Source organism: Jaculus jaculus, chromosome 2, assembly GCF_020740685.1.
Source record: "Jaculus jaculus isolate mJacJac1 chromosome 2, mJacJac1.mat.Y.cur, whole genome shotgun sequence".
Taxonomy (NCBI): Eukaryota; Metazoa; Chordata; class Mammalia; order Rodentia; family Dipodidae; genus Jaculus; species Jaculus jaculus.
Window position 1 is genome coordinate 125,660,487 of NC_059103.1, and position 288,358 is coordinate 125,948,844.

General features: G+C 42.1%; 2 protein-coding genes across 3 annotated transcripts; both read left to right on the forward strand.

Moving 5' to 3' along the window:
• The first annotated feature begins 67,846 nt into the window (after positions 1–67,846).
• Positions 67,847–202,638, forward strand: Lyn (LYN proto-oncogene, Src family tyrosine kinase). Of its 2 annotated transcripts, none has more exons than XM_004653349.2 (13): positions 67,847–67,959; positions 126,225–126,361; positions 129,859–129,904; positions 130,663–130,768; positions 132,455–132,553; positions 132,674–132,777; positions 133,097–133,246; positions 136,438–136,590; positions 150,829–151,011; positions 154,101–154,177; positions 187,681–187,834; positions 191,959–192,090; positions 200,963–202,638. In XM_004653349.2, the coding sequence occupies exons 2-13, from the start codon at positions 126,230–126,232 to the stop codon at positions 201,163–201,165; spliced, it is 1,539 nt and encodes a 512-aa protein (XP_004653406.1). In that variant the 5' UTR covers positions 67,847–67,959; positions 126,225–126,229; the 3' UTR covers positions 201,166–202,638. The 2 variants fall into 2 exon arrangements, with proteins under 2 accessions (XP_004653406.1, XP_004653407.1); XM_004653350.2 differs by having other exon boundaries at positions 126,225–126,298.
• A 52,923-nt stretch (positions 202,639–255,561) lies between these two features.
• Positions 255,562–256,363, forward strand: LOC123458821 (calcyclin-binding protein-like). The gene is made up of 2 exons (XM_045144380.1): positions 255,562–255,696; positions 255,790–256,363. The coding sequence occupies exons 1-2, from the start codon at positions 255,562–255,564 to the stop codon at positions 256,342–256,344; spliced, it is 690 nt and encodes a 229-aa protein (XP_045000315.1). The 3' UTR covers positions 256,345–256,363.
• Positions 256,364–288,358: the final 31,995 nt, after the last annotated feature.

The window sequence follows — 288,358 nt, forward strand, 5'->3', positions numbered from 1 at the left end:
GCCATCACCCACTTACCCTCAAATGATGTAATACAATATATGCCACCACACCCTGTGCTCATCAGTGTATTTTGAAGACCATCCCACTTCAGTACATACTTTTCAGCCAACCTTATTGTTCTAAATGGCTGTCTTGTGTTCCATCATCTGGATATGCCATAATAAATTAGCCCAGCTCTTTGTTATTGGTAGGAACCGACTTTCTCATGGTTTTACAATACCAACTATTCTGCACTGATCTTATATACAGTATATGTTGCTAAACATGTATACCTGTTGAGTAAATTTCTACTAGATTGCTGGACTTTTGTACATTTAATTTTGATAAATACAACTAAATTGGTCCAATAAAGTTGAAATTACTTTTGAGCTTTTTTTTTTTCCTGAAGTTTGTTTTCATGTTTTTGCTTAACCCGGAATTTGCTTTTTAGTATCCTTTTATAAAGTCATTGCAATCAATATGAAATAACTTATAACATAGGAATTTTTATTCTTGAGATATTAAGACTTCCAGTTAAGGTCATGAACTAGAAGCTAGTTCTGTGGTATCTAGTTAGAAGTGTTGGGTTAAGAAAATAGACTGTTTCAGGGCTGAAGAGATGACTCAGCAGTTAGGGCACTTGCCTGCAGAGCCTAGCAACCTGGGTTCAGTTCCCCCATATTCTCGTAAAGCCAGATGCACAGTGGTGCATGCATCTGGAGTTCCCTTTGCAGTAGTTGGAGGCCCTGGCACATCCATTCAGAGAAAAAAGGAAGCTCTTTAGAAACCACTCCAGGACAGCTGAAAGAGTAGAAAAACAGAAAGGCAATGTACCAAAAAGCTCCAGCTACACAGCTTCCTGGTTAGTCAGGTGGCCCTGGTGAAAGGAGATTGACACTCTGGACAAAGCCACACCTCTCAAATATCAGATCCCTCGAAGACTGACTTCTGCAGCAGGGTGGTTCAACATCAGAAGTTCCCTGGGGCTGGGAGATGGCTCAGTGGATAAGAGCAGCACTTGTCATGCAAGCATGAGGACCTGAGTTCAACCCCTATCAAGAAGCCAGGCATGCGTAACCACTCATGCCTGTAACCTCACTCTTAAGGAAAACAGATGAAATCATCACTGGAGCTTGCTGGTCAGCCGGTCTACCTGAAAAACAGTAGCTCTGAGTTCAGTAAGCTACTGTCAAGGAAATGACATCAGACACACAGCTCTGACCACATGCATGTGCATAGCACTCATACATCTGCATGTGTGTACATATACTGTGCACACATGAAGGAGCCATCTTTAGAAAAAATAACTGTTTAAAACAGGTTAGGTGAGGATATGAACCCAGCTCCTTATGCTTCATGGCAAGCACTGTACCAACTGCAGTCCTGACATGATTTTTAAAGGTGCAGAGTTCATTTATTAGCAGTTCAGCACTGCCTCCATTCTCTGCGGAGTCTATCTACTTGGTCATCTGCACACCTGCTGGGCTAATACTCGGTACTATTCTGAAACCTCAATGTTGAGTCAGGTGACTTCCTCCCTCAGGCAAAGTCCAGGACCTCATTATCCCAAACTCAGTTGAGATGCAAAGACATTTGTTCTCACCTTGCAGTTATCATGTGACCTTGAATCATACTCAAGATTTTTTTTAAAGTGGTGAGATACTGGGACCCCTAACTTCTCTCTACCTAGTTGATTTGCCAGACCTTATTATGGTATAACTCGATCCCATCCATCTTAAAATTCTTCCCTGATAATGGCAACCAGTGGCCTGAAGATGGCATCTTTGATCTAAAATTCTTACAGACTTAGTTGTATGGACATCATCTCATATGAGAGCTTTAGTCTGTCTAAGAAGTGGTCCTTCCCTCTGCCAAACTTGTACTAATTTCAGATCCTCTTACTACATGAAGAAACTAATTCTCTGGAAAAACCTCCTTTAAGAACTTGCATCAAATTTGACCCTGCTGACCACTCTTCTCTCTGTGCTCTTTTGCCTAAAGCTTTAACCCTTCCTGAAGCTGCTTCCCTCCCTACAGCTTTTCCACCCTGGGACAGCAGCCTCAGCCTCCCATTCTGTTCCTACAGTCAGCCTACACAGACTCCTTCCTCCCAGAGCTTCACCAGAGTCACAGTCTTGCTGCCTACAACCCCCTTACAGTGCACCCCTCTAGCTCCTGGCCCTCTGACTACTCACTCTAAAACATTACTTTCTCAAGCTCCTAAACCACCCACCCTAGCTTCCCAGTCCCCTTAAGGAAAATCCCCAGAGCCCAATGTTTCCTCAAGGTCCATGTCCCATTCTCACTTTACAACCTTTTCCAAAATGAGGGTTCTTTGTCTGCTGCCACCTGTGATGTTCTTTAATGTTTTTTGTTTTGTTTTGTTTTTTTTTTTTTTTTTTTTTTTTTTTTGAGAGAGAGAGAAATAGGCAGATAGAGAGAATGGGCACACCAGGGCCTGTAGCCATTGAGGACAAACACCAGATGTATGTGCTACCTTGTACATCTGGCCTGCATGGGTACTGGGAATTGAATCTGGATCCTTAGGTCTTGCAGGCAAGTGCCTTAACTACTAAGCCATCTCTCCAACCCTGTGGTGTTTTTAATGTAATGACCCCATATCCTCTGGTATTTGTGATTTAAGTTTCCTACTTAGTTCCCATCTAACAGATCATTTGGAAGGTGGAGCCCTGCTGGAGGAAGTGAACTTTGGGGTGGAGTCAGCTCCTGCTTGATGGTGCTGGCTGTTGTCTCTGAGCTATAGATGTAGGATGAAGTGAGGGGGCCTCTACTATGCTGTAGCTTCCCCTGGAATCCGTAAACCTCAAATAACCCCTTTCCTCCTATAAGCTGCTTCTGGCTGGGCGTTTATTCCAGCAAAGAGTAGGAAACTGGAACGCCACCTGAAACACAGGCTCCAACATACCATACACTTCTGTGATCTGACTTCTCGGGATATTTGTCACTATAACTTCCACTACCTCCCAGAAGAGAAAGGCTGATTCTAGGCCTCTGCAGTATCTTCCACAGACTCTCTTCAAAATCAGAACTCTCTAGAAATGAGGGGTTCCTCTTGCTGACCCTAAATGGAATTATCAACAATATTCTTTCCATTTAACAGTGATGTCTCATTTCCTAACCATTTGAAGACACAAAAAGAGCTTCACTCAATAAATTATAAAATATAAGAAATTACACTAACAGCTGATGAAAACCTAGTAGCTTTTATGAGCCACTTTCCAGAGGCCATCATTAAAGATACTAATTTAGACCCAAATTCAGAAGCTGGGAAACTGATTTTAATACACATTACAAAAAAAGTACAGATAGTCTTTTAAAAGTTCCAAAAATTAGGTCAGGGTCCACAAAAAATGTCAAAAAGACCTCAAATAACTTTCAGTGCCTTTAATAACAGAGAAGAAGAAAATAAAAACCAAAAATGGAAAAGAGAATAAGCCAAGTACACTTAATAGCAACCACATTAAGGGACAGCCAGAGAAAATTTTTTCCTCCTAATAGCCTATTACTAGGACTTTGCTACAGGTATAGCCAAAATGATCACTGGGCAAGATCCTGCCGGAATCCATCAGTTTTTCTGAGACTACCCCATGTGATAAAAGAAAGAATACTGTTCACACATCCCTGGGTGAAGGCCAGTGGATCCAGACTCAACTCTGAGCCAGGATTCTGAATTCCTGACCCCCTTTGGAGTGGCCACTGAAGACTTATGCTGCCTTGGTTTTGAAGGAGCTCCGAAGACACTATCACCAAGGTTGGACCCAGGGTAAACATTATGGTTACAGATAAGCTGATCTCATTTCATTAGACTCCAGCTGTCCATTCAACTCCAGGTGAATATGCGGGACCCTCTTCTCTCTTCTTCTCCCCTCTTCTCTATGATGGGGGTTGACAACATAATTTCTAAGCTTTTAAAAACTCAGCCACTTTCCTCCTAGAGATGCTGAAGTTTACTCATTTCCTTTCTGGTGATCATCTTCTCTTCCCTATACAAAACTCACCCTTTGCTGTAATAGACCAAAAGACGCATTTAAAAAAAAAAAAAAAACATTTTTTTTTTTTTAAATTTGAAAGAGAAAATGGCTCGCCAAGGCGTTTTGCCACTTTATGCTTCTAGTTTTACCTGGCTACTGGGAAATAGTGCCTCAAACTGCCAAGCCAGCTCCCCAGCTCCTAGAGATGCATTTCTAAATAACTATTTTAATTTATTTGTTTGAGAGCGAGAGGAAGAGGCACAGAGAAAGACAGAATGGGGAGCCAGGGCCTCCAGCCACTGCAAAGGAACTCCAAACGCATGCGCCCCCTAGTGCATCTGGCTTAGGTGGGTCCTCAGGAATCAATCCGGGGTCCTTAGGCTTCGCAGGCAAATGCCTTAACCGCTAAGCCATTTTCCATGCCCCTAAAGATGCGTGGGTTTTTTTTGAAAACTATTCCTCTCAATCCTGTTTTGCTTTTACTTCGACAGGCCCTCCACTAAAATAGTCCAACAACTCATGTGGACAGTCCTTCCTCCAGAATTCAGGGACAGTCCTGATATTTTCAGTCAGGCTTTAACCCAGGACCTCTCACAGCTCTCACTCTGCCAGCAAGCGCCCCTCTGCGCTGTGTAGGCGCTCTCCTCTGCAGCCGGTCCCTTACCTTGTCACTCTACTCAACTTAAAAAAATTTTTTTGTTATTTTTATTTATTTATTTGAGAGCGACAAAGAAGCAGAGAGAGGGAGAGAATGGGCGCGCCAGGGCCTCCAGCCACTGTAAACAAACTCCAGACGCACGGGCCCCCTTGTGCATCTGGCTAACGTGGGTCCTGGGGAATGGAGCCTCGAACCGGGGTCCTTAGTCCATCTCTCCAGCCTTCTACTCAACTTTTTGGCACAAAAGGGATATTATGTTTCACCTACTGGGTTGGTTTGGGTGTGTGTCTCCCATAGACCCCAGGGTCTTTGTTTGGTTGGTTTTTTTCAAGGCAGGGTCTCACTCTAGCCCAGGTTGCCCTGGAACTCATTATGTAGTCTCAGGGTGGCCTCGAACTCATGGCGATCCTTCTACCTCTGCCTCCCAAGTGCTGAGATTAGTGGCATGAGCCACCACGCCCGGCTTTTTTTTTGGGGGGGGGGGCTTAGGTGGTTGTTGATGCAGCTGTTTCATTGGACCTTATGGCTTGGATCTCCAGCTGCCTGGCTGGAGAAGGTGTCACTGGGGATGGATCCCGAGTCCAGTCCTAAGGTATGTGTGGGGGCGATTCTGATTTCCAACCTAAAGGTAAGCAAAGAGGTTTGAGCTGCTCTTCAGAGGTCTCTGCTGCTTGCTGACTGTTCTTGCTTGCTGCCTTTGGTTTTTGTTGTTTGGTGGTTCCTCTCTGCTTGGCTGTACGGAAACAACTACTTCCACCAGCGATGGAACTTACCCCTGGTTCTGTAAGCTTAAATCCCTTCCTCCCCTAAACTGTAACTAGTTTGGCTATTCATCCCAGCAACATAGAGTTGTCTACAACACCTACTAAGGGACAATTCTTTTTTTATTTTTATTTTATTTATTTAGTTGACAGAGAAGGAGGGAGAGAGAGTGAGACAGACAATGGGCATGCCAGGGCCTCCAGCCACTGCAAACGAACTCCAGATGCATGTGCCCCCTTGCACATCTGGCTAACATGGGTCCTGGGGAATCGAACCTGGGTCATTTGGCTTTGCAGGCAAACACCTTAACCCCTAAGCAATCCTTCCAATCCCTGAGGGACAATTCTTAAAACCGTACTTACATATTTAGGACTACATGACCCAGAACAGAGGCAATTACAGAACTACTACTCCCATCTCCAAATCCAAACTTCTTTCCTTTGTGGTCAAGCCAACTTTCTGTCTTTGGATCCCCAGTTTTGGTCCACTCACCACGTTGTTATACCAGCTGGTTTTAGGGGCTCCTTACAAACCTCTTTCTCTGCCTAGATCTTACCAGAGATCCTTTTCCCTCCCCCAAAAAGCTCTAACATAGCGGGGTGTGGTGGCGCACGCCTTTAATTGCAGCACTTGGGAGGCAGAGGTAGGAGTAGGCCTTGAGTTTGAGGCCACCCCGAGATTACATAGTGAGTTCCAGGTCAGCCTGGGCTAGAGCAAGACCGTACCTTGAAAACACACACACACACAAAAGCTCTACCATCTGCTTCCACCCTAGCATTATCTAATTCCTCTAAGCCTTTCCACCTCTGCTAGACATGTACTAGGGCTTTTGGGACAATAGTATGGAACTGATATTCAGCTCATTGTTTACTTCTCTAAACAATTAGATAAACCTGTTCTGGTATGACCTTCCTGCTTCAGTTTCTAGCTGTGGCCGCCCTTCTAGTCCCAGAGACTTTCAACATAGTCCCCTACCCCCACTGACATGTCTACGCAAGTCAGTCCTTAAAACCCCTTCGAATTCACCGAGCAACTCTGTAACCTCTCCTTCCCACATCGAGGCCATGTGTGCCACCCTCCTTCAAAGCCCTGCATGTATTACCACACAGATGTAACTCCCTATATCCTGCTACTTTACTCCCCCTCCCTGTTTCCTCTAAGCTAGGAAAAACTTCTGGCTGTTCTGAAACGCTAGATCATTTCCTCAACCCTTTTCCTGACATCTCCTACTCTCCTGTGCTCCCTCCAGCCCCCACGTGGTGTATAGAAGGGAGAGCAGTCAGAATGCAGAGAACTCCCTGGGTTAGTTAAGCCATAGTCACCCCAGATTTGACCTGAGAGTCAGGGCCCCTTCCAACTGGGACCACTTCACAAGAATAGTGCTGACCAAATATTCACAGAGATTCAAAATATGCCTTTCATATTATTCACTCTCATGCTCCCATTTGTAGAGAGAGGAGCTTCTTAACTTTTAAGGGGTAAGCTATGACAAATAGAACCCTGATACTAAAATCGTTATAGGCCACTCCCCACTCTAAGGAATAGACAGACCTCCTTTATCACACTGGGAATAATAAAGCTGATAAAGAAGCCAAATTCCAAGTCATCCCACCCTCCCCTGTCCTCATTGCCTTGCCCTGTAATCGTCCTTATTGCTTTCTTGAATGAAAAATAAAATTATCCCCCAAAAAAGTGCTGCCTTAACTAAAGGCTGGTTTACTAAAGAAGGGAAGATAACTTTACCTCAAAAAGAAAAACTTAATATCCTAACAGCCATCCATGACCAATTCCATGTGGGCCATAACCCCTAGATTACCTTTCACAGCTAATTAAAGAGTCCTCTTTCACCAGTGGCCTCTATAATGTGACAGAGTACTTTCAGATGTGCCTAAAATCATTGCCTGAGGGGCACAAAAAGACTCCACCTTTTCTAACCCATTAAGCTAGAGGAAAGATCCCTGGCTAGACCTAAAAATTGGCTTTACACATTTGCCATCCATTAAAAAGATCAGATTCTTCTTGACTGGAGAGATGGCTGAGAAGTTAAGGCACTTGCCTGCAAAGCCTAAGGACCCAGGTTTGATTCTCCAATACCTATGTAAGCCAGATGCTCAAGGTGGCACATGCATCTGGAGTTTGTTTGCAGGGACTGAAGGCCCTGGCGCACCCATTCTCTCTCTCCCTCTTCCATTCTCTCTCCCATTAATAAATAAATAATTTTTTTTTTAAAGATCAAATTCCTGTTAGTTATGGCAGATACATTCTCAGGATGGTTAGAGACATTTCCCTTTGCATTTGATGAGACTAATACACTAACAAACATCTGAATTAAGGCGATCATTTGGGCTTCCCACTTCATTACAGTCCAACAGTGGCCCTGCATTTATTTCTAAGATGCTTTGGGGGTTGGTAAAGGCCTTCACATTACCTGGAAGCTCCATGTAGACCTCAGTCTATAGGGAAAGCAGAGAGGATGAGTGCTCTTATAAAAAACTAACCAGAGCCAGGAGTGGTGGTTCACGTCTTTAATCCCAGCACTTGGAAGGCAGAGGTAGGAGGGTTGCTGTGAATTCAAGGCTAGTCTGGGACCAGAGTGAGTGTGAGTGTGAGGTGAGTCTGGGCTAGAGTGAGACCCTACCTCAAAAAAAAAAAACAAAAAAAAAAAACTTACTAGTTTACTGATGCAAATGCAAGCTAACTGGATCAGCCTTTTCCCTATAGCAGTCATGAGAATCCCTGTAGTACCCAGGACCCCAATTGGTCTAGGTCCCTTTGCATTAATGTATTTATTAATACTATTAATGTAATTGATGCCTTTTATTTTGGTGAATTATTCTTTGCCCCAGACACCTCTAAGGGATTACATCCTAGCCCTCTTTTATGACCAACACTTTATAAGCCATGTCACCAACAAACTTCTGCCTAAGCTCTCTCCAGACTCACCATCTTGAATCTTCCAATCCAACCAGGAGATTGGGTTTACTTAAGGAACCTAACCCCCAAGCCCCTATAGTCTCCATGGACAGGACCTCACATGGTTCCTCTTACAATCCTCAATGCAACTAAATTATTGGGTCTCAGCTCTTGGATTCCTTTCTCCAGATTAGAACCAGCAGCAGAACAGCAGAACCAGTACATCTGGACTCAATACCAGAAGAGCAATTCTCAGAAAATCACACCTCAACTAGCCCTGCCTATTCTTGCAACCTCCCGGAGGATTTCAAACTCTATTCAAAAGACAGCCAGAAGAGACAGTACCCCGCCTCCTCTTTGCATCCAGTGCAGAGGAAATCCTTCAGATAATACACTGAACTCTCACTGGCCACGAGTCTCAGGAACTGAAAATCCCCCATTTGCCCATTTGCTAGAATCTGTAGCAGACTGCTGGATACAGAGAGACCTCATAGACTTCACCTCTCTGAAATGGAGTTCTTTTCTTTGTTCTATTAATCCTACTCTACTGCAACAGCATGTTTCTCTCTATTTTTCATTCCTTCTTTTTCTTTTTCTTTTTCTTTCCTTTTTTTTTTTTGAGGTAGGGTCTCTCTCACTCTAGCCCAGGCTGATGTGGAATGCACTATGTAGTCTCAGGGTGGCCTCAAACTCACAGTGATCCTCCTACCTCTGCCTCCCGGGTGCTGGGATTAAAGGCATGTCCTACCATTCTTACTTCACTTTGTATGTTCAGTTCCAGTGAAAGAGGGTCTGCTCTCTAACCTCTTAGAGCACACCCTGAGCCTTGTCCATCACCTCCCCAATGACTCTAATGCAGCCCTGGCAGATGACTGATAGCTATGCCTTTCCCTTTCTGCCTCTGCATACACAGCCATTGTGGTACTCCTGCCAGCTTGGGTCAGCTTGGGTAAACTCACAGGCATCACTCTGGACACAAAGACAAAGGAAACATTTTTTATTAACAGATGGTCACTGTGACAGACAGGGCTTCCAAACTCCACAACATATACATATGCAAAACATTTCTAAGATCTCCAAATATGGCTGAGAGTCCCCATAATTGGACCCATTACTCTGTACACCCCTTTGAGAGAACAGCCTCCCTGTGCTTTACGAGACCACCTTTCCATAGAAGTATCCCAGCAGGACAGTTAGACTCCTTCAGACTTCCTATCACACCAACAAACAGAAAGTTTTCTCAGCCTTTACCCTTCTGAAGTTTAGTTTCTATCTCCCTACTCACTGTATTCACTCCCTCTAGGTCCCTGTACTACTGGAACACCCCAGTTCCATTAACTGGCCTCTTTCCATAGCTGCCAACAAACGGAATCCACACTGAAATTCTTATAATTCTCCACACACATACAAATGCTTCTTGTTCTTCCAAAATGCTTCAAACCCTAACTCTGTTGTCATACTTCAGCTTCTGACAGGGGCAGCTTTATCCAGCTGTGTGTTCAGGAAAATGAATTCTATCTTTTCTCCCTCCACCTGCCTATTTGAACAGAGCATTTTCATCCTCTAAGGCACCGCAGCCATCTCTATCTCCCTGCTAAGTGGACAGGAACATGTGTCTTAGCATACTCACCCCCAAATGTAGAGATGACCCCCAATAACCAAAGTTTTCTAGTCCTCCTAAGTGGGCTGTACCTGTGAAGCCTAAGGACCCCAGTTCAAGGCTTGATTCCCTAGGACCCACGGTAGCCAGATGCACAAGGTGGCACATACATCTGGAGTTCATTTACAGTGGCTGAAGGCCCTGGTATGTCCATTCTCTCTCTCTGTCTCTCTTTCTCTCTCTCTCTCTCTCTCTCTCTCTCTCTATCTGCCTTTTTCTCTCTGTGTCTGTCGCTCTCAAATAAATAAATAAAAATAAACAAAAAAAATAGACAATGGACATGTCACCACCAATGGCCATTCTGCTATGACTGAACCTGTCTAGGTCATAATGGTTAGTTGAAGATGGAGTTTTTGGGAAATGATGAAATGGCTTAGCAGTAAAGGCACTAGCCTGCAAAGCCTAAGGACCCAAGTTCAATTTCCCAGTACCCACGTAAAGCCAGATGCACAAGGTGATGCATGCGTCTGAATGAGGTTCATTTGCAGTGGCTAGAAACCCTGGAATATCCATTCTCTTTTTCTCCTTAATTAAATAAATAAATTTTTTTTTAAAAAAAATAGACAATAGGTCTCACAGTCATTGGAAAAATAGTTCAAAAATTCCTATTGGGTCTCGTAACTCACATCTGTTGTCATCTCTAATGACAATTTTGATTCTTTTTAAAAATTTTTATTTATTTTATTTATTTAAGAGAGAGAGAGAGAAAGAAAGAGGAAGGCAGATATATAGAGAGAATGAGTGAACCAGGGCCTTCAGCCACTGCAAATGAACTCCAGATATATGTGCCACCTTGTTCATTTGGCTTTCTTGGGTCCTGGGGAATTGAACCTGGGTCCTTTGGCTTTTCAGGCAAGCACCTTAACCACTAAGCCATCTCTTCAGGCCCCATTATAATTCTTACATCAATAGATTCACTTCTGAATCTTCTGTTAAGCAAATTCATCCAGATTCCTGTCCAACAAGCCACACAGAACAATGTAGATAATGTCCTTCTGATAAGAGGCTACAGATAACAACCTCTGAATTGGAAATCCTGAAATGAGAGTGCCTCGTGATCCCACCTCACCTAAATACAGCAGGAAGTAGTCAGATATGATCACTCTGCCCCATGACCCCATGAGGCTTCCTCCTTCTTTCCCCTTTCCTAAAAATTCTCTTCTCTTCTTATGTAAATAAAAAGGCTAACATGTGATAGTTTCAGAAGTCTCTCCTCCCCCCTCTCTCTCTCTTCTCCCCTCCCACCCAGCATACTGTAACTGGACCTGCTGGTCTGAAACCACCCACTCCCCATAGATACTACCCACTCCTTACTCTGAAGGCCCAGACCAGGTCTGAGATCTTTGAATTCCTACCCATTGTTGTAATTGACCTGGCCTTCTGTACCTGAGCTGAGAGGAAAATGACTCATCTCTACCAGCAACCACCAGTTGACTCTAGATAGTGATGAAAATCTGACTTCCCTACAAGAGCACAACAGGGTTAGGTCCAGCCACCCAGGACACTCCATGTCCCCAAATAATTGTCCCCTGCATGTGAACCAGACACCCCAAACAATGAAGTCAGTGTAAGATTCCTTCCTACTTCTCTTCAAGAAAGACTTAAAACAATTCTTTTCTCCTACTAGATAGTTTAGAGGTCCTTTCCCTCCCTTTCATGCTGAACCCTGCCATTCTTTGGCTAGTGTTACATAAAACGCCAGGCCAAAGAAGCTATCTGTCTCAGAGTGTTCTATTTTTTTATTCCATACTTGATATTATGGTGTCATTTTCTTGTTGAGAGAAATTGTTATTAGCCCACAATCACATGACCAGTGAGTTTCAAAACCAACAATACACACAATTCTTGAATCTTTGCCTTCTACCATGAGCTCTCAGAAATATTTCCTCTCTGTACCAAGCTCACAGATCCATTGATTTCTACTTGTTGCTTATGAGAAGGGAATACCCACTCATCATTGCAAAACATTGTATATACCCTCAGATAACAGGACACTTTAATTTCAAAATTACCATCAGCTAGAGACATGGCATTCAGAACACCTGAGTTTATGGGGGACACCTGAATCAAACCACCACATTCTGCCTCTGACCCCATAAACTGATAAGCATGCGTGATGTAAAATGCAATGTATTCATCCAACTTTAAAAGTCCCCATAGTTTTTTTTTTTTGTTTATTTGTTTGTTGTTTGTTTTTTCAAGGTAGAATCTTGGTCTAGCCCAGGCTGACCTAGAATTCACTATGTAATCTCAGGCTACCCTCAAACTCACAGCAATCCTGCTACCTCAGCCTCCTGAGTGCTGGGATTAAAGGTATGCACCACCATGCCAAGCAATCCCTGTAGTTTTTTATCAATCCTAGTAATGTTCAAACATTCCTATAATCTAAGGTCTTTTAACTGAGCCATAATACCAAAAAAAAAAAAAGAACCAACCATAATGACACAGAATAGACATTCACACTACAAAAGATGGCATTGGGCATAGCAAAGAAATATTCAACCATACAAGATTTAAAACAACCATAGCAAACGTCAAACTCTGTAGCACCAAGTTCAATAACTCTAGCCAGTGACAAGTCTCCAAGTTTGATAATCCTAACCAGCAACAAAGTTCTGGAGTTCAATTCCACCCATCCATCTTAGGCTACTCACAGCGCTGGAAAACTTCATCCAGGGCTGGCAGCTTTCCTTAGCATCCATCTTGTGGACCCAGAATCTCCACTGGGTCTCCACTGCAACCCACAGTCCATACTTATGGCACCATTGGGTCTCCATGCAGGCATTCAGCAAACCTGGCTCACACTGCCCATGGCCATTTGCAAAACACAAGACCGTGTTGCAAATTCAATGACCCTCTCTTCTCTGTGTTTCTTATACTCCATAATACCATGTGGGGTGCCAATTGATTAAGCCACAGGGTAATAAAGCAGACTTTGAAAAATAGGACACTCCTTCAGCATTTAGGCCCCTTCAAAAGACTCTGCATTCTTTATGTTGTTCCAGTGCAGGTCAGCTGGCCCACTCTCAATGGTTGTAATCTCTTGTATAATTGCAGCTGAACAGGCAGCAGTTTCTGCCCAAAGATTTCATTTTTTTTTGTGCTCCCATCAGTCCATTTCTATGCAATGCTACCTACCCTGCACAAATTCTGAGGACGTGGGCATAACAGCAAGCCTCTCACACAAACTGCATCTAGCCCAGTCCAAGCAAAGCCCTTTCTCATCCTCATAAACCAAACCTCATAGTCCATAGTTCTTACTGCATTCAGATCCTTCAACTGTAACTAGAATAGTCTATCAAACTGTGTTTACAGCACTGCAAGGCATCTCTTAGTCCAAGATTTCAAATCCTTCCACATTCCTCTCAAAAATCAGTTCCAAAGGGCCAAAACCCATATAGTCAGGTGCCTAGCAGTAATTACATCACTCCTCAGTACCAAGTTTACTGTTGCAGTCAGGTTTGCATTGCTGCCAGAAAACACTTGACCAAATGCAGCTTGCGAGGGGGAAGGGGGTTATTGTGGATTAAAGACTCAAGGGGAAGCTTCATGATGGCAGGGGAAAATGACGGCTTGAGAAGAGGCTGGACATCACCTCCTGGGCAACATCAAGTGGACAACAGGAATAGGAGAGTGTGCCATACACTGGCACGAGGAAGCTGGTTATGACACCCATAAGCCTGCCCCCAGCACTACTCGGCCTCCAGGAGGCTGTAATTTCCAAATTGCCATCAGCTGGGGACATGATATTCAGAACACCTAAATTTATGGGGGATTTTTTGAATCAAACCACTACACATGCATACACATCATACCCACATACACACATGATAAATCCATACATACATACACATGCTTCATACACACCAGAAAAATCCATACACAAACACATCATACACATACAATAAATGCATATATACACATGCACACATCATACACATACACACATGATAAAAAAATTAAGAAGGGGAATGAAAAGGTTAAAAATGGAGTGGATCATATGGATAATTTGTAACTAATATCCATTGTTCTTGTTCTCTCTCTCCATGATAGATAGATAGATGATAGCATTTCACATATATACTTACATATGGTAATAAATTATGTATTTTAAACTTGTTAAAATAGCCAGGCATAGTGGTATATACCTTTAACCCCAGCACTTGGGAGGCAGACATAGGAGGATTGCTGTGAGTTTGAGGCCACCCTGAGACGACATAGTGAATTCCAGGTCAGCCTGGGCTAGAGTGAGACCCTATCTTTAACCCCCCCCCAAAAAAAAGGATTGTTAAAATGGTCATGCATGGATGGTGGTGCACACTTTTAATCCCAGCACTCGGGCAGCTGAGGTAGGAGGTTCACCATGAGTTTGAGGCCAGCCTGGGGCTATAGTGAGTTCCAGATCAACCTGGGCTACAGTGAGACCTTACCAAAAAAAAATATTAAAATGTAAATTTTATGTTAAAAATGAATCACACAAATATATACTGTCACCAAATTTATAATGGCTCTATTTACAATTTCTTAACATTTTGATGGTGCAAAAGCATGATCACCAGAAACTCTGCTTCAAGTGTTAAATTTTGGTTTTTCCTTCAGCTAGCCACAAGCAGTATCATCCCCATTCTCCACGCTGGAGAGATGCAGTGAGTCACAGTTTCCATTCAGCCACACAGTACAAAGGGAAAACTGATCCTCTATAGCATATTATATTGCTAAGCTAGGTTAGCTAGGTAATGTATATCACAGTATTTTCAGCTTAGACATTTTTAGTTTATTTATAATGGTGTTTACCAGGATATTACCCCATCATAGGTAGAAGAACATCTATCTGTCTATCTATCTACTTATCTGTCTGTCTATCTATCATCTATCTATGTATCAATTGATCTGTCCATGCATATACATCTAGATATTATATTCATCACATAATTATACAGTTTTTTTTTTCTTGAAATGAGGTCTCCCTTTTTGCCCAGACTGTCCTCAAGCTGATGGGCTTAAGTGAGCCTTGTGCCTCAGTATCCTGAGTAGCTAGGAGTAGAAGTGTACCTTATAGCTATAATTTTTGCTTTGTTGTTGTTGCTGTTGTTGTTTGGTGTTTCAAGGTAGGGTCTTACTCTAGCCCAGGCCATCCTGGAATTTACCATGTAGTCTCAGGATGGCCTTGAACTCACAGCAATCCTACCTCTGCCTCCCTTGTGCTGGGGTGAAAGGCGCATGCCACCATACCCATCTTTTTTTTTTTTTTTTTTTTTTTTTTTTGGTTTTTGGGGTAGGGTCTCACTCTAGCCCAGGCTGACCTGGAATTCACTATGTAGTCTCAGGATGGCCTTGAACTCACAGCAGTCCTACCTCTGCCTCCCATGTGCTGGGATGAAAGGCGCATGCCACCATACCCATCTTAAGCCACCTTTTCAACCCAGCCCTTTGTCTTTATAGGGAACAAATGATAGCATTTGAGTGACGTTGGTACAAGTTGTGCTCAGCTGCAGAATCCAGCTTCATGGGATAGACTCTGCTTGCAGTGAGTTAATAATAACAATGGGTAAAAATTGTTCTAAATGCTCTATGTTCACTGACTTTTTTAACACACTTCGAACTTCAGGAGGTCAATAATATTTTGTATAATTTTGCAAGTCAAGAAGCTGAAGTTTTGGAAGATTATTTAATTCTTCTAAGTTGGAAGAGCTGGAAAGTGCAGTAGCCAGGATTCAAACCCAGGCCCTCTGTCTCCAGAGCCACTACCTTCTTCTGCCCGGCTAAGACTTAACATACTGGGGATCTCCCCCGACCCACACCAGGCTTTAGACCTGTGCCTTCATTGAGTCACGTGGAAATTGAAGGTAACAGTGGTTTTTATTGTGTGGTCCTGAGGATTGTCATTATTGTAAGGAGAAAGAAGAGACAAAGATGGTTGTCAGGGTGCTGGTGAAAAACCGTTCATAAAGTGCTGAGAACAAGTGATGACTGTGTGCTCAGCCCTACATGGGACATCTAGAATACCCCCTCCAAAGCTAAGGCAGCATCACAGAAAAGTGAGTGGAAAGAATGTAAGATGGGGAAGAGTGCTGTGGAAGGCTACTTCCTGGGCATGACATGACCTTGACACTCATGAACTCGTAGCATCTGTAGTTTCCTGGACAAGATTGAGCCTGTCAACATTCCACCGTGGATATGGGGAGGGCTGATAAGATCTCACGGCTCACATAGTAGCTATTGGCAGTTAATTGCCTCTGAGAGAAGGCGGGTCATCTTCTTCAGTGATACAGCCACTGGTAAGTGACCTACACTTCAGTAAACAACCCCCAGCCCATGTTCCTGCAAGCAACCTTAACTTAATTCAGTAGATCAAATACACACATACAAAGAGAAAGAGGAAGGGCGAGGAAGAGAGAGAGAGAGAGAAGCAGAAAAGGGATTAGTTGAGAAGAATGGGTTTTAGAGGAAGTGAAAAAAGCAGTAATACAGAATATTGGTGGGGGGTGAGTATGGTCAAAGGTATAAAATTGTCAAAAATAAAGAAGAGCTCTTTTATTTTCAGCACATAAAACTACTCTCTGCTTTTGCAATTGAATCAAGTAATAGGCTTGTATATTAGTGTATTTTCTCATTTTTATCTCCAAGCCCTCATTTTCCTGATTACATTGTTTTGGGGTTTTTCTTTCTTGCTTTCTCTCAATTTATCTTTATTTTATTTTTTATTATTATTTTTTTATTTTTCAAGGTAGGGTCTCACTCTAGCCCAGGCTTATGTAGAATTCACTATGTAGTCCCAGGCTTGCCTTGAACTCACAGAGATCCTTCTACCTCTGCCTCCTGAGTGCTGGGATTAAAGGGGTACTCCACCACACTGGCTACATTGTTTTAATCATAAAGAAGTATCGACATTAAGCTTGAAGGCAAAATAGTGGGGATTTTTTCTGACAGTACTAGGAATCAAAACTAGGTTCTCTTGCATGATAGGTACTCAGTCTATCACTGATCAACACATCCAACCCAACATGATAATTTGATTAAGTTTGGGAACCAACTCTAAGATTTTAAGAAAGTTATTCTGGCACACTCTCCTGTTGTTGTTGTTCATCTGATGTTGGCTAGAAGGGGATGTCCACCCTCTGTTTATGCCATCATTGTCTCCTGCCATCATGGAGCTTCCCCTTCAGTCTGTAAGCCAAATAAACCCTTTTTTCCCACAAGCTTCTCTTGGCCCAGTGTTTTTGCCACCAATGCGAACCTGAATGTAACAGTAAAATTGGCACATGGAAGTGGGATAATTCGTGTTAGAAACCTGATTCTATAGCTTTGACCTCTTGGAATGGCTTTAAAGGAGGAATGTGGATGAATTTGAAATCTTGGCCTAAGGGATGTCTTGCAATGCTATAGAAACAGCTTGGTGAGCCATTCTGGTCAGAGTTGAAAGACTTGAATGTAGTAAGAACTATGGACTATGAGGTTTGGCTTATGAGGGTGGGAAAGAGCTTCACCTGGACTATGCTAGAAGCAGTTTGTGTGAGAGGCTTGCTGTTATGCCCATGTCCTGAGTATTTGTGTGGGGTTGCATTGAGTAGAAATGGACTGGTATGAGCAGAGGGATATGGCACAAAAATGAAATCACTGGACTGAAACTTCTTCCCCTTTCAGCTGCAATTGTTGGAGAGATTATAATCATTGGGATTGAGCCAGCTGATCTGCATTGGGACAACAGGAAGACTATAGACTCTTTTGAAGGGGCCTGAGTGCTCAAGGAGTGTCCTGTTCTTCAAAGTTTTCTTTATTCCCCCATGGATTAACAAGTTGGTAGCCCACCTGGTATTATGGAGTATAAGAAATGCAAGAAAGAGAGGGTCATTGAAGTTCAACACAGTTTTGCATTTTGGACGTGGCCATGGACAGGGAAAAGCAGGCTTATTAGTTGCATCAAAGCCCAATGGTGCTATGAACATAAACTGTTGGTTTTAAGTTGGAGACCCATTGGAGATGCCAGGACTACAGGATGGCTATAAAGGACGGCTGCTGGCACCAGATGAAGTTTTCTGGGTGTGTGCGCAGTCAAGCTGGAGAGGCTGAATTGGAACTCCAGAGACTGGTTAGAATTATCAGACTTGGAGACTTATCACTTACTAAAGTTGTTAGACTTGGAGCTACAGAGTTTGATGTTTGCTCTATTTAAATCTTGTATTGGTTGAATATTTCTTTGCTATGCCCAATGCCAGCTTTTGCAGTGTGAATGTTTATTCTGTTCCATTATGAGATATATTTATATTAGGGCTCGGTTAAAAGACCTTGGACTATAGGGGTGCTTGAACATCACTGGGGTTGATAAAAACCATGGTAACTTTTAAAGTTGGATGGATGCATTGTATTTAACATCATGTATGGTTATCAGTTTATGGGGGTCAGGGGCATAATTTGGTGGCTTGATTCAGATGTCCCCCATAACTTTAGGTGTTCTGAATGCTATGACCCTAACTGATAGCAATTTGGGAATTAAAGCCTCCTGGAGGCAGTGTATTGTTGGGGGAGAACTTACAGATATTATAACCAGCTTCTTCTTATCAGTGTTTGGCATACTCTCCTGTTGCTGTTGTCCATCTGATGTTTGCCAGAGGTGATGCCCACCCTCTGTTCATGCCATCTTTTCCCCCTGCAATAATGGAGCTTCATTTTGAGTCTGTAAGCCAAAATAAGCCCAATTTTAAAAGAAACAAAGAAAGTCATTTGGTGTCTCTGATATTTTGCTTTTCTTTTTTGTCTTCAGACAGGGTACTACTCTGTAGCTCAGGCTGGCCTTGAGCTTACTATTCTCCTGTGTTTGCTTCCCAAGTGCTATGATTACAAATGTGCACCACACATCTAGCTGACATTTTCTTTATTAAAATGAAAAGGCAAATGCTGCCTGACAAAACAATCAGAAGGATAAGTACAGTCCTTGAAAGTGGCTAAAGCAAATCCTGGCTTCATTCATACCTATGTTCAAAGTCTAGCATCTCCCTGAGCCTTTGCTTAAGCTCAACAACAAAAATGAGTGTATTTTGTAACTGTATTTGTGGAGTTGGGAGCTCTTTGCATTGTTCCAGACTCCACATCACCTCAAATATTAAGAACTATTGCAAGGACACTGGTGATAATGATATTGTAGTGGAACTAAAGTACTTAGAAGAAAATACAGGTTATAAATTCTGTTGCTTGCTAAACAGTTCCTTTAAGCAATGGGACTTAGTTGAGTATGGTGTCAAATGCCTATAATCCCAGCACTTGGGAGAACAAAAAAGGAAGATTATGAGTTCCAGGATAGCCTGAGCTGCATAGGGAGTTCCAGGATAGCCTGGAAGGAGAAGAAGAGGAGAGGAGGAGGAGGATGAGAGGAGAAAGAGAAGGAGGAGAGAAGGAGAAGGCGGAGGAGAAGAGAAGGAGGAGGAGAAGAGAAGGAGGAGGAGAAGGAAGATGAGAAGAAAAAGAGGAGGAGAGGAGGAGGAGAAGAGAAGGAGAGGAGGAGAGGAGAAGGAGAAGAGAATGAAGGAGAATGGGGAGAGGAGGAGGAGAAGGAGGAGAGAAGAAGATGGAGGAGGAGGAAAAGGAAGAGGAGAGGAGATGGAGGAGGACAGGAAGGGAGGAGAGGAGGGGAAAGATGAAGAGAGGAGAAGGAGAGGAAGGGGAGAAGGAGCAGGACAGGATGAGGAGTGGAGGAGGAAGAGGATGAATGGTGAGGGAGACGGACTAGGATGAAGAGAGGAGGGGAAGATTGGGGAAGGAGAGGAGGAGGAAAGAAAGAGGAGGAGAGGAGGAGGAGGATGAGGAAAGGAGGCGGACAGGAGGAGACAAGGAGATGGAGAAGATGAAGAGAGGAGGGGAGTGGGCTGGAGAGATGGCTTAGCAGTTAAGCGCTTGCCTGTGAAGCCTAAGGACCCCGGTTCGAGGCTCGGTTCCCCAGGTCCCACGTTAGCCAGATGCACAAGGGGGCGCACGCATCTGGAGTTCGTTTGCAGTGGCTGGAAGCCCTGGTGCGCCCATTCTCTCTCTCTCCCTCTGTCTTTCTCTCTGTGTCTGTCGCTCTCAAATAATTAAATAAAAAATTTAAAAAAAAAGAGAGAGGAGGGGAGTGAAAGAGGAAGCGACAGCATGGAGCCTACATTAAAGGCAACTGTTATTCATGAGGCAGCTTCCTTGTTGGGAAGCTTCCTTGCTGGAGGGACACATCCTTAGGTGTGGTGACTGGGTGGTGCCTTCAAGAAGAAATGTGAAAATAAGTTCATTAGTACAAGCTGCTTTTTTTTTTTTTTTTAACTTTCTTTGCCGGAAGAGTCTGTATGGATGGAAAGATTACATTTGCTATGCTTTTTGCCTTTGTCTGGTTAGCCTTATAAGCAGGTGTTCTTTTTTACTCAAAACATATTGTGGGCCAAGTTGAAAGCCATCATGCAACAGGTGGCAGTACAAGCCCAGGACCCAACATTTCTAGACTCACTGTGGCCACAGCCACTCCCTAAAAGCCCTTGAAAGGTGGATCTTCACTCCTAGCCAGTGTACCGCATCTTTCTTCCTTTGTACTGAACAGCTAGCTGCTCTTCAATTTCCTGTGATTAACCAAAGACAGCGTGAGCCCTTGAAATTTTCAGTTCTAGTAAGAAGTCATCAAATGGCATCCTGGGGTCCATTTCTTAATGTCTCATGCACGTTCTTCTTGTGTGGCCTGAACATGAAGAATTAAGTTTACATTCATAATAGATTAAGGAAATAACAGGAAAATGTTTTGTGACAGATGAAAGTCAGACAAAATTCAGTTTAGTCACTTCAAGTACAGTTTTATTAGAATACAGTTCACATGTTGAAGTGCACAAGGGTAGAACTTAGCTATAAGATGATGAATTCTAGTTCCCTTTCTAACCAAAACAACAGCTTCTCATGCTCAGGCACATCTGTAATCCCAGCACGCAGGAGGTTGAGCTGAAGGATCACAAGCTTAAGGACAACCTAGGCTATACAACAAGACTGTCTTGAGTTAATTGACAAAGTTAAATGAGTAAGGGCCCCTCCCATCATAATATGACATATCTGAATTGTTCTAGAGTTCTATAGGTAATAATAGAGTGTTATAGGTAATAACTTAACTTTGGAATTTAATCTGCAGATGAGGTTCAAGCAAAGAAAGTGTTCTTTTTTTATTCTGTAATCCAAGAAATGGACATTCTATCTTATGGTTGTTTCTGAAGCAGCCATAAGCAAAAGAAATAATCATTTGGGAATAGGCATAAAGTGGAAATCAACACTACAGAAATGAAATGGAAGGCATCGGCTAAAATAATAGGTATTTTAGTAGACGTTGTTCAAGTATTCTTGAGTTCCCAGTTTTACTTGGGTGGGAAGGCAGGCTTTGCTAGATTAAATCCTCCCTCTCTCAAATAGATGAATAAATAAATAAAAATTCAGTATCTCCACTAAAAATAAATTATTTTCAAGGCTGCCCTTCCAAGATGTCCACTGAGTATCTCTCAGTGTTTTCCACAAGCTCCTCAGGAGTCTGCTGAACTGCTCCAGGGTGAATGGTGCTAATGCTTCCTTCTGAATGGGTCCCATACTTAGAAAAGCAGCCAACAGGGCACAGAGAGAAAAAAAAGAGCAGGTAAGAATAATTTTGGTAGCCAAGCACCAGAAATAGCCATTAGTGCCATGAGAGGTCCAGAGCCTCAGAAAAATTTGTTATTTGTGTATACAGCAGGCCATCCATATATGCAGGCCCCACATCTACTGATTAAACCAACAAGAAATTAAAATCATTTTTTTCATTGTTTAGCTTGCACAAGGCCTGGATACAATTCTCTGCACTGACTCATAAATAAATAAAATCACCTCTATACTGACTATGTACTTTGTAGTTTTTCATGTCATTATTCCCTCAGTAGTACAGTATAACAGTTATTTACATTGCATTAATAGTATATCAGATACCATAAGCAATTGAGGTGCTCTGGAGTGGGGGCATATGCATAGGTTGTATGCAAATACTATGCCACCTCACACAACAGACTTGAGCATCTGTAGATTTTGGTGTCCAAGGAGGCCCTAGAGCCAATTCCCCTTGAATGGGAAGGGACAGCTATACTCAGAAAAGTCATACTCAGGATATCCAGAATGCAAATACAAAGCTGGGCACAGAAGTGAGGGTCTGTGGTCCTAGCTACTCAGAAGACTGAGGTGGGTGGCAAACTTTCTTGAATCCACTAATTTAGGACTAGCCTGGGCAATATAATGAGACTCCATCAAAAAACTGGGCTGGACAGTTGGCTCATCAGTTAAGGTGCTTGCCTGCAAAGCCTAATGGCCCAGGTTCAGTTCCCCAGTACCCAGTAAAGCCAGATGCACAGAGTAGCATGTGCATCTGGAGTTCGTTTGCAGTGGCTAGAGGGCCTCACGAACCTATTCTCTTTCTCTCTGTGTGTCTCTCTCTTGAAAATAAATAATAAATAAATAAATAAATAAATAAATAAATAAATAAATAAATGGGCTGGAGTAATGGCTCAGTGGTTAAAGTGCTTGCCTGCAAAGCCTAATGACCATGGTTCAATTTACCAGTACCCATACAATCAGATGCACAAAGTGGCACATGTGTCTAGAGTTCATTTGCAGCAGCTAGAAGGCCTTCCTGGTGCATCCATTCTCTCTGTCTGTCCATCTCTCTTCTATCTCTCTCTGCTTGCAAATAGATTGATTAATTTTTTAAAGGAAAGAAAAAGTAAAAAAGAAAAAGGCAGGAAGGAGGATATCATAGTTAGCTTCAGTTGCTGGCATGAACTTCCAGACCAGTCCCACTTTATAGGAGGAATGAAATTTATTGAAGCTACAGATTCACAGGAAGCTTCATAATGGCAGAAGAAGCCGTCCCCTTTTACAGATCCATGTAGAGAGATACTCACCTACCACCAAAAGCAAGCACAGTCCAGAAACCCCAGGCAGAACTCAAGTACTTTGCTTATCTTTAGCTGGAATTTCCAGATCTACCCCCAAATACCTTAGGGCTAGATCTTGGATCCACTCACAGTAACACCAAGTTTTTAAGCTTGAATAAAACTCCTGAATCTATTGGGGGACATCCATTCAAACTACCACATTCTACCCCTGGACCCCAATAGATTCAGAACCATCTCACATTGTATATTGTATATTGTGTTCAGTCCAAATTCAAAGGCCCTCATACTCTTTACCAACTTAAAATAGTTCTAAAGTCCCATGTCTCACCTGAGATTTAAGATAGTCTCTGAGCTGTAAAACCAAAACAACTTATATGCTTTCAACCTATAAAGGCATTGTGTAAACATGTTAAACTGATATAAGGCATATAAAGGAGAGACTGGAATAATGCATACTCACTAATCATCAAGCAAACATCAAAATTCAGCAGTTCAAGTATGATATAACCAGTGACTGACATTCTCTGGATTTTCTAATTCTGTCCCTCCAACTTGGCTGAATAGCAAGGGAAAACTTCAATCATGAGCCAGTGGCACTCCATGGTAGCCCTTTCACAGTTCTGAAGTATCCAAAGCCACTTTGGTTCTCCACACAAACCACAATCCAGCTTCCAATGGCTTCACCAGCTTCTTTACCAAGGTCTCAAGCCTGCCTATATGCCAAGCCTCAGAAGTGGCTCCTGAAACTGTGTGTACTTTATGACCCACTCTGCACATATTTCATGCTTCTGAAGTCAATACCAGATGTGCAGGACACAATCATCTTTTAAATTCAGGAAGGAAATAAACCAGTGATTTTGAAAAGCAGATTCCTTCCTTACAAAATAGTTTGTATTTTTACCATTCAGTCTTTTCTGGGTAGAATCACCTCAGGCATCCTTTCCATTGTTTCAATGTAAAGCCCTTGGACCATCTTCCTTTCAAATGCTAATATATTTGACGATAGCAGCTTCAGCAACCAGTCTCAAAGAGTTTTTCCAACTTTATATGTTAAATTTCTCAGTTCCATGTCTTCAGCTAAGTACATCAGTCCATTGCAAATTTAAGCTTGATCAAACTCTCTGGGCATGAGCACCAAAACACAGCCAGCCCTTATATCAGTAGTCCAGTTCCAATAAAGTTCTCTGCAGTCTTTCCTTCCCCTTAGAACATTCATAAGCCAAGCCTCCAAATACAATTCTCTTCGCATTTAGCATTTTCAAACTTTCACCAGAATAATCCATAAAACTTCGCTATTACTCTGGAAGGTGTCTTCAGTTACATGTACCAAGTTCACACCCATTCCTGAAAAACAAAAGTTCCAAAGACCAAAATCCACATGATCAAATTCATCACACAGCATGCCCCACACTCTGGTACCAATTCTGTTGCAGTCAGCTTCACATTGCTGGGATGAACTTTCAAACCAGGCACAAGTTAGGGTAGGAATGGATTTATTTGATGCTTACAGATCCAGGAAAAGTTCCATAATGGCAGAAGAAGCTGGTCCCCTTACACAGATCCACACAGAAAGAAAAGCTACCACCACCAAAAGCAAGCACAGTCTAGGAACCCCAGGCAAAACTCAAGCAATTTGCATGTCTTTAGCTGGAATTTCCAGATATGCCCCCAAACACCTTAGGGCTGGACCTAGAATCCACCCACAATAACACCAAGTTACGAGATTGAATAAAACTCCTGAATCTTTTGGGTGACATCCATTCAAACTACCACAGAGAGAGAAATAAATTTAAGTGCAAAATAAAACTCAAGGTAGGCTAATTTTAACCTATACTACAGAGCCACAGTAACAAAAACAGCATGGTACTGGCACAAAAACAGACATGTAGATCAGTGGAACAGAATAGAGGACCCAGATGTAAGCCCAAGTAGCTATAGCCACCTGATATTTGATAAAAATGCCAAAAGTACTCATTGGAGAAGAGACATCCTCTTCAGCAAATGGTGTTTTGAAAACTGGATATATATCTGCAAAAGGATGAAAATAGATTCTTCTCTCTTGCCATGCACAAGAATTAAGTCCAAATGGATTAAAGACCTTAACATCAGACCTGAAACTCTGAAACTGCTAGAGGAAAAAGTAGGGGAAACCCTTCAACATATTGGTCTTGGCAAAGACTTTCTGAATACAACCCCAATTGCTCAGGCAATAAAACCACAGATTAATCACTGGGACCTCATGAAATTACAAAGATTTTGCTCTGCAAAGGACACAGTGAAAAAAGCAAAGAGGCAACCTACAGAATGGGAAAAAATCTTCGCCGGCTATATATCTGATAGAGGATTAATATCTAGGATATACAAAGAACTCAAAAAGTTAAATAATAAGGAATCAAACAAGCCAATCAAAAAATGAGCTATGGAGCTAAATAGAGCATTCTCAAAGGAAGAAATACGAATGGCATATAAGCTTCTAAAAAAATGTTCTATGTCATTAGTCATCAGGGAAATGCAGATTAAAACTACATTGAGATTCCATCTCACTCCTGTCAGATTGGCCACCATCATGAAAACAAATGATCATAAATGTTGGGGGGGATGTGGAAAAACAGGAACCCTTCTACACTGCTGGTGGGAATGCAATCTGGTCCAGCCATTGCGGAAAACAGTGTGGAGGTTCCTAAAACAGCTAAAGATTGATCTACCATATGACTCAGCTATAGCACTCCTAGGCATATATCCTAAGGACTCATCTCATTTCCTTAGAAGTACGTGCTCTACCATGTTTATTGCTGCTCAATTTATAATAGCTGGGAAATGGAACCAGCCTAGATGTCCCTCAACTGATGAGTGGATAATGAAGATGTGGCACATTTATACAATGGAGTTCTACTCAGCGGTAAAGAAAAATGAAGTTATGAAATTTGCAGAAAAATGGATGGACCTGGAAAGGATTATACTAAGTGAGGTAACCCAGGCCCAGAAAGCCAAGCGCCACATGTTCTCCCTCATATGTGGATCCTAGCTACAGATAATTGGGCTTCTGCGTGAGAAGGAAAATACTTGGTAGCAGAGGCCAGTAAGTTAAAAAGGAGACATAAAGGGAAGAGAAAGGAAGGGAGGAGGATACTTAATAGGTTGATATTGTATATATGTAAGTACAATGATTGTAATGGGGAGGTAATATGATGGAGAATGGAATTTCAAAGGGGAAAGTGTGGGAGTGGGGAGGGAGGGAATTACCATGGGATTTTTTTTATAATCATGGAAAATGTTAATAAAAATTTAAAAATTAAAAAAAAAAAACTCAAGGTAGGGACTAAAGAGATTTCTCAGTAGCTAAAGGCACTTGCTTTGCAAAGCCTGACAGCCTGGGTTTAATTACCTAATCCCTACATAAAGCCAGATGCACAAAGTAGTACCTGCATCAAAGTAGTGCATAGTGGAATTCATTAGTTGTGGCAAGAGGCTTTTCCCTGACATACCCATTTTCTCTCTTTCCCCTGCTGTCCTTGCAAATAAATAAATAAAGACATTAAAAAACATCATCGGGTAGGTGTCCGCTGCAAAGCTCTTGTGAACAGAGTTGAAAACAGACTAGATATTGAAGAAAAGTAAATTTTAGATATATTATGGCATATATACACAACAATGCTACATAGCACTACTGCAGAGATACTATGTAAACTCAGTAGAGAAGTTCTGAGCAGCCATTGTGACAACCTCGCAGAAACTATCTGTTAACATGTTGATCTACTAGCTTCCATTGTTTAGGATGTCCTTATCTATAGAGGGGCTCCTCATACCAAGTGGCCCGCGCTTTCTGCTGCCTCTTGTACCATGGTCTACTCAGAGTCAAAGACTCCACAGAGGCTGACAGCATAGCTCTGGTTTGCTCCCTAGCACTGTAAGAAGAAGAAAAAAATTAACAGTCTCCATAGTAGCTAGGTATGGTTGTACATACCAGTAATCCCAGTACTCAGGAGGCTAGGATAAAAGATTCGTGGATTCAAGGCCAGCTGGACTATATAGAGAAACTGTTTCCAAAAATGAAAGTCAACCAACTGAATAAATAAGGTCATGGGGTGAACGCTAATCCACTCTAATTTTGTTCTCCGTGACAAGATTGGACACACACAGGGAGGATAATGGAAGACACCAGAAAAGACAAACCAAGGACAGAGACACAGAGAAACCAACTCAGCCAGCAACCAGATGGTGGACTTTTCTAGAACTGAGACAAAGTCAATACAGTTCTTCTGTTTAAGCCACTAGTCTGTGGTACTTTGTTATGACAACCTTGGCAAACTAATATTAATATAGTAATTAAATCATGCTCTACTGAGAGAGACCTCTTCCCTTGCTCATTCGTCTCTGAACATGAGAATCATTTCAAAGCCTTTAGTGTACTGATGTCGGATGAATCCTAACAAGATGGTAAGGTTCTTTTTATGTTCATTTTTGCTGTTGTTGTTTTTGCGAGGTAGGATTTCACTCTATCCAGGCTGACCTGGAATTCACTATGTAGTCTCAGGGTGGGTGGCCTTGAACTCATGGTGATCCTCCTACCTCTGCCTCCTGAGCGCTGGGATTAAAGGCGTGTCCCACCATGCCTGTCAAGATGGTGAGGTCCTTGAGGATGCTTCAGCCTAAACCTATTTAGTTCAGAATCCTATGTGGAGCTGGATGTTTATTGATTGAATTTAATGACAGCATACATATTTGACTCTAGGAAAAAGAAGAAGTGAGAAAGGAGAAAGTTTGGACAGACATTGACAAACATTCACATTGTGATGTGATTCTTCTAGTTAGTAGTTACTGAAAGACTGCACTGGGGCCTAAAGGGTTTCAGAGTAATTTTCAGACCTATTTGCATTTACTCTTTACATTAACATTTACAGCCTGCAGATGTGTCAGTATTGGCTACACCTGTGCACATGCAGAGACCAAGCCTGAGCTGTCGCATCACTGTGGGGCTCAGATCCAGAGGAGGCCCAAGTAAGGTCAGGCTACCTTCACTGTGAGATCCAAGCCATCCTGCTCAGCTGCAATATCTGGGCTCACTGCTCTCCTTGAGGATCAAGCAAGGGCTCAGGCAGCAGCCTGCCTGTCATCTTGATGCAGCAGCAGCTTGGGAGGCTGAGATAGAGTGATCCCTGGAACCCAGGACTCCAAGGCTAGCTTGGGCAGCCAAATGAAGCAGGGATATGGCTCAATGGGAGAATAGTTGACTAGTATATACCAGGCTCGGGGTTGATCCCCAACTCCACAAAACAAACTCAAAAGCCCTGCTCAGTTGAAGAGGATTATAGCCCTTTCCTCCCACAGCTAAGCCTTTCCTATCACTCATAACTTTTGGCCAGCACAGGGAAATGTTGCCTGCAATTTTACAACAGGGAGGCACAAAGAGAGAGAATATAATCAGTTTTGACTCCAACACTGTGTTTGCTTCAAGTTCTCAGAGGGTTTCTGGGGCAGTTTTTCTTTTTCCATTTGTGGTTTTCCGGCCATGATTAGGTGGCTGTGACTTAGCTACGCTCTCACTTCTCCATTCCCTGAGCTTCCTCATGCTGACCAGCTCACTTCAGCTGCCCAGTTCTCTGCGATAGGACGAGGGAGGTGCTCCAGCTCTCCAACCGAAGCTCGCCGGTTCCTATAGAAAAGCCAGCATGCTCCTGGGTCCCTCCAGCCTTTCTGGGAGCCACAAATGTAGTAAATAGGAATAGCTGTTAAAACACAGGGATAAAGGAAGGATTTATGCCAAAATGAAAAGACCTTTTCTCCAATAATTTACGGGCTGAGAAAAATTAAAATTAGATTTCTGCCTCCCACCCAGAAGAGACATAGAAATCCTCCCTTAACACTGAGGTCACCTCCATTATGCCTTACTTTCCACCCTCAGCCCAGAAGAAATGCAAAACAGGGCGATGCCAAGAGTAAGGCAGGTGCTCACAAGTCAGAATGTTCAAACCTTATGGTAACAAGTACTTTCAAAGAGCTATCAAATGCTTCCCCTCCTTCCTATTCGGTTTGGTTCTGAATTTGGATGATGGCCCTTAAGTATCATTAAATTAACTACCTTTTAGGTGGCAAGTTCTAATGAATTGGGTCTAATATTTAGTGCCTTACAAATGTTTTTGACAATTCCATGCATGTATATAATGTATTTAATTACAGTCACCCCTTTGCCCTTTCTTGTTCCTCCTCCCATGCCTCCTCTTCCCATCTAGTTTCCCCACACCCTCCTATTTCTGAAGTTGTTTTTCTAAAGTTTAAATAAAGAGTATATTTGAACACAAACAAAAAGGTATTACTTAAGAAAAAATAATGTAACAATTTATGGAAGTATCTAACATGAGCATGTGTTTACATCTAAGACAAAAAAGAAGGTAACATTTGATACCATATTGCATATATACATACATGTATGTATGTATATGTATATTTATATACATACATATGTGTGTGTGTGTACATATATATATATATGTATATATATATATATATATACACATATATTGACCTGGAATTCACTATGGAGTCTCAGGGTGGCTTTAGACTATCGGTGATCCTCCTACCGCTGCCTCCCAAGTTCTGGGATTAAAGGCATGCGCCACCACACCCAGCCTCTTTCTTTTTTTAAAAATTAATATTTATTTATTTGCAAGCAGAAATATATAGAGAGAGAAAGAGGGAGTGATGGAGGGAGAGAATGGACACTCATTCTAGGACATCTATCCACTGCAAATGAACTTCAGATATGGATACTGGGGAATTGAACCCAGGTCATTAGGTTTTGCAGGCAAGCACACCTTAACCTCTGAGCCACCTCTCCAACCCTAGAACACTTTTTCTAGACACAGAAACTAGGTAGGATAGGCACACCCACGATTCTTATAAAAACATGCAGGCAAAGGTAAAATACAACTGAGAACACAGATGTACAAAAACTAGAAAACTTAACCACTGGATATCATTTCCACACTGACTGGTATGAATTCTGAGTTACACAACAAAGGGCCTATTTTTTATACTCTTTACAAGGTTTCATCTAGAACACATCTGTTTAATATGAACACTTAAGACAGCAACTGAACTTGCATCACAGTCACTTCCTCACATTCTGTTTTTATTTTTAAAAAGTCACTGTAAAGCCAGGCATGGTGGTGCAGCACTCAGGGAGGAGGTAGGAGAATCACCATGAGTTCAAGGCCACTCTGAGACTACGTAGTGAATTTGAGGTTAGCCTGGGCTAGAGCAAAACCAAAAAAAACCAAACAAACAAACAAACAAAAAAGTCAGTGTATTTAGGAAATGGTAATGACAATACCTAGTGCTTTGTGTGATCTGAAATGCCTATCACTGTGTCCCCTCCATCCTCAGGAGGTCTGAGAATACCTAACTGAAAAGAAGGAAAGTGTAAAAAGCTGATAGATTTGAAGATTATAAAAACTGGTTTATTGTAAAAAGAAATTCAAGAATAACCAGTTAACTGCTTATCCACATGCTACCTACTACAGCCAAGAAGCATTGCACACATTTTCATCAGTAATAAGGACACAGCAAGAAAGACCACATCGAGGCCATGAGGCAAATGCAGTAAGAGAAGCATGCTCGGGTCTCCTACAGGATATGGCCAAGGTACTGTCGGGTACCACAGGGCTGCTGTGACTCTGAAGTATAAAAGGGCAAGTGAAAATGGAGGGAAATGGAAGATTACATGTTGTTTGGTGGGTTCACTTAAGTGAGTGAAAATTTAGGAACAAGTGCCTTTAATGACAGTAAGATGCAAAGTAAGGCTTTACAGAAAAGAAACAAGCTTATAAATGTTTCTATAAAGATCTCTTTAACTCTTTTTAAAACAGTTTTTATATTATTTTGAACAGCTTTTATTTTTATTTTTTTTATTTTTATTTTTTTATTTTAGAGAGAGAGAAAATTGGCACACCAGGGCCTCATCCACTGAATTGAACTCCAGATGCTTGTATTACCTAGTGGGCATGTGCAACCTTGCACTTGACTCACCTTTGCACGTCTGGCTAAGGTGGGATCTGGAGAGTCAAACATGAGTCCTTAGGCTTCACAGGCAAGTGCCTTAACTGGCTAATCCATCTCTCTAGCCCAACAGTGTTTTTTTTTTCTTTGTTGTTGTTGTTGTTTGTTTGTTTAAATTTAATTTTATTTGAGAGAGAAAGAGAGAAAGAGGAAGAGAGAGAGAGAGAATGGGCACACCAGGGCACCCAGCCACTGCAAACAAACTCCAGATGCATGTGCCACCTTGTACATCTGGCTTACATGGGTCCTGGGGAATTGAACCGAGATCCTTTGGCTTTGCAGGCAAATGCCTTAACTGCTAATCCATTTTTCCAGCCCCTGTTTGGTTGGTTTTTTAAGGTAGGATCTCACTCTAGAGTTTCAGGGTGGCCTTGAACTCACAGAGATCCTCCTACCTCTTCCTCCAGAGTGCTGGGATTAAAGGTGTGCACCACCATGTCCAGCAACAGTTTTTATTAAAAATTTTTTTAATGGGCATGGCACAGCCTCCAACCACTGCAAACGAACTCCAGATGCATGTGCCACCTTGTGCATCTAGCTTACGTGGGTCCTGGAGAATCAAACGTAGGTCCTTTGGCTTTGCAAACAAGTGCCTTAACCTCTAAGCTATCTCTCCAACTGTTATTTTTTTTTTAATTAAGTAGAAACTTTGGGTGGACACATCATGTATTGGTACCATTAGTTCCCTCCTCCCTGGCCCCATTCTACTAAGGGTGCTCCTCAGTGAGATTGCTGCAATTCTGGTATTCATCATGGGGTTGTGGGTTATTAGCTGTGAAAGCAGTAGTCAGTCATTGTGGGGGAGGGCAATGCCTCTGGATATTTCTTCCCACTCTGTGACTCTTACAGTCTTTCTGCTTCTTCTTCCACAAAGTTCCTTGAGCTGTGGTGAAGACCTCTCTACAAACTATTTACCACCTACTCCCACCATCCCACTCTCACCCTATGCTAAAGCTAGCCTGCTCATATGTAATATGCAATCTTTTATTTCTGTGGCTTACTGGCACATTGTGGGTACTCTTTCAAAGATTTTGGTTTTTAAAAAATATGTGTGTGTGTGTGTGTGTGTGTGCGTGTGCGTGTGTGTGTGTGTGTGTGTGTTATTGATGATCCAATGAGTTTAACTAGGGCTGCTTATATAGGTGTGGATGAGGTGTTATTTACCAGAGCATGAGCGTCTTACTAGTGAGTACACCACTGAAGAGAATGTCTCCCCTGGGGCTAGGATGAGTTGGTAAGAGTACTTGCTATGCAAGCATGAGGATCTGAGTTCAATGCCCAGCACCCACATAACAATGCAAGCATGGTGTACAGCCGGCCATGCAATCTCAGCCCTGGGGTGGGGATGGGACACAGACAGGAGAATCATTGGGTCTCCCTGGTCAGCCAGCCTAGCCGAAAAATGAGGAGTACCAGGGTCACTGGAGACTCTATCTCAGGAAAATAAGCCAGAAGAATGAGAGAGGAGGACACCCGATATCTTCTTACGCCTTCTGCATATATTGATTTGCTCATATGTTTACACACAAACACACTAGGCAAAGAAAAAAGAATGTCTTCCCTTCCCTAGCAACCATTAACCTCAGCAGCTTTTCAGGAGGGTGCGACCTCGTGAGCCCCTCTCTCCCCGTGATGGAAGGTCAGTGGGCCCAATCTTATGCAGGCCTTGTGCAGATAATCACTGCTGCTGTGAGCTCAAGAGCACAACAACCACGTTTCAGAAGACAGTGTTCCACAACACTTAATGTTTTCTTCCCCCACTCACTTCTACAGTGTTTCCTGAGCTCTGAAGGTGATGATGCAAATGTCTTACTTCAGGCTGAAGAACGCTCGCTAGACATCTACGCTCACACTTTGACCAGTCATGAGTCTTTGCAGTAATGACTCCCCTATCTTTGCAAGTCTTTTTTAAAAATCTATATCCAAGGGCCTGGTGTGGTGGTGCACACCTTTGATCCAGCCCTTGGGAGGCTGAGGTAGGAAGATTGCTATGAGTTCAAGACAAGCCTAGGCTATAGAGTTAATTCCAGGTTAGCCTGAGCTATAATGAGACACTATTTTAAAAAAAAAAGAAAAAGGAAAAGAAAAACTATCCAAAAGTGCTCTTCAACTCCTACTTATACCTTTAATCAGTATTAAGCATTCTACCTTTATGTCCTTAACTTAATGACCATAAAAATTATGTGTACACTAAGGCCAGCTCCCAATTCACATTGATCCATCTAACTCTGCTTTCTGAATGTGGAATTAAAAGCATGTATTACTATGCCCAGCTGTTACTCATTAATGTATGTAATTGATATAATATGTAATGAACATAAGACTAATATCTGATATATGACTATCAAAAATTATTTAAAGGACTGGGGAGATGGTTAATTGGGTAATGTGAACACCATACAAACATGAAAGAGTGACTTTGGATCCCCATTTCCCATGTAAAAATGATAGCTGTGGGGTTGGCAAAATTACTCAGTGATTAATGCATTGCCTGCAAAGCCCAGTGACCAATGTTTAGTTCCCCAGGACCTACATGAAGACATAAGGAGATTGTCACATTCATCCTGAGTTCATAAACGTCCTGCCATTCATGATCTATATATCTATCTCTCTTTCTCCTTAAAAATAAAAAGTAAATGTATGAAACATTTTACAATAAAAAAAAATTATGTGTACAGCGATCTATGCCTGTAATGTGGCAGCACAGATAACCATTTTCACCTTACCTAACATGTACATTTAATGTTTCATGTTCCCGGACCTTCTTTCCTTATCAATTTATTTTTTATTTTTATTTTTTGAGTCGAGTCTTACCTTAACCGAGGCTGACCTGAAACTCACTTTGTAATTCGGGCTGGCCTCAAGCTCATGGCAGTTCTCCCATATCAGCCTCCCAAGTGCTGGGATTAAAGGGGCTAGCTGCCGTGCCGCGCTCGGGCTGAAGGACTGACTTTTCTACTGAGTCACTTTGTCGCCTTTGTGTCACCAGTCCTCAGCACAATGTTTCCAGTAGGGAAAGGGGCTGAGCAAGATGTCAAGATGTCTATGCTGTTCTAAGAAATGACTTCCCCCTCCCTCCTCCCAGTGTCTGTCCTGATGGCTTCTGTGTGCATATGTAGAATTTTCCAGTATTCGTAAGTGTACAATGTTATGTATTGTCAAATGGCACTATAACTGAAATGGGAAGCCATAGATTTTAATGAAGACGTTATTCCATGGTACCGTATGTCCTTGACCTCATGGCCTTCTGCTAAGTCATGTAAAGTCCAGGGCAGGGCTGTGTAAGCCGTAAGGGAGATATGGCTCCATCTGCCACTCCTGCACTCTTTCCCTTTCAGGAAGGCCCTAAGTAGAGCTAAGGATCACAGAAGTGAGGATTCCACTTGCTTTCCTGCAGTATCTTTTCTTTCCTGAGATCTCACTGATTCCTGGTTTAGGTCTCAGAGCCCCACACAGTTTCAAAGGGAGATTCCAACAGGATGTCATGACATCCTGGTCATCACTACAAGTCTACATTCTCATTACATAAGGCTCTGCTCTTCCCTTGGGAATGTGAACTTGGGGAAGCTCAGTGGCAAGAAGAGAGAACTTCACATACCAAGGGAAGCTTCCCCAGTGCTAAGGGGCCAGGCTTTGTGTGAGTCTGGGATCATCTTTCCGTGGCTTTGTAGGAAAGCCACTAACATACCTCTCTGCCACTCCCTGGGCGAAAACCAAAATCAGGTCTCCTTCTGCTCTACCAGCAGCTGGGGTTCTTGGCTAGATGGAAACTCCTGAGCAAGTTGCCACAGCTCCAAATTGCTGTTTTCCTTGAATGTGCTCTAATCCCAAAGCCTGCTCCCCAGAAGTACCTGGTAAGACTGTCTTTGCAGTTTATGTCCCTTTCCAAATGCCTGCTTTATAATGAGGCCTGGGCAAAACCTACTTTCTCAGTAGGATTTTACTTTGTCATTTTTTAAAAATAAAGTACCTTGGGGTGGAGAGGTACCTTAGTGGTTAAGTGCTTGCCTGTGAAGCCTAAGGACCCCAGTTCAAGGCTCAATTCTGCAGGACCCATGTTAGCCAGATGCACAAGGGGGCGCATACATCTGGAGTTTATTTGCAGTGGCTGAAGGCCCTGGCACACCCATTCTCGCTCTCACTCGCTATCTGCCTTTTTCTCTCTCTGTCTGTAAATATATATATATATATTTGTCAGCATCTCACTATGTAGTCCAAGCTGTCCTCATATGAGGATCCTTCTGTCTCCAACTTCTGAATGCTGAGATTACAGGCATATGTCACCACCCTGGCTTTCTACATGTCTTTACCTTCCACCCGCTAACCATTTATTTTATTCCCTTCTCCCCCCATCTTTATCAATATTCAGGCTCCATTTCTTGGAGATCCTAGAAAGGCACTGGCCCTGTAGCTCTCTCAGGCATATCAGAAAACATATCTTAGTGTGCAGGGGCAGTGCAGCTCCCTAGGTGAGGCTGCCTGGTCCTCGTACATTTCTCTATGACCCCCTCACTATGAACACTGCATGTTCCCCAGTCCCAGGCCAACTTGCTTTACGTCATTCTAGTTGGGAACAGTGGTCCACATCTGTACTGCTAGCACTGAGGAGGCTAAGGCAGGCTTTTGGGCTGGAGATCAGCACTGGCCCCATAGCAAGACCTTGTCCCAGCAGTCTCTCTCTGCCCCCACAGTGACATTCTAAACATGCGCTTGTGCTACACAAAATTTCAGTCAACATCGGGTCACACGTGAGGTAGCGAGTGGTTCCACAATATTATAGCTGTCTTGGTTTGTGTTAAGTGTACTCTATCATATTCAAACAAGGATATAGAATCACCAAATGATGTTTCTCTCAAAAGCTGTCTTCATCCTTTTTTTTTTTTAAATTTTTTATTGATTTATTTGAGAGCAACAGACAGAGAGAGAAAGACAGATAGAGGGAGAGAGAGAGAATGGGCGCGCCAGGGCTTCCAGCCTCTGCAAACGAACTCCAGACGCGTGCGCCCCCTTGTGCAACTGGCTAACGTGGGACCTGGGGAACCGAGCCTCGAAGTGCGGTCCTTAGGCTTCACAGGCAAGCACTTAATCGCTAAGCCATCTCTCCAGCTCGCTGTCTTCATCTTTAAGCAATGTGTGTTACTGTGTCCCAGCTCATACTTTTCTTGAGCTTGGCAATTAGAATGCTAAAAGGATGTGTATAATCCAGGCAAAGTGGTATGTGCCTATAATCCCAGTTTCTTGGGAGGATGAGGTAGGAAGGTTTAGAAATTACAAATGAGACCTTTTTTTTTTCTCTCTTCCTCCTTCCCTTCCTCTCTCCCTCCATCTCTCTTTTTCCTCTCTCCCTTCTTCCTCTGTCTGTCTTTCTTCTTTTTCCTCCTTTATTCCTCTCTCACACACACATTTTCTTTTTCTCTCACAGACCCAATGACCTGTAGCTGGCACTGTGTTTCTGTTACATGCTGCTGTTCAAACAATAACTCTGTCTCATGCTTAACATTAGATGACCTGCGTATTTGAACCACAAACTAATTGGAGACTCATAACCATCCCTCTTCACTATACTTTTCTGCCCAGTCACCTTATTTCTAGACAGTCAAATAAATGATTGTCCCATGTGAGGCAATGTTTCCTGCCTTCTCTCCTTCTCTTCCTTTTCTCCTTCCTTTAGTCACCTGCTCTTGTCTAGTTAGTGCCCTGTGCACATGCCCACTGGGCCTATTGAGTACCTACCCTTGGCGTCACCTTCAAGTAACTGAAACTCCACATTCTTTAATTTCCAGTAGGTCTTACTATGGTCCCACCCTTCATGAATCTATCTAAATCAAGAAAGCCATCTTTTTGCACCCCACATATCACATACCCCTTCATGAATCAGGTTCTAGTCTCCATGGTATTAAGAGCAAGGTCCCCACTAGACAGCCCTGAGCCCACAAGCTTTTTCCTTTTCCCCTCTGCCTCCCTTAACATCTTGGTGTGCCCTCACTTCTTCTTGCCTTCTCTCTTAGCTGCAGCAATCCTCAGAGCAGTGGCAGAGTGGATTGTTAGGAAGGGAAGATGTCAACAACTCCTTCTTTTCCTTTTCCTCTATACTCTAAGCCAATGTCATCTCAGCATCCTGTCACCCTGCCATCTCTTTCCAAGGGCACTGCTATCCTATAACTAATGCCAGAAACTCCACTCTATCTCATGTAAGTACAATGAATTTCTCCAACATGCCTAATGAAAACTTCCATTTGCTAGATCCCATCTTGAGTTCAGGATCTTATGACTATTTTTCCAGTCCATGAAATAAACGGATGGTGCTGTACAGAAGAACTCTGATTTGTTTTAACTTTTTAAGTTCAAAGTAGATGCCAGGTAGTAAAAGGAGGGAGAGCATGCAGATATTCTGATTTTAAAGCCACCAGATCATAGTGCTACGAAATCTTGAGAGCATAATATACTTTGTTTAAGAGACAACTATGCTATCCTCTGTGAACAGAGAACCGAAGCTGATGGGCAGCTTGGGAGGCAACCACACACAGAACTGCAAGACTTCTCTACTCGCTCACACACTGTTCTCTTGTTCGACTCACATGTAACTCATGCTATATGTCAGGATGTTCTGGACCTTTGGGGAATGAAAAGTGAGTGCAACGTTCTTACAGTCCAGCAGTTTTATTGTAGTGGGAGGGGTGGGGTACAGCCAGTGACTTTGTAGGGAGGCCCTTCTTCCTGGCCTGATTGATCTGCCCTGTCATGATGATTCAAGGCTTCTGCCTGTAGCAGAACATCTCAGAAGTGACACCATGCCCTGTGTCCTAGAAGGTCACAGCATGACCACATTGCCTCACTACTTTGCACCCTTGGTAAAATGAGTGTCTATCAGGCTTTTCCACTAAACCTGGTATAACCTCCACTAGACCTTTATAGCTAATAAATATTTTGTAGAAAGAAACTTAGAAACGATAAAACAAAATATCCGGTTCCCCATCAAACATTAACCTTTCCATTTAGATATCAGTCTAGACAGATGGTTCCTAGTTTATTCGACAAATTAAAATCCACCACAACATGCTACTTTCATTACTTGTACTGATGTTGGCTCAGCTTTGGCAATTGAAGCCCTTGAAGGTGACTTCCTGGCCTTGTTCCTGTCATGTTTGAAAGTTCACTTATGTCTCTTATGGCTTTGCCTTGCACTTTATTGGCCCAACCATGGAATCGCTCACTTCTCTAAGAGTCCTGGGTCCTTTGGAAAATGTTATTTAAAAGCCAAGATCTGGGCATTCAGGTGCATACATTTTGCTCAGATTGTTACTGCTTCCAGATCCTCTTGGTGAACAGGGGGAAAGAATACTATGTTCACTTCAGTTTGTGCACAGAGCACACTGCTTATCTCACCATCTCTCTGTGCCTCTTCAATCTTTGGAGCACCAGGTGCTTTCACCAAATTTTGGATCTTAAACACTTGGTTCTTACTTGGCTTTTGATTTATTGGTTGTGTGCTTTATTAGTCTTCTGGAGTTACCGTAGCAGGAATCCCATATCCTGGGTGGTTTAAACAACAGAAGTCTATTCTCTCAGAGTTCTCGAGGCTGGAAGTCCTCCCAGGTGGATTGCAATATTCTAACAAGACAGTATTTTGAGTAGAAATGTTACATAATGGTGTTGTAGTCAGTTCCATGTTGTTGGGATGAACTTCCAAAGAGACACAGACAGGGATTTATTTGAACCTTCTAGATCCAGGGGAAGTTCCATAATGGTGGAGGAAGCTGGCTCCCTTCTACAGATCCAAGGAGAGAGAGAGAGAGAGAGAGAGAGAGAGATTGAGGGAGAGAGACAACCAAATAGCCAACATCACAAGCAGGCACAGACAGCCAAATAGCAGGACTTCTAGCAGAGTTCAGACTGATCCACAGATCATTAGATTGAAATCTGATCTGCCCCAAACACACCTTAGGGATGGACCCCAGTATTCACCCCCAGTGACACTTCTTTCATTCAGGTGGCTAGAAATCAAAGTTTTAATAAAACACCTGAGTCTATTGGGGGCATACATTCAAGCACCACAAACAGTAACAGAAGAGCTAAATTGTTTGGGAACATACCACACTCATGCATTTTTGTTTTATAAAATGAGCATGTTATTTGGTCCTCCTCTGGCCGAGGTTAATTTTTATTTGTCAGTGATTTCGACACAGTTTCTTTGCACCCAGTCAGCTGCCCACCTTGGAGATGAAAGTGTATTGCACAGGAGTCAGGCTAAATTGACCTCTGCTACCTGTCCCTGGGGTATTCTGTAAGTCATTCAATCTCCCTGAGACGCAGTTTCCTTGGCTGAAAAATGAGGATTATCTCTATTGATAAAAGAACCTAGAATACCTAGTAATCAATGATAACTTCATGTTAAATAAATATGTGAATTAAGTCATACATGGAGGTGCATGCCTATGATTACAGCACTAGGGAGGCTGAAGCAGGTTATAAAATTTGAAGCCAGTTTAGGTTACCCAGTGAGTTATAGGCCATTAATTATCAGCTGCATAGTAATATCCAATTTTTAAAAATCAGAGGAACTGAGTCCCAGCACAATTTGTGTTACTGCAACAGGATCTCTGAGACTAGATAACTTATAAAGAAAATAAATTATTGGGCTGGGGAGATTGCTCAGTGGATAAAGCACTTACTGTGAAAGCATGAGTACCTCAGTTTGGATCCTCTGAACCAATGTTTAAAACAGAAAGGAAGAAGTCAGACACTGTTGCAGGTGTCTGCAATCCCAGTGCACCAATCATGAGAAGGGAGAGAGACAGGAGAATTCCCTGGAAACTCATGGGCCAGCTACCCTGCTGAATGCAGCAGCGAACACAAATGAAAACAAGAGACCCAGCCTCAACAAGGTTAAAGAAGAGAATTGACACCTGAGGTTATACTCTGACCTCCAGCTATGTGCCAAAGCACATGTGTGCCTGCACTTATACACATGAACACATGCATACATGTATACCAAAATATAGGGTGGGTGGGAATAGCCTGAGGCACCATGTCTCCCCCACCGCCCTGCAGAGACTAACTGAGGCCTATTGATCTCCACAATGAGTACCAAAGACCCCACCAAAGAAGACCCTCAGCAGAATTAGGGCAGGGACAAGAGGGTCTAAGAGTAGAACCTTTTTACATAAAAAAATCAATAATAATAATAAATGGAAAGATACTAATAAAAAGGAAATAAATTACTTACCATGGACACAGAAGCTGGGAAGTCCAAAGTCAAGGAGCTCAATCATGAGTGTCATCACATGGCAAGAAAGTGACAGTGTGCCAACCCTGTCACTTCTACAACCACTAATCTTGTCCTGGATGCCCCTTCCCCATGATATCATCCAACCTGAATTGCCTATCAAAAGCTCATCTCCACTAATGTAAGCATGCAGACTTGGACATTGGGTTCTAATGCATGACTTCTCTTGAAGCTCACTCAAACTGTAACAACTACCACTCTTTCCTATGAATGAAACACCCCATGGTGTCCCCATACTGATATGGTAGATCACCCGGGCCATCATTGTCTCTTTGTTTTGCACAATGCAACGAGATCTGGTCATGAAATCCAGCTCTTTGACCTGGAGATGTTTTAGTTACTTATCCTGTATCTCTGCCTGTCCCTACAGAAAGAATCAGTTTGCAGGACAACGCTCCCCTCAAATGACTGACACATACTTTCTCACACAAATAAAAGGGCACTATGTCATCTTTCCTTCATAAGCTACTCACATTTATAGGAAGAAAATGTGATTATTCTCTGCAGTTTGGAGGTATTCAGATTTCAACTCTAAATCAGACTGTGGAAACAGTTTGAAAGGTCAGAGGGGAGTAGGCTCCATTTCCTTACCAAAATGAAGCATTCCTTATAAATCCTTATGTTCTCTTCTATTTCTTCGACTTCTGCCTCAATTTTTCAGGAGAAATTTTTGCTGAGTTATTTATGTGTAGTATCTAATTTGATCCCCAGGTCAATTCTACAAAGCCTGTGCTTTCCATTTTAAAAATTAGATACTTTGATTACTAGCTGGGCATGGTGGCACACGCCTTTAATCTCAGCACTTGGGAGGTAGAAGTAAGAGGATCGCCATGAGTTTGAGGCCAACCTGAGGCTACATAGTGAATTTTTGGTCAGCACAGTGGTAGGTGGCTATGGGGTCAACCCCCAGCAACCCAAACAAACAAGCAGCAAAATATAGCAAATTATTCTACACGTAAATAATAAAATACATTTTTAAAAAGACAATCAAGGGGCTAGAGAGATAGCTTAATGGGTAAGGCGCTAGCCTGTGAAATTTAAGGACCCAGATTCAATTCCCCAGTTCCCACATAAGCCAGATGCACATGGTGGTACATGCATCTGGAATTCCTTTGCAGTGGCTAGAGACCCTGACACACCCACTCCCCCTCTATTTTCTCTAATAAATAAATAAAAATAAAAAGACAATCAAGGGCTGGGAAGATGGCTCAGCAGTTAAAGGCACTTGCTTGCCAAGTCTGCTGACCCAGGTTCAATTCCCTAGTACTCATTAAAGCCAGATGCACAACATAGTACGTGCATCTGGAGTTCATTTGTAATAGCAAGAGATCCTGCACCCCTATCTTTGCTCTCTCTTTCAAATAAATATATTTTTAAAAAGACAGTTTCAATCATTCAGTCATTTTCCCAAGCTTTTAACTGGAAGAGTGGAATTATGAATCCAGGTTGTCATGAGCACTCACCCCTGGCTGAGAGGAAGTCCCTGTCCTCCCCTGATGGACCGAACAGACTATGGTCATCAAGGTCTTCACCCTGCCTTTACCCAAACTTCCCACCTACTCCACTGAGTTCAGTTCCTCACTGTGCCAGGGGCATTGTGATTGCAGCAGTTCTTCAGTGTCTATCTTGTTGGCCCTTCTCCAATGGGCTGGCAAGGGCCAGAGACTCTCCACTGTTTCCAGTAATGTCCCAAATCCTGTCCTTTGCTCTGAAGGCTTTGTGAAATCCAGCCTCCACCACCCTGTAATCTTTCTTCCAATATCACCTTAACTCTTCCCCATAGCCAGCCTATTTCCCACAAGCTCTTCTCCACAGCACTCACTATACACCCATGCACATCTACACACATAAGTGCACACAAATTTACACACTCATGTATAACACCTCCACAAACCCCTCCACACCCATACTCATACAAAAACATACACAAATTCACAATGCTCCCCTACAATGCATTCTGACATACACATCCTTACCTACACACATGCCTTTTTTTTTTAAATTTTCATTTATTTATTTGAGAGCGACAGACACAGAGAGAAAGACAGATAGAGGGAGAGAGAGAGCATGGGTGCGCCAGGGCTTCCAGCCTCTGCAAACTAACTCCAGACGCGTGTGCCCCCTTGTGCATCTGGCTAACGTGGGACCTGGGGAACCGAGCCTCGAACCGGGGTCCTTAGGCTTCACAGGCAAGCGCTTAACCGCTAAGCCATCTCTCCAGCCCCACACATGCCTTTTAATGTAAGCATACATTCTCCTCACACAAATGTTCCCTGATATCTATGTATGTGTGTAGTCCTATACATATCCTCTCCTTCATACATACACCTCTGCACACACACACACACACACACACACACACACACACACACACACAAGCTACAACTCCTATACAAATAAAAATACAATGCCTACACATTCCTGAGCACACATTCTTTATACATACATGTATCTGTACAGACACACACATGTTACATACAGTCTAAACATATAACACACACATACAAAACTAAATTAATATCTTCATATGAATCAAGGTACAGGAACAAGGGTCAAATTTTATTATCTAACAATTCAATAACAAGACTGAGATAAGTTTTCTTTCTTTGCCAAATACTTCGTTTTGTTAATAGTGTGACTTAATAGCCATGTTTGGGACACATAACTATAATTCTATCACTTGGGAAGCTAAGGAGGAAGATTGCTGCAAGTTTAAGAAGAGCCTGGCTACATAGTGAGACCCTGTTTCAAAAAAAAAAAAAAAAACCAACAGTGTGGCTTGATGCTTGATGATCACTGTATACTGACAATAGAGAGATGTTTCTGTGCAGAGACATTTTAGGGTCCCTAAATTAGCAAGAGTAAGAGGACTCCTCTATGTGTTCATTTCTTTTTTCAAAGGGTTACACAATGAAATACATTAAAATTCTCTTTGTCTCACCATGAGAAAGAGTTACAGTTTCTTTTTATGTTTAATGAAAGCTGCTCTTTTTATTAATATTATTAGATTACTCATGAATTTTAACAATGCTTCCTTATTTCTTTTCTTTTCTTTTCTTTTCTTTTCTTTTCTTTTCTTTTCTTTTCTTTATGCAGTGCTTGGGATGGAAGTCAGAGCTCTGAACATGCTAGCTGAGCCTTCTGCCAACAGCTGGATCCCACCCACAACACATCACTTTCCTGTGGGTGAAGGGCTGAAGGTTTTTAGCTGAGCAAGTGCTAGTCCACCTTTGCAAGACAATGGTTAAAGCACAGAAATTTGGTCAAGGGTCAACTTCCTTATCTTTCATTATAATCACCTTAGGAAGGGGAATTATGAGAGCTTGAGAGACTTGAGCCTACTATGTTTTTTGAGTTACCATCATTAACATGTCAAAATCTTCTTTCACTTCAAAACGAATTGTATCAGAAACCTTTATATTAGGACAAATATAGCCTGTTATCCTCAGATCTATGTGTTTAATATTTATGAGCAGAGAAGACCCACGCATAATACAACCATTTCCGATGTGTCAAATTTTATAGTGAGTCATGAGTCTGTCTAACCAGATAAATGTAACAGGACATCCTGTAGTCACGGTACAGTTTTTCCAATGCTTCTATGTTTTTTTTTTCTTTTGACTCTACATGAGATGCAAAGAGAACTAAATTTTAACCAAGTACACATTGTATTTATGGCTTCAATTTTATGCCAAAAGAGTGGCATCCCTACAAGGTGGACTTTGGAGACTTCTTGCTTCTGTGGCTTGTTTGCTTGTTTGTTGCAGCGTTGAGATCACACCCATAGACTAGGCCTGAGCTACACCCTTTCCCATGCTTCTAGTTTTGAAGTACAAATCCCTTCTCTATTGCTTTTTCACTCATCCATTCTCTCCTCTCACTCTCCCTCTTGACACAAGCTTCATTTTGGCTCTTTCTGCTCTTGTGTTTTGTTCTTATTTTTTGGTACAAGATCTTGTTGCACTTCCTTGACCAGCCTCAAACTTGTAGCACTGTTTGTGTCTCAGCCACCTGAGTGCTGGGATTATAGGCATGTGCACCACCCATGGCTCTAGTTTTCAAACTTTTCCAGAAGAATAAAGAATAGATAATTTTGTTTTGTTAATGTGTTCTTTTATTCAGCATTCTCTTATTTACCCTGAAATGATTTTACATTCTTCCCAGTAGAATGGAGTAATGACCATCAGATTCTGGGCCACCGGAAATGATAGGCAATGATTCACAGACTAGGATAAAAGAACAATTAAATTATTATTTATTTTTGCTTCAAGAAATTGTGGAAGAAGAGACAGAAAGAATATAGGCGTCCCAGGGTACAAAGGTGTGTTCTGAAGCATTGTTCTTCCTCCCCTGCCCTCCCCCAGGCTGACTGGTGCAGTCATGGCACTGCAGTGAATTCCACACAGGAGGGCCCTCAGTGGAATGGGGACAGGGGGAGGGACATAGAAGCGTAACCCATGGGAATATAACCAATATGCATTATGATCAAACAGCAAAATTCTCAATAAGAATTAGGTCAAGTTCTCAATTTTTCCCCCCGAGGTATGTTCTCATTCTAGCTCAGGCTGATCTGGAGATCACTATGTATTTTCAGGCTGGCCTGAAACTCACAGGGATCCTCCTACCTCTGGGCATTCTCCCCAGCCCCGATTTACTAGTTCAAAGGCTTCAGTCAAGAACTTTTAGCTTTGTGCCTCAGTTTCCTTATAGCAAGGTGAAACCATTGGTAAACACTAACAAATTAAGCTGTTATTTGGTTTCCACAAATCGCTTTTCTATTGATGTTCTAAACAATTGTGGAACAAATGTTCTAAAATTCATCTTAACATGTCCATTCATCTATTTTTATTGATGCTGGGGTAGAATTAGGGATCTCATGCATGTGTGCTCTACTGTTGAGCTATATTCTTTTCTAATGTCATACCATAAAGTTGCAGTGACCTCACTAGCCCAGAGGATAAACATGCAACTGTTTAAATTCAGTTGGGCATTAAGCTGTAGATAGTAATGCTTATACAAAAGTGAGACATGAGTTTGATAGTTATTCTTTCCTGTTATGTACTGTTTATGTGAACTAGGGCAAGTTTCTTATCCGTTTAAACCTTACCTTCTCATCTGCAATCTAGGGATTGAAAGTTCTAACTCACAATTTTTTTGTTTGTTTGTTTTTGGAGGTAGGGTCTCACTCTAGCTCAGTCTGACCTAGAATTCACTATGTAGTCTCATGGTGCCCTTGAACTCATGGTGGTCTTCCTACCTCTGCCTCCCAAGTGCTGGGATTAAAGGCATGTGCCCCCATGTCCAGCTTCACAGTTATTTTTATGAGGAACAAATACAACAATGTAGAGCACACAGCTTGCCTAGCACATAATGAAATGAAGTTGGGGGAACAGCTGGGAGAAACACAGTGTTGGAGTCAAAAAGCCTGCCATCCTGGGATGGGCATGTAGCTCAGAGGCAGTGTGTTCAGCATGCACAATATAGCCTAGGTTCAATTCTGAGCAACACACACATACACACACACACACGGGAAGAGAGGGAGAGAAAGAGAAAATATACCTGGGTACGGTGGTGCACACCTGTAAACTCAGCTTGGAAGCTGAGGCAGGAGGATTACTTGATCCTAGAATTTGAGAGAAGCCTGGGCAACATAGTCTGTGCTTTCTCCAAGAACCTCTGATGAACTAGTTCAATGACATCAGACCAAGACTTATGACTGCATCCTTCAACTTAAAGGAGAACATGACCCAAGTGGAGGTGTATGCCTTTAGTCCCAGCACACAGTAGGGGGAAGCAGGAGGATCATGAATTTGCCTAAAAAAAAAAAAAGAAAAAAAAAAAAGACTGAGGCTGAGGAAATATGTCAGTGGTCAAAGGCACTTGTTTGCAAAGCTGTCCTCCAATTTCCCAATGCCCTTGTAAAGCCAGATGTACAAAGTGACACATGTGTCTGGAGTTTGTTAGCAGTGGCAAGACGCCCTGTTGTTCCCATACTCTCTCTGTCTCAAATAAATAAAAAATATTTTTTGAAAGGATGAGGTATATAGATCAATGGAAAAACACTTGCTTAGCATGCAAAAGGACCTTGGTTGATCACACAAAAAGCATGCCCATGTTCACTCCTGTTCTGTTGTACTTTTTCTGGGTCTTTCTCTCTCAGGTTCTTTGGCCATGTCATTAAAGCAAAATAATAATAATAATAATAATTAGAAAATTTGACTGCCTTTTGTTTTGTTCAGTCCTGAGGATTGAACTCAGTGTGTAGCACATGCCAGGCAAGGTAAGCACTCTGCCACTGAGCCACATTCCCAGCCCAATTTTACTGGTTTTTTATTGGAGAGAAAAAAAAAAAAGTAGTGCAATTACCATATACAGATGATAGTAGAGTGCAAGGAGAATGGTGATATTTTTGCAAGGAGGTCACAGTTTTATATATGTGAAGGGATTTTTTATTTTGTTTTTCAAGGTAGGTTCTCACTTTAGTCCAGGCTGACCTGGAATTTACTATGTAATCTCAGGGTGGCCTCAAACTCATGGCGGTCCTCCTACCTCTGCCTCCTGAGTGTTGGGATTAAAAGCGTGTGCCACCATGCCCAGCTTTATATGAAGCTTTAAGAATAAATGACTCCTGGACTAGAGAGATGGCTTAGCACTTAAGACACTTGCCTGCAAAGCCTAAGGATCCAGGTTTGATTCCCCAGAACCCACATAAGCCAGATGCACCAGGTGGTGCATGCATCTGGAATTGGTTTGCAGTAGCTAAGGCTCTGGTGTGCCTGTTGTTTTTTTTTTTCCCTCTCTCTCTCTCTCTCCCTGTCTCAAAACATAAATAAAATAAAATATTAAAAAATAAAAATATTTTAAAAAGAATAAGTGACATCTGTGAGGTTGTGTGCAGCCAATGCAGACAATCCCATACAAAAATAGCCCATAGCAGTTATAGCTTCCTTTACATGTAGCCCTGACTCTGGAGCCACTTTGCGACATCCTTTTGCATGGCTGCTGTGAGACAATCAGCAGAAGTTAAGGCATGCAAGGTGTATAGGTTAATGGAAAGATAGGAAACTCACTGTGTCTTTGAATCCCCACTTTTTCATAGGAAACTGCCAGGATTGTCCACACTCCATGCCGACTGCCTCACAAATGCAGCCTGAATCTTTCAGCTGATTCCCATAGTTTTCAGCTTCTCACCTCATGATTGCCAGGAAAGCACCAGGGCCCCAATACCTGCTTCAAGGACATGCAGCCAATGACTGATCTTTCTCCCACTTGGCACCATCTTCCAAGGGTTCTGTCGCTTCCCAACAGCACCACAGGTAGACAACGCATAACTTTTAGTGTATGAGCTTTTAGGGGACATTTAATATTCAAACTATACTACATGTCATATATAGGCCAAACTTACATTCATATGTACACACACACACACACACACACACACACACACACACACATGAATATAATTATGGCCTCTTCAACTTCCTCTAATGAACTGTCCAAATATTTGAATTTCCCCCTTTGATCTTTTTTTTTTTTTTTAGCTAAAGGCATTTAACTACGAGTTTATTTACTTACTCCCCAATCTGCTTTTTCTTGGCTGTGCTGGAGATGCATCTCAGGACCTTATATACATTAGGCACACACTCATCCCTGAGTTCTATCCCCAGCCCTAGGTTTTGTTGTAACAGGGTCTCACCATGTAACCCAGGCTAGTTTTAAACTTGCTTTAGCCTCAGGACTGCTGAGATGATAGATGTGTGCACTGAATTTGTTTTGTTTTGTTTGTTTGTTTGTTTGTTTGTTTTTTTACAACATAGGGTCTTACTCTAGTTCAGGCTGCAAGCTAGCCTCAAACTCATAGCAATCCTCCTACTAAAGATGTGTGCCACCATGCCCAACTTTGAATTATTATTGTTTTAAATTATTATTTATTCATTTGAGAAAGACAGAGAGAGAGAGAGAAAGAATGGAAGTGCCAGGACCTGTAGCCACTGGAAACAAGCATGTTCCACCTTGTGCTTTGGCCTTACATGGGGATTGGAGAATTGAACCTGGGTCCTTTGGCTTTGCTGGCAAGTGCCTTAACCACTAAGCCATCTCTTCAGCACTTGAATTATTTTTGAGAACATTTCTCTGACACATACTCTTCTAGTTGAAGATTGGCTTCTGCCACAGGCATAAGTAAAAACTAAAAACTGATCACTTACAACCATCCATCCTATTTAGGAATGTATCAACTTCAACCAGTTATTTCAGCAGTGTTCTAAACACTTGGCTTCAGTGCTCAAAATGTTCCCACAGAAAAACCTCAGAAGACTTGGTATTGGTGCTCTAGTCACCACCAGATTTTCTTTCTGGCCTGGCATCTAGTTGGACTGGTTTATAATTACTGGTGTGGGTTAAGGATCTAAAGTAACTGATCTTACCATTGCTTTTGTCTGTAGATAACCCTCAACTACTTTTCATTATTTAAATGAAAATGTGTTTGGGGTTGGAGAAATGGCTCAGTGTACTTCCTGTGCAAGCATGAGGACCTGTTGTGTGTTGGGGGGGGGCAATCCAAATCTGCAGAACTCATATAAACAGTTGGGTGTGGGTTTGTAACCCCAGTCCTATGAGGAGAGGAGATTGGAGAATCTACTGGGCTCACAGACAGGAAGCTCCAAAATCAGCAAGAGATTTTCACGATGAAAAGACAAGTGGGTGAGTGATTGAGGGGGACACCCAAAGTTTTCCTCCTTCCCTCAGTAGGTGAGCTCATGAGACACCACCAACAAGCACATGGGGTGCTGCATCAGCATATGCATTCATACACCACACCACACATACTCTTCACTTGTAAAAAAAAAAACAAATGGTTGCATTTGAATTGGCAGAAACAAAAATATTGCTTTTGGGGCTAGAGAGATGGCTTAGCAGTTAAAACACTTGTCTGCAAAGTTGAGTGAGCCAGGTTCAATTCCCCAGGACTCACATAAGCTAGATGCACAAGGTGGCACATGCATCTGTGTTTGCAGTGGCTGGAGGTCATGGCATGCTCATTCTACCTATCTCTATCTGCCTCTTCCTGTCTTTGTTCCTTCCTCCCTCTGTCTCTTAAATAAATAAATGCATACATATTAAAGCTATTGCTTTCTCCTGCTTGTTTCCTTGCAGCAGGCTGCAAAACACCTTAAGTAACACCTACCGTCCAGTGCATAGCAGTAGTTATCTTCCTCGTTGAAAAAATGAGGTGAGAAATTACATCTACCTTCTGCCTCATAGCCTTCTTATGAAGATTGTTGAAATAATGGATTGTAAAATAACATAAAATGTAATGTTTCTTTTCCTTTAATATTATCATTCTTAGGCAAAATCCATCTCTGTGTTCCCAACTACCCTGCAGAACTCACCAAGACCAAAGCAAAAGGTAAATGAACACACTAAGGAAGAAATTACATTTCTATGTTACTAAACCTAACCTCTATTGGACAAAGTTAATTGTCCATTAATTCCAAGAGATATTCACAACCAGTATACTTTTTTTTTTTTTTTTTTTAGAGGTAGTGTTTCACTCTGGCCCAGGCTGACCTGGAATTAACTATGTAGTCGCAGGGTGGCCTTGAACTCATGATGATCCTCCTACCTCTGCCTCCTGAGTGCTGGGATTAAAGGCGTGTGTCACCACACCCCGCCGGTGTACTTTTTTTAATCAACACTTTGTTAGGTTTTGTTTTCCAGGAAAAACAAAAAGATGAAAATATCAGCCTCTACTTATAATAAATATGCAGTTAGGCTTAAATACATTATTTTTACAGTAATTTGAATCATCCAACCTTGCCAATACTTGACTATTTGGGGTGTGTGGAAAAGGCAGTGGTGGTACTTGCTATGTGCTGAATGAACTGAATGAGGCTCATTACCATAGCTCTCAGAATCCAGGTCCTCGCCCCCAGCCGGAAAAGCCCACAGCACAAGACTATGCTCTATTCCTTGGAGTTCAAGGAGAATGCTGGCCGCATTCCCTGTGCAGTGAAAGGAGGGACCTCCTAGACAGGAGTTGATGGATTCACTCTATACTGGGCCCATGTACTCTTCCAGACCATGATCCAAGGTGCCCCAAATCCTAAAGCCCAGGTGACTCTGGGCAGATTAGGCATACTATAGATGAAATCAACATTGCATTCAACAGCTTTTACATAAAGCATAAAATCTCTCACACTAATCTATAATCAAGATGGAAGAATCCCTAAGTAAGAGCCATTTATCTACTATATGTCATGGGAGGACATAGTTGTAGGAGAGTGATATTCTCAGGGCTTAACAATAACTGATTAAAACTAACAGGACTTCCAAGGAAAAAACACAAATAAACTATTTAGATCAACAAAGACACACCCAAACTGAAAGAAAGCCAGGAATCCACCCTAGGAAGATCTCTGCTTTCTGGTGATCAGTTGAGAGTCTACTGAGTGACCTGGAAGATGGATCAAATTTTTTGCCCTTTTCTGGAGAGGGTGATAAGGGATGAAAGATAACTATGACAGAGCCATGGTGGCCTCTCTGACACTACTGGCTCTAGCTTATTAATTTGATAACCTCTGGGAAGAAAAGTTGTTGAAGTTCATGTAAAATGAAGCCAACACAACATCTCTTTCCACAAAGATAGAATCTCTAGAGTCTCATGCAACACTACTTGTCTGACAGCTATGGGAGCCATAAACAAGAGGTGCATTACTTAACATATTTTACCAGGCTGGTTTGACATGTGTGCTATATTCAGTTGATGTCTTCTAAAAGGACAAAAAGTGGAAGTACTGTCTGAGGGTAAGTTTATATAAAGGTGGTGTGAACAGGGCTGGAGAGATGGCTTAGCGGTTAAGCGCTTGCCTGTGAAGTCTAAGGACCCCAGTTCGAGGCTCAATTCTCCAGGACCCACGTTAACCAGATGCACAAGGGGCGCACGTGTCTGGAGTTCGTTTGCAGTGGCTGGAAGCCCTGGTGCGCCCATTCTCATTCTCTCTCTCTCTCTCTCTCTCTGCCTCTTTCTCTCTGTGTCACTCTCAAATAAATAAAAAATGAACAAAAAAATTTTTTTCAAAAAGGTGGTATGAACATCTAAGATCAGGCAAATACAGACATACAGTGTACCTATGTGCATACATGCATAACAATGTGGCTAACCAAAGTAAAAATGGCTAAGATAAAGAACGTCATCATCAACACTATGTCGTCATCCTCATCTGCCTATGTCTTTACCTAGCCAAACAATTATAGAGAACTGAATACCAGTTGGGCATGATGACTCAAGCCTGGAATCCCAGCACTCAGGAGGCTAACGCTAGAAGATCTCTGTGAGTTTGAGACCAACCTGGGCTAAGTTAGTGAATCAAGGCCAGCGTAGGGTACATAGTGAGACCCTATCTCATAAACCAAAACAAAAATATCAAACTCCATTTTGCTGCTGGCACACAGAAGGAACTGAGTAAATGGCAATAGGGCTGATGAAGAAGGTGGACACAGGACTGAGAGACAGTGTTGTCAGTTGGATCCCAAAGGGTAAAAGGTAATATGGCCAGCTATGTTGGCACATGCCAGTAATACTGGGATATGGGAAACAGAGGCAGGAGAATCATGAGTTGAGGGCAAGCCAGGTTATGCAATGAAACTGTTTCAAAAAAAAAAAAAAAAAGCAATCTAAAGCAGGGAGTGGAGAGATGCCTCAATGGCTACGACACTTGTTTGCAAAGCCTATTAGCCTGAGTTTGATTCCCCGGTGCCCACGTAAAGCCAGGTGCACAAAGTGGTGCATGTGTCTCGAATTTGTCTGTAGTGGCAAGATGCCCTGGTACACTGGCCCTCTCCCTCTCTCCTTGCAAATGAATAAATGAATAAATAAACACTAAAACAAAATCAAACAAGCCCCCCCACAAAAAAAGAATAGAGACATATTAGTATGAACAAACACCATCAGTGCAGAATAACAGAAAGCTCAAGTAAGAAGGCTGGGTTTGTTTTCACACTAGGCCAGGGCCTTAGTCAACTGTGCACACCACTCTGACTCACAGTTTATTTTGCTGTCATGTTGATAACAGTGCCATAAAGTAGTGCATATGAGAGCACAGTTCCAGGTATCTCAGACAAGGTGCTGTGCTAATGCCAAATGGTAATGATGCATGACCTTTCTGACCACTGCTGAGAGAGCAGCAAACACTGCTCTAAGACAACAGCTTATGGACACCAGTTGTTTCTGAATGCAATGTAAATGAACAATGAAACCATGCTCAGCTTTGTGGCTCTGAATGGTCCCTAATAGCAGTAATAGATTCACTTCCTCTTTGACACTGGGCCCTGGGTGTGCCTTTCAGCCGGCCCATTACCTGGCCACAAGAGTTGACAATTACACACACACTGAGCCCCTTTGTCAAGATTACAACAGGACCACTATACCTCTGAGAACCTTGTGAGAGTGAGTTCAAATGAAAGCCCCATTTAATCATGAATATTTTTTCCACTTAGTATATGTTAATAATCAATCAACATTTGATAAATTTAAGCACAGACAATATTTTATAACACATACTATTTGTTTCTGTAGCCTGAAAAATTAATAATTTTTCTTTTCGAATCTTGACTGGGGAGGTGGCTGAGTGGAGAAAGTGTCATCAAGCTTGAGGACCTGAATTTGGATCTCCAGAAGCCATACAAAGTGGGACACGGTACTGCATGTCTGTCACCACAGTCCTCCTATGGCAAGATGGTTGCTTCAGGCAAAGAAGAGAAAGATCAACACTGCTGGGCATGGTGGCACAGGCCTATAATCGTGTTACTTGGGAGGCAGAGGTAGGAGGATTGCTGTGAGTTGAGGACAGCCTGAAATTACATAGTGAATTCCAGGTCAGCCTGGGCTAGAGTGAGACCCTACACATGTGTTATGGCATATGCACACACCCACACTCACACTCACACATACAAAGATAAGATAAAATATTTTTAAATTTAAATTAATGTATTTAATTGATAGAGGGGGGGATGGGCATGCCTGAGTCTCCAGCCACTGCAAACAAACTCCGGATGCATGAACCACCTTGTGCACCTGGGTACTGGGGAATCAAACCTGAGTCCTTAGGCTTCACAGGCAAGCACTGTGACTGCTGAGCTATCTCTCCAGCCCCTAAAATAAAATATTTTATCTAGCATCTGTAATAATTTGTGCTAAAGTCTCCTATTTTCTTTTATAACACAGGCTTAATTTTCTTCAATTATTACCAATTTACCTATGTGTAAATCTGTATACATTCCACTTTCTTAAAAGACAGGTCCCAAGTGAGTAGGTGTTCTTTGGGGAAGGTGCCATGGTTAGGACCAGCCATCTCCAGGCTCACGGATGGCAGAGCATACTTGGAAACTGCAGACATTCACCTCTGGAGTATGAAGTAAAGACCTAGAAAGAGATTGGGTAGATGGGCTGGAGAGATGGCTTAGCGGTTAAGTGCTTGCCTGTGAAGCCTAAGGACCCCGGTTCGAGGCTCGGTTCCCCAGGTCCCACGTTAGCCAGATGCACAAGGGGGCGCACGCGTCTGGAGTTCGTTTGCAGAGGCTGGAAGCCCTGGCGCGCCCATTCCCTCTCTCCCTCTATCTTTCTCTCTGTCTCTCTCAAATAAATAAATAAATAAAAATTTAAAAAAAAAAGAGAGATTGGGTAGAATCAAGACAGACACTAGGCAAGCTATACTGGGATAAAACTATACCAGAAAACGTCTCTGAAGGGTGAATAATCTTGTATTATTCTCTTTGATTCTTGCTACTTATTTTTCCACATCTTTCTACTTATTTGACTGATAATCCAATTCTAAAAATGCATTTTTATTCATAAGTCATAGGATGTATCAGTTGACTGCAGTCATGGTAATAATTAATCTGGGAGGTGGGACTCTAGCCTGGAGCAGGAAGCAGCACAGGAGCCGAGGCTCCCCACTCCACGCAGTCCTAGGAGCAGAATCCAGCCTGCTGGGGAGCACTTCCGCCCTCCTTGCAGACACTGACCTCGTGCCGCCACATTCACAGACTGTTGTTTACTGAAAGGTGAGGAGAATGTAAAAGATGGTCGAGTAGGGCTGGGGACTAGCCCAGTGGCAGGGTGCTTTGCTAACCTAGGTGAGGTCCTAGGTTTGATCTCTGGCACAGGAGGGAGAAGAAAAAGAAGGGAAAAAAAAAGGAAGAGGAAAGGAGGGAGAGAATCAAGGAGAGAAAATAGGGGAAGGAAAAGGAGGAGAGCAATGGGGAGAAGAATAAATGGAAGACGACGAGGAGGAGGCGGGAGAAGTGGTGGTGGTGGAGGAGGAGGATCTGTCCCGTAGCAGAGCATTCCCTAGCCCGCACCCTTCTGCATCTGCGGCCATGCACACCAGTGGAGGATTCCTGCTTCAGCTCAAGGGTGGAGGTGACAGCCACTCTCTCTCTACCCATGGAGATGTTCACTTCAATACCTGCCTTGTTCACACTTATTTGTTGCCTCAAATATTTTCTTAATGTTGATGTGTTTGCTTGTGCGTGTTTGTGATAGCGAACACATGTGAAGGTCTTCTTCTGTCTTTGAGATAGGATCTCTCCTTGTTTTGCTGCTGCATGCTCTAGTCCAGCAGGCCAGAAGGCTTCCTGATTCTCCTGCTTCTGCCTCTTCTTGCCATGGGGCATTGGGATTACAGACACGTGCACCATCTTGTGTCTGTCCGGGTTTATGTATGTGCTAGGGACTTCAACTTGTGATGATCGGCTTGCAAGCCAGGTTTAGTTGCTGAACCATCTCCCCAGCTCCTGTTGCTTCAGACTTTTAAGATGATTATTTGAGCTGAATCTTCTAAGAAGAATTAAGTTACAGCTCCATGTTTCAAGCAAAAAGTCTGTGTGATGCAGGGCCTCTTTGGAAACAGGCTAAGTTTATTCCTTGGGTGGGGAGGTCTCTTTCTCTAGCCCTTCCTATCCAGTGCCCTCCTCTGGCTTCAGGGACTACCTCCAGAGTACACTGACTTCCCAACCCCACCTGTCCTCCTGATGTCCAGGCAGCATATGACTCCTTGCTCCTGGTATTTCATCCAGCTATTGCAGCAGGCTGATAGCCCTAAGGAAAGAAAGCTCTTCCACTAAACTACACTGGAAAACCTCTCTGAAAATGGAGCGACTCGCGCCTTTCTCCTTGATTCTCTTCACTTGTTTTTCCAAATTTCTTCTACATCCTTTGACTGACAATCCAATTCCAGAAATTTCATTTTATTCATAAGATGTACAATTTGCCAATCATCATAGTAATAATTGACCCAGGCCGGAATCATCAGTGAATGGTAATAGCAGTGGGTAAAAGTTTGGTGAAAAATAGGAAAGTTATAGTATTAAAGTACCTCACTGACAGACATCCACTTAACCAAGTGATCAAAGGTAACCTCACTACTCAGAGGAGAAAGACAGAGATTTCAGGCCATTGTACTGAGAACACAAAAGCACCTTATGGCAGAGAGCCTCCTGTAAGAAGGCATAATCTGAATCATGAGGAACACTAAGCTCACATACTCAGAATAATTGGTTTACAAAATAACTGGTCTATGTTCTTTTAAAAATGTTAGTATCATGAGGTACAAATACTTAAGAATATTTTGAGCTAAATACTGACTAAAGAACATAAAAATAAAATTTAAAGTATGATCTGGGACTTTCTTTTGCTATAAAACATATTACTAGGATTGCCAATATTTGAATAAGATCTATAGATTAATCAATAGTTTGCAAATATTAATTTTCCCTTAAGAAAATGTCTTATTTGGGGCTGGATAGATGGCTTAGCAGTTAAGGCTTTTGTTTACAAAGCCTAAGGACCCAAGTTTGAGTCCCCAAAACCCATTTGGCCAGATGCACAAGGTGAATGTGGTCCAAGGACCATGGTGTTTCTTTTTTTTGTGTTAAGATAGGGTTTCACTCTAGCCCAGGCTGACCTGGAATTCACTATGTAGTCTCAGTCTGGCCTCAAGCTCACAGCAATCCTCCTACATCAGCTTCCCAAGTGCTGGGATTAATGGCTTGTGACACCATGTCTGACTTGACCATGGCAATTCTTTATGCTATTTAGGAAATGTCCTTGTAATTCTGAAATTATGTTTACATGAAAAAATAAACACATGTCTTCCTAGATTCCATAAGGCCACCTGGAGAACAGGTTTGGCACTTCTAGAGTTAGAACTAGGGACAGAGCAGATACAAGGGTCCTGAGGTCAGTACAACTGTAGGGCTGGGCATCCTTGATGGAGATTGGCTGGAGGGAGGTAGGAGGTGGAAAGTGCAATAGAGCCCTCTCTCAAAAGATACAGAAATGTAGCCACAGTGATTCTCCCTCTTGCTTTCTGGACATTCCCCAGTAGACCCATGTAACCTCTAATTTGACTGAATGAGGCAATGTTTAATGTATGGCTTACTACTATGGCTTAATTACCATGCAGCACATTGGATGGCAGACTGACTAACACTAAGTTTAATAAGATCAAAACTATAATTATGCTGTTGTGTCATAATCATTATGTTTTGATAATTTATTATTAACTTTTAATAAATTATTGTTTAGATAGCCTGTTTCTTCCTTCCTAGTATCAGTGAGTTGAGGAGGACTGGGGATAGACTTTATCCAGCTTGCTTTTGGGGAGGCTGTGCTGGGCTCTTCTGCAGAAGATAGATTTCATAGAAGGCATTGGAGTCTCAACTTTGATGTCATTCAGAATGAGGTTCCATTCTAATTTTATTTTATTTTTTTTTTTTTGAGGTAGGGTCTCACTCTAGCACAGGCTGACCTGGAATTCACTCTGTCTTCTCAGAGTGGCCTTGAACTCATGGTGATCCTCCTACCTCTGCCTCCCTAATGCTGGGATTAAAGGTGTGCGCCACCATGCCCGGCCCATTCTAATTTTAGAGAGATGAATTTGTGAAGGGCGTGTACCAATTTTGACCCTTTCTTGACTACAAAGTGTAGAAGAGATCATAGCAGTAAAGATTGAGCAGTGAGTCTTTAATATAAACAACCTTCCCACTTCCGAGATGGTGGTGGTTAAGAGAAAGCTCAGTAACCAACTTCTTCCCAATGAACTCTGGGAGAACCAGCACTTCCATTTCTCTTCATAAGGACCTTCCAGCAAAGTTAACCCTTTAGTCACTGGAACATACTTTTCTAGAAGCCAGTTCTGCCTAGATTGCAAATAGAAAATTTAATGAAAATAGCAACTTTAAGAAATGAAAGAAAAGGTTGTTTCTGTGTAAAACTAAGTTGAATATTTAGAAACAATCACTGGCCAAATAGCAAATTCTAATAACAGTGCTGAATTAGGTGTGCATGAAGTAACCACAACCAAGAGACTGTGAGAAAAGAGGACTTTTCAGGCCCCTCCTCTGCCTCAGCACAGCTGTAGTTGGGACTAAGAGATGAAGTACCAGTGCAGTTTTGGAAACAAAACTAACACGAAATACCCAGTAGGGGACTCAAGTTTAAAGGGAACGCCTTTGTCTTCCAAGAGACATTGGCAATGAAGGAAAACACCTTAGGTTGAAGTTCAAGTACGATGCTTAAGGCACAGTGTACTACGTTCACATTACTGTGACCAAAATACCATAACAATAACAACTTAAGAGAGGAAAGCTTATCTGGGTGTGGTAGCATACACCTTTAATCCCAGCACTCAGGAGGCAGAGATAGGAAGATTGTCATGAGTTCAAGGCCACCCTGAGACTACATAGTGAATTTCAGGTTAACCTGGGCTGGAGAGAGACCCTGCGTCTCTCAAAAAAATGAGAGAGGGCTAGAGAGATGGCTTAGCGGTTAAACGCTTGCCTGTGAAGCCTAAGGACCCCGGTTCGAGGCTCGGTTCCCCAGGTCCCACGTTAGCCAGATGCAAAAGGGGGCGCACGCGTCTGGAGTTCGTTTGCAGAGGCTGGAAGCCCTGGCGTGCCCATTCTCTCTCCCTCTATCTGTCCTTCTCTCTGTGTCTGTCACTCTCAAATAAATAAAAAAAAAAAAATTAAAAAAAATGAGAGAGAGAGGAAGAGAAAATTTTATTTTGGCAAAGAGTTTCAGAAGGTTTCAACTCATCCTGCTGGGCAGGAAAGGCAGGGTTGGGGAGCTCAGGTTGTTCCCACAGGAGCATGTACCATAGGCTTCTCATATCATGGTAGGCCTAGCAGCAGAGAGAGAGGCCAGAACCAGGAGCCAGGTATAACCTTCACAGGCCCTCCCCTAATGGCCTGCTCCTCTTATCGAGGTACTACCTACCGAAGGTTCCACAGCATCCCAAACTAGCACCACCAGCGAGAAATAAACATGGTGGGAGGACGTTTAAATTCAAACTGAAACACTTGTGCTCATCATTTTGAAGATTTCCCTCCTTTTAACAACCTTATTCTATTAGTCTTCAATGCCTCAGATGAAGGGCTTCTAGCATATTTTATTAGGAATACCGCTGGTAAGTAGAATCCATTTTTTGGCAAATGCACCCCATATGTTCCCAGGATGTTCAGTTGAATCTTTCCCTCTGGTTCCTTATCTTAGCTGGGGCCATCTGGGAAGCTTGCAAGTTCCTAATGAGTAGTTTCCCCTCCAGAGCATGAGTTAGTCCTTCTATGTAGGTCTTGGCATGGAGAAATTCTAGCAGCTCAGGATTTCAACCTGTTACCAATGCTCTGGTAGTATTGCCATTTGGACCACATGAGTCTCAGGTCATGTTTGTAAGAGTCAAAGGGCATTCATTATGTCCACTGTGCTCATCCCCTAAAAGCAAATCAGGGGACTTGTGTAAACAGTTTGTTAGAATGCTCAGATTAGGCTAGGAGAGTAGAAGGGGCACTGGGGACAGTTCACACCATGGCAATGGGATGAGATGCAGATTAGATGATGGACAGGATGCTCCAAGGATGCGCAACAGTGTGAATGCTCTGATCAGGTGGGTGTAGTCACCTTCTCATCACTGGGATAAACCACCCAACCAAAAACAGCTCACGGGAAGAAAGGATTTACTTTGGGCTTACACTTGTGAAGGGACGCTCCATGATGGCAGGGGGAAACATGGCTTGAGCAGAGGCTGGGCATCACCTCTGCCACAGCAGGTGGCAACAGCATCAGGAAAGCGAGCCAAACTCTAGCTAAGGGGAACTGGCAATGATACCCCAAGCCTGCCCCCAGAAACACACCTCCTATAGCAAGGCTCCACCTCCCAAATTGCTATCAGGTAGGAACTAAGCATTCAAACCACTTGAGTTTTTGGGGGACACCTAATTCAAACCACCACGCAAGTGTAGCAGTTACTTTCTCATGTTGGAACAAAACACCTGACCAGAAGCAGATTATGGAAGAGACCTCAACATAAGACCAGAAACTCGAAAACTACTGGAAGAAAATTTAGGAAGTACCTTCCATGATATAGGAATGGAAAAAGACTTCCTGAATAAAACCCCAGTGGCTCAAGTTCTTAAACAGTCACTCAACCATTGGGATCATATGAAGCTGAAGAGTTTCTTTACAGACAAACATATAATAAGCAAAGCCAATAGAATACCCATAGAATGGGAGAAAATATTTGCAGGTTATCCAACTGATAGAGGCCTCATCTCTAGAATTTACAAAGAACTCAAAAGTCTAAACAATAAGAAGACAAATACCCCACTCACAAAATGGGGCACAGAGTTAAACAGGCAATTCACAGAGGAAGAGATACAAATGGCAAACACACACCTAAGAAAATGTTCATCATCCCTAATCATCAGAGAAATGCAAATTAAAACAACTATGAGATTCCACCTTACCCCAATAAGGATGGCCAACATCAAAAGGTCAAATGAAAATAAATGCTGGCGAGGATGTGGAGAAGCAGGGACACTCATTCACTGTTGGTGGGAATGCAGGATGGTACAACCACTTTGGAAAGCAATATGGAGACTCCTGAAAAAGCTGACTATAGAAATACCAACAGACCCAGTTATACCATTGCTGGGCATGTACCCTAAAACCTTCAAACCAAAAGCCAGAGAGATTTGCTCAACCATGTTTGTAGCAGCTCAATTCGTAATAGCTAAAAGCTGGAATCAACCCAGATGTCCATCATTAGAAGAATGGATAACAAAGATGTGGTATATCTACACAATGGAATTCTATACAGCAGTTAGAAAAAACAACATAAAGAAATTTGAGGAAAAATGGTTGAACCTGGAACAGATCATTCTCAGCGAACTTACCCAATCACAGAAAAAAAATCAACACATAGTCTCACTCATCTGCAACACCTAAACTGAATCTGCCCAAGATGCCTTATATACCCACCAAGCACCTCATGGACTAGACAATAAGATGGATGGGAGGGCGGGGAGGGAATCAAAGGGTGGAAAACAGTAATCCAGACCCAAACGGCAATGGTACCATAAAATTCTACTTCCTAAAAGACAGACCAAATGGCTGAACCTTCACTAGACCCTTACAGGAAACACCTGAACCACAAGACACTGGAGAGGGTAGGATCAAGACTGACCTAAATCTCCTACATCTTCCCTCCCTCCCTCTCCCCTCTATCTCTCTCCTCTCTAACTCTTGTATATTTGTTATCTGTTTCCTCAATTTCTTAGTGGACACTGACCTGTAACCCCCACTTCCAGCTTAGGCCTACCATCCACAATGAGCTTTTGATCAGAGAAACCTACAAGGTTTCCCAAAACAATGACAGACTTCTGTCAGAGTACTTGATGACCCACCAAAGGCCAGTGATAAGACCCTATTGCTGAAGACTCCATACACAGCTGACGCGTAAAATGGAATGACATGGCTGGAAGCCAGGAGAGAGTCAGTCCCCAGACAGTCAGCGTGTCTAGTGCCAGAAGTCACTACATAGGCGACTGGGGGAAATGACCAAGATCTGTCCAAGCAACACATTGTTAACCTAATTAGCAACAAATAACCGGATGTGATGCCCACACAAGTGCAATAGTGGTACACAGCCATGGTGAGGAATCAATTGCTCTTGATTTGGCTAACTGATCCACTCAGTGGTACTAGACCCTTAGCTGGAGCTGGGAAACAAGTCAGAACCATACCCAAACACAAGCCCACTCTACAATATCAAGCTACCATCAATCACGGGGTATAAGAGGGCCTACACCTATCAAACTGTCTATCAAAAAAGTAAGTGTTATCTCAATTTTCAGGGTGCTAACTTACTCTCTGTTGGAGAATCTGCTTCTCTTTTCCAGATAGATGCAGATCCTAAGAAGAGAGCTGCCCCAACATACCTCAAAAGGGGCCCAACTGAAACTAAGGACAACTGGCGAAATAAGCAAGGGTGATGTTTTCCTGTGAACCGGATACCAGCACAAAGGGGAAGGAGACCAACGCAGAGAAAAATCAACTCCTACCAAATCAGAGAGCCAGAGCCTCAGAGGCCCCCAACACCTCAGCACTGAAGCAGACCAAAAATGAACCCAACATGGCTCAGGGAAATCTTGCGAAAAAAGGGGCGGAAAGAATGTCAGAGTCACATGTTGGGCCATGATTTGCAGAGACATTTATCATACTAATAACTGGGGGCTAACTCCACAATGCACGACCCATTTTCATTAACAAGGAGGGTCTAATGGGAGGGGGTAGATCACAGATGAGCCTAAATAATGGTATCAAACTGCCTGTATTCACTGAAATGAAAACTAATAAATTAAATTTAAAAAAAAAAAGTTTATTTTGGCTGGCAGCTCCAAGGTGAAGTTTCTTCATGGCAGGGAAGATATGGCATGAACAGGAAGTTGGGTGTCATATCTCCATAGCAGCCGGAAGGTAGTAGTCTAAGGAGAGGGCTGGATCTGGACTGTATTACCGCCACATCTACCTTCGGTGGTACACGTCCTCCAAGAAGCCTCCACCTCCCAAAGGCCCAACGACTTTCCCAAGTTGCCACCAGCCAGAGACCAAGTATTTAAAACACATAAGCCTATGGGGGACATTTCATTCAAACCACCATGCCAGGCATGTGAGGATCATGTCTTGCTCATTGTTGCAGTCAGGTTAGCATTGCTGGTAGAAATCACCCAACCAAGAGCAGCTTGTGGGGCGGAAAAAGAGGGTTATTTTAGCTTACAGGCTCAAGGGGGAAGCTCCAATATGGCAGGGAAAACAATGTCATGAGCAGAGGGTGGACATCACCCCCTGGCCCATATAAGGTGGACAACAGGAACAGGAGACTGTGCCAAACACTAGAAATGGGGAGATGGCTCTTCCACTCATAAGCTCACCCCCAACAATACTCTGCCTCCAGGAGGCATTAATTCCCAAATCTCTATCAGCTGGGAACCTAGCATTCAGAACACCTAAGTTTATGGAGGGCATCTGAATCAAACCAGCAGACCCATGAAGAAAACTCCTTAGATCAGACATTCTATTTTCCTACCAATGGATTATGGGACATTCTTAAATGTAGTCAATTCTCATTGTTTGTGGTAGATACATTCTGTAAGGTTGCAATGAGTGCTGAATTAGCATAGACGGAGCCATGGCTCCTAGTGTTAGGTTCTTGTGAGGCTCTGGTCACATTTTGCTGTTTAGTGATAGGGTGTCAGCATACTAACACTGAGCTCGTGGCCAGTGACATGAGGGCTCATGCCTGTGCGAGGCTCATCTAACACATGGTTTCTCCAAGAGGAATATCAAAGCTTCTTGTTCTTCGAACACTAGCTAGAACATCAGTGCTGTAATCTGGGGGCATCTTAAATACTAAAATCACCAATTAACTGCCAAAAATGTGGAAAATACAGGTTCAGAGTGAAACAAGAAGGCAGAGCCCCACCTTTCCACCACAGCTGGGAAAGAATGCATTGGAAAACCTCCATGATTTTAACTGTTTGGTGAGGCACATATTTACAAATGACCAGAAAACATCACACTGTTGATTTCAGGAAAGCAAATACATTTTTGCTGGGTAGTTTAATTCATGATAGGTTATCTTAAAAAGTATATTTTGGGGCTGGAGAGGCTTCTCAGCAGTTAGACACCTGCCTGCAAAGCCTGAAAGCCCAGGTTTCATTCCCCAATACCCATGCGAGATCAGATACACAAAGTGGGGCATGCATTTGGAGTTCGTTTGCAGTCACAGGAGTGCCAGGTACACCCACCTCCCCCCACTCCCTCTCCTTGCAAATAAATAAATACGAATTAAAAAATTGAAATATATAGTTGATGCACTTCCATATTTCTTCCTCTTTCCACCAGTTATTTCTCTCCCTTCTTCAAAAGCCTACCTACACTTGCCTAGACAGCATTTCCAGTTTGCAACTCAGCTCTGATCTGGGTTCACTTTGAGACAAACAAATTAACTCAAATATCAGTACCAATAAAATATTTTAAGGTGCTCAACACAGCATTGGGAAGATAAAGTTGAATAGATTGATGTAAGGGACAATACCTTCTAAAAAGAAAGGAGTTCACTATTTGCCGATCGTTGAAGTGAGAAGCCTAATGGGGGAACTAGACCCACAGTGGACAATGCGCAGCGCCTGTTACCAGTGGTCTCTGGGTGTTCCCAGGTTCTTGGTGTCTTACTCACAGAACTGAAGAAAGGTGTGCACAAACAGTGAGGCAGCAGGAAACGTTATTAGAGTGTAAAGAGAAAGTACAAGTTTGAATATGCTGCCAAGAAGGGCACCTGAGTAAGAAAAGTACTCAAGAGCTCCAGTTATCACTTGGGCCTTGTTTTTATGGGGCCCGGTATGGAGGAGCTGGATGCCAAGAGCTGAAGTGAGGTGGCTCTGTTTTGATTGGCAGGTTTGGTTCTGTAAGCTTTTCTCTTTTGCATACTTCTTTCCCAAGATGCATCTGATTTTAATCCTATGCATACCCATTTTTGCATAGGTACAAGATGGTAAAATAGGGGATCTTCCTTAAAAGTTCACTCAAGGGACACAATTTATCTTATTGTACATGCAACCCAAAACCAGTTCAGGTCGGATTAGCCCTGTCCATGATCTGGGATATATCTTGGAACATGATTAAATGCAAACTGACCACAAAAGGGGCTACTAAAGTTGCCAGGGTCGAAGAGACTTATTCATTGTTTGAAGTGAGGTGTATATGCAGCTAGATACAGGTAAGGATCTCAGGTCGTTAACAGGTTTCTTGGTGATTTGTTCAGAAGGGGGTGTGTTTACTGCCCAAGTCAGGTAGAGTCCCTTTTGCTAAACTATCTCCCTATGCTTGTCTGCTTCAAATGAACTGCACAGTAAGTGCTACAAATGTCCAGGAAAGAAGGGTATCAATGAAGGCTTTAAAGTTTTCATTGCACCTTCAGGAGGAAAGACAGACATGGAGATCATATGGAGGATGCATTCAGGATATTTATAGTCTGAGAAGTGGAAAGGACAATAGGTGCGGTTCTTTCCAAATAAGAATAAGACAATGGACTTGCCAGGATGCTAATGTGTGAAGAGTCGTAGTAGTAGAGCTGGACGTGTTCTGATGGGCCTGAACAGACATTACTCCAAGAGATATTCAATCAAAAATCATTGGCAGGTCTGGGGAGATGGTTCAGCAGTTAAGGCGCTTGCCTGAAAAGCCTAACAACTTGGGTTGAATTCCCCAGTGCCCATGTAAAGCCAGATGCACAAAGTGGCACATGCATCTGGAGTTCATTTGCAGTGGCACTATGCCCTGGTGTGCCCATTCTCTCTCTTTTTTTTCCTTTGCATGCAAATAAATAAACATTAAAAAAAAATCACTGACAGAATCCAGGTGGATTAGCCAATGCCAAACAGTGTGAATCCTATTCACGTTAGCTACATGTTATTAGCCAGTATTTCAGGGACTTAGTGTTAAGAGTATTATTATTTAGGATCAATGCATTTGCAAGGTCATTCTAAAAGATCCAGGAAATGGGTTATCAGGTAATGAACTGCCCTACAGGACCCTTGACAGACCGATTCATGTTCTCCACAGATTCCCAAGATACTTTCTGAGAAGGGCATTGTGTGATTTTGTTTTTGTGTGAACAAAATAAGACTGCGCTCCTGGAAACCTAGATGATCCAGGTCACTCGCTCCATGTGTCTCCATATAATCAAGAGGCCTGGTAACCCAGCACACTTAAACTTTTAAAAAAATTTATTTATTTTTATTTATTTACATGAGAGTGAGAGAGAAAGAGGAAGACAGAGAAAGAAGAGGAAGAGACTAGGCATGCCAAGGTCTATAGCCAGTGCAAACAAACTCCAGATGCATGTTCCACCTTGTGCATCTGGCTTTATGTGGGAACTTGGGAATCAAACTTGGGTCCTTAGGCATTACAAGCAAACACCTTAACTGCTGAGCCATCTCTCCTGGACATACTTTTTTTTTTTAAATGAGAGAATAAGAGAGAGAAAGAGATAGAGAATTGGCATGGCCAGGGCCTCCAGTCACTGCATTTAACTCCTGATGTTTGTGCCATCTTGTGCATATGTGCGACCTTGCCCACTGGCATCAACTTGTGTCGGACCTGGAGAGTTGAACATGGATCCTTAGGCTGCACAGGCAAGCATCTTAACAGCTAAGCCCTCTCTCCAGCCCTGTTTTTTTTTTTTGTTTTTTGTTTTTGTTTTTGTTTTTTTTTTAAGAGAGAGAGAATGAGACAGGCAGAGAAAAAGAGAGAGGGAGAATTGGCACACCAGGGCCTCAGACACTGCAATTGAACTCCAGACACTTGTGCCACCTAGTGGGCATGTGTGACCTTGAGCTTGCCTCACCTTTGTGCGTCTGGCTTACCTGGGATCTGGAGAGTTGACCATGGGTCCTTAGGCTTTACAGCAACCGCCTTAATCACTAAGCCATCTCTCTAGCCAGTTTGGGGTTCTTTTTCAAATGAACGTTTTATTGACAACTTTCATGAATACAAACAATACACGGTGAATACAATCTCTCACAACCTAAACGTAGGTTTTTTTTTGTTGTTGTTGTTGTTGTTTTTTGTTTTCCAAGGTAGGGTCTCACTGTAGCCCAGGCTGACCTGGAATTCACTATGTAGTCTCAGGGTGGCCTCGAACTCACAGTGATCCTCCTACTTCTGCCTTCCCAAGTACTGTGATTAAAGGTGTACACCACCATGCCTGGCTCTAAATGTAGTTTTTATAAGTAAAAGGAGTATGCTTTAAAATAATGCTAAATGCATAGTGTAGTAAGCACATAAGCCTGTGACACAGTCAGTTGTCATTGTTATCAAGTGTTCTATGCTGTATATAATATATACGGGCTGGACAGTTATATGACTGGTAGAACACTGAATTTAATAACATGGATACTACCACTAACTGCCTAGAATTGCCTTGCTCGGCGATGTTATGAGTGTAAACATTTCCCAGGTGATAGACTTTTTAGCTCCACCATAATCTTGTGTACCATCGTCATAAATGTAGCCTGTGGTTGGCTGAAATGTGGAAATAACCACTGGGAAGCCCAGTTAGGCTTTACAAATGGCATTTCTACTTTACTAGCAACAAATGACTGCTGTGATGGATTTTGTTACAACATAACTGTTTTGACCTGTAGCTGAGGGCAGGATAAGGACATTGCTAATTCATGCAAGCAAGTGTTTAGAGGAGTATCTAAGTGTTTGCTATTGTTAATACATAGACCAGTTTTTCCTCAGTACGTCAATCTTTTCCGTGTTAACTCTACAAGGCATTACAATGCTGGGATCCCAGGACTCAAAATCAGATGAGAGTAAGTAGACATGCGCAAGTGACTGAAACTGATTGCACATCTTGGATGAATAAATAGCATATATGGAATTGAAACATCAGTTTGGACATGTAGTCTTTCAGAAAACACTGGATAGGCACCTGCCAAGTGCCAACCACCACGACCATGTGGACATTCAATGCTAGCAGCAATGAAGTAACACCTACCATTTTGCGCGCTAGGCAGTGTGAGCCCTCTACGGCAGGCGTTTCGTGCCGAGTGAAACTCCATATTCAGTTCCATATTTCTCCGGGAAAAACGGAAGCTTTGAGAATCTGTGAGTACTTGCCAGGTCATTTAACTCCACATCCACCCCTTCCCCTCATCCCAAACGAATGTCATGAGCACCTCTGTGTACACGCTTGAAGAATTTACCGTGTACTGATTATTAAGAACACAACGAGCTGCTGAGCATGAATGTGGCTCTTTAGAACTCCAAATATTGGCAGGGATCCGAGTGCGCCCCCTCCGCTCCCAGGAGCGCCCCTTCCTCTAGCACCTCGAGGTCACAAGAAAGTTGGAAAGGTGGTGCGAGAAGTTTCATGGCCTCTGGGGACCCTCAGAATATCCATCCCTACGGAAGAATGCAGGACCCGAGGCTGCCTCGCCCTCCCAAGTTGCAGGCAGGGTCGCCAGGCTGCTTGGCTTGTAAAGCCCTGCGCGACGGCCACACTAAATACCAAACCTTGGACGGGAACCAAACGGTCACTTCCCCGCCCTCTGGGCGCAGTATGCAAATCCAAGCACCAGGAAGTAGCTGGGACCTCCTGGCCGAGCCCAGCGACAGCCAGTTCCTCTCCCACCGGGCCGCCGCCGAGCTGCCGCTCACTCCCCGGCCGTGGTGCCTCGGGCCGGACGAGCGGCCGTGCCCGACCCGCAGCAGGCCGGACGGCCACCACCCCTGCCCGCGCGGACCCAGCTACGCCGTCCAGCTGCGTCTCGCGCTTTGCCCTCAAGTCACCGTGGAGTTCCGCCGCCGTCGCCCCGAAACTTCCACCGCGAGCGGGTGAGCCCGGGAGTGGAGCCTCGGGGTGGGCCGGGCGCCTGGGTGGACGGAGCGGGGGACCGCGGCTGTGCCACGGCGGTGGAGGGGGGGGGGACCCGGGTCGATCGCTGCGCTGGGGCCCCGGGGCTTCGGGCGGTGAAAGCACCAGATGCCTCCTGCAGCCCGTGGATGACCCGCCCCGGGGCAGGGCAGCGAGGACGCGGCGCGGGGGTGGCCGCTCCGCAGGTGTCGCCAGGCGCGCGGCGCAGGGGCGTGGTGGGAGGCGCGCGCGCGCGGGGATACCGCGCGTCCGTTCCCCTGGCGGGGGCCCAGGGGCCACAGGAACTCCCCGCTCTGGCCTCTCCGCTTGCGCCGCAGGGGAGCCCCCGTCCCCCAGGAGGTGCCTCCCCAGATCCTACCACCTGATCCCCCAGCCTCCCCCCGCCGGGTGGGGGGGGGGGGCTGACTCTCCTGAGGCCGTGGGGTTCCGACCTGGACCATTTCTCAGGCCTGCGGACAGCTATTCTCCTGGGTGGCCCGGGGCAGGAGGGTGACGTCGAGTAGCTGCCAAGGAGGCTGGTTGCCCTCAGGCTGAGCCTGGCTCCTAGGGGCCTGCTGCGGAGCAGTCTGATGCTTTGGCCAAGAGGAAGCGATAGTTATTTTAAGAATTCAGGGTTGCCTTCCTTCGCGTTGGGGGATGGGTTGCAAGCGCCGGTTCCCATTTTCCTGCCTTATCTTGACCAGCCTTGGTGGCTCCTCCAGGCCCTGCATGCCCAGTGTCTCCTTTAATAGTCCCACTGTTGACGATCCCACTCCACCTAACTCCTGGGCCACTCCGAATCCAGGTTGGAATTCAGGACTTGCGGTCTCTCAGCTGTGTATGAAGGGGGACAGTTCTTGAAGTCCCTCCTTAGGGTATCTCCGAGATTGAGAATGTACCTATGCCATGGGCTGTTTAATACACCGAAGTCCTCTAGTGCACACTTGGTTTTCTGTAACTGTTACTGTTATTTCATACAGTTGACCATAGAAATGAAGCTCCCGAAGTTTGGTGATTTTTAGCCTACACTATGATGCCTGAGTTAGCTCTATGACCTTACTGGAAAATCAGCTTAATAAAAACCTGAAGGGTGTGCAGTTGTGTGGATCGCTCAGGGCTAGCCACTGAGGGTCCCGCTCTGCTGTTGGCTTTCTAGCTGGCTGTAGGGATGTTCTCTCAGCCAGCCAACATCCATAGCCCAGAGGAACAGGCTGCCCTAACGCGTTGTGGGAGCTTCCTGAATCCTTCCTAAGGGGACCCCCCTACCCCTCCTCAGGGAGCCAGGAAATGGAGTTGTGATGTCTTCGCTGTTGCCAGGGTTGAGATTTGCGGATCAGTTACTTGGCCCATGGAATGAGTCAATGTTTCCTCATGGCAGCAACCACAGTGACAGTACCATTCGTTGCATGCTTATAGATAACATTCGCCTCCACAGTGGAAGCACTGTGCAGGGGCTTTATCTGTCTTGTGTACAATACAAAACAAAACCAAAAAAAAAAAAAAAAAAAAAACACGATAGTAGGGTGCTTGGTTAAGTGCTCTGTGGAGATTATTTGGAAAAAGAAGGGAAGGTCTGCCAAGCATGAGACGAAGAAATGAAACCGGTCCATCAGTCATTTGTGGTATACTGGTCCCTTCTGTCCTGGTTTTTGAAACAGGGGTAGGAGAGACTTTGTAGACCAGTACTAGAGTTCTAAATGGAAATCTCCACTCAGGTCCAGTCTTTCCTGTATATCACTGGGAGTAAGTACAATGATTGAGATGGGGAGGTAATATGATGTAGATTGGAATGTCAAAGGGGAAAGTGTGTGTGGGGGGGAAGGAGGATATTACCATGGGATTTTTTTTATAATCATGGAAAATGTTAATAAAAATTAAATTTAAAAAATCAGATTAAAAAAAAGAAATGTTTAAATGTATTAAACACACTTTTAGAAAGAGAATCATGGAGTAACTTTTCTTTTGGCATTTTGGTACTTGATTGAACTAAGTGGCTAACTGCTCAGGACATGCATCAGATGGGCACGTGAGCTGTGGTCTGTGTCCGTCAGCATCGCTACCTGTTTGGGAGTAGGAAGCCTCTCCTAATAACGGCTGAGGGGACAACTGTATGGCAGCTGTCCAAGCCATTCTAGTGACTGCCTTGGTGACTGATAAGGGTCTGATTGGTTAACTCAGATATGCCCAAAATATAATGGACAAGAGAATTTCCTCCACTTTTGCTAGAAGTAACTTGCTTATCAACCCTATCAGTTACCTTGCGTGGCTGTTAAAACAAGAGCTTCATTCACAGTGGAAATCTAAAGTTGGGAGACAAAACCCATAGGATGCATGGTAGAACAGATATCCAGTTTTCTTGAGTGTTTGCTGTGTCAAGCCATCAGAATATTCATTCTGAAGAGAAAGACATAGAAGAGGAAGTCTTTTTTTCTTCCAGTCAGAAATACTGAAATATTTCTTACAGCTGCCCCATTTCCTGATGCTTAAATTGTGAAACTTTGAGTGCACTATGTCATTGTTTCTGAGATTTATTCTGAGTAAGTTCCCATTTGGGAAGAGACCTCCAAGTGTAGAAAATGACACATTAATCTGTCTGCCAGTTGAGGGATCAGAGATTTTGTAATTAGACTTAGACTTTGGTTATCTTTGGCTTAAGTTAGTTAAAAGGACTCTTGAAATTTAAATAACAAGCTCAAGAAATTAAATCAAAGGAGTTTGTCCGTGCTGACAAGTGCAGGAGCCTGCAGTAATATTCAGTCTGTGTTTTTGGGCTTTCCATTCACTCAGTTCTGTACTTCGTTTTCTCCTCCTACTGGGTAAGCTGTCAAGTTTGTAATTTGGCACAATACTGGTGTGTTTTTTTCGTTTGTTTGTTTTTTGTTTTTAGAGGTTGGGTATTTCCCTAGCTCAGGCTGCTGGAATTCACTATGTATTCTCAGGGTGGCCTCGAACTCATGGCAATCCTCCTGCCTCTGCCTCCCAAGTGCTGGGACTTAAGTTGTGCACCACCAAGCCCAGCCAATACTGTTTTTTTTTTTTTTTTAAAAATAACCAGGATACAGTTTTCTGAGGTATAGAACTCTGTCCAAATTTCATTTCACTGTGCTTTATCAGCCCTCAATGTATTTCCAGTCTCCCTTCTGCTCTCTCATCAGCTCTTTCCTTCCAACTTACAAAGCCTTTGTCAAAGCAGACTTGACATGAAATGAGCAAATGAATTATGGGAAAATATATCTACCTCCTTACTGTGTCATTGTTCATAACCTGAGATCCCTAAAAGATGTCCTATAAAACTACACTATTGATAAATAATACAATCTTTTTCTTTTAAAAATTTTTCTTTTTTATTTTCTTTTTATTTATTTGAGAGAGGGAGAAGGAAGCTGATAGAGAGAGGGAACGGGTGCATCAGGGCCTTCAGCCACTGCAAACGAATCCAGTCACATGCACTACCTTGTATATCTGGCTTACATGGGTCCTGGGGACCATATCCTGTGTCCTTTGGCTTTGCAGGCAAGTGCCTTAACCGCTAAGCCATCTCTCCAGCCCTATCTTTTTCTTTTTAAAAGACAAGATCTCACAAGACCTAGTCTGTCCTCAAACTCACTGTGTAGCTGAGGATGACCTCGAACTACTGAATCTTCAGCCTTCATTCCCCAAGTCCTAGGATTACAAGTGTGCGCCACCATGCCCAATTCACATCACACAATCAATTAGTTGAGTGGAAGCTTCCTAAAGGTCTAGGCCTAGGGTCTGCTTTTATTGTGTTATAGAACATAGGTGTTAGAGTGTGTAGCGCACAGAGGGTCTTTTAAACATGAATATTTATTTGTGTGTGTGTGATAGAGAGAGAGAGAGAAAAGAGAAGAGAGCATGGGAGCACTAAGACCTCTTGCCGCTGCAATCAATCAATCAATAAAACTGCAGATGAGATGCACATACCACTTTGTGCATCTGGCTTTATGTGTGTACTGGGGAATTGAACCCTGGCTGGCAGCATTGCATGCAGGCTTCTTTAACCCTGGAGCCATCTCCCCAGCCCCAGAGGGTCTTTTAGTTAGTCTCACTTCCTTTTTCACAGGTCATGCCTCAGTCAGTCAAACATTGCATTTTTGCCCCTCTCCTACTTTTCTGTGAGAATCTGAAATCTCTCCTGTCACTTGTACTGACACCAAACCACACTGATTGGGAGCTATTTGTGAACATATCTGTCACTGCTTCCTCTGAATTAGTAAAGCATCTAGTGGAGAGTCATACTGACTTTGTGGGGCCACCCTTAGGAGCTGAGAGTCCACAAGAAGATGGCAGAGGTGGGCCAGTGTCCACTGTGCTTCCCAAAGCCCTGATCATTGTTTACTGTTTGGTCCAAGTGGGTGCCCCACTCTTCCTGTAAATGGTAACCCCCACAGGGGCAGAGGGAATAGAGAAGCTGGTTTCAGAGAGACACCCTGGACAGAGAGGACCACTTCTGCTTTCCACGGGAAAGTTGTGTCACCCAGAGCAGAACCCAAGGCAGAGGAGGCCCGAGAGAGGAGGTGCAAAGGAAGTGATACTTCCTTCTGTCCACCCCCCTCCCGCAGGCCTTGCACCCTCAGGTCATTTGCCTGTACCACCCCTTCTTCCAACCATCTAGAATTGCTTTTGCTTCAGGGTTCCTTCTACCATTCCTGCTCTGTTCATGGGCAGTTTTCCCTGAAGAAAGGGCAGAAGGAGGGGGAGAGGAGAACCAGGAACCAGCCTGATGACAATCTTGAGATTCCAGGGGAGAGGGAGGACGAAGCCTCAGTCATTAGTGTGGAGCCTTTCCAGGTAAAGCTCACCACCACACCATTGGATTTTCCAGTAACAGAAAGATATCATGGAGAGACACTAAGTGGTTATTTTACAATCTTTAAGTGTTTGTACAATATCATAATAGCTTAATCCTGATTACAGTGTTTCAGGGCTATTTTTAAAATGCTGTGAGTTACAGCTCCAATGTCTTTGACCATAGAACCTATCCAGAAACATATTTTACTTATGCCCATAGCATGCAAACAAACAGACAAACAAACAAACAGATCCCAAGGAGCTGGTAGAGGAGCACCTCCTGGTTTGGGAGTAGGCAGGGGGTCTTGTGAGCCCTCCCGGGGGATGCTTTGCCCTGTAGATGCACTGCAGTCAGGACAGCCTTTCCATCAGCCAGGTCCAGGAGGGAGGCTTATGAAACAAATACAAATGAAGCTGGGTAGGATGGCAGGGCTGCAAGGGAACCATTGGAGCCCTGGAGCTTGGGTCCATTTTGATCAAAACAGAGCTCATCTAAAATAAATAAATAAGTAAAATAAAATACAGGACTGGAGAAATAGCTCAGCAGTTAAGGCACTTGCCTGCAAAGTCTAAGCATTCAGATTTTATTCCCCAGAATCCACGTAAGCCAGATGCATATGGTGTCGCATGTGACTGTAGTTCATTTGCATTGGCTGGACACCCTGGCATGCCCATTCTCTCTCTCTTTCTCTCTCTCTCTCTCTCTCTCAAATAAATGAATTAATTAAAAAATACAAATACAAACTAAGATACAAATACATTACAGTAGCCCTGTAAATGCCATAAACAGAACATCCTAATTTCCCAAATAGGGAGAAAAGCTTTCACAAAGCTGCACTGATAGGTAACATGATATCATTCCTGATAGAAAATGTTCATATGCAGGAGCCCAAGCTCTATAAAGAAATTTTTAAAAATCTGGAATCTTAATAGTGATTACTTCTGGGTAATGAATCCTCTCTCTCTCTCTATCTTTTTTTCCTTTCTTTTTCTTAGTTATTTTGAGGTAGGGTCTTGCTATAGCCCACACTTTCCTGTAATTCACTATGTAGTCTCAGGTTGGCCTTGAACTCACAGCGATCCTCTGCTTCCTGAGTGCTGGGATTAAGGGCATGTGCCATAACTCCTGGCTGATTTTTCTTTCTTCTACATCTTTGTTTTTGTCTTATTTATTCATTTACTATGGGGATTAAAACCAGAGTCTTGTGCATACTAGGCCAGCATGCTACCACTGACCTAGACCAAAGCCCTCATCGTCAGTTATACTTTATTTTATTTTATTTTATTATTTTATTTTGCAGTACTGGGGATAGAAACTAGTACCTCAGACTTCTAGTGAAGTACTGTACCATGGAGCTACATTACCAGCCCTTTTAAACTTTATTATGAAACAATCTCTAAGTTGCTCAAGCTGGCAGTGAATTAGTGTTCCTCCTGCCTCAGCCTCATCTTTGTTTGTTTTTTAAAATATTTTATTTATTTATTTATTTGAGAAAGAGATGAAAAGGCAGAGAGAGAGAGAGAGAGAGAGAGAGAGAGAGAGAGACAATGGGCACATCAGGACATCCAGCCACTACAAAGGAACCCCAGACACTTGTGCCACCTTGTGCATCTGGCTTACGTGGGTTCTGGGGAATCGAGCCTGGGTCCTTTGGCTTTGCAGGCAAGTGCTTTAACTGCTAAGCCATCTCTCCAGCCCCTCATCTTTGTTTTTTTAAATATTTTTATTTATTTGTTTCTTTATTAGAGACACAGAGAGAGAATAGGCATGCCAGAGCCTCTAGCCTAGCCACTGTAAACGAACTCCAGATGCATGTGCCACCATGTGCATCTGGCATACATGGGACCTGAAGAATTGAACCTGGGTCCTTAGGCATCGCAGGCATGTGCCTTAACCACTAAGCTATCTCCATCCCTCATCTTTGTTTTTTTTAATTTTTGGTTCATTTTTATTTATTTATTTGAGAGCAACAGACTGAGAGAGAAAGAGGCAGAGAGAGAGAGAGAAAGAGAGAGAGAGATTGAGAATGGGAACATAAGGGCCTCCAGCCACTGCAAATGAACTCCAGATGCATGTGCCCCATTGTGCATCTGGTTAACATGGGTCCTGGGGAATTGAGCCTAGAATTGTGGTCCTTAGTCTTCAGAGGCAAGCACTTAATCACTAAGCCATCTCTCCAGCCCTCATCTTTGTTTTAAACACTAGGCACATCACATTGATTTAAGAGTGGCACCATCAGGAGCAATGGAGCCAAGCAGAGGCATGCAGAAGGAAGGGGAGGGCTGGGGACTCTGGAGCCCTTGGATCCTGAAGGGTGCTCTTCAGGGCAGTTCTCTGTGGGTAACTGATTTCAAGATCCCTTGAGGGTACCAAAGTCTGGGATGCTTGAGTCCCTCATGGAAAATGCAGCAATATTTGCATATGACCTACACTTGTTCTCAAGAACATTCAGTCATCTCTAGATTACCGATAATACTTAAAGCAACATGAAAGCTGTGCAAATACATGTTGACTATATTGTTTAGGGAATCTTGTTGGGGAACATGCACATGTTCAGTGCTGACAGGTTTCCTGAAGATTTTCCATCTGTGGTTGGTTGGGTCTATGGATACCAAGGGCCAACTGTGATTGAAGGTTGACCTGTTTTTTACAGAGCCCATATGCCAAGAATGCTGTTTTTAAAAAAAAAAATGAACCAGGGCTGGAGAGACTGCTAAGTGGTTAAGGCACTTATCTGCAAAGGCTAATGACCAGTACCCACATAAAGCCAGATGCACAAAGTGGCACATGCATCTGGAGTTCCATGTGTAGAGGCTGGAGGCCGTAATGCGCCTCTCTGTCTCTCTGCATGCAAATAAATAAACTTAAAAAAAATGAACCATGTCACTTGGTGCAGTGGCTCATACCTTTTAGCCCCAGTACTTGGAAAGCTAAAGTAGGATGATCAAAGTGAGTTCAAGGCCAGCCTGGGCTACAGAGTACCTTCCAGATCAGCTGGGACTAGAGTAAGTGTGAGATCATGTCTGAAAAATCTAAACCAAACACCCTCCCTCCACACACTGCCAAAAGCAGAACCTTTCCTTTCCTCTCTCCTCCCACTTCTTCTATGCTCTCCTTTCTATCTTTCTTTTCTTTTAAAAAACATTTTATTTATTTATTTGCAAAGAGAGAGAGAGAGAGAGAGAGAATGAATGAAGGAGCATGCTAATGCCTGCAGCCATTGCTAAGGAACTCCAGATGCATGAGCCACTGTGAACCTATCTTGAGGTGAGTGTGGGCCCTGGAGAATCAAACCCAGGTTGTTAGGCTTGGCAGACAAGTGCTTTATCCACTGATTATCTCTCCAGCCCTTCTTTTCTTTTTTTGGACACAAGTTTCCTTCTGCCTCAGTCTCCCAAGTGCTAGGATTACAAGTGTGTGCTACCACCATGACCTGCTTGAGAATATTTTCTTTTTTATTTTTAGACACTATCCTGGTGTATATATCCTAGGTTGAACTTGAACTCAGGCTATCCTCAAACTTATGATCTTAATGCCTCAGCCTCTTGCATGCTGTTGGCATTAGAGGTGTTTGTCACCACAGATGACCAAGAGAATTTTCTTAAGAAAATACACACTGTTACATTTTGTGTTCAGTTCAAAGAACTTTTCCTTCTTCTTCTCCTTTTTTGGGGGCTGGGTTTCCAAGGTAGGATCTCATTCTAGCCCAGGCCAAACTGAACTCAACTGAACTCACTCCAGGATGGTCTTGAACTCACAGGGATTCACCTACCTCGGCCTCCCAAGTGCTGGGATTAAATAAGTACGCCAACATGCCCAGCCCCCCCCCTTTTTTTAAATTTAATATACTCATTTTCAAGCAGAGAGAGAGAGAGAATTAATGAGAATAGGTATGCCAGGGCCTCTTGCCACTGCAAACAAACTCCAGATGCATGTACACAAAGGTGCATCTGGCTTAGGACTGGGGAATTGAGCGCAGGCATTGGGCTTTGCAATCAAGTACCTTTAATGTTGAGCCATCTCTGAAGCCCCCAGAGAGCTCTTCTTTAGCACCTGTGGGAGTCAGGTTATGTTGATGGAAACTCCAAAGGAAGAGGTCCAGATGCCAGGAAGGAAGGGCATTGCTGAGAATAGATGGGATCAGATCTTACAGGGAATAATGCTGGGCTTGCTAAGTGTCCCCAGACCTTGTTCTGAGGAGCTGGGATGAGGCTTGACCGGTAGATGTGGAGAGTTCTTGGGTAGGTGATGGTTTTATTGCAAAATGAAGGGAAATCATGGCGAGTGTGTTAGTGAGAAGCCCTTTTTTTATTCTAATGCAGGCAACTTCTGCTACATTTTATTGACATTGTTTTTATACATGTATATAATGTATTTTGCTCATAATCACCTCCTGTTACCATCCTCCCCATTCTCCTTCTACTTTGGTGTCTTTTTTTCTTGTGTGTTTATATGACCACTGAAGTAATTAGGATTGGTTATATGAGCATGGGTGGGGGACTATTTCCCAGAGCGCCGGCAGTTTTCCAGTGGCTATGCCACTGCAGAAAATACCTTCCACTTCTCCAGTCACCATTAACTGCCAATAACTCCTTGGGGAGATATGAGGGCCTCTGGCCTTCCTCCATGATCCATGTTGGAATGTTGATGGGCCCAGTATTATGCAGGTCTTCTGCAAGTATTACCAGTTACTGTGAAGCCATGGAATCAACAGCCATGTTGTGTCGGAAAGATAGCATTCCAAGGCACTTCTCCCTCTTTGGCCCTTACATTCTTTCTTCCCTCTCTTCTGTAATGTTCCCTGAGCCTTGGAGGGGTGATATAGATGTTTCATTTGGTGCTGAGGACTCCAGTCACTTTGTCTCAGCACTTTGACAAGTTTTGAGTCTCCTTAGTACTCACTGCTAACTGCAGAAAGAAAGGTCTCTGACCAAAGGGGAGCACAGCTTACCACCTCTTTCTTTCTTTCTTTCTTTCTTTCTTTCTTTCTTTCTTTCTTTCTTTCTTTCTTTCTTTCTTTTGTAACAAGTCATTTGTGATGTGGAGTCAGAAGGCATTAAGCATTCTTTCACTGTTTGAATAGGTGGATAAGTAGCTGAGAAACTCAAAGGGACTTCCCTTTGAGGTTTATTTGGAGCTTAAAAATAAATAATTATTGTTCTTTGTTATAGGAATGGAAAATGTAGTGATCATCCACAAGTGGGTCCTTGTAACCTACACTCAACAATATTGACTTTATCCAAATATTTTCCTGTCTTCTTGGTGCTGGTAACACTATGGGAGAAACAGGTCACTTGGATTAGAAATCCAACTTTCTTCTTGGCTGCCATCAATTTTTTTTCCCATTTGGTTTAAAGGAGATTATTGTGATGTGACAGCTTGTTTTGGGGGTTGGTCCTGTGATTTATAGCTTATTAAAAGCATCACAACGGGGAATGATGGTGCACACCTTTAATCCCAGCACTTGAGAGGCAGAGGTAGGAGGTTTGCTGTGAGTTCCAGGCCACCCTAAGACTCCATAGTGAATTCCAGGTCAGCCTGGACTAGAGTGAGGCCCTACCTTGAAAAACAAAACAAAAAAGCATCACCATAACCAGGAACAGAAATAGCTGGTCAAAACTGAGCAGCCAGCTGCATGCATGAGCATAGCTTATTGAGTAGCTCCCGTGCTCATTGCCTATGAAGGACTATTCATTTTAAAATAAAAAGGGGAGGAAGGCAAATAGCTTCTGAGTTAAATCTCACCTCCTGTCTAGACAAGGTTGAGGCACCTTTCTTACTGTCAATTCTTCATTTATGAAATACGGGTAGTAATATCAACCTTTCAGGCTTGTGATAATGGTCAGCAGAGTACATAGTAAGTGTGATGTGTAATATACCGGGCGTGGTGGTGCACACCCTTAATCCAAGTACTCGGGAGGCAGAGGTGGGAGGATTACCCTGAGTCTGAGGCCACCCTGAGGCTACGTGGTGAATTCCAGGTCAGACTGGGTTAGAGCGAGACCCTGCCTCGAAAGACATAAATGAATAAATAAATAGATATTAAAAATAAGATGGTAGGTGTGCAATAAAAGGGCGCTGCTTTACTACTCGATTATTTGCTTCCACTTTGGAGGGAGGAGCTCTGTTCTTTCCACAGCAAACCCATGTGGAGAAAGGAAGGACCAGAGGCAGTCAGCACCCAGTCTGCCAAGCACAGTACTCACGTGCTGGAGCCTCAGGTGCTCCCACATTGAACTTCCCATCTGTCACCGGGAACTGCGGGGAGCCCAGACTCCACGGGGCCAGCAGGATAGTCTGTGCATTCAATGGCACCCTAAGAAGCGAGGGCTGGTGCTGTGCGACACATACACCAAGTGTTCCGCAGGCAGCAGGAAAGCGCTCTTGGTGACGGCAGTGGTGACACAATTTGTAGAAGAAGAATTCTCCAGCTGGATGCCTGCAGAAAAAATGCAGAGGCTCAAAGAGGCCCTGGGATTCCACAAAGGAGAGGAGTCCACTGGCCTCCTTAAATCACAAGAGGCCTTGGGACCTGGGGAGTGACAGACAAATTTGGAAAGGGGCACATAGTCCCTGCCCTCAGCTTCCAGTTTTCAATTTAGTTTCAGGCCATCAGTGTAATCAGATGGGGCACATCACAGTCATTCTTTGTCTTCCTGAACCACACTTGCCATTTGGATGCTTCATCTTGAATAGATGCCAAATGTTTAAAAAGGGAATCTTAACTTGGTACATTTCACAACTGGAAGGATTTAAAACAGTGAAACAAAGTCATGCCCATTTACAATCCTAAAAGAGAAGAAGAAAAATGCAGGGGGAGGAGAGGAAGAAAGTGAAAATAGATGGAGGATAAACTCAACAGCCAGTGTGAAAGGCAAGAAATTGGAAGGAAAAGGGTCCAGGTTATCCTGGTCACTAGTGGACTTGTGCAGTGTGTGGTGGTTCACCCCATGTGTCTTCTACTCACACTGACGGTTGCGGAGGTGACATCTGGGCTCCGTGGCCACAGTGTATTAAAGACAAGCAGCATGTGTGTTTACTCAGCACTGTGTTAAGCTTTGTCGTGGGCTCTGGGGAAATAGACACGTAAGTGACTGTGAGGCTCCTGCCCTAGGGGAGCTGGTTGTGCTGTGTTATCTCAGGATTGTTCACAAATTAGTTTTCTGCAGTAGTGGGTTGGCCAGGTATCTTCATGGTAAGAAGAAAGGCAGTAGAATAGGGTGGTTAGAGCACAGAATGTGGTGTTGATTGTTATAGGGACATGGTAATTTTAGCCCTTCCTAGATAACTATGGGCTTCTGGAAGGTGCAGGCTGTGCTAGACTCCGAGAGCTTATATCTCAACTTCAGAGGTTGGTGGTGAGGGCTCCAGGCTGTAATGGATTCCAACCTGGCCATGTGTGAAACCTACAACTAATGGTAATGTATCAGTTACTTTCTCATTGCTGAGACAAAATACTTGACCAGGGACAGTTTATGGAAGCAAAAGGGGAGAAGAGGGCAGTTTACATACAAACCACCACAGGTAATTATTGTTATTAAAAGTTGTTAGGGGCTGGAGAGATGGCTTAGCGGTTGAGTGCTTGCCTGTGAAGCCTAAGGACCCCGGTTCGAGGCTCGGTTCCCCAGGTCCCACGTTAGCCAGATGCACAAGGGGGCACACACGTCTGGAGTTCGTTGGCAGAGGCTGGAAGCCCTGGCGCACCCATGCTCTCTCTCTCCCTCTGTCTGTCTCTCTGTGTCTGTTGCTCTCAAATAAATAAATAAAAAAAAATTTTTTAAAAAGTTGTTAGTATGGCTACTATTAATTTTTTTTTTAAAAAAAGCAGAAAGTGACAAGTGGTAGAGAGGATGTGGAGAAACTGGGACCCGTGTGCATTGCTGGTAGCAGTATAAAGTGGGGTAGCCACTGAAGGAAACAGCATGGAGGTGCCTCAAGAAATTAAATGTAGAAGTCTCTTATAATGCAATAATATCACTTTTGGTTATATACTCACAAGAGTTGAAAGTGCAGTTTTTAAGAGATGTATGTCCACCCATGTTCATTGTAGAGTTCACAGTAACCAAGGAGTAGGTGTGAATAAATGTCTACTGCTGAATAAAACAAAATGTGATATATTCGTGTACTAGGATCTCATTCAGCCTTAAAAAGGATGGAATTCTGGGTTGGGGAGATGGCTTAGTGGTCAAGGCACTTGCCTGCAAAGCCAAAGGACCTGGGTTTGATTCCCCAGGACCCACATAAGCCAGATGCACAAAGTGGCGCATGCGTTTGGGGCTTGTTTGCCGTAGCTGGAGGCCGTGCACACCCATATATGTATATATTTTTTTTTTCTCTCTCTCTCTCCCTCTTTCCCCCTTTCTTAAATGAATAAATTTTTTAAAAAGTTTTAAAAAAGATGAAATTCTAACACTCGTGCAATATAGAAGAACCTTGAGGAGGATGTGCTGGGTCACACAGGACAGTTGCAGCAGAGAAAATACGTTGTGTGATTCTTCGTCGACTCTATGGTGACAGAAAATAGAATGGTGACTTCCAGATGCAGAATGGGGACTTACTGTTGAATGGGCAAGAGTTGCAGTTTTTTAAGATAAAAAGCGTTTTGAAGATGCAGAGACAGCTTCACCACTAAATTATATCCTTAGAGTAGTTGACGTTTAAATTTTATGTTATATGCATTTTCCTAATAATTCTAAAAATGATTTAAAATAAAGTTGATCAGAATATGTACAAATAGAAAAACTATATTGAGGATATTTTTATTAGGCTTGGTAAGTCACTGTTTTGGCTAGGGACTTGCCTCTCAAGCTACTTGGTGTTCACTCCGTTAGGTAGGGGACTTGACAGAGGCTGTTAACACAAGGACTTGTGAATTTCTGGCTTGCAAAGTAGCATATTGCTATGATGTGAGAGGACATGTGACGGAGAAATTTACCGGTTGTGCTGTAGGGTAGAAAATCGTTTCTGTTCTTAAACGCCCACTAAGTCATCGTCCCACTGGGCCTTTTAGAATAGCCTGGGTTCATAGATGACCTGATGATTTTGCTATTTCTAGCCATGAACTCATTGGTTCTTTTCTTTTAAGCCCTGAGCACTGGGAATGGAAGCCTGGGACTTTTGTGAACTAGGCAAGTCCTCTCCCACTGAGCTACCTCCTCACAGCCCGAAGGAAAGTTTCTAATGACATTCTCATAGGTTTAGGGGGTCATGTTTTTGTTTTTTTTTTTAAGTTTTCCCAACATGGAGTGTTTCAATTAACACGTAATGTAGGAAAAATACAGAAAATAGCTGGGTATGGTGGTACACGCCTTTAATCCCAGAGATTAAAGCTTTGGTAGAAGGAGCACTGTGAGTTCAAGGCCAGTCCAGGTCAGCCTCGGCTAGAGTAAGACCCTGCCTCCTATCCCTACCCCAAGCAAACAACAATAATAATAACAAAAGTCCAGCAAATAGAATCAACTAGCTCGATGCAAGCTATCATGTAACAGGTAACATGCTAAGATTAAAAGCTGGTGATGCCCTGGGTATCATCTTCCTCTGTGTGTCTCCTGAGAACCACAGTTTGTCCTTGTACTTTTGGTTTAGTTTCCAAAGTAGCTAGCTTTCTAACAACACAGTGTAAGGAGCTGAAAAGCAGAACAAGGTCTGTTGGTTTGACAAATAAGCAGATTTTCACGCGGTGGCTCTGGCCACCACAGCGTCTCTGTGTGGTGGGCTCACTGCCTGCCATTCAGTGGGAGAGTGCCCTGCTGCACACCCTAGCTGTTTAGTTGCTGGGTTGCTCACACTTGAATTTGATCTAAGCCTTACTTAAATAACTTTTATTTTCCCATTCAAAATTAGTTGAAATAGCTTGTTTTCTTGTCCATGCCTTCACAGGGAAGTAAACTTACAAATGCAAATGCGCAGGTGTGATAGGGTGGTTTCTACTGACCCACACACTCACAGATGCCCTGTGAAATGACACCGTGCCAGGGTCGGTCTGCGCCAGCATGAAGTTCTTGCTTCTCTGGATGCAGTGACTCTGGGCTCCAGTAGAAGAAGACCGCATTTCCTGGTGCAAAGGAACACAGCATCTTTATTACTGACTTCTTCTCTTTTGTGTAGTTTGCATATTTGTTTTTGCTGGGGGTGGGGGTAGAGAAGCATAATTTGACCTGTGGAATTTGTTAATCCATGAAGTAGTGCTTTATTTATTCACCATTGACAAAACATTTCTTGGATACTCACCGCTCATGAATATGCATGTGTATGGCCTGCAGTTAAAGTCATTAGTTCTCAATAGTGGAATTGTTCCATATATAAAGTCAGTCCCCCATATCTTTGGTGCCATATCCTTGGATTCAACCAAATTTGAATTGAAAATATTTTTTAAATTTGCATTTGTACTAAGCAAGTACATAATTTTGTTGTTCTTTAAACAATATTTCATAACATGATTTACATAGTGCTTACATTGCAGTAGGTATTGTAAATAATCCATAGGTCATCTAAAGCACACAGGAACATGTGCAGAGGTAATTTGCAAACACTAAGTCATTTTATATAATAAATGAACATCCACAGATTTTGGCATCTAGAGACTTTGGATCCAACTTTCCTGTTGATACTGATGGACAACTATACTCATAAAGTTAAGGCAATTTTAACAATAGAATGAAGCGTCTAAATTTTTGTTTTACACAAAATATGAAAACATACCAGGTAGTGGAACACTGGGGAAGTGATCTTTTCTGTGGAGATATTCCAGGTGTGATTGGAAATAGCCATGCCCACAGGCCTGTGGTTTCACTGTCCACACATTGCCTCCATTCCAGTTTATTCCCGGCTAGCCACAGTTCCCACACTTCAGCTTCTGTATTTCCACTGCTTGTCTGCGTTGGTAACCACGGGATGCTACAGAGCACTTGAGCAGGGAGAGAATCTTGGAATACAGGAGAATGCTGGACTCCAAAGCCTGACTAGAGCAGGGTAGTTCCCAAGGGAAGAAGTGAATTCCTCAGTTGGAAATCAAAGAAGATGGAAAAAACATGTGGCTGTATTCCTGATTGTTTTGGTGAAGAATATGGGCTTGTGACAAAGGCTGTCCATTGTAATGGGGTGTCTGAGGAGCACTGGGATGTAGTTTCCAGAGATTTAGCAACCGGGTTCTAGTCCATGCTCTGTTGAATACTAGTCGGACATTAGCTGGTCTTAATCTCTCCAAGTTTCACTTTCTCTCAACATAAAGCAGTAATCATAGATATCTGTCTCATATTTCATCCAGTTGTTGCAAAAATGGGATGAGGTCATGTGCTTGTTTAGTTTCATGTTACTGTAACAAAATACCTGTGATATTTAACTTATCAAGGAGAAACACTAATTTGGCTTCTGGTTTTGGATATTGCAGTCTAAGATGGAGTGGCTTTGCTGGTGTGAGCCTCTGATGAACCAGCTGTCATGGCACAAGCACATGATGGGCTAAACCAACCACCTCATGAGCCAAAAAAGCAGAGAGAAAGAGAAGAGATGAGGTCTCATCATTTCCTTCAAGGGCATTCTTCCAATGACCTTAAGATCTCACATAAGGCCCAGTCCACCTGGATCTATAGCACCCCGAAGACTAAACCTTTAACATCTTATCCAAATAAGTGGGGGATACTTACTCAAGCCGAAGCAATACCTGAGAGTTTTTTTGTGGAAGTAACTCATTATATCCATTTGATATTGTTTTATTTATTCAGAGATAAGTGTTGTCATGTTGCCCAGGATGGTTTAGAATTCCTGGGCTTAAGTGACCCTCCTGTCCCAGCCTTCCAACCAATAGCTGGGACTACAGGTTCACACCACTGTTTTTGGCCAGATGACTGTGTTTTAGATTAAAGTGTAATACTCCTAGCTTTGTCTTTTGTAGGAGATCTTTCCTGTTTCTGGCAGTTTGTCCTGTTTTGCATTCGTACATTATCAACATCCTGTTGGAGACATTGAGATCTGGTGTACACACCAGATACAAATTCATTTTTAAAATGTTATGTCACAGACAAGGGAACTCTCCAGTCTACCCTCCCTCTATCTTTCAAGTTGACAACAAAGATTAACCACCACAACCAGAAAACAGGTTTTTTTCTTTTGAAAATAATAATAAAAAATATAGACACAATTTTAAGAAATACCTATTTTTTCTGGTTTTGTTCTTTCAGTGAACTTAAAAATTTTTTATTTTTTTTTTAGCCAGGTGTGGTGGCACACACCTTTAATCCCAGCACTTGGGAGGCAGAGGTAGGAGTATGTTCATGAGTTCAAGGCCACCCTGAGACTACAAAGTGAATTCCAGGTCAGCTTGAGCTAGGGTGAGACCCTACCTCTAAAAACCAAAAAAAAAAAAAAAAAAGGCCCATACAGTCTTCACACCCCATCTTCTGTCTGCAACGGTCCCTGAGCAGGAGTGTTAGCAGTTTGTTCTTGGTGTAGACTCACTCCTCTGCAGACTCCATATTCCCATTACGATGAGTTTTATAGTTCTCCTCTGTGTTTGTTGCTGTTTTCCTGGAGGCAGTTGTCGGGCCAGCACTGGGAGCAATACACCTTGCTGCTTCCTCTGCAGATTCTTCTGGATCCCAGTGAATGTGGTAGAGGTGGCACATCTGCTTAGAAAAGTTTTAAAAATGTATTTATTGATTTATTTGCAAGTAGAGGGGGGAGGGGAGAGAGAGTGTGTGTGTGTCAGGGCCTCTTGCCAATGCAACCAAACTCTAAAAGCATGTGTCACTTTGTGCATGTGGCTTTATGTGATGTTAGGGAATTAAGCTCTGGCTGGCAGCCTTTACAAGTAAGCACTTTAACCACTGAGCCATTTTCCCAGCCTTCTGTGTAAAAATTCTTTTTTAAAAAATTTTCTGTGTACATCTATGAATTTTAATACATATGTACATATTCATTTAACCACCAGTGTCTCCCACATTGCCCTTGTGTGCCCCATATCTTCGCCCTGTCAATCACTGCTATGTTTTGACAGTTGCATTTTGCTTTTTCTATGTCACATAAATAGAATCATGTAACTCCCTCCCCCAGTAATGGCTTTATGGAAATCTAATTTACATTGCATATAATTCACCCATTTGAAGCATATAATTCAGTGTTGGCTTAGTTTGTTCACAGATTCCGAGTTGCGCTGTCATCACCACAATCAGCTTTAGAGCACTTTCACCCCACCCAGAATCCTGCAACTAGTGGCAATCACAGCCCATCCCCCAAAGTGCGCTTCTCCTTTGCCATGGTTCTACCTTGAGTATAAATTCTAGGCAACTGATTTAACCGATATTTGTGCACAATTTTTGTTGTTTCTCACCTGGAGATGTGAGTAATTTCACTTTGAAGATTTTGCCATATAATTCATAATGTAATTTCTCTAGTTGTTATTCAGAGGGAAAGAAAACCCTATTGCCTTTTTTGTCAGAATGAATACCTCGAGGAGGCCGGGCGTAATGGCACACGCCTTTAATGCCAGCACTAGGGAGGCAGAGGTAGGAGGATCAATGTGAATTCGGGGCCAGCCTGAGACTACATAGTGAATTCCAGGCCAGCCTGGGCTAGAGCAAGACTCTACCTTGAAATAACAAAAGAAAAAAAAAGAAGAAAAAAGAAAGGAGTACCTTAGGGGATGGATAGATGGCTTAGTGGCTAAGGTGCTTGCCTGCAAAGCCTAAAGACCCAGGTTCCATTCTCCAGTACCCATGTAAGCCAGACGTATAAGGTGACACATGCATCTGGAATTTGTTTGCAGGGACTGAAGGTCCTGATGCACCCATTCTTTCTCTGCCTCTATCTGCCTCTCCATCTCTGTCTCAAATAAATAAATAAAAATATTTGAAAAAATTTTAAAAGAAAGAGAACCTTAAACTGTTTTTCTCTTTTTTTTCTAAATTTATTTATTTATTTGCAAACAAAGAGAGAGAGAGAAAGAGAGAGAGAGAGAGAGAGAGAGAGAGAGAGAGGAGAGAGAGAATGGCATGCCAGGGCCTCCAGCCACTGCAAGTGAACTCCAGATGTGTGCACTTCTTTGTGCATGTTGCTTTAACTGGAAACTGGGGAATTGAACCTGGGTCCTTAGACTTTGCAGGCAAGTGTTTTAACTGCTAAGCCATCTCTCCAGCCCACGTGTTTTTCTTTTCTTTCTTTCTTTTTTTGATCTTTATTCTACAAGATAGTGAAGGAGAAGGCTCCAGGAAGTCATGTTTTCAACTCATGTGTGTGCTCATGCATGTGTGTTTGTGTGTTCACGTGTGTGGGAACATGGTGTGTGTGGAGGCCAGAAATTGACATTGGGTATCCTCCTTAATCACACTCTTCTTTATTTATCGAAGCAGGCTCTCTCATTTGCTCTCTAGTTTAGCTGGTCATCTTCCCTTGGTCCCCTGTTTATCTTTCTGAGTGCTGAGATTATAAGCAGGCCACCATGCCCACATTGTGTTTACATGCATGCTGAGGATCTGAGTGGCAAGCACTTTATCCACTGAGTTTAACCCCTCAAGTTTTCAATTCTTTTTACACACGTTAAGCTAGATTCCTACCAGAGTTAGATTCACATCTCCCCAAACTGAGCTCTAAATCGGAAACTAAATGCTACGGGCATTTCACTCTGCCACATACTGCTGCCACTTTTCCTTGTGACAATGATGGTAGTGACCTACCTTCCACGTTTCCTTTGGGGGAGCTTCTCTCTGAGCCCCCACTTCCCCACCTATAGAACAGACCAGATGGCATCTTCTTGGGCTTCTCATGATCCAGTGAAAGTTGACTGATGCTTGTTCTAGAGGTGACCCCTGTTGGTGAGAGACAGGGCCAGGTGGGACCAGGTACAGGACCTGACACCCTCAGCTAGAGCCACAAATTCCCACTGTTGGTGATACATAATCTTGGCCAAAGCACTTCCCTTCCCTTCCCTTCCCTTCCCTTCCCTTCCCTTCCCTTCCCTTCCCTTCCCTTCCCTTCCCTTCCCTTCCCTTCCCTTCCCTTCCCTTCCCTTCCCTTCCCTTCCCTTCCCTTCCATTCCCCTCTCTTCCCTTCCCTTCCCTCCCCTCCCCTCCCCTCCCCTTCCCTCCTTTCCCCTCTCTTTTCTTTTCCTTTCTTTTCCTTTCTTTTCCTTTCTTTTCCTTTCTTTTCCTTTCTTTTCCTTTCTTTTCCTTTCTTTTCCTTTCTTTTCCTTTCCTTTCCTTTCCTTTCCTTTCCTTTCCTTTCCTTTCCTTTCCTTTCCTTTCCTTTCCTTTCCTTTCCTTTCCTTTCCTTTCCTTTCCTTTCCTTTCCTTTCCTTTCCTTTCCTTTCCTTTCCTTTCCTTTCCTTTCCTTTCCTTTCCTTTCCTTTCCTTTCCTTTCCTTTCCTTTCTTTTCTTTTCTTTTCTTTAATACAAGGTCACCCTATAGGCCAGGCTGGCTTTAAAGTCACTATGCAGTCCAGGCTGGCCTTGAATTCCTGATTGTCTTGCTTAAGTCTCATGCTTTTTTTATTTGCAAAAAGTGAAGTCCTCTGAGCCCAGACACATGCTTTGACTTAAGCCAGCACTATGTTTTGAAATGTTTGCTAAAGCGTAAAAGCAGCATGTGTTACTGAAAGGGAAATAATGTTTGAGTGAACAGGCATGGAAAAAGTAGAAAGCCACACCAGGACCACTTGTTCCCTGCATCGCTTAGTCTTTCTGGGAGGAGGAAAGAATGTTCTGGCTCTGAAGACCCTCACATCCTTCCTAGGGGAACAAAACCCACTGAGGATGTAGGGTAGCTGATGATGAGCAGCGACATCCCATCTGAAGTCCTTTCTGGCAGACGACAAGGAGCAGGGTAGTGATCAGTTTTGACATAGTCAAGAAAGCAATTTTCTTTTTTTAACTGGAAAAATTTTGTAATGTAACACGGTGATTATTTGCTGTACTTTTATATCATCATAATTACCTTTCACAGAAAATATAACCAAATCCTTAGAAACTGTCTTAGTTAGGAGTCTTGTTATTGGCAAGGAATCTGAGATACAGAGATCATAATTTGCCTATTTAGTTACTAGGTAAATGGAGCATGAGTCAGCTTGCTTCCCAGATGGGTATGGTTTTATATGTGGAGGGTAATGTCCTTGACTTTATCAGGTTGGCTTCTAAAAGACTACTCATACATATTAGGTAGAGAATATTTATTGAATGCACTCTGTGTCCAGTCATTATTCTAAAGGCTAGCTAAGCTTTGATTTATTTAACTCACATAGTGTTATCACTAAACAGATACTCTAAGTCCAGATAAATGAATATAGAAGTGTCTACTATCATGTTGGTCAGTGAGGTGGGGCTGGAACTTGAACCCATGAAGTCTGTCTCTCCGGGTTCGCCCCACAGCTACCAGAATACAAGGTGCAGCTACTTTGACATGGGAAGGCAAAGGTCCAGACCCTGCAAACTTGGCACAGCTAAGCAGAGCAGCCCTGGCTTGGTCGGTGTGTGCTAGTTTTACTATGGCCACAATTGAAGTAAATGAAGAGAAACAAGTTCGTTGAAATGGAGCAGAAGTTTAAACATGAAGTCAAGAGTTTAAATCATGGTCAGAGTGAAGTGATCATCTGTGTTAGCTTCATCTGGTGACTTTGTTCACATATATGATAGTCATCACTGCTGGGAACAAATAATTTTCCTGTTGTGGAAGAGCAAAGTAACTAATGGGACTTATAACTTAATTGTGATTGGGTTAGGCCTTATCTGAACTGTGTATCCCATATTTTTCTTTCACTAAGTAGCCAGTGTTTTCCCTTCCTGTCCAATAGAAGCTCTTTGATATCTTATATGCTTATGACTACTTAAAATGCTGCCACAACACTTTGTTCTTTGCAAACAAGTGCCTTGAAGTACTGAGAAATCTTCCCAACTCTTAAAACTTGGTACTTTGCATGTTGTTGTGTTTTTATTTAATAGATTAATAGTAGTAAAAGTAAGGTGCTATAGATTCAGGGAGTCACATAGCTTATTCCCCTTCCAGTTACTTGGTTGCATTGTGGCAGTGTGGCTGTGATGCCTGAGTATAATCAGTTTATTCCCTGGGAAGGGATGGTCAGGGCTTTGGCTCAACAACTGGGCCACCATCGTTGCCTAGCTCCTACATGATATTCCTCATGTTTTATAATTAATATTTCCATTAAAAATTACTTATTTACTGGGGTTGGGGAGATGGCTCAGCAATTAAAAGCACTTGATGGCAAAGCCTGTCCGTCCAGGTTCAATTACCCAGTGGCCACATAAAGACAGATGCACAAAGTGGTGTACGTATCTGGAGTTCATTTGCAGTGGCTGGAGGCCCTGATGCACCGTTCTCTCTCTGTGTCTGTCTCTTTCCTTTCTGTTCCTCTCCCCACAAATAAATTTATTTAAAAACTTTTTATTTGTTTATTTTTACATGTATGTGGGTGTGTGCATGTGTGCACACCCGGGTCTCTTGCCGCTGCAAATAAATACCCATTCAGCTTTACAAAGGTGCTTGGGGAATTGAATCTGGGATCTGCAGGCTTTGTAAGCAAGAGCCTTTAACTGCTGAGCTATTTTTTCCAGCCCTGGTAGTTCCAACTTTTAATGATAGTTCTGTGAATAGAACAGTAGTTAAATGGATGACTGCAACTTTTCCATTAGAAAGGAAGATACAGTTAGATTCCACTTCTTTTCCTTTCTAGGATGTCAGATGATTCCCTTATTAAAACTTCAATTTCTTTTCTCAGTGAAGTCAGTACAAGTGTAAATGTTTTGACACTGACTTGAACATGAAAGGAATTGCTTAAATAGTGTGTTTCATCTTAGCCCCAGGCATTGTACTTGTCCTTGGGCTGATGTGCAGGGATCCTTTTCTGGTGTACGTATAGCCTAACTTCAAACCACACCACATAATTTCTCTGGACTTAATAATTCTCAAATATAGCAGTTTAAGGCTTGGCAGTGGGTGGAGATGGTCTTTCAATCTTCCTATCTATGGGTTTTGGAGTAGATCTGAGGGTGGTTCTCATATTTTTATATTTTTTCAGTTTTAAAAATATTTTATTTATTTGAGAGAGAAAGGGAAGGAGAGAAAGAAGAACAAAAAGAAGAAGGAGGAGGAGGAGGAGGGGGAGGAGAAGAAGAGAGAAAGAGAATGGGCATGCCAGGGTCTTTAGCCACTGCAAACAAACTTCAGATGCCATGTGCTACCTTATGCATCCAGGTTTATGTGGATATTTGGGAATCGAACCTGGGTCCTTGGGCTTTGCAGGCAAGCACCTTAACCACTAAGCTGTCTCTCCTACCCTCATATTTATTTAATTTTTATTTATTTATATGAGAACGACAGAGAGACAAAAAGAGAAAGAGGCAGATAGAGAGAATGGGTGTGCCAGGGCCTCCAGCCACTGCAAACGAACTCCAGATGCATAAGCCACCACCTTGTGCATCTGACTTACGTGGGTCCTGGAGTTCTTACGAGGTCCTTAGGCTTCACAGGCAAGCGCTTAACCACTAAGCCATCTTTCCAGCCCCATATTTATATTTTTAATGCTGATTCAGAAGGAACATAGGCGTTGGGGCCCTGGTTCTGGGCCTGTAAACTCAAGCCATAGCATCACCACTCCATCATCCACTTCAGATTTTTCCCAAACAGGCCAAGCAGGATGTGGGGAGGAAAGAGTAGAATGTCTGCCAAGTGGCATTTCCCTCTCAACCTAAAGCAAACAGATGAGAAGAAACTAGGCTTCAAGTGGCATTTGGGCAGTGGCTAGAGGTGATATAGTACCTCAGGTTAGAAATGAAATCAAGAAAGAGCTTGATGTCAGAAAAGCCAAGTGAATCCACAGTGCTGCACCATCGTTTAGGAGCTGATCAATGAGTTTATCCCAAGGGGAAGCTGTCTTCCTGCTATAGCAAAGAGAAGAGTAGAGCCCTTCTTGGAGGCATTTAAAATATTCAAAATTGCAGAGAGATCCAGTGGGAACCAGTGACAGTTATCTGTCTGATCAAGCTCTGTGAGGCAAAGGAGAAAGAGACGGAAATGTACTTCAAGATGGGAGAAGAGAGCTGTGTTCTGAATGCTTTGAATGCTTTGAAATGAACACACAGGAGTTTTCTGTTGTCATGAACTTCCCCTTTAAGACCAGGGGGTACGTTTCTTCTGATTAGCTACTGTTCACTGTAAGCATTTTTCATTTATGTTTGATCATTTTTTTGAGATTGTCCCATTGAATGTGACTTCTTAACAATTTATGATGAACCTGTTGCTTGTTTATGTAAAATTTAATGTGTTTTATGCTATATGTGATCTTAGCATATCAGGTCATTTGCTTATTTATTAAAGAGAGACAGTATCTTGATGTATTGCTCAGTGCTGCCCTGATCTCCTGGACTCAAACTATCCTTCCTCCTCGAGGTCTTGTGTGGTAGAGACCACTGAAGCATGTCCCCACGCCTCATTTGATCTTGAGGTTTTAAACATGAAATATTATTATCTTACTAGTTGTAAAAATATTTTTCTGAGAGTTGGTTTTAACAATGAGATAGAGTCAGTCCTGAAATAAAGGAAAATAATAAAACAACTTTTATTGAAAATAAATAAATGCACCAATATATAGTTTTGTAAAAAATAAAATATGATCTAAAGCCAATTCTTTGTAAATATTACCATTTAAAGTATTTTTATTTATTTACTTGCATGTGGAAGGAGATAGAGAGAAGAGAGACAGAGAGAATGGGTATGGCAAGCCACTTTGTGCATCTGCTTTACCTGGACATTGGGGAATAGAACTCCAGTGTTAGGCTTTGCAGGCAAGTGCCTTAACCACTAAGCCATCTTTCCAGACCAATAGTACCACTTTTTATGACTACAGTCTAATCAAATTCATGACTAAATTTTTTTGTTGTTTATTTATTTATTTGAGAGCGACGAGAGAGAGAAAGAGAGAAAGAAAGAATGGGCGCATCAGGGCCTTCAGCCACTGCAAATGAACTCCAGACGTGTGTGCCCCCTTGTGCAGCTGGCATATGTGGGTCCTGGGGAATTGAGCCTCGAACCAGGGTCCTTGGGCTTCACAGGCAAGCCCTTAACTGCTAAGCCATCTCTTCAGCCCCTAAAAGTTTTTTTGAGGTGGGGTCTCATTGTAACCTAGGCTGACCTATAACTCACTCTGTAGCTGAGGTTGATGTCAAACTCCTTCCAGTAGCCTGAGTAGCTTGTGTTCTAGGATTGAAGGTGTGAGTCACCATGCCTTCCTTAAATTGCCATATTTTTGCTATCAGGTATATGTCACAAAAATAAGGTTCAGAGAATATGGTATGAAATTCAAGTTCACTGAATTTACTGAATACCAGTGTGTTAGGTTTCTTTCTTTTTTTTTTTTTTTATCACTGTGACAAATAACTTGACTACAGCTTAGAAGGAGGAAAGGTCTATTGACTTGTTCTATTGTTATGGACCTATAGTGAGGCAGAACATCATAGTGGTGAGATAGCATGGTGGTGCAATTTCCAGGAAGCATAGTGTGTGTGTGTGTGTGTGTGTGTGTGTGTGTGTGTGTGTGTGTGTGCACTGAAGCCATATGACAACCTCAAGTATGGCTCCTTAGCAGCCATTCACCTTTCTTTTTTTGAGTCAGGGTCTCTCACTGAGTTGGAGCTTGCCTTATTAGATCAGACGGGCTGGCCGTGGAGCCTCAGGGATCTGCCTGTCTCCACATTCCCAATTCTGGGATTATAAACACATGTCAGCATTCCTGATTTTTTTTATGTGGGTCCTGGGGATCAAACTCAAGTCCTTATGCTTGCATAGCAAGCACTTTACCAACTGAGCTATCCCCTAATCCTATTCCATTTGTCATGTATACATTTTCTGGAAAAGAAAATAAAAATTAAATTTTTTGAGTTTTTAATGTGATAAATATAATAGAATGTACTATTTCAAATGTATTTTATTTTTAGTTTTTTATTTATTTGAGAGAGAGATTGAGAATGAGGCAGATAGGGAGAGGGAGAGAGAATGGGTGCACCAGTGCCTCTAGCCACTGTGAACAAACTCTAGATACATGCACCACCTTGTGCAGCTGGTTTATTTGGGTTGTGGGGAATCGAACCTGGGTCCTTCGGCAGGCAAGTGCCTTAACCAGTAGGCAATCTCTCCAGCCCAGAACTTACTATTTTAGCCTTTGTAAGCAAGTGGTTCCCTAGTGTTAATTCATAATGCTCTGCAAACGTCAAAACCATCTGTGTCCAGAACACAGTATAGTAATTTTCCCTCAATGGAAAAGGCTGACTGATCCAGATATTGCCAGCTCATGCCTGTAATCCCTGCACTTATGAAGCAGATGCAGGCAGATCTCTGTGAGTTTGAGAATAGCTTACTCTTATAGTTAGTTCCAAGCCAGCCAGAGCAGCATAGACCTTTTCCTAATAATATAAAATTAATAATAATAATAATAATAATAATCAAGAGAGCAAGGATTAAAAAGCAGGCAATGCTAAAATGAATCCAATTTGCTTGTGACTGAGATGTTAATATCGTGCTTGCATGAGGTCACCTCTGGCATCAGGGCCATCTGCTTTTGCCCATGGTCCTAAGTGTGCTGTGCGCCTCTGACGTTACACCTGCTGATCCTCACTAGCATTTGCACAGGTTTGCCTGAGCTGAGGGTGGAGACTGGACGCTGTCTTGTACATCCTTCCTTGGTACTGGATGTCTGGATGTTAGGAAGACGTTAATGGAAGCATGTAGATTCTGAAAACAGAACCTGACATGCCATATCTCCAGGGTTAAGAAAGCTCATGTTCAAAGTCTACGCAATGGTGTGTGGTTGTTAAAGACCCTGAGAATTTAGAAACCTGCAATTGAGAGCAGTTACTACGATATCCCAGAACTGTGCTCCTGTTTAACCTGTTGGATTTGCCTTTGTTTACTTGAATTCCTAGAACTTTTGCTCTCCACGTCCTACTGCTTGGCCTCAAAACTGCCAATCTCAAAACCTGAAAGGCCTGCGTGCTCATACAAACGTCCTACTATCTTTGCTTATATAAATTGAGGCTAAAACTACATTTTTGTTTCGTTTTGTTTTTTGAGGTAGGGTCTCACTCTAGCCTGGGCTGACCTGCAATTCGCTCTGTGATCCCAGGCTAGCCTTGAATTTACAACAATCCTACCTCTTCTTCTCAAGTGCTGGGATTAGAGGCCTGTGCCACCATGCTGTGTTTAAAACTTTATTCTTAAGTCATTGGAAGGTCCAGCAGCTTGTTTACTGTGTGCTGCTTGAGGACCTGGCCTTGCTGCGTTTCAGCTGTAGTACACTGATGCACAGCTCCTTGCTCCCCTCTAGTCTTAGTCCAAGAGCTAAAAGTAGAGCTACGTGTGTGACAGGGGTGACCATTCCCCAGAACTTATCCTTTTTACAGCATTTATAGCAAAAGATTGTCATTCATTAGATATAGTTTTCAGATGATGACATCAAAATAAAAGAGATTGATCAAGAGGGGGAAGGGGTATGATGGAGCATGGAATTGCAAAGGGCAAAGTATGGGGGAGGGAATTTCCATGGTTTATTGCCTATAATTATGGAAGTTGTCAATAATAAAATAAAGTAAATAAATAAATAAAATTAGCCAGGTGTGGTGGCTCACACCTTTAATCGCAGCACTCGGGAGCCAGAGGAAGGAGGATCACCATGACTTCGATACCACCCAGAGAGTACATAGTGAATTCCAGGTCAGCCTGGGCTAGAGCAAAACCCTACCTTGGGGAAAAAAAAAAAAAAGATAGAATTTTCAGTATGTGTAGCATTTGATCCTTGGTCTTTTAATTTTGTTTGTTTGTTTGTTTTTGTTTTTCAAGGAAGGGTCTCACTCTAGTCCAGGCTGACCTGGAATTCACTCTGTAGTCTCAGGGTGGCCTTGAACTCGTGGAGATCCTCCTTCCTCTGGCTCCCAAGTGCTGGGATTAAAGGCTTGCGCCACCACACCCGGCGTCTTTTAATTTTTTAATTAAATTCATTTTATATTTATTTATTTGATATTTTAAAATTTTTTATTAGCATTTTCCATGATTATAAAAAAAATCCCATGGTAATTCCCTCCCTCCCCCCCCCACATGGAATTTCAAAGTGTCACCTGCATTTGGAGTTTGTTTGCAGTATTAGAGGCCCTGGCATGCACATTCATTCATTGATTCATATTCTTTCTCTCTCCTTGCCTCTCTCTTAGCAAATAAATAAATAAAAATATTTTAAAATAAGAAAAATAAAACTACTTCAAACAGATCAAACTAAAGAATATCTCATTGTATAGCAGATGTCTTTATACTGAGTTGCCTCTTTTGCGGTTTGAGACAAGATTGGGCTATGTAGAGTGGACTGGCCTCAACTTGAGGATCCTCCTGCTCACCCTCTTAAGTGCTGGGATTACAGGCATCACACCCCATCCTGCAATTCTTGGCTTGCAGTGGATCTGTAAGGAGTTGATCCAAAGTGTCATAGTCACCATGCTTACATTTAAGTATACACTTAGGTATTTTAACCCAAATGAAAATTTTTTTTGTTATGATGAAAAAAATAAGTGTGCATAAGCACAACTATAATATTTGCATTTTCCTGATTAAAATATACATATTTTATTATTCATTTATTTGAGAGAGAGAGAGAGAGAGAGAGAGAGAGAGAATGGGTATACCAGGGCCTCTTGCCAATGTGAATGAACTTCAAATGTGTGTGCCATATAGTGCTTTACATGGCCTTATGTGAGCACTGGGGAATTGAACCCTGGCCAGCAGGCTTTGCCAGTAAATGTCTTTAACCACTGAGCTGTCTCCCCAGCCAAAAAGATAAATATTTTTCTTTTGAGGCAAGCCTAACAGACTGGCCTTTTTATTATGTGAAAGAGCGAGAATGAGAGTGAGTGTGTGAGTGTGTGAGAGAGAGAGAGGAAGGGAGAATTGGCATGCCAATGCCTCCAGCCACTGCATTTGAACTTCAGATGCAAGTTCTACTTGTGCACATGTGTGGCCTTTGTGCAATTGCATCACCTTGTGCGTCTTGGCTTACGTGGGATCTGAAGAGCCGAACATGAGTCCTTAACCACTATGCCATCTCTCCAGCCCCCCAAATATAAATATTTGAAAAATAAACTACAACAAAAATAATTTTGCATAAAATGGCCCTTGTGTAAAATGTTTATTCATCTTGACTTTCTTCTCTTACAATAATGAAATTCCATAATTACATTTATATCTGGTATTGTATTGGGGAAGCTACTTGTTAAAAGTTACTAATTATGCAATATAGTTGGTGGAAGATCTGCCTATAGAAGCCACTTTATTAAATACATATTTTTAAAAATTGTTTTGTTATTTAAAAATATTTTATTTATTATTTATTTGAGAAAGTGTGTGAGAAAGAAAGAGGTAGATAGAAAAAGAGAGAATGGGCATGCAGGGGTATTGCAAAGGAACTCCATTTGTATATGCTACCTTTTGCATCTGGCTTACATGGGTATTGGGGAATTGAACTGGATTCTTAGGTTTTGCAGGCAAGCGTCTTAATCATTGAGCCATCTCTCCAGCCTCTATTAAATACATATTTTTATTACATAACTTTCAGAGATAGAATGATTTTGTTTCCAGAAAATATTTGGAAAAAAACAATCAAAGCTGGACATATTACATAACTTCTTTCTTTTTCTCTACCTCCTCCATTAAAAGTTTTTAGTGAAGGATTTTGTAGAATAATTTACATTAAGATATAAAGTTGATGAAGTTTACCATGTGCTGTCTCCCAAAGTACTCTCAATTTTATTAGAAGACAAAATGTCACCTAAGTCAAACCTGTAGGTCCCAGGATGGAGCTCTATTTAATACTTGTCTACTATGAGGGAACAATCCCCAGTAGTGTAGTGTGTGTGTGTGTGTGTGTGTGTGTGTGTGTGTTGGCAGAGAATGATGAATGCCAGTGCACGGCTGGCTTGCTCCGTTTTATTCAGTCCAGGCTCCAGACCATGGGTGGTGCTGCCCTCATTTGGAATGGGTCTTCCCTGCTCCATTCAACTTTGCTGGAAACACCCTCACACACATACCCAGAGTATGTTTCCATGGTCGCTAAATCCCATCAAGTTGGCAATGTAGATTAAACATCACATGCATATGAATGGCCTGTGTTGTTTGCTATAAGTGCAAATGCTTTCAATCCCATCCTGAGTCTGGTTCCAAAGGATGCACAGTGCAGAGCTCAGACATATTTGGTTTTCATAAATGCTCAAATCATTCTTGTCAACTGGAAAATGTGGATATCCCTGGCTAGCGCAAAAGAATAAAACTTGCAGCTGTTCAATGCCAACCACATTTTATGGGCCTAGAGGAGAAATAATTGCACAAGAAAAGTTATTATTAAATCATTCTTGGAAATATAAGGAGTGCCTATAAAGGGCTTGACAGTGTCCTGACTGCCAGAGACATTGAGTGAAATAAGATACAACATAAAAACATGAAATAAGCAGTATCATAGGAAGGATGTGGTAAAGGGCTCAGGACCGTGCCAGGAAGTGAGCAGGTGCCACGCAGTGAGCTATGAAAGGCCTTGGAGTGCTGGACTCCCCTGGATGGTATAAAGATGAACCGCTTGTAAGGGACCAGGTGCTGCAGTATTGGGAGAAGCTGCAGCTCAGTCTACTGTAGGAGCAGCAGACATGGAGACATTGGGGACATCAGCTGCCAGGGAATGCATGATAACTGGCATAGCAGCTTGGAGAAAAGGGAGGAGCTAGACAGCAAGAATGAGCATGGATACGAGTAAAAATGAGAAACTAGAAAAGTAGGCCAGGACAGTGAGATTTCCATACCTGTGTGGTGAGGTCCTGAGGTTTGTTAGTGGATGAGAAAAGAACTAGAGCTCCTGGATAGATTCTGAAAAGGAATGGGCACAAGAATGTGTCCAGAGGAGGTTAGCAATGCTGTTCCCCAGAAGCACTTTATGGTTTTGCTATGAAATTTCTTGAGCTAAGAAACTGTTTTTCTAAGGCTTGGTCAGATAGATATACATACACCAATAAAAAACAAACAAACCCAAAACAGAAGAAAGAATTCTGGATGTTTTCATCATAAAGAAATGCTAAATGTTTGGGGACCTATTTAGACATTTAAGCACTGTATAATATGTACATGTGGGGAAACATTTTAGGGCTCAAATATTCCTTCAAAGTGAGAGCAGGAGAAACCAGTGTTCTGATTTGATAATATGCAAGGTACGGGGCTTGGGGAGGCACTGTGGGTGTTGTAGGTCAGGCCTGATCGGCTGCTGTGTTGCGCCTGGCTGGCCCACAGCCCTGCGCCCTCTGCACGCCCTGCATGTCCTGCTCATGGAGCTGGGGCCTTTCTCCCAGGCTCTGTTTCCAGGCACTCAGGTAGGCATTCAGACAGGAGGAACACTAGGTTGACTGTGTTCCTGGTTCCTGGTTTCCAGCAGCCTTGCTGTCCCTCCAGATATGGGGAAAACACTATTTCCGAATAAAATCCTATAGATCTACAGTAAGAAAGACTGAGGAGGTTGCTCTTCTCTCAGCTGCCAGGCCCCAGCCTTGTCTGTAACAGTGGGGTCAAGTTCTAAGCAAATGCAGAAGCGTGAACACTGCTGATGGGACTCAGTGTCAGATGAACTTGAAATTGGCTCCTGGCCATCTGTGCCTGGGTTTCACCTGCTTTGAATTAGGATGATTTCATCATAGCCGATTAGACTGGGAAAGTACAAGCGGTTTAGTTGATTAGATGGCACAGTGACGTTGATAATTCTTATCAGTTTGGCCATGGCTTGATGACTGGCTGTGCCCTGTGCCGAAGCCTTGTCGGTTCTTCCTTTGGAAAACCTGGTTCTCATTTTTATTTCCATCACACTGTCTGTGCACAGCTGCCCAGTCTCTGGCATTCTAGAATTGGATGCTGCCTATCTTCTGTGGGCAGCTCTGCTTTTTCTTAGCCTGAAGTTTTGTAAATATACACACCACCTTTAATTCTGTCAAGTTTCTGTTCTCTGGGTTCAATTACATCAGCCATAATGTATTTCAATGTATCTTACTAAGTGGGTTGTGAGAAAATGGATGCTACTGTGAAATTAGAGCCAAGCAGTGGAGAATTTGAGATCCTAGACTAAACTCTTGAAGGCTGTAGTTCTGTTTTTGATGCTTTTTTTTTTTTTTTTTTTTTTTTTGCTGGATGGGAACATTATTGGCTTCTCGGTAAATTAACAGTCCCTAAATTGCACTTCAGTCAGCCTCAGAAATGCCTGGAGGGGTTTGCTCAGACTTCATTCCTAGAAGGCCTGATTCTGCTGCTCTGGGGCAGAGCCTGGGTGCTGACATTTCTCACCTGTTCTCAAGAATTGGTGATATGCTAGTCTACGTGACTGTTGACATCTTACACTGTTGTGCTTACTGAGAGATAATTCATTGCTATCATGCAGGTTTTCTTTTGTCTGTCCATTTCCTCTCCTAACTCTCAACATGTGCTTTATGATAATTCCTTATTGCTTCTTCAGTCTCTCTCCCGCAATCCTGTTTTCTGCCCCACCAGACCTGGCCACCCACACAGAAGCCCCCTTTGGTTAGCACTTGAAGGATACCTGCTGCACCATTCACCAAGGGGAGCCACGCTGCATTGATGGCGGTGAGCAGGCACTGTGTTTCTACTGCGTGACCAGAAACGTAGAATCTTATATCCAACTCTAGCTAACTGCTTCTGGCCTCTATCACCTTGCGAAAGTAGTCTTATTTTTTCTCATCTGCTAAATGAGTATGATGATAGTATTTAAAACGTTGATGGAAGAGTAAAACAATCACGTCCAGTGCTTAACACAGTGCCAAGTACATAGTAAATGTTGCAGAAATGTTAGCAGCCACTATCAGGGTAGGCTTTTAGTTTTGTTTTTGGTTTGAGACAGGGTATGACTGTGTAACCCTGGCTGGTCTGGAACTCACCACGTAGCTGAGGCTGGCCTCAAACTTGCAGCAGTTCTCCTGCCTCTGCCTCTCCAGCACTGGGGTTACAAGCATACACTATCGTTTACAGCCAAGGGCAGATCTGAATTGGGGCACAAACAGAGCCTGAATCAGGGTGATGCTGGCCTTCACTCTCATAAGCTATGGACCAGGCTTTTCGAATCCCCTTCACCTTTACGAGACTGATGTGTTACCTACTTCGCTCACCAGGCTCCTTACACCTTCACCTTTAAATGGGAAAAGGGGTGAATCTGATTCTTCCTCAAATCCATTAAAACTTGTTTTAATAATAATTAAATTTACCCTACTTAAAAAGAATGTGAAGGGTTGGGACATAGTGATAGAGAAGTTGCTTAGCATGTATGAGACCTTGCATTTGATCCACAGCACTGGAGACAAAGGGGCATTTAAGTACAAAACAGAGATTATAATCCTAAAATAACTAAGAGTTGTGTAAGCACATATTTACTGTATATCACAAGCTCTAAGACATGACATTTTATTTTTATTTTGTTCTTTTTAGACATGGTCTCACTCTGTCGCTCTGACTGTCCTGGGTCCTCCTATGTAGACAAGACTGGCCTCAGGCCTCAAATTTGTGGTGATACCCCTGTTTCTGTTGGGGTTACAGGTGTGTGCCACCACACCTGGCTAGCATAGGTATTTTTAAGCAAGTGTCTTTAACTAGCAAGAGCCATCTCCCCAGCCTCAAGTATTCATTTAAATAGTGAGAAAATAATGCCACACTCTCAGTGATGTTTTTGGATTCAAATTTTCATATAGGTGTATATTGTATGTTGAGCATATCCTCTCCCCACCCTGTCCCTTATCCCTCACAGTTGATGTTTTAGGTTCAAATATAGAACTCTGTGGCACAGGATCTCCTGAGATGGTCTCACTTTTTTTTTTTTTTTCTTGAGGTAGGGTCTCCTTCTAGCCCAGGCTGACCTGAAATTCACTGTGTAGTCTCAAGTGGACATTGAACTCACCGTGATCCTCCTACCTCTGCCTCCCAAGGTCTGGGATTAAAGGTATGCACCACCACGCCTGGCTAGATAGTCTCCTTTGTTAACTAAGTCTTCAGGAGAAAATTTTGAGTTGGTCATTGCCTTAAAAAGTAGTGTTTTTGTTTTAAAGAAGTACTTGCAGGGTTTTGGGGTTTTTTTTTTTTTTTGAGTGGAGTGATAGAGATTATTGCATACAAGTCAAAGTTAGTGCTAACTTTAGTGCGTGTGTGTGTGTGTGTGTGTGTGTGTGCGCGTGTGTGTATTGGTTTTTCGAGGTAAGGTCTCACTGTGGTCCAAGCTAACCTGGAATTCACTATGTAGTCTCAGGGTGGCCTTGAACTCACAGCAATCCTCCTACTTCTGCCTCCTGATTGCTAGGATTAAAGGCGTGCACCCATGCCTGGCTCAGTGTTAATATTTTTAATGTTGTTCATTTGAAACTGGTTGGGTATATTTCCAAAGGTAAACTGCGGATTTCTAACTTAAAATATTCCTGCTTTGGCTAGACCTTCTACTTCTGGGCTTGTCAGGTTCCATATTTTGGGTGACTCAGAAAGATTGCTCTTCGTATCCAAACGTGATGCTGCTCTGGAAGGGTGTGTACCGCTGCAGATCACCGACGGTGAGGACGTGTGTTTACATCTCAGGGCAGCAATGTAGCCTGTGACTCTGGGACAATTGTTCTGGATGGGTATCCTGTCTTTGATGATGATTCCTGAGCACCAGATGTGAAGGAAGAGATAAATCTCTCATCGTGGACTGACTTTCACAATGCCTCTGCAACCATTGCGCTGGGAGGCATGCACCGACTGACCTCTGTTGGCCCCATCTAGAGATATGTAGAAATGACTCACTGTACTGAAGTGCCCCCTTGGGCTGTGGTATGTTCCGGAAGGGTTCGTGTGCTGAAATTTAATCCCCATTGTGAGAGTCTAAAGAGAATGGAAACTTACTCAAGTATGATCCTGAGTCTCTGGGCCTTTGGGAGGTGACTATAGGTATGGTCATCAGGATGGAGCCCCTGTGATTGAATCCTGGTGATTTAATAAGAAAAAAGGGAGAGAGGGCTGGAGAGATGGCTTAGCGGTTAAGCGCTTGCCTGTGAAGCCTAAGGACCCCGGTTCGAGACTCGGTTCTCCAGGTCCCACGTTAGCCAGATGCACAAGGGGGCGCACGCGTCTGGAGTTCATTTGCAGAGGCTGGAAGCCCTGGCACGCCCATTCTCTCTCTCTCCCTCTCTCTGTCTTTCTCTCTGTGTCTGTCTATCTCAAATAAATAAATAAAAATTTTAAAAAAAAAAAAAAAAGAAAGAAAAGAGGGAGAGAGGATCCAGCGGAAAAACATACCTCACATGTTTGATCCCTGCCTCCCTCCCATTGTGTGTCATCTTGGGACTCTGGTAGCCAAAAGGTGTGAGCACATGTGACCTCTTGACATTGGACCTCCAGAACCATGAGTGAAAATCAGCTTCCTTTCTTTATTAAAATTACCCATCCTTGGGTATTTCCTTATAGTAATGGAAGAGAGAAAGAGAGAGAGAGAGAGAGAGAGAGAGAGAGAGAGAGAGAGAAAGAGAGAGACTGTGACAGTAGACAGAAAAATAAAACTAGATTTCCAGTAATTTGGAGGCATGATTATGATCAAGCAGAATGACTATTTTGAAACTGCTCCTTCACTAATTCATTTAGTGGAGTAGAAAGAGCTGGGAAGGGGAGGTACATATGAGTCAGGGCAGAGCCTAGCAAGAAGGAAGAAAAAGATTTCCCAAGTTTGCACCCTACTGCTGTTCCTAAACATGGAGTTATGGTGTCCTTAGGCAGACATCTCAGAGGTGTGTACGCCTTTATTTTATACTATGTTCAAGAAATGCAAATCAGGGGCTGGAGAGATGGCTTAGTGGCTAAGCACTTGCCTGTGAAGCCAAAGGACCCTGGTTCAAGGCTCAATTCCCCAGGACCCACGTTAGCCAGATGCACTAGGGGGTGCATGCATCTGGAGTTTGTTTGCAGTGGCTGGAAGCCCTGGTGCGCCCATTCTCTCTCTCTCTCTCCCTCTCCCTCTTTCCCTCTGTCTGTCACTCCCAAATAAATAAATAAAAATAAACAAAAAAGAGAAATGCAAATCAGGACTGAAGGGATGGCTCACTAGTTAAGGCACTTACCTGTAAATCCTAAGGACCGGGGTTCATTTCCCCCAGTACCCACATAAAGCCAGATCCACAAAGTGGCCTATGCATCTGGAGTTCATTTGCAATGGCTAGAGGCCCTGACATGTCCATTCTCTTTCTCTCTTTCTTCCTTTCTCTATCTGCCTATTTCTCATAAATAAATAGACAAATAAATAAATACAGGCTGGGTGTGATGGCACTTGCCTTTAATCGTAGAACTTGGGAAGCTGAGGTAGGAGGAGCTCCATGAGTTCTAGGCCAGCCTGAGACTACATAGTGAATTCCATGTCAGCCTGGGCTATAGTGCGACCCTACCTCAAAAAAAAAAAAAAAAAAAAAAAAAAAAAAAGAAAGAAAGAAAGAAAGAAAGAAGGAAAGAGAAAGAAAGAAAGAAAGAAAGAAGGAAAGAAAAGAAAAGAAAGAAAGAAAGAAAAATCACCCAGATTAAGAGATCCAGAAGATTTGAGCTGGAAACAATGGATACTTGTATGACATATATTTTATAAGTGAGAAGATGAAGGGCCCCTTCAAAAAGTAAAGAAAGTGTTTGGGGATAGAGACCTGGTTTAGCGGTTAAGGCACTTGCCTGCAAAGCCAAAGGACACAGGTTTTATTCCCCAGGACCCATGTAAGCCAGATGCACAAGGTGGCACATGTGTCTGGCCGTTTACAGCAGCTGAAGGCCCTGGTGCACTCATTCTCACTCTCCCTCTCTCTGTATCATCTATCTGTCTATCTATCTATCTATCTATCTATCTATCTATCTATCTATCTATCTATCTATCTAATCTATCTATCTATCTATCTATCTATCTATCATCTATCTATCTATGTATCTATCTATTATATATGTATCTGCCCCTTTCTCTCAAATAAATAAATATTAAAAAATATTTTTTAAAAAGTAAAGAAAGTGTTTGGGATGTTTATTGACTGAGGCTATGAGAGATTCTTCCAAGTCTCCCAAATTTAAGTTCCGTGTTTGCCAACAGTGACTACGTCAGTGAGACTAATTTAAATGATGTGTGAACCTGAAGAAGGTCTTTAGGTTTCTACAGAAGCTTCCTGTGACTAATTTCAGCAAAAATGGGGAACTCATGGAAAGGAAGCTGGAGTATTGTACACAGTTACGCAAAACTGGAGAGCTGACCAAGCAAGACTGTGATGGATAGGAACTGGGGTGGCAGCCACCGCAGGTCAGAGATCTCAACTTAAATAGATTTCTCTCTCTCTCTCTCTCTCTCTCTCTCCCCCCCCCTTTCTCTGAGCTAAATAGGAAACTGTTGTTTTGTTTCCTTACACAGAGGCCTCAGCTGAAACAGGATGTGCTTAAACATGACCCTGGAACCAACTTCCCTTCCCTTCCTCTTTATCCTCTATGTTGTACTTCTTACCCTGGAAAAGTCTACCTTTGCTTGTTTTCTCATGAACATTTCATTATATTGATGTCCAAAGACTGATTTAACTGGACTGGATGGAGTTGGGCACGTGTATAGATCTTAACAGCTCCCCTGTTTTACAAATGTGCAGCTAAGATGCAGGATCTCGGCCTTCCATATTGCTAGATCAACACAGAATGTGAGTCTTTAACCAGGCAGCTGGACGTGTTTACATGAATTAAGCATGGTGGCTGTAGCAAGGACTGCAGAGGAAAAGTGAAGGATTGTCAGGTCACTATGTGTGATTGGTAGGTGTTCTGGGTATTGTTATCTCCCCATGCTTTATGGGGCTGGGAACAATATCCACACTTTCCAAGTGAGTCAACCGAGGCTGGGGGAATCAAGTAACTTTCCAAAGTCAACCAGTAGCTTAGGATTCCAATTCAGCCTGTGCCCACAGTTCTTAGCAAACACAGCCACTGCACCATTCAGCTGTGCTTGGATTCTGATCCATTCCTGGTGGGTCCCATGACAGACTATGTGGGGCCATTGATAAGGATTCTTTGCCTGGGTGGAGGTCAGCACTGAGTGTGGTGGATATCTACAGCATAAAAGCCACCTGTCAGACATTCCAGACAGTAAGGACCATAGAGCACTGGGTGTGTTGCCAAGGAAAAACCCACATCCTTAGCAAATCATAGGCAAGAAAGAGACTTGCAGTTACTGTAGCAAAAGCAGAACTTGCTGTGCCCATAAGTCTGATATGGGAAATAAAGAGAGTAATTGTGTGCAAGTCTGAACCTAACTAGTTTGTTGAGAAGAGGGGAAAAAGAAGAATGAAGTTGGAGTTTTGTCTTTTGTTTTTTGGTTTTTGGTTTTTTTTTGGGGGGGGGGGGTTTGTTTGTTTCTTTCAAGGTAGGGTCTCACTCTAGCCCAGGCTGACCTGGAAATCACTCTGTAGTCTCAGGGTGGCCTCAAACTCATAGTGATCCTTCTAGCTCTGCCTCCCAAATGCTGGGATTAAAGGTGTGTGCCATCACTCTGGGCTTTGTCTTTTTGGAGAACAGATATAATTAGGATTTGCATTTTTGAGATTGGGTGAGAAGACTGGGAAATGTAAATATGGATGACCTGGTAAGAACATGAAAATAGTGGACTGCACTGGGGGTGTAGCCCGGTGGCAGAGCCCGTGCTTAGCATGTGCAAGGCCCTAGGCTAGGACCCAGCAGCTACCACAGCGCAGAAAGGAAAAATGTAGGGTTCTGAAGAGTTGGCTTAGCAGTTAAGGTGCTTGCCTGCAAAACCAAAGGATCCAGGCTCGATTCCCTAGGACCCACCTAAGCCAGATGCACAAGGTGGCACATGTGTCTGGAGTTTGTTTGTAGGGGCTGGAGGCCCTGGTGTGCCCATTCTCTCCCTCCCTCTCTCAAATAAATAAATAAATAAATAAATAAATAAATAAATAAATATTTTTTATAGGTAGGCCTTGAGAAATCTGGGAATCTTTTCTTCTGCCTGGGTAATTTGGAATTGGACTAATTTTAACATGAAGGGATAGAATGGAATGGAATACAGGCAGGCCCTGAGTTCTTGAAAAAGGACTCTAATCCTTTTGGACTTGATCATTAGGCAAATTTAGCTTCCTGGTTTCAAAAAGAAAAAACACACCCACAAAAAGAACTCAGGCTCCTGGGAACATGTAACTTCCTCCTCCTAGGGCTGCTTAAACATCTTAATCTTCTTCTTAGAGGCCAAGTTCCTTTCCTGCTCAGCGTGAGGCTGTCTGGGGATGATTCCAAGAGGCCACAGGGTTGAGAAGCTGCACACACTGGCTGAGGTCGGGGGCTTGTTAGATATCTGTTGTCAAAGAGGCAGCTGAGGAGTCAGCCTTTGTAATTCTGCTTCCTGCAGGGGAAAATGAAGGGCTCATGTATCTTTGCCTTGTATTTTCTGGTCTCCCGTTTAACATGACTCAAGGATGCAACTAGAATCTTTATGTTTTACTTCCCCAGGGGAATATCAGACAGAAGCATGAAAGCCAGTTGAAATAGAATTATCACACGTAGAACTGATTTTCTTGCTAAATCTGAATGTCGGCTGGGAGCGAATAAAACTTTGTGGCAGATGAGTTGCCTGGTAGTCAGTGTGAGCTGGAGATCTGAAGTCTGAACCACTTACACTTCAGGAAGATGAACTAAGGGCCGGAGTCCAGGTGGTGCTGGGAGCACATTCAGAATGTTTCAGTGCTGTGACCTTTGTAGTGCTGTAGGTAGCAAGCAGAATCCAACCTGATAAAGGCTCCTTAGCACTTTTGGTTTTGTTTTGCATAACATACTTTATTCCTAGAAATTTTATTGTACACGCACACATTATAGGAATTTCTTATTTGTTCTCAGCTTAAAAAATTATGTGCATATCAATTATGCAAAATAATGGGTTTCATTATTAGATTCTCATATGTGTATATAATAAGCTTTCATCACTCTTACTTCTCCCTTGCCCAGTCCCTCTGGTCCCTTCCTCTTCCCAAAGTCCTGATCAATTTTTTAAAAATGTCTTTATAAACAATTTTCATATATGAGATTAGTGTAATTTGATTATAATCCCCTCCCAATCTATATCTTTTTTGTGCTCCCACCCCTTTCCACTGAACTGTTAAACTAGTCCCTTTTCTCTTTTAATTACTTTTTTTTTCATTTTGTCCTCCATCTTCCATGTTGAAATGTCGATGAGCTCAATGTTGCGCAGTTCTTGCGGCGGTAATAGCGGCCACTGTGAGATCATGGAGTGACGGCCACTTCGTGTCCCAAAGTGCTCCTCCCATCCTCTGACAATTACATTCTTTCCGCCCCTTCTTCTGCCCTGTTCCCTGAGTCTTGGAGGGTATGATAAAGATGTCTCATTTTGAACTGAGCATTCAACTATCGTCACTTCCTCCCAGTACTGTTTCAAGTTTTGAGTCTCTGTGATACGGGAATATTGGGGTATCTTGGAAGCGATGGAGCTTTTCTAGACTCTTGGGTAGGTGATAGGTCAGTTCAGGAGCTAGAAGAGCCAATAGTCACACAAAACTCCCACTGAGTCAGAGGCCTCTGGGCTCTTATCTCATGAATTCCACAAGTGAAAGATACAGACCAGAGCATAAGGTTCACAAAGATTTTATTGTAGCTCACAGCTTCAGGAGTGAAGGCTTTAAAAGAAGGAAAGCTTGCCGGGTGTGGTGGCGTACCCCTTTAATCTCAGCACTAGGGAGGCAGAGGTAGGAGGATCACCATGAGTTTAAGGCCACCTTGAGACTACATAGTGAATTCCAGGTCAGCCTGGGCTAGAGTGAAAGTGAAACCCTACCTTGGAAAAAAACAGAAAAGCAAAAAAAAAAAAAAAAAAAGCTTAAAGGAAGGAAGGAAGACATAGCTCTTGCTCAGGAAGTGAAAGGGGGTTTGAGAAGCCCACTTTGAGACTCAGGGTAGGGTCTTTTATGTGAGCCCCCAAGATGGACCACTGGTCTAGTCAGTCCAGTCCTGACATCAGGTTGTCAGATCAAGAAACAATTCTATGCTCTCCCACTGCCACTCAGCCAGGCTGGACCGGAGAGGGGGGTGGGGGGAGAGGCCAGACTCGTGTGTCTGAGCAGAGATGAGAGGGAATCCAGAGAGAGCAACAGGAAGAAGACCGCACCCTTTATGGAATAGAAAATACATTCTTTCATCAGGTTCAGGTATGTAAGAAGACCCTATTGCTTTGTAGAATTGGAGGGTGGACCCTAGGTCCAGCTTACCTAGGCTGTTTTACTTAGACAGTGTGTTAGACTGTGGGCAGAGGAAGGCACTGTAGATCAGTCTCTGTCAGACACGAGTTCCATTCCTGCCAAGAATTCCATTCTTATACCAGGGTGAAGTGGCATGTGGGGTGGCATTTCTTGGTTCTCTTTGGGCCTTAATCTCTAACTAAAACTGCCTTTAAAAAGCTAGCTTTCTAATAGCCAGGCATGGTGGCACATGCCTTTAATCCCAGCACTCGGGAGGCAGAGGTAGGAAGATCACTGTGAGTTCGAGGCCACCCTGAGACTACATAGTGAATTCCAGGTCAGCCTGGGCCAGAGTGAGACCCTACCTCAAAAGAAAAAAAAAAAAAAAAAGCTAGCTTTCTCTTATCCTCCCTCAACATCTTTAGCTTTGATTAATCCTTCACCCACCCCCTCTCCTCCATTCCCCTACTTTGACCCTACTTAAAACATTTCCACCTCCAGTGTTCTGCCCTCTGCTCTTATCTCTGCTGTCCTCTCTCCTTAAGTCCTGTTCCCTCACCCCCTTCATGGTTGCTTTCTAGCTTCCTGGCCTCTATTGGCACTTATTTCAATATGCGCACAAATCTAAAAATTTGAAGTTTTAGTTAGTAATTTAAAAAAATATGTTTTTATTTACTTGTGTGTGTATGAGAGAGAGGGAGGGAGAGAGAGTGTGTCTGGTCACTGCAGATGAACACGAGGTGCTTGGGCTACTTTTTTTGCATCTGACTTTATATGGGTGCTGGGGAATTGAACCTGGACTTTGCAAACAAGAGCCTATAACTTTTGAGCCATCTCCCCAGCCGTTTGTGATTTTGTTTGTACAAAAGGTCATAGGAGCCTCTTTTCACATCAGTATAATAATGTCACTGTACTCTGGCTCTTCTTGTTTTAAGGGTCAAGGAAGGAAGTTGGGAAGTAACCATTGTTTATCTGCTTTGGGAGAAGAATTTAACATCTGGCATTGCATTTAATTCTCAAAGTAACCCTTGAAATAGTAGTATTATCTAAGTTTTACAGATGAGGCAAATAAACTTTAACTAAGGAACTTACTGATATTTATGTGGCTATTAATAAATGGAAGGTCCAGGTTATACCCAATTTCCTCCTATTCCAAAGCACTTTGCTACATCAGGAAAATTATTATTATTATTTTTTAGATGAGAGAAGTTTAGACCAAATAATTTGTTTTTGGTTGTTTGAGGTAGAGTCTCACTCTAGCCCAGGCTGACCTGGAACTGGTGATCTGCCTACCTCTGCCTCAAATGCTAGTATTAAAAATGTGTGCCACCATGCCCACCCATAGCTCAAAGTCTTTGGAGGAGGAGCATGCTTATTTTTATGGTGTAGATATGTCTGAAATCAAAATGATTTTCGAAACTAATATTTACTGGCCATTTATTATAAACCAAAGAAATTGTGGCTAATAAAGATAATCAGAGGGGGAGGGGATATGATGGACAGTGGAGTTTCAAAGGGAAAAGTCGGGGGAGAGGGAATTACCATGGGATATTGTTCACAATTACAGGAGTTGTCAGTAAAATAAAATTTAAAAAAAAAGAAAAAAAAAGACATTCAATTCACTTAAGAAACTGTTGTGGGCCACAAAACCTGGTCCATGAAATTCCCAGGTTCATTTTCATTGGCCAGTAAGCCGCCACTGACTGGGTGGTGACCGGGTGGCTGGTTCGGTGTTGTAGACACATGGCTCTTTTCCTTGTTCAGAGGACAGAGTAGGAGGTTTGGAAGTAGTCCGTTGTTTACCCCAAGCCCATAGCAATTTTTGTTGAGTGATTTTTGTTTGAAGTTATAGAAGCCTGTCTTCACTTACAGCATAATATCATAAGGCTGCCAGAGAAGTGAAATTGGCATCTGCTTTAGGGTGTTTACAGTGTAGTTGAGGACAACAGTATACACATTCACAGACAGACAAGGCAAAGAAGTCCATGCACATGGAAAATCATACTACATGAGCTAAGTTCCAGATACAGCGAGGACAGAAAAAAAGCAGAGAGAGGGCTAGAGAAATGGTCAGCAGTTAAGCGCTTGCCTATGAAGCCTAAGGACCCCGGTTCAAGGCTCAATTCCCCAGGACCCACATTAGCCAGATGCACAAGGGGGCGCATGCGTCTGGAGTTCATTTGCAGTGGCTGGAGGCCCTGGTGCACCCTCTCTCTCTCTCTCTCTCTCTCTCTCTCTCTCTCTCTATCTGCCTCTTTCTCTGTCTGTCACTTTCAAATAAATAAATTTTTAAAAAATCAGAGAGAAAGATAGGAGCTTTGCAAGGCCAGGCAGGGCTGGGTTTGAATTCAGTTTGGAGGACTGGTAGAGGAAGTGCATGTGTGAGCCAAGTGAAAAGGCAAGACGACGCAGACATCTTAACTAATCTATGCATATGTCCATGACAGATGTCATAATAGCTGGAGCCACACAGGTGATGACGTTGTAGGGCTGAGGGGCTGTGGGTGACAGGACAACTGTCTGAGAATGTATTCTATTGGCAATAGTAGTAGTACTGGATACAGTGGTGGTATGTAATGAAAATAATATCTAATGTATATTTAAATATCTAATGTATATTTGCACCAGTGGCTATTTTTTGCTTCTCAGATACTTATAGAACACTTGTAAAAGTTGATATTGTACCTTGGGTTTGGCAACTCTGTGGTGTACAAAACTGACCGAAACCTTTGCTCTCATAAGCCTGCGTTTACATGAGAGATAGATGATAAAATAGGCAAATTCTTGTGTTAATATTGTAGAGAAAGAGAGCAGTGGTGAGGAGAGCACGAGGAGGGGCCATGACGGTTTTAAAGCCTGTCGCTGTGTGTTTCCATGTAGATGGGAGGAAGGCTTTGAAGAATTTTGAACTTAAAATGACATGAAAATATTCACAATGACAGGACAACAAAGAATAGGGAACCAGGTAGCAGCCTGGAAGAGTTGTCCAGAGACGGGTCTCATACCAGTCATTCATATCATGTACGATCTTCTGGAGAAAAATAATCAAAATGCACATCTTTCCTTGCATCCCTTTCCAAAGTGTAATTACATCACAAAAATGATAAGGTTTGATGGAATTGGTTCTTCCTAGAAGGTGTGACGCAGAAATGAGAAAAAACAACTGAGGTTTTGAACCTTGGGTGACTGGTACAGTGAGAAAAACAAGACATTTTCAATAAGAAAAATGGAAAAATCAATAGAATTTTCTGTCATGCTAGTTAAATGACTTAAGAATTTTTGAAACTTCAGTATACTACGGAGATGCAAACCATAGTATTTCATTCTAATGTTGGGAGTTTTACAATAGCATTACATGATAAGTATTAGATTTTAAGAAAGTTGCCTCTCCTGCCCATTTTCCCAACCGGTGAGCCTAGGACCAGAATAATCGCTATCTACTGTGAAGGAAATTAACTAAGCTTGTGGAGGCCTTGGAAGAGGAATGAGACCCCTCCCCCCACTGCCCGTGGGCCTGGGTGGGAATGTGGCACTCCAGACCTCTCTTCCCAGAGGGCCATTCCCTAGGTGCACCAGAGAGTCCTAGTAAGTGACTGTAAAATCCAGAACCAGAAAAGGAATGTCCTCCTCTCACAGTAGGTTTGAATCCCCTTGAATCACACGTGTCCCGCCCCCTTCCCTCGCAATGTAGTTCTCACCTCTGTCTTTCCACAAAGCCCTTAGACTCTCCTTCCCTTACTCAAAGTTCCCCGGCTACCCTCTCTGTTGCTCTGGGTTGGCTCTCACTGGTCTTTCCTGGCATTCCAAAGTTTCTTTCCCTTTGGCTCTGGATCCTGTGGGTCTCTTCTGGCATTAAATAAAACCTTGGGGGGCTGGAGAGATGGCTTAGCGGTTAAGGTGCTTACCTGAGAAGCCTAAGGATCCAGGTTCCATTCTCCAGGTCCCACTTAAGCCAGATGCACATGGCGGCGCATGCCTCTGGAGTTCGTTTGCAGTGGCTAGAAGCCCTGGCACACCCATTCTCACTCTTGCTATCTCTGTCTCTAATAAATAAAAATAGATCAGAAAAATTTTTTTTAAATAAAATAAAATAAACTTTGGGCCCAAGAAAATGTCTTGGTCTTGGTGCCCTATTGCAAATCCTGAACCTGACATTAACATAAAATGTATATTTGTGCCTTTTGCTTTCTTAAACTAATTAAAACTTTCCATCTTATTGTACTTTTACTTTTTGAGGGGGGGAGATAGCATCTCATGTGTCCCATGGCAGGCTGGCCTCAGAGTTGTTTACTGCAGGTTGGCCCACTAGCTTCTGGTGGGTTCTCCTGTCTCCATTTCCTTTCTCAATGTACACATGGCTAGGAGTATAAATGCTCATGGTTTTTAGGTGGACAATTGCCATTATTTATTTATTTGCCACACCTCTGTGTGTAATAGGTGTGCCAGGGCCTCTAGCTACTGCCAATGAACTCCAGTTGCATGTGCCACCTTGTGCATCTGGCTTTATGGGGGCACTGGGGAACTGAACCTGGCTTTGCAGGCAAGCATCATCTCTACAGACTTTGGTTTGTTTTTCTCAATCACAGCAACCTCAGAAAGCCAGGTTCCACAAAGCTGTGGTGTTATTATGTAGCTAGCTGAAGGTGACCTTGAACTCCTGGTCCTCCTGTGCCACCTACGTGCTGGGGTTACAGTTGTGCGCCACCAGGCTCAGCATGCTTTCTATTTTATAAGGGGATTTTCTGAAATAAATTGGAGGTATACTGAAAAGTATTATCTTTGAAATCGTTAGTTTCTGCTTCCAGTAGTGTAGGCAACATTGCAGGTGAAGGTAGTGAGTCCCCATGCCCGAGCCCTGCCCCTCCTTCCAGGGTGTCTGCTGGGGACCCACATGCCATGCTTTCTGCCTTGCTTCTCACGCTGCAGCCCCTCCTGTCCTACCTGCTTCTCATTTGCAAAAGTGACTTGTTCATAGCATTCTTGCTTCGCAATACTTTGTCATTTTTTTTTCTTTTGCACGTGTGTGGTATGCACATGTGTATGCATGTTGATAGATAAAAGCCAAAGGATAATCATGGGTTTTGTTCCCCAGGAATGCTACCCACCTTGTTTTGAGACAGGGTCTTTCATAGCCCTGAAACTCACCAGGTAGGCTAGACTGGCTGCCAGTGAGCTCTGGGGATTGCTTCTCTTCACCTACCCAGTGCTGAGATTATAGGCACGGACTACCACACCCAGCATTTTCACGTGGATACTGGGCTGGAGATCTAATACTAATCTTCATTCATGTGTAGCAAGCACCCTTCTGACTGAGCTATCTTCCTAGCCTTGAGGCAATCTTAGAGCAGAAGAAATATGGGCCAGTTCCATTTTGTGATTGTGAGGTCCAAAAGCTGAGTAAATTTAACTTGTAACGATATAATGCCATTTGAAAAGATTGAAATGAAAAGTCTTATTTCTGAGTTATTGCTTTTTATGGTGTATGTGTATATCATGCGTGCATTCTTGCTTTCATGGCAACCACTTTACTCCCTGAGCCACCTCCCCGCAGCCTTCTATGTTATTCTTTAATTATGTGCACACCTTGCCATGTAATTTTTCAAGCCTTAAAATCATACCCAATATTACCATCCTTAATTTCTGTTCCATGTTGATTTTCAGGTGGACACTTGCTTCCCACCCCCCAGTCATAGAAACCACAGAAAGCCAGGTTTCACAAAGCTATGATACTGTTGAAAGGAATAGAGCAGAACCTAATGTTGAAACCAAACTACCTTGAGCTAAGAGTGTTCACACTGCTAGAGACCACTCTGTGTTTCCCTGGGAGACTGGAAGCACTCTCTGTAGTGCATCACCTCACTGGGGGCCGTGTGTTTATACCATCTCTTCTTTGTCGTTTGCTTTCATCATGTGGCCCTTCTTGGCTATCTGGTTTTACACGGGTGCTAGGGAATCAAACCCAGGCTTCCAGGCTTTGTGAACAACTGCCCTTAACCATTGAGCCATATGCCCAGTCCTGGCCATCCTCACTTTTAAGGAAATAGCTTTGGTCTGATTCTATCCTTTATCTCAAACTCCTGGCATGTGTTTGAAACATCTCTTCATTCACATTGGTATCCTACATTGCACAGATAACCTATTTGGTAAATCTCTTTTTTTTTTTTCCTCTTCCAGCTTGATCCAAGGCAGGGTTTCCAATATTCACTCTGCCTTACTGGTTTGGAGGTTACAATATTGGCCCAGGTTCAAATTATTGCCTGGCTTCAATCTTCATAATCTTTACCATAAGCTTGTGAATGTACCAGGCTTCCAGGGAGAAAGAATTTTCTATGCCTTTGTCTCCTTTAGGCACATTTGTCCTCCAGCCCAGAGAACACGGCACATTTGTCCTCCAGCCCAGAGAACACGGCTGCTAGGACACCCTTGCTGGCAGCAGAGTGGCGATACCGGCAGGCTCACTTCCCACTTATGGGCTAAGCCCCAAAGCCGCATAGGGTAATCCAGCCCTGTTCTTCCAACCTGCTTTCCCCACAAGTGCCAATTACCTTTTAGCCTGACTTTCAGCGGCTATACAATAGTCCATTCAGTGGTGCTGGGTAGTTTGTTACCTTCTTTTATCTAGTTGAGTTATTGAACTATTTATTAAAAGTAATAGTTCCGCCAGGTTTCAATTTGCTGATAAAGTCTTATTCACTATGCAAATATATGTATATATCATATAGATAATCTGAAGATGTACTTTGCCTTGTTATTTTTATGTCTAATCTACTTGAACATTTCGTTTATCAGCAACAGTTCATAGGCATATTAGTAGGAATGATGACTGTCTCATTACACATTAATAGATTTCCAGGCTCTTATCAATAATTTACATACTCATACTGTAGATTTCTGAGAATTATCCCAAGAGGATTTAATGAAATAGTATTATATATGCTCCTTCCATCCCCTCACTGTGCTTCCCGGCTGCCTGGAACTCTTGGCCTGAAGGGATCTGGCTTTCCGTTTTCATATTAGCTCATAATGATTAAGGCATTGCAGGCAACAGCCTGTCCTTCATAATTATAAAGATTGTTGGGTGCTAAGATGCACATGATGTGCATGTGTTAGAACTGTTCTTGCAGAAATATTTTAAGATGGTAATATTTTCAAATTGAGAATTCATTTTCTGAAGCACTGATTCAAGTTTGCAAATTGTTAGCTCTTCTACACATCTTAAACAATTAGTAACATTAAAAAAAATTTTTGTTCAATTTTATTTATTTATTTGAGAGAGAGAGAGAGAGAGAGAGAGAGAGAGAAAGAGAGAATGGGTGTTCCAGGGCTTCCAGCCACTGCAAACGAACTCCAGATGGGTACACCCCCTTGTGCATCTGGCTAACGTGGGTCCTGGGGAATCAAGCCTTGAACCGGGGTCCTTAGGCTTTACAGGCAAGCGCTTAACCACTAAGCCACCTCTCCAGCCCCAATTAGTAACATTTTAAGAGCAGTTTTACAATCACAAACCAGTTGAGCAGAAAGCATAGGTTCCACATAGCCCACACCAGCCCTTCTCTTCACTAGCAAGTTTCTCATACATCTAGCATTAGTTATTACACTGGTCATTCATGAGTCAGTGGTGACACATTGTTACTAACTGAAGTCCACAGTTTTCACTAGCATTCATCCTTTGTGTTGTATATTCTGTGCATTTGACAAATATATAACATGTACCCACCATCAGTATTATAAGGAATAGATCCAGTACCCTAAAAATTATGGATTTTCTCTATTCATTTCTCCTTCCTCCCAGCTCCCCATCCCCCAGCAACCACTGATCTTTTTACTTTCTCTGTCATTTGCCTTTTCCAGAATGTCCCATGACTAGAGTCATGCAGTCTGTGACCTTCTCGTATGGGCTTCTTTACTTGTAGTGATACGCGCTGACATTTCCTCTCTTTGCTCTTGTGGCTTCATAGCTTATTTCTACTTACTGCTGACAAGTACTCTAGATATGCTATAATTTACACATTTGTGTACTAAAAGACAGGTTGCTCCTACATTTTGGCAATTATGAATAAAGCTACCATAAATATCTACGTGTAGGACTTTCGGCTCCTCTGGGGTTTCTTAGTATTGATTCCTTAACTTTTTTCATTTTATTTATTTATGAGAGAGATAGAGAGAGAGTCAGTGAGAAAGAGTGGGCACACCAGGGCCTCTAACCACTGCAAACAAACTCCAGACCACCATGTGCATCTGACTTAAATGGGTCCTGGGAAACCGAACCTGAATCCTTCGGCTTCGCAGTCAAGCACCGTAACCATCAACTCATCTCTCCAGCCCTTGGTATTGATTTCTAAAAGTTCTTTGCGTATTTTGTATATTCGTATTTTATTGGATAGTTGCTTTGCAGAAATTTTCTTCCTACTTGTGGATTATCTTTCATTTTCTTATGTCTTTTGCAGAACAGAAAATTTTAAGTTTAATAAAGTTCAATTTACAATTTCTTTTTAACAGATTGTGATTTTAGCATTGTATATAAAAATTCATTGCCAAACCTATGTTCATGTACATATATATATATGTATATATATATATGTATATATATATATATATACACATATATATATACATACATATATATATATACACACACATATATATATACATATACATATATATATATATATATATATATATATATATATATATATCTCCATGATTGTGAGTAATGTGTGTGTTTGGGTCTATTATTATTGTCATGCTCTTTTAAAAAGTATTTTATTTATTTTAAGAGAGAGAGAAAGGAAGGGAAAGAGAGAAATAGCATATCAGGGCCTTAGCCACCTCAAATGAACTCCAGATGCATGAGCCACCTTGTGCATCTGGCTTATATGGGTACTGGGAAATGGAACCTGGGTCCTAAGGCTTCACAGGCAAGTGCCTTAACTGCTAAGCCATCTTTGCACCCTATTATCATCACACTCTTTATTGTTATTTTTCACATAAACATTTTCAATTGTTCCCTCACTGTGCTTAAAAGACTGCCCTTTGTCCATTACATTTTGTTCTTTTTCCAAAAACCAGTTGATTATATCATCTATTGATCTATTTTCACAGTTGTAAAACAGCTTTTGATTAATTTCAGTGAAAGTGAAATCTATGGATAACTAATTTTGATTTAAATTCTTTGGTCTTTGGTGTGCTCATGGGGGAGGGCATGGGCACAATGGGCCATTCTTACTGCCTCTTGCATCTTTATCTCCTGACACTGTGTCTCCTCTCATTGTAGAGGAAGGATGATGATTTTCTTAATGCGGCTTTCAGATCCTTCTCAACAAGGACCAGGTCTATGGGTGTGTCGTGACACACACACATCCAGGCAGAGAGGCAGATGTCTCTTTAGACAAGACTTCTGGTTGTGCTTACATTTGATAGTAATTTGATAATTAAGCCCACCTGCCACTGATGTCTAAGAGTGCGTATTTGATCTGCCCAGCCTTTAACAGAAATAGCAATACGTACAGTTTGTACCATGAACAAAATGCCAGATTTCCTGCCAGGTGGATTTCATGAGGGGACATTAGACAATGTCAGGAGACATTTGTGGATATCATAGTGGTCGTGGGGTGGGAGGGGATATTGCCTCTGGATATGTCTTCCTACCCTCTGGCGCTTACCATCTTTCTGTCCCCTCTTCCGCCATGATCCCTGAGCCTTGGTGGGTGTGTTATAAGTCTACTTTAATATGGAGCTCTTAGGAACTTCTGGATTTCTGCGTTGATATGTTTTGAGTGTCATCAGCGTTTTTATTGCTGTCTTCCTGCTGCACCTTGTCGGGCTCACTTTGAGACCAGCACTCATGCTTAACTCGCCATTTCCTTTGTGCTGTCACCTGCACCCTGGCTGATGTACAAGAGTGGCTAACCTCGTGTTAGGAAGTCAGCATCTTTTCTTGTCATGTTAATGTATTTTGGTTCTCTCTGGGTTTTGCTGCCTCTGTAAAAAAGAAAACTGATCCCCAAGCTCAGAGTGAGAGCAGCATGGATTAAAAGGGATAAACATAGTTAATTAAGAGAGGGGTTTTTTTGGGGGGGGGTGTCAAAGACTAGTGGGAGCTTCATTCTAGAGTCTATGACCATTATCTCCATAGGACTCTGACTTGGTTCCCAGTACCAGTGGGCCTCTTATCCAATCAGTAAGCTATTGCTGACTCACAAAGGCTGAGTACCACTCTTACACAGGTATGTACATCTTGTCCAGCTGGTTTATTTCATCTCAAGCAGGATCCCCTGCTTCTTCACAATGTTGGTGGCCGTTTTCCCCCAGCAGTTTATGTAGCCCTTTACAGCACTATGAGGACTAACCATCAGGGAGCTGGGTTCTTTCTAAATTCTAGTGTGATCTCTTGATGTCCTGTGTTGGCAGCTTACAATGTCTTCAGCTATAGGGTCTTTCTTGCCTTTTAGCTCCAGTAGGTAATCAAGTGCTTTGACAGAAGCCTGCCTTGTATTACAGACCCTCCAACTAACAGCTCTCTGTGGGTTGTGTGCCATTTCTGGCACTTGGAATTAATTGCAAGCCAGACCCCATGGTTTTAGGATGAGGTTTCTTCCTGCCCCCTCTGGGGCCCATCTGCTCAGGTGATCTACCTCACTCCTATTAAGGGTTGTATCTTTCTTTTAGTTTGCTATCCAGGAGAAAAGTTTCTATGGTACTAATTCATGCTAGTTTAGTTTTGTGTAAATCTCTCCTCACTCTCCCTTCCCTCTGCCCCTAAGATCCTTCCACCTCCTATTGTCTGCTCCTTGAGTTACCCATCAGTACCTGTAACTCAAGCTCTTCCAGGTTAGGAAACATATATGAGGGAGAACATGTGACATTTGTCCTGTGTTTGTGTGAATTTGCTTTGTATGATTGTTTTCCAAGTCCATCCATTTTCCTGCAAATTTCATTATTTCATTTTTCCTTTCTGCTGAGTATAATTACATTGTATGCATATACCACATGTTCTTTAACCATTCATCAGTTGATGGGCATCTGGGCTGATTCCAGATCCTACCTACTGTGAATAGAGCAGCTACAAGGATGGCTGAGTAAGTGTCTCTGTAGTAAAGAGTTGCCTTTAGGGCATCTGCCCAGAAGTGGTACAGCTGGATCAAAGGTAGGTCTATTTTTAGCTTTGTGAGGAGTCTCCGTACTGATTTCCATAGTGGTTGTACAAGTTTACATGGTAGAAGTCGTATTTTTCTTTTTTTGTTTGTTTTCAAAGTAGGGTCTTACTGTAGCCCCGGCTGACCTGCAGCTTACTCTGTGTTCCCAGTCTGGTCTCAAACTCACAGTGATCCACCTAACTCAGCCTCCCAAGTGTTGGGATTAAAGGCATGTGACACCATGCCCAGCTCAAGGAAGTAATTTTTGTTTTTTATTTATTTTTATTTTAGGGAGAGAGAGAATTGGCACACCAGGGCCTTAGCTACTGATATTGAACTCCAGACACTTCTGCCACCTAGTGGGAATATGCAATCTTGTGTTTACCTCACCTTTGTGCATCTGGCTTATGTGGGATCTGGAGAGTCAGATATGGGTACTTAGGCTTTACAGACCTTAGCTGCTAAGCCATCTCTCCAGCCCCAACGTTATTTTTTTTTTTTAAAAAAAACTTTCTTTGTTTATTTGAGGGGGGGAGAGAAAATGGGCACACAAGGGCCTCCAGCTGCTGTGAATGAACTCCAGATGCATGCTCCACCTTGTGCATCTGGCTTATGTGGGTCCTGGGGAATTGAACATGGGTCCTTTGGCTTTGCAGGCAAGTGCCTTAACTGCTAAGCCATCTCTCCAGCCCGGAAGTCATGTTTAAGATCAGCTTTTTATTGACAAGGTTCATATGCAAGAGAATCCCTTTTAAAGAATCTCATTCAGTAGTTTTTAGCATATCTTCCATGTTGTATCCAAGTCCTTCTGCTCTTTCCAATGCTCCTTCACTTCCTTTCTCACTTTGTATAAATTTTATCTTCCCCTCTTCCACGAGGTGCCTGCTGTTCTTTACGCAGGCTGGAGATAGTTCCTTACCATAGGGGCACTCTGGTCAGAGACATTCCTTAATGCCAGAACAGGATTGGCTCACTTACTCCCCCCACACCCCGCCAACAAAACAAAACTCTAGGGAGGGCCTAGTGTATTGCTAGATAACAGAAAACTAGTCTCACCTGGGTGGAGGGACCTCTTCAAGTGATGGTGACAGGATGGGGGAGAACACAGAATAAGCGTAAACACTTGACCCTGCACAAATATGGCACGTTGGTTGACATCCCCTCTGTCCACCTGCTGCTTTGTGCTCATCCTTCTCTACTGAGACCGCTGCACCGCTTCCTTTGGATTTCCCGGCTGGCTTGACTTCCTGCTTCCTAGAAAGTTCTCTGACAGAAATAGTTCTTCATGGGGTCGTTCCACTCACAGTTTTCTACGGCTCTCTACTGAAATGAAGGCCATCATTCTGTGGCTACACAAAGAATGGCTGGATACAAGTTTTCTTTCTTTCTTTTTTTCACATTGCTTGCCTTTATACACATTTTTTTTCTGTCTCTCTCTTCCCCTCTCTCTCTCTCTCTCTCTCTCACATACACACACATTAACGTGCACTATTCATTTTATAACATTTTGTTAAAAAGTTTTTTTTATGTAGTTTATAATGTCACCTTATTTTTGCCATCCTGTTTTCTACTTTAAATTTTTTAAGCCTACAGAAAACATGAAAGGATATGCCCTTCTTCTAGAGTAACTAATGTTAATATTTTTAGATATATTTCCCCTTCTTCCCCACCCCCTTTTATGTGGTTGAAGTGTTGAGAATGGTAGAGACTTTTACCCTTAGCCCTGGACACTCCCATAGTACTGAAACAGTTCCTGTGTCATGCTGAGATCGACTTGGATTTCCCCAGATAATTCTGGCTGTGTATGGTCTCTATTGTCCCTCCCCAGGATTCAGTCAAGGTTCACGTATTTCTTCATAGTCTCTCTCACGGTGTCTCTCTGCCTGTCCCCCCCCCACCACCACCCCGTCTCCTCTCTGCCGGGACTAGAACCCAGGCTTTGTTGGGTAAGTGCTCTACCACTGATAAGCTTCATCCCAGGTGTATCGCCCTTTTACTATGGAGTAGTTCTGCTTCCTTTACCCCTGCAGAGAAGTTCTAGGCTAGTCATTTTTAGATCAGGCCTATTCCGCTCTTCCCTATGTTTCCTATAAACTGGTAAATTAGATTTAGAGGCTACTTTTATTTACATTTGTGTTTGTTAGTTTTTTTGAGGTAGGGTCTCACTCTAGCCCACGCTGACCTGGAACTCATTCTATAGTTCTAGGTTAGCCTCAAACTTATCCCAACCCTCCTACCTCTGCCTCCCAAGTACTGGGATTGTGCCACCATGCCTGGCTTTTATTCATATGCCAATAAAATGACAATTTTCATATATGTACATAATGTGTTCTGACCTCAATCCCCACCCATTACTTTGTTTTGCCTCCTCCCATTACCCTAACACTGAACCTCTTCTTCTTTCCAACTAGTCCCCCTATTATTTGGATGTCATATTTTTTAAATTTTGCTCTTCTCCATCATCCATGGCCATATATTCTTACACAGGTATCAATATCCACTGGGAAGTCATGAATGCAATGGCCACTTCATGTCCAGAAGAAAACATTCTAGAGCTCTCCTCCTCATCCTCCCTGGCTCTTAGAATCTCTGCCATTTCTTCTGCGGGATTTACACTTTTTAAAATAATTAATTTTATGACACAGTATCGCTTTGTAGCCCAGGGTGGTGTTGAACGCTTATCCTTCGTCTAAGCCACCAACAGTTCAGGGATGACAACTGCAATTTTTTAAGATAGACAATTCTAGATACTTCTGCCACACATACTGTCTCTTCTGAAACAAGACCTTGAGGTGGGATTTACCCTTTTTCATCTTCTTTTTGGTTGGAGAGACCCAGATGAGCTTGTGGCCAGCACCAAGCCGGGTATCTGAAGTGGTTGCATCCTCCCAATCTCTCCCTACATAGGCTGTGACTTAGGTGTTGTGGCTCATACACATTGGGAAGGCAGAGGCAGTAGGTTCCCTGAGTTGGAGGCTAGCCTGGGCTACACAGTGAGTTATACATGTGCCAGCATAAGATACAGAGTGAGACCCTGGGGTGGGGAAAGAGGAAGGGAGTAGGGAGAAAGGGAGAGAGAAAGGAAAAGGAGGAGGAAAGGAAGGAGGAAAGGGGAGGTGAGGAGAGAGAGGGGGAAATTAGGCTTCGAGCCCCTTCTCATAGCAGTGCGTTAGTGGCTGGCAGTATTGTAAAGAACCCAGCAGCAAGCCCAGCTAAGCGGTGGGGCAGGGGACCCACTGAGCTCCCTCCACCTTTCACAGAACTCAGCCTTCCGGGCCTGTCCTGTTGCCATATTTTCTCAAGAACAAGCACCAATGTGAGGGCTGGTCACCTAGACACAGCAATTTCAGGAGGATGTGGGAGCGCAGAATCAATGGCACAAATTTTGCGGAAGAGGGGGCGGAAAGAATGTCAGGGCCACATGTTGGGTCAGGATATGCAGAGACATTTATCTTACCCATAACTATGTGCTAACCCCACAATGCATGACCCATATACCTCAACAAGGAGGGGCCAAGGGGAGGGGTAGGTCATGGATGAGCCTAAAAATGGTACCAAACTGACTGTATTTGCTAAATACAAAACTAATTAATAAATAATTAAAAAAAATAAAAGAACTCATGCTTATTTACAGATAAACTCTAAGACCCATTTCCATTTCAGAAACCCAGCTTATGAAAAAATGGGCTGTTTTGTACTTAAAGTAGCTGCTTCCTTTTTATTCTGGGAACTACAGATCGCTAGTTTCAGAAAAGGTGTGGCGGGTACAGGCCTCAGGCCCAGCTAATGAACTGATAAACAAGTCCAAGTTCGCTGACCCAGGGAAGCCTGCTGGAGGCCAGAGCTGGGTGAGCCACCCACACACCGAGGCCCAGAGTCCAGAGACTACCCAGAGGTTTTAACACAGTTCCTCCCTCACTCACAGGACCTCTCCCCCAACTCATTCTTAAGTTCCAGGATTGGTCCCAATATGGCTGTGCTCTAGTACTACACAGATCTAGAAGGGAATTTTCTGGAATGTGTAGACTGAATCTATTCTGTGTGAATTACTACCCTGGAGGGCCTTCTAAGGGAGATGTAATAGGTTTTGACTTGTTTTTTTTTTTTTAATTAATTAATTTATTTATTTATTTGAGAGCGACAGACACAGAGAGAAAGACAGATAGAGGGAGAGAGAGAAAATGGGCGCGCCAGGGCTTCCAGCCTCTGCAAACAAACTCCAGACGTGTGCGCCCCCTTGTGCATCTGGCTAACGTGGGTCCTGGGGAATCGAGCCTCGAACCGGGGTCCTTAGGCTTCACAGGCAAGCGCTTAACCACTAAGCCATCTCTCTAGTCCTTGACTTGTTTTTTAAAGGTATGGATTCAGCCCTGAGACTATATTATAAGGCAACAATTACTTAATTTCATTTTTCAAAATCTTGGAATTTTTTTTTTCTTTTCTTTTTTGAGGCCAACCTGGAATTCACTATGTAGTTTCAGGATGGCCTCAAACTCAAATTGATCCTCTTACCTCTGCCTCCTGAGTGCTAGGATTAAAGGTGTGCACCACCATGTCTGGCTTCAAAATCTCTTTAGTCTCCAGAATGTACTGCCTGCCTTAGAATTAATTGAATGAAGAAATGATGGGCTAGACAGATAGCTTAGTAGTTAAGGGACTTGCCTGCAAAGCCTAATGACCCGAGTTCTATTTCCCAGTACCCACATGAAGCCAGATGCTCAAAGTGGTGCATGCGTCTGGAGTTTGTTAGCAGAGTCGGAGTGCCTTGATGTACCCATTCTCTCTGTCTCTCATCTCTCTATCTCTCTCTGCTTGCAAACAGATAAATAAAAATATTTTCTTTTAATGAGGCTGGTGTTTGATGAATAGCCCCTGTGAGGGTAAACAGCCCCTTCTCACTGGGACAATTCCTTCACAGTCCTATGTGCAACCACATCTTGTGGGTGACACCATTGTACCTCCAGTGCCTCTATCTCTCCTGGTTGCCAGGCTCAGATGTCAGCTTGCTAGGAAGGCTATTGGACCAGGTCGTCTGAATGATCACAGTCATCTTTTGTCCTATTTGTCTCCTTTGTTTCCATTTTGGAGAAGTTCTCCACCATCTTCATACTGTCCTAGGATGTCTCCTCATCTGCCCCTTACACACCGTAGATAGAATGCATTACCTATCTTCAGGGCACACAAACCAAGCTGTTGGCATTGCACGCAGCATGTACCTGTCTCCAGACCTGTCTCCTAGCCTTTTCTACCTACACCTTTGCTAATGGCTTCTCTGTCCGAATCTGAGGTCACCATGGCTGCATGGGTAGGCCTTTCTTCCTGGAATCCCTTTGCTGGTTTTGCCACCTGACTGAAATCCCTCCTATCAGGAATCAGAGGTTCCTCTGGAAGCTTCCCCAACCAACTCCCTTTCCTTTCGCCTGAGTTTCAGGTTTTTTCTTTTCTTTCTTTCTTTCTTTCTTTCTTTCTTTCTTTCTTTCTTTCTTTCTTTCTTTCTTTCTATTTTTAAAATTATTTATTCATTTACAAGCATAGAGAAAGGGAGAGAGAGTATGGGAGTATCAGGATATCTTACCATTGCAGACATACTCCAGATGCATGCACCACTTCACACACCTGGCTTTACATGAGTACTGGGAAATTGAACCCAAGCCATCAGGCTTTGCAAGCAAGTGCCTTTAACCACTGAGCCATCTACCCAGCTCTGAAGTCTTCCTAGGATTTGTACCTCCTATGTCAATTGACTTGCCATACTGTGCCATGATTTTAATGTACAAACTTTTGCCAGAGTAGGAATTGTGTCTGGCTGACAGGAAAGCGATGCTCAGTAAATGCTGAATGGGTGAATGAAGGAAGGAACAGGTGAATGAGCAAAAAAACCTGTTTGCCAACATCCACATTTGAATGTGCTAATCTTTATATGGCAAAGAAATAAAAGTGTGGTCTTTTTACTCTCCTTTAATGGAGATTTTGGTGACATGAAGTCAGTTTTGGAGTGATAAAACAATATTACTTTTATATTCCAACAGGAAATATGGGATGTATAAAATCAAAAAGGAAAGACAATCTGAATGACGATGGAGTAGATTTGAAGACTCAACCAGTACGTAATACTGACCGAACTATTTATGTGAGAGATCCAACGTCCAATAAACAGCAAAGGCCAGTAAGTAGATAGTCTCAGGAAAGAATTGTCAAAGCAGGATCAAAGTATGGCTGCACAGTTTAAACCTTCTATAAGAATGCATGCAAAGAAGTCACATTGATTACTTCAGCGTGACACAAATTTTCATATGCTTTGTAACTTTATCCTTTGGAGAATGTGTAAAGATTTTAGGGATAACTCATTTCACCTACTGGACAGTAAACAGGTCTTTGGTTGTATTGTATGTATGGAGAAAACCGCCTTTCATATTACTGGTGCAAAGACCACAACGGCTTGCATGAGTCAATGTAGGTAGTAAGATCAGCACAGGGTCTGGAAGAAAAAGGAAATAATGGATTTAAACCAGTAGCTAAAATATGTACTAACATGTCTTATAGCTCGTTTCATGAGGTCATTTCTTCAGATGGTTTGAAATTGATGCGGATGTTATCACAATTTATTGTGGTAATGAAAAGGTTAAGAAAGGCACATCTTGCTGGGTGTGGTGATACACACCTTTAATCTTGGTCCCTGATGGGCTGAGGTAGGAGGATCATCTGGGCTAGAGTGAGGCTCTGCCTCAAAAAAAAAAAAAAAAAAAAAAGTCTCTCTTAGCCTTACACAACAATCTACAGTAGCAATTTTATTTTCATGATCTGCTTCCTGGTTCATCTGGAAAGAACTGACATCATCTTTTCAGGAAGCAAGTAGCTCAGAACTGTTTATAACTACAACCTTAAATCTACTTTATTTCAGAGTTTATAACGTCTACATACATTCTCTCATATGTCTGTATTTCCTCACATAGACTGATTTTTATGGAATATCTTGTCATTGAAGCTGAAAACATCTTAGCCCATAATTCTTCTTTGTGAAGAATTTGCATAAGTTTTTAGTCTGACCTGGTTTTTGAAGTGGGTTGGCATTTAAAAAATATCTTTTTAAAGTCCAGTCCTCCTGTGGGCCCTTGCCCAAACTTTTCCCTTTTATGCTCCAGATAATATTTATTTATGACACGTGAGACCCCATGGCATCATCAATACTGGTAAGTCAGGGTTAGCTAAGGAGAGGAGGAGCTGAAAGTGTCATTATATTGTGTGTCTGGGTAGACAAGTTATCACTGAATCGTCTAAAGTTACATATAGAAAATACATCCAAGGTACTGGAGAGATAGTTCATTAGGTAAAAACACTTGCAAAGCAGCATGAGGACCTAAGTTTGCATCCCCAGCACACCCACGTCAATGCTGGGTATGGCTCTGCTCACTCACAATCCCAGCTCTGGGAAGGCAAAGACTAGCAGATCTCTGAGACACGATAGCTGCCTACTTAGTCTACCCAAAATTGTTGAGCCATATTGTGTTCATAAGAGACACTGTCTCAGTAAACAAGGTGGAGAGTGATTGAGAAAGACACCTGACAGCGACCTCTGGCCTGCAAGCACACATGCACACATACATGTAATGTGCATGCACACACACACATGCTCACACACATATGCAAAAAGGAAAGTGCATCTGCACAAAATGCATAAGACTATTAGTAGCTTTAATAATTCAGTGATGATAGAAACTTATTTCATCAATATGTATAGATATAGGACTGTATAGTCTATAAATATTAACAGAAAATAAAAGGCACTGATGTAAAAATTCCATTTTCTCATAGAAAGTTCTCACAAAAAGGTTCTGTTTGTTTAGCATACCCTATACTATAGATTTTAGCTGCTTCAACATCCAAGTTGCTTTTTTGAGTTCATGAATTAATAATGAAACAATTAACTAATTTATAATGATGAATGAAGGTGCCTTAATTCGGGGAAACCAAGAATAGTGACATTTTCCCCTCTTGTTCCATGTACAAGATTTGAAAGTCACACTGGAAAGCAGAAGCAGTAGAGCACATGTCTGAAGTATTTCAGTTCCCCCTTGTACACCATAAGCATGTTGGTTTGGGGATTCTGGGGTCCCAGATGCCCTTACCTGATGAGCCCCATTCTGTGCCTGTAAATAGCACTCAGCCCCCAACACATGTGCCAAAATGCATGCCATGGGGTGGCTGCAGGGAGTATGAGGAAAGGTGAAATGGAATGGATACAAACTCAGTAACACGTAAGGAAAAGCAGTAAGGGAAAGGGCCATGTGTATGTGTTTTGAGCTTTAAAAATGTATCCAAATGTGCTGCGTGCGGTGATGTGCACCTATAGCTGCAACATGGGGTCACTTGAGTTTGCGATCAGCCTGAACAGCCGAGTGAGATGCATGTATATACATATATGTGTATATGTATATATATTGCATTCAATTGTTTGTAAATTAACCTCTGATTTTTGCAGATCAGCTTGCTGCTTTTATAACTATTTAATTAGTTTCTCATCAAGTTATTTCTTCTAAATCATTGAAAATAGATTGTAATTCCTAATTACACAAATTTAAATGACTAAAACAACAGTATAAACTTCTTAAAGTAGATCACAAGTGATAGTATGAACTCTTGGATTTTCTGATCCTTAAGTATCATTAATTTCCCCTCATTTGTGAGCTCACTTTCACGCCAGCATAAGCATTTTGGTTTCACTCCATTAAATCACTTTAATCAAAGAAAGACAAAAATTAGATGAGTTGCAGAATAGGTCTCTGTCAGAGCCTCCTCTGAGGAGGCCACAAGACCTGACACACTGTCAGCAGGGCTGTAGTGGGGAAAAGGCTGACGTTGGGAGGTACTTAAGGTTGTCTTCTGTGTCACCAGTCCCCGCCCCACAACTCACACAGCTAGAGTACTAGGGGATTTCTGTCCCCAAGACAGACTCGTAGTCAGCCAAGAAATCCTGGATCTCTCAGACTTGCTCTAGCTATTAAGTGAAAAGTCTGACCACATCGGTTCACATGAGTCTGGGAAGCATGCACGTAGGCTGGCCCGACAGCTCTGAGAAGGCACCAGGGCTCTGCCAGTTCTGTCTTTTGCCATGTTGCCCTTGGTGTTTGGTTTCCGTGGTTGGTGGACCTCCAGCTCTCCCTTGTTTCTAGACAGAAAGAAGGAGGTAAGAGAAAAGGCACATCTTCCCCAGTGCTTGACATAACCACTGAGTAGTTTATGGTCTGCTCCCTCCCTACCTACATAGAGGCCGGAAGTCAGGAAGCCATCATCAAACTGGGAAAATTGTCATCCCAAGTAAAATTAGGATTCTGTCACTAGAAAGAGGAAAAACTGATGAATGGGCACCTTGTCTCATCTCTGAGCCCTGTTCACCTCTTGCCGGCGGCACGGGCGAGGACGGTGTATGCCGGAGGAGCGCTGAGAATGACGTGCACAAGTGCAACCCTGCAGATTGCCCCTGCGCTGAGCCCTGCTCCCCGTGGCCTCACTGTAGTCTTTTTTCTCTTGGCTCTTCTTCCCCATTTCAGAACCATGCAAACCTAAACCTCACTAGCCACTGTTAGAAAAATGCTGCACAACATAAATATAAGTGGACAAAGCTAAGCTTAAAACTTTTTTTTTCTAACAAATACTCTTTCCTAGGTTCCAGAATCTCAGCTTTTGCCAGGACAGAGATTTCAAAATAAAGGTATGTTTTCTTAACAACATAATTAATCTTATTATTATTATTATTTTTTACTATTAGAGTCTCTATAAAATAGTTGTCCTAGATTTTTGTATTTTCTGTTGGGGAAAATATACATAACCTAAAATTTATTATAATCTTAATCATTTTTAAGCGCAGACGTCAGCAGCAGGAGGTACATTCACATTGCTGTGCCATCCTTGACACCATTATACTGAGGACATTTTTATTATTCCAAGTGAAACTCTGTCCCCATGAAACACTGTCTTCTCATGCTCCACTCCCTTTCATCCCTTTCTTTCTCTATAGATTTGATTATTCTGGTCTAGGTACTGCATGTGGCTGGAAACAGTATTTGTCCTTTTGTCCCTGGCTTATTTAACCTGGCATAATACCCTAAAGGTTCGTGTATAATGTAATCTTAAGGCTATTATTTTGGTGTATGTATATATTACATGTGTTCACATATTCATCCACCTGTGTCCATAGGGGCTGCTGTTGCCTTCTAGAGCTGTGACTTAATGCTTCAGTGATCATGGATATATCTTTGCTTAGTGGCATTGGGATTACAGTTGCAGGTTACTGTGGTCTGTGATAGTCGGTGCTGTATACAGAATGTATAGCAGGTTACTTTGCAGACCAGGATGGAGCCTGCTGGGTGGGAAGCACATGGCCCCTCTCTCCAGCACTTCCTCTTTCTCTGTGTCCCTGAGGAGGTGTTATGGATTCTCAAAGGGCTTTACTGTGTCTTACATTCTTAGATCCAGAGGAGCAAGGAGACATAGTGGTGGCTTTGTACCCCTATGATGGCATCCACCCAGACGACCTGTCCTTCAAGAAAGGCGAGAAGATGAAAGTCCTGGAGGAGTAAGTATGTCTAGGCACCCACAGCTGTGGCTCAGGTCAGGGGTTCTGTTGATGGCCCATTTGCTTTGCATCCAGAGCAGTTGAGGACCCCCTCCCCACCAGGCCCTCTGCTGCCAGAGGGCTCAGACACCAGGAGGAATGAGCAAAAGCACTTCTCTTTTAAGTCTGGCTGTGAGCACTCTCTAGTTTTCTCAGCAAGGACATGAGGGTTTCTTTCTTCACCAGTGTGCCACCTAATGAACTTTCGGTTGGTGTGACATCCACACATCGTTTTAAATGGCCATTTTTACTTGTCACACTGCTCAGACGCAGACTGGCTCCTGGGCTGCTCTGTGTGATTTCCAAGGGTGTGGGGCTACCGCCACATTGCGACAGCCCTGCTCAGCAACACGAGAGTTTCCCTGAAGCTGCTGGACACTTCCTTTCCTCAACTCTGCATGTGACAAACAGACAGTGACACATGTGGGCTCTAGTGCAGAGCAGTGAGAAGGAAGAATAAGGACTTTAAGCACTTAAAGTACAGTTTCCTGCTGATTTTGCATGACGAAAAGGAGACCCCTTCGTTAACGACAATGCTGAGCGTGAACTGCTCTCTGGGTTAGCATTAGAGCATGGTTCAAGGCTTACTTGCTTGAAGAGTTTCATAGTTTTTTTTTTTTTTTTTTTTTTATTCAGGACATCTATTTTGGTGAAAGCTAGGTGTATTTTGTATATGTGTATGAGCGGTGGGTGGTTTCTCTGCAAGTATATGCATGTTCATATGTGTGTGGGAGCATGTGGAAGGATACACTTGCATGGATGTGTGCACACATGTGGAGGCCAAAGGCTGGTGTTGGGTTATTTAGTCAATTGCTCTCTACCTTATTTATTGAGGCAAGATCTCTCACTGGACCCAGAACTCACAAATTTGTCTAGTGTAACCAACCAAGCTGCACAGGGATTGGGCCTGCCTATGCCTTCTGAGCACTGGTTTCGAGGGTGCATTGCCTAGCATTTAAGTAGGTGCTGGGCTCCACACTTACACCATCATGCTTCTGAAGTGAATGCTTCACTGATTGAACCATGTCTTCTGTCTTGAAACTAGCTGGGCTTTTTGTTTAACTTTAATTTTTATTTATTTATTTGAGAAAGGGGCAGATAGAGAAAGAATGGGCACACCAGAGACTCCAGCCACTGCAAACAAACTCCAGATGCATGAGCCACCTTGTGCATCTGGCTATATGTAGGTATTTGGGGAATCAAACCTGGCTACTTTGCTGTGCAGGCAAGTGCCTTAATCACTAAGCCATCTCTCCAACTCAGGCTAGCTGTTTTTAACAAGTTTATAGCACATGAACTATCAGTATTATTCCCTGAATTTCCATACTACAGAGATTCTTAAAGCATCTCTTAGCTATGCTGAAGAAATGAGAGATGTTTCACTTCTGTGGGATGGAACATTTTTACCAACTCTGTCTTTTTTTTATTTTAATTTTTTTTTTTTTATGTAGCACTGAACAGAGTGAAATCACATTTAAGTTGTTTGGATGTTTTATTTGCTTCTGTCTCAACATATATTTATATCCTCAAGAGGCATGGGTTCTCCCATTAAATTCTAGGATGTTCACACTCTCCTCAAAGCTAATACATTTTAGGACAATCGCTATTCTCGCTCTTGAGTCACTTTGACATGTTTTTCTATTCTAGGCATGGAGAATGGTGGAAAGCTAAGTCCCTGTCAACAAAGAAGGAAGGTTTCATCCCCAGCAACTATGTGGCCAAGGTCAACACCCTAGAAACAGAAGAGTGAGTCTTGTTGCAGTGTTGTCTCCTGAGCCTCTGTTCCCCGCATGGATTACTTGCTTTCTGCATCACCTTTCCCCCTCCCTGCCACAACACCCATGAAATGCTCACATATCTTCACAGGTGGTTTTTCAAGGACATCACCAGGAAAGATGCGGAACGACAGCTTCTAGCACCAGGCAACAGTGTGGGGGCTTTTCTTATCAGAGAGAGTGAAACATTGAAAGGTGAGCAGTGGTTTGGCATTATTATTTAAAGTGAATCCTGAAATATAAAAAGAAAGAACACCATAGTAACTTTTCTGTTTGGCTAAATGATTTTAGAAAACTCATAGAGAAGTAAAGTGACATGTCGGTCATTTGCCTGGAAAAAAAAAAATGCTGGTTTCATTTGTCAAAAAGTTTTATAGGACTTTGGAAATTATGGCTTATAAGCCTCTTGACTTTACATTTGTACATTTTATGGTAATGTGTGTACCACAGTGTTGTATAATGCATGCCTGATTACCAGTGTTACCCACACCACTCTTTACCCTTTGCCTCCCAGGAAGCTTCTCTCTGTCGGTCAGAGATTATGATCCTGTGCATGGTGATGTTATTAAGCACTACAAAATCAGAAGTCTTGACAATGGTGGTTATTATATCTCTCCACGGATCACTTTTCCCTGTATCAGTGACATGATTAAACATTACCAAAGTAAGTAAAACCTAAAGGTTTAAGTGTGAGGTGACAGATTTTTGCATGAAGGCTTTGTTTTAGATAAAGCTGATGGATTATAATCTGTAACTGATTCTAAATTAAGCTATAACTAAATATGCACATGCTATTTGACTTACACTGAGGTCATGTTTTAATGAATCTATTATAGATTGAAAGATTCTGTGGACTCCTCCCTCCTCTGTTATTCTCATTCATATATGCATATGGTCAAAGTGTTGGAGGTCCATGGTTGACACAGTGCTTCCCTACCCTTGTGCCCCATGGAGCTTTCATAGATACAGAATATCAGTGCATTTCTTAAAAATTTATTTTATTATTTATTGAATTCTATACAAAGGTTATATATGATTAGACCTCCTTTCCCCCATCCCAATTCTGCTGAGGGTCTTCTTTGGTGGGGTAATTGGAATTCACTGCGGGGACCAGGAGACCTCAGTCAGGCTCTGCAGGGGGGAGAGGCATGGTGCCTCAGGCTATTCCCACCCACCCTGAGGCTCTTATAATTTTCCCACCCCCTCTTCCACAGTGTTCCTTCAGGGGCAAAATAGGGATCTGATTTAGTGTTGCTTTCTCTGTAGCCTCTGGATCTCTGTTTTTTTTTAATTAATTTATTTTTTTTTATTAACATTTTCTATGATTATAAAATATATCCCATGGTAATTCCCTCCCTCCCCACCCCCACACTTTCCCGTTTGAAATTCCATTCTCGTGGATCTCTGTTTTGATGAGGTTTGAATGTGCTGTTTCCCTGGAACTGGTTTTCAGGCTAGCCATTGCAACAGTATTTGTGTCACCTTCCTTTGTATAGTGACTTCTGGGCCCAGGCAGATGAGGTGGAGGTGACAGTTCCCATGGTAGACAATCAGCGCTCTCTTCTTGATATACTGATGTATACTGGTTCTCCTCAGTATTCTCCTCCATCAGTAAAACACAACAGATTCTCCAACCAAAAGTGAGAGCAGTATGAATTAAAGGGGATAAGCATAATTACTAGAGATATATTGATGTAAATATCCATTCTTCTTAAAGAGCAGTGGAGGTTCTCTTAGGAATCTATTGTTTTCCTGTCATAGGGAATCTGGTTTAGCTCCCAGAGCCAAATATGATCACCCCCACTGAGTGGGTCTCAAGTCCAGTCTGTGAGCAGTTGGTCACCTGCATCGACTATGTGCCACTATTGCACAAGTGTATGCTTCTTTCTTGGCTGGTGGCTTTTGTAACTATCGGTATCTCCTGCTTATTCACTCTGTTGGCAACTGTCATTTGCCAGCCACTGTCATAGCACTTTTCAGCACTATGAGGGCTAACTGGGAGAGAACTGGATTCCCTCTCAGCTGAACATGTATTTTTATTTTAATTTTACCTATTTATTTGCAAGAGTATAGTCAGACCAGGGCCTCTTGCCAGCGCAAACAAACTTCGGGTGCATGAGGCACTTTGGGGAATTAAACACAAGCCCAGCAGGCTTTGCAAACAAGTGCCTTTAACCACTGAGCCATCTCCCCAGCCCTCTGAATACATTATTTTTTAAGTGTGACAACCTGTCAGGTTTTGTCTGTTTGTTCTTTTTAAATTTTTATTTATATGAAAGAGAGAGAGAAAGAGGGAGGGAGAGAGAGAGACAGAGACAGAGAGAGAGAGAATAGGTGCACCAGGGCCTCTAGCCACTGCAAATGAGCTCCAGACACATGCACCACCTTGAGTATCTGGCTTATGTGGGTCCTGGGGCATTGAACCTGCATTCTTTGGCTTTGGAGGCAAGTGACTTCACCACTAAGCTGTCTCTCCAGCCCTGCTTTTTAAAAAATATGCTAGCAGTGTTGATGAATAAAAATCAAATATTTGTCAAGAATGATGGCATAGGCCTTGAACACCATCATTTGGAAGGCTGAAGTAGAAGGATCTTCATTAATTTAAGGTCAACCTGAAGCTACAGAATGATTGCCAGGTCAGCCTGGGCTAAAGTTAAACTCTGCTTCAAAACAAACAAACAAAATGAAATAAAACAAAAGTCATATATTTCAAATTCTCAATAATTTTGAAAGTTATAACTATAAAAAAAGACACTTCTATTAACATTTTAGATGATGGCCTAATAGCTAATAATAAAAGTAATAGCTTCTTTAGGCCTTTTTATGGATGCTGGAAAAATAGAGTGTTGTGCAATCATCGCTTTGTACCAACCCAATTCTTTTTCTTTTCTTTTTGTTCTTTTTTTTTTTTTTTTTCAAGGTAGGGTCTCACTCTGGCTCAGGCTGACCTGGAATTCACTCTGTAGTCTCAGGTGGCCTTGAACTCATGGTGATCATCCTACCTCTGCCTCCTGAGTGCTGGGATTAAAGGCGTGCGCCACCATACCCGGCTCAATTCTTTTTCTTAAAATATTATATTTATTTGAGAGAGAGGGAGGCAGATAGATAGATGGATGGATGGATGGATGGATGGATAGATAGATAGATAGATAGATAGATAGATAGATAGATAGATAGATAGATAGCAGATATACCTGGGCCTTCAGCAACTGCAAACTTCAGTCTCATATGCCACCATGTGCATCTAGTTTATATGGGTACTGGGAAACTGAACCTTGGTCCTTAGGCTTTGCTGGCAAGCTCCTTAACTGCTAAGCCATCTTTCCATAACCAAACTATTTTTTAAATTTTTATTTATTTATTGGAGAGCAACAGGCAGAGAGAGAAAGAGGGAGAGAGAGAAAGAGAGAGAATTGGCACACCAGGGCTTCCAGCCACTGCAAACAAACTCCAGACGTGTGCGCCCCCTTGTGTATCTGGCTAATGTAGGTCCTGGGGAATCGAGCCTCGAACCGGGGTCCTTAGGCTTCACAGGCAAGGGCTTAACCACTACGCCATCTCTCCAGCCCACCCAAACTATTTTTAAAAACTATGTGTTCTGAGTATGTATAGATTTTTTTTCCTTATCAGCATTCCCTAAGTAAAAAAGTGTAACTATTTACGTGTGTTTAAAGAGGTAATATAAGTAGTCTAGGGGTGACTTAATGTCTATAGGAGGATATGGCCAGATTGTATTAGTATGTATAAGGCATGTGCATATTTGTGGATCTTGTTATCTAAGGGGCCCTGAAACTCCTCCCTTGAGGGGTCAGACTGTACTGCATTTCTGAGCTTTTGTTCTCCCTTTCACATTAGAGCAGTCAGATGGCTTGTGCAGAAGATTGGAAAAGGCATGCATAAGTCCCAAACCACAGAAGCCATGGGATAAAGATGCGTGGGAGATCCCCCGGGAGTCCATCAAATTGGTGAAGAGGCTCGGAGCAGGACAGTTTGGAGAAGTCTGGATGGGTGAGTGGTGAGGAAGGGAGGGCTCCAGCCTGTTTCAGCTTCTGAGTCTGACCCTGAATGGGTTCAGAAAACATCATTGCTTTTGCTGTCCTCTGTCCACTTGGGGCCAAAAACTGGCCTGCAGAATTGATGTGTTTGGACTCTTCCGACTGAGTAATCCTTATCACCATTGCAAGGAAGAGAGCCAGGGGGTTTTGTTGTGAGTGGTCTCTCTACTCTTGTACCTTCTTTCATCCTCAGAAACCCTGCATCTCAGTGAAATGACCCACTAGCTTAAGAAGCCTCGCATTTATTGCACACTGAGGTTCATCATGACAAGATGTTTGCTGTGTGATGGTGACGCTCACCTTTAATCTGAGCACTCAGGAGGCTAGGGTCAGAGGATTATTATGAGTTCGAGGCCAGTTTAGGGCTACAGAATTACTTCCAGGTCAGCCTGGGATAGGGTGAAACCCTACCTTGAGAAAAGAAAGAAAGAAGGGAGGGAGGGAGGACGGAAGGAAAGAGGGAAGGAGAGAAAGAGATGCTTCTCCCAATTTGCATCATTAGTGAATCTTTACTTGGAGCTAAGTATCACTTTCTTAGGCTGGGAAGAAGGAGGACACCAACTTTTTCAAGGGCGATTTTCACTTTTGTGGGTCACATTTTCCTTCTGGCTCTGGTGAGAACAATGCAGTTGCTTCCGGCACAGGTGGCCCCAAGTGGCTGCACATCTGACTGGATTGCTCTGCCAGCTTTGTGTGAACGAGAGCCGCTGTGCCTTCCAGGTAGACAAGCTTTGGGAAATGTTCCAGCCCCAGCCCCGCAGGAAGGGAGCGCCTCCCCCTCTGTGGCCGCGGGCGTGCCTCTCGCCGTCCACGCGTCCGAGGGAGGGCTTTCCCTCGAAAGGCGCTGCCCTGCAGCTTCCTACACTTTGTCCCACTGGTGTCCTAATGAGAGAAGTATCTTTTTTTTGTTTGTTTGGTTGTTTGGTTTTTTGGTTTTTAGAGGTAGGGTCTCACTCTAGCCCAGGCTGACCTGGAATTCACTATGTAGTCTCAGGGTGGCCTCGAACTCTCAGCGATCCTCCTACCTGTGCCTCCTGGGTGCTGGGTTAAAGGCGTGCGCCACCACAACCTGCGAGAGAAGTATCTTTCAATGTGGCGAATGTGACCCAGCCTGCAGTTGATTCTCAGTGGACCTGAAGTCCTCAGATCGATCACAACCACAAACTTACAGCCCTCTTGTTGGCCGGCTTTTCCAGGGCCTATTGGCAGGGCTTGTTTTCACTCCTGTCAGCACCCTCATGAGCTTGAGTGCTCAGTCTGGAGGTGGTCTCTTCTCTCTGTGGCCTGAGTCACAATGTCATCCCATTGTTATCCTTTTAGAAGTTGATGTGAAATTAGTCTAACATAAAAATTAATCCTGTTAGAGTGAACAATTCAGTGGCATTTAGTACATTCGTAGGTTGTATAACCACTTGTCTGGTTGCAAAATATTTTCTTTCACCTCAACAGCAAACATTAAACCCATTAACCAGTAACTTCCCATTCTCCCTCTCATCAGCTCCTGGCAACCACTGCATTTTCTGTCTCTGTAAATTTTCCTCCTCCAGGTGCCGTATGCAAATGAAGTCATACAGTAGTTGACTGTTCTTTTCATTTAACTTAGTTCACTTAGCATAATGCTGGTTGTATCTGTGCTCTAGCATGCAGCAGATGTTCATTCTTTCCCATTATTGAGGGATATTTCCTTGATTGAGTATACTCCATGTGTTTATCCATTCCTCTGTTGATGGCCATTTGGGTTGTTGACACATTTTGGCTCTTATGAACAATGCCTCTGTGAACATCTTTACTAGTTATTGTGTAGACCTGATTTCATTTCTCTTTGTTTTATACACACTAGGAGTATAAACTGGTTAGTCTGTGCTCAACTTTTTCAAACTACAAAACTTTTCATTGTCTTTAAAAAAAAAAATCTTGGCTAGAGAGATGGTTTAGCAGTTCAGGTGCTTGCCTGCAAAGCCACAGGGTCCAGGTTCAATTCTCCAGTACCCACATAAGCCAGATGCACAAGGTGGTGCACGCATCTGAAGTTCATTTGCAGCGGCTAAAAGCCCGGCACTCCCATTCTTTCCCCCGCCCCCCTCATCTTTCTCTATCCCTCTTGAATAAATAAATAAAAATAAATAAAAATGTTAAAAAAAAATTTTTTCTTCCATCTTCTTCCCATCCACAGAGGTTAGTGCTCTTTATTTCTTAGTTTTTATCACTCCAAATTCATAGAGTAGAAACAAGAACGAGTGGCATACACACTTTGCTGTGTGTGCTTCATCACCGAGGTGTGCTCACACACTTGCTGGTAGGCTACTGGAGAGTAATCTCAGTGCGTTTCCGCGGCCCAGGGTCCTCATCTACGCAGTACCAACGATCACATTCAGGAACTTCAGCCTCCACACAGGTGCCTATCCAACACAGAGTTCATGTTGACTTCCCCCCAGTAATACTTTTGTGACTATTTTCCCTAACTGAAGCTTACATACTTGCATTTAACACATCTTTAATCCCCCTTAATTTGGAAATTTTCCATGGTTTATCTTTCATGACAACACATTTTACCAAACACAGAGCAGTTGCTTTTTAGAATGTCCTACAATTTAGGATTTTTTTTTTTTCCTGACATGTTCCATGATTTGGCTCAGCCTGTGCCTTTGTGAGTAGCACCAGAGCCCCTAGGCACTGCTGGGGGGGAGGGGAGAGGGGTAAAGAGGCAGAGGCATGTTTTCATTGGTCCTCTTTTTACTTTGATTTTGAGGAAGCCTGCCAAATGTTTCCATGGTGATTCTCTTTTGTACTAAAAAATAATCTGTGTGGGGCTGGGGAAATGGTTCAGCAGTTAAAGGCATTTGCTTGCAAAGCCTGATAGCCCTGGTTTCATTCCCCAGTACCCTCTTAAAGCCAGATGCACAAAATGTATGGGCTATGTAGTGTCTCTAAGCCATTTTGAGGCATATTTTTATTGCTTTGCTCCCTGTGCTCAGTGACACTGTAAGGGAGACATGACTGTCATTATTTGATAAACGAGGACACTGGGAATGAGATGAGAACATTGCCTATGGTCAAAGTAGTGAGAGAGCAAGGCTGTGCTGGCGAGCAGAAGCTCTGGACTCAGTTGATTGCTAAGCAATTTACAAGTGCGCTTGACTTCCCTGGTCTCAGTTTCCCCATCAGTGAATGAGCAAACGAGTATGACATCAGTTCCTGAGAGGTCATGCACCTGCAGTGCCTCCCAAAGTCGGGGGTTGACTACTCTGTTTTTGCTGTTATTTTTATTTGTCTGTGTTTTATTCTAGTCACTACAAGCTGTATTTCAATAGCTTTTTCTCACTTTTCATCATAGAACCAAGCTGTAAGTAATGCAGTTTGCACATTTGCTGGTGAAAGAACTGCCTATCTGTCCAAGAAACACATGGAGCATGTTACCAGGACTGTAGTTTTACTGGGCTGTACCCCACCCTCAGGTAGTAGCCCTCTGTGTAAAGTGGCAATTTGGGATTTTGTTTCACACTTCCCATGTTCATCTCTGAAGCCAGAATAAAAGTACATAAAACTATATGCTGAGAGATAGCCAAGGACAGAAACCAAATACATTCAAATCCAGTTGTTTGTATGGGTGATATAAGGGAGAATTATATCCCACTTTATGCTGTTTGAAAAGTATAGCAGCTGCCATACCAGCCTGAGGGTGAGAAAAGTCCTTGCCAGCTTTGTGGTCAGCACAGGCCCCAGTGCTTGCAGACCAGGGTGGGCTGTTGCCTGGGTGCTTTTCCAAACCCGATGCAGTGGCGTTAAAGAGTGGAACAGTGAAACATTTCACCCGTCTTCAGATGTGCAGCTGTTTAGGTCCAGGGGAAAGGACTCAGATGGTTCCCTTGTGCTTTCTTAAAATCTTCTTGATGGGGCTGGAGAGATGGCTTAGTGGTTAAGTGCTTGCCTGTGAAGCCTAAAGACCCCGGTTCGAGGCTCGGTTCCCCAGGTCCCACGTTAGCCAGATGCACAAGGGGGCGCACGCGTCTGGAGTTCGTTTGCAGAGGCTGGAAGCCCTGGCGTGCCCATTCTCTCTCTCTCCCTCTATCTGTCTTTCTCTCTGTGTCTGTCGCTCTCAAATAAATAAAAAATTTAAAAAAAAATCTTCTTGATGGCTACTAGCAAGTAGCATGGTGGACTTCTCACCAGCTCCATAGTGTTGGTGTCCGGGGGCATGTTTGCCTGTCCAACTTGTCCATTCTAAAAAAACTGAGGGTTGATGGAACAGGAGTCAAGAGTGCGGAGCAGTGTGGGAACACACCTGAGAACATGAATGGCTCCAGGTCTGCACTGAGGCTCAAGTCTGTCTGAAACTGTGCTCCTGGCCAAGCTTTCACTTCTCCATAGGTTCATTTCCCCTGCTTGTTTCTCACCCTTTTGTCTTCATGAGCTCTTCAATTTTAGAGAACCTTTATTTAGAGTGCATACAGGTGGTGCCTGGGAATGCCTGAGCCATAAAGCAGAGAAGAATGTAGCTTTGGACAATACTCAGAACATTCTACCCAGAATGTTATTTTTCTTGTTTGTTTGTTTAAGCTAAAAGGATGCAAATGTTGTGAGAATACATTACTTGAATAGACTTTCTAATAATTTTTTTTGCAATTGGGGCAAAATACGCATAAGATAAAATTTATATTTTAGCCATTTTTAAATTCATAGTACAGTGGTGTTAAATTCATTCTCACTGTTCAGCATCTCTTTTCATTTTACAAAACTGGGACTCAATATCCACTAAACATCAACTCCCAGAGCCCTCACCCCAACCACCGGGAACCACTCTTTCTCACACAAGTGGACTCATGCTGTACTTGCCTTGCTGATTGGCTTAGTTCACATAGCATAATTTCTTCAAGGTTCATCATGTCATAGCACATATAAAGATGCTCATACACTTTTAAAGCCAAATAGTGCTTCCTTAAAAACATCCGCCACTGTCCCTTTCTCTCTTCCTTTTCTTCCTCCCTCCCTCCCTCTCTCTTTCTTTGTTTTTTGAGGCAGGGTCTCATTCTAGCCCAGGCTGACCTCAAACTCCCAGGGATCCACCTATGTCAGCCTCCTGGAGCTGAGGTTAAAAAGGTGTGTGTGCATCTACATCCAGCTTACATTTTCTTTATTTCCTGTCAGTGGATGCCCTTTGGCTATTATAAACAATACCACTATGAGCAAAGGTAGACAAATATCCATCCCTTGGAGGCTTGGTTCTCATATGTCCAGAGGTGGAATTGCTGAATCTCATGCTGTCTCTACTTTTAATATTTTGAGGAATTGACATGCGGTTTTGAATAGAGGCAACATCCAGCTTACATTCCTCTGACCGTATGAAACAATTAGGTTTCTCCATGTTATTTTCTGTTATGAGAGGGTTGGTTGGTTGTTCATGTGGTGGTCATTTTGACAGATGTTATAAGGACTGTGGTTTTCATTTGCATTTCCCTAAAGGTTACTGATGAGCATTTTCACGTGCATACTGGCCATTTCTGTCATTCTCAGAAATGCATGCAAGTCCTTTATTTACTTTTAATAATTATGCTACTTGAGTTCCTCATAATGTTTTAAAAGAGAGATGCAGGAGACCCTCACATGAGTGGAGTAAGAACCTGATTGTAGGTCCATGCAGCTAAGCCCTTCATCCAGTGGGCAGCACCGGAAGTGTTTGCTATGAAATACCAAATACAATAAGAAAAGATGGTAGCATTAGTACAACTACAAAATGCAGGAGGAAATCACTGGGCATTTCCACACGTACCAAAATCTGTGCTTTTTAATAGCCTTTTTTGTTTTGAGACAAACACAAAAAGCATGTACGTGAATGTTCACTGCGGCGTTATTCACAGTAATAAGGTATAGTAGTAAGTGTTATATGCCTGTACTCTCAGCACGCAGCAGGCTGAAGACGAAGATCGTAAGTTTGAGACAAGCCTAGGCTACAAGGAAAAGCAAACCAAATGTCCACCAAAAATTGACGTACAAACAATACTGGCTATAGTCATAGAGCAGAATATTAGCAATATAAAGGAATGAAGAATTGGCACCTGTCACTACAATATGCGTGACCTTTGAAAATGCTATGCAAATTGGGAGAAGCACATCACAGGGAACCATTATTGGCATCGTGATATTCATTTTTATTTTTAGTTTTTTTGTTTTCCATGGTAGGATCTCCCTCTAGCCCAGGCTGACCTAGAATTCACTATTCACAGGCTGTCCTCAAACTCACAGCGATCCTCCTACCTCAGCCTCTCAGGTGCTGGAATTAAAGGCATGCGCCACCACGCAGCCTATGCCATTCATTTTGAAGAGCTGCTCAGAAGTAAACTTGCAGAGGCCAAAGCAGGTGACTGGTTGCCTAGAGGACATGGAAGCACAGAGGAAGTGATTGCTGATGAAGACGGGATTTCCTTTTGGGATGCTTGGAATGTTTTAATGTTCACAGTAATGATAGCTGCAAAATTCTGAATGCATTAAAAATTGATTAATTAAATAGGTAAATATTTCCTTGAAATGCAGGAGTTATATTTCAAGAAAGATGACATAAATATAAAATAAGCAATACAGTGAGATCTCTGGTACCATTTATCAAGTTTGCCCCAGTGATAAGGTGTTATAAAATTATAGCAAAATATCACTATTAGGATATTGACATCAAAAGTTTTTGTTTTTAAATTTTATTTCGAGGTTTGTTTGGTTTGTTTTTGAGACAGTGTTATAGCCTTGGCTCCCCTAGAACTTATTATATAGCCCAGGCTACACTTGAACTTACAACAGTCCTTTTGTTGCTCAAGAATTATAGCTACCTTGCTCAACACCTAGTTATCTATCTTTCTTTCTTTCTTTCTTTCTTTCTTTCTTTCTTTCTTTCTTTCTTTCTTTCTTTCTTTCTTTTTGAGGTAAGTTTTTCTGTAGGCTAGCCTGGAATTCACTCTGTATTGTCAGGGTGGCCTCAAACTCACAGTGATCCTCCTACTTTGGCCTCCCGAGTGCTGGGATTAAAGGCATATGCCACCATGCCCACCTCCTTTTTCCTTTTTTCTTTTGAGATAGGGTCTCATCCTAGCCTAGACTGACCTGGAACTCACTCTGTAGTTCCAGGCTGACATCAAACTCACAGCAATCCTCCTACCTCTGCCTCCTAAATGCTGGTATTAAAGATGTGTATGATGATGCCCCAGCAACTTACTAGCTGCTTTTAATTTATTTTATTTTTTACATGTAGGGTCTCATTCTAACCCTGGCTGACCTGGAACTCATAGTAATCCTCCTACCTCTGCTCCTTGAGTGCTTGTATTAAAGATGTGCACCACCATGCCTGACAACTTAGTTATTGTTAAAATATTTATATTTATATTTATTTATTTGAGAAAGAGAGAGAGAATGGTCATGTCCAGGGCCTCCAGCCACAGTAGAGACAAGTGCCACCTTCTGCATCTGGCTTATTTGGGTCCTGGGGAATTGAACTTAGGTCCTTTGGCTTTGTTGGAAAGTGCTTTAACTACTAAGCCATCTCTCCAGCTCCTAGTTGTCCTTGAATGATGCTTTTGTCCTCATTTTGTATTGGAGGAAAGGAAGAGGAGGAGATGGGAGAAAAAAAGAAGAGAGGAGAAAAAAGGAAGAGAAAGGGGAAAAATCTAACCAATTAAAATTATATCATTATTAACCAAGTAAATTAATACTTATGACAAAGACTCTTGATACACTACCTGTCACATTGAATTTTGTAAATGCAGTGAATAGATTCTAGGATGTGACTTGCCTTTTTGGGGGAGAGGGCTGGTTGGTCTGAAAGAGAGGGATGCCCCTGCCTCACGCTGTTTCTTCCTGCTTGTGTGGGCCTCTGGGCATCTGCCTGGGGCGCCATGCTTCTTCTATGGGTGGTTAATGTTCACAGGAATGGACTACACAGTGAGGAAGTGGGTGGTATCACCGCTACATCTCCAAGAGATTTTGTGAAAAGGAAATTTTTATAATTGAGTTTTGCTTGACACATTCTTATTTTTTAAAACATATTTTATTCAGCCGGGCATGGTGACACATGCCTTTAATCCCAGCACTTGGGTGGCAGAGGTAGGAGGATCGCCATGAGTTCGAGGCCACCTTGAAACTATGTAGTGAATTCCAGGTCAGCCTGAGCTAGAATGAGACCTTACCTCGATAAACCAAAAAAAAGAAGAAAAGAAAAGAAAAAGAAAAAATATATTTTATGCATTCATTTGCAAGCAAAGAGACAGACCGACAGAGAGAAAGAGAATGGATGCATCAGGACCTCTTGCAAAATATCTGCAAATAAACTCCAGATGCTTGCACCACTTTGTGCATATGGTTTTACATGAGTATTGGGGAATATATACATATATGTATGTATGTATATTTACAAGCAGAGACAGTGAGATAGAGCAAAGAGAGACATATAGAATGGGCACTCTAGGGCCTCCAGTTGCTGTAAATGAATTCTAAATGCCCATGCCTTCTTGTGCACCTGGCTTTCTGTGGGCACAGAGGAATCAAACTTGGTCTGTAAGGCTTTGCAGGCAAGCGCCTTAAGTGCTAAGCCATCTCTCCAGCCCCCACATTCTTATTTTGAAGCAACTTAATCAACATGAGTCACCAGCCAACTTCCAAAATGAATTACATGCTTAAATTAAAAAAAAAAATGCTGGGCGTGGTGGCACACACCTTTAATCCCAGCACTCGAAAGGCAGAGGTAGGAGGCTCACTGTGAGTTCAAGGACTGCCTGAGACTACATAGTGAATCCCAGGTCAGCCCAGGCCAGAGTAAGACCCTACCTCAAAAACAAACAACAACAACAACAACAAAAAAAAAAACTCTCTAATCTCAGCACTTGGGAGGCAGAGGTTAGAGGCTCACTGTGAGTTCAAGGCCACCCTGAGACTACATTCCAGGTCATCCTAGGCTAGAGTGAGACCTTACTTCAAAAAGCAAAAAAAAAAAAAAAAAAAAAAAAACCCACAACTCTGTCTTGTCCTATGATATGTACATACCTTTTTGTATACCAGTCATGGTTCAAACTGGAGCTTTCTTTAACTGACAAAGTGCCTCTCAACAAGGACTTGTTTAATACCTTGAAAGATTAGTAAACAAGTTTCTGTGACTAGGTGACAGACGTTCAAATGACTGCAAAGCATCAGGAAAGTGTCACGTGATCCTTCTGAATACAGTCTTGCATCTGTTGCAAGGGTAAAGACTGCCCTGGACTGCCTCTGCAGTTTTTCCATTCTGCAGCTGCTGCCTTTTTTTTTTTTTAATTTTTTTTAAAACATTTTATGTATTTTCTCATTTGAGAGAGGGAAAGAGAAAGAGGCAGATAGAGGTAGAGAGAATGGGTGTGCTAGAGCCTTCAGCCACTGCAAACAAACTCCAGATGCATGCGCCACCATATGCCTCTGGCTTCCTGGGTACTGGGGAATCAAACCTGGATCCTTAGGTTCACAGGCAAGCACCTTAACTACTAAGCCATTTCTCCAGCCCCAGCTGCTGCTATTTTTTGAGCCAGGAGCATAGTTGTTTCATCACTGTTATTTCAGACTTCTTAGCAGCATTTTTAATGTCTTTAGCAGCTGCATTATTTCCTCTACCACTGGAAAGCATCCCCCACACACACACCATCATTTCAAACAGTCTTAATGACAAGCACTGTTTTCATGGTGACTAAAAGGAATGGTTTTGTTTCTTTAACTTTTGTTACTAGGTGAAGTAACAAGTGAACAAAAAGAGTATGACACACATACTCATTGTCACAACTACTTGCACAGTAAAATTGTATGTGGATCACAGAGAGGAAATTTACTACCAGTCCCTGGAGTTCCTCTTCCCAATCACCAACCTTGCCTGTCCCCAGATACAACTGCTGTTCTGGTCTTTGTCATAACTTCCTGGCTCCTGCAACTCCCCTTCCCACCCCACCTCCACCAATGATGCTAGGAACAGAACCAGGGTGATGCACCCAGAAAGTGTTCTGCCACTGAGTCACACCTTTCATGTAGTCTAGCCTGACCACTTTTGTACATGGTAAAGTAAACAGCAAATAAGACAGCTAAACCTTGCTGTTATTGATCTTTGTATAAATGGATCATATTTATGCCTTGCCTCTCTTGCTGGACATTTTAATGAACTCATTCATTCTTTTGGTGGTGTTATATAGTTCATGCATTTTCATTGCTGGGTGGTATTGGTTTTGTGTGTATTCCGGCCACATATCAGTTTATTAATGCATTTCTCTATTTGCTGATAAAATTGGGATTGTTTCCAGTCATAGCTACTGTGAACAATGTACCCTGGTTTTTGTTTGTTTGTTTGTTTGTTTTCTTCTGGCACAAAATCGTATGAGTTTCTTTAGGGTGACTAGCAGTGAATTTGTTGGATTTTTTTTAAAAATATTTCATTTATTTATTTGAGAGAGAGAGAGAGAGAGAATGGGCATGCTAGGGCCTCCAGCCACTGCAAATGAACTCCAGACCCATGTGCCACCTTGTGAATCTGGCTTATGTGGGTCCTGGATTAATCAAATCTGAGTCCTTTGGCTTCTCAGGCAAGTACCTCAACTGCTAAGCCATCCCTCCAGACTGATTTTTGGGTCTTAAGGTACAGTAGTCTGTCTATTTCTGTGAACTCAAGCAATCTTGAATGGAAAATATCTGGGCATGAGTTGTCTGTGCATTGAACAGTTACTGGCTCTGTTCTGTGTCATTATTCCCTAAACAATACAGTCTAACAACTCTGTCTACAGCATTAACATTTGACCAGGTACCATAAGTCATCAAGGGATGATTTGCAATATCGGAGGATGTGCATGGGTTAATGCATATACCATGACATTTTATACAACAGACATCCTCAGGTATCCTAGGACCAGTCCTCCATGGATTCCATAGGGATGCCCGAATCTTCAGCTCTACTGTGTGCTGTTGACTGGAGGTTAGGTGGTGAGTAGCGACATACAATGTTCCCTTTCCTGAACAGCAGATGTGTACCTACTGTGTGGTCTAGAGCAGCCCAGCCTTGATGGGCCTGTGGACGGAGGCTGCTGTCGTCATCCCTTGTGAACACCTTGGGGGTTTGCTGCACAGTGAAACGGGACTTCACGGGGGCTCAGAGAAGCACACAGACAAGGAAGGGCCTGGCGCAGGGGGGCAGCTCCCTCCTAACCACTAACAGCACGTGATGTCAGCAGTTTTTAATTTTTGTTTGCTGGGCTTGTTTCTCCTTTTGTCTTTATTTGCATTTATCTAATGACTAAATAAGATTTGGATCCTCTGTGTGTCTGAGTCCGCTGGAATTTCTGTTCTTTAAATGTCTACCCAAGCCTTACCTGCTTTGCTGCTTTACTTATAGATTTACGGGAATTATTCAGAGATTCAAGAAACCAGTACTTATCAGTTGCATATATCATGGAGAGCATGTTTGGTTGCTGTGCTTGGTCACCAATGTACTCACATAGCTGAGGACCTACTTAGAAGTTAAGAAAATGCTGATGATGGAGTCTCCTTGATTCCAATGTAATTTGAAGAATTTGAAGGGCTTTTGTTAAGTGAAAGTTACTTTAAAACTGCTCCTAAGCTGCATAGAAAAGGTCATATTTCTTGTGATTGTGCATTTAAGTGGAAAATCAATGTAATAACTTCATGATTGTGTGGCTTTGTCTAGGTTTTAGCTTTTCAGAAAGACCTGAGACTTTTTTAAAATCATTTTTCTATTACTATTTCTCCAAATGTCCAAAAACTTATTTCCTACTGTATTTTTCATTTTTTTTATATAGCATTACAATCTGCTACTAATTTTATTATGCTACAAAGTGTGAAAAAAGGGATGCATCTGAGCTAGAAAAATGGTTCAATGGTTAAGGCTCTTGCCTGCAGAGCCTGATGACCTGGGTTCAGTTCCCCAGGACCCATGTAAAGCCAGATTCATAAGGTGGCACATGTATCTGGAGTTATTTTTCAGCAGCTAGAGACTCTGATGTGCCCATTCTCTCTCTCTGTCCCCACCTCCGTCTGTGTGTGTGTGTGTCTCACTGTGCTTGCAAATAAATAAATAATTCTTAAAAGGAAACATTTTCATAGAGAAATGATCTTTTCTCTTTGCAGTGGAGATGGAACCCAGGCCCTCACAAATGATAGGCTAGCATTCTAAAACTCGGTTATATCCATAGCCTGAAAAATCATTTGTATTGGCTAGAAGAAAAATCATTAGCCAGGAGGGACTAATTAGCAACTCATACCTTTTAATTTCTCACTTGAAAAATGTCTTTACGAAAAGATACATTCAGGGCTGGAGAGATAGCTTAGTAGTTAATATGCTTGCCTGCAAAGCCTAAAGACCCATGTTCTACTCTCCAGATCCCATGTAAGCCTGACCCACAAAGGTGAGGCAGGCACACAGTCGTGTATGCCCACTAGATGTTGCAAGCATCTGGAGTTTGACTGGGGCCCTGGCATGCCAACTCTCTCTCTCTCTCTCTCTAAAATAAAAAAAGAAAAGTAATTTAGGCTTTTTTTTTTTTATCCTTTCCGAGGTAGGGTTTCGCTCTAGCCCAGGCTGACCTGGAATTCGCTGTGTAGTACCAGGGTGGCCTTCTACCTCTGCCTCCCAAGTGCTGGGACTAAAGGCATGTACCACCATGCCCGGCTAAGAAAAGTAATTTGGGGGGGGGGGAGGATACATACATACATACTCATTAATAAACTGAGCAATTGAATAAATATATAGATGAGGAAGAAAAAGTAGAAGTCACTCCAAAATCTGCCCTTACTGTTAGAGCACGCGTCCAGCCATCCCTGACTGCTGCTCACATCAGATGGCATGGGGACTGGCAGAGGGGCCATTCACTCCCGCGGCCGTCTTCTGAGACAAACACATCAAGAGCAGGCCACGCCAGTGGCAGTAAGCCTCAGAGAGGTCCTTTTTGCGCTTCTAAGAGAAGTGTGAAAACAGAGAAAAGGAGAACATGCTTCTTACACGTCTGCTTGCCAGACCACTTTTTCCAAGGGAAAGTCCAAATTAAAATTAAGTACTTCATGAGGCAGCTTCTGAAAAAGCCATGCCTTGAGGGAACTATATTCAAGAGTGAGGATTCCTGGAGTGTCTGTTAGCTGTGCCAAGATGAACCGAGCAGGTGTTGTGTGGCCTGGAAGGCATGGGGAATTCAGAAGTAAATGGATTAGGTTTCTTTCCTGAAGGCCTCCTTGTACCCTGCAGCTTTTCCTGTGTGGGGAGAGGTGGTCCCTGTGTTTTCAGCACCAGACCCTTTCTCATCGAAGTTGCCTGAAAACTTTGGGAAATATGTATTTCCTAAATATCTACTTGACTCTAACACATTGAACTTTAACGTTTGGATGCATAAGTAACGTTTATAAATTAGCACTTTTTTTTAGAGGCAGGGTCTCACTCTAGCCCAGGCCAGAATTCACTCTGTACATCCAGGCTGGCATTGAACCCACAGTGATCCTCCTACCTCAGCCGCCCGAGTGCTGGGATTAAAGGCGTACATTACCATGTCTGGCTAACTTCTTTTTGATCATCAAAGTGATATAAGCCAGGCATGGTGACACATACCTAAAATCCCAAAACTTAGGGGATGGACACAGGTATAGTGCCAGTTCGAAGCCAGCCTGTGCTACAGTGAGACCCAGTCAATATCTATCTATCTATCTATCTATCCATCTATCTACCTATCTATCTATCTATCTATCTATCTATCTATCTATCTATCTATCTATCATCTATCTTATGGAATTTGTTAAATAGTTAAAATTAAGGATAGCAAAAATAAAATTGGCCATAATTACTCCATTAGAGATAACTGGCATTTGTGTGCTTTGGCATATTTTCTGTTATATTGTCTCTTCCATTCATTCTTTCATGTTAGCTTAGAGGACTATATTAGTCCTCTGGTAGAATACATTTATAATTTTCTTTACTATTCTTTTACAAAACCTCTGATTTTGCAGTAATTTTAGATTTCTGTGAAGAAAATACAAAGAATTCCCATGTATTCTCCACTCAGCCTCCCCTAGTTTTAATACCATAGGGTGTTTTATTTTGGACGGCCTCTACCTATACCTAAGTTACTTTCTAACCTTGCATCTACAGAGTATAGTTTTGGAATACTCTGCTGACCCAGGGTGCCCTGCTTCTTTTTTCTTTTTTCCTGCTCAGGTTACTATAACAATAGCACCAAGGTGGCTGTGAAGACCCTGAAGCCTGGCACCATGTCTGTGCAGGCGTTCCTTGAAGAGGCCAACCTCATGAAGACCCTGCAGCATGACAAGCTGGTGCGGCTCTATGCCGTGGTCACCAAGGAGGAGCCCATTTACATCATCACTGAATACATGGCCAAGGGTGAGTGGCACCCCATGCCCACATCTCAATAGGCAGAATATGCCATAACTAAAGTGTTGAACTGTTCAGAGAATACTCAAGTAATTTTCGTCATAGAGCAGCATGATTACTACTGAAGCTCCCCCCCCAAAAAAAGAAAACAAAACATTTTCATGAGCATATTTATCACAAGTGAGCCATGTTTAAAACTAATATAGTCTTATACTTTTCTCTGCATTGGCCTGCATATGCCTTTCGCCCAAGAATCATATCTCTAACCTAAGAGACCCCAATAAATACTTGTCAAATAAATGAACATGAACAGAGGATATTTTTGTTTTATAGAAGATTTTGTTAAATGTGAGTATTCAAACTTCTAAAACAACTTTTTTGTTGTTAGCATTATCTAAAAGTTTAGAGTGTCACTTTAAAATGTTAATAAAGGGCCTGAGGATGTGGTTCAGCAGTAGAGTGCTGGCCTGGCATACAAAAATAGTTTGTATTTTAAAACCCATGGAATTAAGTTCCTACGTATCATAGAATTACCAAAGAAGAGATTCTATAGCCATCTTTCCTCCTGTTGCTAGCACCTTCAGCTAAGGGCTTTGAATCACCATTCTGCTTTTTCTTTCTTTCTTTTTATTTATTTATTTATTTTTTTTTTTGAGGTAGGTTCTCACTCTAGCCCAGGCTGACCTGGAGTTCACTAGTCTCCGGGTGGCCTCAAACTCACAGCAGTCCTACCTCTGCTTCTCTAATGCGGGGATTAAGGCATGTGCCACCATGCCTGGAATTTTTTTCTTTTTTTAGGTAGGGTATTGCTCTAGCCTAGGCTAACATGGAATTCACTATGTAGCCTCAGAGTGGCCTCGAACTCACAGCAATCCTTCTACTTCTGCCTCCCAAATTCTGGGATTAAAGGCATGCACCGCCATGCTGTCCATCCTATTTTTCTTCCTTCCTTTCTTTCTTTCTTTCTTTTTTTTTTTTTTTTTTCCTGAGGTAGGGTCTCACTCTGGCTCAAGCTGACCTGGAATTCACTATGTAGTCTCAGGGTGGCCTCGAACTCATGGTGATCCTCCCACCTCTGCCTCCCGAGTACTAGTATTAAAGGTGTGGGCCACCACACCTGGCAAACCTGCTTTTATATAAATTCCAATTTGGTAGAGATCCTAATAAACTGTCACATGATCTTTAAATATCTTTGGAAGTATGAATGGAGGGAAGAAGGCAACATGAGCAAGAATTCCAAATTAATAGTTATGCCATGCATAATGGAGGTTGATATTGAGGTTACAGCCAAAAGGTTAGTCATTTTTTTTCTTTTTGGTAAGCCTAAGGATCAAACACAAGTGCTCACAATAATAGGCAAGCATTCTACCACTGAGCTATAGCCCCAGGCTTCACAGCCAGTATGTTAGAAATATGAATATTCGATAAATATTATATTTTCTTACTTAATATTTATTAATATTTCCTAATAATAATCACTCAAAGTTCTTTCAAAAAAAGATACTTGTTATTTTTTTCTGTTTTTTTTAAAGGCTGGATATTAAACCCATGGCTTCCCTCATGTTAGATGAGCACTCAGTTTTGTCCTCAGCCCCCCACACATTGTTAAAAATATAGAAGAAACTGGGTGTGGTGGTGCATGCCTTTAATCCCAGTACTGGGAGGCAGAGGTAGGAAGATCACCATGAGTTTGAGGCCACCCTGAGACTACATAGTGAATTCCAGGTCAGCCTGGACTAGAGTGAAACACTACCTAGAAAAAACAAAAATAAAATAAAATAAGGTTCAGTTCCCCAGTACCTATGTAAAGCCACGTGCACAAGGTGGTACATGCATCTGGAGTTTATGTGCAGCGGCTGGAGGCCCTGGGGTGCATGCTCTCTGTCTCTCTCTCAAATAAGTAAATAAATGAAAATATTTTAAAAATAAAGGGCTCTGGTGATAACTTAGTTAACAAAATGCTTGTCTTGTAAGCATGGGGACCTGAGTTTAGTTCCTAGAACTCACATAAAAATGCCAAGCATGACCGGGCATGGTGGTGCATGCCTTTAATCCCAGCACTCTGGAGGCAGAGGTAGGAGGATTGCCATGAGTTCAAGGCCATCCTGAGACTCCATAGTGAATTCCAGGTCAGCCTGGGCTAGAGTGAGACCCTACCTCAAAAAAAAAAAAAAAATGTCAAGCATGGCAGTGTTCTTGTAATCCCAATGTTGGGGAGGCAGGACAGGAGGGTCTATGGCACTCCCTGGCCATCCATTCTAGCCTAATTGGCAAACCCCATGCCAATGAGAGACTGTTTTTAAAAAAAGTACGATGTTCACACCTGAGACAATCCCCTGGCCCACACACACCCTCACATACACAGCCACACACATGCACACACATGTGCATCATGGCTATAAAACTCTCCCTATGGCTTAGGTTGCTACAACTCAGGGCTAGATGCTTTGTAATTTCATAAATATTATTGAATTAATTGATTGTCTTTTCATCATATTTATAGGTGCTGTGTTTCCTTATAATAACAGCTAGGGCTTATTGACCACTTACCATCTACTAATCTGTGCTCAGTGTATTCAGTGTGTGATCTCAGCTTCTCCCTTCGGTGGTCCAAGGACCAAGCACTATTTATTCTGTGTCATGGATGAGATGGTATAACATGGACAATGTGATATAACACTATTAGTACTTACTGCCCGCCAACACCACGCAGTGCGCCTTAAATCTGTCCTCTGCATGCATCACCATAAGAACCATGAGTTACCACACTCACGTTACAGACTTGATCAGAGTAAGTGGCTGAACCAAGACTACCTGGGAGGCTGTACTTGAAGTTCCAGTAGAAAAGCAAGCCTCAGAGATGAAGCCACTGGAAATAGGAGAGCTGTCTGCTGGCACTCTGTGGTTAGAGAGGTACAGCGACTCTTTTAGCACCTCTGGCATCTGCTGAGGTTGTGCCTTTGCTGGGTACATGTTTAAGCAAGCCTAGCCCAGTGTCTGCTAAGGGCACTCTCCCCCTAAGCTGCATCTCCAGCCCTTTGTTTGGACTTTTTGCTCATGTGCTTGAACTGTCCTAACTTGCCCTCTTCTGCCCACAGGGAGCTTGCTGGATTTCCTCAAGAGCGAAGAAGGCGGCAAGGTGCTGCTCCCGAAGCTCATAGACTTCTCTGCGCAGGTGAAGTGTGCGGAATCTCGGTGTGCCTGGGAGTCTGCCATTCAGCATGAAATTGCCATGTTAAGGAGAGGGCATTTAACATGAGTGGGATGTGTGTGCATGTGTTTAGATTTGCCTGGAAGTCATCTTCTGTATGACAAATCAGCTTCTTTAATATCCTGTATTTTATCCCACTGTAGCTGTATGGGGCACTTGGCTCAACATTTTGCATAGGGCCTAAATAGCAGCGTTTGAAATGTGTTTATGAACCAATTAGCTCAATCAGTAGAGTATGAGTCTTAAAATGTGCCTATGCTTTAGGTTATGACTTTTAAGTCCTCAGCAGTCTTGAAAAAAAAAGAACTATGTTCCTTTTCTGCTCTTCCTCTTCTCACTCGGTTCTGAGAAATGTTTTTATGCAATACTTCTAGTCCTACTGAGGATTGCCTGTTTATTTTGGAATCACATTTTTCCTGATGTATTTAAGACCAGACACCAATTACACAGAATCCAGGTAATGAGCTTGATGTTACAAGGAAACGCATCTTTGAATGATGCCAGCTAAGAGTTCATTGGGTCTGTTAGTCACAATCAGTAATTTGCTTGTTTTGGTCTTTAGTATTGGCCATGGTTGGCTCATGCCATGCAACACAAGATGTATACCATGGAAATTTATAGACATTTTAGGAAGCACTCGTCCCTTCCTTCCGCAGTCTCTCTTTTGGTTGGAAGTCAGTAAGGCCTTTTTGGAAAGATAAGATCACAGGAATGAGTGAGAATGCAGGGAAAGAAGTTCAGGACAGCTGGGAGGGAGCACTGACCAAAGCAGAGTGTGAGGGACAAAGGTCACTTTTCTGTTCTGGCTCTGCCGCGCAGTGGCTGTACCCCTTTCAGGAAGTCCTTTGCTTCTCTGCTTGTCTCCTTAAACACCAGGAATGGTCATTCCTACTTTGAGATGTTGAGGGTCAAATGCACATCTGTGGATAAAAGCACCTCAGAGTCTGTTGGAGATTGTTGGGCACAACTGAGAGAGGGCAGTCCCTATCACCCCAGGAAAGGTGTGTAGGGAAGTCACCTATTCGGGCTTCATTTTATCGACTGGAGCTTGGCTGGCTCTACCAGGTTCTTCGTGCTGCATACGAGATACAATATGGTCTGAATCAAAAAGACTCTAAATTACAGTGATGGGGTGGAGGGGAAGGAAAGGTAGCCTGCCTTCCTATCCCTGTTATTAATTTTATTTTTAGACACACACACACACACACACACACACACACACAGAGAGAGAGAGAGAAAGAGAGAGAGAGAGAGAGAGAGAGAATTTGCATGCCAGGACCTCAGCCACTGAAATCGAACTCCAGACACTTCCGCCACATAGTGTGCTTGCGCTTGCGTCACTGTGCATCTGGCTAACGTGGGATATGGAGAGTAGAACGTGGGTCCTTAGGCTTTGCAGGCAAGTGTCTTAACTGCTGAGCCATCTCTCCAGCCCCCTATCCCTGTTCTTAACTCTGACTATCCCTGGCTCCAGAATGGCTCTATGGGGCTGCAGAGCATCAGGACCTCAGTTTGTAGGCTGCCTGCTCTGCAGTCAAAGCAACCAGCTGGGTGCAGCTGGGAATCCCATGTGAATAGTGGGACAGGAAGTGGAGAAAGCAGAAGTCTGATAGACTTGTGCCACGTTTGACACAGATAATGAGGCCCTCTACGTGGGTGGTGGCTGATGGTTGGTCCTCCTATTGGATGAGAGATCTTTAGAACTGTGGTAGAGGTTTGTCACATAGGAGCATAATATGGGAAAGTGGCACTTGAAGGCTAGAGGTCTGAGTGAACTTACTGTTCCAGCCTCCCTGAGGGTCTGTTTCCACAGCTCCACAAGGCACACATTACACTCCCGGATGCGTGCTGGACCCAAAGGATGGCTTTCTTTAGTTGTGTGGGTGTTCTGTATTTGATTTTGCATATCTTATTTGATAAAACATCATCTTGTTATAGTCATACTTTTTTATTTTTTTCCGAGGTAGGCTTTCATTTGAGCTCAAACTGACCTGGAATTCACTATGTAGTCTCAGAATGGCCTCGAACTCATGGAGATCCTCCTATCTCTGTCTCCTGAATGCTGGGATTAAAGGCGTGTGCCACCATGCCCAGCTATAGTCATAGTTTTTGAGGTCTACCTCAGGGCCTCTGAGGCTACACTTTTTAAAATTTAATTATATTTTATATATTTATTATAACAGGTTATACTCTTTTATCCCCTCACCCCTGGCCCCGTCACCCTGGGGGGACCTCCTCAGTGGGGTTATGGTATTCACTGTGGGATCATGAGGGCCACAGTCAGTCCCTGTGAGTATTAAGGGACCATGTGAGGCTACATTTAAAAATTTTTAATTTAATATATAACAGGTTATACTCTTATCCCCTCACCCCTACTCCCAATTCCCTGGGGGTGCCGCTCGGTGGGGTTATGGTATTCACTGTGGGATCATGAGGGCCACTGTCAGTCCCTGTGGGGTGTGGGGGGGTGTGAGGCTGCACTTAACAGTGTAAATTAGTTTTAAATTAAATTAGTTTTGTTACTACGAAGTGTAGCTTCTTCTGACTTTTCTAAACCTTGTAACTTGCAAACAAGATGCCAACAGCTCCTGGCTCTGACTGCCTGTCAAATGGGTACTGGGCAGCCTCAATGCACTCCACTGTGATGGGTCTGAGGCTCCTGTTGACAGGAGGGTCTAGAGGCAATCAAGCCACCTCCACGGTTTCCATGCAAACCAGGTAACCACAGCCAGCTCATGTTGGGTGAGCTCTTGTTTGCCTGTCCTGAGGTGTCTTTTCTAGCAGTCACACATGGGTGGAACTAGGGACCATCAAGGTAAGTGTGACACCATTCAGTGTCGCAGTCAGTAGCAGCCAAGGAGACGCTGAGCATGTAGTCTCAGCACAGAATCAATCCTTCCTCCTTTCCTCCCTCCTCCCTCCTCCCTCTCTTTCTCTCTTCCTTCCAAGATTGGTTCCAGGGCTTCTTATACGTTAAGTTTGTGTCCTGCCACTGAGATACACCCAGTCGAAATTCATTTTCTTCACAGCCAAACCCTAGCTCCTTTCGAGTTCATTCATGTTTGTTCAAGATAGAGACTTTACCCAGACTCTCCCAGCTTCTTGTAGGTAGCACCGGTGAGACCACCTGTTCACCCACCCTGTATTGGTTCATTTGCTTCTCTTTCCTCCTACCATACCTATAATTTAGGAAGGAGCTTCACCCCTGGCAACAATCTGAAATCACAGTCCTCACCCATCCAGTTTCTGTTAACAGTACCTGATGCATCACCCCACTGTAATGCCTTGAGTTCCTTTTTTTAACTTTTTAATTGGCAGCTTCCATAATTATAGACAACAAACCGTGATAATTCCCTCCCCTCCACCACTTTCCCCCTCACAAATCCAACCTCCATCATATCCCTTCCCCCTCTCAATTAGTCTCTTTTATTTTGATGTCATCATCTTTTCCTCCTCTTATGATGGTCTTGTGCAGGTATTGCTAGGCACTTATTTGATCATGGATATCCAGGCCATTTTGTGTCTGGAAGATTGCATTATAAGCAGTCATACCCTTCCTTTGGCTCTTACATTCTTTCTGCCACCTCTTCCACAATGGACCCTCAGCCTTGGAGGGTGTGATAGAGATGTTTGAGTGCTGAGAACTCCACTCTCACTACTTCTCAGCACTATAGTGACTTTTGAGGCATCCAGTAGTTGCTGCCATCTGAAAAGAGAAGCTTCTCTACTCAGAAGTGAGAGTAGCATTAATATACGAGTATGAACATTAAGAAAAGTGCTTATAGGGCACTTTGGTGAGCATAATATATGCATTTCTCCAGACAACAGCAGGTGTTACTCACCTAGAGCTCATGACTTCCCTTGTCATAGGCATCTGACTAGGTTATCAGTATCAGGCATGTATTCCCTCCCATGGAGTGGGCCTCCAGTCCAATTAGAGAATGGTTGGTTTTCTCCATAACAGACATGCTTCGATTGCACCAGTTGGCACATTTGGCCTGGCTGGCTAGACTTACGGCTTACAGTGTCCTCTGTTGTTTATCTCCACTGGTGACTTCTGTCTCCTATATGACTTCATTCAGGGAGGAGGTTTTCAGCTCAGCTACAGCTTGATTTCTCAGTGACTTTGCAGCCCAAACATGTGTAGTCTTCAGCAATAGGATCTTACCATCTAAATCTGGTGGGAAAACAAGAGCCTGGGCAATGGTCTGTAATGTCTTGAGGGCATCAGGAACCTCCCTGGCCAATAACTCACTGGAAGGTATCCCATTCTTGGCACTGAAATTTTTCTACTGACAATCTATAGCTTCTAGGTGTGCCATTATCCAAAGAATTAAGGTTCCATATAGCTTATTAAATCATCTTAAATTTTTGATTAACTGCCCTTTCACCCTTCCTTAACTCCTGAACTCACTTAGGCCATTGCCCCCCCAGTAATCTGTTTGTCTGCTCACATATATACAATACCTTTCTCTTAAGTCCTTCCCTCCCTTAGATCCCTCTCTCTTCCCTCCCTTAGAGCCCCTTTCTAGCTTACTCTACTACCAATTTTTAGTCCAACTCACATGCAAATCTAAACATTTGTATCAGTTCCTTCTATGGTGGTACTAGCCAGTGGGCTGCCTCCTCTTTCCTGTACCTTCCTGAAAGCCTCCGCAAGAATACAGCCATCTTTAAGTTTTTACCTTTTCTTCTCTATCATCTGCTACCTATTAACTTTGTCAGTTTCTCTAGTGAATGACATGAGAAGAGTAAATAATAAGGCTGGCCCAGGCCAATAGCTGGCGTAAATATACTTAATTCATCTCTTTCCCCGACATATCCTCCAGTTTATTAGGTAAAGAGAAAAATTTGGGATAAGCAAGGGAGTTAGACAAATCCACTGGGCACGTGAGCTCTGAGCAAACAGTAGTAGGCTCGCTTTCTTCTGTAAGATGTATCCACAGGGTCAAGAGTGGAACAACGCACGTTCTCAGTGGGAACGGTTACACTGTACGGCAGAGGTCGGTCACCAGCGCTGGACACGAGTCCATTTGTTCAGTCTAGCCTCAGAATTAGGGAACAGTGTGAGGGGCAGAGTTGGGACTTTTCCTACTGTTTGCATTCATTTTCTTCTTCCCTTTCCCCAGAACCTACTTCCCCATGCTTTGCTTTCTCTTCCCACCCTGCCCGGGTGTCCCCACACAGACCGGAAGTGGATGGTGCACATGACAGCTTCTCAACTCACATTAGATTAATTTCATCACTTCCTGAATCAGTAAAAAAAATCTCTTGAACAAGCTTCTCAGAAGGCAAGTGTAACCTCTGTCCAGGCAGCTGTCCTGGACTCTCTCCTTCTCAGGGAGATGAAGAAATTTTGACTGGAACAGACTTACACCCTGTTTCCTCCTCCTACGACATGAAACTGTTCTGTGTTCTCTGTGCTGACAGAGGAAGAGGATCCCTTTTCACAAAGGAATTTGGACTTTTCAGAACAGAGAAGCTTTGCATAGTTTTTTTCTAGTCTTTATCCCAACAAGAGAAGACAAGTATACTGGAAAGAGGTGTTCAGTCAGTGGGAATGTCCTTTGGCAGAATTATAGACTTGTAAAACTGAGAAGAAAATAAGGTGCAAAATTCAGAGTAGCCATATGGAGATCAGATAAATCACCTTGTCGCTCTCCTGCCCCAAAATCAAAGCTTTGATTGCTACTGGGTGGCAGCGTCCTTGAAAATTACCAGAACTGAAACACAATTATCTGTGAGCAAAGTAGCCATAAAAAAAAAATAAAACTGCAAAGGCAAAGTTGTTACGATCACGGCAACAAGCAATGTTTACTTTGCTTTAGCTTTTTTTCTGGTTGATAAAGCACATTTCCCTCCAATGTCTAAGGTGAGCCCAACAGCTTTGAATGCATTTATATTGTCACTCAGTAGATTTGACAAATGCATGAATAAACTTGGACTTGTCCAAGGTAACTGAACTTGCAGGTGGAATTGTTTGAACTTAGTCCTAAGACCTCTGACTCCAGAGAGCTGGCTTTCTTCCATTGCCACCCCATGGTCAAGTTCATTCTGTGACCATTTTATACCTGACACTATCATGGTGGGCACTTTTCTTTCTTTTCAGATTTTTCCCTGGTGATGAGTTAATGATTTTTGTAGCTCTCCTCCAAATCATTATTGCCAAACCCTAGATCTTTTCTCTTTTTAGGCAGGGCTTCAAGTAGCTGAAACTGGTCTTGAATTCTTGTTCCTCTTACTTCTGTCTCACAGATACTGGGATTATTGGCATGTGCTACCACCATACCTGATTAGATCTTTGAATTATGCAGTGATTATGCCAAGATATATTTTGCCCTTAATATTCAATTTTAACTCACAAGTTAAGTTTAAAGTTGATAAAATGAAGAGAGTAAACCGCAGTCTATCTGAATAATTCTTGGTAGTTTTGAGTGTGACGACTTTCTAGTATCTAGGAGACCAACCACTCTGGTCAGTACTAGGCCTGAATGGTGCAGGTGGACATGTCCTTAGGAAGCTTTAGTGCATCTTCAAAACCATATCTACATTATCTCCCTTTTCTGTCCTTCTGAGGAACCAGAGATAGGCCAAGCTCTCACTTTCCAGCTCAAGGCTGGAAACATTGCCAGCATTACCCTTTCACCATCACTCTTGGCCCTAGAATTACCCCATAAAGCAGCAATTTTATTTTCAGAACCTTTTTTAAAAAATTTAAAAAAATTCAGTGCCACTGGGGATTGAAGCTTAGACCTTGTACATGCTAGCCAAGCAGTTTCACTGAGCTACACCTCAACTCTTTAAAATGTTTATTCGCATTAACCCTTGTTTAATATAGTTTATTTCAAAAAAGAGTTACACTGAGGTGTGAAGTCAACTTCAGAGGCAAGTAGAAATTTTCTAAGACCAACGTGGCTTGGGTTTCCACTAGGAAACCACAATTACTTCCTGTTCTCTTAGCAGTCCTCTTTTCCAGGGGATTCTCATACAAGCCTCCTTATTGAGGCCCATGCACCCCTGTCTCATCTTTCTTAAGCTTTTGTTGGAGGGGGCAAGGCCAGAACTGATGTGGTAATTAATTAGTTAATTAATTCCACAATAGCGTGTGTCCAGACACTGCTGTGGACAAAGGGGCCATTGCACGCAGGACAGCATGGCCCTCTGTACGTCATGAGGGAGCTGTTGCCTGGCTTTCTCACGGCGCAGCCTGGCTGACTCTTCCTAGAAGAGAAGCTTTGTAAATTCATGACCCAGGAACCAGGACATGTGCTTCTGCCTTTGGGCACACAAAATGTAAGATGCAAGGTGTCCTGCATCTTCAGCCTTAACATTCTATAACTCAAAAAATGTCTTTTTGCTGAAACTATGGGTATAGCTAGTTAGCTGAAATTCATGATTTCAATGTTGTTCTAAATAAAGTAACATGAAGATAGCACATTTTTGTAGTACCTTAAGTCAGACATGTAAATGTCCTCTTTAAAGTTAAAAATATTTCAAGCCAGGTGTGGTGGCACATGCCTTTAATCCCAGCACTTGGGAAGCAGAGGTAGGAGGATCACCATGAATTTGAGGCCACCTTGAAACTCCATAGTGAATTCCAGGTCAGCCTGGGCTAGAGTGAGATCCTACCTCGAAAAACCAAAATAAAAAGTTAAAAATATTTCAATTGATATGTAATAGCTGCATGTGTTTATAATGTACAGTATTTTTTTGTGTGTTTAGCTTTGTTTTTGAGGCAGGTTATTACCTCTGGGATTACAGGCATGTGCTACCATCCCCAGATTAGTGTGATATTTTGATACATATATATGATATGTTATAATCAAATCAGAATAATTGGCATATCTGCCTCCTTAATCAACTATCATTTCTTTGTGTTGGGAGCATTGCAAATCTTCTGTTATACCTATTTTGAAATATATATAGTAAATTACTGTTGTCACACTACTATTTTACAGAAAGTTGAAACTTTTTTTTCTATTCATTTTACTGAAATGTGGCCCCATTTCTCTTCATCGGTTTCATCCAAAACTTATTTTAAGTGTGTGACTTCCTCACTGACAATAAAAACTTACAAAATGGACAAATGAAACCAGGGCCACTGTCAGAATTGTAAAATTGGCCGGGTGTGGCAGCACATGCCTTTATAATCCCAGCACTCAGGAGGCAGAGGTAGGAGGATCACCGTGAGTTCAAGGCCACTCTGAGACTACAGAGTAAATTCCAGGTCAGCCTGAGCTGAGTAGGAGTGAGACTCTACCTTCAGAAAACCAAAAAAAAAAAAAAAAAAAAAAAAAATTGTAAAACTGGATTATACAAGAATAGGCAGCTGTCACCTAAGAACAAAATAATATGAACCAGGAACTCTTTGTAGGTGGGGGTGGGGTGCTTAGCATATTTCAGCAGAGGCACTGTGGCTGTGAGACTGCAAGTAAGACAGGAGAATCTACTCTTTGTTTCTTTAAGGTTTTGTTATTTGTTTTGTTTTCAGGGTTTTATTTACTTATTTGCAAGGAGAGAGAGAGAAAAAAAAATAAGACATGCCAGAGACTCTAGCCACTGCAAACAAACTCCAGATGTATGTGCCACTTTGTGAATCTGGCTCTATGTGGGTACTGGGGAATCGAACCTGGGTTGTTAGGCTTTTCAGACAAGTGCCTTAACCACTGTGTAATCTCTCCAGCCCTGATTTATTTATTTGCTTATTTATTGGTTTTCAAGGTAGGGTCTCACTTTAGTCCAGGCTGACCTGGAATTCACTATGGAGTCTCAGGGTGGCCTCGAATTCACAGCAATCCTCCAACATCTGCCTCCCGAGTGCTGGGATTAAAGGCGTACGCCACCACGCCCAGCCTCAGCCCTGATTTTTTTTTTAAACAGTTTCTCACTGTGTAAGCCAAACTGGCCTCAAACTACCAATCCTCCCACTTCTATCTCTCGAGTGCTAAGATTATGGATATGTGACTCCATGTCCAGTTTTCTTCTTGTTTTAACTTGACAGGAAAACTTGCTAGTGTCAATAAGAAGGTGTGGCCTAACATAAGTTTGTGCGCTTGGCCTGTGTGTCATATCAGCATCCTCTCCTGATACCCTTTTGTCCCGGTGTGATAGTCCCTGGTCAGTGCTACTTTAAATCACATGGTAATCTTCTCTTAGGGTGCTTGTCATGGTCCCCTGAAAGGCTAGACTTAAAGTGAAGTAGCTTGGGCAGTAGAGATCATTACCAGGCACTCATACTCAAAGAAGAGGTGAAAATTAGTTGGAGAGAATAGCAGTTCTCCCCTTGCCTCCCTCACCTCTCAGCATGGCTCCTTCTTTCCCTCTCTTTTACTCACAGCATGTACTGGGTATAGCCAGGCACTAGGGACTGGGATGGGATGAGAAAGACATACCCTCATCTCCAGGAGAAAATGGTTTGGTGTGGAAGCAGATGAGTGGCAAGCAAGATCAGAGTTTGGCAACCTTCAAGGGCATGCCCTCAGGAACCTACTTCTCTAGCCAGGCCCTAGACCTTGATTTTCCCACCACCTCCATCAAATCATGAATCCCAAGCAGAGTTCAGTGGTAGGTAGTAGTCTACCACATACAAGGTCCTGAATTTCATCCCTAGTGCTGTAAGACAACAAAATTTTAATTCAAAATGGGTTAAATTGATTGATCTATTTGGGGACAGTATTAATCCACTGGGTTTGAAATACCATGAAACATATCCTAGGTGTCAGATGCTTTAATGTGGGGTCTGGGACTTGGAAGAGGGGTGGAGGAGGTTTAAGAGAATGTGGTAAGGAACAGGGGATGGCCCTAGGCAGAATCCCAGAGAATGTGTTGAGGGGACAGAAGACAGCTAAAGACACCAGGAGCATGCCATCTTTTAAGGAGGTTGCAGGGCCAGAGCAGGCTATCTGGAGTTCTGAAACTGAGAACAAAGAAACTCATTACATTACGGGGCAAGGACATATTCTGAGAACTTGGCTAGACCTTTTTCATGGTACCGGCTTGGAGCAAAGCCTGAAACTTATCTCTCTTTCCCTTCCTTGTTCCTCCTCCTTCTTAGTCTCGGTCTCCATAGTTTCCTCAGTAACTTAATTTGCCTGACTCCTCTTCCTCATCTTTCTCTTCCTTCTTCCTCTGATTCCTATTTCTTCTTGACTCCTCCCAGACCATTCCCCTGTACCTCACTCTCAAAAATGAACTTGATTTCCATTTGTACACAGAGAGAACTGTATAGTCATTATTTTTAAGTAGGTTTATAATGGCTCCTCTCCCCACCCCGCCCCGGCCCAGGCAGGCAGAATTGACATGAAATTGGATAGAGTGACATTTAAGTTACTGCTCTTTACAAAGACTGTGTTGACTTTATAGAGAAATGTTTTCTTCCTTATGCTTCAGAACATGTGCTTTAAAACTTTAGTGATTGTAGCCATGCAGATCCTTGGGTTTTGTAAAATACAATATAGTAATTGTTTTAAATTGAGTCAATGAAAATAGCCTTCACTTTGTGTGTGCCTGTTTGTTGAACATGCGCATGTGTAATGCATGTTCGTATGTGTGTGGGTATATCTGTGAGTTCGGATATGCATGCACATGTGTGCTCCTGAGTAGGAAGGCCAGAGGACAATTTCAGGCACTATTCTTGGCATTGCCATCCATTTCTCTTCTGACACAGTTGTTCATTGGTCTGGGGCTCACCAATTAGGATAGACTGACTGGTCAGTGAGCTCCAGGCATCCTCCTGCCTCCAGCCCCTCGGCACTAAGATGTGCGGCCACATGGCATTTTGTATGGACACAGGAGCTAGAAACTCAGGTCCTCATGTTTGTGTGGCAAACACTTTACACACTGAACTATTTTGCAGCCCTTTACCCCAATCTAAGGGCCATTTAACATAAATGTTTATCCTGAGGCCTGCTTGTGTCTGGAATACATTTTCTTGAGTATATTTGAGGCCACATTTGAAGACCTCCACCCAGCAGTGGGACTTAATTCTTTCTTGGCCTCCCTCCCTGGAAGTTGTTTCTGGTCTTGCTGGCCATTTCCCATGCACATTTCTGCCTCAAAGCAGCCTAAGAGCCTATGTATGGGACCTGAGTACACCACAGTAGCCACAGGGCTGCCAGGAAGAAGTCTGCTGGGTACAGAATACCCCAACAAGATGACTGCCACACAACTGCCTTGTGACATCACCTCTCTCCAACTAACACACCTTCTTGCGGGCACTGCCTCCAGACCTTACCCCAACAGCCCCATCAGAACTTCCACGTGCGGGAAGGCTTCTTCCTGGGCAGGATGGAGACGAGCCACACAGAGCCCTCCTCAGCTGGCCTTCCTCAGTAGAAGACCACCACCCTCTCTGCTCGCCCACCTCAGGGAAGCCTGCCCAGACGACCATAAGCACACCTCATTTCCTCTTCCAAAATCGCTCTCCTCCAGATCACTGTGTTTCTCATCTGAACTATTGCCCATTTGGCAAAGACCAATTCAAGGCATCCATTAACCTACTCTGCCTGTCCCAATGCTCTCCTAGCCTCCTGGCCTCTGTGGCCCCATTCTATTCTCTGCACCCATGAGATCGATGTTTTTAGCTGTTACATGTGAATGAGATCCCTATGAATGAGTCTCTCAGCTTCCTTCTTCCAATCATCAGTGAGTAAGCAGACCCTTCTCCCCTCCCTCCTTTCCCTTCCTTACCTTTCCTTCCCTCTCCTTGTCTTTCCCCCTTTCCTATTGGTTTTCCTCCCTCATCCTTAGGTGCTTTTTTAAAATTGTGAAAATATATATATAACATCAAATATGCCATTTTAAGCATGTTTATAAGGGCACTTGGCAACTCTTAATTACATCTATATTGCTGTGATGCATGAAGAACATTCATCTCCAGGTACTTTTTATCTCCCCCAGATAAATGTGTGCACCCATTACACCCTAACTTACCATTAAACATTGACTTGCCTCTTCCCTGTAGCCCCTGGTGATGCGCCTCTGTTACCCCTTTGATCCATCCTTGTGTAAGTCTGCTAGTGTATGTATCTCATCTCTCCACCAGTTCTCCTCAGTGTAGTTTAACCACACTTACCATCCCTCCTGGCTGCTAGCACCTACCTTCCTGAGCTCTACAGCCTACCAAACTCTCTCCTCTCTTACTGCCTTTCCCAGGTTCACTTCCTTGGAAATGCTGCCTTTTGCTCCATGGCCACTCTTCCTACCTAAGGATGTTTTCTCTGACCTTGCCACCTTCTCAAACGTCCTGCTCACTCAGTGATCGCTATCTTCCCTTACATGCACATATCACAATTCACTTTTAACAAGTTCTTTATGTTTGTATCTCCAGCATATGGCACAATGCCTTGTAGATATAGGCGCTCAATAAATATTTGCTGAATAATTTTTATTGACCCCTTAAATGAGGTCTACCACTGTTTCTGCAGATGGCTCTGAACAAGTGACTAGAAGAATGTATGGTGTTTTAAAGGTTTTCTGAGTCACTGTTTAGATGCAAATAAAGCATTTTCTTTTTTTGTTTCCTCTGACTTTTCCTGCACAAGAAGTTACCAAATTGTTTAAAACAAAAGTGAGAGGAGAAGGAAGTTGATCACGAATATCTGGGCTGTTGGAAAAGACAAAGCATTGCTTTGTTTCACATTCCTTGTGACACAAAGAACACCAGGAAGAATGAAAAATTTTAAATTAACTGTTGGAAACTGGAGCACGGGAGGGCGGGGGGGGGGGGGGAAGCTCCTGAACAAGCTTTCTTCCTCAGCATAATTCAGGCCCCTTGTCGCCTTTCCCTCGGCACTGAGAAGAATGTGGTGAGGTGGGTAAATTCTTCTCTGCAAAATAATGATGTGCAGCTGGTAGAAAACTCTTCCTTCAGTGTTTACAACACAGTGGTTGGGGTCATGCTGCTTCCCATGGAACCAGATCTTTGTATTTTTCTTTTTCTTTTCTTTTCTTTGAGGTGGGGGTCTAGTTCTAGCACAGGCTGACCTAGAATTCACTATGTAGTGTCAGGGTGGCCTCAAACTCACAGCAATCCTCCTACCTCGACCTCCTGAGTGCTGGGATTAAAGGCGTGCACCACTACACCTGGTTTCCTTGTACTTTTATCAAGATGTTATCCAGTAGTCCCAAGGTTGTCTGAGCTGAAATTTTCTGGCTGCATTATTGACTGTATGGTTCTCTTTGTTGCTTGCACATCCTGTCTCCGCCTAATAGTCCACACCTCTTTAATCCTTAGGTGCACACAACAGCTCTGCCCAGTCAAAATGTGACAGCTCCTCTTTGCACTTCAGATTCAAAACCATTTACCTGGAGAACCTATAGATGGTCTCAACCCATTTCTTCTTGCTCACTTCTGGGCAGCACTGTCTCCCCTGGGCATCTCCTTCATCCCCAGGCCACCCACCCCCTCCGTGGACCCTTCACTGTCTCTTCCCTGAGGACAGCAGCTGTCACCAGAGCACACCTTGCCCAGGGCCAGCTGTCTACCTGCCTAGTGTGATGTACCTTGTCTTAATATGAACCAAGTCCTATCCCCTCTCACTGTTTCTAAACATTTTCCTAGAAACTCTGCATTAGCATTTGCCCCCCATTTGGGCATCACCAACACCAGAAATAGAACCAAGCCTCCCCTTCCCCTACATCCGCTCTAGTCCGCTCAGCCTTCAGGTTCCTCCTCCTCCTTACAAGCAAAAGTCCTGCAGGTCTGTACTCACCTCTTCTATGTCATCCTTCCCACTGCTTCCTCTTGAATCTTATGCCACTCAACCAACCCATCTTAACCTCTTCATAGATGACCCAGCAGTTGCATTAGATGCAATTCGTCACACTCCTCCTGTATCAGTTACTTTCTTGCTGATAGGACAAAACGCCTGATCAGAAGCAGCTTAGGGCAAGGAAAGATTTTATTTCTGCTTACAATTCTGAAGGGTAGAGCTCATGATAGGAGGGAAAGCATGGTAGGAGAAGAAAGCCAGCATCACGTCAGCACACTGGCAGGGAGGAAGGAGAGAGAAAGAATAGCAAGTGGATCAGCTGTATCCCCTCAAGGCCCACTCCTAGTGACATGCTTTCTCCAGAAAGACCGTACCTACTAAAGGTTCTACGACCTTCCCAAATAGCCCTACTTTGCTGGAGACTGAATGTTCAAACACGTGAGCCTGTGGGGGGCATTGCATTCAGACCACCATAGCTCTCTATCATGTTTTCATCACTGGGTATTTGAGGCATGATTCTCTGTTCTCCCGCCTACCTTACTAGCCGTTTTCCCAACATTTAAACATGGGAACGTTCCAGGATTCCATCCTCCAGCTTCCTTTTTGTCCATACTTTCCTTTTCTTAGTGATAGCATGGGAAGAATTCTGTTAGTTTCCTATGGTGACCACTGAGCTTTAAGTCACGGGAATTTATCCCCTCTTAGTTCTGGAGCCAGAAATCTGGAATAAAGCTCTAGGAAAGAATCCTGCCTCATCTTGTTAGCTCCTGGTGGCCTGAGGCAACATCTGTGAAACCTCCATCTTCACCTGGACGTCTCTGAATTTCTGCCTCAAACCTCCCTCTCCATTCTTAAAAAAAAAAAGACGCATATACATATATGTATGTGTATATATATATATGTCTTTTTTAATAATTTATTTATATATAATTATATATTATAAAATATATAATTTTATTTTATATAAATTATTTATTTGAGAGGGAAAAAGAGGGAGAGAGAATGAATGGGCATGCCAGGGCCTTCAACCACTGCAGACTCCAGATGTGTACACTATCTTGTGTATCTGGCTTACCTGGGCCCTAGGGAATTGAACCTGGGTCGTTGAGCTTTTCAGGTAACTACCTTAACCACTAAGCCATATCTCCAACCCCCTCTCCATTCTTATACAGGAACAAGTCATCAGACTTGGCTTTCACCTAAGCCTAGAATATAATTTCATATCAAGATCTTTAAGTCTGCAAAGATCTGTACAAATAAGGTTGCATATTGACATTGTAGCTGATCGCAGTGCCAGTGGAGGGGACACTGCTGATCCAGTACAATGATCTGTGCTCTGACTACTCTCGTTTCTGCCTCCTGCCCACCAGCTCCCTCGGCTGCTTTCTCAACTGTTCCATGTGCATGTGTGAAATGAATGTGTCTGACTGAATGTGTCTGCCCTTCTTTCTACTCTGAAACCATCCCTACTCATGGCTTCTCCCCTTACATTGACCACAGTGCCGTCTTTAGAGTTGCTGGCCTCAAATCTTGAAGCCCTTTTGACTGCCTTTTCCTTACATTGCTTTTCAGTCCTACAAAGTCTGCTGACATTGCTAACGTCGCTGCCTTCCCCCTGACCAGTAGTCAGTGTACTCTTCAGATGATCGATGGGGTAACAGCCTAACTGGTCTGCGCTTTTGGTTTGCCTCCTCCTGAGTCCTTGAGTAACACAGCAGCTAGCATGAGTGGAATCCATGCCCACTTGCCGCCCCGGAGCTCTTTATATCAGTTAGGACACAAGCTAAGTCCCTCACAGAGACGTTGGCCTGCACAGTTAGCATTAGGTCACTGCTAGAGGTTGCTTCTTTTCTCTTGTGTGTGTGGAAATCTGTGTTTCAGGGTCTCACATGTTTATCATAAGACTCATTTTAAGTTTTTGTTTAAATCTATAGATTTCTGAGTCTTGTTATCAGTCACTAAGAGGCAGAGTACAAGATAAGCCCCTGGTATCTTGCAGGCTTGCATGAGCCCAGGAAGCGCTGCTGACAGGAAGTTGCTAAACGGTACAAGCATTCCTCATTAAGACATAGCTGCCGAGCAGGAACTGAGCCTCTGTCACTACTGTAAGTCAGGGAAGCCCAGGCGTTTACTGCCCAGCCCACTGGGCACAGGCAGATTCTGCTCTCCCTCCGGTTCCTTCATCCCAGCCTCCCCCAACCCTTCCTGTTTCCATGTTCATTAGAAAAAGAGAAAGCCAGGGCAGCCCAGCCGTGGAGGGAACCTTCACAGGCTCCATCCGTAAACACCAGTTATTTTGAAAACTCACTTCAAAGGGGTTGAAATATAAATAAAGATGACTGCCAAGTCCTTTTCAAGATTATTTGGAATTTGTTAGAGCTTGCTACAAATTTTCTTGATGTTCACCACAGGACAAGTAAGTCAGGGACTTTTGTCAGAGCCCAGCACTGGTTGTGTGAGGACTCTTTTTAGACGAAACAAACTCAGGATCTTTAAGGTTGTTTTGTTTTATTTTAGTTGAATCATAGTACAGGTACCTGCAAATCTCAGACTCTCTGTCTCTTTCTCTCTCTCCCCCCGCCTTTCTCCTTCTGACATTGTATCTGCTTATTTGAGTGCTTCCCACCAAGGAAGAGTCTACCTCTTTACTAGACTAAGAGTGGCTCAGGAGTATAACTTATTGGTAAGGCACTGAGTTCAATCCCCACCACCAAAAAAAAAAAAAAAGCTGCTAATAATAATAATTATTATTATTATTATATATACTGTGTGGTGTGAATCAGATGTCCCCCATAAGTTTATGTGTTTTGAATGCTTAGTCCCTAGCTGGTGGCAATTTGGGAGATGGAGTCTTTCTGGTGTTATTGGGAGTGGGCTTAGGGATATTACAGTCAGTTCACCATTGCCAGTGTTCAACTCACTCTCCTGTTGTGGTTTTCCACCTGCTGCGTCAAGGAGGCAATGTCTAGCCTCTGTTCATGCCATTCTTTCCCTTGCCAACATGAAACTGCCCCTTGAGACTATATGACAAAATAACCCCTTCCTCCTATCAGCTGCTTTTGGTTGGTGTTTCGTCCCAGCAACACAACTATAACGTATGTGAGTGTAAGAGCTCCCTAGTGAAGCTTCAGTGACCAGAGTCTTGAGCTTATGCTTTTTAAACTCCTGACATTAATATGAGTATATAAAAGCAAGTGTATGCCTAGTGAATAATCTTGACAGTCCTCCAACATTTACATAGCACAAATAAGCATCCATGCTTTGGGAGATACTGGGAAACTATGAATTTTCAGTGAATCTTGACGATTTTTTTTGGCCTGGTGGTGTGGTCATGGCATTCCAACCAACTTCTTGAGAAGTTAAGACAAGAGGAACTCAAGTTCTTCTTGGTCAAAGTCTGTATGTGCTGCAGAGTAAATTAAAGGCCAGCCTGGGTAACTGGGTAATAGGAGACCCTGTTTCAAAATAAAACTTAAATAAGAAGGAATAAGTAAAAATAAGTTCGAGATATTAGGATATAACTTAGTATTAGAGTGCCTGCCGAGCATGCATGAGGCTGTGGGTTCAATCCCCAGTACCAAAATAGTAATAACAATAATGAAACAAAAATGGATTTGTGGGCTGGAGAGATGGCTTAGCAGTTAAGCGCTTGCCTGTGAAGCCTAAGGACCCTGGTTTGAGGCTCGATTCCCCAGGACCTACGTTAGCCAGATGCACAAGGGGCACATGCATCTGGAGTTTGTTTGCAGTGGCTGGAGGACCTGGCACACCCATTCTCTCTCCCTCTCTCTATCTGCCTTTCTCTCTCTGTCTGTCACTCTGAAATAAATAAATAAAAATAAAAAATAATCATAAAAATATATTTGTATTTTAATTAGAAATAAGGGTATGTGTTGCAGTCAGGCTTGCATTTCTGGTAGAAATCACCCAACCAATAACAGCTTGTGGGGAAATAAAGAGGTTTATTTTGGCTTACAGGCTTGAGGGGGAAGCTCCATGGTGGCAGGGGAAAAACGATGGCATGAGCAGAGCATGGACATCAACCTCTGGCCAACATAAGGTGGACCATAGCAACAGGAGAGTGTGTCAAACACTGGCAAAGGGAAACTGGCTATGATACCCTAAGCCCACCCCCAACAATACACTGCCTCCGGGAGGTGTTAGTTCCTAAATCTCCATCAGCTAGCAACCTAGCATTCAGAACATCTAAGTTTATGGGAGACACCTGAATCAAACCATCATATTCAGCCCCTGACCCCCATAAACTGATAACCATACATGATGCAAAGTGCAATGCACCCATCCAACTTAGTTCCCTTAGTTTTTATCAATTCCAATGATGTGCATATATCTCTACAGTCTAAGCTCTTTTAACTGAGCCAAAATACCAAACTCCCCCCACCCCAAAACCCAGATTGGCACAGAATAAACATTTACACTGCAAAGATGGCATTGGGAATAGCAAAGAAATATTCAACCAATACAAGATTTAAACAGGGCAAACATCAAACTCTGTAGCTCCAAGTCCCACAACTCTAGTCAATAACAAGTCTCCAAGACTGGTAATTCTAACCAGCAACAAGTCTTTGGAGTTCCAATTTTGTCTCTCCAGCTAGGCTACTCACAGTCCTGAAAACTTTATCCTGGCCAGCAGCTCTCCTTGGCAGCCATCTCATGGTTCCAGCATCTCCACTGGGTTTCCACCGCAAGCCACAGTTCATACTTATGGCTCCATCAGGTTTCCATACAGGCATCCAGCAAACCTGTTTCACACTGCCTGCCCATGGCCATTTCCAGAACACAAGACTGTGTTGCAAACTCAATGAACCTCTCTTTCCTGCATGTCTTATACTCCACAAGACCAGGTGGGGTGCCAATTTGTTAATGTAAGGGGGAATAAAGCAGACTTTGAAGAACAGGTCACTCCTTAAGCTTTCAGGCCCCTTCCAAAGAGTCTACATTCTTTCTGTTGCCTCAGTGTAGGTCAGCTGGCCCAATCTCAAAGGTTGTAATCTCTCATATAATTGCAGCTGAATGGCAGAAGTTTCAGCCCAAAGATTTCACTTCTGTGCCATATCCTTCTGCTCATGTAGCAGCAGTCCATTTCTATGCAAAGCAACCTTGCACAAGTTCTCAGGACACGGGTATAGCAGCAAGGCTGTCACACAAACTGTTTCTAGCCTAGTCCAGGCAAAGTTCTTTCTCACCCTTACAAGCCAAACTTCACGTTCCATAGTTCTTACTGCATTCAGGTCTTTCAACACTAACAAAAATAGTCCATCAAGCTCTACTTACAGACTGCAAGGTGTCTCTTAGGCCAAAGTTTCAAATCCTTCCACATTCCTCTTGAAAATCAGCTTCAAAAGGCCAAAGCCACACAGTAAGGTGTTCAGCAGCACCCCCACTCTTGGTACCACCCACAGTTAGGGTAGGTTCTCCCACCTCAACTAACCTAATACAGAAAATTCCTCACAGACATAACCAGAGATTTGTTTCCATGGTGATTCTAAATGTTGTCACGTTGACAGAGACTAACCACCACCATTGTGGAGGTTTGAATGTGGATGTCTGTTCAGCAAAGACTCAGGTGTCTCATTAAGCTTGTAGCTTGGGTTCCAGTCTACCTGGCTGGAGGAGGTGTCACTAGGGGCAGGTCCTGGCATCCAGCGCAAAGGCTCATTTGGGAGTGGATCTGATTCCAGCCCAAAGGTGTGAAAGCAGCGCAAGCTCTGGAGGGATTCCTGTCTGCTGCCTTCTGGTGTTTGCCGGCTGAAGGTGGCTTCTCTCTGCTGGGATCTGTGAAAGACGGCCAGCTTCTTCTACCACTGATGGAATTTCTTTAAGAATCTTTAAGCTAGAAATAAATCCCTTCCTCCCATATGCTGTGTCTATTTGAGAGTTCATCCAAGCAACATGAAACTGACTATAACACAACTATTAGCTGACAATTCTGTCCCACCTCCTCTTTCTTTTGTCTTTCATGGAAATACTAATTTTAGTATGGTTACTTGGTGGAGTTACTTGTTGCAGTTACTTTGGTACTGCTGGCACAAAGCACCCAGCCAAAAGCAGCTTATGGGAAGGAAAGGTTTTATGTGGCTTACAGACTCAAAGGGAAGCTCCATGATAGCAGGGGGAAATGTGGCATGAGAAGAACAGCACCAGGCGAGTGTGTCAAACACTGGCAAGGGGAAGCTGACCATCGCACTCATAAGCCTGCCCCCAACAACACACCTCCTTCAGGAAGCCTCCAATTCCCAAATTGCCATCAGCTGGCATTCAGAACACATGAGCTTATGGGAAACACCTAATTCAAGCCACCACATACTTTCTTAGAAATCATGTATCCCCGGGTTGAAGAGATAACTCAGTGGTTAAAATGCTTGCCTGCAAAGCCTAACCACCCTAGTTCGATTCCCCAGTACCCACATGAAGCCAGATGCTCAAAGTGTGCATGCATCTAGAGTTCATTTGCAGCAGCTAGAAGCCTTGGCACGTCCATTCTGTCTGTCTGTTTATCTCTTTCTCCTTGCAAAAACATAAATTTTCAAAACATTTTGAGAAAAAAAGAAAGAAATCCTGTCTCCCTGAAGCATTGTGGGTCTTTGTATGTTATTGGGAGGATGACATTACGGCCAGCTATAAACCCCACCCTTATCTGTAAGCTATGAAGGTCATCTGAAATACAACAAACTTTGGTCAATTTTTAAATTATGTAGTCATTTTACTTCTCATTTCCTCTTTATTTAAGCTTGCAACTTAGCAAACATTGTTTTTAAAAGCAGAAGCTAGTATGGATGAATGATTAAGAGCACAGGAGACCCACTAGACATAGATTCAAATCCTAGCCTTCTTAAGGAACGTCAGAACCTCTCCAAGACTCCCCCAACTCGTTTTTGTTATGAACAGTGTCTGCTCCCTGAGCTAGTTTTAACTATGATAAAAAGCCTAGCACAGGCCTGTGTAAGGGAAAGATATGACACTGCCCAATTTTAGCAGTGCCCTGAAATATAGACACTGTCCAATAGAGTCATTTACCGAAGAGTGGGCCCGCTGCTTCTTAGAGCAAAACCTAAAATAAAGAAAGTATTTTTGTTTTTGTTTTTCCTACTCACACAGAAGTCCAATCATTTGTAGCTAGGATCCACATATGAGAGGGAACATGCAACATTTGGCTTTCTGGGCCTGGGTTACCTCACTTAGTATGATCCTTTCCAGATTTTTCAAGGTAGGGTTTCACTCTAACTGGAATTTGCTATGAAGTCTCAGGGTGGCCTCAAACTCATGGCAATCCTCCTACTTCTGCATCCCAAGTTCTGGTATTAAAGGCGTGCATCACCATGCCCAGCTCAGAAACTAACTCTTCTAGCCATTTAAACCAAAAGTGAGTCCACTGTGTCTTTTGCTGTCAGCGTGGTTCCTGTGACTGCTGCTTCTGCTGGAAGGCACTCATCTGGGGTTTTCATTGAATAGCAAAAATAGCAGTGTGTGAGTGAGCTGAGCATTCTGTGTGCATCTGACAGGCAACATGTGAGTGAGAGATGAGGAACTTTGCCTCCAAAAAATTCCTTAAATATTTGCTCAAAGGAAGGGACCTAGGGGCAGGACAGGTTGAACTCTGCTGATCCAGAACACACACACAGATGTTGTCATGCTAAGCCTGTCTGTTCCTTTCACATTCTTGTGGGCACTGCATTACTTTAAACATCTATACTTTCAACAGTGGTAAACATGACACACACACACACACACACACACACACACACACACATTGTTCTAGGCCAAGAGTGCATTGGGGAGAGAAAGCAATGAGCACAGTTTAATAATCATGTCAACATATCCAACGTTCCCTGTCAATATTGGTCACCTGTGCTGTTTCGGGGAGAAGGCAAGCTAAGGCATAGTAAATCTGGTTATATTGTTCTAAGCAGTTTTATTACATGGTTGTAAGATTAACTTTAGGGCAAGTTGAAAGATGAAGTTTGGCAGAAAAAACATCCCACAGAAATATTCTTTCTTTTATTATTTTATTATTGAGAACTTCCATAATTATAGACAATAAACCATGAATCAGTCCCTCCCCCCACTTTCTCCTTCACAACTCTATTCTCCATCTTATCCCCTCCCCTTCTCTTTTATTTTGATTTCACCTTTTCCTCCTATTATAATGGTCTTTTGCCAGGCACTGCAAGGTCATGGGTATCCAGGCCATTTTGTGTCTGAAAGAGTGTATTGTAAGGAGCCCTACCCTTCCTTTGGCTCTTACCACAGAAATATTCTCAGAGATGTTATTTGTAAGGTCAAAAAGATGTATTCCCACAGTTCTTTCTCATAGTTCTATCATCACCATCAGAGCATAGATTTCATTCATCTTTTAAAATATTTTGTATAATTATTTGAGGGAAAGAGAGGATGATGGTTCCAGGTCCTCTAGCCACTGCAGAAACTCTATATGCTTGCACCACCTTGTACACGTGGCTTTATGTGGGTACTGGAGAACTGAACCTGGGTCTTTTGGCTTTGCAGGCAAATGCTTTAACCACTAAGCCATCTCTCCAGCCCCATAGCATTTTTTAAAAATATTTTATTTATTCATTTGACAGAGAAAGAGGGAGAGTAGGGAGAGAATGGGCGTGCCAGGGCCTCCAGCCACTGCAAATGAACTCCAGACATGGGTTGCCCCCTTATGCATCTGGCTTATGTGGGTCCTGGGGAATTGAACCTGGGTCCTTTGGCTTTGTAGGCAAATGCTTTAGCCTCTAAGCCATTCCTCCAGGCCCCCATAGCATTTTTTTTTAAAAGAAGACTTATAATAACAAAATCAAGCTAAGATAAAATTTTCAAGAAATTTTGACTCCAAACAGTAAAATTTCAAACAACATTGAATACTCTAACTTTCATCTACATTATATAGTATGGGACCTGGTGAGGGAGAAAATCAGTGAATATTAGTATATAGAAATTGTTTCTATAACAACTGAGGGCCATATGCTGTCATATTTGGTATACAGAGAACATGGGTTCTTGCATTATTTTGCTTATAAACTCACTGTTTTCTTTATGTTATCATTAAATCGTCCTCCCTGTTAGAAAGGTTGTCCTTGACAGAGAGGTTGTGGTGGTACTCAATTGTGACTCATTTTTCACTTTTAGCATATTAATGTTATCATCATTCCATAGGCCTCCTGAGGCTTTTGAATGCAATTAATTACTAGAATTCCTTTTCTCAGCCATAAGAAGCAAGTCTATTTGTAGAGAATGAGGCAAATGGGGCCCAGGAAAGCAGGAAGCAGTAGGAAGGCAAGGCTCTCCTCTGTCCTGCAGTTTGGCAGGCTTCTTGTTTAATTTCTCTCACAGTTTATCTAGATGACAGATGTTTTCCAGCAGCCAATTCTAAAACAGGTTGTATTTCCACCCCAGCTTCTCATTCAGGCTGGTTTTAGCTTTGTTTGGGACATCTCATGCAGCCCCTCAGTGAGGTTCCTTTGGTTCTTTTCATCCCCTCAGTCATCTGACTCAAATATGGATGCTGCTTCTTAGTAAACTAGGTAAAAAAAAAAAAAAAAAAAAAAAAAAAAAAAAAAAAAACAACCCTCCCCAGGCTAAATAACCCAGTATTTACTAATTTCTCAGAAAAGCCATAGTGATTAAGTGAACAGTCCTTCCAGAGTCATGTCACCCACATAACACTTCAAACATGGAGAAGCTTTTTGAGTGTGGGCTGCGGTGGTCCACAGAGCACATGATGGACAAGGAAAGCGGTGGCCTGCAGCCTGAGCATCCTGCAGTCAGAGTTGTCTCCAGCTGTCCTGTGCAGGATTGACAGGCTCCTTATGTGACACTCGAGATCAGGAAAAGGTGAGAGATTTGAGGGAGGTTATCACTAGTAAGTAAGCCCCTTGCAAGGGCTCTTTTGGAGTTTGTAACCCATCATTGAGGTTCCCCTCTAGAGCTGGATGCCACATAAAGAGCCTGAGATGGTATTTCTCTTCCCCACAGACATAACTGTGTTATAAGCCTCCAGCATGGTCTTGCTTCTCAGTAAATGCATTGGTGACATGAAGCTCAAGTTCAGTCGTAGAGGTTTTCAGTTCATTCAGAGGGATCCTGGCTGGGAGTGAGGAGGCCCACTAAGACTGCTCACAGTGTACGCCTCTCATTTGAAGAAGAGATCCATGAGATTTCAGTGTAAACACTGTCAGTGCACAGGGAATTTAAATGAGTATGTGAAGTACAATGCTTTCAATATATTTGGTCTCATTTAACATTTTTGACATTATAGCCTGTGAAAAAATTATTTTCAAAGTAATTAGGACTCTAGAGTTCATGTTCGTTTTCACCATAGGTGTGTGCACATGTGATGCTTTGTGCTTATAGTAGAAACCCAGGGGCAATGAGAGCAAAAACTTTTGTACATATAAGGGCTGGTCTGTGTAAGAAGCTATACAGTTGAGCATGGTGGCACATGCCTTTAGTCTCAGCACTTGGGAGGCAGAGGTAGGAGGATCACTGTGAGTCCCAGTCACTCTGGGCTAGAATGAGACCCTACCTTGAAAAATAATGAAAGAAGGAGAGGGAGGGAATTACCATGGGATATATTTTATAATCATGGAAAATGTTAATAAAAATTAAAAAAAATAATAATAATGAAAGAAGGAAGAAAGAAAAGAAGGAAGGAAGGAAGGAAGGGAGGGAAGGAGGGAGGAAACTATACAATGGTATATGGCGTAACACGACTGTCAACTATGAGCTATATAGACAGCTCTAGTCCCATAAGATTGTATCACCTAGTGACATCACACTGACTTAGTTTATGTAAGTATGCTACATGATATATCAAGAGAAATGCAATTGTGAAGACTGGAGAGATGGTTCAGCAGTTAAGGCACTTAGCCTGCCAGCCTTGGTTTGATTCACCAGTACCCACGTAAAGCTAGATTCACAAACTGATGCATGGATTTGGAGTTTGCAGTGGCAAGCAGGCCTGGCACACTCATATTCTCTCTCTCTCTCTCTCTCTCTCTCTTTCTCTCTCTCTCTCTCTCTCTCTTTGCAAATAAATAAAAAAATATTTTAAAAGAATGAAACTGAGTAGCAATAGATTGCTAAGTGACATGACTGTATAGATATGAGTCCACTAAGAAATGGCAGTAGGTCAGCAATGCTACCATGTAATTCTGCAGTGTGTGTCTAGAGTGGCCTCTAAGACTCAACTAGCCACTCACCCAGCAGCCCTGACAGTTGCATCTCCTTCACCTGGAAAAGCAAGGCCTTTGTATCTCAGCCCCTGAGAGACCTGAGTTAGAGGGACTTTTAAAGTTGGACTGAATGCATTGTAGTTTACATCATGTATGGTAAAGTGATAGGTTATAGGGGCCAGGGGCAGAATGTGGTGGTTTGATTCAGGTGTCCCTCATAAAAGTTTCTGAGGTGTTCTGAATGCTAGGTTCCCACCTGATGGAAATTTGGGAATTAACACCTCCGGGAGGCAGTGTATTGTTGGGGGAGGGCATATGGGTATTATAGCCAGTTTCCCCTTGCCATTGTTTGGCACACTCTCCTGTTGTCTAGCTCATGTTGGCCAGGAGGTGATGTCCACTTTCTACTTATGCCATCATTTTCCCCTGCCATTGTGGAGCTTCCCCTTGAGCCTGTAAACCAAAGTAAACCTCTTTTTCCCACAAGCTGCTCTTGGTTGGGTGATTTCTGCCAGCAATGAGAACCTGACTGCAACAGAGTGCTGATACTGCCTGCCTCAAAGCAGTGTGTTTGGGAGATCTTATTTTCCCTTTTCTCTGGCTAGACCTGTGCCTCTAGGCCTTTGGCTGTGGAAGTACAGGCTGTTCAGCTTGTTGATAATGGCTGATTGTTGGTGGAGGAAGAACAGCTGATTGGCAACTGAGGAAGAGACTACCCCTGAGCCTCACTCCTTTCCTTCCCACAAGGCATTAGAAAGGCTACAAGGCAGAACTCACATTTCATGAGACTAGAAGTCTAAGTATCTAAGAGAAGACTGTCCTTGACCTCAGGAAGCACCATTATTGTCTTTGATGCCTAGAATTTTCATAGGGGCACCCCATGCCTGTCTGGGCTGCTGGCTGGTGAAGTTTATAGCTTGTTGTCGTGCCCATATAATTCAGTCCTTCCTCCCAGGACAGCAACACACAGAGCAAGGATGGGTTTTACATCATTTGCTTCAGTCATAAGCACTATCAGGTGACAGTTGCCATTCTTGGCACTTGGACTGTGGTCATTATGTGTGCGCTTATGCATGCATACACACACACACACCTTTGGGCTCCATTATCACTTTTCTCAGTAAGCTGCATTAAAAAAATAGAAACAAACATCAAAGGGAGCAAATGTCATTTTCATATGTTTTTGCTGAAGATAAAAAAGAGGAACTATAAAAATAAGTCATGCTAACTGAGCTGAAGAGCTCACATCTCAATTTACATCAGCTACCCCAGTTATACCCCAGAGCGTGGAAACCTCAGTAACTGAACTGCATGTTATGTTCCTACAGAATCATTCTCACTGTGGGTTATCAGGACACATTGTATTTCACATTTCTAGTAGCTTCACACATAGAATATCTGAGGCAGACTTTAACACAGGAAGAAGAGATATTTTGAGTGATTGATTTTGTCAGCATCAGAAGGTAGTTTAGAAAGTTGGTTTTGCTTTTGATTTTTCTTGTTTGCACACCACTGGGTCTGGCACTGTGACTCGGGCATGGCTGAAGATGAACAGCTTCTTCAGATTCAGGACCAAAAGATTGAATCAGCTTCTCCAAGCGTCTAACTTATACCACAACCCCAAAGCCATCATATGAGGGGTAGTCAATCGGGTCCTGACTCTGTTTCCCCTGCTCTGAGCCATGATACCCCTGGGGTACATACTGCTCCACAAGTAGCAAGAAAAACAGATGTTCAAGCAGCTTGTTCCAAGCTAATGATGGACAAGGAATTTCACTTTTCTATCCTGCCGCCTGCCTCGCTCATGCTCAGCATCCCTTCTTCCCTTCTGCCAGCCTAGGTTCTTCCTCCTCCTCTTCTTGTATTTTTTTAAATTTTTTTGTTAACTTTTATTTATTTATTTGAGAGTGACAGAGAGAGAGAGAGAGAAAGAGGGAGAGAGAGAGGGAGAATGGACGCCTAGGGCTTCCAGCCATTGCAAACGAACTCCAGACGCGAGCGCCCCCTTGTGCATCTGGCTAACGTGGGTCCTGAGGAATTGAGCCTCAAACCAGGGTCCTTATGCTTCACAGGCAAGCTTTTAACCACTAAGCCATCTCTCCAGCCCGTCTTGTAATTTTTTTATGAGAGAGAAAGAAAGAGAGGGGGGGAAGGAGAGAACTGGTATGTCAGGGCCTCTAGTCACTGCAATTGAACTCCAGACACGTGCGCCACCTACTGCACATGTGCACCCTTGCACACTTGCGTCATCCTTGTGCATCTGGCTTACTTGGGACCTGGAGAATCAAACATGGATCCTTAGGCTTCCCAGGCAAGTGCCTTAACTGCTAAGCCATCTTTCCAGCCCCAGCCTGGATTCTTTAGGGCAGCTCAGCTCCCTCTGCTCTTTCTTAAGCATCTTTGTTGAGACTTCCTTCCCAAGCATTATAAAGGCACCATCCACATGTCAGGTATTTTTGTTGGCAACATGTTATGACTAAGATTTTTATTCTACTTTACCCTAAACTCTGAATTCCCAAATAAACTAGGATCCCAAGTATAGGGTCTAGTACCATGCTTCTCAAATTTAATATGTTTGGTCCAGAGCCAACTTCCCATCTCAAGAGCCTACAGGGGTTCTCAGCCTAGGCTGCGTAGCAGGAACCCCTGGGGGTGCCTTACCTCCATCGATCCAAATTCACTTAGGGTCAGAGGACGACAATGTGTACAATCACCCTGTGTGACTTCAGCACATAGAGTTAACAGACACGAGCTTGTGGGTTAACATTTAATGTAACTGCAAAATACACAGAAGGGAAGTTAAACTCATTTCCTCACTTCCACGCTATGAGCCTGGGACATGATTCTGGGAAAGTAATTTCCTTTTGGTCCTACCCAAGTTCTAAAGAGAAGGATAGTTGTGTCTCTTTTTTTTTTTTTTAATAGTAATTTTTTTTAATTTATTTATTTGAGAGAGACAGACACAGAGAGAAAGACAGATAGAGGGAGAGAGAGAGAATGGGCGCGCCAGGGCTTCCAGCCTCTGCAAACAAACTCCAGACGCGTGCGCCCCCTTGTGCATCTGGCTAATGTGGGACCTGGGGAACCGAGCCTCGAACCGGGGTCCTTAGGCTTCACAGGCAAGCGCTTAACCGCTAAGCCATCTCTCCAGCCCAGTTGTGTCTCTTGCATGATATATATAGGACCTATGTAAAAGGTTATTTCTATGCTTTGTTTTTGCCTGACCACATTCTAGTGACAAATTTATTATCATCCATTTTCTTTATTATATTCATAGGCAAAACTTTTTAAATCATCGCTATTCCATTTAGCTTCTTACATGCTATGCCTTAGTCTGTTAGTGCTACTATAACAAAATACCACAAGCTGGGGAATTTATGAAAAAAAGGATTTATTTCCCACAGTTTGGGGGCTGGAAATCCAAAACCAAAGTGCTAACATTTGGTGTCTTGGGAGGACTGTGTTGCTGGATCCACACTTCAGAAGGTAGAAAGGTAACCAAGGGAGAACCATGTGCGAAGTCTCTTTCACAGAACCCTTAATCCCATTCTTAATGGAGCCCTAATAATCCTGTCACTCGCTAAACATCATTGCATTAGAATAGAAATTTCAGCATGAATTTTTGGGTTCACACTGAAACCATACTTTTACATTACAGACAAGATCTGCCTCAACAGAGCAAAACTTGATTATTGAAGGGATTAGATATATTACACTAGTTTACAGGTACCCAATGTTCAAACTTAGCTATGCAATCATATTTCTTTGTATTTAATTTCTCCTATAAGGAATAAATTGAGGCTAGAGAGATGGTTTAGCAGTTAAGCGCTTGTCTGTAAAGCCTAAGGACTGTGGTTTGAGGCTCAATTCCCCAGGACCCACGTAAGCTAGATGCACAAGGTAGCACATGCATCTGGAGTTCGTTTGCAGTGGCTGGAGGCCCTGGTGTGCCATTCTCTCTCTATCTAGCTGCCTCTTTCTCTGTCTGTCTATTGCTCTCAAATAAAATATAAATAAATAAAATTTTTTTAAAAAGAATAAATTGGCTTTTGGGTAAGGAGATTTCTCAGTGGAAAAAGCACTCATTGTTTAAGCTGGACCACACAAGTTCTATCCCCAGACTCCACATAAAAAAAATTGGAAGTCATAGGGTGCTGTTTTCTTGGTGAACCAGGTACCAGCAAATGGGTGAAGGAGATCAACACGGAGAAAAATCAACTTCTACCAAATCAGAGATCCAGAGACCCAGAGGCCCCCAACACCTCATCACTGAAGCAGACCAAAATTGAACCCAACATGGCTCAGGGAAATTTTGCGGAAGAGGGGGCAGAAAGAATGTCAGGGCCACATGTTGGGTCATGATATGCAGAGACATTTCTCCTACCCATAACTGTGGGCTAACTCCACAATACATGACCCATATACCTCAACAAGGAAGGTCCAGGGGGCGGGGGTAGGACATGGATGAGCCTAACAATGGTACCAAATTGACTGTATTCACTGAGTACAAAACTAATTAATAAAAAAGAAAAAAATGGAAGTCATGGCAGGCTTCTGTAATCCCAGAATGCTGAAGGTGAGATGGGAGGTAGAGACAGAGTTTCCTGCAGTCAAGTTCCAGGCACCGCAAAGAAAGCAGCAGAGCCAGAAGGTAGACAGAGAAGCTGCCTCCAACAAGGGAAGGACAGGTGGGAAAATGTCTTCTGGCACACGCATGTTAAACTCTTTTACAATATTCTTTTTTGTGTGATTTGTTTTGTTTTGTTTTGTTTATCAAAGTAGGGTCTCACTCTAGCCCAGCCTGACCTGGAATTCACTCTGTAGTCTCAGGGTGGCCTTGAACTCACAGCACTCCTCCTATCTCTGCTTCCCGAGTGGTGGGATAAAAGGCATGCACCACCACACCTGGCTAAAAATATTCTTTAAAGGATAAACTTAATTTAAGTTTTGCTTTATTTTCCCCTATACTAATAGTGCTGGGAATTGAACCCAGGTCTTAATTATGTTAAGGTTCAGCCTATAAACCATATCTCCAGCTCCAATTTAAACTTAAAATCTAAATCCAGTTAAAATTTTCTCTTTAGGGGAGTGATAATGAAAAAAATAAGGTTGAAGGCTGGAGAGATAGTTTAGTGGTTAAGGCGCATGCCTGAGAACCGTAAGGAATCAGGCTCGATTCTCCAGGTCCCACATAAGCCGGATGCACAAGGGGGCGCACGCGTCTGGAGTTCCTTTGCAGTGGCTGGAGGCCCTGGCACACCCATTCTCTCTCTCCTTCTTTCTCTCTGTCTCTAATAAATAATAATAAATCTTTATAAAAATAAAGGTTGAGAGCAATATCCTGAGCAGAGACAACACAAGCTTCCATGTACTTTCAGAAATAGATAAGCTAAATTTGCCTAGGGAGAATTTCACCCCTTTCTTTGGGGTGAAATTTAGGCAGACTAGCAATGAAATCTAGCAGGAAACACTCTCAAGTGTTTCCTCTTTTCTCAGTAAAGAAATTCTGCCTCCATGAAGGCTTTGGGTATCAGAAGCAACTAGTTGCCTATCTGGTTATGTGTGGAAACTGAACTCTCTTGGGGTTGTGACATTCTGGGGCATAAACTTTGAATCTGACACCTTCAGTATAAATCCTGACTCCCTCATTCACTGCTGCTTTTTATGGGTTCTTTAATGTCTCTAAGCCTCATTTGCATGTAGTAGATTTGTTATTAATGTGAAACGTGACTTGTATATAAAGAATGTAAAATATAATAAGTACTTTGTGAGTGACGGGGAAAGGTGGTTATTATTGTCTATCTACCTGACCACCTACCTGTGGTCATCACCATAGTGAAATGTGTGTGCACACCACACAGCAAAACAACCTTCTGACTCATACAGACACTTTCCTTACTGGACTTGACTGACTCCAGGTAACTCCTGCACTGTGGCCATTTCTGAGCTATTGGAACATAGGCGGGGATACTTGGCCTTCCCTCACCTGAGTTCCCAAACACTGGAGAGTCTTGGTTTGATGTACACGTTACAGTTCTTTCTGCTGTGCTGAATGTTAAGTGGGCCAGGGGAAGGATGAAGCTATCCAGGGAAGAGTGAAGCTGGATTAGCCAGTCAGCACTTATTTTTCTTCCTTTTCTGATGTAATACAGCCAGATTTGCCTTAGCAAAGTAAATGCATCCCCAACAGGAAGGTTCTTAAAAAAGAACTAAAAGTAAGAACAAGCTAATATAGGAATGAAGAGAAGGAGCTATTTTACTTAAAAGGAGCCCAATGATATTTATGATTTCAGAAGCAAGTCTTAACCAGAAAGCCTTTCATTTTGATCCCATTTCTAGTGCTACTGTTTGGACTCTTGTCTGGTAAATATCTTTATTAGTGCTTGGAAGCCAAGCTCCATCACACACTGTAATGAAAAAGAAAGCTAAACTACACAAGGCTTGTTGCAAGTCTGTCACCGTTTCAGAGAATCATCTGTAAACGCACATTCATTCACACTTGTGTGGATGCAGAGCTTGCATAGATGTGGCAAAGGCTTTACTAGCCAGTTCTAGGAATGCTCTTAGCATGAGCCAACCATGAAATCCTTCATTCAGCACTAGTGTAATGAGTCCTGGTGGCCACATCTGGCAGCGTACCTGTCTACACTGACACATCTGTGTGTCCAGCACGGGTTGCTGCTTAACTTGGGATTTCAGTCACATTCAGCCTCTTTGGGCTCCTGGCCCAGTTTGCATATAATTATTAGAATATTAGCTGAGACCTAAGATTTCAGACTCAAATATCAAATAGGACCATAAAGAGGCTCTGACAGGGTCCGTGGTGCTGGCCAGCTCTTCTTGGATCTCTCTGGAACCTGCTCTGGTTCATTTCAGCTAGGTACCTCATGCTATCTTCAAAAGCCCAAGCCTTCAGTTTCATTATATTACAGTCACACACACCCATTTTCCTACCCTCTCCAAGCCTGATCCCTCTCCATTTTCTTCAGCTCTAGTGTCCCTTTCTAGTAAACCTTACTGAGGTTGACGTACTAGTAGACAAAGAGAGAGTCTGCTCCTGCCTCCCAGCTCCCAGCCTCCACTTAAATCACTCACATCTGAAAGGGCTTGGACAGCATTGAAGGATCCATTGGATACAAGTGAAGATAGAAAAGACATCTGTGGTTTTGCCTTCAATGTGTTTATCAGCTGGTTGTGCTAACAATGAGAGCAGTATAAACTGCATAACATAGTGGCAAGGCTACATCCTACAGCTGCAAACAATGTTTGTACAAACTGATGCTGGGAGAAGGTAGAGAAGTTCTGGAGGGCACTGGAGTGGAAGGTAAGCAGGGAGTGGCCCAGGGGAAGAGAGAAAGCCAGCCAGGTGCTAAGGCAATCATAATAGGGGTGAAAATGGTGGGAAGTCAGGTCCTCCTGATGGGCCCTGCCATTCACAACAGAAGGTGGCAGAATGCATTCATTCTGTTGTGAAATCGAGTTTTTCTAACTTCTTACAGATATCAATGGTTCCTTCTGTCTTCCACTCCCTCACATTCTTCCCTCTCCCTTCCTTCCTCCCTCCCTTCCTTCTCCTTAAGTGCATAATTTGGCAATGACACCCTGTAAGGCCTGATTTTGGAGGTGGGCCTCATTTTCTGTTTAGCGCTGGGCAATAGCTCCGCCTCATCACATTACTGTTTTATTGAAATCCTTCCTCCCTTCCTACTGTTGCGCTTTGTTCTCAGAGTGAATTTGGTTACCCTGAGGGACTGTGTTAAGAACTTGAGAGCTGGTCATTAACTTGACAGAGAGGCACTATTGACCAGGCAGGCATACCTCTCACATGTGTTCTTGGTGCCCGCCGGTTTACTTGTATTAACACATCACTGTCTCCATGTCCATCGCCTTAGTCCAGCTGAAGACCTACTCTTCTCCACAGTGAGCATCTTCTAGCTGTACTCTCCCATAGTAGAAGGGCCAGGGAGCTCCCCAAGGACACTTTTATAATGGCACAATTATGCTCTGAGGGTTAAGATGACAACATACGACTTTTGGGGAAACAAACAACCAAACCCTAGCATGTGTTCTCTCATCTAAGAAACTGAATTATTGACGTCTGTATATTACTGTGAAAGGATTTACCAATTTACCAAATGTTGAAATTCACTGCTTTTGAAAAATATTTTATTTATTTGAGAAAGAGGCGGGGGGGGGGGGCACTAGAGCCTCCAGCCACTGCAAGCAAACTCCAGATGCATGTGCCCCCTTGTGCATCTGGCTTAAGTGAGTCCTGGAGAATTGAACCACTATCCTTTGGCTTTGCAGGCAAATGCCTTAACCACTGAACCATCTCTCCAGCCCATGCTTTTTTTTTTTAAGCAGCTATTATTAGAGATATGTCAGATTGGCAGTTATTTTATAAAGGACACAAATCGTGACTGTGATTTGCCACTGTCTTTAAAACTTGAATAATCAGCATAGCTCACACAAAAAGAATTCATGTCTTTAGTTTTCATTCATGGACCACAATGAGAGCCCACCATAAATACAAACCTGCACCTATTTCTGTTTGCAGATTGCCGAGGGCATGGCATACATTGAACGGAAGAACTACATTCACCGCGACCTGCGAGCAGCTAACGTCCTGGTCTCTGAGTCACTCATGTGCAAGATTGCGGATTTTGGCCTTGCAAGAGTAATTGAAGATAATGAGTACACAGCAAGGGAAGGTAGGTGGTAGTAATTATCTCTAATTGATTTCTTATTATCTCATTTTATTTCGTTTTTGCTTTGTAATAAGGCAATTACACATTACACAAATCTTTTTGTTGTTCTTTTTCAAGGTAGGGTCTCCCTCTAGCCCAGGCTGAGCCCTATGTAGTTTCAGGTTGGCTTCCAACTCATGGCAATCCTCCTACCTCTGCCTCCCAAGTGCTGGAATTAAAGATGTGCTCCACCACACCCAGCTCTAAAATTATTACTTTTGAACACATTTAGTAAAGTATTCAAGACATGCAATAATTGTCTGATAGTCATTCTAGTACTCTTTTTTTTTAAGCATTCTCTTGGAGAAAGGGCTCAGTCTATAAAGTTCTTGCTGTGCAAGCATGAGGACCTGAGTTCAGATCCCTGTACCCATGTAAAGACTGGACATAGTAGTGCATGCCTATAATACCAGCACTTGCCAGGGGTACAGGGGCACAGGACAGAAGGATCCCTGAAGCTTCCTGGCTAATGGAGCAAAATCAGTGAGTTCCTGGCTCAGTGACAGACCATCTCAAAAAAAAAGTAATAATAATAATAAGGTGGCCAAGTGTGGTGGCACATGCTTTTAATCCCAGCACTCGGGAGGCAGAGGTAGGAGGATCACGATGAGTTTGAGGTCACCCTGAGTCTACATAGTGAATTCCAAGTCAGCCTGGGTTAGAGGGAGACCCTACCTCAAAAACCAACCAAACAAAAAAGCAAAAAGGTGGAAATGATTGAGGACGATAAGTAGTTTAGCTTCAAATGCATGTGCACACATATACACACACCTTACATCATTTCTGCCACCTCTTCTGCAATTGTCCCTTGTACCTTGGAGGGTGTGATACAGATGTCTCACTTAGTGCTGAACTCTCAACTGTAACTTCTCAGCACTTTGACAAGTTTTAAGTCTCCTCAGTGTTGAGTCTCACCTCCCATCTAGATCCATGCACCACTTTGAGCATCTACCTTTACGTGGGCACTGGGGACTCAAATTCAGACCATCAGGCATTGAAAGCAAGGATCTTAACTACCAAACTATCTTTCCAGCTCACCACCTATCTAAAAAGAGAAACTTCTCTGTTTTTCTTCTTCTTCTTTTCATTCTTTCTATTTCTTTTTCTTGCTATGTAGGCCAGGCTCCATCAAACTCTCAATCCTGCTGCCTCTGCCTCCAAAGCGCTGAGATTACAGGCATGAACTAATGTTCCCAGCCTTATATTTCATTTACGCAAAGTAAAACAAACCCAGGTTTGACAAAAGTCATGATTGTTTGTCTTATAAGATGAATCTTTTCACTCATATAATTATGTGCATTCCCCATAACTATAGAGCAAATGTTTATAAAATTAATTTTGTGTTATAGATTACAGATGATAAAACTCTGAAGTTTTCAACTTTCTGAATTCCATCTAAATAGTTTAGCAAGGAGTCAAATCCAAGGAGTCCACCCTCAGAGTTACATGACTCACCGCACTGGTTTTGTTGGCAAGCCTAGAGTCTCACAAAAAGTATCTACTCTCCTGCAAGCAGCCATGGGCATGGGCATGAAGAGCTTGAACTCTAAATAAAGCAGTGGGTTTATCTCAGGACTACATGGCAGTGCCTACCTGCTATTGGTATTGGTGCTGTACCCACCGTCCACATCAGTCCACCTAACCTCACTGCAGTCTGGAGAGGGTTCAGTTCTTCCCCACGAGGCAAGTGGAAGTACCAGGAAAAGCACAAAGTGGGTAGGGAACTTGTCAGGAATACCAAGCAGAAAGCGGCAGAGCTGAGCCTGTCTCCCGGGCCTGCAGCGCCAGAGCCCAGCTCCCAGCCCCTTCACCCCCAGCCCTGCACACTGCCACTGCAAGTGGCATGGAGCTGGTGCAGGGATGGGTGAGAGTACCCAGTACACAGCAACTGTTGCATGACTGTCCATCATTGTTCTTACTGGGACTTCCAAGTTTGGTAAGGCACTGGGGGGTGGGGGAACAACCTCGGATAAGACATAATAAAGGCAAACTTCCTTTTTTTAAAAAAAATATTTTATGTATTTATTTATTTGAGATGAGAGAGAAAGAGAATGAGCACACTAGGGCCTCTAGCCACTGTAAACGAACTCCAGATGCATGCGCCACCATGTGCATCTGGCTTATGTGGGACCTGGAGAATCGAACCTGGGGCCTTAGGCTTTGCAGGCATCCACTTTTACCGCTAAGCCATCTCTCCAGCCCTACAGACAACTTCTTAAGTGGCTTGTAGGAACCCTTCAGATTCCCAGGATGCTAAGTTGCTGGAGTTACAGGTTGTGTGTGGGTCCAGGTTTCCACAGGAGGACCCTGGGTTTTGAACCTGGACCACATCTATACCTGCCCTGGCCCTTCATCTTTATCAGCAACTCCTGGAAACATTATTTAATCACTGTCTCATTCCACCTAGACAAATGTACTCAATATCAATAGTTTAATATATTTTGTGCTAGCATATGGAAAAATAGGACATTACCATTCAAGTAGCACCTGCAATTCCCACTGGCACAGGTTTAGCACTATTTATCCACAAAAACATACATGGTAAAAGATATTTATATTCTAAAGCCAAGTGTGGTGGCTCGCACATTTCATGCCAGCACTTAGGAGGCTGAAATAGGAGAATTGCCATTAGTTGAAGGCCAGCCTGGGCCACAAAGTGAGTTCCAGGTCAGCCTGGACTACAGTGAGACCCTGACACACAAAAACAAATAAGCAAACAAACAAAAAAGATATTTATATTTGAGCTGTGGGATGACCTGGGTCCATTCCTTAGTACCAAAAATAAAAATTAAATGAAATAAAAGATGTTTCTATCCCTTGTAAACATAAAAGGAGATTATTGAGAGAAAATTTGTTTTTCTTTTGTTGTAAGATTTGTTTTGTTTTGTTTTGAGATAGAGTCTTGCTTTGTTGCACAGGCTGGCTTTTAACTCCTCGGCTAAGAGATCTTCCTGCCTCTTAAGTAGCTGAGGCTATGGGTGCAGGCTGACATGCCCAACTCTAGATGAAATTTGAATGTGAAAGATCTGTTTTAGAGCTGGTGTCAAAACACAGCAACTCACTCTTAAATAAATAACCTTTTTCCTTCTGCCACACTCTTGCATGTCTAAAGCGAGGCTGGTAATGATATCCCTGAGCAGTTACAAAAGAAACTCTCCTTCTAACGAAGAGGGTATCCAACAGGGAAGTTATCATTTGTGTAACATTTCCATCCTGTTCCATGGTTGCGTGTTGCCTATTTAAAACAGTAACTTCAGGAGCTGGAGAGATGGCTCAGTGGTTAAGACACTTACCTACAAAGACCGATGACCTGAGTTCACTTCCTCAGTGCCCACATAAAGCCAGGTGCACAAAGTGGCGCAAGCATCTGGAGTTCATTTACAGTGGCTAGAGATCCTAGCACAGCCATTCTCTCTGTCTTTCTTCTCTCTGTTTCTCTCTGCTTGCACATAAATAATAAAAACATTCTTAAAAAGTAAATGAGAACTTGAGGGCTGGAGTGATGGTTTAGCAGTTAAAGGCACTTTTTGACAAAGCCTCAAGTCTAGGAACAATTCCCAATACCCACATGATGCCAGATGCACAAAGTGGTATAAGCATGTGGAGTTCGTGTGTGGTGGTAGGAGACCCTGGCACACCCATTCTAGCTTCCTCTCTCTCTCTCTCTCTCTCTCTCTCTTTCTCTCTCTCTCCAACACACAAGTCAATATCTTAAAAAGTAAAATAAAATAAGAACTTGAATTTTTTAAAATTTTTATTTATTTATTTGAGAGTGACAGACAGAGAGAGAAAGAGGCAGAGAGAGAGAGAGAGGAGAGTGGGCACGCCAGGGCTTCCAGCCACCGCAAACGAACTCCAGATGCATGCTCCCCCTTGTGCATCTGCCTAATGTGGGTCCTAGGGAATCGAGCCTTGAACCGGGGTCCTTAGGCTTCACAGGCAAGCGCTAAACCACTAAGCCATCTCTTCAGCCCAAGAACTTGAATTTTTTAAAAATACAAAGAAGGAAATGTGTTTTTCCTACCCATGGCATTTTAGTTTAGTTTAAGCTCGCAGTACAAGTAAGAGTGGTGTGTCTTCTTCCTCAGGCGCCAAGTTCCCTATCAAGTGGACAGCTCCAGAAGCCATCAACTTCGGGTGCTTCACCATCAAGTCTGACGTGTGGTCTTTTGGAATCCTCCTATATGAAATTGTCACCTATGGGAAGATCCCCTACCCAGGTATCACTTGCTTACCTCTTTCCATTCAGGTGGTTATGGTCTGTATGATGAAGAGTCAATTGCTAAAGACATTTAAAAAGGAAAAAAGCAGCTAGGTGTGGTGGCACATACTTTTAATCCCAGCACTTGCGAGGCAGAGGTAGGATGATTGCTGTGAGTTTGAGGCCACCTGGGACTACAAAGTGAGTTCCAGGTTAGCCTGGACTAGAGTGAGACCCTACCTGGAAAAAGGAAAAGGAAAAGGAAAGGAAAATATCCCTAAAAGCAAAGGGTAAATCCAGAACTTGATTTTCACTGCCACTCCTAGAAGTTGTTCTTAAAGATCCTTAGAAACTTGTTCTCTACCTTTTTATCTTATTAACTATATTCTCCTTCTTCATGAGTTAATCCCAGCATTTACTGCCCAGAGTGCACCTGGTGGGTGCTGAGATGAAACCAAGTGAGACTCAGCTGCCCCTCCAAGGCAGGGGCCCTTGTGGTAGAGGAGGCAGGTGGGCATTGAGGATTTCCAGTGCCTTCTGCTTAGTTTGGGACCTGAGGTTTCATAGTGAGGTGATGGCATGATCTCTCCCTGCTCAAAAGTAACTGTTATGTGTCAGAAGAGACTTCCAATCTTTAACTTGCACTATCAGTGGAGACATCATTAATTATGTTCACCTGAAGTCCACCAAACCAGGTTCTGTTTGCCCTTCCTTCCTCCATTGTCTGTGGGAAGAGAGATCCCCCCAAATTCTTCAGTTTCTTATTAGTGTATCACTTTCAAAGAAATCTGTAGATAAGATGAATTTAATATTAAGACTCCTTCATTAAAAAATATCTGAGTGTCTTGTCTCTGCCTCTGCCCTTAATGGAAAGAGGCTGATTATTAACAGATAAATGTTCAGTATGGGTAATGCTGAGGGGTACTGGGGGCTGTGTGTGGAGGGGCTTTGGAACTAACAGGTACTCTTGCAAATAAAGGGAGTTAATAATCTTGACTCGATGGTCCTGGTAATGGCACAAGAGAAGGATGGGAGTAACTAGCACATGGGCTTTGGCCAGTGTGGTTTGGACTTTAGTGAATATTTGATGGATGACTGAATGAATGAATAACCCAACTAGGCCATGTAATATTGAGACACTCTGCATATTATGGATAAAGAAATTGGGAGCTGGAGTGGCAGAGGAGGCCATGTACCTGGGGTCAGAATGGTTGTGGGGGTGTGAATGTGAATGTATGTTCCCTGTAGCCTCAGGAATTTTTTTTAAATTTTTTTGTTTTATTTTTTTGAGAGCAGGAGACAGAGAAAGAAGGTGATAGAGAGAGAGAATGGGCACACCAGAGCTTCCAGCCACTGCAAAGAACTCCAGATGCGTGCGCCCCTTGTGCATCTAGCTAACGTGGGTCCTGGGGAATCGAGCCTTGAACTGGGGTCCTTAGGCTTCACAGGCAGGCACTTAACTGCTAAGCCATCTCTCCAGACCAGGATTTTTTATTGTTGTTGTTGTTGTTTTTGTTTTTCGAGGTAGGGTCTCCCTCTGGCTCAGGCTGACCCGGAATTCACTATGTAGTCTCAGGGTGGCCTTGAACTCTTGGCGATCCTCCTACCTCTGCCTCCCGAGTGCTGGGATTAAAGGCGTGCACCACCACTCCTGGCTTAGACCAGGAATTTTTTTTTTAGAAATATTTTATTTATTTATTTATTTGTAATTTTTTTTAAATTTATTTGAGAGAGACAGAGAGAGAAAGACAGATAGAGGGAGAGAGAATGGGCGCGCCAGGGCTTCCAGCCTCTGCAAACGAACTCCAGGCACGTGCGCCCCCTTGTGCATCTGACTAACGTGGGACCTGGGGAACCGAGCCTCGAACCAGGGTCCTTAGGCTTCACAGGCAAGTGCTTAACCGTTAAGCCATCTCTCCAGCCCAGGAATTTTTGATTAAGTCTAAGTTTCCTACTTAAGTCTCAACAGCCTGCTGGAGGAGGTGCCCTTAGAGCCTAGCCCTAAGGGTGTATCCAGAGCACTTTGAGCTCCAACTATTCTTGCTCACTGACTATTTTGTGGGTTTGTCTCTGTCTGCTATGGATGCTAAAGTGAGCTGGCTTCTTCTGCCATTGATGGTGTTCCTGGAATCTGTAAGCCTGAAATAACTCTTTCCTCCAATAAGCTGCTTCTGGTCAGGTGTTTGTCTCAGCAACAAAAAGTAACTGCAACAATGGCACAAGAGAGTTGTGATGGTCACCCAAGAGCTTCCTGTGACACTCAGCCTCACATGGGAGCCAGGAAGCCTTTGTACAGAGCAGCACTGGGGTCTTCATTCTGCAGCTCCTCCACTGTGGAGTGGAATGGAACCAGCTTGCAGGAACAGAACCAACTTTATAGGGTGCTTGCGTTGTGGTCTCAGGAAAACCTCTCATCTCAGTCCACGCACTGTGGCTGCTCCTGCTCCAGGTGCTGAAGTTAATTATTTAACAGTGCTGCAAATAAGAAAAGTTTTTCTAATCAGCCATGATTATCTTAATTTTTATATCTCTATCTGTGCTTGAGTCTATGTCTATATACCTTACCTTACCAATCTATGTAAAGGAAACAAATATATATATTCTCACCAACTATATATATATATATATATATGAATATATGATCACCAATGTTTTCATGTGTGTGTATAACATATAATCTCATGTAGCAATGTGCATGTTCTGCATGTAATGTTCAGCCAAGACCTCTGAGGCTCAGAGAAAGTGACTGGGCCCTGGCAAGTGAGCTGAAAAATGATAAGAATCACCACCCCCCCTCAAAAAAAATCTGGGCATGATGACACATTCCTTTAATCCCAGCACTTGGGAGGTAGAGGTAGGAGAGTCACTGAATTCAAGGCCAGCCTGAGACTACAGATTGAGCTCCAGGTCAGCCTGCATTAGAGTGAGACCTACCTGGGGATGGGGCGGGGGGGGGGGCAGTGAAGCATGTAGTAGAACTAATTAAAAACCAGTGCTGTGCTCTGGGCATGGTGGTGCACACCTTTGGTCCCAGCACCCCAAAGACTGAGGATCATTGTCAGTTCCAGGCCAGCATGGAGCTTCAGAGTAAGTTCCAGATCAGCCTGGGCTAGAGTAAAACCTTGTCTTACTTGTCTTAGGGGAGACAAACACCAAAAAACAAAAGCAACCACTTCGTAGTCTATTTCCCAGCTAGCTTTCCCTTGTAGGGACTGCAGATATGAGACCTTTCAGGAGGTCTGAATTAAGAATCACAGGAGTTCTTGCCATTAGGAGTGATTAGTGGAATCAGTTACTTACATATTAGCGGACTTGATTTATAGATAGCCTAGAATCTGATGAACAGTGCTAAAATAAGGTATTTCCCACCCCATTAGAAAATTGCCTGTGGGAGAGGCTGTCCTTGTAACTGAGTTATCTGAGGCCTTCTTTGTCCAGAAAACACTGGATATGTTAAAATCCTTTTAAAAGTGTTTAATTGCCTTTACAACATAAGAAGGAAAGAAACAAGCCAAGCATGATGGCACATGCTTTTAGTCCCAGCACTTGACAAGCAGAGGCAGGTGGATTGCTGTGAATTCAAGGCCACCCTGAGACTGCATAGTGAATTCTAGGTCAGCCCGGGCTAGTATGATACCCTACCACAAAAAAAAAAAAAAAAAGAAAGAAAGAAAGGATGAGGATGAGGATGAGGATGAGGAAGAGGAAAAAAAATGAAGAAAACCACATATCAAATGAACATGTATTTGTAAAGAAAACAGATTAAGTGGTATAATTTACCAAAATGTTATTATCTTTGGGTAAAAATAAATTGATAATTTTTCTTGTCAGTAAATTTCTAATTTTTACAATGACATTTTTATTAGATAGACTTATTCTTTTCAAAATAGTGTATGCCCCCACCTGTTAATGCTTCTCAAAGAAATCTACTTCAGGAATTGGGGTTATTAAATGTAGCATTTTTTTGCTTGTTTTTGTTTTTTGTTTTTGGCTTTTCTGAGGTAGAGTCATGCTCTAGTCCAGGCTGACCTGGAATTCACTATGTAGTCTCAGGATGGCCTTGAACTCATGTCAGTTCTCCTACCTCTCTGTATCTAGTGTTTAGATTGAAAGCATGTGTCACCACACCTGGCAAGTTTTTGTTTTTGTTTTTAGGTAGGGTCTCACTCTAGCCCAGGTGGGCCTGGAACTCACAGAGATCCTCCTACCTCAGCCTCCTGAGTACTGGGATTAAAGGTATATGACACCATGCCTGGCTTAATCTAGTATTTATAATATTTTATAATATTATTATAATATTATATATAAAATATATATTTTATCATAGTTATAAATATTGTATTATTAAATTTTGAATAAATTGGGAGCTTTGTATTTTACTTGTTCCCAAAGAAGAATGTATTCACATGGCCCAAAATCCACGTACTATAAAGTAGTAGAAAACAAAATGTGTCCTCTGCTCCAGCCAAACAATCCCCACCCCATAGATAACCACTGTTACCAATTTCCACTTCAGATACCTCATAGGAACAGAGTCATATACTTTCTACCTTTTGTGGTTAGCATAGGTCACTCAGCACAGTGCCCCACAGTACTCCTTGCTGTGGCTGTGACACACAGCCTCACTGTGCTGTGCTGAGCCTTTCTCCTCCCTCCCAGCCTTCTTCCCCGACTCCTGACTGAGAATGGTACATGGACACAGAGCTTCTTCATTCAGTTTGTCTTCCTCCATTTTCTTTCTTTCTTTCTTTCTTTCTTTCTTTCTTTCTTTCTTTCTTTCTTTCTTTCTTTCTTTCTTTCTTTCTTTCTTTCTTTCTTTCTTTGAGAAAGCAAGAGATAAAGAGGCAGAGAGAATGGGCACACCAGGGCCTCCAGCCACTGCAGATGAACTCCAGATGCATGCCCCCTTGTGAATCTAGCTTATGTGGGACCTGGGGAATTGAACCGAGGTCCTTTGGCTTTGTAGGCAAATGCCTTAACCTCTAAGCCATCTCTCCAGCCCTTTCATCCATTTTCTGTTGTTATAGCAGAATGCCTGAGACTAGGTAGCCTATAAAGAAAAGGAGTTCACTTTGGCTCCAAGAGCTTGGTGCTACATCTGCCCTGCTTCTGGTGAGAGACTTGTACCACTTCAGTTCAGGGTGGAGAGAAGAAGGGCAAGTGGACTCATGCAGAAGAAACAAAGCAGGAGGGGCAGCCTCACGTTATAAGGACACACCCTCCTGGCAGCTAACATGACCCCCACCAGTGAGAACTCACTCCCATGAGAAAGTCACTGATTTCACTTAACAATCTAATCAGTGAACTCAAATTTGAAGATGAGTCACATGGAGACACACCATGTTCAAACTATGCACAGTATTTCCAGCATTAACCTGGCACTGCCAGGCAGAATTTGGGCACCCTACTGTCTATGGCTACTGGCCTCTCCTGCCCTTGTGGAGTGCTGGCTACTGCAACTGGGGCCTTCCTAGACTGTGCCAAGATGGGCCAGACTGCCTGTTGTCTGTTGTAGGCGCTTTGTTTATGCTTCCTCTCAGCTCTGACCGCTTCCACCTCTACTACCAGATGACTCTTAGTTTCATCGAAGGTATAGTTTAAGTTTCTGTGTCTTGTTCTTTTTTTCTTTTCTAAACATTTTTATTAATAACTTCCAAAAATATAAATGGTATAACATGATCATAACCCCCTCCCATTCCCCAATCCCCTGTCCACTGAATCCCTTCTTTCCAACTAGATTCTCTTCTATTATGATGTCATTTTTTTCTTCTATTATGCAGCTCTTATGTAGGTAGCATCAGCCCCTGTGAGATCATGAATGTCAAAACCACTTTATGTCTGCAAGACCGTATTGTAAGCATTTCTCCCTTCCTTTGGCTTTTACATTCTTTCTATCACCTCTTCCACAGTGGCCCCTGAGCCTTAAAGGGTATGATAGAGATGTCTCATTTAGTGCTGAACACTCCATTGTCACTTCTCAGCACCCAGTGGTCACTGCCATCTGAAAAGAGAAGCTTCTCTAACCAGAAGTGAGAGTAGCATTAATACATGGGCATAAACATAAATATTTTGAGGGCAGTTTGATGGGCTTAAGATATCAATTTAGTCAGACAACAGTAGAAGTTTCTCTCCTAGGGCTTATGACCAGCCCAGCCATAGGCCTCTTTGATTAGGTTTTCACTACAACCAAGAATTCTTTCCTGTGAGTTGGGCCTCAAGTCCAATTGGAGAGCAGTTGGTTTCCCCCATAACAGACATGCCACCATTGCACAAGTTGAGCAGCTATAATGCTTGCAGGGTCCACTGCTGGCTAACACTGTTGATGACATTTCTCCCGTAACAGGCTGTGTAGCTCTTTCCAGCATCCTGACAGCTAGTCAATAGGGATGAGGCTTCCAGTTCAGTTCCAACTTATTTCTCTGTGACCTGCAACCTAGGCACATGGAATCTTGAGCAATAGGGTCTTACCATCTAGCTTGGTGGGCAACCAAGAGCCTTGGTGATAGCTTGTAAAGTTTTGGGGGACCAGGGGCCTCCCTGGTCAACAACTCACTGGAAGATATCCCATGCCTAGCATTGAAATTGTTCTAACCGTATGGATTCTGTGTATAGCATTATCCACCTCCACAAGATACTTCTCCTCAAATTCTCTTTTTTAACATACATAGCAATAACCAGTAGAGAAGTAGTTCTGTGTAAGTTCTTCATGACATCTTTAATTTTGATTAACACCCTTCCCGCCCTTTCTCTCCTCCATCCCCTCCCCTGATCCCACCTAAACGACTTTGTTGTTGTTGTTGTTCTTATCCTCCTCCTTCTTCTTCTTCTTCCTCCTCCTCCTCCTCCTCCCCTTATTCTTCTCCTTCTCCTTCTTCTTCTTCTTCTTCTTCTTCTTCTTCTTCTTCTTCTTCTTCTTCTTCTTTTTTATTAGGGGCAAATTATAGAGGATAAATTGGAGGAAATGCAGTTGATCTTCATTTATCTTAAAGCCAACTATGATTTTATTTCAACATAATTTTTATGAAGAAAAAGGGATCGTCTGTGATTAGACCTGTTCCTTTGCTTTCCCCATATAAAGCAAAAGAAGCTTGAAAATGACAAAAATATTCTGAAGCATCATGTATTTTTTTTAGGTTTTTTTTCACCAACAGTGTAAATCAGAGCTTTAAAAAACTCATCCTCTTACAAACACCTGCCTTGACCATAAGCATTGGAAATTGCTGGGAAAGATAAACCAAACAGTAGCTTTCTGGAAGCCCTATTGCTGGATGGGAGACTGTGGACCTAGGCTACCTGGTCCTCCCCTTACCCACATGTCTCCTGTGTCTTTGAAGGTCTGTAGCACTCCTGGATTGCTTCCCCTGTCCTTGAGCCCTTATTTCTTATATAATCGTCTTCGGGTTTTCCCTCTCTCTGTGCTCTTCAACTGACTTGAACTTTTTGCTAATTTCTGCTCACTCTGGATGCCACTTCCCACTCCTTCCGCGTAGTTTGAGTATCTTCCCATTGGGGCTTCATGTCCTTCAAGCAGCATTCTGCCTGCATTGTCTCCAAATCTCTGAAACCTGTGTGTCTCCTTCTCCATTCGTACTGTGGAAAGGATGAAGGGTGCAACGCAAAGGTGGCCTTACAAGAGGAGCACTGGCCAGGAGGGTTGTGTTCTTTGGCCACAAGCCAAGTGTAATATCCAGCCTAGTGGAGGTGGGCCTCCCCTCATGAAGACTTGTTTCATATGCTAGTTCACTTGTGCATTCAGAGAGAGATAGTAGATTCTTTTCTTTCATCTTCCTTCATCAAGTCAAATTCCCCACGCAGGGTGGAATGTGCCTGTCTTTCATCTGTATCAGGGAATGAGTGCTCTTCAGAGTTCAGAGAACATACTAAAACCAGTAAGAAACATCTTCAGGGAGGCTAGAGCCATCCTTCAAAGATCTATGTCTATGGGCATATTCTGACCATTTATGCAACCAGAGGTTCTTAAGGAAGGAAGTGAAAGAGCTAGTCCTAACCAGGCTTCAGGTCCCATTGCTATTTATATTACTCTGCGTGTTAACCCTCCCCAGTATCCTAAAGTGTCAGACAGAAGTTTAAAAAAACTAAGGTATTTCTTCAGAACTGTATCCAAGTAAGTTTGGCTAGTTGTAAGAGTCAAAGCATTGCTGAAATCACATACTTTTATGGAGACCAAAACTCTAAACAAAGAAAGTAATGTAAGCTACCCAGTGGCAGTGAAAATCAAATGAAATCTTCAACTTAGAAATAACCAGTTAGTTACCATTTACACAAATATTTGAAAGTGACATTTCAGAACTAGACTTGAGAAAAAATAATTCACAGGGTAATTAGTTCTCAAGAGATACAAAAGATTTTAAAGTTTGCTTTGCCGTTTCCATTTAAAAATCAGAGCTTCCCCGAGACAGGAATAGTGATTCAGGGTTTTGAAGGCAGAGGCTCTTTAGTAAGTGTGTCCTTAGGAGAAAGCGGAAAAAAAGAAAAGGTCTACAAAGAATAGAGGGTCTCAAAGCATGAGATTTTTTGTGTGCAAAAGTATATTTTAGAAGCTAAATAGAATCTGTCCCACCAGCTTGTCATTGTGGCTGTGTGTGTGTGTGGGGGGGGTGTCCTGTAATTGCTCTCTCTTAGAAGGACAGTAGTCCTATTGGGTTAGGACCCACCTTTCCAGTCACCTTTAATGGCCTTATCTCCATTATAGTTCTATTCTGAGGCACTGAGTTAGGACTTCAACGTGTGCCTTTGGGTAGAGCACACTCCAACCCACTGTGAATGTCATAAAGCTTTCCTCGGTTGTGTGTGTGTGATGTGCTGGCAGACCCACCACACAGTGCTTGTGCTTTGTCGGGATTCTAAATGGCATGGTGTTTTGGCCTTAGGGAGAACCAATGCGGACGTGATGACTGCGCTGTCCCAGGGCTATCGGATGCCACGCATGGAGAACTGCCCAGACGAGCTCTATGACATCATGAAAATGTGCTGGAAAGAAAAGGCCGAGGAGAGGCCCACGTTTGACTACCTACAGAGCGTCCTGGATGACTTCTACACCGCCACCGAAGGGCAGTACCAGCAGCAGCCTTAGCGCTGCGGGCCCGCAGGGACAGCTGCCCATGGGCAGGGAAGCAGCCTGGCAGGGCAGTGCTGGTCATCCCATGGGCCGGCCGGACCCCCGTTCGCATGACTCAGGGAGAACCCCTGGATCCAGGAAAGCATTGTGACCTTGTACTGATGGCCACTGGGGTGCTGCGTGGATTACACCTCTGCTGGTCATCGTTGTCTGGAAGCAAGTATCACAGTTCAGCTTTCCAGGTAGAAATCGCCTGTCCTCTCCAAAGTGCGCTCACACTGGCCCTCTGTCTACAATTGCATGTGCGACACAGAGGTTCAGAGACCTGGCAACAAGCCCCTGGGAGCAGGAGAACTAAACTCATTTCTAAAGCAAACATAACCAGATGCATAACAAGACACGTCTTTGTATTTTCTCAATGCTTTGGCTTACTTTTTTTTTTTTTTTTTTTTACTAATTCACTCTTAGATTTTGCAGGTGAAGCCAGTGGCTTACAGATGTTTTTCCCAGATTTCATTTTGTTGTTGTTGTTTTGGGAGTTTGATTCCCCCATCGCAACCTCCCCCCGCCCCAGTCTGAGATTGTGAAACTCCTTGCGTGTGTGCTGGGCAGACGCAGCCTCAGCCCCAGCAGCAGCACGCGCGCGCCCCCTGCAGGAGCGGCGTGGTGCGCTCACAGCGGCCTTAGCCCAGGTGGAGCCGGGGCTGCCCAGGGTTCCCCTTTCGGGAGAAGGGAGACAGACTGGCCTCCAAAACCGCTCTACCTTACAGAGGAATGTTTTTAACCATCCGGTTTGCAGCTCCACGATTCCCTAGATTAAAAAAAAACCTTTTGTTGACAGTCTCAGTAAAATTCTAATAAGAATCTAGCCTCCACAAAACCTTATATAGGGCCTTCCAAAAACATAAGCATTTCCTGGGGGGCTTCAAATGATTTGAACATTATTGTAAGGATCAAAGATTAATTTTAGTTTTACTCTAGAAGGTTTTTATTAATGCCATATTTGGGGCTATTCTGTGATTCAGCAATCCTTTCTATATTGTTTAAGATGCAAGTATTTATAGCCCCAGTTTTGAAGGAAAGTGGCTGGAGGCTCTCAGGAGGCTCCTCTGTGGCAAGAGATTTGAGAGGTTTTGTTTACTCGATTTTTCTACTGGAAGCTTTCAATGGAAACTGCTATGTCACATTGTTTCACTTATGCTGTTGTATATAAACGTAATAATTCTATTTTTTGATTTTATTTTAATATACCTGGCCAAATAACATTTCAAGCTTTTTGTCTTACGTTAACATTTTCAACTATTAGCAATGTAAAATGAGTACCAGTTGCAGGAAAGGAATACAAGAAGTGACTCCACGTGGAATAAACTTCAGATCTGCTTTCATCCTTGAAGCATTTCAGATTGGAGAATTGAAGAGTTGATAGCTTGGATGCCTGAGGATTTGTTGAAAACAGGCTTTGCAAGCAACATTAAATTTTTTTTTATATGTTTGGTTTAGGTTTCAAGTGCCTAAGGGAAAAGTTCGAAATTAGAGATCTAATTTTCTCTAAAATGTATTCTAAAATTTTTACACTGTCAAATGCCACATACTTTCACATGTGTATGTGTACTTGGTGTGTGTATGCATGTTTATGTATGTGTTGGGGGACAGGGCTGGGGACATGGCTTGGCAGTTAAAGGTGTTTGCTTGCTTATGTGTGTGGGTGAGCAGGCACATGTGTGTTCATGTCTGTCAAGGCCAAAGGTCAGCATTGGGTGTCTTCCTCAATCACTCTCCACCTTATTTTTTTGAGGTAGCATCTCTCACTCAGCCCAGAGTTCACTAATTCAGCTAGACAAAATAGCCACCAAGCCCAGGGATTCTGCTACCTCTGCCTCCCCAGCACTGGGTTGACAGGCACCATGTCTGCCTTTTACATGAGTGCTAGGGATCTAAACTCAGGTCCCCATGCTTGTGTGGCAAGCACTTTACCAACTGATCCATTGCCCTAGACCCCACACGTGCTATATTTACAAAGTCTCTTATCATATAATGTCTGCATATTGGTCATTTGACTCACAATGGTAAAATTTTCTACCAGTGGGGTAGTAGGGGCTTGTATGCAGGCAGCTAGGCTTTGTAAGCAAGTGTCTTTAGCTGCCTGCATACAAGTCCCTACTACCCATGTAAAGCCAGATGCACAAAGTAGCACATGCATCTGGAGTTTTTGGGGTTTTTTTTTTTCAGTAGCAGAAGGGCCTGGCATGCCAGTTCCTCCCCCCCTCCTCCTCTTCCTCCTCCTCCTCCTCCTCCTTCTTCTCTCTCTCTCTCTCTTTCTCCTCTCTCATTGAAAATAAATTAATAAAAATATTTTTTTAACAGATACCATTATCAGAACCCACATGTTTACCTAATTTTCTTCCATTAGAGAAAAGCATAAAGATTCCCTAAGGTAAAGAAATCTCTAGAAAGTTGCTAAGAATTAATCTTCACCTTCTTTTACTTCTTTCAGTTTTGCTTCTTTTTCCTATGTCCATTTGGTGTTCCTTCTCCATCAAGTATCTGGTCCAAATTCTACATGTTCCCTTCATCCAGAATCATTGGCCAAGCCTCTGTCTAGAAGCAGGTAGCACTGTCCCAAGAAAAGGTCACTTCTGTTACTATAAGTGACTCACTTTCTCTGTTTCCATAGTGGATACATCAAAAGCAAAGAAACAATTATAAACTCATTTCCAGTTCTGTGTGCAGTGTCTGCTTTCCTTTTATTCTTCCCCTTACTCTCTCATAAACTCCATCCAGATGCCACAGCTGCTAACATGTTTCCAATATAGAAGCACCGCTGCTAATACATACATTCAGCTGAATCAAATGAAGTGCTCATCCTACCACTGAGCTCCTCAGCTCTTCTGATTTTGTTTCCACCTTTCTCAGCCAAATACATCGCTCTGATCAGACTCCTTCCTTAGTGTCTTACGTTACTCTTTCCTCTTACCTCGTGAATGGGAGGCTTCTCGTTTGTGCTTCATGAAGTTTTTAGATTATGTTAAACTGAGCTTTACTATTCTTCATGATTGAAATAATGCTTTTAAGCACAAAAATATATCTATAAAGCAAGCACTTACTCAGGAGTCTTTTTTGTGCTTTGGCATTTTATAAATATTATCTCCAATTTACACAACAGTTCTAGAAAATCTAGAAAGTGCCTGCCTCTAGTATCGTAGCTGAGAGATTGGGTACATTTGAAGCCATAGAAAGATTGGTTTTGTTTTTTGTTGCTTCCTTGTGAAATAAAAAGAATGAAATGCCTTTGCAGCAGAATCTCCCTGACTCAGTGGGATGTTCTTAGTAGGCAAGGGTATGAAATTTCATTGAAGTCTACATAGGTGTGAAGAGAAATTCCCTTAAGCAATGTTTTTAAAGTCATCTTTGACCCAGGTATTTTTTTAATTTTATTTACAAGAGAGAGAAAGAGAGAGAATGGGCACACCAGGGCCTTCAGCCACTTTAAATGAAATCCAGACACATGTGCTACCTTGTGCATCTGGCTGACTTGGGTCCTGGGGAATTGAACCTGTGCCCTTTAGCTTCGCAGGCAAATGCTTTAACAGTTAAGCCATCTCTCCAACCCAGATGCCCTAAGTAATTTTTTTGGTTTGGAAAAAAATTATGCATGACAAGAATAGTGAAACATACATGTAATCCCAGCACTCTGGAGACTGAGGCAGGGCCTATGCTACATAGCAAGATTCAAAACAAAATAAGAAATCATGCAAGAATTAAACTCATTACATTTTGTAAGCAAGTTGTAGGGACTATAACTTTGGAATAAAATATTTTTATATCTTTGGTTCATTTCATAAAGATGTATTAAGCTTAATAACATTTGATCTCAACAAGTCCAAGCCTGGTATGTGGAAGCTTTCCAGTTTAATTTCCTGTGTTCTTATGAATCTATTAAATACTTCACTTCAGATAGGAGAATCTAATGTGTCACAGAATTTCCAAGATGGACACAATATGATTTTGAGTTTTTCCTTGAAATGTGGAAATGACAGAAAATCTCAGTGGCATCCCTATCTTGGAAGGACATTAGAAATAATCTAGACTGGACAACATATAATGTTAACACAGAACAGTGAATTTATCTGTACCACTAAAGGTCACGTAGCACAAAGTAAGAAAATTACCACTGACTTTTAATCTCTTTTTAGTCTTACTCTGTACACAAATATAAGACCTTAATGGCTTGCTATCTTTCAGGTCAGATGTGTTTGCAATATCAGGTGTTAGCTTTTAAAGGTTGATAGAATGAAGACACTGGATATTTACTAATAAAACCTCAGTGAACACACAGCCAGAAACATTTTTGCAAGAAAAAATGCCTGAATATTTACAGTAAGTGGAATGGATATAGCTGTGAATCAATTCAGATCAATTTTTGCTACCAAATGAACTCTTGGAAGTTTTTTTTTTTTTTTGTCTTTGGAGTTTTGAAAATGTCAGAATTGTGGGACAGGGAAGTAGACCCATTCCCTGGCAGCTTGAAGAATGTGTGGGACCTTTGCATCACATCCAGCCAGCAGCAGCTAAAACCTACCCAAGCCCTACATGTTCAAAGATGCAGAGGTTAGCCCTCTCCTTGATTAATTGTCATTAGTATCACCTCTGATTAAATGTCTCTGAGTAGATCCATTACAGTACAATCAGGGGGAGATCTGGCCAGGTAATTGGTCACAAGCTGCGTGTGGGAGCCAAGAGAGTTAAGGAGTGCAGGACCAGCAGCTTGAAAAGGCTGCAGACACAGAGGTGCTGGTGCTGACTTGCCTCTCAGAATTCAGACCACACAGGAGTGCGCTATTCTGTGCTGAACACTTCAAGGTCAGTCCTTAAATCTCATCTGCCTGGGAACATCATTTTGATATGGGTCATGGGATATACTGGAAGGTACAGAGAGCCATCCAAAGAGCCAGCACAAATAACTCTCGATTTTACTGACACCTTTTTAAACCATTTGCTCCATCAAAGAATTATGTTTTGAATGCTTTTTATAATTTTTTTCAAGTAATCACTGCTAAGGTGATGTGCACCACTTCAAATCTGGTTCTCTTTGGACCAGTAGCAGTTATTAAACAGCATTTTGCACGTCCTTGCTAAGGAACGATATGAGATGTGTGAGCACATCGCTGCCACGGAATGTGAGGGATGGGAACTCTTAGCCTTAAATTATCTGCTTCATGGTGACAAGCACAACAATGACATAAAGTAGAGCAGGATGGACTAGAGTGGTGGCTTAGCAGCTAAGGCACTTGCCTGTGAAGCCTAAGGAACCAGATTCAACTCCTCAGAATCCATATAAGCCAAATACACAAGGTGACGCGTGGTGGCATACATGTCTAGAGTTCAATTGTAGGGGCTAGAAGCCCTGGTGCACCAATTCTCTCTCCTTCTCTCCTCTCTCACTCTCTTGCATGAAAAAGAAAAAAGAAAAAAAGCCCCCCCCCCCAAAAAAAAGCAAGAAAACTTTGAGACCAAAACAGGGAGAGTGAAAATTATTCCAAGAAGAATGTATAGCTGATTAGAAGACAGGAAGGTGAGAAAAGGTTTCCTGAATCAAATGTCATTCAGATCTGATGTCACAGTTATTTTCTTGTTATTGGGACAAGCATCTGACCAGAAGCAGCTTATAAGAGGAAAGCTTTTTTGTTGTTGTTTTGTTGTTGTTTTGTTTTGCTTTTCCCAGACTTATAGATTCCAGGGGAAGTTTGGTCATGTTGGAAAAAGCTGGCTCCCTCTACATTCATAGCAGAAAAAGAAAAGCCAACAGCACCAAGCACAAACAGCAGAGCTCAAGCTTGGTCTACACACCCAGTAAGACTGAACTCAAGATCCAGCCCCAGTGATAAAGCTCTTCCAGCAGGGTTCCAACTACTGGAGACTAAGTAGAAAACTTAATCAAAAATACTTAAGGTGGGGGCTAGAGGGATGGGTCAGTGGTTAAGGCATTTGCCTGCAAAGCCCAAGGACCTGGTTCGATTCTCCAGTACCCACATAAACCAGATGCACAAGGGGGTACTTGCATCTGGAGTTCGTTTGCAGTGGCTGGAGGTCCTGGCACACCCATTCTCTCTCTCTCCCTCTCTCTCCCTCTCCCTCTCTTTCTCTCTCTCTCTCTCTCTCAAGTAAGTAAATAAAAATAAAATAAAAAAATTTTAATACCTAAGGTGGGCCAGGCATGGTGGAGCACACCTTTAATCTCAGCACTTGGGAAGCAGAGGTAGGAGGATCCCCGTGAGTTCGAGGCCACGCTGAGACTACAAAGGGAATTAGAGTGAGACCCTACCTCAGGAAAAAAACAACCTAAGGTAATTGGCATGGTGGTGCACTCCTTTAAACCCAGAACTCTGGGAGGTCCAAATAGGAGGATCACTGTGAGTTCTAGGCCAGCTGGAGACTACATATTGAATTCCACATCAGCAAGCGAGGCCTTACCTCAAAAAAAAAAAAAAAAAAAAAAAGATACCTGAGGCTATTGGTTACGAACATGTACATTCAAACCACCACATATGGCTCTGAAGGAAGGACAGGGCCCTGGCAGCCTGGTTTGTCTGGCATGTAAGTCAATGGCAACTGATTCTGGACCACCCTATCTTTGAGACCTGTGGAATGACATGAAGGAAACCTAGTAAAACAGAATGAGGTCATGGCTCACAGAGAATGTGAAGCCAGGCCAGGAGTAGAGCTCAGACCATGGGGGAAGCCACACCATACAGTTGAGGTTGCCTCCGAAGGTGGAGCACAGTAGAAGGGGTCACAGAATGGACTCTGGAGTCACATTACCTGGCTTCCTATCATAAACTCTAGTTGTGCCCAGCTGCAAAGGGAACATGATAATCCTGCATAGGGTTGTTATTAGGATTCGATGTAGAGATATTATGTGCCAGACATGTAGCTTGTACAACATAGATATAAAAATATTAAATGTGCCAGGCGTGGTCACGCACGCCTTTAATCCCAGCACTTGGGAGGCAGAGGTAGAAGGATTGCCGAGAGTTCGAAGCCACCCTGAAACTACATAGTGAATTCCAGGTCAGCCTGAAGCAGAGTGAGACCCTACCTCAAAAAACAAAACAAACAAACAAAAAAAAATAGATGCAACATGAGAAAATGTCCTTATAAAATCCAGTCAGCAAGCAGCATGAGGATGGACAGGCAGAAAATTCAAAGAGAAAAATATTACAGCACCCCATGGAGGAAAACAAAAGCCCAAATTATGCTTGAGCCTGTCCTGAGGGTAGCAGACCCTCTCTGCACCCTGAGATGTGGGTTCTTCAGAGTTGGAGTGAGGTACACAGCTTGTGTTCCTTAGCAAATATCCCTCCCTGTGATAGATAGATGTGCATTTACACATTCGAATTATGACCCTGATGAAACTCAGCTAGGGAACTGGACATGGGAATTAGAAAAATTCATGGCCTAAGTTGTATCCTCCCAAAATGGTAGGGTGACAGCCTAACGCGTAGCATCTCATGATGTGTTTGTATTTGGAAATAGTGTCGATACAGGTATAAATGGTTAAGACAATGTCATTCTGGAGTTGGGTAGACTCGAATCCAATATGGCTTGGGGCTGTATAAGAAAAACATCATGTGATGGGATAGGCACAGAGGAAGACTTCCAGGGAGAATACAGACATCTACAAGCCAATGAGAGACCCACCAGGCACAGATTTTTCCCTCAGAAGGAACAATCCCATTAGGACCTTCATGTAAGACACTTGGCCTCCAGTCCTGAGACAGTAAATTTGATTCTGTGCTGTAGCAATCTGCATTAGTCAGTCTTCACGTGCCTGTAAGCAAACATATGACAAAAGTGACTTAAGAAGACAAGAGTTGATGCAGACTCACAGTTCTACGGGATGCAGTTCACGGTGAAGATGTGGTGGCAGGAGCTGGAAGTGGCTAGTCACATTCACCATAGTCAGGAAACAGAAAGAGACAGGACAGGAAATGGGAACAGACTATTAAACTTCCAGGCCCACCTACAAGGATGCATTCCCTCCACCTAAACTCCACCTCCTAAAGATTCCCACCACCTTCCCAAGCAGCGCGACCACCTGAGGACCAAGTGTTCAGATACGTGAGCCGATGGAAGCTGTTTCAGCTGAATCCACAGCAGGGTTCAAGTTAATGTGGGAGCCCTATTGAAATCACAGGCGCGCTGCCAGGCGTGGTAATCCCAGCCCTTGGGAGGCTGAGGTAGGAGGATCCCTGTGAGCAGGAGGCCAGCCTGGGACTGTATTAGTGACAACATAGGAGTGGCACAGGGGCTAAGCAGCCTGTCAGCCTGAGCTTGGATCCCCTGCATCCATGTAAAACCAGATGCAGAGTAAGAGAGGGAGGGAAATTAAACCACCACTGGACAGGATAGCTTCAGGGAGGAAAGTTCAGAAGGGCTCATTTGAAGCTATTTCCTCTTGGGAATAATGGCTGCTTGTACAGGGTTTTTTTTTTTTTTTGTTAAATTCTTTTTAGTCTGCTCTGTTACATGATTTTTTAAATTTTTCATTTATTTGCAACTAAAGAATGAGAGAGAGTACACTCACGCAAGTGAGAGCTAGGCACCCCAGGGCCTCCAGCCACTGCAAATGAACTCCAGATGTGTGTGCCTCTTTATGCATCTGGCTTTGCGTGGATACTAGGGAATCAAGCTGGATTGTTAAATTGTGCAGGCAAGCACCTTAACCCCTGAGAAGTCGCTCTGGCACATTGCCCTATTACATGATTTACTTCTTTTTTTTTTTTTTTTTTTGGATGAAAAGAGTGGGATCTGTGTTACATCTCTAACTCCATATGGAGATGTAACATTCTGAGCTGCCAGGACAATCATAAGATTCCTGTCCAGCAGGAGGCTTCATGCTCAAGAGCAAAGCCAAGCCACTGTCCTTTCCCTTAAGAGTCAACTTGAGTGAGCATGTCAATTACTGGACAGGAAAACTCCCCTCAGGAAAGTTATCTGTTCTGGAGACTTTAGAAAATACCGTAGAGCCTTCCCCAGCATGTAAGTCAGCGCAGTCATTGCTGTGGCCGTAGCGCACGATCACCCCTTGACCCCATTCTCCTCTGCATTGGTCCCTTTGGCCGTTACTTACTGCCATCCCTCAAGAACGTTATTCTCTCACTTGTCACTTCGGCCATTACCTAATTTCACTCCTGGAGTGTTTTTCCTATGCAATGGTTCCTCTAGCCATTGCTCAATGTGACCCTTGAGAGTAATTCATGTTATTCTCTAATAAACTCTCTCTATTCTGTGTCTCAGCTGAATTCATTTGACAGTGGTCACAGGTGCCAGAAAACCAAGAGGAGGACAAAGGAAGAGCCCACAACAGGTAGTGGCACATGGATCTGCAGTTTGTTTGCAGTGGCTAGAGGCCTTGGCATAGTCATTCTCTCTCTCTCTCTTTCTCTCTCTGTCTCCCCCCTCTCCCTCCCTCTCTCGCTTATTTCTCTTTCTCTCCATTTCTTCACTCCCTTTCTATGGTTGTAAATAAATAAAGAAAATATTATAAAAAGAAAAGAGGAAAGCAGGCTATAATTCTTAGTCAATTGTAGAAGCATTGAGATCTAACTGATAGGAAATTTTACTCAAATACAACAGAGTACATATTCTTCCCAAGGGTTGTTAGGGCTTCAACCAAGAGAGACCGTTGATTAGGCTGCAATTTAAGATGTCATACAGTGTCTATTCTGAAACTGAATTCCTGAATGACCACATAGGATGGTGTTGGGAGTGAAAATTACATTTTCATTTCATTAAACTACTGTTAAGTCAAGTAGCCCACCTTGTCTAATACTCCTAAAATCATGTTTATTCCCTTGGGAGTCTTATGAAAGAGCTTGTTACAAACATACAAAACTGGATAATTTTACTCTTCCAAGACCACATTTATTTATGTATCATCTTAACAACAGCTACGATGTTAAAGAACTGCAAAGGAGCTAAATGGTTGATAACAAAAGAAACCCTGAATTCTAATAGAAGGGAAGATTCATGTTTCCCACTATTCCTCCCATTACTCACTTGGTCTCTGACAAAAGACCAATATATGTCCCAGTTAAAATATATATGCAAGGCCGGGCGTGGTGGCGCATGACTTTAATCCCAGCACTTGGGAGGCAGAGGTAGGAGGATTGCCATGAGTTCAAGGCCACCCTGAGACTACAGAGTGAATTCACAGGTCAGCCTGAGCTAGAGTGAGACCCTACCTCAAAAAAACAAAAAAACAAAACAAATAAAATATATGTACAAGTAACATGAGAAAGAACATTAGTTAAAAGCAAGTATACACAAGGTCCTAAGACAGAAATGAGTTTGCAGAGTTCAAGCTATACCAAGAATGCTGGCGTAGGATGGGGCACAGGGACAAAGGCTCAGGGTGGAGGTAGAAGTGACATGAAATGGGGTATGTTCAGGTTATTTATCTAAAGCACAAGCAGACTCATGGGTAGATTTGAAACATGATTGGTTCTACAACTTCCAGAGGCCCGGCAGCTCAGATTGGGAAAGAAAGCCGGGGAAGCTGAAGGGCAGGAGCACTGTTAATTTTAGGGGTGAGACATAACAAAGCAGTTTACGGCACTGAGAACAGACCTATTGGGAGAACAGATTTGAAGTTCTCGGGAAAGTAGAAAAAGGAGGGACCCGGGATGCACACTGAGGAATGGAGAAAGTCAGCTATAGCTGGAAAGGAGAAGGAAGACGAAGAATAATTCAGCTCTCGGAGAATATCTGAAGGAAAAGAGAATATGCTGGGTTGGTTTATGGATGGAAAACATGGGGAAAACCTCACACAAGGGACTGGGAAATTGCCCCTTGGGATTCTGCCAATCAGAAACCAATTGTAGGCTTTCAACGTGGGACCAGGACTCTGAGCTAAACTTCTTGCCTGTATAACCTAGTCTGTCCTAGGAGTACAGAATCACAATGGCCATCTCCAGCCTAGGGAAGACAACTCTATTTCAAGACGCTCAGATATTGACTGTGTTAAAGTGATCTGTAGGACAAGGGATGTGGCTCAGGGGTTAGGTGCTTACCCTGCATGCATGTAGCCCTGATTTGTGTTCCCATGAAGGATTAGGGGTGGCTAGGCAATATTTCAACTGAAGTTTTCTGTTAACAAATGGTCACTGGAATGGCTGTGGCCGCAGCCCTCTGGCAAGGGAAGGCCTAGTTGGTACCTGTTTTCGTACATGGGCATCGCTGGGTGAGATGCAAGAGAAGGAGTCACACAGGGCAAAGTGACAAGGCATCTAGAAAGCCAAGGTTCTTTGATGGTCTTGTTTCCTTTGAGGCATGGGGGATTGAGTAACATAGAAACTCTCTCAGGCAGGGCATGTACTTTATCACTTAGTTGTATCTCCAGTCCCTGATGTTCTACCTAGAGCCAGACACGCCCTGACTGTTCTGGCAAGCCTGTTCTCATTTGCAAAGCAGGAGGCTCTCCACCTCTAAAAGGGCAGGTGGGGAAGAGGGAGGCTGAGGACCCCCATCCCAGCTTCCCATCTGATGTTTCCTTGCTCTTCTACTTAGAAGCACAGAATATGTTCACATTTTCCAAAGTGACTAGCCCACCTCCTGACCTACAAGGTACTGCACAAAGCTATTCAGCAGCTGAGCTTGAGAGAGGCTGGGGGTGCCTTGCAACTTTAAATGCCACTCCTTGACTTCCCTCTACATGTAGCTCAAGCTGCATGCCCTTCCCTGAGCCTCTGGTCTTTGCACTCCGCACCAGCCTGCTATGCTGTGTTACTTTCCTGCCCCACTGTCCCTTCACTGCCACGTCTTGCTCTTCTGACTTCTTGTGCCCAGGGGCATGGCTCTTATCACTGATCTTCCCATGACAGTGTCATTCCTTTCACAGCAAGGCACATTCTGAGATTGTATTTCCCAAGGAAGTACACAGCAGCTCACTTGCAGACTGGAGACAACGTAGCTATTTAATGCAGCTGTGCTGGGGCTACTGGCCAAGGCGGATGCTCCTGTCCTCTTCAGCACAAGATCTCAGGACCATCAAACGTCTTGCATAGAGGTCACTTTCGTTGAGCCAAATTCACAGAGCACCAGGCATAGGTGAGGCCCCTCTCACCTTGCTTTCAAAGATCTACAACATCACCTTCACTGTACTCTGTTGGCTGCAAGTGAGGTAGGTGGCCAGCTGGGATTCCAGAGCATGGGCCTTAGATTTCATGTCTTCATAAAGACTTTCAAGGCCACTATGGTGGTTTGACTCAGGTGTCCCCCATAAACTTAGGTGTTCTAAATGCTAGGCCCCCAGTTGATGGAGATTTGGGAATTAAAACCTCCTGGAGGCAGGGTATTGTTGGGGGCAGGCTTATGGATGTTATAACCAGCTTCCTCTTGCCAGTATGTGGTACACTCCCCTGTTGCTCTTTTCCACCTGTTGTTGGTAAGGAAGTGATTTCCACCCTCTGCTCATGCCATCGTTTTCCCTGCTATCATGGAGCTTCCCCATGAGTCTGTAAGCCAAAATATACCTTTTTCCCCACAAGCTGTTCTTAGGTGAGCATTTTCTGCCAGCAATGCACACCTGACTACAATAGCAACCATGCAAAAGTTGGTATGAGACAGAAGCTAATGTTTCAGCCTTCATGGGAAATAGAATCTCTAGCAACTAGCATGATAATTTTGTTCAGAATTCCATAACTAATACTGAATGATAATCAGTGAAGTGGTCTTAATCATTGACCCTCAGGGAAAATGGATATTAACAGAGCCTAGTGGTTCTGGAGCAGCCTTTCTTGTTGTTTGATCCTGAAACATTATCAGCTATCCTGAAATCTGGTCAAAAAGGAAAACTGTCTGGGTCTACTCTAGGCTCATCAGTTAGAGTATGATTATATTCAAATAATCCCCACCCCAGGATAATTGTAAAGCACAACCCATGAAAGCTACAGAAAGCATCCCATTGAGGTAGACTAATTATTTGTTGGTATGCTGGATGAACTTCTAGAAGTTTAGTCATGGAAAATTACAACCATTTGCTATCTTGTGGTTCTGTGGATCAGGAGTCTGGGCACAGCTGATTGTTGGACTCAGGGTCAGTCAGGATGCAATCAGTAGTGCACTGGCCAGGGCCGTACGCATTAAGACTTGCCTTGGGTTGCCTTAGGGATGACCTGTAGGAGACTTGTGAATAGACATGCAAAATGCCTATGTGGCAGGTGTCAGGAAAGCAGAATGCCAATGTTGAACACAACGTGTTGGAAAACTAGCCTACAATCTGCTGGTGCCAACATGTCTGATAGTGCTTTGTAGATAAACATATAGATTATTTACTGACAGCAGTGGCCTGGCCTAACAACATGCTGTCCTGCCTGCATCAATTGGCCTGTGCTTTATATCTCTTAGCTTTGGGGAATGACCTCACATTTCTTCTGCTTCTGATCTTTTTCTTTGTCTGTTCACAATAAGTATCCATATAGCCTTGAGCAGGGGTTAGTAGCCCACCAAAAGGCTGTGGCTTCTCTGGATCTCTCAAGTGGTACCCCTATGAGAAGACACACCTGAGCAGTCTAAGAAGTCAGGAAAGACTCACCTCCCAAGCCTGGAAAAGGAAATAGGCTGCATCAGAAGCTTTCATCCTGGTAGAAGGCACAGGCAGCTGAGGAGTGACCCAGAGTGTTAGCAACCAGCTGAGGAACAGACCGCCTGCCCTGATTACATGTTCCTCTGCTATGCTTTTGTCCTGTGTGTTGACACTGCTTTTGCCCAGTTTAACTATGGGAACTGCTAAAGCTCCTGAGATCATAAGAAGCTACTTAAACAATTTAAAAAATTTTAGAGTATCTTTAGGACTTTGGAATCAGTTGAAAACCCCACAAATTTAGTCATGATGTTCATCGATGCTTAACCTGAAAATTATCCTTTGTTCCTCATGAAAGGAAATTACTTTTAAGCAAAATTTTGTCTGTTTATATTTGTCTAATAATCTTTCTACATATGCACGCCTTTATACATATATTTCAACTTTCTGATTAAGTTCCACTCAAAAAAAGCATTCTTAGTAAACATTCTATATGTCAGACATAAAAAAATTCCTTCCCACATCCTTCAATCATCTCATCTCAGCTCATAAAACTTAATTAACCATCTTTCTTATAGGACTATTAAAACAGACTATACCTGATTGATTTATCTTATTGACCTATTGACAAAGAGGCAAGGAGTCCAGCCTCAAAGAGTTAACCATCTTATTACTAGAAATCTGTAGAGAAACATCCTTAGTAGAATAACTTAGAATCTCCTTATTACATATGCCCCCCAAATCTCTATATTTTAAATGAAATCTAAGAAAAATGACAACTATACTCTGTCTTATAATACCAGTGTATATACCTATACATTTTATATAACCCATTGATTTGAGACATCTCCTGTTAATAATTTCCATGAAATACATTTTAAAAGATATAAACCAAGCTGGGCATGGTGGCGCATGCCTTTAATCTCAGCACTTGGGAGGCAGATGTAGGGGGTTTGCTGGGAGTTCAAGTCCAACCTGGGGCTACATTAGTGAATTCCAGGTCAGCCAGTACTAGAGCGAAACCCTACCTCACCCACTCCCACCAAAAAAAAAAAGGCTTAAGTCTATGAATACAAGCAAAACATGATAACTGCTTAACTGTTTGGGTGACAATATTTAACAATACCTCAAACACATCTGGAAATGATTTTATTGAGTAGCTAAGAGAGATTTTTGTTTTTGTCTTAAGGCAGGCTAGTCTGAAACTGAGGCCAGTTGCTTCCTCCTTTCAAGGGTTAGGGCCATTACAATCAGCAGGATTCTGTCATTTCCATAGTCTCTAAGCCACCACATTGGGTAGAATTTTGTTGTTCCTATGAATCCTTTATGCAGGTTGAAGTTGACCTAAACTATAAAATCAGTAATTGTATTTATGATATCATGCAAAAAATTATGACCTGTTTACATAAAATTTTAGTTTACTATAAACTTAAGGCAAACTTAACTTTTAAAGACAAAAACTTAAAAAAAAATTGGGGGACTGGAGAGATGGCTTAGCGGTTAAGCACTTGCCTATGAAGCCTGAGGACCCCAGTTCAAGGCTCAATTCCCAGAACCCATGTTAGCCAGATGTACAAGGGGTCACACACGTCTGGAGTTCGTTTGCAGTGGTTGGAAGCTCTGGTGCACCCATTGTCTCTCCCTATCTCTCTCCCTGTCTCTCTTTCTCTCTCTGTCTGTCACTCTCAAATAAATAAAAATAAACAAAAACTTTAAAAAAAAAACTTGAAATATATAGAAAGCCAACAAAAACTTCAGGAGAAATCTAATGGACTATTAAGATCAGAAAAGCCATATTGTAATTTATCACACATAATAACCAAAGCAAAAGGTGTCTCTAAATAGAATTTTATTTGTTTCAAGCTTGAACAAAAAAGAGTCCCTAAACCGAAGAGAGGTCCCACCTGCCTGCCTGGTAGCTGCAGCCGTCACCAATGCCTCACACCATCTACTCCCCTCAGCTTAGCCAAGTTAAGAGAGTGATCTCAACCTCCAACAAGAAGAGAACGCAAGCTGGACATACCCTGAGTCATGCTCACAGCTGGAAAACATGCTTCCCATTCTTCCTCATCATATAGAATAACCGTAACTTTCCTTCTCAAAATAGTCCCACCAGAGTCGCCAATATCAAAAGAGGTACTAGGGGTTCACCAACGTCCTTGAACCCCAAACTCTAGGCTCGTGTCTACTTCTAACCAAAGAATTGGATATAATAAGACTGAAACAGATAATTATTAAATTATTATATTTATTGAGGGAAATGCAGAACCAAGGGAAGGAAAGTGAATACACCCATGTGCACGTGATGGGCCTGGAAGAAATGTAAAAAGAGATTTGGAGAGGAAAGAAAAGAAAGAACAAAGAGCTCCTCCCATGTGGAAAGTAAGGGTCAGGGGGTTTTCCCTAATCTCTGCCCAAACTCACCAAAACCTAGAGGTTCAAGAGTATTGAACAGGCTGCCAAGAGCTCAACTGCTTTTTTTTTTTTTTTTTTTTAATTTAGGAGGGGCAAGACTGAGAGAAAGACCAAGAGAATCGGCACACCAGGGCCTCTAGCCACTGCAATCAAATTCCAGATGCATGTGCCATGTGCGCATGTGCAACCTTGTGTACATGTGTGATCTTATGCACATATGTGAGCTTGTGAATCTGGCTTATGTGGGTTCTGGAGAGCCAAACCTGGCTCCTTAGGCTTTACAGGCAAGCACCTAACCACTAAGCCAGCTCTCTAGCTCTCAACTATTTTTGAAAGTAGCACACCTCTAATCCCTATACTTAAGGTAGTAAAACCAAAGATTACCTTTAAAGCAGTACCCTTTACTTTCATTCTGGAACATTCGCAAGAAGGGAGGGACGACCCATATTCTAGGATCCCACAGAGTGGAGAAGGGACGGGGGTCCCAGGAGGACATTTAGGCTATCAAGATGGGAATAAGGGTGGAAATCTTCACACTTGTGCCTACAATGCTATTGGCACTCCTTATATGCCATGATGTAAGAGACATACGAGGTGGGGGGGGGGGGGAGAGCTGGAGGTGTTTGAGCTTGGGAGCTGGCCTTATAGGGTGATCACAGACATCCTATATTGGACTTCCCTTGCTCCAAGAGGCACATAGACCATGCTATGTGTACCCTTTAGATTGGGGAGAAAACTAAGAAATTTGGAATAGGACTCCTTTAGGAAGGAGATAAAAAAAATAAAACAACTAATTCTTTCTCTTAAATCCAGTCTGGAGAGATGCCCCCACCTCCAAGTAGAAGATGTGAGGCAGAATGGGGCATAGCCTGACTCTAGATTCTTCTATTCACTTTCCTCCATTTCTTTTCAGATGGGACAATTGGTTTCCAAGATCAGTAGGTTGAGAGAGAAAGAAGGGAAACACAAAGAAAACAAGAAAAGGAGGTAGAAAGAACAGGAAGGGAGATTTAAAAAGAGAAAAACAAGCCTGACATGGTGGTGCACACCTTTAATCCCAGCACTTGGGAGGCAGAGGTAGGAGGATCACTGTGAGTGAGTTCATGGCCACCCTGAGACTATATAGTGAATTTCAGATCAGCCTGGGCTAAAGTGAGACCCTACCTCAGAAAAAGAGAGAGAGAGAGAAATAAGGACGACCAGAAGATCAGAATGGTAATTAAGGTCACTCAGGGTAAAATGAATAAAATCTAAATGAATAAAATCTAAAATATGTATACTTGATGCCAGTGTTTTAACTAGTAGAGAAATTGAGTCCAACAGTTCATGGTTTAAGTCTTTGAGACTCTCAATAAATTAGGTTCCTCTATTTGCTAAGGCTTTAACTATTGGAGAAACTGATTCTTATGGTTAAGGTTCACTCATTAACAGCTCATTGATGCTAATTTGTTCATGGTTTTAGGGCATATTTAAAAATCTAGTTTTAAAGCACTCAGCCAAGTTAACTATGTTTCTCTATTTGCCAAGGCATTAACTATAGGGAAACTGAGTCTTTAGGTAAAGGTTCACTTGTTAGTGTTTAATTTCCAAAGACTAGGTTCTCATACCTAAGAACATTTTGACTTTAAAGATAGCTCCTGTCTTATTTATGCTAATTCCATTTTAATATTTATTTAATAGAGAAAGAAGGAGGGAGAGAGAGAATGGGCATGCCAGGGCCTCCAGCCACTGCAAAAGAATTCCAGACTTGTGTGCCCCCTTGTACATCTGGCTAATGTGGGTCCTGGGAAATTGAACCTGGGTCCTTTGGCTTTGCAGGCAAGCACCCTAACCGCTAAGCCATCCCTCCAGCCCTATTTATGCTAATTTTATCAAATGGTCATCAATAAGTTTAGTCATTTAAGTTTAAGTGACTTAATTTCAGTCATTGTAACTTTCTTCCTATTAGGTAAAATATGTTTGGATAGCTTGTCTAAGCTTTGTCAGTTTTAAGTCATGGGTAAAACTACAAAATTGCTTTATTTAATAAAATTTCTAATGTACATCATATTAATTGCTACCCAAGATTAAGCTAAAAGCATTGGTTGTGTTTAATCTTTCAAAACAGATTTATCAAAGGTTGTATTAGAATTCATCTGTTTAGTTCAGCAATGACCAGATTCAACTCTTTTTTATACAAATAGTTAAGTAACTGTCTCATTTCTAGTGTCTCAAGCTCATTGCTCAAGAGTAATTTAACTCAAGGAAGACTCCCTGCTCCAGGATATAGCTTCATGTTCAAACAAATGGTCCTCATATGAGAAAAATATCCATACTGATCAAAGATGTCTTTAAATACAGGTGACAAAACTTTATGCTGTCTTACTAGTCTTTTTCTAAGCAAGTGTCTTTACCCACTGAGCCATTTCTCCAATCCTTTCACTTGCCTTTTACTGACAATTTCTATGTCAAATTAATTGATTTAGATTTGTTGATAAAAATAATATTGTTTTCTAGGGCTGGAGGGATGGCTTAGTGATTAAGGTGTTTGCCTGCAAAGCCAAAGGACCAAGGTTCGATTCCCCAGGACCCATGTAAGCCAGATGCACAAGGTGGCACATGTGCCTGGAGTTTGTTTGCAGTGGCTAGAGGCCCTGGCACGTCCATTTGCTCTATCTCTCTGTCCCTCTCTCTCTCTCTGACTCTCTCAAATAAATACAACTTTATAAAATATTGTTTTCAGGACTGACAACATGTTCTGTCTACCCTGCATATTTAAAGTACAAGGCATACCTACTTTCCATGCTTCAGCTATGGTCTACTCTGGAACAGGATAACTAAATTTAGATGTTAGACAAAAATGACTTTAAGCTTTTGTGCAATTCTTAAACTAGATCTGTTTCACTAATCGGATGTACTATATATATACAAAATTCAATGACTTCCTTTCAAAGTGTTTTAATAACCTATGTAGAAGCCAAAAACAATTGCAATCACTGGAGCCCAAAAAGCCAATATTTTAGCCCCAGATCCCAGGTCACAAGACCACTGGAGATGGTGGGACCCTTCTAACAGGTTTTACACTGGCCCTCTGGTAAGTCGCCTGTGTTTCTGATCAGGGAGGACACAGAAACAAAAAGATCAGTGTGCAGTCTGAAACAGGAGGGTCACATGGGGAGAAATCAGTCCTCCTGGCTTTCCAAAGGAAGGAAAGTTACTTGGCCAGCAGAGCCATGACTCATTCTTACAGATAGCATCAATATTGGACAAGCTATAGTGTTCCTCCCAGGTCCCTAGAGTCTCCTTTGAAGAGTCGTTAGTGACCTCCAAAATTATGTCTTGGATTAAATTTTGGCTACCTTCTTGGTTTTAAACACTCAGAGAGAAATGTATAACCAAAAATAAAGGGAAGCCTCAAATATTTTATGAATGGCATATTAAGTCTACCAAAAATAAACAGGAATACAAAAGCTTTCCAAAAGGGTAAACAAATAAGGCCTTAAGACATGTTGCCCCCCTCCCAATAGTTGTAATTCTATAATAAGGGAAAACAACCATAGATATTAGGATGGTTATTTTCTAATCTAAAGTAGTTATGTGTATAGTGCACTCTGAGATTTCCTTGGATACAAGGACAATAAACAAAAAACCTTACAGTGCCTAATTTTCTGGTTTTAAAGTACCAATAAACAAAAAATGTTTTTAAATCGTACCATCATTTAGTCTTTAGGTTTACTCCACCTATTGAATTAAAAGATATCATATGACATTAAAAATCTCAAAAGGCTTTTAATGACACAGCTGAAGAAATATTCCTTCTAAATATTGAGGTTCAAATGATGAAATATATGGTATATTTCTTATTTTCAATGTTAAATGTTATGATAACTCTGCTAATATCACATCTGTTTCATAAGCCATACAAGAACAGATCCAGAACATGTCAGACACTACTGTGTCACTTGGCACATTTCTGGAAGAGAAACTCAATCATCTTACACTCAGATGGTCCTGGGACAATCTAACTCCATCTCCCTGGGTTCCCTTGAATGCTCCCCAAGGCCTAGAAGCCTACAAGAATGGAAACCCTAAAGGTGACCAGATTGCTATGTGCCCACTTCCCCTTAACTCATTGCTTTTATTCTTCCTCCCCAACATTTTCTTCCAGGACTGTCTTCCTGCATCAGTACACTTTTGGGGTCCCTTAGATAGTCCCCTCCCTGGGAAAACTCTAACTGAAATTACTTTATGACCTCATTCAGCTGGAATCAGTAAAGACTGACTGGTCATTGTCCTCTTTCTTCTAACAGCAATGAGTGTCTTCTGAAGAGAGGGGCAAATGAGAGGGAGTCAGGTAGCTTTGTTAGGCAGTTAGGGTGACTGACTCCTTAAAAGTCTCCTTGCAGTCTCCACTTTGCTCAAGATCAAAGTATGATCTGACTTCCTTTCTCTTCCCTTGATCTGTTTTTCCACCAACAACCTGGGCCCCTCCTAGGAGTAAGGTCTTCCTTTCTAAGATTTAATCCTAACATTATGGTTGGTTATGTTTAGCTCCCAGAACTGGGTGTCATGGCTAGCCTCTTCCTGAGACAACCCTTAGCCCAGACCAATCAGCTGTGTCTCTGGCTCACTTGAGCTGGAAGGTAGGGCCTGCCACTATAAGGCTATAAATGTTGACCAGGGGAGGGCATCCTCTCTTGGCCTGTTTGTCATTCATGAATCTCCAGGTTCTGGTGAGTTTCCCCTTGTCTTGGTCTGGCTGGGCTGAGATAAGGGGAGAACCCCTGACCCCTACATGGGCTGTTTGCCACCTCCTGCCCTCCACATGGCAGGAGCTGTTAGTATTTTCTTTACTTTTCTCTTTAACACCTTTTTACCATTTCTTCCAGGCCTACCACATGGACTCTTAGACCTCAGGGGTGCATTTATTTTCCTTGACTTGGTTCTGTATTTCCCTCAATAAATATAATTAATAATTTTAAAAAGCAGTTGAATATAAGGTCACAGATAAACAGTTTACTGAATTTCTGTTAGTCATTTGTAAACATTGCCCTTGGTATCCATATGAAGGGAGTCTGGATATAGTGAACAGAGGGCATATCAAGGCAGTGGCTGATCAGTCAATTTTCAAGTCCTATAACAATATAGCATCTTATTACCTAGAATTTATGTAGAGAGGCTCTATGCCTCATACAGGGGAAAACTCTGAAACACCCCTAAATGATTTGGAGCTACCTCTGCCCCCACCACCTTAAGCCTAAGTCTGGGGTCCTCAAGCCAACTGTCTTAATTGCATGGACTGATAAGGTGGTACCTCATGTCAGCTACAGGACCTTGGTTGCTGGCCACAGCTCAGTACAGCAAGCCAGTTTCCTCTCTCTATCCAACTGAAACCAAACAGAGAACTCTCTGTATGGTTGACTATGAACTACCTCCCTTCCCACATCCTCCAATAGATCCCTGGTGCTACAAAGTTATAAAATAAGATAATAAAACCGCCCCTTTCCCTACTCTCTATAATGGAGAGGTACTGTCAAAGACAACAAAAAGAATTCATCAGGCATTTTTAATTATCAGGGAGAGGGCAACAATGGCAACAAGGACTAAACCCCTGATTGAAATCATTACCTTTCAAATGTTTAAAGAAAGTCTCTAAAAATTGGAACCCAGCTGGGCATGGTGGCATACACCTTTAATCCCAGCATACCCGAGGCAGAGGTAAGAGGATTGCTGTGAGTTTAAGGCCATCCTCAAACTACATAGTGAATTCCAGGTCAGCCTGGACTAGAATGAGCCCCTATCTTGAAAAAAAAAATGGAACCCAAGGGCTGGAGAGATGGCTCAGCAGTTAAGGTACTTGCCTCCAAAACCTAAGGACCAAAGTTTGATTCCCCAGTACCCATGTCAAGCCAGATGGTGGCACATGCATCTGGAGTTATTTGCAGTGGCTATAAGAGACCCTGATGCACCCATTCTCTCTCTCTGTCTCTCTCTCTCTCTCTCTCTCTCTCTCTCTCTCTCTCCCTCTTTCTTTATCTGCCTTTTTCTCTCTTTCTCTCTCTCTTTCACTCTCTCTATGTATGTCTCACTATCAATAATAAAATATTTAAAAAAAGAAAAAGGAACCGAAATTTCTTTTACTAAAGACATCATAGAGGAAGTGAACAAAGGATATACGAGTTCACGGGGTTAGAGAATTTTAATAAAGGCTGCATTGACCACAGCTCATACTGCTTCTGCACCCATGAATGCTGTGATATTGCTACACAAACGTCTATAGATAATTTACAAAATGGCATCCCCATAGGCAGCAACATGCTAATGAGAGAAGGGTCCTATGCTACCATTCAATCTCAAATCCAAATGGATGCCAGGACCCCATGAGCCTCCTGGGCTGCTGTAAGGGCAGCAAATGAAATCTCAAATACCAAAATTCCTGGGGGCTCCTTTGTAAACATCAGACATGGAGCTTCAGAATCATATACAGATTTCATTACCTGTCTTCAGAGTGCCATCTCATGGCAGATAGACAACCAACAGGCTGCAGATGTTTTAATATTATAATTAGCATGTGAAAATGCTTATGTGGACTGTAAAAAAAGTTTTAGTTCCACTTAAAGGACAGCAGCATAATCTTGCAGAAATGATTAAAACCCTTTAAAATGTAGATACTGAAGGACACAAAGCCCTGGTTTTTAGCAGCTGCTCTTCAGGCCCCAAAATGTTTTTATTATTATATTTATTTATTTATTTATTTATTTATTTGAGAGAAAGAAAGCGGGAGAGAGAGAGAGAATGAGCACATCAGGGCCTCTAGCCACTGCAAATGAACTCCAGACACATGGGCCCCGTTGTGCATCTGGTTAACGTGGGTCCTGGGGAATCAAACTTGGATCATTTAGCTTTGCAGGCAAATGCCTTAACCACTAAGCCATCTCTCTAGCCCCACCCCGCAAAAAAAAAAAAAAATGATTTTTAATTGTAGGAAACCAGGACATTTTCAAAAGGAATGTAAATAGAAATAAGACAACAGACCTAAATGTAAACAAAAAAATTCCCAAATGTAATGAAGGTTTTCTTTGGGAAATCAATACTGATCTGAAGTTGATAAAGAAGACAATCTTTCAGGGAAACAAACAGATGGGGAGGAAGGTGAAAGCACCAGCTCCCATATCCCCCAAAATCAGAGCAGCCATTCATGAATTACAATGCCCCCCACCCTCAGGATACCTTCCCAGACAGAGGAGTTCCCACAACCACTGAGTATTCAGGAGTCTCATCTATAATTACCCCTATTCCAGGTGAGACTAGATTTCTCCTCACAGAACAAGAGGCCAATTGAGATACAGAAGATGAACTTAAAATTGTTCCCACTACGATGTTTGGCCCCATCACTAAAGGCTACACAGGTCTCCCTTGGGATGTTGTAATTTTACCACCAGGGGGTTCAGGTTCTCCCCAACCTCAGACTCTAACTACACAGATCAAATAAAAGTTATGGTTACTAGTAATGGTTATCATATCTAAAAGGTGCTAAACTTGCTCAATCACCATTAGTGCCCCAAGTGCTTCCACAAACAAACAACAATAACAAAAAAAGCCACCTACTGGTAAAAGGTAAACAATTTTAATGATAAGAATCTACTTTGAACTAAAGAATTTTCTCCATCTTGTCCCCTTATTATCATAAATAATAAAAGTTTTACAGGCTTATTAGACTCAGGAGCTGATATGGCCATTATTGCTAAACATGACTGGACAGCCAACTGGTTTCTAACTTCTTCCTCTCACAGGACTTGAAGGCTCTCACTCACTTCCCCAGCCCCTGCAAAGATCACACCCTTTAACTTGCTATAGCCCAGATGGATCCCTGCTGTGATTCTTCCTTGTGTTATGAAGCTTCCCACCTCTTTATGGGAAAAGGGTCTCACCCAATGGAAAGTAAATATTGGCACTTCTAAATTATCCTAACAACCATTGCTAAAATCCCTGCTCTTAAGATGCGCTGGCTCCCTGGACCACCAGTCTCAAAGGGGAAAAATTAAAACAAGCAGATTTGCTGAGGAGATGGCTTAGCAGTTAAAGGCACTTGCTTGCAAAACCTACCAGGCCAGGTTCAGTTTCCCAGTGCCCAAGTAACAGTAGATGCAAAAAGTTTGTTTGAGTAGCAAGAGATCCTGAGATCCTAGCATGCCACACATACACACACACACACACAGCATACACACACTCACATGCACACACATGAAAATTAATTTTAAAAAGTAAAACAAGCAAATTATGTTGTAAAACAATGTATGACTAGTCCATAGCTGGTCCAAACTGCAGCATTGTTGGAAGAGATGTGTTGTTGGGGGTGGGCTGTAAGGTATTCCAGCCCACTCCCCTTGCCAGAAGTCAGCTTACTTATGCTGTTATGTTCTACCTGCTATGGTGATAGATACATAATGTTTACCTCTGATCTACCATCCTTCCCCGTCATGAAGGAGCTTTCCCTTCAGACTGTAAGCTAACTTTACCTCACCAGTTACTTTTGGTTGAGTGTTTTTTCCTAGCAACAAAAAGGTAGCTACAACAGAAAATTGTTACTGTAAAAGGGGTTGTGGATGCTAGAAATCTGATTGTGTGGCTTTTGATCTTTTGGCACTGACTTGTGGGAAAAATATGAAGGGATTCTAAACTTTATACTAAGAGATATCTTTCAGTGCTATAATTAGAGCTTTATTAACCATTCTGGGGAGAGTTGAAAGATCTAAATGTAGAAAACTATGGACTGCAGAGGCTTGGCTTGTAAGGGGCAGAAGTGGGAAGAGAATTCTGCCAGAACTGGATAAGAAGCAGTTTGTGTGAAAGGTTAGCTGTGTGATGTCCATGTCTTGAGAATTTAATGAAACTTGAATTTAAAAATAATGGACTACTATGCTTGGCAGAGCATAGAGCAGAGGCCATGGTCCAGAAAAAAATGAAAGTTATGGGCCCAGCTCAGCTGCAGTTGTTTGAGAGATTGCCACCAGGGAGATTGTACCAGCTGTGTTACACAGGAGGAATGCTGACTCCTTTCTTTTTCTTTCTTCCAAGTTTTTATTAACAACTTCCATAATTACAAAAAATACTCCATTGTAACATCCTCCCTCCCCCCACTTTCCCCTTCGAAACTCCATTCTCCATCATACCTCCTTGCCATCTCAATCAGTCTCTCTTTTAATTTTGATGTCATGATCTTTTCCTTCTCTTATGATGGTCTTATGCAGGTAGTGGGGGGAGCATATTGTATGGAGTCCTATCCTTCCCTTTGGCTCTTACATTCTTTCCACCACCTCTTCCACATTAGACCCTGAACCTTGGAAGGTGTGATAGAGATATTGTAGTACTGAGCACTGAGGTCATTTCTTTCCATCATCATGATACCTTCTGAGTCATCCCAAGGTCACTGTCATCTGAAAAGAGAAGATTCTCCACCAAAAGTGAGAGTAGCATTAATGTAAAGGTATGGACATTGACAGAAGTGCTTACTGGGTAGTTTGATAAGCATAGTATATACATTTAGCCAGACAACAGCAGATATTACACCCCTAGGGCTCATGACTACCCCTGTTTTAAGTTTTCAGTATCAGGGATGTATTCTCTCCCATGGAGTGGGACTCCAGTACAATTAGAGGGCAGTTGGCTTCCCCCATAACAGACGTGCCACTATTTCATCTGTTGGCTCATTTGGCCTGGCTGGCCAAATATAAGGTTGCAGTGTCCACTGTTGAGTATCTTCACAGGTGATTTCTCTCTCCCATTGAACTGTACGAAGAATGGCTTTTTCCAGCTTTCTGTCAGCTGGTCTACATGGAGGAGGTTATCAGCTCAGTTCCAGAAGGATTTCTCAGTGGTCTTACAACCCAAGTATATGGAGTCTTCAGCAATAGGGTCTTACCATCTATTCCTTGTAGAAAAAAAACAATCCAAAAATTCATTTGGAAATACAAAAACCTCAAATATCTAAAATAATACTGAGCAACAAAAATAAGGCTGGTGGTATCACCATACCTGATTTTAACCTATACTACAGAGCCATAGTGACAAAAACAGCATGGTACTGGCACAAAAGCAGACATGTAGATCAATGGAACAGAATAGAGGACCCAGATATAAGTCCAGGTAGCTATAACTAAATAGAGAGTTCTCAAAAGAAAAAATACAGATGACGTATAGCATCTAAAAAAAATGCTCTACATCTCTAGTCATCGGGGAAATGCATATTAAAACTTCATTGAGATTCCATCTCACTCCTACCAGATTGGCTACCACAATGAAAACACATGACCATAAATGCTGGTGAGGATGTAGAAAAAGAGCAACTCTTCTACACTGTTGGTGGGAATGCAATCTGGTCCAGCCATTGTGGAAATCAGTGTGGAGGTTCCTAAGACAGCTAAATATTGATCTACCCTATGACCCAGCTATAGCACTCCTAGGCGTACATCCTAAGGACTCATCTCATTATCTTAGAGATACTTGCTCAACCATGTTTGTTGCCACTCAATTCACAATATCTGGGAAATGGAACCAGCCTAGATGTCCCTCAACTGATGACTGGATAATGAAGATATGGCACATTTATACAATGGAGTTCTACTCAGTGGTAAAAAATAAATGAAGTTATGTAATTTGCAGGAAAATGGATGGATCTGGAAAGGATTATACTAAGTGAGGTAGTCCAGGCCCAGAAAGCCAAGCATCACATGTTCTCTCTCATATGTGGATCCTAGCTACAGATGACTGGGCTTCTGTGTAAGAAGGAAAAAAACTCAGTAGCAGAGGCCAGTAAGCTAGAAAAGAGATATAAAAGGAAGAAGGAATGGAAGGGGGTGCTTAATAGGATGGAATTGTACATATGTAAGTACAAGAATAGATTAATGGGGCTGAAAAGGCCCAAAATGAGGTCAAGGGAAGAGATTGAATAAAGGAAAGATGGAGAGAGGGCTAATCAAAATCTAAGAGGATATAAATAAATCATATGGAATCCTACTTTTTTGGGGACAATGGAACACTCAGTAGCTGTAAATTGTTGCTAGAAACTTTTCAATGCTAGGGATGGGATACCTTCCAGTGAGTTGTTGACCAGGGAGGTCCCTGATGCCCCCAAAACATTACAGGCCATTGCTGACTCCTTTCAATGGAGGAAAAATACTGAAAAAGTTTTCCTGATCTTCAGTTATCTTTCCCCTGCCCTATATTAACAAATTTGGTAGCCCATCTGGCACAATGGAAGTATAATAAATGCAGGAGAGTGCCATTGGATTTGCAACACTTGTTTTATTTGCTTGTTTTTGAGAAGGCCACTGGACAATGTGAAACAGGGCTGTTGAAGTCCCTATAGAAGGCCACAGTGATACCCCAGGATGTTGCAAGTACCAAGAGGCCTTCCAGTAATCATTTATGCAAATGGATGTCACTCATGATGAACGCTTTGATCAATTAAATACAATCATGTGTCTGTTGACGCATTCTCTGGCACAAGCCATGCCACATGTCAGTCTGGAAAAGTTTCTACCATGTTGAGAAAAAAAAAAAAAAAAAAAACATGGGCTGGAGGCATGGCTTAGCAGTTAAGGCATTGTTTCCCTGCAAAGCCAAAGGACCCAGGTTTGATTCCCCAGGACCCACATTAGCCAGATGCACAAGGGGGCGCATGCGTCTGGAGTTCATTTGCAGTGGCTGGAGGCCCTGGCACACCCGTTCTCTCACTCTCTCTCCCTCTTTCTCTGTCAAATAAATGAATAAATAAATTTTTTTTTAAAGATATATTATTGGCTACTGCATCCCTAGGAAGACCTTAAAAATTTCAAACACCAATAGACCTGCTTGTGCTTCTCTGGCCTTCAAAACTTACTGGGAATATTGGGTTATTTAACAGACATTTGGAAATCCTTAAAGCTCAACAGGACAAGTCTTTATAGAATGAACTAACAGTCTATTAAAGGCACAACTTAAAAAAAATAATAATGGGGGGCTGGAGAGAATGTTCAACAGTGAGTGTGCTTGCCTGCAAAGCCTAACAACTAAGGTTCAATTCCTGAGTACTCATGTAAGGCCAGATGCACAAGGTGGCACATGGAGTCTGGTGTTAGTTTGTGACATCTAGACACTCTGGCATGCACATTCTCTCTTTCTCAATCTTTTCCTTTCTTTCTCCCTCCCCACCCCCACGCATGGTGGTGTATACCTTTATTCCCTGTACTCGAGAGGCAGAGGTAGGAGGGCCAGTAAGAGTTCAAGGCCAGTCTGAGACTGAAAGGCCCAAGAATCCAGAAGCCCTGAAATACTATCACCCTCCAAAGGGAGCTTAAGCGGGCCCCTGCATACCTCAAATTCCAGGCCCTACTCTCTCTTGGAAGTAAGTAAAGAATCCCTCTTCTCATTATATCAGAGCCCTCTCCCAATATAAAACTAGGTAAAAAGGGAGTGAGATAGCCCTCAAGGATGGGAAATGAGTAATGGAGTAAACCGCTTATTTGGTTTCTGTAAATAGCCCACACCGTAAGCCTTAGTAGCCCGCACCGTAAGCCATAGCAACCTGCCTTAAACCACACTTTGTCACCCCCACCCAAGGACCCATGCAAATGCTGACCACCGAGGTCATAGGAAACTGATTGGTCCACGGGGCAGGGGCTTGAGTAATTTAAACTAATTGGCTTAGAAACTATGGAGTGGCATAAACTGACTGGCTTGCACTGCATGGGCTCCTGATGTTAAGAAATGATTGGTCTAATGCACAGGCTTTGTTAGAAATCCTATAAAAACTGTCCTGTTCCTGCATTTGGGGCTCTGCAGTCCTCTACCCCTGCGTGGTGTACGACTGTGGGCCCCAGCACGCATGGAATAAAAATCCTCTTGCAGTTTGCATCAAGACCGCTTCTCGTGAGTGATTTGGGGTGTCGCCATATCCAGGCAGAGTGTGGAGTCCCCGTTTTGGGGGTCCTACAAGACTACATAGTAAATTCCAAGTCAGCCTGGGCTAGAGCGAGGCCCTACCTCAAAAAAACAAACCAAACTAGGGTGGGGAGGGGATCTAGAGGATCATATGATGCTCCAAGAACAAATGCACAAAGCTCTATAGACTAAATTTTTAACTTGTTCCTCTTATGCCTTATCTGCCACAGAATAGCATTTGCTAAAGGAAGACACTCTCCTAAAACCTTTGGTTTACTATAAGAACATAATAGATGAACCTCAATGGCAAGGTCCAATTCAACTCTTACTCTAGTGAAGGGGATATGCTGCAGTTTTATCTCCTACAGAGCTTGTGTGGATTCCAGCTGGAGTAGTTAAGCCTTACCAGGAGCTGGCATCAGAGACAAGAACTCCTTCCAGAACTTGAAAGGCTAGAAGTGATCACTTCTCCAAAGAAGACATGCAAGAGTGAATTTACTGCCCACGATACATCCTCTGAACCTGACCGGAGGTGGCCACCCAAACCAAAAATACCTGAGTAATACTGGTACTTCTATGACACCCACAACTTGCTAATGGCCATGATGGCCTGTGTAATATGTGATTCCAAAATACAGGTAAGCATACTGGTCTGTAAATTACTTCCATCCCCAACAGCAGTCTCACCCACAAATACAAATTTTGCTTATTGAGCTTGCATCCTTGATGCTTCACTGGGAGGGAGGCCCAGAGCCACTCATAGCATCTAATGACATGGCATTCCCTAGAGGGGATGGCTGCCACTATCTGGTCCTTTACAGGATTGCGAGCAAAGACATGGAAGCAATGGTTAACTCAGTGGTTAGCATCAGCTACAACATGATTGGTTGTTTGTTTGTTTTTTTTTCCCCCTAACAGATGAACTTCTCCTCTGCATCACTAATGATGCTGTTGTAGTTCCTTTTGTGTTGATGGGACAAAACACCCAGCCAAACCCTTTCCTTCCATGCAAGAAAAGTGTTTATTTTGGCTCAAAGTCTTGATGGGAAGCTTGATGATGGCAAGGGAAAGGTGGAACAGTGGAGGCTGGACATCATCTCCTTGCCATAGGAAGTGGAAAACAGCAGCAGGAGAAAGAGCGGAGCTCTGGCAAGGGGAAACTGGCTTTAGCGCATCAAAGCCTGCCCGAAGGAACTCACTGCCTCCAGCAAGGCTCCACCTCCAACACCGCCACCAGCTGGGGACCAAGCATTTAGAGCACATGAGTTTCTGGAGGATTTGAGCCAAACCACCACAGATGGAATAATACGAAAATGTCTCTGCTTTAAGTCAGCAACAATGGCACATGAATAGCATATATAAAACTCCTCATCAGCAATCTGAGACAAAGTTATAAAATATCAGGAAGAGAAAAGGAGACAGAAACACAGACACAGAGATAAATGCAGGGTACAAACAGAATGTGTGTTGCCAAAGACCTGGGCAGCTTCAGTCTGTTGAGTTCAGTGTGTCAGTCACATTTTGAAAGGCATTGTTATTACCTCCATCTCAAAGAGAAGCAACACAACCAGTCACTAGTTCAGACTTTCTGCATGAAAAACTAGAGGAAGGGCAAACAGAACCAATAACCACATAAAACCCAAGTCATCTTAACCTGGGTGAGAAAACAAACTGATGACAATTCCTTCAATATTTGGGATTATTGGGATGGGGATTAAAGGAATGTGAATTTAGTTACTACAAAGAAATTTCAGGGCCAGGCATGGCAGCACACATCTTTAATCCCAACACTCAGGAAGCTGAGTTAGAAGGATTGCCCTGAGTTAGGCTAGCCTGAGACTACGTACTAATTCCAGGTCAGTCTGAGCTAGAGAGACCTTACCTCAAAACACCAAAAAAAAAAGAAGGAAAGAAAGAATAACGAAAATTTCAAAGATAAGACCTCTTTTTTATAGCTTTAAAAATAAACTATCTTATTATTTGTATGAGAAAGAGACAGACAGAGACAGAATGGAAATGCAGGGCCTCTTGCCACTGCAAATGAACTCCAGACACACATACCACTTTGTGCATCTGGCTATATATGAGTACTAGGAAATCAAACCCAGATGATCAGGCTTTGCAAGCAAGCACCTTTAACCATCTTTCCAGTCTGAGACCTCTTTTTAAAAGAAGTGAGGGCTGGAGAGATGGTTAGTGGTTAAGGTGCTTCCCTGTGAAGCCTAAAGACACAGGTTTGACTCCCCAGAACTCATGTAAGCCAGATGCACATGGTGGCACATGTGTCTGGAGTTTGTTTGCAGTAGCCAGAGGCCCTGGCATGCCCTTTTTCTCTCTCTCCTTCTCTTTCTTTCTTTTTTTTTCTCTCTCTCTCTCAATAAATAAGTAAAAATAAAATAAAATAAATGCTTTGAAAGAAGTGAGAATATGAAAATAAGAAAGCAAATTGAGACTTAAACTATCACCACTCACAAATTAATAAATTAAGAGGAATAAAAATCTAAATACAAGGGCAGGGGAGATGGCTCAGTGATTAAGAACAATTGCTTGCCAACCTACCAGCCTGAGTTGGCCCAGGGTTGGATTCCTCAGTACCTACATAAAACTAGATGCACAAAAAAATACATACAACTAAAGAAATTACAGGGTTTCCATTTGAGAGAGAATGGAAAACTGGGTAGTTTGAACCAATATTTCTGCTAAAAAGAAATAAAACAATTTATGACTTCATGGTGGCTGTCTCTGCCTGTGTAGAGTGACATCAAAATAGGAAAGGGACTAGGTAGAAAGAAGGGGTTCAGTGGAAGGAGGATGGGGGAGGGGAACAAAGAAGAGTGGTGAGAGGGGATTATGATCAGGGTACATTGTGTATATGTATGGAGGTTGTCAAAAAACATTTTTTAAAACTGTAAGCCTGAAATAAACCTTTGTCCATACATACCTTTCTCTTTCTCTGTCAAAATTTATCTCTCTAAAAGAGAGGTAAGAATAGGTTGAGGAAAAGTTCTGGAATCCATAAAATTGAGACAAGCACTTTAGGCTATCCTCCCCCCTCAGGAAATTTTAAATTGTAAAAGTTCTGAGTGTGAGTTGCAGTCTTACTGGAATCACAAAATACCTCTCATGGTGTTAAAGAATTATTTATTCTTCACAAAAGTACCAAAACTTTCCAGTGCCGCAGAAGAATTGTCTTAAATGTCTGAGGTAAGTGATTATTTTGGTACATTTAAACATTGTAGAAACCAGAAAGGAAAAGAAAAGATGGCAAACACATTATCTTTTACAATCAGCACACCTTTTTGTTTCAGTACCGAGAATTAAACCAGGTATCATGTGCATGTTAGGCCAGTGGTCTGCTACTAAGCTATATACCTAGCCCATTTTTATTTTCTCAACATATGCCCCAGGCTGGCCTTGAACATATGATCTGCCTGCCTCCACCTCCTAAATAGGTAGGATTACAGGCATGGACCCATCTCAATTTTCTTTCTTTCTTTTTTTATTGTTTATTTATTTATTTGAGAGTGACAAAGACAGAAAGAGGCAGATAGATAGAGAGAATGGGCACACCAGGGCCTCCAGCCACTGAAAACGAACTCCAGATGTATGCGCCCCTTTGTTCATCTGGCTTACATGGGTCCTGGGGAATTGAGCCTCGAACTGGGGTCCTTAGGCTTCACAGGCAATTGCTTAACCTCTAAGCCATCTCTCCAGCCCTTTTTTAAAAAAATTATCTAGAAAGACTATGGCTCACTTGTGTTATTGGTTCTCTTCTTTCTGCTCTTGCAAAACACTCCAAAACTCACTAATTAAGCCTAAACATTATAAATTGAGGCATAAAAGAAGTTGACAGCCATAATATGGTAGGAAGGAATACATATTTTATTTTCAAATATGGCAGCACAAACTTTTGAGCCACACAAACTAACATAATGTAGAAAATAAAACTTCTTAAATCCCAGATAACCTATGTAGGAGGTACAAATAGGATGGCAAGAAAAGTATAAGAGCTTAGAAGCATGAACATTTGAAAATTAAAGATTTCCTTTCAGGAAATTAAGTGGGAACTACTCTCTGCCAAGCGCCCAGATCCGCCATCTGCCTAGACAGAAAAGAGAACGTGCCTGAGGAGAAGGTGATGACACTAAGGTGTCTCACCAGCGTTCTTCTGGATCACTTCTTGACTATCTTGCTCAATGTAAAAGCCCATTTTACTTAAACAAGCACCTTTGTATCACTGTTCACACCAACCTGTTTTGACGTCAGATCAGTTGTATCTAACATTAAGCTTTCAGTGGATTATACAAACAACTGACCTGAATGTGGTTTATCAGTACAGGAAGAGGTGATCACGATTCTACCCATCTACCAGAGAGCATGGAAGAAGAGAACCAAGACGGACTGCTGCTGCTGACTCCCCTTTGGCATATCTCAAGGCTAATTTAAAGGAGCTCAAACTTCCTGAGCTCCTGTCTGCTAAATTACTCTGACTCTATTCAAACTTAGCCACAGTATTCTCTAGACAATAGCCAACGATGGTCTGAATTTGGTACTTTGGATTCCAACATTTTCATTGGTCTGAATAACATTCTCCAAGGATATGACAAATGTTATGGCAAAAGATAGGCTCCTGCCCCTCCTAAAACTCTTTCTCTCACACAGAGTTCTGTCAGCTGGCCATGACTTGCCACAGTCTCTCCCTCTGTTCACAACAAATTCAAGCCATCTCACTAATTTGGATACCTAATTTCTCTCTCCTTGTTTTTCCCCTTTCCCAAAAATAAAAACAAACAAACAAACAAAACACTACAGGGAATGTGGGACAATTTAAGCAAACCAATAACTCCCTCACAGCTAGATGAAATAAACAAAGATAGCACCTAGTGGGGTCCTTGCCTGTTGCTAATGGCCAGAGTAGAGAAAAAGAAATGTCAACTTTAAAACTGAAACTAAGGATAGCTACTGCCCTGTTGTATGGTAGCTGCTTGTCCCAGGCCCAAACTGAAATCCCATACAAAAATTTCTGGTATCCACCTTCTCTCTCTCTCTCTCTCTCTCTCTCTCTCTCTCTCTCTCTCTCTCTCTCTCTCCCTCCCTCCCTCCCTCCCTCCCCCCCCCTCTCTTTCTCCTTTCACCATGATAAGTTGCTTGAAAATTCCAACTCATCTGGGCTCTCAAAACTCCCAGGTGGTTGGAACAAATATCCAACAGCCAGAGAAAATAATTCACCTGCCCTGCCTCCAACCACATAGAAGCCATTTGGCATATCCACTTCATCTTTAGCTCTAAGAGGGGTAAGTCTCGTCCATCTGTCTTCCTAAGGTGCCTAGAAAGGCAGACCTGACTCCCTTGTCTTGTCCTCAGAGGGCTGCCCTGGGAGCCTCCAGTCAAAATGCCTGCTTGTTTCTGAATTCCCTGTCCTTCTCCAGGAGAAGGTCTCTGACCTTTGTCTGCAGATCAGGGACTCCTGATCCTTAGACAGGTGTCCCAGCACTTCTCATCTCCCCCCACCCATGTGTTCCCAAATTTCCAAAACTCTACCAACCTCCCTGCTGGGTTGTCTCCTGATCGATCTTAGAACTCTTGGCTGGGCTGGAGGGATGGCTTAGCGGCTAAGGCATTTGCCTGCAAAGCCAAAGGACCCAGGTTCAATTCCCCAGGACCCACATTAGCCAGATGCACAGGAAGTGCATGTGTCTGGAGTTCCTTTGCACTGGCTGGAGGCTCGCGCACTCTCTCTCTCTTTCTTTCTCTGTCAAATAAATAAATAAAAACAAAGTATTTAAAAAAACTCTTGGCCTAAAAGGAGGCATAAAGTCCAAGTGCCTCTTTTTTTACTGCAATGTGGCTTGGCCACAAAAGAGACTGGACAATGATTCCCTTTGCCTCAAAATGACATTTGACTTCCAAATTCTTAAAGATCTTGATAACTTCATAAACTTGATTGGTAACTGGCTCTATTCTTCCACTCCTGATCTCTTTTGTGTCAGTTCTGCTCTCTGATCCAGGACTTCCTGGGAAAACAATCTTACTTCCACCCTATTAAACAGTTCCTACTAGTAACTCACCCTTCTTTAGCCTAAGAAGATGACCATAAGCCCTCCTGTACTGTGCCGCTACTAATGACAGTCTCTCTCTTTCTGTAACCCCAAACTACAGTTAAGTTTGCTTAACCTGTTTCTGTTCAAAGTACAGCTATAAAACTGGCCTTAGAAAATGGCCTCAAGCCCATTCTCCAGAACCCACTGGTTTTCTTGAACCTCTTCTTCTACCTTAAGGTTTTCCCACAGACATCTGCCTATGATCAACAGCCACATGTGAGATGGGGTCTCTGTTTTCTCCTGTGTGGGACTTCATTTGCCCATCATAAACACAGATTGTTCTTCATGGATCCAGGTAGAATCAATAAGACCTGCTCATCACTGCCATGCCTTCCCAGAGGCCATGCAGGCCTCTCCCACATGCTAGAGTCCTCCCAAATGTAAAACTAAAATCTTCAGAGAAAGACATTTCTTCATGTTTCATGGTCTCTGTCATGTCTAATACTAGCCAGCCATGTCATGTCATGTGTCCTATGTTTTATGTAGTCTGTTTTTATATGTGACTAAATTCATAGACACTAATTGTTCCAATGCTTATGGTCATTAAGTGTTTTGTTGTTTATATATTTTAAAATAATGTTAAATTACTAAAACCAGGTTTATGACATATTTCTGACTTTGTGCTTCTTCATGCTTACTGCATGTTTATATTCTACAGTTTGATCCTGCCTCTAACATTGCCTTCTGAGTGTTTATGACTTAAATCTTTAGAGAAATGATTAATCTGGGTTTACTGACAAAACAAACATATTGATATGTTTTGCCTATATTTATCAATGTTAAGATATGGCATACATGCTTTCTGTTGAAAGAAATTATTGAAAAATGTCATGTTTGTATTTCTAATGTTTCTAGCCTATATCAGTCTGGATGGAGTATAGTCAATATATCTATGAAAATATGTGGATGAACCTAAAACTTTCAGTAAAACAATAGATATTGCACTTCCCTCTTCTAACACTATTGCAAAGAACATTCCTTTATGATAGCTAATAGAGAAGAAAAAATTCTGTAACAATTTACAACAAAGTTAAACACATAGGAACTGACTCCAGGCCTGGCCCTTTCAGACAATACATAACTACCTTATCTCAGTAGACAACAACCTGTCATGCTTGACAAAAAGGAATGTCTAAACACTCACAGACCATAAATCTTTCCTCTACAAGCACAGGAAAATTCAAACAGAGGACTGTTAAGGATGTGGAACTCCAGCACAATCTGTGTTTGGCAACTCCATGTATGAAGCTTCGGTGAAAGCTCTCTCCCTTTTCTGAAGTGAATTCTGCCTAAAAGTGTGTCTTCCATTAAAGTGTTTCCAGTTAAGACATAACATAAGAAGTTGTTTCTCTGTACTTCTCACACCTTAATTTTTTACCTAAGCCTAACTTAATTCTTTATAAGTTGGTAAATGTATTTATAGTGCTTTGCCTTACATTGATATAAAAATTGGGGTTAGAAAGTGTAAAAGGCCCTGATCCTAAATTATGTCCTGTGTTCGAATAGACTTTTGTATTGGTAACGTTCCATACTACATAGTCTTTTGTACTGACCCTGTAGTTTTTGTGCTGTTTTTAAGACCATAATTTGTTTTACAGCTTCTGACCTGCACTGAAAATCATCTTGTGTTTCTTCTTACAAGACTGGTATAAATGGGCCGCCAGGGCTGTGCCCCCTGAGCTCTGCGCAGCAGCCTCAGGCAATCAGGAGGATGGGAGCGTGCCCTCTCCACCCTGGGGTCCGCCTGCTCCGCGGGTCTGGGGGACGCTGGACGCTGGAAGTCACTTTCTGGCCTCCTTTCCTGACCTTAATAAGAGTTTAGGAGCCGGAGGGGGTCGCTGGGGCATGGAAGGCCAGGAGTGAGCAGAGAACCGCCTTCTCCCAGGGGCCAAGGACTTGAACTTCCTTCAGTCGGGTCTCCTCTTCCTCTAACCTCTTCTCCCTTGGGTTGAGATGGAAACAGGTGATTTGTAAACGCATGTTACTAACTAGCTTTCCTTTAAAAACAATTTTTTTTTTTTTAGTAGCCAATCTCTGAGTCAGTTTCTTCCAGTTTTGAGTTATTAGCTTTTTGAAGAAGCTTTTACACAATTATTCTCTTCTTGCACTTTCTTCCATGCAGAGCAAAGCACGGGCCGCCTTGCCTGCTACACCTCTTTCCCAGCCAAGCTGGGCTCTGTAGACACTGGGCACCCTGCGGTAGATGCGCCTAAACGTCGCCCTGCGCACCCACCGCCAAGGCGTTTCGCGGATGAGACCCCCATCTTGTTGCAAATACGGAGACCGAGTGGAAGGAGAGCACGGTGGGACGTTGAGATGAGAAGGAGGAATGTGCTCTGAATTGGTGACTGACTCTTGGAGGAGTGGTGTGGACTCCTGCGGCCTGCTGCTCGCAGTTCATGCTATTTTTAAAGGCAGGTTTGTTTTATGAAAGGAAAGATGGGGTAAACGGTCTTTAAAGATCTGTAAATTACCTGCTAGGCCCTTAGGCAGGTGGAGACTGGCCCCCCTGTAGGAGGATTTGGAACAGATTTCAGTTCGGGTCAGAAGGAAAAATGTGGGTGTCTGCTCCCCTCGGACCTTCTAAATAGTAGTTTAGCCTTCTTCGTAACTGCTAACTTCTTTATTTTAAATGCAACACTACCATACCACAAACTGACTCTAAAAGAGCATCTTATGGGTACATGAAGCAGGTTGATTGTTTTCTCCTCCCTCCATGTCACCATGGTTGTGACCTGCCACCTCCTTCAGCCTGATCGTGAAGCATCTTCTTAGTTTCTACCCAGTTTGTACGGAACAGCATCCTTTCTTAATCAAACTTTATCCTTGGCTTGCCATGACATCACTGGAAATGCAAGTTACCCTCCTGCTTGTGACTTAGTTGCTTAACAGCCATAAAACTTTTTCTCAACTTTCGGTCACAAAACTGGGATCACGAAATCTATCTCCAAATCTGGAAGAGTAGTGTGCAGGTGTGCTTGCTTGGGACCAGGTGTGCTGCAGGGGCCCCTTGCCAAGTCTGGGAGTGTAGTGGTCACTCCCCAACTGATAACCATGCAGGAATTCTGGTCCACTGTATCTACTCTATCTTTGGCTGGAGAGATGATTCAGGGGTTAAAAATGCTTGCTTGCTATTTATTCATTTATCCCTAAAAGTAGCTGAAAAGTGTTAATTTTGTTGTTGTTGTCTTGAGGCAAGGTCTCATTCATGAATCCTAGGCTGGCTTCAAACTCCTCTGTGTACTAGAGGACAGCATTGAACTTTTGCTCCTTCCATCTCCACTTCCCAGGTGCTGCGATGACAAACATGCACCACCATGCCTTGTTTATGTGGTGCCCTGAGGCCAACCTTTCTGCATGCTAGGTGAGCACTCTGCTCACTCAGCTACATTTCGGCCTCAAACTTTGCTTTTTGGGAAAATGCAAAATTTGATGTCAAATGTTGGCTCTCCTTCCCCACCTTCCTCTCCCCCCCCCCTTCTCTGCAACAAAGGACATTAGGCTATTTGTATATAATGTTTATTCTCAAGTGAATGAATAACTTTGAACTGTGATGTAGGTATTGCATGGTTTTTATGAAACTAGGAGGTAGGAAATAAATTAGTACTGCGTGGAATAATCTTTTCTGACTAGACTAGTTTCTGTTTGTTTACTTGCTTGAGGTGGGGTCTCACTGTGTAGCCTAGAGTGGCCTCAAACTGAATCCTACTGCCTCAACCTCCAGGGCGGGGGGAGTACCGACATGCATTGGCTCAAATGCTAATTTTTTATGAAGTGTGCACTATTTTAGCTGCATTGAGTAATGGAGGCATTTATTTGGACAACTGAGGATCCTTGCCACAATTTTTGATATTCATTGTAACCAGAAATGTCATTCAGAGCTAGCTTCCTTCCTTCCTTCCTTCCTTCCTTCCTTCCTTCCTTTCTACCTTCCTTCCTTCCATTCTTCTTTCTATTTTTTTGTTTTGTTTTGTTTTTGAGGTAGAGTCTCCCTCTGTCCCATGGTGACCTTGATCTCACTCTATAGTTCTAAGCTGGCCTTAAACAGTGATCCTTCTACTCCTGTCTCCTCAGTGCTGGGATTAAAGGCATGCACCACCTCACTGGCTAGAGCTGCATTTTTAAAATTTTTATTTATTTATTTGAGAGAGAGATAGGCACATGAGAGTGAGAGAGAGATAGGCACATGAGAGAGAGAGATGGGGGGTGGGAGAGATAGAGAAAGAAAGAAAGAGCACACCAGGGCCTCTAGCAACTGCAAACACAGATGCACACTCCACCTTGTACATCTGATTTACATTGGTCCTGGGGAATTGATTTGGGTCCTTAGTCTTCTCAGGCAAGTGCCTTGACCATCAAACCATCTCTCTAGCCCCAGAGCTGAATATTTTTAATCCTGGTGCTTTTGACATTTTTTTCCAGGTGTTTTGTTGGTTTGTTGTTGTTTTTTTACAGGATCAGTTCTAGCCCAAATTGGCCTGGAAGTCTCAGCAGATAACGATGACTCAACTTCTGATCCTCCTGCCTTCACCTTCTTGAGTGCTGGGGTTACAAACATGCAGTACCACTTCCAACTTATGTGGGGTCCAGATCAAACCCAGGGCTTCATGCATGGTAGGAAAACACTGCATGGACTGAGCTGTAGAAAGCCCCAGGCCTTGCTTGACTGGGTAGCTTTCTGTGCCAGGTGGTCTTCCTATATATTGTAGGGCATTTAGCAGCACCTCTGGCCTGCACCGATTAGATGTCAGTACCCCCTCTCTTCTTTTACCTCGGATACTGCCAAGGATTTTGTGGGAAAGAGCATTACCCCTGGTTGAGGAAAACAACAAGCAGGCCAGTGTATAAAGTGCTCTAGGTGTTAGCTGGGCACAGTAGCCTGAGCTAGAGTGACACACTACCTCAGAAAACCAAAAATAAAATTTTTAAAAATGCTGTAGGTGTTGTTTATGAACTATAGGTTAGATACAATCAGCTTCATAGCTTCAATGACTAGAGAAGCTACACATAAATTTAAACATCTGGTAGATAATCAAGCTCTCTGACTTGTTTGGTTTGGGAGATCTAGTAGGTGTGTCTGATCAATAGCTCATTGTGTATGTAGAACACATACTGGTACAGGGAATACAGCCCAGCACCAAGGGGAAAGAAAAAAGAAAAAAAAAAAAAACAGAGAAGAAAGAGAAACAGGAGAAATTTGGGGTTAGGTTTCATCTCACTCTCTCCAAGGCCCTTCAATTCAGGTGCTACCTCTAAGGTCCTCATGAGGGTTCCACCTGTTAGTCTGATTTCCAGGATATAGAATTCTATGGTACAAATTCAATTTGGGTTCAGATTTTGTGTCCACCCCTCTCTATCGTTTCCCTTCCTCAAGCCCTACCATCCCTATTGTCCAAGCCTCAAGATGCTATTCAGTTATGTCAGCAACTTGGGCTGATCCAGGTTAGGAACTGTAGATAAGTGAGATCATGTGATGGTTGTCTTTCTGTGATTGCCTGAATTCACTTAGAATGATCTGTTGCAATTTCAACCATTTTTCTACAAATTTCAATGTGTCAATTTTTCTTACTGCTGAGTAGAATTCCATCATGTAGATATACCACATCTTGGTTTTCCATTTATCCAATGATGGGCACCTGGGTTGATTCCAATTTTTAGCTATTATGAATTGAGCCCTAAATGCCTTCATTACAAAGACAGAGAGCTCACAAATCAATAACCTGACTGTCCACCTAAAGGCACTGGAAAAACAAGAAGTATCCAACCCAAAGAGCTATGGATGGAAAGAAATAATCAAGATTAGAGCAGAAATTAATGAGTTGGAAACTAAGAAAACAATTTTCAAAATCAATGAAATGAATAATTGGCTCTTTGAAGAAATAAACAAGATTGACAAACCCCTGGCCAAAGTGAACAAGCAAAAAGAGAGAGAGAGAGACAGACAGACAGACAGACAGACAGAAAAAGAGAGAGAGAAGTCTAAAATTAACAAAATCAGAAATGAAAAAAGAGAGATCACTACAGACATCAATGAAATTGGAAAAATCATCAGGGAATATTTCTAAAACCTCAACTCCATAAAATTAAATAATCTGGAAGAAATGGATGAATTCCTAGACACATACCACCTACCAAAACTAAACTCAGAGCAGATTAATCTCCTAAACAAACCAATCACATCCATGGAGATTGAAAACATCCCCAAAAAGAAAAGTCCAGGACCAGATTGCTTCTCAGCTGAATTCTATCAGACCTTCATAGAAGAACTAAAACTAATTATTCTCAAACTATTCTGCATAATCAAACCAGGGAATCCTCCCCGACTCCTTTTATGAAGTTACCATCACCCTAATACCAAAACCAGACAGAGATGCAACAAGGAAAGAAAATTATAGGCCTATATCCCTAATGAACTTAGATGCAAAGATCCTGAACAAAATCCTTGCAAACCAAGTTCAACAACACATCAAAAGCATTGTCCACCTTGATCAAGTAGGCTTCATCCCAGGTATTCAGGGATGGTTTAACATACAGAAATCACTCAATGTAATACACCACATAAATAAACTGAAACAAAAGAACCACATGATTATCTCAATTGATGAAAAGAAGGCCTTTGACAAAATACAGCTCCACTGGAAAACCACTGGAAAGAATAGGCATAGAGGGTTTATATCTCAACACAATAAAGGCTATATAATAAAGCTCCTGAAGCCCAAATAATTCTTAATGGGGAAAAATTCAAGGGATTCTCACTGAGATTGGGAAAAAGACAGTGGTGCTCACCACTGCTCTTCAACATAGTACTAGAAGTACTAGCCCAAGCAATAAGAAAGGAGAAAGAAATAAAAGGGATTCAAACTAGAAAAGTCAAGTTAGCCCTATTTGCAGATGACATGATCCTATATATAAGTGATGCAAAAGTCTCCATCCCAAAACTTCTAAAGGTGATAAATTCTTTCAATAAAGTGGCAGGATACAAAATCAGTGCAAAAGAATCCGTATCTTTTGTATATGCAACAAACAAATATACAGAGAAAGAAATCAGTGAGACTGTCCCATTTTCAATAGCAGCAATAAATAAATAAATACCTTAAAATAACACTAACAAAAGACGTGAAAGAACTATATAGTGAAAATATAAAAACACCCAAGAAAGAAAGAGAGGAGGACTTAAGGAGATGGAAGGACCTCCCATTTTCTTGGATAGGTAGAATTAATATTGTGAAAATGGCAATTCTACCAAAAGCAATATAGATATTTAAGGCAATACCAAGAAAAATACCAGCATCATTATTCACTGAGACTGAAAAAATTATCTCAAAATTCATATGGAATGGCAGAAGGCCTCAGATATCCAAACATATCTTCAGCAAAAGAACACCTCTGGTGGCATCACCATGCCTGATCTAAAGCTATATTACAAAGCCATAGTGACAAAAACAGCATGGTACTGGAATAAAAGCAGAAACTTAGACCAATGGAACAGAATTAAAGACCCAGACTTTAGGGCAAGCAACTACAGCTGCTTGATCTTTGACAAAGGTGCCAATAATGTAGACTGGATAAAAGACAGCATCTTCAACAAATGGTGTTGGACAAATTGGATGACCATATGTAGAAAAATGAAAATAGACCTACTCATTTTGCCATACACAAAAATCAATTCCAAATGGATCAAAGACCCCAATTAAGGACCTGAAGCTCTTCAACTACTGGGAGAAAAACTAGGAAGCACTCCCCATGAAACAGAACTGGGAAAAGACCTCCTGTGCCAAGGAAATTAAACAAGTGCTCAACCAATGGGGTCTCATGAAGCTAAAAAGCATTTGTAGAGCCAATGGATTACTCACTGAATGGTAGAAAATCTCTGCCAGCTATACCACCAACAGAAGCCTAATATCTAGAATCTACAAAGAACTCAAAAAATAATAGGTTTCTTAGATGTTCTACTGTTACATGTTTTCCTATTAGGTAAAAAATTTTATTTGTTTGCTATAAAATTATTTTTAAAATACATAAAAATGAACCTAATTATATAAAATTTATTGTGCCTGTAAAATTAATTAAACTTTAAGCTTTTTCAGCTTAACTACCTCCATTAATTCCTCTGAAGCTAAGTCAGACCTTTTGATCTCTGGACTAAATAAGTAAAAACTATAAGCTTTCTATATTAAGAACTTACAGAAACCTTTAAACCTGATAACTAAGCTGTAAAATTGGTTAATTTCTTAATTTCTACCATATTTAAATTTAAAATTGTTTAAGATATTACAAATATTGCTTCAACACTAGTCTCTTATACTCCCTACCTTACCTAAGCTAAATCTTTATATTTCCAAAAATTCCAATTAATTCCCCATCCAAGTTAACAATTCCTGCTCCTTATAGCACTTCTGTTTCCTTACTTAACACCCATCTTATTATTTCTCAACCTTAGATATAATATTCTTGAAACCTGTAAATGTCATGTCACATACAAAAAAATTCATACATAGATATTAACCAGATCACAATGGCTAATAGATTTAATATAATTTAGGAGTTTCTTTCCAAATGTTCAGATAATTATCAGTCTCCTAAAGAGCTTCTACCTTGTCTGTTCATAAAAGCCATGTGGAACCACAGCCTGCTATGTACACAAGGAACAAAATCAAATGGAGAACTAAAAGCTGAGGGTCTCAGAAGCCATACCTTGTGACTAAAACTTCAACATTGGACTGCAACAACTATGGAAAAATAAATTGTACCAATCCAGAGCCAATAATATTTGGAGCTGTGTTAGCCTTTTTAATGGCCAACAACACTATTTCTCTACATGTGACCTAACATCTCTTGATAACAAGCTAGAATATCTATTGTTTTAAGTAAAAACCAAACAAACAACAACAACAACAAAAATCCTCACAACTCTACAAGTTAAACCTACCCTGTCTCTGACATTTTCTTTATTCCCCTGATTATGATAATATTCACCCTTTCTTTTGGTCCTTACATACTTAGATAACTTACTAAATTCCTCCAAGACAAAATACATACCTTCATTTCACAGTGAGTCACTAAATCCTTCAGGGCCACTAAATATCACCTCCTGTGCATCCAACCTCCACAGAAACATGTGGGATACCCTGAGAGATGTATTTCACCCCCCCCCCAGTAGGAAGTATTCTGGGAGAGTATTCTTCATCCCCGTTCCAGCCCACACAGTCATTGCCTAAATGCTCCACTCATTCCCAGTTCTCCCCAATCTTTTTTATCCTTTCAGAGTACACACTCAAGGGTTATTAGCCTTCCCTGAAAACTAGAAGTAACTAAAGAGTTAATAGCTAACCTTAAGATTAGATGACATACCAATGAGAAATCCTGTTGGAACTGAATTGAAACCCTTCTCCATGTAGACCAGCTGACAGAAAGCTGGAAGAAGCCATTCTACATGCCAGTCAATGGGAGAAAGAGATACCACCAGTGAAGATATTCAACAGTGGTCACTGTAAGCCTTATAATTGGCCAGCCAGGCCAAATGAGCCAATGGGTGCAATACTGGCATGTCTGTCATGGTGGAAACCAACTGCCCTCCAATTGGACTGGAGGCCTCAAGAGAGGGAATACATCCCTGATACTGAAAACTTAAAACAGGGGTAGTCATGATCCCTAGGGGTATAACATCTGCTGATGTCTGGATAAGTATATATACTATGCTTATCAAACTGCCCAGTAAGCACTTCTCTTAATATTCATACCCTTATATTAATGCTACTCTCACTTTGGGTACAGAATCTTCTCTTTTCAGATGGCAGTGACCTTGGGACAACTCAGAAGGGATCATGGTGCTGGACAGTAGTGACTAGAGTACCAAGTAACATCTCGATCACACCTTCCAAGGCTCAGGGTCTAATGCAGAAGAGGTGGCAGAAAGAATGTAAGAGCCAAAGGAAGGGTAAGACTCCTTACAACATGCTCCCACCAGACATAAAATGGCCTCAATATCCATGACCTCATAGTGCCTGACACTACCTACACAAGACCATCATACGAGGAGAGAAAGATCACGACATTAAAATAAAAGAAGACGTATTGAGATGGGGAGGGGATATGATGGAGAATGGAATTTCAAAGGGGAAAGTGGGGGGAGGGAGGGTATTACCATGGGTATTTTTTATAATCATGGAAAATGTTTTAAAAATTTAGAAAAAAATAAAATAAGATTTTTAAAAAAGAACTGGAAGCATCTCAAAAGAACAAAAAAGATTAGACAGTCATAAAGAGTGGACGTATCCAGTCCTCCACAGATAATTCTGCTAAAAAGCCAATTCTGAGGAAGGACATAAATAACTTCCATTCCTCATCTACTTCCCTTGGACCTGCAACTGATTCAGTCTGTTTACAAGTAGACTTCACCCTAAAATATGTAGATTACAACAAAGCTCTCACCTTTCTGGGAAAACTGTCATGGGTTATGTGGTAGTTTGAATAGATGGAGCCCAATATGTTCAGTGTTTTATTAGTTTATAACTTGCATTTGCAGCCACCTGGCTGGAGGCAGTGTCACTGGGCAGATCTTAGGGTCCAGCCCTAAGGTGTGGTGGTTGGTTTGAAATTTTAATCTAAAGATATGAAAAGTGCCTGGAGCTCCTGAAGTGTGTTTGTTTGTGGTGTGTTTTCAGGGAATTGGCTTGTGGCTCCTCTCTATCTTTCTCTAAGCCTGGACCTGTGAAAGCAGGCCAGCTTCTTCTGCCATTATGGATCTTCCCCTAGGTCTGTAAGCTTCAATAAATCCCTTCCTCCATAACTGTGTCTGGTCTGAAAGTTCATCTCAGTAACCTGAAGCTGTCTACTACAGGTTGGTTGAAAACATCTCAAGAATTCTCAGCCGGTATCTGATGCTATGATAACTTGGGCCCCAGTGAGTTATAATATGTGCCCTCCTTTCAGCAGATAGTTACATCAGTCAGCCTAGAACTTCTAGCAAGCAGGAAAACAACCAAAGGCAGCTCCTGTTGTGGCGCTTGCAGCCCTGATCCACACACCTGCCCAGCCTGGTGTAGCACAGAGCCACAGGAACAGAAGCCAGGTGAAGGGATTTTCCATTAACATCAGGCTCAAGAAACCTGAAGGGGAAGACAGCAGAGACCAGCTGAGCAACTGCTGAAGGAGATCACAAACAGGATCATCTGAGCAGGCTTGGTACCCAGGCACCTCCCACAGTCTCCCTTCCCCCATGAGCCAGTATCATGAACCACTTGAGAACTTTCCACCCCCTCATCACACAGTATCCAGCACAGCTGGTCAGAACATTAGATCCAGTGACCTAAGCAGCCTATAATAATTCACAGCACAATAGACAGGGATCAAGGTGGGCACTCAGCATTGGTGAAACTGGAAGCCTTTCCAAAACTTAACAAGACCTACTTACACAAAGCCACATTTGTAGGCCTGCACTGGAAGTGCTAATCTCACCTTCCATGTCAGGGCAGGTTATGTGTCAGGTTAGGCTGATGTATTTTTGGTCAGCTTTACAATTCTCAAATATGCTATATTTTGGTGTTGACTACTGTAGAATTTGACATTTCCTGATTTATAGGCCCTTTGTCTTTTTCTTCTGTCATTATTGGTGGCAGGACTTACTTGACCCCAGGCTCATCTGTAACCCATTTCAGACCAGACATTGTAGCCTCCCAGGTGAAAGGATTAAGGATGTTGGACAAACTAAGGGACTTTGACTTTATTAGATTATCTGTTTATTTTAATCCCCACTCTTGCACTAATACTCTGTGCTGGTTTTGATTGAATGTATATATTGCTCAATTGAATTTTAGAATTTGCCAGTAACTTGCTCCACCCACTCTACTAGAATACTTGAAAAGCAGGCAAACTCAACACATAGTATCACTTCTCCTGTTACTCTGGGAGAATAAGCACCACACCTGGTACTGTAAACACCTACCCTTAAGATACATAAAGTCCAATTTACATGGCTAAGAATACTCCAGATAATTAGAAAACCCAAGCATCAACTTAACTATAGATGCAAAAATTTTCTACATTATAATACAAGAAACATAAAAACTCAATACAATTCCACAAAAAAAAAATTGTAAATCTATCAGAAATGACCTCCAGTGACACTGATTTAGATGAAATGCCAGACAAAGATTTCAAAGAAAATGATTGGAATTATCCTCAAAGGAATCAAAGAAGAAACAAACTGGGCTGGAGAGATGGCTTAGCAGTTAAGGTGCATGCCTGTAAAGCCTAAGGACCCAGGTTTGATTCTCCAGATCCCACATAAGCGAGATGCACATGGTGGCACATGCTTCAGGAGTTCGTTTGCAGAGGCTAGAAGCCCTGGTGTGCCCATTCCGACTTTCTCTCTCTCTTTCTCTCTCTCCCTGTCTCTAATAAGTAAATAAATAAAAATAAAATCTTAAGAAAAAAAGATGAAACAAACTCTTGAAAGAATCCCAAGAGAAAACAGGAAACCAAATTAATAAAATAAGGAAGTTAGTACAAGATATGAGTAAGTAAATACTAATAATGAAAAAAATACCAGTCAGAAATCCTAGAAATGCAAAACAGTGTAAGTCAAATAGAAAGCTCTAGGAAGTCTCACGAGTAGAATGGATCATGGAGAGGATAGAATATCCAAAGTAGAAGACACGGTGGCAGATGTAATACAGTCCAACAAAGGCATGAATGGGAATTTCAAGACATTTGAGACACCATGAAGAGATCAAACATAAGAATTCGGGGTATAGTAGAAGAATTTCACTCCAAAGTCATAATAAGTATTTTCAGCAAAATAGTAGAAGAAAAGTTCCCTCAAATAGGATATGTGATGCCAATAAAATTACAGGAAGTGTACAGAACAGCAAACAGACAAAATTGGGAAAGACCCTCTCACTGCCATGTTATAATTAAACTACAAAACACACAAACCAAAGAAAATATATTGAATGCATTTAGAGAGGAAAATCAAGTCAAATAGAAAGACAAGCCTATCAGGATAATAGCATATGTACATGACATAAACTTTAAAAGCTAAAAATGCTTATGATGATGTATTCCAAGTTCTGAAAGGTAACAACTGTCAACCAAGATTACTTTATCCAGCAAACTACCCATCCAAATTGATGGAAAAATAAGGACATTCCACAACAAAACTGGGCAAAAGTAATATATGACCACTAAACCAGCTCTACAGAAAATAACTGAAAGGATCCTTCATGCTGAAGAGAAAGAAAAGCATACACATAAGGATACAGGAAAAAATAAACCATACTCAAATAATAGGTAATAAAAGAGAGTAAAGGAAAAACAGGAAGCACTAAAAAACAAGTATGGCATGAATAAATGCACACCTTTCAATAATAACTCATAATATGAACAGCCTCAATGCCCCAACCAAAAGACACAAGCTTGCAAAGTAGGTTAAAAAGCAAGATCCTTCTATGTTTTGCTTCCAAGACACTCACCTTACCATAAAAGACAGACACTAACTTAGGGTGAAAGGATGGAAAATGGTATTTCAAACAAATGGGTCTAGAAAACAAGCAGGATAGCAGGTTGTGATCCTAATGTCTGACAGGTTAGACATCAAACCAACATTAGTTAGGAAATCTCAAGAAGGTTATTTTATATTGATTAAAGGGACACTCCAACAGGAGGACATTACAATTCTAAACATATAGGCACCAAGCATGGGGGGGGGGTCCCAATTTCATCAAACAATTAATATTTGAATTAAGGTCACAGAAAACACCAAATGTAATTGTAGTGAGTGACTTTAATACCCCATTCTCATCAGTTGACAGATCAGCAATGAGGTCATACAACAAATGGACCTAACAGATATCTACAGAACATTTTTTCCAAATACTACAGAATACACACTATTTTTGGCAGCACTGGAATGGTCTCTAAGTTAGACCAAGTATTAGAACACAAAGCAAATCTTAACAAATACAAGAAAATTGAAATAATCCTGTGTATTCTATCTGACCACAATGGGATTAAACTACAAATCAGAACAAGAAAAACTACAGAGCATACACAAATTCATGGAGACTACACAGTACACTATTGAATGATGAATGGGTCATTAAAGAAATCAAAAAGGAAATCAATAAATTCATAAAATAAAATGATGATGAGAATAAAACACTCCAAAACCTTGGGGACACAATGAAGGCAGTCCTAAGAGGGAAATTTATAGCTCTAAGTGACTATGTTAAGAGATTAGAGAGTTCACGAGTAAACAATTTAATGGTCCACCTCAAGGCCTTGGAAAAAGAACAAGGCAAACCAAAACTCAGTAGATGGGAAGAAATAATAAAGATTAGGGAAGAAATTAATGAAATACACCAAAAAAAAAAATCCAAAGAATCAATGAAACAAAGAGTTGGTTCTTTGAAAGAATGAATAAGATTGATAAACCCTTAGCAAATCTGATCAGAAGAGAGAAGAGACAAAAATTAATAAAATTAGAGATGAAAAAGGCAGCATCATAACAGACACCAAAGAAAATCAGAAAATCATAAGAACATACTTTAAGAGTATATATGCCTCTAAATTTGAAAATCTGAAAGAAATGGATGATTTCCTTGATTCATATGACTTACCAAAATTAAATCAAGATAAGATAAACCAATTAAATAAACCTATTAGAAGTACAGAGATCCAAGCAATTATAAAAAGTCTCCCAACTAAAAAAAGTCCAAGCCAAGATGGATTCACTGGTCAATTTTACCAAACCTTCATGGAAGAACTAATACCATTGCTTCTCAAACTTTTCCATAAAATAGGAAAGGAAGAAATTCTACTGAATTCCTTCTCTAAAGCCATCATCGCCCTGTTACCAAAACCAGAGAAAGACAGAATAAAAAGAGAAAATTACAGACCAATCTCCCTCATGAACATAGATGCAAAAATTCTCAACAAAATATTGGCAAATAGAATACCAGAATACATCAGAAAGATTATTCACCCTGACCAAGTAGGTTTTATCCCAGAGATGCAGGGATGGTTCAACATATGCAAATCAATAAATGTAATACACTAAATAAATGGACTAAAAGACCCAAAAGAAATCACATGCTCATCTCAATAGATGCAGAAAAGGCACTCAACAAAATCCAACATCCCTTCATGTCCTACAGAAACTGAAAATAGAAGGAACATATCTCAACATAATAAAAGCTATTTATGACAAACCTACAGCCAATAAAATACTAAATGGGGAAAAACTGGAAGCTTGTCCTCACTTTTATTTAATACAGTACTGGAAGTCTTAGATATAGCAGTAAGGCAAGAGACACACAAAAGAGATACAAATTGGAAAGGAAGAAATCAAATTATCACTATTTGAAGATGATATGATTCTCTACATAAAATAACCTAAATGCTCTACCAGCAAACTCTTAGATCTGATAAACACTTTTAGCAACATGCCAGAACAAAATAAACAACACAGAAATCAATAGCTTTCCTATATACTAGCAACAAACATGTGGAGGTTGAAATCAGGGAATCTTTCCCATTCACAGTTGTCACCAAAAAAAAAAAAAAAAGTAAATAAATAAAGCACTTTGGAATAAAATTAACCAAGGAAATGAAGGATTATTACAATGAGAACTATAAAACACTCAAGTGAGATATTGTAGAAGAAACTAGAAAATAGAAAGACATCCCGTGTTCTTGGATTGGGAGAATCAATATTGTGAAAATGAGCTGGGCGTGGTGGCGCACGCCTTTAATCCCAGCACTCGGGAGGCAGAGGTAGGAGGATCACCATGAGTTCAAGTTCAAGGCCACCCTGAGACTACAGAGTTAATTCCAGGTCAGCCTGGACCAGAGTGAGACCCTACCTCGAAAAAAAAAAAAAAAAATTGTGAAAATGTCAATCTTACCAAAAGTAATATACACATTTAATGCAATCCCCACTAAAATTCCAATGGTATTCTTCACATAACTAGAAAACAGGCCAGGTGTGGTGCTGCATGCCTTTAATTCCAGCACTGGGGAGGCAGAGGTAGGAGGATTGCCATGAGTTCAAAGCCACTCTGAGACTCCATAGTGAATTCCAAGTCAGACTGGGCTAGAGTGAGACCCTACCAAAAAAAAAAAAAAAAAAGGAAATAGAAAAAAGAATCCTAAAATTCATTTGGAAGCACAAAAAGCCTTGAATAGTCAAAACAATTTTGAGCAACAAAAATAAAGCTGATGGTATCACCATATCCAATATTACAGAGCCATAGTAACAAAACACAGCCTAGTACTGGTACAAAGACAGACATGTAGATCAGTGGATTGAATAGAGGACCCAGATGTTAATCCAGGCAGCTGCAGCCATCTGATTTTTGACAAAATTCCAAAAATATTCATTGGAGAAAACTCAGCCTCTTCAACAAGTGGTGCTGGAAAAACTGGATATCTATATGTAGAAAGATGAAAATAGATAACTTATCTTTCTCCATGCACAAGAATCAAGTCCAAATGGATCAGAAACCTTAATATCAGTCCTGAAACTCTAAAATTGGTAGAAACCCTTAAACATATTGGCATAGGCAATGACTTTCTGAATATAACCCCAATTGCTCAGGAAATAAAACCACTAATCAACCAATGGGATCTCATGAAATAACAAAGCTTTTGTACAGCAAAGGACACAATGAATTGAGTAAAGAGACAAGATACAGAATTGGAGAAAAATCTTTCCAGCTATACATCTGAGAGAGGATTAACATACAGAATATGCAAAGAACTCAAAAAACAAAACAATATGAAATCAAACACCCAATTTAAAAATGAGCTAGGGAACTAAATAGAGAGTTCTCAATGAAAGAAATACAGTTGGCATGTAAACATCTAAAAAAGTGTTCTACATCATTAGCCAGCAGGGAAATGCATGTTAAAACTACTTTGAGATTCCATCTCACTCCTGTCAGAATGGCCACCATCAAGAAAACAAATAATAAGCCAGCCATGGTGGCACATGCCTTTAATCCCATCACTTGGGAGGCAAAGATAGGAGGATCACTATGAGTTCAAAGCCACCTGAGACTACATAGTGAATTTTAGGTCAGCCAGGGCTAGAGTGAGACTCTACCTTGAAAAAAAAAAAAAAAAAGATAATAAATGTGGTGAGGATGTAGAAAAAAGGGAACCCTTCTACACTGTTGTTGGGAATATAATCTGGTACAGCCATTGTGGAAAATCAGTGTGGATGTTTTTAAAACAGCTAAAAATAGATTTACCATATGACCCAGCTATACCACTCCTAGGCATATATCCTAATGACTCTTCTCACTACCTTAGAGATACTTGCACAACCATGTTTATTGTTTCTCTATTCACAATAGCTAGGAAATGGAGCCAGCCTAGATGTCCCTCAACAGATTAATGAATAATAAAGATGTACACCGTGGAGTTCTATTCAGTAGTAAAGAAAAATGAAATTTGCAGGGAAATGGATAGATCTGGAAAGGACTGTACTAAGTGAAGTAACCTAGGACCAGAAGGCCAAACATCACATGTTCTCTCTCACACATGGATCCTAGCTACAAATGTTTAGACTTGTGTGAGAGCTGGAACCAATCAGTAGCAGAGGCCAGTAAGCTGGAAAAAGGCTATAAGGGAAGAAGAAAGGACTTTAGGGGATGGTATTATATATGTGTGTGTGTGTGTGTGTGTGTGTGTGTGTGTGTGTGTGTAGAAGAATGGATTACAGGGAGTGGAATGGCCTAATTGAGGCCAGGGGAAGAGATTGAGTAAGAGAAGGGTGGTGGTTGGATACCTTCCAGTGAGCTCTTGGCCAGAGAGGTCCCTGCTATCTCCAAAACATTACAGACTATTGCCAAGGCCCTTGGTTTCCTGCAAGTAACATAAAACCTTCTCCTTATAGACCAGCCAATTGAAAGCTAGAAAAAGCTATACTTCATGCAGCCCTATGGGAGACAGAAGTCATAAGTGGTGAAAACAGTGGAAACCAGAAGCCTCAAGTTTTGCCAGACAGGCCAAATGACCAAACAGGTACAATAGTGGCATATCTGCTCTGGGGGAAACCAACTGCTCTCTATTGGACTGAAGACCCACTCTACCATAGGAAATATGAGCCTGGTACTGAAACCCTAATAGCCTATGGCATGGAGGTCATGTGCTTTGGGCTATAATGTCTGCTCTCTTCTGCATATATTATTCTCACCAAACTACCCAGGAGGTACTACACTTAATGTTCATATTGGTGTATTAATGCTACTCTCACTTTTGGTTAAAGAAACTTCTCTTAGGTTTGACAGGCAGGGCAAGAAACAGCATCCTTTTTATAATACCTCTCATTTTCCCTCTTATCTGGGAAATGATTGGCCAAAGTTCCTTTGATCTCTTGTATATCAATTGCTCCTATTCTCCAGAGCAGGAGGCTTGACTGAGAAAGGCTTTTTTCTGTCATGTCAGAGGTTCTCTGAGTAAAGAAACATTGCTGATAAGTGAAAGAAAAAAGAAGCTTCTCTTTCAGATGGCAGTGAACACTGAGAAGACCCAAAAGGCTACATAGTGCTGAGAAGAGGTGACAGAGGAGTACTAAGCACTGAAACATCTCTAGCACACCCTCCAAGGTTCAGGGTCCATTGCGGAAAGAATATAAGAGCCAAAGGAAGGATACCACTCCTTACAATGCAACTGTCCAGGCAGAAATTGGCCTTAATATCCATGACCTCACAGTGCCAAGCAATACCTTCACAAGACTATCATAACAGGAGAAAAAGATGCTGACATCAAAATAAAAGAGAGATTAATGGAGAGAGGGAGGGGAGACGATGGAGAGTGGAGTTGTGAAAGGGAAAATGGGGGAGGGGAATGAAATATCATGGTTTGTTGTCTATAAGTACAAAAGTTAATAAAAAATTAAATTATAAAAAATTAAAAGCTCAGAGAATCAAGTGATAACCCAACATACCAAAACATTTGGCATTTAATGAAGGCAGTCCTAAAAGGGAAATTTATAGCTTTAAGTGCCTATATTAAGAAACGAGAAAGGATACAAGTGAACAACTTTATCCTTCACCTTAAGACCTTGGGAAAAAGAATGATAAGACAAACTAAAAATCAGTATATGGGAATAAATAACAAAGAATAAGGCAGAAGTTACCAAAATAGAAACCAAAACTCAATAGAATGAATGAAACAAATAGCTGGTTCTGGGGGCTGTGGGCGCGTGGTTGGGGGGGGGGGTATCGCGAAGGTTCCAGAGGCATGGGGTGGAAGGCTGACGGCGGAGTCGCCCACGGTCGGATCGCCGGGGCTTGAGCGCGCTGCGGTCGGGCAGCGGCTGGGCTTCGCCCTGGTGGGGAGCGTGTTGGTGCGGCGTTTTCTGCTTGCTCCGGTGCTCGGCTGCAGCTCCGGCCTTAGGCCCTGACCATGGCTTCGGTGTTGGAGGAGTTGCAGAAAGACCTAGAAGAGGTAAAGGTCTTGTTGGAAAAGTCCATTAGGAAAAGAGTGCGTGATGCCCTTACAGTTGAAAAAGACAAGATTGAGACAGAAATAAAGAACAAGATGCACAGATGAGCCTAAATTATGGTACCAAACTGCCTGTATTTACTGAAAAGAAAACTAATAAATTAAATTAAAAAAAAAAAAAAGAACAAGATGCAGCAGAAATCACGGAAGAAACCAGAACTTGTTGACAGTGAAAAGCCAGCTGCTGTGGTTGCTCCTCTTACAACAGGATATACAGTGAAGATCAGTAATTATGGATGGGATCAGTCAGATAAGTTTGTGAAAATCTACATTACCTTAACTGGAGTTCACCAGGTTCCCATTGAGAACGTGCAAGTGCATTTCACTGAGAGATCATTTGATCTTTTGGTGAAGAATCTAAATGGGAAGAATTACTCCATGATTGTGAACAATCTTTTGAAACCCATCTCTGTGGAAGGCAGTTCAAAAAAAGTCAAGACTGTCACAGTTATCTTATGTAGAAAGAAAGCAGCAAACACACGATGGGACTACTTGACTCAAGTTGAGAAGGAGTGCAAAGAAAAACAAAAGCCCTCCTATGACAATGAAACAGATCCCAGTGAGGGATTAATGAATGTCCTAAAGAAAATTTATGAAGATGGACACAATGATATGAAGCGAACCATTAATAAAGCCTGGGTGGAATCAAGAGAGAAGCAAGCCAAGGGAGAGACAGAATTTTAAGACTTCAGTTTTGGGGAACTGTGTTATGGAAATTTATGTTTCCAGTAAGGGAATGTTGTTAAACTGCACATAAATTTGAGAATTTACATAGCCACCTTCTAGGAGAAGGCACTGAGCTTGCCAATGGAAGATGTATTTCAAATATGATTATTAAGCTTCCTCCAAAGATAGTTTCATTAGTACCCTGGTAATTTTGTTCAAAAAAGGGTTATGGCATTCTTGTTGAGATGTAAAAAGTGTGTCTAACCCAACGAAAATGATACATTGTGTATTTCTGTTCAGTTGGAAGGTAGGAAATAAAAGTATTTGACTGCCTGTAACTTACATCAGCTATGCTAATGTAAAAATAGGAGTAAAGCCGCGCACGCCTTTAATCCCAGCACTGGGGAGGCAGAGGTAGGAGGATCACTGTGAGTTTGAGGCCACCGGGAGACTCCATAGTGAATCCCAGTCAGCCTGGGCTAGAGTGAGACCCTACCTTGAAAAAAAAAGAAAAAAGAAAAAGTTAAAAAAAAAAAAAGAGTAAAGCCAAAATATTCACTAAAATTCCAATTTGTACATGTATGTGAAAGTTACTGCAGAGCAGTTGATATTTTATCACCAGCTTGAGCAGTGTATATACCATGCATTACCATGCTCTAGTCATCCAATCACAAGTGCTCCTATCTAGAATTAAATATATGTTTATGAATATAAAATTGAAACGAAATACAAACTTGACAAAAACGTATAAGCATCTTTATATGAGAGGAACTGCCATGGACCCGATGGTTTACAGAACAGCTATGAAACAAAAATAATTTGAAAATCCATCTATGCCTATGTTCAATAAAGTTTGATTTTTATTTAAAAAACAAAAAAACAAAAACAAAGAGTTGGTTCTTTGAAAGGATAAATAAGATAAATAAATGCTTAGCAATTCTAACTAAGAGAAAGAGAAAAGAGACACAAATCAATAAAATTCAAGATGAAAAAGGCACCATTACAACAGACACCAAAGAAATTCAGAAAATTATGAGGACATACTTTAAGAATGCATATCCACTAAGTTTGAAAAGCTGAAAGAAATAGATGATTTATGAGATTTATATAAGCTACCAAAATTAAACCATGATGATATAGACCATTTAAATAGACCTATAACAAGCCCACAGATCCAAGAACTTATAACTAAATATCCCAACTAAAAAAAGTCTAGAGCTGGGCATGGTAGTACACACCTTTAATCCCAGCACTTGGGAGGCTAAGGTAAGAGAATTGCTGTGAGTTTAAGGCCACCATGAGACTACATAATCAATTCCAAGTCAGCCTGGGCTAAAGCTAGCCCCTACCTTGAAAAACTAAAAACCAAAAAATAAAAAGTCCAGGCCCAGATGGATTCACTGGTGAATTCTACCAGATCTTCATGGAAGAACTAACACTAAAGCTTCTAAGACTTTTCCATAAAATATAAAATGAATGATTATTATCAAACTCCTTTTATGAAGCTAGCATTACCCTGATACCAAAACCAGACAAAGAAAGAACAAAACAAAAAAATACAGACCAATCTCCCTCATGAACATAGATGTAAAAATTCTCAACAAAATATTGACAAACAGAATAGAAGAATATATAAAAATGATCATTCACCCTGACCAAGTAGGCTTTACCCAGAGATGCAGAGATGGTTTAATCTCCACAAATTGATAAATGCAATACAGCATAAAAATGGACTGAAGGATAAAAATCATATGATCATCTCAATAGGTACAGAAAAGGGATTAAACAAAATCCAACATCCCTTCAACATCCCTGTTAAAAGTCCTACAGAGACTGGGAATAGAAGGAACATATCTCAATATAATAAAAACTATTATGACAAACCTACAGCCAACATAATACTAAATGGTGAAAAACTTGAAGCTTTTCCAATAAATTCAGGAAAAAGACAAGACTGTCTACTTGCCCCACTTATTTAATATAGCACTGGAAGTCTTAGCTATAGCAATAATGGAATAGACACTCATAAAAGGGATACAAGTTGGAAAGGGAGAGATCAAATTATCATTATTTGCAGATGATATGATTCTTTACATAAAGGACCCGAAAGACTATCAGCAAACTGTTAGTGTGATAAACACTTTTATCAACATAGCAGGATACAAAATAAACCCACATAAATCATAGCTTTCCTATATGCTAACAACAAACATGCAGAAGATGAAATCAGGGAATCTCTGTCATTCACAACTGCCTAAATAAATAAATAAATGAATGATTGAGATGGGGAGGTAATATGATGGAGAATGGAATTTCAAAGGGGAAAGTGTGGGTGGGGAGCGAATTACCATGGGATATTGTTTTATAATCATGGAAGATGCTAATATAAAAATAATCCAGGCGTGGTGGCGCCTACCTTTAATCCCAGCAATCGGGAAGCAGAGGTAGGAGGATTGCCGTGAGTTCGAGGCCACCCTGAGACTCCATAGTGAATTCTAGGTCAGCCTGGGCTGGGGTAAGACCCTACCTCGAAAAAAAAAAAATTAAAAATAAATAAATAAATGAAAGAAACAACAAACTTTGGAATAAACCAAGGAGTGGAAAGATGTGTACAATGAAACCTTTAAAACACTCAAGACAGAAATTTCAGATGACACTGGAAATAGAAAGACATCCTGTGTTCTTGGATTGGAAAAATTAAAATTGTGGAAATGTCAATCTTACCAAAACATTTAATGCAATCTGCATAAAAATTCTAATGGTATTCTTCATGGAAATAGAAAAAAATCCTAAAATTCATTTAGAAGCACAAAAAACTTTGAATAGCAAAAGCAGTTGTGAGCAACAATAATAAGGCTGGTGGTACCACCATCCCTGATTTTAACCTATATTACAGAGCCATTGTGGTGGTTTGACTCATGTATCCCCCAGAAACTTAGGAGTTCTGAATGTTAGGTTCCCAGCTCATGAAGATTTGGGAATTAATGCCTCCTGGAGGCAGTGTATTGTTGGAGGTGGCCTTATGGGTATCATAGCCAGTTTCCCCTTACCAGTGTTTGGCACACTCTCATGTTGATATTGTCCACCTTACGTTGGCCAGGGGGTGATGTCCACCCTCTGCTTATGCCATCATTTTCCCCTGCCACTTTGGAGCTTCCCCCTTGAGTCTCTAAGCCAAAATAAATCCTTTTTTCTCATAAGCTGCTCTTGGTTGGGTGATTTCTGTCAGCAATGCAAACCTGACTGCAACTGTCATAATAACAAAAGTAGTATGGTACTGGAACAAAAACAGACATGTAGATCAATGGAATAGAATAGAGGACCCAGAGGTAATTCTGGGCAGCCATAGCCATCTGATTCTTTACAAAAATGCCAAAAACACTCATTGAAGAAAAGACAGCCTGTTCAACAACTGGTGCTGGGAAAACTAGATATCTATATGTAGAAGGGTGCAAATAGTTCCTTATCTCTCTCCATGCATAAGAATCAAGTCCAGATGGATTAAATATGTTAATATCAGACCTGAAACTCTGAAACTACTAGAGGAAAAATTAGGGGAAACCCTTCAATATATTGACATAGGCAATGACTTTCTGAATATAACCCCACTTGCTCAGGAAATAAAACCACTAATCCACCTCTGGGACCTCATGAAATTACAAAGATTTTGTACAGAAAAGGTCACTGTGAAAAGAGCAAAGAGGCAACCTACACAATGGGAAAAAATATTTGCGAGCTATACATCTGACAGAGGATTCTTATCCAGGATATACAAAGAACTCAAAAAGCCAAATAATAAGAAATTAAACAATGGGATATGGAAATAAAAGTTCTCAGAAGAAGAAATACAGATGGCTGATAAACATCTAAAAAATGTTCTACATCCTTAGTCATCAAGGAAATGCAAGTTAACACTACTTTGAGATTTCATCTCACTCCCATCAGAATGACTAGCATCCCAAGAAAACAAATGACAATAAATGCTGCTGAGGATGCAGAAAAAGAGGAACACTTATACAGTGTTGGTGGGAATGCAATCTGGTACTGCCATTGTGGAAGTCAGTGTGGAGGTTCCTGAGGCAGATAAAAATAGATTTATCATATGACCCAGCTATACCACTCCTAAGCATATATCCTAAGGTCTCATCTCACTACCTTAGAGATAAGTGTGCATCCATGTTTATTGTCACTCTATTCACAATAGCTAGGAGATGGAACCAGCCTAAAATTAAGGGCATGGAATTGAATATATGTAAGTAAATGAACAGATTACTAGGGATGAAATGGCCTAAGTGAGATCAGGGGAAGATATTGAGTAAAGGAAGGGTGGGAGGAAGGTTAATCAAAATCAAGAGGGTATGAACAAGCCATATGGAAACCTACCTTTTTGGACAATGGTGCACTCAGGAGCCATAGATTATTGCTAGAAAAATTTCAGTGCCAGGGATGGAATGACTTCCAGTGAGTTGTTGGCTAGAGAGGTCCCAATGTCCACAAAATATTACAGGCCATTGCCAAGATTCTCATTTTCCCATCAGGAATATATGGTAAGACCTTATTGAAGAAGACTCTAAACATGCTTGAGCTGCAATGTCACTGAGAAATATTGCTGGAGCTGAGTTGGAAACCTACTCTCTGTAGACCAGCTGAAAGAAAGCTGGAAAAAGCCATATTGCATGCCATTCCATGAAAGAGAGAGAAGTCATCAGTGGAGATGAATAACAGTGGACACTGCAAGCTTTAAGTTCAGCCAGCCAGGTCATATGAGCCAATGGGTGCAATAGTCTGTTATGGGGAAAGCGACTGTCCTCTAATTGGACTGGAAGCTTGCTCCATGGAAAGGAATACATGCTTGATACTGAAAACCTGAGACAGGAAAGGACATGAGCACTAAGGGTGTGACACCTGCAGTGTCTGGCTAAGTGAATATATTATACACACCAAACTGTCCAGTATGTACTTCTCTTAATGGTCACACCCATATATTAATGCTACTCTCATTTGTGGTTAAAGAAGTTTCTCTTTTCAGATGGCAAGGACCTTAGGATGACTCAGAAGGCCCCATGGTGCTGAGAAGAAGTGACAGAGGACTGCTCAGCACTGAAACATCTCTGTCACATCTTCCAATGCTCAGGGTCCATTGTGGAAGAGGTTGTAGAAAGAGTATAAGAGCCAAAGAAAGTGTACCACCCCCTACAATGCCCTCTTCCAGACACAAAAATGGCCTGTATATCCATGCCCTCGCAGTGCCTGGCTCTACCTACACTAGAGCATCCTAACAGGAGGAACAGATGATGACATCAAAATAAAAGAGAGATTAATTGAGATGGAGGAGGGGATATGATGGAGAGTGGACTTGTGAAGGGGGAAGTTGGGGGATTATGGTTTATTGTCTATAATTATAGAAGTTGTCAATAAAAACCATTTTTAGACAGTTTAGGCTAAAACAAAGTAAAATGGAGTTTATTGTTAGGGTGGCCTGACTACAAAAATGATTGATATACAAATTGCCACATTTTACTTGTTCACTTTCCCCTCCCCTTGGCTATGAAAACTATAAAATAAAAGTGAAATCTCAGCTTGGGGCCAGAACTTCTATTAAAAAGTGTCTTAAGCTCTTTGGCTTCTGGGTTAATAAACTCCTATACTTTCACTCTTACTGGTGTTGCAGTGATCTTTCCAAAAACTTTCTACAACGGTGTCAAGCCATGATCAACTTTCTCCATTACTTTGGGCCAGAGCACATTGTCTCTTTCCTCCCTCCTTTTCAGATGCTGTTCATTTCTTTGTGCTCAGGGGATCAGGGCTCTCTACAACCCAGAGAATCACTGGGTAGAAGACAGTGCATAAGTGTAGAGTTTAAAACAGCCAGGGGTAAGATGCAGCATACTTTCTGAGTACAGCTGGGCTAAGGAGCCTTCCCAGGAGTGAGCATCCTTGACCCAGTGTCTTTTTCTGGAACTGAGATTTGTTGAGGAGAACACACTGTCCAGGTTATGGCCTGCAGGACAATCACATCCTCCTGGGATTCTCATGTTTACACTCATATGCCTTTCCGAAAGAATTATTTATTCTGCACTCAAGTCCATAAAATAGAGCTCCAAGATTGCAGAAGGTACGCTGTGCATTCACTACTAGCCAAAACCATGTCCAGTGGGAGAGTTTCCCTTACCCTGGAGAAGATCCTGCACATAGCAATACTGCACCCAATGAACTCATGGTGTAGAACAGAAATGTTTACAAGTTTTATAGGAAAGGTACAAGAGGTCATTCCTTCTCTCACGATTCCCCTTTCAGATGTTTCCCTCATACCTGGCAGCCTGAAAATGATTTTAATCTCCAGTGAAAATACTGCTTAAATACCATCCTTTTTCTGTTCTGACAGTGAAACAAAAGGGAGGACAAGTTACGTAAGTGCCTTAAAGCTGGGACAAATACTTCATTCGTGGTCATTGACCTGTGATATTAGAAAAACAGAAACATTTTGTACTAGCACATGCCAAGGCTGGCATGGCCCACTCCTGTTTTGAGGACAATTTGACCAGAACCCATTTACCACTGCACTAGAAAGATTTCCCATCTTTCTCACAAATATGCTCTTTGTAGCACCACAAAGACTAACAGCAGAAAGAAATGTCCTAGCTTGGGCTCTAGCTTCCTTTCCTTCTACCATGGCCTTAATTGTTCTTGTCTTTATCTCCAGCAAACAAACTGAGACTCAGGCAGTGCTCCTTGCTGACCTCTTGCTCCTCTTCCACATCATTGTTCCCTGAAGACTCATTTCCCAATGGCCCTTCTGCTTCCTTGCCTCCTATTTCACATCTGGAGGTGGATTTCAGTCTTCTCAAAGATGCCTTGTTGGGACTGGAGAGATGGCTTAGTTGTCAAGGAGCTTGCTTGTGAAGCACAAGGACCCAGGTTCTATTCCCCAGAACCCATGTAAGCCAGATGCACAAGGTGGTGCATGCATCTGGAGTTTGTTTATAGTGGCTGGAGGTCCTAACACCCATTCTCTCTATCTCTATCTGTCTCTTTCTTCTCTCTTTCTCTCTCTCTCAACACAAGTAAATAAACAAGATCTTTTTTTTTTTTTTTTTTTTTTTTGAGGTAGTGTTTCACTGCAGCTCAGGCTGACCTGGAATTCACTATATAGTCTCAGGGTGGTCTCAAACTCATAGCAATCCTCCTATCTCTTCTTCCCAAGTGCTGGGATTTAAAGGCATGCACCACCATGCCCAGCTAATAAAATCTCAAAAATAAAATAAAATAAAAAGGTACTGTGTTGCTGTACCAGTTGGTCAGCCTTTGACTTCCATCCATCCCTCTCTGATGTCCAACCCACTTCTATCACATCTTCTAAGTGAAGGGTATCTATTCCTCACAGCCTCACACCCTAAAGATTAGCCTTTGCACTTCAGAATCTTTCTCTCCCACTCAGTGTAAGCTCCACATGCATTCTGCACCCATCTCTTGATTGTTTTATGTTCCTATTCCCAAAGACTTTCTTCCTTCCATGCAGCTGCTCACTGGCACAAATGTACCTTGCAACTCCTCAAATTATGCCCCCCCCCCTCCAAATCCTGGGCCTGTTCATACCTTCTTTAAAATAAATAAGTTATTTTTTTTAACTTTTTGTTAGGAACTTCCATAAATATAGACAATATACCAGGATCAAAATCCCCTCCCAGCATTCCCTGTTCCCGCTCATATCCCCTCTACTGAATCTCTTCTTCTTACTAACAAGGCTCTCTCTCTCTCACTCTCTCTTTTATTTATTTATTTATTTATTTATTTATTTATTTATTGTTTTGTTTATCGAGGTAGAGTCTGGCTCTAGCCCAGGATGGCAAGGAATTCACTTGTAGTCTCAGGTTGCTCTCAAATTCACAGCTCACCAATCCTCCTACCTCTCAAATGCTGGGATGAAAGGCATGTGCAACCACACCTTGCTCTCTTCTATTTTGATGTTAACATGTTTTCCTCCTATTGCATGTTTTATGTCAGCCACTATGAGGTCATGAGTATCAAGACCACTTTGTGTCTGGATGACAGCATTATAAGCATTCCTCCCCTTACTTTAGCTCTTAGGGGGTTTTTTGGTTGTTGTTTGTTTTCATTACCTCTTCCTGTTACAGTCAGCTTCTTGATGCTGGAAGTACTCAACCACAAGCAATTTATATAAGGAAACTGTTGATTTTGGCTTACAGACTCCATGGTGGCAGGGGGAAATATGGCATGAGCATAGCGTGGACATCGCCTCCTGGCCAACATTAGGTAGACAATAGTAGCAGAAGAGTGTGATAAACACTGGCAAAGGGAAGCTGGCTATAACAACTATAAGCCTACCTCCCAACAGTACACCACCTCCAAGAGGCTCCAATTCCCAAATTGCCACCAGCTGAGGATCTAGCATTCAGAAAACATAAGTTTATGGGGGACACCTGAATCAAACCACACACTCCACCTCCTGCACAATGACCCCAGAGCCGTGGAGGGTATGACAGAGAGGTCTCATACTCCACTGTCACTTCTCAGCGTTTTGGCCAGTTTTTGAATCACTCCAGTTGTCATCTCAAGCTGAAAAGAGAAGCTTCTCTAACCAAAAGTGAGAGTAGCTTTAATATGTGAGTATAAGCATAACTGTTAAGAGGCAGTTTGGTGGTCATAATATATCCATTTAGCCAGACATCAGAACTAGTTTCCCCTCTAGGGCTTATGACCTCCTCACTGTTCACACTGACTAAGAATGGGATTGAACTCAACAAACTGAAACTGCTCAGGTCTTTGGGAACACCCATTTTATTTACTCCCTGCCTCCATCTCTGTGTGTCTCTGTTGCTTTCTCTCTCCTTTTCTCTGCTTAAAGTCATTTGTTCTTTGTAGCATTAGGCGAGGAACTTGGACAAGACTTGAGTTGGACTTCGTTTAACTAAATCACAGCAAACTACTGTTGGAATTGACTTTAGAATGCATAGCTAAATCCAATAAATATTTACATTTTAAGTATAATTTTAAAAAATCCTAGTCATTACCTGGTAATAGGCAATTCCTTGAGAAACAGCACCATCTAGTGTGCTATTGCATAAAAGGTCCACGGAAGGTTCTAACTGGAGGAATGATTGACATAAATCCCATTAACTTTCATAATTACTATGTGCTTATAATTACAATATAAAAACCTGGAAAGAACAATGAATTGAAAACATATTTCTCACCAAGTGCTCATAATCTCTGATTTTTTTTTCTTAAGACAGAATCTTATGTAGCCTAAGCTGGTCTCAAACTCATTATGTAGCTGAGGAGGACCTTTAACTGACCCTCTTGCCTCCAACCTCCCAAATGCTGAGATTACATGTTTGAGCTGCCATGTACAATTTTTAATGATCCTTTTAGTTTATTTTTTGTTGTTGTTGTACATTTATTTGTGGCAAGGAAGGGTCTTACTCTAGCCCAGGCTAACCTAGAACTCACTCTGCAGCTCCAGAGTGACATCAAACTCATGGTGATCCTCCTACCTCAGCCTCCCAATGCTGGGACTAAAAGTGTGTTTCACAATGCCAAGTTGTAGTGATTCTTGAGTAATTAACTTAAATAACTTTTTTACTTAATCCTTTAAAAATAATTAATTTACTTCATCCTAGAATCTTTCTGTTTACAAAAATACTGATTCCATATTCAAAATAATGGCATGAAGATTTTACCTGAGCTATAAACTCACAAATGACATTTTTAAAGTTAAAAAAAAAACTAACTTAGGAGCTGGAGAAGTGGCTTAGTGGTTAAGGTATTTGCCTGCAAAGCCAAGGACCAGGGTTCAATTCCCCAGGACCCAGATGCAGAAAACGGCACATGCATCTGGAGTTCGTTTGCAGTGGCTGGAGGCCCTGGCATACCCATTCTCTCTTTCTCTCTCACACACACATATTTGCCTCTCTCTCTCTCTCTCTCTCTCTCTCTCTCTCTCAAATAAATAAATAAACAAAATTTTTTTTAAAAACTAGCAGATTTTAATTCCAAGTGTCAGTTAAAGATACACAAAACCCTTGAAAAGTTACTACTGTCATTTAATTTAATCTAACACTTACATAAAGCTCCCTTGCTGAATAGGTCCACATTTGCTTTAATATCAAGAATATTACCCATAAAATAATGCCTTCCTTAAGAACAAACAGTTAAGAAAAGCTGAACTCAAGTTCTAAAATTTCTCATGAAAAAAAATTAAATAATATTTATTGAATGATTTTCCAAAATGTGTCATAAAAAGAAACACAGCTGAAATAACTAATACCTTCCAATTTCAAATAACCAATGTAGCCATTTGCCTACACTATAAATGACCAAAATTTACTTTCCCCCAATTCCCTGTACACTTAGCACTTAGAGTGAGGTAAACCCGCTCTTGTTATTGACTGCTAGTTCTTACCCTCATCTGGCTAGAAAAATATTATTCTCATCACATCTTGGGTGAAGAGGTATATCCTTGCATTAAAGACATCATCCTCAAGATCAGATTGGCTTTGTGGTGTTTTGTTTTGTTTTGTTTTGTTTTTCAATATTTCACTTAACTTTAGTTGGTGCTAAAAGCATGGCAATGTAGCCATGCTGTAATTCTAGCTTGCAGAGCTGGGGAGGGGCACTTTTTATGATAGCTTCTTTTAGGTTTGGGGCTTTTCTGAAATCAAGCAACTTACTACCCAACTAGAATGAGGTATGATGTGTCTGCCGGTAATTTGCCCATGAGTTGAAATCTTTACTTAGAAACATTAAATAATATATAACTAAAAAAAAAAAAAAAAAAAAAAAAGAAGAAGGAGGAGGAGAGGAAGAAGCAGCAGCCAGATAAGATCACCTGCAATCTCAGCATTCAGGAGGTTCTGGCAGGAGGAAAGCTAGCCTAGACAACACAGTGAGATCATGTTTCAAAAACAAAACAACACTCAGGAGGCAGAGCTAAGAGGATTGCCATGAGCTCAAGGCCAGCCTAAGACAACATAGTGAATTTCAGGTCAGCCTGAGCTAGAGTGAGACCCTACCTCAGAGAAAAAAAAAAAAAATCATAATTCAAGGAAACAGAAAACATTCCTGAGATGCAAACTGTGGAATATTTTTCCCTAAATGGCTTCCCTCAAAAGAAATATGGTATTAGCACAGCTCAAAACCTTGGACATAAATGCTTCCACAGAGTGACTGTTGGGACATCTTTCTCTTTAATTGTGCCCTTGCCCTGACCTGGAAACTTGAACCTTTCACCTCTTCAAGGGGTACTCCTGCCATACATAGGTCCACTCGGGAATCAGGTATGCAAAGATGGAAAGAAGTGAGAGAAGATACCCAGAGAAGTTTCTTTCACTGTAATAGCATAGACCAGTCTGGTAGTTTGGACAGATGGCCCCCAGTATATGCAATGTTTTGTTACAGAATCTGTAGCAACCTGGCTGGAGCTGGAGGAAGTGTCACTGGGCTGGATCCTAAGATCCTGAGATCCAGCCCTAAGATGTGGTGGTGGATTTGAAATTCCAATTTAGAGATATGCCAAGTGCCTGGAGTTCTGGAGTGTGCTGTGGTATTTGGCTTGTGGCCTCTCTCTTTCTTCCTTTCTGTCCCTCTCTCTCTCTCTCTCTCTCTCTCTCTCTCTCTGTCTCTCTTTCCTTGGACTTGTGAAAGCAGGGCCAGTTTCTTCTAATGTTATGAAACTTCCCCTGGATCTGTAAGCTTCAAATCCCTTCCTCCATAACTGAGCCTGTCTGCTACAGTGAAGTTATTACGTGGGCCTCATCTTTTCAATAGTGACACAAAGCTGGCTCTCCCCTGCTATGGAAAGAAGTCAAATACTTTTCACAGTGCCAGAAAGGAGCCAAAAGTGAAGCGATCTATGAAAGTGATGACCTTGAATGAGACAGTAACTCTGAGACAGCTCCCTAAACTGACTGGCAATGGCTGTGATGTGTGCTTAGAACTCGGAAGGAATAGGTAGCAACATCTCATAATCTTTTCCTGGGAGACTAAACTGCAAACCATGTGGACATTATTGTGAAGGGTACACACATGGTTCTAGAAAAATTAAATTTTCATGTTTTCACACACAGGATGATCTGTAAATCAGGCAGCATGCAGAAACAACAGGCTCTAAAATATTCACTTGACACAGACAGTGGGGTGGAAATAAGCCTTCATTCTTACACTCGTCTCATGTGACAGAAGATGTACTGACTGTGTAGCAGTATGTAAGTGTTGTTGATCTTAATCATAGTATTTAAGTTATGGGACATCTAGTGAACAGTCACCATCTTTCTAGGACTTGGCCTCTTCTAAAGGAGTAAGTTACTGCTTCTGGTTGTGGGCAGGATAGCTGTATTATGTTAGCCATATGACCCTGTTAATGTCTTTATTTGGAAATGAAGAATGATTTGAAGAGATGTGAATGAGTAACATGTTGAAAAGGGTTCTCTTCTCTATCCAATAGATGTATCCAGTAGGTGTACTTTGCCAAATGTTAGATTGGCCCCAGCCAAGTGAAGTATGACTTACCCCTTTCCATGAAGTAACCAAGTACCATCAGACCATGACATGGGAATTCATTCTACTCCTCACCTGTTCCTAAGTCCAGGGCAGCTCCTGGGATTCTCTCTTCTTTGCTAAAAGACTAAAGGATGCTCACAGATGTTTTCTTATCACTAATGCCACCACTGTGTCTATCCTTTGCAAAATAGGATTCTCCATGGGTCCTGCTTTCTTGCTCTATCAAAGATGACCACAAGCCTTTTTTTGCTTTAAGATTTTTTTTTTTTTATCACAGAGAAGTAACATTGTGAGATAAGAAGTCACAATGCTCTGACACAGTGGTCCCTGGCCTGTAGTATTAATGTTGAATTAGCCCCAGTAAATTTCTGCCTTTCTGCTGTGGTCTCCTGTGCTAAGGAATTTCTAATACCCACCTCCCTCACTCTAATTGTCAAAAGGGACAGAGGACTTAGTACAATTTTCTTTAAGTAATGCCCTTTCATAAAGACATTTATAAAAGAGCAGATGACTATGTACTGTCATAAATCAACTTTTAAGTTGACTTAAAAATAAATTTAAAAAATCATAGCCAATAAGTGGTCACTAATTGAATGAAGCCATATTTGAATTTAAGTGCAACTCCTTGCAATTTTGGTGTTTGTTGTGTAATAACATCAGAAGTTTGTCACTGAATGGCAAGACTTTGTATGGAACTGAAACTTTAAAGATACACCTTAAAATTTAGTAGATTTAAAACATTGCATTAACTTTCATGCCATGGGAAAGGTGAGGGAAGGTCACAAAAATTTATAACTGAACAAGGTCTGGACAGTGCCTCACTGCAGATGTGAACATATTCCCATGCACCGCTCAGCCAGATTCATGACCAAGGAGTTATTTTATTGAATTTCCAAGGAAAAATATCTCCATAGGTATCTCTTCAACATTGAAATTAAGTTGTATGATGATTTCAATTTACTCTAATAAATTATATATCAATCCCAAATCCCTGCAACTAATAAAGACACATAAAGATACATTGTCTATTAAGTGAATTCCAGGATGATAAAGAACTAAAGAGATAGTCTCAGAAGGGCAGGGTGGGTGGAGAGGGCAGTGAGGACTAGGCTAATGTTATCACGCCCTCCAAAAGGCCAGGCATGCCATGCACGGTATGATCTACATACTCCAAGGTCCAACAAAACAGCAAATAAGAAGAAATATCTGTTCAGAAAGACATAGGAACATGGAATCTGGGGCTTTGAGAGGGATTATCTCAGGTTCTCTAAAGATCTAGGGATCAGTCAAAAACAGATGAACCCAAATCCATGTTCCATTCTTACAATGATTTGCTGTCAACCAGCATAGCACCCTTGGAGCCTCAAGAAGAGCAAGAAAGACAGAGAAAAGAAGTAAAGCAACCTGCCCCACCTCAGGGGCCATTTTTAGAGCATGGGGTCACAATCTCCAAAGGACTCTAGGTCCAAGGAGATGCCACAAGGAAAGAATAGGGGAGCCAAGTTATGTTTGCTCCCATGGTTCGCTCACCTGTTTATGTGAGGTTATTTTACCTTACTTTATCAAAAGAAATTAGCTATTTTTTATTAAGAATTTTCATATGTAAACATGCAGTAATTTGATCCAGTTCCTTTATAGTTCCTTTTTTATCCCCTCTGCCTTGCCCCTTCATTCCCTGATGACCCTACTATTTCAAGACAGGCCTTCCTTTCTTTTTATTGTCTCATTCCTTTTTTCCTTATTCTTCTGTGTTAAAAATGTTAATGGGCTAAAGACCATGCTGGTCCTGTGGTAATGACTATGGGGACATGAATGCCCTAGCCAGTTCATGTTGGGAAGACAGCACTCCTAAGTACATCCACATACCCTGTGATGCTTACATTCTTTTTGCCCCCTCTCCCACAATGTTTCCTGAGCCTTGAAGAGTGGTAGAAATTTCCTTCAGAATGGAGCTTTCAATAGCCTCTTACTTTCTACTTTAATGAGTTTTCAGTCTTCTTGGTGGTGTCCATTAAGACAGATCTTTGGCTAACAGTAAAAGCAGCACTCATATTCTTTCCACAACTACATCTGCAATGTTCCCTGAGCCTTGACAGGTATGATTGAGATAACTCATCTAGTGCTAAGCCGTGGGGTTTCTTTTCTTATCAAATGATGAGTCTTGGGTCTCCCTAGCATTTACCACTATCTGTAAAAAGAACGATATTAATCAAAGGGCTTAAACTTAAATCCAGTTTTTAAAAACTTGACGGGGAGGGGTTGGAGAGATGGCTTAGCAGTTAAGGCACTTGCCTGCAAAGCCAAAGGACCTCGGTTCAATTCCCCAGGACCCAGGTAAGCCAGATGCACAAAGTGGTGCATGTACCTGGAGTTCATCTGCAGTGGCTAGAGGCCCTGGCACACCCATTCCCTCTCAATCTCTCTCTCTCTCTCAAATAAATTAAAAAATATTTTTTTAAAGTTGACAGGGAACTAAACATAGAGAACAAAAGAAATATAAACGGCCAATAAATATTAAACATTCAATATTCAAAAAATATTCAACATCTTATTATCCATCAGGCAAATGCAAATTAAAAGCACTTTGAGATTCTATCTCACTGTGGTCAGAATGTCTACCATCAAAAAATTCAAATGAGGGGGGCTGGTGAGATGGCTTAGCAGTTAAAGCACTTGCCTGTGAACCCTAAGAACCCAGGTTTTATGACCCAATACCCATCTACAGCCAGATGCACAAGGTGACACATGCACCTGGAGTTTGCAGCAGCTAGAGGCCCTATGTGCCATTCTCCCTTTCCCCCTTCTCTCTCTGCCTCCTTCTCTCTCAAATAAACAAAATACTTTTTTTTTTTTCAGATGAAAACAAATGTTGGTGAGGGTATAGAGAAAGAGAAACCCTCAGTCACTGTTGGTGGGAATGTAAACTGGTACAGCCACTATGAAAATCAGTATGGAGATTTCTGAAAACCTAAAACTAGATCTATCTTATGACTCAGCTATCCCACCTCTGGGCACATACTCTAAAGGCTACATTTTACTACAAAGATACTTTCTCAGCCATGTTTGTTGCTGCTCTATTCACAACAGCTAGAAATGGAATCAGTACAAATGCCTATCAATTGATGAAGATGTGGTACATATACACAATGAAATTCTTTCCAGCAGTAAGGAAAAATGAAATTCACAGGAAAATGGATAGACCTGGGAAAAATCATACTAAGTGAGGTAACCCAGATCAGAAAGACACACATGGCATGTTCTCTCTCATGTGTGGATCGTAACTTTGAATAGTTGTTTATAAGTAAGTATGTAGTAAGCATTATTAGTACTGATCAAGAAGCTAAACTGAAAAAAAGAAACTGAAATGAGGCCTGGGCAAATGGCTTAGTGGTTAAGGTGTTTTCCTACAAAGCCTAAGGACCCTGGTTCATATTCCCCAGGCCCCACATAAGCCAGATGCACAAGGGAGCACATGCATCTGGAGTTTGTTTGCAGTGGCTGCAGGCCCTGGTGTGCCCATTCTCTCTTTCTCTCTATCTACCTCTACCTCTCTTTCTCTCTCTCTTTCTCTTTCTCTCATTAAATAAATAAATAAAATATTTAAAAGAAGAACAGGAACTAAAATGAGGCTTAGAGAATGGAAAGGCAGGAAAGCATTACAGGAGGGCATATAGACAGACAAGGGGAGGGACAAAACAAAGGATGCAGAAAGGTCTAGGTGAAGAAAGACAGGGGAAAGGTAAGGAGGGCGAGAGTGGAACACACAACTCTAAAGATGAATAATTACCAAAGAAGCCTACTTCTTTTATTTTTATTTGTTTTACAAAGATTGTAGTTTTATATCTCCTCCCCCAAAAGCCTACTTCCTCATTAGCTCATTAAAAGGCATAACTCCCTTAAAAGAGAGAAAGGCCCAGTTCCCTGGTCCTGGTACCCCTGCTGCCGGCTTGAGGCTACCTGGACCATATGGGCATGCTGCTGAAACAGGCTTGTTGCTCCACTGTCCTGATTAATCTGCCCCTGAGTCCCTAACTCCCAGATCTGCTCTGGAGGGTGCATGCAGAGGGACTAGGCCTGAGCTCCCAGTTCCTTCTCCACTTCCTGGTTCTCTGGAACTGGTAACCCTGCTGCCAGCAGCCTGGTCCCTGCTTGCATGTTACAGAAGCAGGCCCTTTGCTCTGGTTTCCTGGCTGACCAGTCCCTGGGTTCCCAAAACCCTGTTACCCTGAGGCAGATGGTGCACAGTCTACTGTGGGAACTGGCCTCTTATCCCTGGCTCCCCAACTTCCCAGATCCTGTTCCCCAACCCCTGGTTCCCTTGTGCTGAAGAATGGAGTGAGAAGACTGGAATTCCCAATGCCCATCTTCTAATTCCCCTGGTACATTTGATATACTTGCATTTTCTACAACCTGCACATCTGCAGTTATAACCCCATCCTACACCAATCTGGTTCACATTTAAAACAGAACACTCACTGAAAATCCTACAAGGATAAATACTTGCTTCCTCCTCAATAAAATAAGACTTTTCCCCAAGTTGGGTAGACCACAATGCAAAAAAAAAAAAAAAAAAAAAAATCAGAGAACTGAGAGATCTTCACCAATGATGTCTAGGCCTCACAATGGAAGTCATGAATAAAATCAAGACAAAATAACAGAAATTGAATCTCAAAATGAAAATACAACAAGCTATGTGACCATGATAAAAAAGAATTGTTGAACTCAAAGAAAAGCATCAAAACACCAAAAATTGCATAAGTAAAATTGAATAGAATCATTTCTTAGAACACTCAGCTTTTGTCACTAGACTTAATTTAATGGAAGAAAACAAGAGAAGCCTCAGAAGAGGTATAAATGAAGTGAAGGTGAGTCAAAAAAAAAAAAAAAACATGAGGCCCTCAATAATCAGCTGATTAAGCTTAATGAAAATAACAAAGATCAAAGGCAAGAATGAATTCCTCAGGAAGCATCAACAAAATCAGACCTTGAACTGAAATCATGCCTCAGAAAAGAGATGGACATGATCCAAATTAATACAACAGAAAACAAAAATCAAATAGAGTTTTTAAAATATCCCTAAAACCCCTGACTAATAGTTACTCATGTGTAAGACAGAACCTCTATGCTGAAAGACAAGACAAAAGAAATTGATTGTAAGTCAAAACACTTTGCTAAGTTCAAAACATCACGTGAACAGAATACAAGGGAACTGCAGGATACCATAACATGAACACTCACTGAAAATCCTACAAGGACCAAACATCTGAATCTGGGTATACCAGAAGGGGAAGAAATCCAGGCCAGATGCATAGAAAACATATTCAGCAAAATTAATGAAGAAAATTTTCCCAATCTTGCAAAAGAGAGGCCAATCCAGATATAAGAAGCTCACAGAACACCACACAGACAGGAACAAAGCAGAAACTCTCCAAGGCACCTAACAGTTAAAATGCTTAACAATGAAAACAGAGAGTGCTAAAAGTAACAAAGGCAATGCAATCAGAATTAGTTCAGATGTCTCAATGGAAATACTGTGTGCAGTGGTTTGATTCAGGTGTTCCCCATAAACTTAGGTGTTCTTAATGCTAGGTTTCAAGCTGATGGAGACTTAAGAATTAATGCCTCCTGGAGGCAGTGTATTGTTAGGGGCAGGCTTATGTGTATTATAATCAGCTTCCCTCTTGCTAGTATTTGGCACACTCTCCTATTGCTGTTGTCCATCTGATGTTAGAGGAGGTGATGTCCACTCTCTACTCATGCCATCATTTCCTCCTGCCATCATGGAGCTTCCTCTTGAGTCTGTAAGCCAAAATAAACTCTTGTTTTTCCCACAAGTGGCTCTTGGTCAGATATTTTTCTGCCAGCAATGCAAACTTGACTGTAATAGTAAAATTGGTACAAGAAGTGGGGTTGTTGCTGCTAGAAACCTGACTTTGAAGCTTTGGCCTTTTAGTATTAATTTGTAAGAGGAATGTGGAATGATTTGAAACCTTGGCCTTAGAAATGCCTTGTAGTACTAAAAGTACAGCTTGAAGGACTCTTCTGGTCATAGTTGAAAGACCCAAATGCAGTTAGAGTTATGAATGGTAAGGTTTGGCTTATGAAAGTGAGAAAAAGCTTTGTTGTCTGTACTGAGCTAGAAGCAGTTTGTGTGAAAGGCTTGATGTTATGCCCATGTCCTGAGAACTTGTACTGGGTTGTGTTGCATAGAAATGGACTAGTGTGAGCAGAGGAATATGGCACAGAACAAATGAAATCTTTGGTGAAACTGCTGCCTGTTTAACTCCTACAGAATGGGAGAAAATCTGCTAGCTATACATCTATACATCTGACAACCATTGAAACTGGACCAGCTGACCTGCACTGGGACAACAGAAAAATGAAGAGCTTTTTTTTCAGAATCTTTTGAGGGGGCCTCTGAAGGAATGTCTTGTTCTTCAAAGTCTACTTTATTTCCCTCTGGATTAGCAAATTGGTACCCCACCTGGTATTACAGAATACAAGAAATGCAGAAAAAAGAGGCTCATTGAACTTGCAACACAGTCTTGTGTTTTGGAAATGACCAGGCACAGTATGAAGCATGTTTGCTGGGTTGACTGCATGGAGATGTGCTGGAGCCGTGAGGATGGACATTAGGTTGCAGTGGAGAGCCAGTGAGATTCCAGGACCACGAGATGGCTCCTAAGTTAGAGCTGCCAGCCCCAGATGAAGTTTTCCAGGACTGTGAGTGGCTTAGATGAAGGGGTAGAATTAGAAATCCAGAGACTTGTGGTTCATTAGAAGTATCATACTTGGAGATCTGTCACTACTAGAGTTGTTGGACTTGGAGCTACAGAGTTTAATGTTCGCCCTGTTTTAAATCTTGTATTGATTAAATATTTTTTGCTATCCCCAATGCTATCTTTTGCAGTGTGAATGTTTATTCTGTCCCATTATGGATTTGGTGGTGGTGGGGGGGGGGGTTGGTATTATGGCTCAGTTAGAAGATCTTGGACTATGGGAATGTTTGAACATTATTAGGATTGATAAAACCTATGGAGACTTTTTCAGTTGGACTAAATGCATTGCATTTTACATCATGGATGATTTCTCAGTTTATGCATGCCAGGGGTGGGATATGGTGGTTTGATTTAGGTGTCTCCAATAAACTTAGATGGTTTGAATGCTAAATTCCCAGCTAGTGGAGATTTTGAAATTAAAACCTCCTAGAGGTAGTGTATTGTTGGAGGCGGGCTTATGGGTATTATAACCAGTTTTCCCTTGCCAGTGTTTGGCAAAGTCTCCAGTTGCTGTTGTCCATCTGATGTTGGGCAGGAGTTGATGTCCACCCTCTGCTCAGCCATAATTTCAACTTGCCCCTCGAGTCCATAAGCCAAGATAAACTGTTTTCCCACAAGCTGCTCTTAGTCAGGTGTTTTCCACCAGCAATGCAAACCTGACTGCAATACCTTGAACATCAGAAGGGGCTGAAATGGAACACTTCAAAGTCTGAAAAGCTATGGCTTCCAACCCAAACTACTATTCCCACTGAAAAAAAAAAAAAAGTGTATCTAATAAGAAAGATGGTGAAAGGAAAACTTTCCATGACAAAAGAATATAAAGCCAAACCTACAGAGAATACTTCAGGGAATAATCCACATAGAAGGGTCAAACAACCAATCTCAAGAGCCTATAGGAAGATCACAATAACCAAAAATATGACAGGCTCAAAAAAGCATCCCATCATGGCATGGATTAAATTCAACCTTAAAGTTATATACTTACATATTATTGGTCTTACCCAGCAAAAGAAACAATTTAACAGGGTGAAGCAGAGAAATGGAACCTTACATGGGCTGTCTTTAAGAAATCCACCACAGCCAGGCATGGTGGCGCACGCCTTTAATCCCAGCACTTAGGAGGCAGAGGTAGGAGGATTGCCATGAGTTTGAGGCCACCCTGAGAATACAGAGTGAATTCCAGGTCAGCATGGGCTATAGTGAGACCCTACCTCAAAATTCCAAAAAAAGAAAGAAAGAAAGAAAGAAAGAAAGAAAGAAAGAAAGAAAGAAAGAAAGAAAGAAAGAAAGAAATCTACCACACCACTAAAGACAGATATCTCTTCAGGGTAAAAGGATGGAAAACAATATTCCAAGCAAATGGAAGTAAGAAATAAGCAAGTGTTGCTATATTCATATCTGATAAAGTAGACTTCAAACAAAAATCAATAAAAAAAATACAAAGGAGGCCACTTCTTACTCATCAAGGGGATGATTTAACATGAGGACATCACAATCATAAATCTAGAGGCACCAAAAACACATGCACCACAGACTATTTAACAAAACCTACTTGACAACAAAACAAAAATAAACACCAACACCATCATAGTTGGGGACATGCATACTCCCCTGTCTTCAATAGACAGATCAACTAAGCAGAAAAGCATCAGGGAAATAATAGAGCTCACCAACACCATAGATCAACTACACCTAATGGACAGCTACAGAATTTTCCACCATGGTTCTACAGAATACACATTCTTCTCAGCATCCCACGGTACCTTCTCCACAATAGATCACATATTATGCCAAAAAGCATGCCTCTATGAATTCAGGAAAATTGGCATAACTTCCTGTGTCATGTCAGATCACAATACATTAAAGCTAGAAATTAACAAAATACTCATCAGGAATTCCACCACCTCCTGGATACTAAAGAACACAATTTCAAACAATGAATGTGTTATGAAAGAAATTGTAAAATTTCTATAATTGAATGATAATGAAAATGAAACCTACCAAAACTTATAGGGCACAATGAAAGCACTCCTAAGCACTACATGAATTCATAACAATGAAAGAGTGATATCAAATTAATAACCTAACCATCCACATAAAGGCATTACCAAAACAAGAATAATCCAATCCTAAGAACTCCAAATGGAGAAAAATAATCAATACCAGAGCAGAAATTAATGAATTGGAAGCTATAAAAACAAGAAAAATTAATAATATGAAGATCTTGTTCTTTGAAAAAATAAACAAGATTGATAAATGTTTGGCTAATTTGATCAAACAAAAAAAGAGCAGTCTCAGCCAGGCATGGTGGCACATACCTTTAATCCCCACATTGGGGAGGCAGAGTAAGAGGATCACTGTGAGTTTGATGCCACCCTGAGATGACATAGTGAATTCCAGGTCAGCCTGGGCTAGAGTGAGAGCCTACCTTGAAAAAAAAAAAAAAATAGAAAAAAAGAAGAAGTCTCAAGTTAACAAAATCAGAAATAAAAAGGGAGAGGTCACAACAGATACCAATGAAATTGGAAGAATTATCAGAACTTAATTCCAAAACCTCTATTCCACAAAAATAGATAATCTGAAATAAATGGATAAATTCCTAGATACATACCACCTACCAAAACTAAACTCAGAGCAGATTAATCTCCTAAACAAACCTTTCACATTCAAGATAGAAAAGGTAATCAAAAATCCCTCCAAAAAGAAAATTCCAGGACTGATGACTTCTTGGCCAAATTCTATCAAATCTTCATTGAAAAACTGAAACCAATTTTTCTCAAAATTATTTCACATAATTAGAGAATAGGGAATCCTCCTAACTCCTTTTGTAAAGTTAGCATCATCCTAATATCAAAACAGAGATGCAACAAGAAAAGAAAACTATAAACCTATACCCCTGATGAACTTAGATGCAAATATCCTGAACAAAATCTTCACAAATCAAATTCAACAACACATCAAATGCATTATCCAACTTGATTAAGCAGGATTCATCACAGGGATATGGGGATGGTTCAACATATGGAGATTGGGTAACATAATATACTATGTAAATAAATTTTATTACAAAAAAACACATGATCATTTCAATAGATGCAGAGAAGGTCTTTGATAAAATACAACATCACTTCATGGCCAAAACACTAGAGAGAATGGGCATGGGTGTTTTATATCTCAACACAATAAAAACTATATATCTAGTACCTAATGCCAAAATAATACTTAATGGGGAAAGAGTCAAGGAGTTTCCACTGAGATCAGGAACAAGACAGGGGTGTCCACTCTCATCACTGCTCTTCAACATAGTACTAGAAGTCCAATCCCAAGAAATAAGACAGGAGAAAGAAATAAAAGAGATACAAGTTGGAAAGGAAGAAGTCAAATTATCCCTATTTGCAGATGACATGATGATCATAGACATAAGTGATCCAAAAGTCTCCATCTACAAACTTCTGAGGGTGATTCATTCCTTTAGCAAAATGGCAGGATACAAAATCAACACACAAAATTAAGTAGCCTTTCTATATCCAAAGGACAACTATACAAAGAAAAAAAGTCAGCAAGACTGCTTTATTTTCAACAACCACAAAACCACCAAATACCTTGGAATAACATTAACTAAGGATGAGAAAAACCTGTACAGTGAAAGCATAAAAACATTCAAGAAATAAATTGAGAAGTACTTGAGAAGATGGAAAGACCTCCCACACTCCTGGATAAATAGAATTGATATTGTGAATATGGCAACTCTGCCAAAAGCAATATGCAGATTTAATGCAATATCAATAAAAATTCCAGCACTATTATTCACAGATATAGAAAAGAATGATTTCAAAATTCATATAGAATGGTAGCAGGCCTTGGATAACTAAACATAGCCCCAGCAACAGAAACACCTCAGCCAGGCGTGGTGGCGCACGCCTTTAATCCCAGCACTCGGGAGGCAGAGGTAGGAGGATCGCCGTGAGTTCGAGGCCACCCTGAGACTACATAGTGAATTCCAGGTCAGCCTGAGCCAGAGTGAGACCCTACCTTGAAAAACCAAAAAAGAAAAAATAAAAAAAAAGAAACACCTCTATAGGTATCACCATAGCTGATCTAAAGCTATAGTAAAAAGCCATAGTAATAAAACCAGCATGGTACTGGCACAAAAAGAGAAATATGGAAATGGAACAGAATTGAAGACCCAAACCTTAAGGCAAGTAGCTATAGCTACTTGATCTTTGACAAAGATGCCAATAATGTAGACTGGCGAAAAGACAGCATCTTCAACAAATAGTGCTGGACAAATTGGACAACCACATGTAGAAAAATGAAACTAGACCCACTCATCTCACCATACACAAAAATCAACTCCAAATACATTAAAGATCTCAATATAAGACATGAAACTCTTCCAGTGCTGGAAGAAAAAATAGGAGGAACTTTCCACAATAGGGAAGTGGGAAAGGACTTCCTGAACAATACCCCAGTACCCTAGGAAATTAAAAAATTTCTCAGCCAATGGGACCTCAAGAAATTAAAAAGATACCATAAGAAGAACCAATAGATTACCTACAGAATGTGGGGAAAAAATTGCCATCTATACCACTGACAGAGGCCTAATATCTAGAATCTACAAAGAACTCAAAAAAACCCCAAAAAACTAAACAATAAAAAGTCAGACAACCGGGCTGGAGAGATGGCTTAGCGGTTAAGCACTTGCCTGTGAAGCCTAAGGACCCCGGTTCGAGGCTTGGTTCCCCAGGTCCCACGTTAGCCAGATGCACAAGGGGGCACACGCGTCTGGAGTTCGTTTGCAGTGGCTGGAAGCCTTGGCACGCCCATTCTCTCTCTCTCCCTATATCTGTCTTTCTCTCTGTGTCTGTCGCTCTCAAATAAATAAAAATTAAAATTAAAATTAAAAAAAAATCTGTTATAAAAGAAAAAAGTCAGACAACCTAGCCAGGCATGGTAGCCCAGGCCTTTCTTTAATCCCAGCACTTGGGAGTCAGAGGTAAGAGGATCTACCATGAGTTCAAGGCCTCTTGAGAATACATAGTGAATTCCAAGTCAGCCTGGGATAGACTGAGACCCTACCTTGAAAACAACAAAACTAAACTAAAAAAAAAAAAAATCAAACATGTTTATAGCTGTTCAATTTATAATAGCTAAAAACTGGAATCATCCCAGATGCCCATCATTGGATGAATGGATAAACAAGATGTAGTATATCTACACAATGGAATTCTACTCAGCATTAAGTAAAAATGGCACATTGGAATTTGTAGAAAAATGGTCAAAATTGGAACAGATCATTATAAGTGAACTCACACAGTCACATGATCTCACTCATCTGCAGTTCCTAACCTGGATCAGCCTAAGCTGCTGACATAACTGAATAGCAGCTTGAGGCTTGGATAATAGGGAGGTAGGGTTTGGTGAAAAGGTGGGGGACACAAAATCTGAACCCAAATTGAACTGGTACCATAGGATCCTATATTCTGGAAATCAGACTAACCGGTGTGCCGGAGACGGCAAACATGCCATTTCAGGATCACGAGGAATTGAGCACTGAAGAGCTGCTTGACACAGTTCCAGCCCAGCTGTCTCTTCCTTGAAGTCCAATGTGGCCCCTCTATAGAAAAATCTTTGGCTCTTTACACTACAGAAGTATGTGGTTTTCTGTATAATGTTTGTCTCTCTCTGTCTTTCACTTGGTGTCCCAATCTCTAAGTTTACTTTTCCAGTAAAAATTGGTGTTGGTAAAGTATTGGCCAATGTATCTGAAAGAGGCTCTGGCATAGAATTGGAAAAACAAGAAAATGGGTCAAAGATAATTGTTTTCCTTAAAGGCCTTAAAGAAGGTCAGGCATGGAGTACAGTACACTTAGGAGGAAACAATGAACCCCCTGGAACAATGTAAACATTGTTATATGACTACTTTTTCTAAATGGTGGCAATTGCAATTGACTCTTTACCAGGAATCCTTACAGAAAAACAACCGAAGTCAGAAATAGTTCAATTGGGGGGACCAAAGTCTAAGTATTGGAGGGACGTGAAAAGGAAAATTCAAAATAAATAATTAAAGGATAAATGGATCTGCTGGATCAGTGATTAATGATGGGAAGCCCCATTTGTGGTTGTTTTACCTCTCACCTTTAATAGAGTAATTGAAAGTAGAAGTACAGGAAATTACAAGGGCTTGACCGCACATACATGGGGGAAAATGTGAAAACAGTTAATCATTACAGGGGCCTGACGACTTTACTTGAGGTGAATAATTATGGAATTGTTTGATGATAAGGAATAACAAAAAGTTTCTATGAATTCTGTGAAATTGTACCTTTCTTGAAGTTTGTTCTTGCATGACTATCAGAAAATAAAAGACTGAGACTAAGAGCTGTGGCAGCAGAGAAGCAGAGAAATATAGAAGCATGGAAGCATAGAAACAGGGAAAAACAGAAAACAGAAAAAAAGACCAAAAAAAATAGAAAAATAGAAAGAGAAAAATTTAAAAAAATAGAAACAGAAAAGGAGGCAGAGAGAAAAAGATAGAAAAACTCAGCTGCCTTCAGCATTAGCCTGTCAGCTTGCACCAGAACTTGACTTTGAGTCGTTATTTCACCGCTCCCTTTCACACCTCTCTTCGGGGACCCTCCTTCAAGCCAGGGCTGGACCCCAGCAACGGTGGAAACCTCAAGCAGACCTTAGAGGGAAGACCTGAATTGAAGAGCCCTGGAAAGAGTGAGACAAAACCTAACCTCAAATTTCTGTTTCTCTTTCTTCTCTGGCTTTTTCTTTTCCCTTGGTGTTGGTCTTTAATTGACTCTACCAGGATATGGTCTACATCCACAAAGAGCTGTTGATCTCAGAGACCTAGTAGATCTCCCAAAACAAACAAGACAGACTTCTGTCAGAGCACTTGATTACCCACCAGAGATTAATGGTAAGACCCTACTGCTGATGACACCAAACACTGTCAGCACAGACCATAGAGAGAACTGGTTAGAATCCAGAGAAGGGTCATTCCTCAGATAATTAGCCCATCTAATGCTCAAGGTGCTACATGAGCTACCAGGAGAAGTGGCCAACATCTGTCCAAGCAACTCAAAGTCTAAGTGACCGAGGAGGAAACAACCTGACATGATGCTCACACAAATGCATTAGTGGTACACAGCCATGGTTGGTAACCAACTGATCTTGGATTGGCTAACATATCTGCTCAGTAGAAAGGAAACCACATCTGGAACTGGGAAACAAGTCAGAATCATATCCAGATAATGATTCTACTTTCCATTGTCAGGATCCCACTAACCTTATACTATAAAAGTGTATCTAAACTCTTCTTAACTCTCTCTAATTAATAATGGTTATATCATTTAACTGGCAATGACTTCACTCTCTTCTGGAGAATCTGCTTTTCTTTTTCAGATGGGAACTGGACTTGAGGAGATAAACCACCCGGTGCACTCCACCCCGGCCCCACCTGAAACCATGAAGGAATTGGAGAAATGAGCAAGAATGCTGCTCTCTTAGTAAGCTGATATGAGCACAAGGGGGATGGGAAAAGATACCAAGGACACTCAAAACCTACCACACCAGAGATCTAGATGCTCCTAAGTTCCCATCACTGAAGTAGATTTAAAATGCTCCCAGCATGGCTCAAGGAACTTTGCTGAAGAGGGGGAAAAAAGATTGTTTGAGAGACAAGTTGGGACATTTTGCACAGAGACATTGTCTCTCCCCCATAACTAACTGTTGCCCCCATAATGCATGACCCACAATCCCAATGTGGTTAACCTGCATCCCCAACAAAGAAGACCTCTTCAGAAAAGAGGCAGGGAGGAGGGAAAGGGTGGTACCAGCACGTGATGTTACATACAAAATATGTCCATATCTAATAAAAAGAAAAAGAAGATGTTCAACATCCTGAATCATCAGTGAAATGCAAATTAAAACAACTATGAGATTCCACCTTACTCCAGTAAGGAAGAAAATTATTTAAAAATCTAATGACAAAAAATGTTGGATGTGGGAAAAGAGGAACCCTCATTCACTGTTGTACAACCACTATGGAAATCAATATGGAGATTCCTGAAAAAGATAAATATAGAACTACCAACAGACTCACTTATTCCTTAATGGGCATTTACCTTAAATGTACCATGCTTCATTAAAGACATATTTGCTCAACCATGTTTATAGCTGCTCATTTCATTATTGCTAAGAACTGGAATCAACCCAGGTGTCCATCATTGGATGAAAGAACAATAAAGTTGCTGGGCATGGCAGCACACACGTTTAAGCCCAGCACTGGGGAGACAGAGGTAGGAGGATCATCATGAGTTCAAGGCCACCCTGAGACTACATAGAGAATTCCAGGTCAGAGCTAAAGTGAGACCCTACCTCAAAAAAAAAAAAAAAAAAAAAAGAAAAGAAAAGAAAGAAAGAACAATGAAGTTGTGGTAACATATACACAATTTAATTCTATTCAGCAGTAAGAAAAAATAATGCATTGAAATGTGTAGAAAAAATGGATGGACTTGGAACAGATCATATTCAGCAAACATACATAATCACAGAAAGACAAATGCTGCATATTCTCACTTATCTGCAGTTCCTAAGCTGGATCTTCTTGAGTTGCTGGCATACAAGATAGACAACTTTAGACCTGGACAATAGGGAGGTAAGGGTCTGTGGGGGAAGGGAGGGGAATAAACACAACACTAAACCCAAAATAAACTGGTATACCATAGAAGCTTTTCTCCTTGATGGTAGACTAAAAGATATAACCCACAGCAGGAGTGTAGGAAGAGCGCATGAAAAGAAGGGCCCTGGAGAGGGTGGGATCAAGCCTAACCTTAAAAATCTTTAACTCTAACCTGTAGCTTGCAGTACCAGAAATAGATGCTACCCACATTGATCTGTTGATCAGAGAGAGCTACAAGGTCCTCAACACAAGACAACCTTCTTTGAAAGCACTTAATTACTTGCCTGGTGTAAAAGGCAAAACCCTATTGTAAAAGACATATGCTGCTGGCACAGAACATGGCTGGAATCCTGAAGACAGTCAGTTCCCAAATAGCATATCTAGTGATGGAGAGTGCTACATGAGCAACTGGGGAAAGTGGCTAACAATGGTGTGAGCAAGCAAGAGTCTAAGCTACTCAGAAGCAACCAGACTGACAAGAAGCTCACACCAGTGCAATGGTGGCACACAGCCTTGGTGGTTAATCAATGGCTTTCTGATTGGCTAAGAGGTCTGCTCAATGAAAAGGAACCCATATCTGGAAATGGAATCCTATGGAGGGAGACAAAGATATGCTCTCCAGTGTCAAGCTCCAACTAGAATTTGGCTAAAAGAGGGGCTATATCCATCTAACTCTCCCAAAATTAATAATATGTTTCCAATTTAACCTATACTGAATTTACTCTCCAGTGGAGAATCTGTTTTTCATTTTCAGAAGTAGTAAGAACCAAGGAGATAAACCATCCTTCACATCTCAGTCAAGGCCCAGGTGAAGCTACAGAGGAAGTGGGGAGATGAACAAGAGCACTTCCATGGTGTATTAGTCAGGGATCTCTGGAGGAACAGAACTGCTATAATGAATCATATTAAAAGTGAATTTATTGTATTAGCTTACATCAGCAGTCCAAATAGCATTTGTAGGCCCACGAATCAGGGAACCCCGTAACTGCTCAGTCCACATGGCTTGATGCCTCAACAATATGGCACTGAAGGCCTGGAGGCTTCCTGAGGAGCTGCTGGTTTTCCATCCATGTGGGTCTTCAGTTGATGCTGGTCTTCAATCTGCGCTGGAAGGCAGCGAGCAGCTCTGGCAGCCAAATGGAAGGAACAGGCTCCTTTCACCCAGAGCTTCCTTATATAAAGTTCCCATCTGAGAGGGGCCACCCACTCTGAGGAAAGGACTTCCTCCTTCAGTTAATCCTTCCTGGAAGCAACCTCAGAGACCCACCTGACAACACCTTAACCATCACAAATGATGACCCTGACAATCAATGCCAGGGAGAAGGAGACAGATGCTGAGGATTCTCAAGCAGCAATCCATATATTTCTAAGAGCCTTTCACTGAAGTAGACTTAAAACACACCACTAAGGCTCAGGGAATTTTGTGGAAGAGGGGCAGAAAGGCTATAAGAGTAACATGTTGGGATGTCATGCCCAGGGGCACTGCCTCTCCCCAATAACTGACTGCTGCTCCCACAAGGCATTACCCACAACCCCATGGGAAATACAAGCAACCCCACTGAGGAGGAGCCCCTGCAGAATGGGGCAGTGAGGAGGGAAAATATGGTACCAACATATGATGTGTCTATACAAAGTATGTTCTTAATAATAAAAAATAAAATATCTAGGGCTAGAGAGATGGCTTAGTGGTTAAGCACTTGCCTGTCAGGCCTAAGGACCCCGGTTCGAGGCTCGATTCCCCAGAACCACATTAGCCCAATGCACAAGGGGCGCACACATCTGGAGTTCCTTTGCAATGGCTAGATGCCCTGGCACACCCATTCTCTGTCTATCTGCCTCTTTCTTTCTCTGTCTGTCACTCTCAAATAAATAAATAAATAAAAACATTTTTAAAAAATAAAATATATACCATATGACCCAGCTATAGCACTCCTAGGCATATATCCAAAGGACTCATCTCATTTCCTTAGAAGTACATGCTCAACCATGTTTATTGCTGCTCAATTTATAATAGCTGGGAAATGGAACCAGCCTAGATGTCCCTCAACTAATGAGTGGATAATGAAGATATGGCACATTTATACAATGGAGTTCTACTCAGCAGTAAAGAAAAATGAAGTTATGGAATTTGCAGAAAAATGGATGGACCTGGAAAGGATTATACTAAGTGAGGTAACCCAGGCCCAGGAAGCCAAGCGCCACATGTTCTCTCTCATATGTGGATCCTAGCTACAGATGATTGGGCTTCTGCGTGAGAAGGAAAATACTTAGTAGCAGAGTCCAGTAAGTTAAAAAGGAGACATAAAGGGAAGAGAAAGGAAGGGAGGAGGGTACTTAATAGGTTGGTATTGTATATATGTAAGTAGAATGATTGAGATGGGGAGGGGATATGATGGAGAATGGAATTTCAAAGGGAAAAATTTCAGGGGGGAGGGAGGGAATTACCATGGGATTTTTTTTTTTATAATCATGGAAAATGCTAATAAAAATTTAAAAATTAAAAAAAGCATAAAAAAATAAAATATATAGATGAAGATGTTAGGTTTCCTTTGTGTTACAGAATATGTATGGAAATGACATCCTGCAATCTCATTTTTCCTACACACGGGAATCATAGTTATTCCTGCCTCCTATCATGTTATCAGAAGAGAAGGAATTTCATGGTTTGACTTATTATATAAGGGTGGATAACATTTATTCAATGCTGTCACTTACCCTACACTTAGAACCCTTCTCATCTCTAGATAGTCTAGAGCAGCAATATCCTAGCTGACCCAGGGGAAAACTGGCCAGAATACGCATTTCTGTTGCAAGCACAGGACTTTACTATGAGTTCTTACATAGTGTCCATTTTCTAGTAGGTATAAGTAATATCTCTGGATGGAAAGAAAATATTAATATTTGATTATCCCATAAACTATCATATATGTATATTTTCTGGAAAGAGTATGCCTACTTTTAGTTAAAGAATTAAGTATGAAGCTAAGTGTAGTGGTGCACGCCTTTAATCCCAACACTCGGGAGGCAGAGGTAGGAGGATTGCCATGAATTCGAGGCCACGCTGAGACTCCATAGTGAATCCCAGATCAGCCTGGGATAGAGTGAGACCCTACTGTGAAAAAAAATTAAAAAAGAACAAAAACAATTAAGTATGAGATGAATTTACTTATAGAATATATAAAAACTGAATGAGACCCTGCAACAAGATAATAATAATAACTAAAACGTAGATTCTAAAAATACATAATAAAGGTTTTCAATTTCAGTGTTAGTTGTCTACTTGCTTGGTATGTATCATTGCAGAAGTACTTTAAGAATAAAAAGACTTTGGGCTGGAGAGATGGCTTAGCGGTTAAGCGCTTGCCTATGAAGCCTAAGGACCCCGGTTCGAGGCTCGGTTCCCCAGGTCCCACGTTAGCCAGATGCACAAGGGGCGCACGTGTCTGGAGTTCGTTTGCAGAGGCTGGAAGCCCTGGCGCGCCCATTCTCTCTCTCCCTCTATCTGTCTTTCTCTCTGTGTCTGTCGCTCTCAAATAAATAAATAAATGAAAAAAAAAAAAAAAGACTTTAAGATAGTATACAGAAAAATGTTTGCCCATGGCATCTTCATATACATGTGTCACTGTATTTTGTCATAATTAATTCTTGCTACCACTGTCCCTCCTTATCTCCTTTCCACACTCAGGTAAGCTCCTGTCCTCCTTCCACACATTCTTTCCTTCTGATTTCATGTCACATGTGCATTCCATTACCCTTTTTCTCTTGGCCATTTTTTTAAATATATTTTTTAAAATTTTTTTGTTTTTTTATGTTTATTTATTTATTTGAAAGTGACAGACAGAGAGAGAGAATGGGCACACCAGGGCTTCCAGCCACTGCAAACGAAATCCAGACACATGTGCCCCCTTGTGCATCTGGCCAACATGGTCCTGGGGAATCAAGCCTCGAACTGGGGTGCTTAGGCTTCACAGGCAAGCGCTTAACCGCTAAGCCATCTCTTCCAGCCCTCTCTTGGCCATTTTAAAGATATTTTTCTCCCCTT

What these genes read in the sequence shown, in the direction of transcription:
- Lyn (XM_004653349.2), top strand. Translation starts at nt 126,230, where the DNA reads ATGGGATGTATAAAATCAAAAAGGAAAGACAATCTGAATGACGATGGA. An exon ending in ACAGAGATTTCAAAATAAAG is followed by an intron (nt 129,905 to 130,662) that starts GTATGTTTTCTT and finishes TTACATTCTTAG; the next exon opens with ATCCAGAGGAGCAAGGAGAC. An exon ending in AGAGAGTGAAACATTGAAAG is followed by an intron (nt 132,778 to 133,096) that starts GTGAGCAGTGGT and finishes TTTGCCTCCCAG; the next exon opens with GAAGCTTCTCTCTGTCGGTC.
- LOC123458821 (XM_045144380.1), top strand. Translation starts at nt 255,562, where the DNA reads ATGGCTTCGGTGTTGGAGGAGTTGCAGAAAGACCTAGAAGAGGTAAAG. An exon ending in AGACAGAAATAAAGAACAAG is followed by an intron (nt 255,697 to 255,789) that starts ATGCACAGATGA and finishes AAAAAGAACAAG; the next exon opens with ATGCAGCAGAAATCACGGAA.